Consider the following 272,677-nt stretch of genomic DNA (forward strand, 5'->3'; position numbering starts at 1 on the left):
GTTAGAAAAGTATAAATATTGCAGTGTTTTTATTCTGTTTTATACATAATTTATATATACAGTATATAGGCCTACATTTCCTGGGCCTAAAAGTGGCTCTACATCCTCTCTGATCCACATTATATCAAATATTCTGCACAGTCTGTTTCCCATTAATGTAAATGTACTGTTGACACATACAGTGGATAAGATAAGTATTTGATCGTCTGCTGATTTTATAAGTTTGCTCCTCCACAAAGAAACGGACAGACAGCCTGTAGTTTTTATGGTAAGTGTATTTTAACAGAGAGAAACAGAATATCAACAAAACATCCAGAAATAATATCATCATCATATTATATCATCAAGTGAAATAAGGGCAGAATTCAGCAGGGGATCAAATATTGATTTTTTCCTTTTAGCACTTATCTATCTTATCTTATTTTATTGCACTTCGTTTTTTTTTTTAACTTCACATCCTTCCTTTTTATTTCTGTCTCCTTTAATTGCATCATTACATCATCATCATCATCTCAGCTGATGTCACCAGGTCATGTTCGTGTTTCCTGTGTTTCTTCGGCCTCTCGTATGATTTATGTTGTTTTTTTATGTGTTTCTGCTTTTAGTGTGTCAAAGCACCTTGTAAACCCTGCTGCTACATAACCTAAGGAATTATTATTATTATTAGGCTATATATTATACTGTATATTATGTATTATATTTTCCTGGCTCCTCTGTGGTTCGTCCCATTATCCAGATCGGTCGTGTGCAGACGGAGGAAGCAGCAAATTGTGCAGAATCTAATTTTAACGTGTTCACAGGCTCTTTTTGCTCGGCGTCCTCCAGGCTACGTGTCATCGTCTTCCAGTCACTCTCTCTCTCTCTGTGTCTCTGTGCCGACCACATGGCTCAGTGGAGGACGCTGTTCGTGTTCGAGTCCCTGCTGTAATGTTGTTGTAATGTAGGACACGGTGGTGGTGGTGGTGAACGTTGCTCTGGGGGCTTTGGAGGAGAGAGAAATAAAACAGGGTGTGAACAGATTGTGCTGTAGCCTGGAGGAGTCATGGCACTGACAAGTCTCCTCTTCACCCTCTGTGTGATGATGATGATGATGATGATGATGATGATGATGATCTATTTTTAGAACGGCGGAGCAGAGCCGTGAGCTGCTCAGAGCTACGCTACGGAGGCTCATGGGATTTCTTGGTTTCCCTCATCAAACTCATCAAATACACAATCCAACAACTCCACAACGCTCTGGTGGACAAGTTGTGACCTGCACATTCACCACGCTATGAAATAATAACACAACGTTACCACACAGAGTTGTTTTAGAGGGAAATTCATGCAAAACCTCTGATGCACGTTGCCTTCAGGGACAGTTTTTCATCAAGCAGTCTCTGAATTTCCCTCTAAAACAACTCTGTGTGGTAACGTTGTGTTATTATCTCATAGCGTGGTGAATGTGCAGCTCACAACTTGTCCACCAGAGCATTGTGGAGTTGTTGGATTGTGTATTTGATGAGCTTGATGAGTTTGAACCAAAACGAAATCCCATTAGCCTCCGTAGCGTAGCTCTGAGCAGCTCACGGCTCTGCTCCGCCGTTCTAAAAAACGCTTGCACCGACAATTAAAGGTAACGAACCTACTGCTATGACTATAGGGATTATGGCAATGGACCAATTTGCCAAAATGTTGAACTATCCCTTTAACTCTGTAGTATTTCCACCTTAACCAGCTCCAGAGTCGTACGTAGTTCTGGTTAAATCAATGCCTTGTAACTAGTTCCAGGGAGAATGGAGGCTCTCTTGGCTGAAAACCAACCTTGTAAGGCTGTGGGTGATGATGATGATGATGAGGATGATGATGATGATGATGAAGGCTGTGGGTGATGAGCACCTGTTTGGGAAGCTGCATGTAGAGGTGAGATGTTCCTGGAGCTGCTGAGCTGAACTGAGCTGCAGCGTCGTTTATTCTCTGTTTTCCTCTTCAGATCTCTTCTGCTCAACGACACCGGCCACTTTAACGTCCAGCTTCGCCTGAATCTTCATCATCTTCATCATCGTCGTCGTCGTCATCATGGGGAACATTTTCGGGAACCTGCTGAAGAGCCTCATCGGGAAGAAGGAGATGAGGATCCTGATGGTCGGACTGGACGCTGCAGGAAAAACAACCATCCTCTACAAACTCAAACTGGGAGAAATCGTCACCACCATCCCGACCATCGGTAGGTCAACAACAACACACCTCATGCACATTATAGTAATAATAATTATAACTTTATTTATATAGCACCTTCAAAAACACAAGTCACAAACAAATGCCATAAAACCATAAGAGGTGGACGGCCCAAGCGATAGAGCAACAACAACACAGGTAGTATGAGAACACAACGAATTTCTAAATCTGTATGTTGTTTGTAGAGTTGTTTGTGCACTGCTCTCTTAGCCAGGTTGCTCTTATAAAAGAGGTTTTTAAATCTCAAGAAATAAAGGATAAATAAAAAATAAGATAAATAATCTCGGTAAAACACCTGAAGCAGTCCGACACAAGGATAAAAACTTATTGAAGATGCTTTTGGTGAGAATGCTATAACCTGATAATGGTTGATCCTCCGACATTGGAGCAGGATCGTGAAAGAAATGTATTGTACATTATGAAGAGACTTACTTTTGTTTTAAACAGATAGTTCAACATTTTGGCAAATTGGTCCATTGCCATAATCCCTATAATCTTAGCAGTAGGTTCGTTACCTTTAATTGTCGGTGCAAGCTACTTTTAGAACGGCGGAGCAGAGCCGTGAGCTGCTCAGAGCTACGCTGCGGAGGCTCATGGGATTTCTTGGTTTCCCCACATCAAACTCATCAAATACACAATCCAACAACTCCACAACGCTCTGGTGGACAAGTTGTGACCTGCACATTCACCACGCTGAGATAATAACACAACGTTACCAGACAGAGTTGTTTTAGAGGGAAATTCATGCAAAACCGGTGATGCACGTTGCCTTCAGGGACAGTTTTTCAGCAAGCAGACTCTGCATTTCGATATCAATATCAATATAAACTTTATTGTCACCGGAGGGAAATTTGCCTTGGACAATCAATGCCTCCAGCAGCTGCATATAAATACACAAGACAGACATAACAGTACATAACATCAAACATTTTTCATTCACTCCTGAGTGGGTACAGTTCGTACATAGACCAGATATTGTCTAATCTCGGCCCTTGTTGCCTTGATTGCAAACCAAATGTCTGTGTACACGTGCACGTCGTCTGACTTCGCTGCCGTCCTCAGGCTTCAACGTGGAGACGGTGGAGTACAAGAACATCAGCTTCACCGTGTGGGACGTGGGTGGGCAGGACAAGATCCGCCCCCTCTGGAGACACTACTTTCAAAACACACAGGGTGAGTACAGAGATGAACGGAGCTGATCCGAGGCCCTGAACGCACCGTCTCACTCCTCTACCTCTCTCTCTCTCTCTCTCTCTCTCTCTCTCTCTCTCTCTGTCTCTCTCTCTCCATCCAGGTCTGATCTTCGTGGTCGACAGTAACGACAGAGAGCGCGTGAACGAGGCGCGGGAGGAGCTGATGAGGATGCTGGCTGAGGACGAGCTGAGGGACGCCGTCCTCCTCGTGTTCGCTAACAAACAGGTGAGAAGTACATTCACATGAACACACACATGAACACATGAACAGTGAACAGACTTGTTGTTAAACTCACTTCCACTTCCGTCTTCAAGATAAAATGACTTCTGCTTCATGCTGATTAGTTGTTTCTGTTCTGTGACTGTTAATGATGGAAAACAACATTGAACAGTCACTGACATTATGAATTAAAATAATACATCAGATATTTACTGGATTAATTGGTTAATTGTTTGTTTTGTTGTTCAACAACTTCACATCGCTGAAGCTCAGAAAACGTTTGAACCAGAGAAATTTATCGATATTTCCTGGAAAATTATTAAAATACTTGTTTTAATTGCTGCAGAGGAAGTTCCTGTCAGTGGCAGAATCACACACTTGATGTTCATTAGTTTAGTTTATTTGCTTCGTTAATACAAAAAATAGTGCAACTCCTGAATGAAAAGATGCAGAAAGAAGTGAATTTATATAGTCCAACCTTTTTTTCAAAAAAATCCTTCTACAAATTAGGTAATGTATCAAAACAAAAGAAGAAGAAGAAAAAAGTACTCATCATCCTAATAAATTCACGTGAACTTATCTCTTATACATTTGCAGAAGCACATATAAATTATTATATATATATGCACACTCATATACGTATACACGTAAACACACATTATCTGCAACTTAAAGGGATAGTTCAACATTTAGTCAGATCCTCCTCTCACCATAACCCCTATAGTCACAGCAGTAGGTTCATCACCTTTAATTATCGGTTCATGTTGTTTTGAGATCAGCGGGGCAGAGACGTGAGCTGCTCAGTGAACACAATGGAGGTGAAATGATGAAATAATCATGTATATATGGAGCAAATACTCTGAACTACTTTCTCTTTTGAAATCCCTCCGCCCAACAGCCGTATATGGAATGTAGTTCCGGCTGCATTTGCCTCTAAAACAACTCTTTCTCTAATGTTACATGATGATTTCATAGCGTGGTGAATGTGCAGGTCACAACTTGTCCACCAGAGCGTTGTGGAGTTGTTGGATTGTGTATTTGATGAGTTTGATGAGTGAGGGATAGGGGACCTGTACCGTTCACCTCCACTGTGTTCACTGAGCAGCTCACGTCTCTGCTCCGCCGATCTCAAAACAACATGCACCGATAATTAAAGGTGATGAACCTACTGCTGTGACTATAGGGATTATGGTGAGAGGAGGATCTGTCTAAAATGTTGGACTAACCCTTTAACAATAAACCAAGGCACCAGTTGTCCTGTCTATAGCTTCACACACACACACACACACTCCTTCCTCCTCTTTGACCTCTGACCTCTGACCTCTGTGACAGGACTTACCAAACGCCATGAACGCCGCCGAGATCACAGACAAGTTGGGTTTACACTCGCTGCGTCACCGCAACTGGTACATCCAGGCCACCTGCGCCACCAGCGGCGACGGGCTGTACGAAGGCCTCGATTGGCTGGCCAATCAACTGAAGAACAAGAAATAAGGAGGAGAAGAGGAGGAGGAAGAGGAAGAGGAGGAGGAGGAGGAAGAACCGTCCACCTGTTTCTTTGTCCGGGGTTCAGGGTTGAACGGTGCAAAACAAGATTTAGGAGTAAGGGGGGAAAAGATTTTTCATTTTCAGTCTGTTGAGGTTTTAATAAATTTTCACACCTCCACGTTTCACACACACACACACACACACACACACACACACACACACACACACACACACACACACACACACACACACACACACACACACACACACACACACACACACACACACACAGACACACTCCTCCTCTCGTCCTGTCTGTCCGTCCGTCGGTGCCGTGCTGAGTCATGTGTGACTTCGCTGAGTCACTGAGTCTCTAAATACGACTTTTTATGTTGATATGTGTGTGTGTATGTGTGTGCGTAGGTGTGTGTGTGTGTGTGTGTGTGTGTGTCGTCCACGCAGTCAGTTGCACTTTGTGTATTAGTGTGTTGGAGGTAACGGAGCCACGTTGGAGAACAATCACTTCTGTTTTTCATGTAGTGAGCGACGCTGCAGCACTTTGATTCTCAGATCAGGTGTGTGTGTGTGTGTCCATGTGTCCCGTGTATATGTGTGTTTATGTGTGTGTGTGTGTGTGTGTGTGTGTGTGTGTGTGTGTGTGTGTCCACGTGTCCTGTGTGTGTTTGTGTGTGTGTGTGTGTCGGTGGCTCTGATCTTTACTCATTAGTGTTAAATCATGAGGATCAGCTCGTCCTCTTTCTGCCTCATCCTGGGAAACTCCACCGTCGTCTTCTTTTTAAAAATTGTTGTTTTAAAGGGACATTGTGTAACTTCTCTATCTAACGAAAATCGATTATTTGGTTCTTCAGTCTGTTTTTCATTAATCAGTAATCCCCCCCCCCCCCCCCCATCAACAAAGTGAAGTGTTCCTTTCAGCTCTGAATGAGGCAAGGCAAGGCAAGGCAAGGCAATTTTATTTGTATAGCCCGTTTTTACAAACAGTTTGTCTCAAAGGGCTTTACATGGCATCGTAGCAACATCCTCTGTCCTTAGACCCTCACATCCACTGAGGAAAAACTCCATGGAAACCCTTTTAACAGGGAAAAACAGGAGAAACCTCAGGGTGAGCAACAGAGGATGAGCCGTTCATATCATTCATATCTACATGGAGCGGGTAAGCTCGGTGCTGGCTGCCATGTGGTGTCGCCATGTTTTTACGTTCAGTGGCAGCGTGACGGTAGGAAACCACGGAAACTCAGCGGAGACACCGGAGCTGTCGGCTCAGGTCGAGGTGGCGTCTGTGAAAAGTCACCGCGGTAACGCAGCGAGGAGGAATGGAGCATTACACTGATGCTGCATTCACCTGCAGTCGGGCAGACGGCCGTCGCTAACAAACCAGATGTCATTTTAGGCACAGAAGTCCAGAGAAAGACGGTAAAAACGTGGGTCAGGTAAACAATACGCAAACTATTATGCCGTTAACGTCTGCCGTCTGCCCAATTTCACGTGAATGCAGCATGAAAAATACGATTGAGTTGCTAGTTGCGATATACAACCGCAACGCTATAGATGGGAGGAATTCCTACACAATGCACCTTTAAAGATTTCCAAAGGTCCATGATCCTCGACCTCCAGAACCGGAACCAACCGGTAGATTTATGAGTTCTGGTTCAGATACGACACAGAAACCAACTCATCCTGCTGGTTTTCTTTTCAAACAATAGTCAGTTTTAAGGGTCTTTTATTGTGAAAGAGTTCGGCCTACAGGTGAACCTGTGTTCCTGTCCATCGATCTGTGATGAGATTTATTATTTAAAGCAGAAGTAAGCGATATTTTTGTGTTAATATAAGTCTTAAATAGTTATATCTTCTGACTCACTTATATAGAGTGTTTGGACCGAAACACGGGTCTGTCAGTCACTCTGCTCTGCTCTGAGCCGAAGAGAAAACTTTCCTTGTATCCTACAACCTTTATCCAATGAGGAGAGAGAACGGCATGAAGGGCTGTGTGTGCAGGGACGAGGACCAATAGATCCATGACGAGGGCGGGGGCTGCTAACCCCATCGGCTGACAAGACGTTATGGTGCGTTCAAGGCAACTCGTAACTCTTGTTTTTCCGACCTGTGAAGTCGTACCAGTTCGATCTGGTACGAGTTCACGGGTCAGAAGTTACGAGTGGCCGTTGTAGTGACTTTCACAGGTAAAACAGGTCGGAAAAACACGAGTGGGTTGCCTGGAACGCTACAAAGTCGTAAGTTGTGACTTGAAGCTGTAATTTACGGTTTCAAAAGCCTGCCTGGAACGCAGCATTAGCCAAAACGACCGGATCGCTTACTTCTGGTTTAACTTTTATTTACCTTTTATGAGACAGGAAGCAGGCCGACCAGATCAGTGTGTGTGTGTGTGTGTGTGTGTGTGTGTGTGTGTGTGTGTGTGTGTGTGTGTGTGTGTGTGTGTGTGTGTGTGTGTGTGTGTGTGTGTGTGTTGTAGTTCCACATCGTCCACCATTCACCTGTTGAACAGCATCACCTCTGAAACCAGCAGAACCCACAGATCTCTGTCCTTTAAAAACTCTCTGTGCCAAAAACACGGTGTTTGTTAGTGACACAACGGCAAACTGTGTTTCCACTTCACCAACTCAACTCATCATCATCATCCTCGTCGTCGTCTTTGTCGGCTTCTTCTGTTGTGTGTCTGTCCAGTCATGAGTTCTTTAATCGTTTGGGTTTTGTGGCCTTATATATATTTAGTAAAGACTTCAAACTGATTTGTTTTGTTTTTGTGTCACATATATTATTAAATATATTAAAGAATTATGTCTCTATGCCCTCTAAAGGCAGGTTGCACCACAGTTTGAGATGGTTAGACAGCAAAGGTTTCATCCAATAGCATACATCCTTTTGTTTTTCCAGTAGAAAAAAGCAAAAAACGAACAAAACTTTCTGATTCATATTTGGTGGTAGATTTTTATTCTGTTGGTTTGTTTTTCGGGGTGTAAAGAAACTTTGATGTAGACTTCTTGTGTCTGTGAAACAATGATAACCAGTGCGAACAAAACAACATGATTCATTCTGTACCGTTCTAGTTACACAAGTAGATTTACAAAACGGTGACGACTCAGTGACTCGATGCTGAACACATGGAGACATGTGTATGTGATGTGACACAACAAACTGAATCCTGCTGTATTACAAATAAATAAACCCATTTTCTGTATCAGCTGTGAGTGAGTTTCTCCATGAAACACTGACACCAACAGAGAAGAACAAACTCCAACAGGTTTTTCCTCATTTACCTCAATTTTCAAATGAGAAAAACAGTTTTTTCATTAAGTTCAAATATCTGAACAATAAGTTTGATCTCATTCATTAAATTAAACTGCATTGTTTTGCTATGTATGTTTGTTTGTTTGTTTGTTTGTTTATTTATTTTCACATATCAAAGTTAAAAAAGATATAACATATAAAATCCAAAACAATGTGAAGGGGAATGCCAAAAAACGCTCCAGGGGCTTGTAGGGTGGCATTCTCCGACTACAGTTCTAAGCTAATGAGCATACATTTGTGAGGTACAAAAGTCGTTCATACATAATAAATACAAACATGGTTTAACATGATTTAACATTGTACAATGCAATACAAAAAGCTTAATAAACTTAATATGATAAGAAATATAAAATAATCCCAGTTTAGATAGGCAGACCATGTGGAAAGTATTGGCTGGTTAGCAGGAGAGACTTTAGTGCTCTCCTAAATGTGTGTGAAAGAGTTTTTAAAAACCCCCAAAACAATTCAGTATAAATCTGCACAAAAATCATTTGTTTATGCCTCATTGATCAAAGCTGAGCAAGTGAATGAAACAACAATGTTGATCTTTTACACCAAAATTAAGTGACAAGAAAAAGACAAAAAAAACTGACCCCTAACCCTAACCCCGACAACAATAAAAAGTCACAAAAACATGAAGAACAAATAAAAAACCTTCTGTCTGTGAGAATTATAGCACTCTATATAAATCATAGTGGAAAGTAACATGAACAATAATCACTAACAAACAAAATATACCATCATGCATTGTGTAAAAATAAGAGTAGAGTTCAAAAGTGTTTTCTAATTTTTCCTGATAAGCTAATTATTATAATATTATGTTTTTTATATTAAATTGTCGTCTTCTTCTATAATGAACTGAATGAGTGGTAGGACATGTTTTAGTTTTAATTTTATTTGTTTGCACCATAAAAGTCCAGGACAATTACAAAAACAGAAATGCAATAAGAAAAGTAAGTGCAGGAGAGGTTAAAAACCCTGAATGGGCTTTTACAAAACACCTCCCTGAAAAAAACGCAAAGATTCAGGACGATTCAATACTGTAACAACAATAACAACAAAAAGAAAGTGCATTATTGTAACAAGTAATAATACAATTATGAATATGTATAAGTGTAAAGTGATTGTAGATGAAACATTTTCTTCTAATATAACTTTATTTTGAAAATTCATCTGTTTCCTCTGATGGTGATGATGTTGTTGTGTAGAAACCTGATCTTATCTCACCTGTTTCAAAGAACCTTCAGCTTCAGACCTAATAATAAATAATTAACTTTTATTAATTATTAAAAGGCCTGGCTCTGTGGAAAAAACCTGTTCCTCATAGAAAGGTGTGGACGATCCAAAACTTTATTTTTTTTAATAGTTAATATTTAATAAAAAGTAAGTAATTCTGTTTGTGTGTGGTTTTAATTTTCCTGTGAACTGAAGATCTTTGACTTTCTGATTGATTGTGTTATTAAAGACTCTGTAGTTCTGTCCACAGGCCACAAGGGGGCGTCCTCCTGTCCTCATGTTCACCTGTGGATGTTTCATCAGGACAGTGGGAACTCCTCTGGTTCAAATACCTTCTTCATTTTAACTGTGTCTGTGTTTGATTATTGACTTTAGATTGAACAGCTGCAGCTGAAGAGCAAATAAAACACAATGAGAATGTAGAAACTGCTGCATCATACAAACATATGGGTCCTGCAGCTGTGATAATCACTGTCTTATGGTGGCCATGAGGGGTCAAATCACAGCTACAGATCAAATCACATGCTACAAATTCAAAAAAACAAAACAAAACAACTTCATTAGTTTGACAAAAAAAAAAAAAAAAAAACTCACAACATAACAGAAGTGTTTCTGGGGGACAGAATAAAGAGACGGACCAGGCTAAAGACTAATGAACACTTCTGCTGTGTTGTGAGTTTTTGTTGCACATTTTTTTTTGTCTTTGCATGTGTTTTGAATGTCAAAACAGGGTTCCAGGCCAATTTTGGGTGAAGCATCCCTTTAATAATGTGATGTGAATATTTGCTTTGCAAGTAAATTTACCGTGTGCGTGCGCCCCTTAAATGTTCTGTTTGTACTCCTAACATATTAAATGTGGGATCACTGTGCTCCTAGTCCTGCAAAATCTGACATGAGCACAGGAAGAGGAGATGGAGAGTTACAACATCTGTGAAAAACCCTTTCCATATCAACAGACACAAACTTTATTTAGCTTGAAATCGACTCTTAATTCACAGAGACGCTGCAGATGAAATGTGAAATGTTAGAAACTGTTGCAGCCTCTGTTTGAATTCCTCCTGTTACTCATCAGGTTGTGTTTTTCTCAGTGTGCATTGTAGCTATGTGTAACTCTACAAACGAAGAGAGAGATTTCTGGGAACGACTTCCTGGTGGAGGTGAAATATTAACCGTTTGTGTTTGTTTTTTTTCAACGCCTCTGACTCTGGTAGAGGAATTTCACTCACACACAGGAGGTTTCCTTGTGTGTGTGTGTGTGTGTGTGTGTGTGTGTGTGTGTGTGTGTGTGTGTGTGTGTGTGTGTGTGAGTTTGTGAGTTTGTGAGTTTGTGAGTGTTTATGTGTGCGACGCAGACTGGAGCTGCAGGACGAGCCGGTTCCTTCAGCTCGTCCTGCTCGTCCACTCCGATGGACAGACAGACGTGTTTACGACGTGAAGCCTGAATGACAGCGTGACAATGGGAGACACACACACGACACGAGTCTGTGCCAGATGTTGTTGTTGTTGGGTTGATCTGCTTTATTGTGTAACGCTGGAAGAAAAAATTCAACAACAACACACTGCAAAAACTCAACATCTTTCCAAGAATATTTGTCTTATTTCTTGTCAAAATGTCTCATTTCTAGTCAAAACTAATCTCTTTCCACTTAAAATAAGACTCATCACCTAAAAACCTACTTGTTTTTAGATCATTTTCACTTGTTTCAAACAAATTTTCACTTGAAATAAGTAGAAAAATCTGCCAGTGAAAGCAAGTTTTTTTGTGCTTGTAATAAGGAAGAAAAACTTGCTCCACTGTCAGATTTTTCTACTTGTTTCAAGTGAAAATATGCTTGAAAGAAGTAAAAAAAAAGTGTCTAAAAACAAGCTACTTTTTATGTGATGTGTCTAATTTTAGGTGTAAAGAGATTAGTTTTGACTAGAAATTACATTTTGACTAGAAATAAGACAAATATTCTTGGTAAGATTTTGAGTTTTTGCAGTGCAGACAAAAACAACAAACAAACAGTCAGAGATCCAGAGGTCGTGCAGCAGTAAAATCACGCAGCAATAAAATAAAGTCCCAGTCCCAGCAGCTGCAACGAAGGAGCGGAGGTCAAAGGTCGTTCACTTGCACAACAGCTGACGTTCCTGCAGATCCCGAGTGTGTCAGAGAAGCAGGAATGTTATCAAAACGTCGATAAAATGAGTTTATTAGTGGTGATTCAGGTGAAGAAAGGGACGGAGGAAGTGACTCACCTGCTCTGACTCCACTGTGAAACCACTGAAGCATCGTGAGACATCGTGAGGACGGAGAACAGAGGGTTAGTTCAGCAATGTGACCCAAAGGTACGGTGGCCCTGAGGGGTCAAAACACCTGCAGAGACACAAAAGGTGCAACAAACTCAGAAAACATCTTCAACAACAACACATGAGCTGCAAAAACACACAACAGGAAGTGTTGTTGGGGACACAATAAAGCGAGGGACCGGTCAGGGAACATAATAAAGCGAGGGACCAGTCAGGGAACACAATAAAGCGAGGGACCGGTCAGGGAACATAATAAAGCGAGGGACCAGTCAGGGAACACAATAAAGCGAGGGACCGGTCAAAGCGAGGGACCGGTCAGGGAACACAATAAAGCGAGGGACCAGTCAGGGAACACAATAAAGCGAGGGACCAGTCAGGGAACACAATAAAGCGAGGGACCAGTCAAAGCGAGGGACCAGTCTGGGGACACAATAAAGCGAGGGACCAGTCAGGGAACACAATAAAGCGAGGGACCAGTCAAAGCGAGGGACCAGTCTGGGGACACAATAAAGCGAGGGACCAGTGAAAGCGGCGGACCGCTCAGGGGACACAATAAAGCGAGGGACCAGTCAAAGCGAGGGACCGGTCTGGGGACACAATAAAGCGAGGGACCAGTCAAAGCGAGGGACCAGTCTGGGGACACAATAAAGCGAGGGACCAGTCAAAGCGAGGGACCAGTCTGGGGACACAACAAAGCGAGGGACCAGTCAAAGCGAGGGACCGGTCAGGGGACACAATAAAGCAAGGGACCAGTCAAAGCGAGGGACCAGTCAAAGCGAGGGACCAGTCAAAGCGAGGGACCAGTCTGGGGACACAATAAAGCGAGGGACCAGTGAAAGCGGCGGACCGCTCAGGGGACACAATAAAGCGAGGGACCAGTCAAAGCGAGGGACCGGTCAAAGCGAGGGACCACTCTGGGGACACAACAAAGCGAGGGACCGGTCAAAGCGAGGGACCGGTCAAATTGAGGGACCGATCAAAGCGAGGGACCGGTCAAAGCGAGGGACCGGTCAAAGAGATGGACCAGTCACAGTAAAGCGAGGGACCGGTCAAAGCGAAGGACCAGTCAAAGCGAGGGACCGGTCAAAGAGATGGACCAGTCACAGTAAAGCGAGGGACCGGTCAAAGCGAGGGACCGGTCAGGGGACACAATAAAGCGAGGGACCGGTCTGGGGACACAATAAAGCGAGGGACCAGTCAAAGCGAAGGACCAGTCAAAGTGAGGGACCGGTCTGGGGACACAATAAAGCGAGGGACCGGTCAAAGCGAAGGACCAGTCAAAGTGAGGGACCGGTCAGGGGACACAATGAAGCGAGGGACCGGTCAAAGCGAGGGACCGGTCAAAGCGAGGGACCAATCAAAGCGAGGGACCAGTCTGGGGACACAATAAAGCGAGGGACCGGTCAAAGCGAGGGACCGGTCAAACTGAGGGACCAGTACAGTGAGTTTTTACTGTAATGCAGCTCATGATTTGTCCAACTGATGAAGTAGTTTTTTCTTCAGCTGCTGCGGGGACTTGACCCCTCAGGGCCACCGTAGTTAGTGAGTAGTTTATGAAACATGACAGTTCTATTCACACAGTCATTAATGAAACACCTCCTCTGTTTATACTTGTACTTTGTAACTTTTCCCATCAAACATGATGTGACTAATTTAAAGTTAAACATGAATCACCTCAAAGCTGAGAACAAGCCTGAAAACATCCGTATATAGTAGTGTGTGTGTGTGTGTGTGTGTGTGTGTGTGTGTGTGTGTGTGTGTGTGTGTGTGTGTGTGTGTGTGTGTGTGTGTGTGTGTGTGTGTGTTGATGATGTGTCGACTGACTGAACTCTTGTTTCTCGTCGTCCTCTGTCGCTCCACATTCCTCTGTCACTAGTTCGTCCTGACAGATAAAGGCGGCGGCGTTGGCGACGTCAACGTTGTTGTTGTGAAACCTCAGTTGTGTAAAAAGGAGTCAGTGATTATTAGTGCGATTAGTGTGATTAGTGTTTGTGTTGTTAATCGCTGCCTTTTGAGGGCAAAACTACACACAGAGCAGCAGGTTTTCTTTCTTTCTTTCTTTCTGCTGCTGCAACTTTTTCATGTTCTTTTAAACGTTTGACTCGTGCACGAATCAAACTATGATTTATTTCTCTTTTGTGTTTTCTTGTCTTCACAGATTTTATAACAAACTATTGTTTTTATATAAATGTGACCTTTAGTCTCTCAGCTTTAAATCTCCAGTCTGCTTGTGTCTTTTTAATCTTCAATTTAGTCTCTTCTAAGTTATTAAGAAGACTTTCTTCACCTTAACCATGTTTAAAGGCTTTTATTGTGAAAAAAAAACTTGCAGGCTAACTTTTAGTTTGAAAAACCCTATAGTGATTAATCTTTAATCTATTAATTGATCCTCATTGCTCTGGCTTTCTGTTTAATAATAGAAATGTTGTGCTGTTTATTATACATTATCTGCTGTTTTTATCTTAGTTTTATTGTATTTTTCTAGTTTGAGTTCAGCAGTTGTGACACAAAAACAGCCTACAGACCTACAGAAAGGTACGGTGGCCTGAGGGGTCAATTCACTGGACATTAGGAAAATACCTGCAGAGACACAAAAGGTGCAACACACTCAGAAAACATCTTCAACAACACATGAGCTGCAAAAACACACAACACAACAGGAAGTGTTCCTGTGGACACATTAAAGCGAGGGACCGGTTCTTAGTTTTATTGTATTTTAATTCATTTTAATGGTAAAGCACTCCACTGTGAAAACTGCTCTATAAATAAACATATTTCCACACATTCAGATCCTTCAGACTCACACTCTCTGCATAAAGGTCAAGATCAGTCACAACTATCGATCAATAAAGAGAGAAAAATGTGTTTTTCGACCCTGAACCTGTAAATCCTGATGCGCCCTGAACGCACCATCCATATTAAAGGGATAGTTCACCCAAAATTCAAATTTCACTCATTATCTACTCACCCTCATGTCGACTAAGGGCTGGGAGAAGTTTCAGAGTCCTCCATTCCTTCTCTGAGTTACTGGGGGGCTCCGCGCAGCAGTATTTGTCCATATAATGGTTGTCAATGGATACCAACTTTCTTCGTCCAAAAAGACACACCAAAAAACATCCAAATACCTCCATAGTGCTCGTCTGTAATGTTCTTCTTGTATTGAAGCCCCGACATGAGAAATTGTTCCGAAAAAAATTAAATAAGTCTATATTTTAAGCTTGTTTGTAGCAGAAGCTCCCAGTGTCTCGGTTCACTGCTCTTCCTGTGTCTGTGCAAATCTCGCGTGATTTGCACTGACCGGCAGAACAATTTCTCATGTTTGGGCTTCAATACAAGAGGGACATTACAGACGAGCACTATGGAGGTATTTGGATGTTTTTTGGTGTGTCTTTTTGGACGAAGAAAGTTGGTATCCATTGACAACCATTATATGGACAAATACTGCTGCGCGGACCCCCCCCCCCCCCCCCCCCCCATGAGGGTGAGTAGATAATAAGTGAAATTTGAATTTTGGGTTAACTATCCCTTTAAACATAGTTACTGTAAAACACTTGTTTCAAACAGTTTTAAACTTCCCACTGCGTCCTCCTCCTCACACTTCATCTCTCCTCCTCCTCGTCACTCTGTGCTCCGTGGCCGTGGTGGGAGGAGCCTGCGGGTAAATCAGTGCCACCACAGGAGAAAAGAGTCGCTCCGGCCGCTGATTGGCTGCGCCGCTTCGCTCCAATCACGGAGCCGTAGTGATCCGTGTCAGTCAGTCAGAGCTCAGAGAAGTTTCAGCTCAGTCAGATGTGACAGAGAGAAAACACACACACACTCCAACAAGGTTTTTAACACAGGAGGAAGAATCCGGAGTTCACCTGAGGAAGAAGAGGAGGAAGAAGAGGAAGAGGAAGAGGAAGAGGAGGAAGAGGAAGAACCTGTTGGATTTAATGTTCCACTGCTGTCTGGTCTGGATGGACTCTCTGCTGTGGACGCTTCTGGACAAACGGACTAGTTTCCTCTGGTTAATATGACGCTGCTGCTGTTGTTGGTTGTGTGAGTCGACATCGACACTTGGATCATTTGAATGAGGATGACGGCGCTCACGAGGAAGGTGCGGCAGGTGCTGCTGCTGCTGCGCGTGCTGCTGCCGCTGCTGCTGCTGCCGCGCGCTCTGCAGGTGTGCAGCGCGCAGACACAAGGAGGTGGGCACACACACACACACACACACATACACACACACACTCTCTCTCTCACACACACGCACGCATGGAGTTTCTGATCATGAATACCGTATTAAACTCTGATAAATCCCCTCGTGAACACCTGGGCTCGTGCTCTGCTGAGTGGAGAACACCTGTAACTCCCCGTGAAGCAGCAGCAGCAGCAGCCAGAACCGGTTGCGTACACGTCGAACGGGTTTGCAGTGAGTCAGTCAGTCAGTCACTCTCCCACGATCCTCTGCGCTTCATCATGTTTTTTGTCTCGGTTGTTTCAGGGTTTAAGCTGGTCGGACCGCAGCCCAGAGAGCTGCATGCGCTTTGAAGTGGGAAACTTTTATCATCATGTCGAAACCTCTTTGAACAAGGTTTAGGTTAAGGTAGAAAAACACACAGAGATTGACTTTGAGGAAACATGCCATGGGTTTTAGTTAAGTTAAGTTGTCACTTAAGTAAATTAAAGGAAGGATAAGTAAAGTAAAGTAAAGTTTAAGTTAAGTGGCTCATTAAAAATGTAGGTCAGTTAGTTAAAGTTCAATTAAGTTACCTAAAAATAAGTCATTTATGAAAATAAATAAAGGTAAGATTAAGTTAAGTTAGGTTAAGTAGTCAGTTAAGTAAATTAAATGAAGGATAAGTAAAGTAAAGTGAGGTAGTGTTTAAGTTAGGTTAAGTAGCTTTTTAAAAAGATAGGTCAGATAATTAAAGTTTGAGTTACGTTATTAAGTCATTAGTTAAATAAATAATGGTAAGATTTGGTTAAGTAGCCTAGTTCATTAAGAAATAAGTAAGTTAATTAAAGTTCAATTAAGTTACATAAAGTTAAGTCATTAATTAAATGAATAAAGGTAAGATTAAGTTAAGTTAGGTTAAGTAGGTCATTAAGTCAATTAAAGTAAGGATCAGTAAAGTTAAGTTAAAAGTTGTCAATTAAGTGACTTAAATCAAATTAAAGTATGGTAAAGTTTAAGTTAGGTTAAGTAGTTTGTTAAAGTAAAGTTCAGTTAAGTTAAGTCATGTATTAAATAAATAAAGGTAAGATTAAGTTAGGTTAAGTAGCCTAGTCAAATAAGTAAATGAAGTGAAGTTAGGTTAAGCTAAGGTAGTAGTAGGTAAATTAAAGTAAGGTAAAGTTTAAGTTAGGGTAAGTAGATCGTTGGAGCAAAGCTCAGTTAAGTTGAGTTAAGTCATTAATTAATTAAGGGTTAGAGTTAGTTAGTTAGTTAAAGTAAAGTTAGTTCAGTTAGTAGGCTAAAGTTAAATTATTTTCTTTATTGATTTGTCAGTTGTTGAATGTTTCCTCAAATGTCAGACTAAAAACTTAAACGTCCTCACAAACAAGAGTTGATTTCCAATTGATTGATTGATTGATTGATTGATTGATTGATTGATTGATTGATTGATGACTGATCGGTGAACGACCATGTGTCTGTGTGTTTGTCTGGAGTCGAGTTGTAGATTCACTCGGTCGCTTCCTGTTGATGTTGTGGCAGAGTCAGAGAGTTGTTGTTGTGATTTGAATCTGAGTGACGTTTGACCTCTTGTTGTCGCTGCTGCTGTCACCTGGCAGCAGGCGAGTCGAGTCGAGTGTCGCACAAAACAACAATGTGAACATGAGCTCATCGCTGTTTAGGCAGCTGATGGCACACACAAAAGAACAAATACAAACACACTAATACAAAAACCTACAGTAGCTACAAACCGATGAGACTCTGATTCTCTTTTCTTTGTTATATTTTATTATCATGATATCTCATTTTCTTGTGAATTTAACCACATTTCAACCTTTAACAGACCAAATAACCTTTTAGTCGTCCGTCAATCCAGTTGTCAAACAGGATTTTTTGTTGAGCGGTTGTGAAAGACGCTGCTGTTGTTTTGCAGATGCATGAAGGTGAAGCTGCTCTGACATCAACACGTCAGTTTTAATGAGGCTTTATGCAAATCTTCAAAGGCTTTTTTTTTTTTCATTTACTAAATGAAACCCATCCTGCACATTTCACCTGTAAAACATGGAGAGACACAAATGATTTACAAACTCAAACACAGGAATTAATCATCCCCGTGAGAAAAAACATTGACTCTGTTCATTTAAAGTCAGGATCAGTGAAGTAATGCAACAGCGTTTGCCTCATACTGTATGATTCAACTTTGATTTATTATCTTTCTTTCTTTCTGGAGCTTCTGGGCTTTTTACAGGTGTGACTTCAGCAGAAATAACAGATGCGTCCAAAAGCAAATATGCTGCTGCGGCGAGTTGCCAAACCCTGACGTGAAGTAATGAAACACACATTTGTACACACAACCCTCCAACCAGTCAGTCAGTGAATGCACCATGAAACAAATCAGTTCATGTGCTCAGGTGTCTGTTCTGGCTTTGTCTGTGTTTGTGCATGCATGGGTGTGTGCATGTGTGTGTGTGTGTGTGTGTGAGTGTAAGCGCACGTTCACCTGTGAGGTATGCAGCGGTAATCTCTGTCCGTCCTGTGCCAAGTTTCTGTTTACTTCAGTCATCGTCTCAACCGCTTTTAATGGGCTTGTTTATCTCCTCCTCCCTCCATTGTTTTCTTTCTTTCTTTCTCTCGCTCACTTCTTTTCTCTCTCTCTCTTTCTCTCTTCGCCGTTGGTAACAGACGAATGGAAATAACAGCTGAACCTGATCCGTGTTATGTTTTCGTTATGTGATAGGTTACAGTCAGGCTGCTGCAGGACAATGACACCATTTACTGTACAGTGAGTTCATGAGTGGATGGTTATAGTGATGAAGTCGATGCACACACACACAGAGGCTCCGAGGCATCTTGATGCACTAGTAGCCTACCACATTCACACGTTTTTTTGTTAAAGGGATACGCCAACATTTTTTTTTTTACGTGTCTTGCCTCACTCCCGAGTCCATGACCAGCAGATAGACACCATCCTTTCGACTGTGCGTGCAGTAACAAGGGAGATAGAGCCGTATCACCCGTAATTAGCTTAGCTCAAACACTGGAAGTGTATGGGTAGTGTTAGCCTGCCTCCACCTAAAGGCATCAGAGAAACTCTTCAGCAACTCTAAACGGAAACCGGCGGGCCGATCTTCGTCTCAGAGCTGACAAAACTCTCCGGTAAGGCATCTTGAGCGGTCAAATGCCGCTAACGGGACGAGATCGGTCAAAACGGAGGGTTCAAGCAAAGACGGTTTATTTTGGTTCAAGCTAGCTACATCGAGGGTAGGTTAGCTTCCTATTTCAAAGTAAAAGCACAAATTCTATCGTCATGGTTTTCTGTACGTAAAGGGCAACGGGTGTTTTATTTTGTGAAAGTAACCGGAAGTGCGTTGGTCACAACGGCTAGCTTGAGTAGCGCCGAATTCGTCCGAACAAAATTGTAAACAGCTGGTATTTAGACAAATTAACGACACACTGCTGATCTAAACGGCTACTTTCTCACCTAAAATGTTTGAAATGTGGATAAAGTGATATATTTACAGAGTTTAGAGCTAAAATGAAATCAGCTTCTGACTGCTGATATCGGCTCGGGTAGGAGGCAGGCTAACACTACCTATACACTTCCAGCGTTTGAGCTAAGCTAATTAGCGGTGTGCCAGCTCTGCCCGTATCTCCCTTGTTACTGCACACACAGTCGAAAGGATGGTGTCTATCTGCTGGTCATGGACTCAGGAGTGAGGCAAGACACACAAAAAAAATGTTGGCGTATCCCTTTAAATAGGGTCATTGTGTGTGTGCATTGACTCTGAACCCTCCACCCCATTCTTTCTTCTCTCCATCATCCATCTGCCAACACTGAGTCCTGCTGTGACAGAGAAAACCCACTCGTCCTGTTCAGATTTTCTGCCTCCACAGCTGCAAATGTGTCAGACCACTTCACACACACACACACACACACACACACACACACACACACACACACACACACACACACACACACACACACACACTATAGTATACACACTGTACATACATGTGCACACACACACACCCCTCTACTGTGCATTGTACCCACCCTGCACTGTGTACACACACACACACACACACACACACACACACACACACACACACACACACACACACACACACACACACACACACACACACATGCTCTACATACATACATGCTTCTGTTCTGTGTGTGCAGGTGTTTCCTAACAGTCGTCCTCTGACTGAGGTGCAGCAGCAGATAAAGAGCTTCACCCTGCAGCAGCAGCAGCAGCTCGTTAACCGACATCGCACACTGACATTTTCAGGCTTAGTAATCACAGCAGCGGCTCGGTTTGGTTTGTAGAGTCGGATCATGCACGGAAAGAAACCAGCTTCTTTAACGGTTCTTATTTTATTACAGTTGAATTACGTAAAGTAGAAAAGTAGGAAAATCATCTTCATCATCTTGTGACTTCTGGTCCTGTTCAAGGAGGAACTCAGATACATACTGTAGGACAATTAACCGGCAATTATTTTACAAAAACACTTAATTGTTTCAGTCGTTTATTCAGAAGTTGATTTACTTCTTTTCCCTGTTCTTCGTGTCTGTGGGTTTTGTGTTGTTTGACATTTAAAAATGTCACACTGGGGTTGAGTTGAGTAAAGTAAAGTAAAGTGAGTGAAGCAGAGCAGAGTAGAGTTAAGTTGTTAATTAAGTAAATCAAAGTGAGGTTAAGTAAAGTGAAGTTTAGAGTTCAGTTATAGTTCAGTTCAGTTCAGTTCAGTTTAGTTAGTTGAGTAAATTAAAACAAGTTAAGTAAAGTTTAGAGTAGAGAAGAGAAAAGTAGTTTATTAAGTAAATTAAAGTAAGGTTAAGTAAAGTAAAGTTTAGAGTAGAGTTGTTAATTAAGTAAAGTAAAGTAAAATTTAAAGTTAAAGGGACAACGAGGAGTTTTGGAAAAGCGAAGTGTTTTCACACTACATTTATGAGCCTCCGCGCACCGTAAAATTCTTTGACCGGCGCAAGACAGACTCATGTTTTCATTCATCAAGAATTAAAGTCAGAGGTTCAAAGAGGTTCACATACCGTCATAGTTCCGACCATAAACGGCGATTCAGCTGCGTTATTCTCATGACTCGTTGCGAAACCGAAAGTAAAAAACGCTGGTCGGCTCGACCAGCATTTCCACCACCACTAATAATAACAAAATAACGATAGAGACAGAACGATATATTTATCAAAAATGGGCCCATTAACAAGTGTGGGTAGCGGAGATTCATCCACATTAACGTGAGACTTTTTTATAACCGAATAGAAACTCCTCGTTGTCCCTTTAAGTTGAGTTGAGTAAATTAAAATAAGTTAAGTAAAGTAAAGTTTGGAGTAGAGAAGAGTAGTTTATCAAGTAAATTAAAGTAAGGTTAAGTAAAGTAAAGTTTAGAGTAGAGTTGTTAATTAAGTAAAGTAAAGTTAGTTACTGTAAGTTGAGTAAATTAAAATAAGTTAAGTAAAGTAAAGTTTAAAGGTGTACAGAAATGGCCGTTTGTCCTGTTTGTTGCGCCGAGTTGTCACGAGCTGCAACACGAGTTTACCCGAGTAAGGAAAATGAATTTGATTGGTCATTATCGAGCGGGCGGGATATTCAAAGCTTGGGGCGAGACCGAGCTCCGTGTGTGTGTGCGTGTCTCAGACGTTTGAATGACGGATTACGGATCCAATATCAGCGGCTGGTGAATCGTGTACAGGCTGACGTATAATCCGTGCGCCTGCATTATCCAATGCGAAAAAAAAAATACACACTTTCATCCCGGATTTACTCAAAAATAGAATTTTGCACAAAGTTTGGCCTACAACGTCTGATAGATGAGTTATCACATTAATTTTATGACCCAGAGTGGGCTCAAATTCAATTTTCTTTTCTGTACACCTTTAAAGTAGAGTTGTTACAGTACTAAAGTTAAGTTAAGTTAAGTCAAGCCAAGTCAAGTCAAGTTAAGTTAAGTTAAGTTAAGCTCCACCTCCTCACATCCAAGCCACGCACCTCTAGTAACTAAATATGATGATGTGATGATTTTAACAACACACCCTTTGTGTCTGTTTCCATTTGATGAATAATCGTTTTCATTCACCTTGATGCGTTGGTGTCGTTGTGATGTAACATCATCGCTCATCATTATAGATTATAGATTATAGTTGATACCTACAGAGAGTTTCCCCTCAGGGCCACGGCAACCTGCTCGTACAGGCCGAGGCTGCGTTTTACATATATGATAATTACTCTTCTTTATGTGTGGAACCAGTTCAGTGTCACTTCACCTAAATCACAGACACAACACACACGTTACTCGTCATTTGGCCTTGAGCCTCCTGATGAAACACTTGTTAAACATCATTTTAAATGAATCAGTCGATGTTTTTTTTTCTTCTTCTTCCAAGAAACGACGTCCTGCTTCTTCTTGATCGTCCACAGACGCCTCAGTTCTGACGCCAGCGTTATTTCAGGAAATAAAAAATAAAAAAAACCTTGAGCAGCGTAAACAAAATTCCTTTCACCTCTGTCGTCGCAGCAGCAGCTCGACTTTCTAAAGACGGAGAGAAAAATAACAAAGAATCTAAAAATATCTTCAGAGTTATTTTCACTCCGAGTGTTTTTATTAAATGTGTTTCTGATTCGATTTGAGTGAAGTGACCCTTTACTGTAATAACGTCCTCTTCTTGTGAACTCGATGTTCTCAGAAACACAATAAAATGATTCTTATCTTAAGATTTATGGATGTAGGACACACACACACACACACACACACACATACACACACACACTTTGACCCACCTCATTCTGCGGTGAAGTTAATAATTATTGGTTTTCTTTATTTCCTTGTTGATCTTCTATTCTACTGGTCTCTGTTTGAACTCAGGTGTCAGTAGATGGATGTGTTTGTAAGTGTGTAAGTGTGTGTGTGTGGAGGTTTGTTTTGAGACTAAAACCACAGGCGAAGGGTTCAAATTCACCTGAGAACCAGAAACGAGACGTGTTGTTGAAGATTGTTTCTGCTGCTCTGAAAACAACAGGACGTTACTGTAAAAACAAACACCTGTACACTGCAAAAACTCAAAATCTTTCCAAGAATATTTGTCTTATTTCTTGTCAAAATGTCTCATTTCTAGTCAAAACTAATCTCTTTCCACTTTAGATAAGACTCATCACCTAAAAATGAACTTGTTTTTAGATCATTTTCACTTGTTTCAAACACATTTTCACTTGAAATAAGTAGAAAAATCCACCAGTGAAGTTTTTTGTGCTTGTAATAAGAAAGAAAATCTGTCCACAATCAGATTTTTCTAGTTATTTCAAATGAAAATAGGCTTGAAATAAGTAAAAAGTGTCTAAAAACAAGCTACTTTTTATGTATAACTATGTGTAAATAGGTATAATTAGATTTGTTTTGACTAGAAATGACATTTTGACTAGAAATAAGACAAATATTCTTGGTAAGATTTAGATTTAGTTTTTGCAGTGTAGTTTACTGTTGATTCTCTCTGCGCATGAACTCACTCACCGAGACACGATCAGATCCACAGCCTCTTTGTCTCGTCAATAAATCTGATAATAATAATAATAATAATCTGAGGACAAACGATAAGAAGCTTTTTCACGCGTCTGTTTAGTGACGCGGTGACGTTCGTCTGCAGAACCGACGATGATAACATCCAGATTCTTTCATAGACTGTCCAGACACTTTGAGGCCAAACCCCAAACACACATATTTATTTAATGTTTGACCAATGCTTTAATAATTCAGATTTTAATCAGTTGTGAGTTTGATCTGTGCTGCTGGTCGTCTGCATGTGTTGTGTTGTGTTATTCGTGTTTTATACTCTGTTGTATGTTGCAAAGCAGTTTCTAAAGTTTTATTATTTTGATTATCTTGCAAGCAAAGTCCAGAAGCTGTGATATTGAACAAACTCTCTGTCCCATTAACTTGAACTCTGCTGCTGTGGACTTTATCTTTTATCCACTTGTTTCTATTATACTCATTATGACACTACACTGCGACCTGAGTGACACATTGTGTTGTCTACATCAGTGGTTCTCAACTGGTGGGTCGGGACCCAAAAGTGGGTCGCGGACCCGTTCTGGATGGGTCGCGGACAGCTGGTCAAAAAAGTAAATAATATTTAATGCACATCTGATGTTGGACATGTCTTTTATTTTGAAAAATAATGTGAACACATGCAGTTGTAATGCTCCTCCTCAGTTTCTTATTATTTGCTCTGAATGCAAAGATCTCAGTTTCTTATTAATGTGGCCTGAATGCAGTGAATCTTGTTTTGTTTTGTGGGTCTTTATTTCGTGCAATTTGATATTTATTCACTTGTGTGAACATGCTCTGAATGCAGAGATGCATTAGAAGTCAAATATATCATTTTGTTGGTCTCCATTTTGTGCAGTTTGATATTTTTTTATTCACTTCCGTACAAGCAGTTGTCATGGTAACTCCTCAGTTTCATTCATGTGCTCTGAAATGCACTTTGCTCAGTAAAGAGCAAAATTAGTTTTTAAAGGCTTAAAAAAAAATTCTTGGTTTGAATTCTATAAAAGTGGGTCGCGACTTAATGACCACGGGAAAATGTGGAGCCCAGAGTGAAACTAGTTGAGAACCCCTGGTCTACAGTACATGTTGAAACAGGGTTAAAAAGACAAGAAATGAAGTTTAATGGTGCCAGTTTGTTCAAATGTGAAGAAGGTTCAATCAAGTTGTAGCTGAAAAACAAAGAACAACAGTTCAGATATTTCCATCTTTATTATTATTTTTTTTATCATGTTGCTGTGCATTCATCCACTATGGAAATATCCCACCTTTTGTTCTTTGTTTACTCTTTAAGGAACCTGCTCTTATTTACATCTTTGCAAACTGGAACCATTAAAAGTCCCAGTTTCACCATTGACCACACACTTTTATCCACATTGCATTGCGTTGTGTGTTGTTGTTGTTGTTTGAGTGTGTTGTGCTTGTTTGCATGCATGCGTGTGTGTGTGTGCGTGTGTGTGTGAGTCTCGGAGCAGCAGTCAGGTCCAGTTGAGCTCCGTCCTCTGACATTTGAATAGCAAAGCAGCTCAAAGTGAAGGTCTGAACGTCCCACAGACGGTAAACAAGGCCTCGTATGTTTGTGTCGGAGAAGACGAAGACAAACCTCGTCCTGTCTCTCGCTCCTACACAACATTCATTGACCCAGTCGCAGCTCAACACTGAGGTTTGTAGTAAGTGGCACAAAACAGCCCTTTGTCAAAAAACTCACACTGTTGCTTCATTATGGATTTATTATTTAAAAAATAAAATAAAGAAATCTTCAGTTGGATTAGCAGCTTCTCCCTCCACTTCTGTGAAATACAATGAAAGGTTGATTGATGTTAATTCACCGTTTTCTTCACGTTGTAGAGTTGTTTTATGTCTGGGACTATTTTCTGTAGTGGATTAATACACGTTTAGTTGTGTAAATGCGACAAACGACGAGAGAACAAAGTGCACAACTTCATCATAATTGACGTGAACTGAAAGTCCAGAGTCTCTCAGTCTAATCTGACTCCACTTGTTAAAGAGCTGCAAAACACTCATGCACAGTTATATGATTTTGTCATTAAGTTGTTTTGCAGAATCCAACGAACAACTGAACTGACGGCAGCACTGACAAGACTGCAGAACCTGTCGAACATGATATAAAGCCATTGGAGCCTATGGAGCCTATAGAGTCTGTTGTATAGAAAAGGTCATAAAATCAACAGACGGAGTCGCTGTCGTCTGCAAAACACAACAAACACTTAAAGGGATAGTAGCATTTTTTTAAAGTGGGGTTGTATGATCTACAAATAGCCCCTAAGTACTTTAATTGCAGTAGAAGACTCTCTGCACTCCTCCCGTTAGCAACGCCAGCCCATAGCCCTGCCCAGAGATTTACAACATACAGTGTTGTGAATGGACCCAAAGAAACGGCCTATTTCCACGGCCTAAAAGAGGTTTTACCTGAAAAAAAATACACAGTTCCATTGTTCGCTATAATATATTTTTTTCCAGCCCCTCAAAGTGCAGGAAAAACACTGTTTTTATTTGGAGCTAACCAACTGCTGATCGGCGGGCGCTAACCCTGGGCGGAGGGATACGTGAGTTGGTTAGGTCCAAATAAAAACTGTGTTTTTCCTGCACTTTGAAGGGCTGGAAAAAATTATATTATAGCGAACAATGGAACTGGGTTTTTTTTTTCAGGTAAAACCTCTTTTAGGCCGTGAAAATAGGCCGTTTCTTTGGGTCCATTCACAACAATGTATGTTGTAAATCTCTGGGCAGGGCTATTATGGGCTGGCGTTGCTAACGGGAGGAGTGCAGAGAGTCTTCTATACTGCAATTAAAGTACTTAGGGGCTATTTGTAGATCCACCCACTTTAAAAAAAATGCTACTATCCCTTTAAAACAGAAAGAATCTGTAAAAGTTCAACTCACAGTTTAAAAAAATGTAAAAGCTGCTTCAGATGAACTTATAGATGAAGTTTCTCTTTAGGTTTAGTGAAGAAAAAGTCACAAGTTTCTAAAAACAGTAGGATTCAAGTAAATCAACATCTACAGTGCAACAGTGCAGCAGCCACTTTAATATGCATAGTACTACAGTAGCTCCTTATTAGTAATTATTAAGCATGTATTAACACCTTATTCTACATAGCCTTATTCTACCTCTATTACACCATGAATTAAGATTTTTCCTGATATTAACTCCTAATTATGGCTTATTCAGTGTAAATTAATGCATTAATGCTATACCAATCTAGCCTAGAAATCTAGACGCACCCTAGCGGCAGCAAATATATTTGTCGTGATATATTGCTTAAATAACCCACTGGTTATTCACATCATTATTCAGAAACAAGAAAACAACAATGCATTCATTTACACTGAATAAGCGAGAGTTAATATCAGGAAAAATCTTAATTCATGGTGTAATAGAGGTAGAATAAGGTGTTAATACGTGCTTAATAATTACTAATAAGGAGCTAGTAAGCTACTTATATGCATATTACATAATTATAACTTTTGTATTTGCATGTTTTGACTCTTCTGCTTTGATTAATCAGAGTTTCCCTGCGTTGTGTTGTGTTTGTCTCTGCTGCAGTGGTGGTCTGCTACGGCACACAGAACATCCTGAGCATGACGGGGAACTCGGAGAACCAGTACAACCTGATGAAGGAGCGCTACAGCGGCTGTGAGATCGTGATGGGGAACCTGGAGATCACCATGATGGAGCACAGCAGAGACTTCTCCTTCCTGCAGGTGAATTATCAATCTACCCACAGTCAGCGAACGTGTCACAGAGAAACAGAGAAACTAAGTCCAGACAAACCAGAGATGCGTGTGGTGGTGGTGGTGGTGGATGATGATGATGATGAAGGAACAATGAGCTCATTCACGTCGCCTCCACCCACACTGAAATATAATATATCACACAAATGTCTCAATATCCAGAGTCGTGGGACTTTATGTGTCTCTCTATAAGGAGAAGAAGATATATCACTATCACATCTGTGCATGTGGAGATCAGTGTGTGGAGTGAATATGAAATTAAATATACAGTATATTAAATAGAATAGAATAGAATAAAATGACTTTATTGTCTTTGCATGTTCAACATAGAACTAAATTAGCTGTCTGTCATAAAAAAAACAACTGTGTCCGTTCACTCTCCTCAAACACACACATATACATTCATATTATACTACAATACTGTAAAAAAGGATTAAATATATACACACAAGTGCTGTAAAAGTGCATTGCACATATGCATAACAGCAATTATTGCACAGTCCACTGCTTTAAAGCAGAAGTAAGCAGAATGTTTGTGTTAATATAAGTCTTAAATAGTTATATCTTCCGACAGCAATCACTTCTATAGAGTGTTTGGTCTGAAACACGGGTCTGTCAGTCACTCTGCTCTGCTGTAAGCCGAGGAGAAAACTTTCCTTGTATCCTACAACCTTTATCCAATGAGGAGAGAGAACGGCATAAAGGGGCGGTCCTCTCTGTGTGTGCAGCCAAGGGATGCGCGTGAATGTGGTGACGTAGGGACGAGGGCGGGGACTGCTAACTTCATCGGCTGACAGGAAGTTAGACAAAACCACCGGATCGCTTACTTCTGCTTTAATTATATATATGATGAGTTTTTGCAAGTAGGTATACTGGTATGTCAACAGTATTTATGTATCTATTATGTAGATTTATTAAATCAACAGACATTTAACAGTTCTCTATATGTTTTTCTACTTTACTTCTCGTTCAGTTTAATCGTGACTGTTTATAATACCAGCTCATATTAACAGGGTTTGTGGGTTAGCGTCGTCTTTCTACAATAGTAAGACACATGAACATACAGATTAATAAGGGTCAGACAGGTCTGTTTATATATGACACTGTTTTTTTACAGCTGCGCAAAGAATTAAGAGACTGAGTTTCTCTGGTTTTGCTATTTCTAGGTGTGTGTTTGAGTAAAATGAACATTTTTGTTTTATTCTATTAACTACTGGCAACATTTCTCCCAAAAATAACTGGTAAAAATAACAAAAAGTATTTTCAGATCTTGAATAATGCGAACAAAACATGTTCATATTCATTCCTCAACAACACAACATGAATATTTTAGCTTAAAAAGAGTTTATAAATCAGTTTTGGTGATGATGATAATGTCAATGTTTAATCCCAACAGTGATTTTTTAAATAATCTTCCTATAAAACCAGATGTGGTTCAAATGATCACCTCATCATCAGTGTCTCAATAAATTAAGATGAGTTTAATACATGTAAAGATGCTTTTTAAGAAACATTTGTGAAAGTGGTCTCTTCATTTTACGTAATATGTCATATATGCAAATCCACTAACTTACATGTAGCCTACAGTACTCGTCAAATGTTTTAGACACTATAACTAAAGTGAAGATGCTTTAATGAATAGTTTTTATTTATGGATTCATGAACTTCATCCAAACTTCAGTCAACAAAAAAAACCTGAATCAGATCCTAATCTGGTTTGACTACGACTCTTTGTCTCTAAAACAGCTCCACTTCTCCACGCGCCTGCATGTATAGGCTACTTTTCTTTTTCTTGACTGGCAGGTTGTTGAAGCATCTTGGAGAACTTGCCATACAGTACTTCCCTTTCCATGGCGGGGGGAGAGGGGGAGAGGGGGCTACACCTGTTGCTGCAGGACTAGAGTTATTTCTGACACTAGCTGTTATTTTATGGGTCGTTTTTTTTTGTGTGTGAGAGATTGTAGCTTATGACATGACAAGAATAAATGGGATAGTGTTCCTTCTTCACTTCGACACTTACTGTAATACATTGGGATGACACATCTGGAAATATTTTATGCAAACTGGAGGAAGAATAGTGTAGGCTAGTCTATGTATTACCTTGAATTGTATCAAATTATGTCTTGCATTGATTGAGCTACCATGGATATTCATGGGTCGTTGTTATGCTGCACTGCAAAAACTCAAACTCTTACCAAGAACATTTGTCTTATTTCTTGTCAAAATAAATCTCATTATACTTAAAATAAAACTCATCACATTAAAAGTAGCTTATTTTTTAGACACTTTTTTACTTCTTTCAAGCATATTTTCACTTGGAATTAGTAGAAAAATCTGATAGTGGAGCAAGTTTTTCTTTCTTATTACAAGCAACAAAAAAAACCTGCTTTCACTGGCAGATTTTTCTACTTATTTTAAGTGAAAATTTGTTTGAAACAAGTGAAAATGATCCAAAAACAAGTACATTTTTTAGGCGATGAGTGTTATTTTAAGTGGAAAGAGGTTAGTATTGAGTAGAAATGAGACATTTTGACAAGAAATAAGACAAATATTCAAAAGATTTTGGGTTTTTGCGGTGTACAGAGTAAACGTGGGAGCGATCAGCGGCCGCGGGCCTCTGAAACTTTTGCTAACGATCTGTTTTCTGTCTGATTCCTCTGTCCCTCAGTCCATCAGAGAGGTGACCGGCTACATCCTGTTTGCCGTCAACGAGTTCAGCCGCCTGCCTCTGGACCAGCTGCGCGTCATCAGAGGAACCACGCTGTACGAGAACAAGTACGCGCTGGCCGTGATGGTCAACTACCAGAAGGAGGGGCAGTACGGGCTGCAGGAGCTCGGCCTCACACACCTCACAGGTATAGGACACAGCAGCCTGGCCGTTGGACATGCACTGCAAAAACTCAAAATCTTTCCAAGAATATTTGTCTTATTTCTTGTCAAAATGTCTCATTTCTAGTCAAAACTAATCTCTTTCCACTTAAAATAAGACTCATAACCTAAAAAATTTACTTGTTTTTAGATCATTTTCACTTGTTTCAAACTCATTTTCATTTGAAATAAGTAGAAAAATCTGCCAGTGGAAGCAAGTTTTTTGTGCTTGTAATAAGAAAGAAAAACTACTTATTTAAAGTGGAAATTTTGCTTGAAAAAATGAAAAAGTGTCTAAAAACAAGCTTTAAAATGTGATGAGTCTTATTTTATGTATAATTAGATTTATTTTGACTAGAAATGACATTTTGACTAGAAATAAGACAAATATTCTTGGTAAAATTTTGAATTTTTGCAGTGTGGAGGAGTCTGTCTGTGTGTGTGTGTGTGTGTGTGTGTGTGTGTGTGTGTGTGTGTGTGTGTGTGTGTGTGTGTGTGTGTGTGTGTGTGTGTGAGTGTTTGGAGAGTGGGCGCTGCAGATAAGCAGCTCAGATGTGACTGTAGTGGAGCTCCCACGCCCACGCCGCTCTGACACACCTCGGCTCAGGTGCAGCAGGTCGTGGAGATGTGAAGTCCCTGGAATGTCTCATGTTCAACCGCCACCGAAACACGAGCAGCTCGTTACACTGTGTGTGTGTGTGTGTGTGTGTGTGTGTGTGTGTGTGTGTGTGTGTGTGTGGTAAACAGAGTGTGATAGGATGATGATGAGTCATGGGCATGTCGGGGCTCGTGCTGTTAATTGTCCCTCACTGCAAAAACTCTTAACAAGAATATTTGTCTTATTTCTAGTCAAAATGTCATTTCTAGTCAAAACAAATCTAATTATACCTAAAATAAGTATATATAGACATATACTTACATAGTTATACATAAAAAGTAGCTTGTTTTTAGACACTTTTGACTTATTTCAAGTCTATTTTCACTTGAAAAATCTGATAGTGGAGCAAGTTTTTCTTCCTTATTTCAATCACAAAAAACTTCCTTTCACTGGCAGATTTTTCTACTTATTTCAAGTGTAAATTAGTTTGAAACAAGTGAAAATGATCTAAAAACAAGTTAATTTTTAGGTGATGAGTCTTATTTAAAGTGGAAAGAGATTAGTTTTGACTAGAATTGAGACATTTTGACAAGAAATAAGACAAATATTCTTTTGATTTTGAGTCTTTGCAGTGCTCTCTACATTTACATGAATGTGTGTGTGTCTGTGTGTGGTCCACAGAGATCCTGGAGGGAGCGGTCAAGATAATCCAGAACAAGTTCCTGAGCTTCGCTCCACAGGTGAACTGGCAGGACATCGTGAAGGACGGGACGACGGAGAACATGATCGAAGGCAACGGGCCCGAGAGTGAGTGTGGTTCCACAACAAAATGTTATTCTACTACAACTACACCATCCTGAAGCAAAACTACGGAGGCTCTGAGGGCTCAAAACTGACTTTATGTCTCTGCAGTTTCACCACAAACTCAGAAAATAAACTTCATCAGTTTGACAAAAAAACTCCCAAAACAACGTCAGTGTTTCTGGGGCCTTTAGTTCCTGTTGCGTTGTGTTGTTTTGGGAGTTTTTGTCAAACTGATGATGAAGTTGTTTTCTGAGCCTGTGTGTTTGCATGTTTTCTGAAGCTGCAGTGAGTTGAACCTTCAGGGCCACCGTAGATTTCAAATCTGGTCAAATACAAAGAGGGAATTTTCTACAAACCTGTGGTGTTGGTTTCAGTTCACACTCTAAATCTGGAACATGTGCGTCTTAAAACCATGAATCATCCTTTAATGTCAGACTTTTCTGTTTTGTTTTAAAATATAAAACTGCTCATCCTGATGATGAAGTTCATGTTGTCGTATTTGTCGTCTCAGAGCCGTGTCACCCGGCCTGTGGAGAGCTGCCATGTTGGGGCCCAGGGAGCAACAGCTGTCAGATCTGTGAGTCACATCAACATCTCATCTTCACTTTCACTTTCATCCAGTTATCATGAAACATAAACAGTTTTATTCTAAAGTTTTTACCCATATTAAAAACATACAGATGTTTGTTAATACATTTACATATTATTCAACATTTGCAAAAACAGAATTAATATCCTATTGAAACCACAGTACAGACATAACTATGGAGGCGTTACCATAGTAACATACTAACAACATAGGCCTACTAACCTGCTTTCTGGCAGTTGTTCACACACAGAGCCACGGAGCATTAAACCACAGATTACTGCTTTTCCTTATGACCCAGGAACAATTATACTTAGGCTATTATTTATCATTAGATGTAATAAATGTTACTTACTTAGTTATTGATGTCACACATTCTATATAAAATATAGAAATAACAGTTTGAACAGGTTGGATTATGGACAGTTGTTATCAGATTATTGTAATTGTATGTGATGAATAAAGGAATGATTTAAAAATGGGACAATACATTTTGATGAACATTTACATGTTATCATGTGAGATTATAGCCAGGTGGCTGATTTCCATCTCCAGTCCCGTTAGCAGGTTAATGTCAATCACATCAATAATACTAATAAAAAAATATATAGAAATTAAAGCCGCAAGCGGCGATGATCGGGCCCTCGCGACTCCGCGCCACCGCGGGGCCTGAGGCACGCGGGGGCTGTGGTGAGAAGGGAGAAAAACCCTGGTAGGAGCAAAAAAACGCAATATTTCGTTCATCCACCAGGGGGCGGTAAGCAGATGTAGGCAGATGAGCTCAGGGGCGGACTTTCATCACACACGTGAAGTTTCGAGCAAATCGGAAAAAGCATGAAGGAGTTATGATGAGTTGATGGTTCATCCACCAGGGGGCAGTAATGGAATGCGTGCAGGTGTGTTCAGGGTCAGTCCCTCATCACACATGTGAAGTTTGGAGTGAATCGGACAAAGCATGAGGGAGTTATGAGCTGTTAAAGGTTCGTCCACTAGGGGGCAGTAATGGTATGCATGCAGGTGTGTTCAGGGTCAGTCCCTCATCACACATGTGAAGTTTCGTGGAAATCGGACAAAGCATGAGGGAGTTATGAGCTGTTAAAGGTTCGTCCACTAGGGGGCAGTAATGGTATGCGTGCAGGTGTGTTCAGGGTCAGTCCCTCATCACACATGTGAAGTTTCTTGGAAATCGGACAAAGCATGAGGGAGTTATGAGCTGTTAAAGGTTTGTCCACTAGGGGGCAGTAATGGGATGCGTGCAGGTGTGTTCAGGGTCAGTTCCTCATTACACATGTGAAGTTTCGTGGAAATCGGACAATGTTGATGTAAAATATGCCACTTCCTGTTTCCACTAGGGGGCCACATGAGTGAGATCACATATGAGCATATGGAGACGTTGAGGTCGTGACCCTGGACCTGTGTACCAATTTTCATGTTGATACGAGTTCATTAAAGCCATCATAAAGCCAAACGTATTTTAATGGCGAGGAATGGTCGCCGCGTCGCCACACGGACGCCATTACTCGTAGCTTCACAGCGTTCATGATGTAGCTTCACCACCTTAGTTTGCATGTTTTAGAAGTGGAATGAAGTTGATGGGGTCAACTATGTGGCATCAGTACACGTTAAGGTAAAACCTGGCCACTTCCTGTTACCACCGGGGGGCGCTATGAGTGACGTAGGAAATTAATATATCGGGACGTTCAGGGCGGAGCCATCATTATGTCCAGCAAGTTTGAAGCTGATCGGATAAAGTATGTGGGCGTTAGAGCTGTTCGAAGGTGAAATGGCGAGCAAACGAAAAGTCGCCAAAATCCTCAAGGCCCCAGAAGCCACGCCCTTTGACCTAGAGACCTGCGGAGCACAACTTTTGATCAGAGTGGCATCTCGGTGGTCTCTAGCCAATTTGAAGTCAATCGGACAAAATCCCTAGGAGAAGATAGATCAAACAGGTCAAAATTTCAAATCAAAATGGCCGACTTCCTGTTGTGATTTCACCATGACATTAAGAGGCTTTTTTGTCCGTCTTGGCAACTTACACATGTGTACCGATTTTCATGTTCCAACTCCAAAAAAACCCCTATGGGGAGGGGTTTTTTAAAATTTCTAGGGGGCGCTATAGAGGCATTTGGCCACGCCCATTTTTAACGACTTCAAAATATCAAAATTTTCGCGAGGCCGGATGTGCATGCCAAAATTTACGCGTTTTGGGGCATGTTAAAGCCCCCAAAAAGGCGATTTTAGGGAGAATATAATAATAATAATAATTAAAGCCGCAAGCGGCGATGATCGGGCCCTCGCGACTCCACGCCACCGTGGGGCATGAGGCACGCGGGGGCTGTGGTGAGAAGGGCGAAAAACCCTGGCAGGAGCAAAAAAAACGCAATATTTCGTTCATCCACCAGGGGGCGGTAACCAGATGTAGGCAGATGAGCTCAGGGGCGGACCTTCATCACACACGTGAAGTTTCGAGCAAATCGGAAAAAGCATGAAGGAGTTATGATGAGTTGATGGTTCCTCCACCAGGGGGCAGTAATGGGATGCGTGCAGGTGTGTTCAGGGTCAGCCCCTCATCACACACGTGAAGTTTGGAGTGAATCGGACAAAGCATGAGGGAGTTATGAGCAGTTAATGGTTCATCCACTAGGGGGCAGTAATGGGATGCGTGCAGGTGTGTTCAGGGTCAGTCCCTCATCACACAAGTGAAGTTTGGAGTGAATCGGACAAAGCATGAGGGAGTTATGAGCAGTTAAAGGTTCGTCCACTAGGGGGCAGTAATGGGATGCGTGCAGGTGTGTTCAGGGTCAGCCCCTCATCACACATGTGAAGTTTCGTGGAAATCGGACAAAGCATGAGGGAGTTATGAGCAGTTAAAGGTTCGTCCACTAGGGGGCAGTAATGGGATGCGTGCAGGTGTGTTCAGGGTCAGCCCCTCATCACACATGTGAAGTTTCGTGGAAATCGGACAAAGCATGAGGGAGTTATGAGCAGTTAAAGGTTCGTCCACTAGGGGGCAGTAATGGGATGCGTGCAGGTGTGTTCAGGGTCAGTCCCTCATCACACATGTGAAGTTTCGTGGAAATCGGACAATGTTGATGTAAAATATGCCACTTCCTGTTTCCACTAGGGGGCAACATGAGTGAGATCACCTATGAGCATATGGAGACGTTGAGGTCATGACCCTGGACCTGTGTACCAATTTTCATGTTGATACGAGTTCATTAAAGCCATCATAAAGCCAAACGTATTTTCATGGCGAGGAATGGTCGCCGCGTCGCCACACGGACGCCATTACTCGTAGCTTCACAGCGTTCATGATGTAGCTTCACCACCTTAGTCTGCATGTTTTAGAAGTGGAATGAAGTTGATGGGGTCAACTATGTGGCATCAGTACACGTTAGTGTAAAACCTGGCCACTTCCTGTTACCACCGGGGGGCGCTATGAGTGACGTAGGAAATTAATATATCGGGACGTTCAGGGCGGAGCCAACATCATGTCCAGCAAGTTTGAAGTTGATCGGATGAAGTATGTGGGCGTTAGAGCTGTTCGAAGGTGAAATGGCGAGCAAACGAAAAGTCGCCAAAATCCTCAAGGCCCCAGAAGCCACGCCCTTTGACCTAGAGACCTGCGGAGCACAACTTTTGATCAGAGTGGCATTTCGATGGTCTCCAGCCAATTTGAAGTCAATCGGACAAAATCTGTAGGAGAAGTTAGATCAAACAGGTCAAAAGTTCAAATCAAAATGGCCGACTTCCTGTTGTGATTTCACCATGACATTATGAGGCTTTTTTGTGTGTCTTGCCATGTTCTATAAGCCCACCAAATTTCATGCATGTAAGTGAAACGCAAAGGAGGGGCTGATGTTTTGAAATTTTCTAGGGGGCGCTATAGAGGCATTTGGCCACGCCCATTTTTAACGACTTCAAAATATCAAAATTTTCGCGAGGCCGGATGTGCATGCCAAAATTTACGCGTTTTGGGGCATGTTAAAGCCCCCAAAAAGGCGATTTTAGGGAGAATATAATAATAATAATAATAATAATTAAAGCCGCAAGCGGCGATGGCGGGCCCTCGCTCGCCCATGCCACCGCGGGGCCTGAGGCACGCCGGGGCCGTGGCGCGGAGCAGAAATGGAGAAAAAACCCGGAAGGAGGCCAAAAATGCAATGTTTCGTTCATCCACCAGGGGGCAGTCACCGCATGTGGTGTGGTGCGTTCAGGGGCCGCCCCTCATCACTCGTGTGAAGTTTGGAGTGAATCGGACAAAGCATGAGGGAGTTATGAGCAGTTAAAGGTTCGTCCACCAGGGGCAGTAATGGGATGCGTGCAGGTGTGTTCAGGGTCAGTCCCTCATCACACATGTGAAGTTTCGTGGAAATCGGATAAAGCATGAGGGAGTTATGAGCTGTTGAAGGTTCGTCCACTAGGGGGCAGTAATGGGATGCGTGCAGGTGTGTTCAGGGTCAGTCCCTCATCACACATGTGAAGTTTCGTGGAAATCGGACAATGTTGATGCAAAAAATGGCACTTCCGGTTTCCACTAGGGGGCCACATGAGCGACACCCCTATCAGATGGAAGAGGTCTCCACCCTGGACCTGCCTATCAATTTTCATGATGATACGAGTTCATTAAAGCCATCAAAAAGCCAAACGTATTTTCATGGCGAGGAATTGATGGTAGCCACGCCCCCACAGGGACGCCATTACTCGTAGCTTCACAGTCTTCATAATGTAGCTTCACCAACTGGTTCTGCATGTTTTAGAAGTGGAATGAAGTTGATGGGGTCAACTATGTATTTTTAATGAATTTTAGTTCACTTCCTGTTACCACCGGGGGGCGCTATGAGTTACGTGGGAAGTTAATATATCGGGACGTTCAGGGCGAAGCCATCATCATGTCCAGCAAGTTTGAAGTTGATTGGATGAAGTATGTGGGCGTGAGAGCCAATCGTATTACATGGCGAGCACGCCAAAGTTAATTGAGCGCTGGCAGCCACGCCCTTTGACCTACGGACTCACGGAGCACAAGATAAGCTCAGCTAGGTCTGGAGATGTGGTGTACCTAATTTCAACTTGATCGGGCGAACGCTTTGGGAGGAGTTCGTTTTAGGCGGGAAAAATCAAAACCAAAATGGCCGACTTCCTGTTGGGTTGAGGTCAAGAGGTCAAGAGGCTTTTTTGCATATCTGGGTATAATACATATGTGTACCGAATTTTGTTGGTCTACGCCAAAATAAGCGAAATTGTCTATGGGACTTTTTAAAATTTGTAGGGGGCGCTATTTCGCCATTTCGCGTCGGACATGCGCGAGCAGCACAAAATATCGAATTTCGGAAGAAGCCGGACGTCCGGCAAAAAGTTCACGCATTTTCGAGTTGGGGAAAGGGGCGAAATTGGGGTTTGAAGGCGGAGAAGAATAATAATAATAAACAGCGCGATTTCAATAGGGCTTTCGCCTTGCGACTTGCAGTCGCTGGCTCGGGCCCTAATAAACATAGCAGAAACAATAGGGCTTTCGCTGGGCGACAGCAGTCGCCGCTCGGGCCCTAATTAAAGCCGCAAGCGGCGATGGCGGCCCTCGCTGCCCATGCCACCGCGGGGCCTGAGGCACGGTGTGGCGCGGAGCAGAAATGGAGAAAAAACCTGGAAGGAGGCCAAAAACGCAATGTTTCGTTCGTCCACCAGGGGGCAGTCACCGCACGTGGTCTGGTGCGTTCAGGGGCCGCCCCTCATCACTCGTGTGAAGTTTGGAGTGAATCGGACAAAGCATGAGGGAGTTATGAGCAGTTAAAGGTTCGTCCACTAGGGGGCAGTAATGGGATGCGTGCAGGTGCGTTCAGGGTCAGCCCCTCATCACACATGTGAAGTTTCTTGGAAATCGGACATAGCATGAGGGAGTTATGAGCAGTTAAAGGTTCGTCCACTAGGGGGCAGCAATGGGATGCGTGCAGGTGTGTTCAGGGTCAGCCCCTCATCACACATGTGAAGTTTCGTGGAAATCGGACATAGCATGAGGGAGTTATGATCAGTTAAAGGTTCGTCCACTAGGGGGCAGTAATGAGATGCGTGCAGGTGTGTTCAGGGTCAGCCCCTGATCACACATGTGAATTTTCGTGGAAATCGGACAAAGCATGAGGGAGTTATGAGCAGTTAAAGGTTCGTCCACTAGGGGCAGTAATGAGATGCGTGCAGGTGTGTTCAGGGTCAGCCCCTGATCACACATGTGAAGTTTGGTGGAAATCGGACAAAGCATGAGGGAGTTATGAGCAGTTAAAGGTTCGTCCACTAGGGGCAGTAATGAGATGCGTGCAGGTGTGTTCAGGGTCAGCCCCTCATCACACATGTGAAGTTTCGTGGAAATCGGACAATGTTGATGCAAAAAATGGCACTTCCTGCTACCACCGGGGGGCGCTATGAGTTACGTGGGAAGTTAATATATCGGGACGTTCAGGGCGGAGCCATCATCATGTCCAGCAAGTTTGAAGTTGATTGGATGAAGTATGTGGGCGTGAGAGCCACTCGTATGTACATGGCGAGCACGCCATAGTGTATTGAGCGCTGGCAGCCACGCCCTTTGACCTACGGACTCACGGAGCACAAGATAAGCTCAGCTAGGTCTGACGATGTTGTGTACCTAATTTCAACTTGATCGGGCGAACGCTGTGGGAGGGGTTAATTTTAGGCGGGAAAAATCAAAACCAAAATGGCCGACTTCCTGTTGGGTTGAGGTCATGAGGTCAAGAGGATTTTTTGTATATCTGGGTATAATACATATGTGTACCGAATTTTGTGTGTGTACGACAAAGTAAGACGAATGGCGATGCCATTGACACGGGTTTGTAGGGGGCGCTATTCTGTAATTTAGCGCCGCCCATGTGCGACCACCCAAAAATGTCGAATTTCGGATCAGGCCGGACGTCCGGGCAAAAGTTGGCGCATTTTCGAAGTCGGGAAAGGGGCCAAATTGGGGCATGAAGGCGACGGAATAATAATAATAAGAATAATTAAAGCCGCAAGCGGCGATGACGGGCCCTCGCTCACCCATGCGACCGCGGGGCCTGAGGCATGCCTGGGCTGCAATGTTTTGTTCATCCACCAGGTGGCGCTAAGCAGTTGTGGGCGGGTGCGTTCAGGGTCGGCCCCTCATCACTCATGTGAAGTTTGGAGTGAATCGGACAAAGCGTGAGGGAGTTATGAGCAGTTAATGGTTCGTCCACTAGGGGGCAGTAATGGGATGCGTGCAGGTGTGTTCAGGGTCAGTCCCTCATCACACATGTGAAGTTTCGTGGATATCGGACAATGTTGATGTAAAATATGCCACTTCCTGTTTCCACTAGGGGGCGAATGAGTGAGATCGCCCATGAGCATATGGAGACGTTGAGGTCGTGACCCTGGACCTGTGTACCAATTTTCATGTTTATACAAGTTCATTAAAGCCATCAAAAAGCCAAACGTATGTTCATGGCGAGGAATCGTAGCCACGCCCCCACACGGACGCCATTACTCGTAGCTTCACAGCGTTCATGATGTAGCTTCACCACCTTAGTCTGCATGTTTTAGAAGTGGAATGAAGTTGATGGGGTCAACTATGTGCCATCAGCACACGTTAAGGTAAAACCTGGCCACTTCCTGTTACCACCGGGGGGCGCTATGAGTGATGTAAGAAATTAATATATGGGGACGTTCAGGGCGGAGCCATCATCATGTCCAGCAAGTTTGAAGCTGATCGGATAAAGTATGTGGGCGTTAGAGCTGTTCGAAGGTGAAATGGCGAGCAAACGAAAAGTCGCCAAAATCCTCAAGGCCCCAGAAGCCACGCCCTTTGACCTAGAGACCTGCGGAGCACAACTTTTGATCAGAGTGGCATCTCGGTGGTCTCTAGCCAATTTGAAGTCAATCGGACAAAATCCCTAGGAGGAGTTAGATCAAACAGGTCAAAAATTCAAATCAAAATGGCCGACTTCCTGTTGTGATTTCACCATGACATTAAGAGGCTTTTTTGTGTGTCTTGCCATGTTCTATAAGCCCACCAAATTTCATGCGTCTAGGTGACACACAAAGGCGGGGCTGATGTTTTGAAATTTTCTAGGGGGCGCTATTTAGCCATTTGGCCACGCCCATTTCCAACAACTTTAAAATATCAAATTTTTCGCCAGTCCTGATGTGCATGCCAAAATTTACGCGTTTTGGGGCATGTTGAAGCCTCCAAAAATGCGATCCTTTTGAGAGAAAAAGAATGAAAGAATAATAATAAACAGAGCAATAACAATAGGGCTTTCGCTGGGCGACTTGCAGTCGCCGCTCGGGCCCTAATTAAAGCCGCAAGCGGCGATGGCCGGCCCTCGCTCGCCCATGACGCCGCGGGGCCTGAGGCACGCCGGGGTCGTGGCGTGGAGCAGAAATGGAGAAAAAACCTGGAAGGAGGCCAAAAATGCAATGTTTCGTTCATCCACCAGGGGGCATTCACCGCGTGTGGTCTGGTGCGTTCAGGGGCCGCCCCTCATCACTCGTGTGAAGTTTGGAGTGAATCGGACAAAGCATGAGGGAGTTATGAGCAGTTAAAGGTTCGTCCACTAGGGGGCAGTAATGGGATGCGTGCAGGTGTGTTCTGGGTCAGTCCCTCATCACACATGTAAAGTTTCTTGGAAATCGGACAAAGCATGAGGGAGTTATGAGCAGTTAAAGGTTCGTCCACTAGGGGGCAGTAATGGGATGCGTGCAGGTGTGTTCAGGGTCAGCCCCTCATCACACATGTGAAGTTTCGTGGAAATCGGACAAAGCATGAGGGAGTTATGAGCAGTTAAAGGTTCGTCCACTAGGGGGCAGTAATGAGATGCGTGCAGGTGTGTTCAGGGTCAGCCCCTCATCACACATGTGAAGTTTCGTGGAAATCGGACAAAGCATGAGGGAGTAATGAGCAGTTAAAGGTCCGTCCTCTAGGGGGCAGTAATGGGATGCGTGCAGGTGTGTTCAGGGTCAGCCCCTCATCACACATGTGAAGTTTCGTGGAAATCGGACAATGTTGATGTAAAAAATGGCACATCCGGTTTCCACTAGGGGGCCACATGAGCGACACCCCTATCAGATGGAAGAGGTCTCCACCCTGGACCTGTGTATCAAATTTCATGATGATACGAGTTCATTAAAGCCATCAAAAAGCCAAACGTATTTTCATGGCGAGGAATTGATGGTAGCCACGCCCCCACAGGGACGCCATTACTCGTAGCTTCACAGTCTTCATAATGTAGCTTCACCAACTGGTTCTGCATGTTTTAGAAGTGGAATGAAGTTGATGGGGTCAACTATGTATTTTTAATGAATTTTAGTTCACTTCCTGTTACCACCGGGGGGCGCTATGAGTTACGTGGGAAGTTAATATATCGGGACGTTCAGGGCGAAGCCATCATCATGTCCAGCAAGTTTGAAGTTGATTGAATGAAGTATGTGGGCGTGAGAGTCAATCGTATTACATGGCGAGCACGCCAAAGTTAATTGAGCGCTGGAAGCCACGCCCTTTGACCTACGGACCCACGGAGCACAAGATAAGCTCAGCTAGGTCTGGAGATGTGGTGTACCTAATTTCAACTTGATCGGGCGAACGCTTTGGGAGGAGTTAGTTTTAGGCGGGAAAAATCAAAACCAAAATGGCCGACTTCCTGTTGGGTTGAGGTCAAGAGGTCAAGAGGCTTTTTTGCATATCTGGGTATAATACATATGTGTACCAAATTTTGTATGCGTGGGACAAAGTTAGCGAAAGTCCCTATGGGCTTTTTTCAAATTTCTAGGGGGCGCTATTTCGCCATTTTGCGTCGGACATGTGCGACCACCACAAAATATCGAATTTCGGATGAGGCCGGACGTCCCCCCAAAAATTCACGCATTTTCGAGTTGGGGAAAGGGGCCAAATTGGGGTTTAAAGACCGCAAGAATAATAAATAAGAATAATAAACAGCGCGATTTCAATAGTCCCTCCGGCGAGTGCTACTCGCCGCTCGGGCCTAATAAACAGTACGATTTCAATAGTCCCTCCGGCGAGTGCTACTCGCCGCTCGGGCCTAATTAAAGCCGCAAGCGGCGATGGTCGGCCCTCGCTCGCCCATGCCACCGCGGGGCCTGAGGCATGCCGGGGCCGTGGCGCGGAGCAGAAATGGAGAAAAAACCCGGAAGGAGGCCAAAAATGCAATGTTTCGTTCATCCACCAGGGGGCAGTCACCGCATGTGGTCTGGTGCGTTCAGGGGCCGCCCCTCATCACTCGTGTGAAGTTTGGAGTGAATCGGACAAAGCATGAGGGAGTTATGAGCTGTTAAAGGTTCGTCCACTAGGGGGCAGTAATGGGATGCGTGCAGGTGTGTTCAGGGTCAGCCCCTCATCACACATGTGAAGTTTCGTGGAAATCGGACAAAGCATGAAGGAGTTATGAGCAGTTAAAGGTTCGTCCACTAGGGGGCAGTAATGAGATGCGTGCAGGTGTGTTCAGGGTCAGCCCCTCATCACACATGTGAAGTTTCGTGGAAATGGGACAAAGCATGAGGGAGTTATGAGCAGTTAAAGGTCCGTCCACTAGGGGGCAGTAATGGGATGCGTGCAGGTGTGTTCAGGGTCAGCCCCTCATCACACATGTGAAGTTTCGTGGAAATCGGACAATGTTGATGCAAAAAATGGCACTTCCGGTTTCCACTAGGGGGCCACATGAGCGACACCCCTATCAGATGGAAGAGGTCTCCACCCTGGACCTGTGTATCAAATTTCATGATGATACGAGTTCATTAAAGCCATCAAAAAGCCAAACGTATTTTCATGGCGAGGAATTGATGGTAGCCACGCCCCCACAGGGACGCCATTACTCGTAGCTTCACAGTCTTCATAATGTAGCTTCACCAACTGGTTCTGCATGTTTTAGAAGTGGAATGAAGTTGATGGGGTCAACTATGTATTTTTAATGAATTTTAGTTTACTTCCTGTTACCACCGGGGGGCGCTATGAGTTACGTGGGAAGTTAATATATCGGGACGTTCAGGGCGGAGCCATCATCATGTCCAGCAAGTTTGAAGTTGATTGGATGAAGTATGTGGGCGTGAGAGCCACTCGTATGTACATGGCGAGCACGCCATAGTGTATTGAGCGCTGGCAGCCACGCCCTTTGACCTACGGACTCACGGAGCACAAGATAAGCTCAGCTAGGTCTGACGATGTTGTGTACCTAATTTCAACTTGATCGGGCGAACGCTGTGGGAGGAGTTAATTTTAGGCGGGAAAAATCTACACCAAAATGGCCGACTTCCTGTTGGGTTGAGGTCATGAGGTCAAGAGGCTTTTTTGCATATCTGGGTATAATACATATGTGTACCAAATTTTGTGAGCGTAGGACAAAGTTAGCAAAATTCCCTATGGGCATTTTTGGAATTTGTAGGGGGCGCTATTCCGCCATTTTGCGTCGATCGTGTGCGACCACTCAAAAATATCGCTTTTCGGATCCGGCCGGACGCCCATGCAAAAGTAGACGCATTTTCGCCTTTGGGAAAGGGGCGAAATTGGGGCATGAAGAGTACGGGAATAATAATAATAATAAACAGCGCGATTTCAATAGGCCTTCGCCGGGCGAGTGCTACTCGCCGCTCGGGCCTAATAAACATAGCAGAAACAATAGGGCTTTCGCTGGGCGACAGCAGTCGCCGCTCGGGCCCTAATAAGAACAATGAAAACAAACAAATGCAAAAAAGACAAAACAGGCAAACAACAATACAGCAGATTGTAAAACACTTAATAGTGCAAGAGTTTGGAGGAGCATAATAGGAAGTTATTACTGCACAGGATAATAAAGTGTCAGATTGTTTTGCACGTCGCCCGCGCTGAATGAAGGATTATAAACGCGGCCTGTTGTCTCCTCAGTGACGAAGACGGTGTGCGCTCCTCAGTGCAACGGACGCTGCTTCGGTAAAAGCCCGTCAGAGTGCTGCCACATCGAGTGTGCAGGCGGCTGCACGGGGCCGCTCGACACCAACTGCTTCGTGAGTCTTTAATTACTCCTGTGACCGAACATCTGTAAAAAAAAAAACAACTCATCAGACATCTGAGACTCTGATCTATAATCTATAATCTATAATCTGTCTCCAGGCCTGCAGGAACTTCAACAACTCGGGTGCCTGCGTCCCTCTGTGTCCTCAGCCGCTCATCTACAACAAACACACCTTCAAGCTGGAGCCGAACCCCAACGCCAAGTATCAGTACGGCTCCATCTGCGTCGCCCAGTGTCCCAGTGAGTCCACATGTCTTCTCCTTCTTCTTGTTCTTCTTCCTAGGAAATCCTACTTCCCATATGTAAAAAAAATCACCAAACTTTGCACAAAGCTCCAGTCTCATACCAGATTTACTCAACTCCAAGCACATGTCGATAGTCCTCATCTAAATTTAAAAACTTTGAAACTTCCTAACAAGTCAACTATATCTACAGTTTTGCAGCTTTCACCAAACTGTAGCCCCAATATGAACACTGCAAAAACTCAAAATCTTTCCAAGAATATTTGTCTTATATCTTGTCAAAATGTCTCATTTCTAGTCAAAACTAATCTCTTTCCACTTTATATAAGACTCATCACCTTAAAATGAACTTGTTTTTAGATAATTTTCACTTGTTTCAAACAAATTTTCACTTGAAATAAGTAGAAAAATCTGCCAGTGAAAGCTAATTTTTTGTGCTTGTAATAAAGAAGAAAAACTTGCTCCACTATCAGATTTTTCTACTTATTTCAAGTGAAAATATCCTTGAAATAAGTAAAAAGTGTCTAAAAACAAGCTGCTTTTTATGTATAACTATGTATGTATATGTATAAATATACTTATTTTAGGTATAATGAGATTTGTTTTGACTAGAAATAAGACAAATATTCTTGGTAAGATTTAGAGTTTTTGCAGTGAATGAATGAATGATATTTTTATTTTCGTGTCGTGCCACCATTGTGGATCCATCCCATATGGGATTACTAGACACATTTACTGACAAATCAAAAACTAGACAGTCCTGCCTGTTGGTGTAACCGGCCACACAACTAGTGCAACACATAAATAAACAACTTCAGATTACTTTCAGTTCTCATCTGTATATCGCTCTTCGTCTCATTGCCCAGGCCTTTTCAAGAAATAAAGAAAATGCAGATATATTCAACTGAAAAAGATGTTTTAGCTTCGTCCAACCACAGAAATTCGTTATTTGGATCTACCTTACTAAACAGCTTTTGTCTTATAAAGTCATAGAAAGGACAGTAACAGTATAACACAAAATGCATTTCATTCTCCACCTCTTGGAATACTTTTAGAAACTTTTGAACTATTAAATCCAGTGCAAATTATGAAGTCGCGACTGCATCTTCAGACCGTCCTCCACAAAAATACCATCTGGCTTTTTGATATTTGAAAAATTGAGCCTACAGTGCATGAAAACGTTTGACTGTAAACATATACCAGCCAATTCTTGATAAATACATTTTCAATCTTCCTGAAAAAAAAAATTGACAATATTTTGGAGTGGTGCTTGATGAAGTTTTTAATGAAATTTAATGAAACTTAATGAAAATACATCTGATACAGGATATAGATCCTCTACATCAGACTCAAAATAATGACAACATAGAGAAAATAAACACAATATACCATTAAAGACTTCAATAACCCATACATAATATCATTTAAGTACAAATAACAGAATACTCCGAAAATAATCTCCCACATTACCTCAAAGAAACAATTTCATAACCTCGCTGAATTTTTGAAAACATTTTGAACAATGAATTTATTATTAATGTCATTATGTCATTATTTCATCATTTTCCAGCCAACTTCGTGGTGGACGGCAGCTCGTGTGTGAGCAACTGTCCGTCTGATAAGATGGAGGTGGAGAAGAAGGGAGTGAAGCGGTGTGAGCCGTGTGGCGGCCTCTGTCCCAAAGGTAACAGCTGCTTCAGCAAAAACTCAAATATCTTACCAAGAATATTTGTCTTATTTCTAGTCAAAATGTCATTTCTAGTCAAAACAAATCTAATTCTACTTAACATAAGACTCATCACATAAAAAGTAGCTTGTTTTTAGACACTTTTCCTTCTTTCAAGCCTATTTTCAATTGAAATAAGTAGAAAAATCTGATAGTGGAGCAAGTTTTTCTTTATTACAAGCACAAAAAACTTCCTTTCACTGGCAGATTTTTCTACTTATTTCAAGTGAAAATTAGTTTGAAACAAGTGAAAATTATCTAAAAAAAAGTTCATTTTTAGGTGATGAATCTTATTTTAAGTGGAAAGAGATCAGTTTTGACTAGAAATGAGACATTTTGACAAGAAATAAGACAAATATTCTTGGAAAGATTTTAAGTTTTTGCAGTGTGCTGCACGGCGCTCAGCATCTGTTGTTCTGCTTCATGGAAATGGAAATAAAGAAGTTACCTGAGAATCGTAGTGATGATGAGTCATCGGTCATTATTCTATCTGAGGAAGTGTCGTTCTACTTCCCAGCTTCTATAACTGACTCATCTTCTCTCTTCCTCCTCTTCCGTTTTCCTCGCAGCGTGCCACGGAACAGGTCCGACCAGTCCGACCAGACAAACTGTTGATGCGAGCAACATCGACAGCTTCATCAACTGCACTAAGATCCAGGGAAGTCTGCACTTCCTGGTCACAGGGATCGAAGGGTAAAAAAAACACTGTCCCATTAAAAAAACAAACAGATCTGAGTGAGAGTTTTTCTCCATTTCTTTAAAGGTCCAGTGTGTAATAATTGTCAAGGTTTATTGGCAAAAGTCTGAATATAGGCTACTACCAATGAATATATTTGTATAAGTGTATAATCGCTATAAAATAAAATCAGTTTGGTTTTCGAAGCCTTATAATTCTTCTTTTAGAGAGTGTCGCCATCTTGGGCCGCCATGTTTGTATGGAATGGAAAACCAGAGAGCACGTTTCAAGAGTTTGATTTGATTTGATTTGATTTGATTTGATTTGATTTGATTTGATTAAGATCCCTACTCTTCCTGGGGTCCATTAAAAGCCACATAAAATAATCAAACACACATGAAATGAAACTTAACTTCCAAATAATATGAAAAGCTGCATAGTACAACAACAATTATAACGTTCACTTTGATAAATAAACAATATAATTATTTAATAGATAAATAATAGAATCTGAATGCTAGATGTCACTGTTTTCCCCTCATTTTACACACCGGACCTTTAAAGTTGCCTCTTTTTTATTTTTTTTTTACAGTGATGCATATAACAAGATTCCTGCCCTCGACCCAGAGAAACTGAAAATCTTCAACACAGTGCGGGAGATCACAGGCGAGTGGTTGTTGAACTCTTGTAAATGGCACCACACAGTGTTGACAGGATAATTATTGGATTATTGGACAGGCTTTATTGGATTTGTTCATCTTTATCCCTCATTAATTGCTATTTATATTTTGATTTTAATGCAAATAATTTCTGTATAAGGGTCGATGACGTTGTTGTCAAGTGGTGTAACCAGTATTTTTTCATAAAAATGTGATGATATACAGGAAAATAAATCTGGACTCAAAGTGTAATTCACTTTTACAATGCAACACTATGTTTCTTAACAGATTTTACATCATTTGTCACATTATTTAGAATAAAAGTGGTGTTTTTTAGGATAAGTCCTGCTCAGTATTACCAAATTAATTCAAATTTGAATATAGAAATACAGCAAAAACAAAAAATCTATTTTAATTTAATGTTTTCAGAAAAAGTTTATAAGTACACTGTACATACACATACAAGTATACAAGTATACTTATATCCACTGTAGGTGGAGTCTGACTTTTGATAAAAAATTGTTCAAATTTCATTTCAAATGACATAAAACCAACATGAACAGAAAATGTACATTGTAACACATCTGATGCAAGTTTTTAAGACAATTTTTAAAGATATTTCTGAATTGTGCATCTTGCCAACCCTCACAGTATTTGTCACTGACACATAATCATTATTTTCTGACTCTAAGATGATCATTGTTGTTTTTACACAGGGGAGGTATTTTCTCCTGCACCATGTTTAACTTTTATTGTCTTCGTTGTTTTTATTTATATAATGTTCAACTAAACTAAAACTAAAGTGACCCTCCGCCTGCAGACATCCTCTGTATCCAGTCGTGGCCTGAGAGCCTGTCGGACCTGTCGGTGTTCTCCAACCTGCAGACCATCCAGGGCCGAAGTCTGTACAAGTGAGTCACATTGTTGTAGTTGTAGTTGTTGTTGTTGTTGTTGTTGTAGTTGTAGTTGTAGTTGTAGTTGTGATTGAACGCTGCATTGATCTGACTTTTGTCTTGTTGTACTTCACTTTTTTTAGAGGAGCGAGCTCACGAAGGTACAGTGAAAAACTCCGGCCTCTCTCCGACTAAACATATTTCCTCTTGGTTTCTGGTTTATTATGATCATTATTATCATGATTATGATTATGATTATGATTATGATTATTGCTCCTACAGGGTTTAGTTTCTGCTGGGACTGTGTGTGATGGGGTTGTGTGAATTGGTGATGGGATTTTCCTGCTTCCTCTTACTGGAAACTTTTGAATCTGAGAATCTGGATTTTGTATTTTCTGCATTTTATGGATTTAATCTCATCTCAAAATCTTATTAGGAAATGATGTGACAAAATCTTAACTGAAGCAGTGAAATATTTCACGCTGCAGCATTTTATATTTCTTGTTTGTTTTCTTCTTTGAAATTTCAGGTTTGTGCAGTTTTAAACACATGATATCAGAGGATCTGTGTTTTTTGTCGAGGTTCACAGAGGCAGAGAGGGAAAAACACGTGTCCATTAAACCCAGAAAGATTCAATTTGTGTAAATTCAGACACCGATATTCAAAGTTAAACACTGAACGACAGCAAGAAACAATTGAATGTGATAAATACACTGCAAAAACTCAAAATCTTACCAAGAATATTTGTCTTATTTCTAGTCAAAATGTCATTTCTAGTCAAAACAAATCTCATTCTACTTAAAATAAGACTCATAACATTTAAAAAGTAACTTGTTTTTAGACACTTTTTATGTCTTTCAAGCAGATTTTCACTTGAAATAAGTAGAAAAATCTGATAGTGGAGCAAGTTTTTCTTCCTTATTACAACAAGCACAAAAAACTTGCTTTCACTGGCAGATTTTTCTACTTATTTTAAGTGAAAATTTGTTTGAAACAAATGAAAATGATCTCAAAACCAGTTCATTTTTAGGTGATGAGTCTTATTTTAAGTGAAAAGAGATTTGTTTTCACTAGAAATTAGACATTTTGACAATAAATAAGACAAATATTCTTGGGTTTTTTGCAGTGTAGCTACCAGACATTTGGACCAGTCATTAAATTCTGAGTTCATTGCACAATAAAATCATGTTTTTGAAGCTGCAGAATCTGGACCTGCTTGAAATTTCAGTAAATATCTTGATGCTGTGAATTCACTTCTGATCACATTTCACGATGAGGATGAAGAGTCCTCGCTCTGTTTCCATGGTGACGTTAAAATGAGTCCACCGTGTCTCCGTCCTGCAGAGGCTACGCTCTGCTGGTGATGAGGATCCCCTCCATCACCTCGCTGGGTTTACGCTCGCTGCGGAAGATCAACGACGGCGGCGTCTACATCACGGGAAACAAGAAGCTCTGTTACCATGACACCGTCAACTTTACGCGCATCATCAGCAGCAGCAGCTCGCGGCCGCAGAAACGCCAGAAACACCTCGACATCAAGGAGAACAGACCCAAGGACCAGTGTGGTGAGTGATTTAAAGTTTTAGTTTCCTATGTGAGACGTTCGCTGTCCACTCGGTCCATACATTAGGACTTAAAACTAAATGTAATCAGGTTTCTTCAGTCCTTTAGTTGTTGCAAAAATGACCAAAAATATCTGTTTGTTTTAAAAAGTTGTTAAAAATCACCTGTTTCGCAAACATTTTAACTCGGTTCACCCAAATGCAACTGTAATATATGTTCATGTATTGGATTTTTTATAATCTATGACTTTATGAACATACAGTATAAAATAAAACATATAGGCCTATGTAAAAATTATATATGAACCCTGGAATTGGAATTGTTTTTATTTTTATTTTATCTTATTCGTTTATATTATTTTTTCATTAATACATTTTTTTATTATTAATTTAATTTTAGTTTTTTTTCCATTTCATTTTATTTTATTTTTTCATTAATTACATTTTATTTTTTATTTTTTTCCATTATATTTTATTTTATTTTATATTATTTTTGTATTCATTTATTTAAATTTTTTTTACATTTTTCATTAATTTAATTAAATTTGATTAATTATATTTTGTTTAATTTTATTTTATCTTATTTTATTCATTTATTTAAATTTTTGACTTTTGATTTTTTTTTTTTTTTTTTTTACATTTTTCATTAATTTAATGTTATTTTATTGTATTTTATGTTATTTAAATGGTGATAATAACACACTTATTGTCATCCCTGTAGCTGTGGACGGTCAGGTGTGTGACCCGCTGTGCTCTGACGGCTGCTGGGGCCCTGGACCCGACCAGTGTGTGTCCTGTCGGAGATACAGCCGCGGAGGAACGTGCGTGTCGACCTGCAAGTTCCTAACCGGGTCAGTCCGTTTCTCTGGAATCACTAATCAAATCACAGCATTAAACGACATCCACCCAGTTTGTGCCGTGTGAGTAATGTTTGCAGAGTTGCAGGTGATTCAATGTTATCTGCACGTTTCTTTTCTCACTGACCACAGGGAGCGGCGGGAGTTTGCCTCCTCGTCGGGGGAGTGTCGGCGCTGCCACGCGGAGTGTAAGGTCCAGGAGGGGAAGCAGACCTGCACAGGCCCCGTACGTAGGCCTACTCACTCCTCCACCTTATCTTTATTCTCTGACTTACTGACAATCAGATCAGCAGCAGCAGGGCTTCACCCACAGCAAACAAGTTCTGCAAGTTCAGGAGTTGATTTGTAGAATCAGTGTGTGTGTGTGTCCTCTGCTACCACCCAGTGTCACTGCAACACAACACATGTTAAATACTCTGAGTAGTACAGTCACACTTTAGTTTTATCAATCTTTCCGTTTTAATGTTAACCCTAATGAATCAATTCAATTCAAAGTTCAGGGTTATAGCACTTTACAACAGCTGGAAATGATGATCAAAGTGCTTTAAATGAATAAAAGATACAATATATAATAATTTCTATCCCCAGTCCCATTGGCAGGTTAGAAATAAGAACATTGAAAACAAGCAAACAACAATACAGCAGACAATAAAACACATAATAGACCAAGAGTTGGGGGACCATAGGAAATGATTGCACAGGATTGTAAAGTGTTAGATTGTGTTGCACGATGCTCACAGGTTGTAAAGTGTCACAGAAAACAACCTCTGCAAACTATTCATGTCAATCAATAAAGACTAGAGAGCAGAAGCAGTATAAAACTGTGGTTTATATCCCATAAATCCAAGAAAACATCCAAACTACAATTTCCCCCCCTTATGTTTTATAGATAAAAGCTATAAACCTTAAAGGGATAGTGCAACATTTTGGCAAATTGGCCCATTGCCATAATCCCTATAGTCAGAGCAGTAGGTTTGTTACCTTTAATTGTCGGTGCAAGTTGTTTGTTGAGTTGTTTTAGAGGTAAATGCAGAGACTGTTTGATGAAAAACTGTCCCTGAAGGCAACGCGCAACAGCGGTTTTGCATGAATTTCCCTCTAAAACAACTCTGTCTGGTAACGTTGTGTTATTATCTCATAGCGTGGTGAATGTGCAGGTCACAACTTGTCCACCAGAGCGTTGTGGAGTTGTTGGATTGTGTATTTGATGAGTTTGATGAGGGAAACCAATAAGAAATCCCATGAGCCTCCGTAGCGTAGCTCTGAGCAGCTCACGGCTCTGCTCCGCGGCTCTAAAAATAGTTTGCACCGACAATTAAAGGTAACGAACCTACTGCTATGACTATAGGGATTATGGCAATGGGCCAATTTGACAAAATGTTGAACTAATTGAACAAATTTATATTTCTGATTAAAACAACGTCAGTTTCAGTCTGTTCAGTATTAAATATCAATGCTGTTTTGGCCTGTGACATTTGTATTATAGATTTCAGCCCCTTGTTGTGATTGAGTCTGAACCTTCTGTGTGTGTGTGTGTGTGTGTGTGTGTGTGTGTGTGTGTGTGTGTTTAGGGGGCGGATCAGTGTGTGGCCTGTGCCAGTCTGCAGGACGGTCCTCACTGTGTGACCTCGTGTCCTGAGGGTGTGATGGGAGGAGAGGGAATCATCTTCAAATACTCCAACAAGCGCGGCCACTGTGAGCCGTGTCACCTCAACTGCACCCAGGGGTAAAAACAAAACACACTGAATGACGGATGACATCACAGATCTGTGTGTGTTTCTTCTCATGTTGTTGTCTGTGTTTCCTCTAACCTGAGTCTACTCTGCTCTGTGTTCAGGTGTTTTGGTCCAGGAGTCGGAGACTGTGTCGGCTCCAACCGCTACTTCTCTAGGTTCGTTTCTGACTCTCACTCAGTCTGAATAATTCATCGTTTCTACATTTGGACCCAGGATCAGGGGCCAGATTCACCAATATGTTCTTAAGAAAGATCTTAAAGGACAATTCCGGGCAAATTCAACCATTGGCTGTATTTTCCTAACATTTTAGGTCAGATTTTCAGTTTAATTGCTCCTGTTTTGCGGTAGTTGTGTCTGTCCCCGCATCACCACGGCAGCAATGAATGGGAGTGGATTGAAGTTCTGCTGCTTAGGTTGTTTCCATCCCTCAAAGCCACGGACAGCGTCAGATGGCGACTCAAACATGCAGCCAGAAGTTTATTTACTTCAAGCAAGACGACATGTTTGTAAAACTAGATCTAATTCAAAGTTTCGCGGAGTCGAGACCCAAGTTGACACTCGGTGTGTTCACGTGCAGTCGGAATATCAACTCTGGACTTGCTTGAAGTAAATAAACTTCTCGGTGCATGTTTGAGTCGCCATCTGACGCTGTCTGTGGAAAAAAATTGCGGCTTTGAGGGATGTAAACAGCCTAAGCAGCGGAACTTACATCCGCTCCCATTCATTGCTGCCGTGGCGATGCGGGGACAGACACAACTACCGCAAAACAGGAGCAATTAAACTGAAAATCTTCAGATTCCTTCTTTTAGACCTAAAATGTTAGGAAAATACAGCCCCGAGTTGAATTTGCCCGGAATTGTCCTTTTATTTAAGAAATGTCTTAAGATCTAAAATTAAGAAGTTCATAAGAAAGTTCTTAAGAACAGATTAAGAACAGTAATTTCTTACGAATTTCTTACTTTTCCTACTTAAGAACCTCTTAAAATACGTCACTGCATTGCATTGCACGTGCCATTTTAAGACAGGTCAAGGTTGTCTTAGGAAAAAAGTAGAGCACAAATTTGAGAACTTTGATTTCAAGAGTATAATTTATTCTTACGTTTTTTCTTAAGAAGAAACTTACGAAGAAAGTTGAGAAAATACTTAAGAACTTTTTTGGAGAATATGACTTCTTGACACTGATCTCTCTCTGTTAATCTCTGTCTCCAGTCAGAAGACGACGGCCATCGCTCTGGGAGTCATCGCTCTCATCTTCGCAGCGTTTTCCATCTTCATCCTCACCGTCCTGTACCGCCGAGGCATCGCCATCCGCCGCAAGAGAGCCATGAGGAGGTACATGGAGAGCGGAGAGGTCAGTCACTCACTCAGTCAGTCTATCTGTGGTTAAAGGGATAGTTCACCCAAAATTGAAATTTCACTCATTATCTCCTCCCCCTCATGTGGACTAAGGGCTGTGAGAAGTTTCAGAGTCCTCCGTGGCTTCTCTGAGTTACAGGGGGTCTCGGCGTAGCAGTGCATGTCCATATGACGGTTGCAAATGGATACCAACTGTCTTCGTAACAAAAAGACACACCAAAAAACATCCAAATACCTCCATAGTGCTTGTATGTAATGTCCGTCTTGTATTGAAGCCCCGAAATGCGAAATTGTCCCGAAAAAAATTAAATACCGTAAGTCTATTTTTCAAGCTTGTTTTGTAGCGGAAGCTCCTCGAAGCTCCTCTTCCCGGTTCGTCAAATTTGGACGAACCGGGAAGAGGAGCTTCTGCTACAAACAAGTTTGAAAAGTAGAGTTATTTAATTTTTTTCTGAACAATTTCGCATTTCGGGGCTTCAATACAAGACGAACATTACATACGAGCAGCATGGAGGTATTTGGATGTTTTTTGGTGTGTCTTTTTGTTACGAAGACAGTTGGTATCCATTTGCAACCGTCATATGGACATGCACTGCTACGCCGAGACCCCCTGTAACTCAGAGAAGCCACGGAGGACTCTGAAACTTCTTCTCCTTCACCTCCTGCCTCCTCTCTCTGGTTTATTAACCTGCTCTGTGTTTTTTTTTTCTCCTCCACAGAGTTTCGAGCCTCTGGAACCCGGAGAGAAAGGAGCTAAAGTCCACGTCCGGACGCTGAAGCCGTCGGAGCTGAGAAAGATCAAGCTGCTGGGAACCGGAGTGTTTGGCACCGTCCATAAGGTTTGTGTGTGAGCATCTCTGTTCACAACTCTTCTTCTCCTGCACGTTTTAATGTTTATTTAACTTTTGTAAGTGTGGCTCCGTCTCTTTTTACTTTTTTAAACACACACTAAAATTATTATGGAGCGAGCATGTAGTTGACACGCGTCTTAGGCCACAAAAACTCCATAGTTCTTCTTTCTCACGAGGATTTATTGAAACCTTTCTTCAAGTTACAACAAAAAATAAAAAACTGTGTAGCAATCCAAAATCAGGCAATAATCATTAGCACGATTAGCACGGTCAAAAACTAGTGTGCTCTCCTCGCCTCCATAATCATAACTGAACCTAAGTACGCATACATCACGTTACGCACGTCTCAGCCAATAAGAAGAGAGCAGTTGTTATTAACTAATAGGCACTCTTATACCTCAATGTACAAAATCAGAATAAATCCAACAAATCTAAATTATTTATCACCTTATGTGTAATGTACAAAATGGCTCTAACAACTTTTAATTTGTGTATTTGTTGTCTATGTTTCGCAGGGTATTTGGATTCCTGAGGGCGACACAGTGAAACTTCCTGTGGCCATAAAGACGATTCAGGATCGGAGCGGGCGGCAGACCTTCTACGAGCTGACAGACGTAAGAAAACCTCCGCATATCTGATATAGATCTGGTTTTAATCTCATATAGATCTCATATATAGCCTATGTTATGAGATGTTAGAATGGTTTCAAAACAAACATAGAAACGAATCCACTAATCTAATGCAAAATGAATATGAACATATATAAAATGTCTTTATATTGACAGAGTAACATAAATGGTAAAGCCTGTCAATATATGTTGATATTATAAACAGATCTAGATTAGATTAGATTTAGATTTATTTGTCATGAAAAAGAAAAGCAAAAATAATAGCTCACTAAATTTACAGAAATAATTTAAAGCGCTTAGACCACTATACATACAAGCATATACACATAATAGTAAAAGATAGAATAAAAATAAAGTGCAGATGGAGTCTCGGGTAGTGCAGACTATGTAACAGTGGGTTATAAAGTCTGACACCAGTTTCCCAGAATGTAAATATATATCAACATTAATGTGGATGCTAAAAAAGAAAAACATAGATACATTATCTATGTTTTATATGATGTTTTAATAAACTTGCATACCGTATATTATTATATATATATTTGACATGATGTCAACATAATCTGGTTGTAACATCTTATAACATGAAAAATCCTAATATAATTTTCAATATATGTACATACATGTGCACATTTTACTATTGGCTTTTTGTAAATGTTTTAAAAACATCGGTGACATTATGACTACATCACTCATATATTATATTTCTGTGTGGGCACTCCATATTTAACATATTTAATCTCATATAAACATAAACAACAGTAGTGAATCAGGCCATTGGTTTATTGTTTTGTTTTGTATTGCCTGACCCTGACTGTCTGTGACCGCAGCACATGATGGCGATGGGCAGCCTGGACCACATCAACGTGCTGCGGATCCAGGGGATCTGCACCGGCGCCAGTCTGCAGCTGGTGACGCAGCTCAGCGGTCAGGGCTCGCTGCTCGACCACGTCAGGAACCCCAAGAACAACCTGAGTCCACAGCGGCTGCTCAACTGGTGTGTTCAGATCGCAAAGGTAAAAGAAAGAACCGTCTCTCTCTTTTAATTCTAACTATTCTACTTTGTTTTCATCTGTTTTGTTGTTGTTCTTCTGTCTCTTTATAAATAATGTATGTGTAAAACAAGTAGAACATACCAAATTATTGGAGATAATTATTGATGATAAACTATTATGGGATAAACACATTAAAAATTTGATAATTAAAATGGGAAGCTGGCTGTCCATAATTAAGAGATGTACAAAATACAACAATACACCTACTGTAAGTACTTGACAAGACATACAGCTGGAGGTTGTTTTATTTTACCTTAGCATAAAACTACCACAGTTAAACACAGTGATATATATATATATATGTAGCAATGCAAAAATGGAATTTATTACTGAACTTTATCAAGCAACAAAATTTAGTTTAGTTCATTAGTTTAATATGGGACAGTGTGCAATTACATTAATCATTTGCAGGAAAAAATGAAAAGATGGTTGCACCAGATTTAGCTCACAGCTAATTTCCATCTGTAGTCCCTACACATAACATAAAAATGATAAAATACACAGAATTACACAGACCACAAGCTACTATACGAAGGTGAGGCATAAAAATCATATATATGCTTTTAAAAAAGCACTAAATCAATATTATTTAAAAAGGAACTTTATTAATAAATATTCCTTGAAACATGAGAGGTATGGATTATCTATGTATGTATATATGTATGATTATTTAAATTCATATAGGATTTACCATTACCATTATATACTCAGTCGGAGCTGTCTTGTCTTGTCAACTTCAATTGTTGTTCTGTCAGAGTCATCTTTACTTTAATACATGCATGTATTGTCACTGCCTGTGTTGTTTAGTTGTCTAGTGTGAATGTGTATTCTTTATGCAGAAGCCTTAATAAACAAACAAACAAATGTGGCTGCTCTTTGTCTCCAGGGGATGTACTACCTGGAGGAGAACCGGATGGTCCACAGGAACCTGGCAGCCAGAAACGTTCTCCTGAAGAGCAACTACACGGTCCAGATCTCAGACTACGGCATCGCAGACCTGGTTTACCCTGACGACAAGAAGTACTTCTACAACGAGGCCAAGGTCGGTAGTTAGTTACACAGACAGATGAACAAAATGATCAAAGTTCACATCTTTCACTGCAGTAACCAATAGAGACACGCTCTGTTTCCCCCTGCAGACCCCGGTCAAGTGGATGGCCCTGGAGAGCATCCTGTTCCGCAGATACACACATCAGAGTGACGTCTGGAGTTATGGTGAGTTTATATTATGAGGGATACGCCAACTTTTTTTTTTTTTTTTTTCGTGTCTTGCCTCACTCCCGAGTCCATGACCAGCAGATAGACACCATCCTTTCGACTGTGCGCGCAGTAACAAGAGAGATAGAGCTGTATCACCCGTAATTAGCTTAGCTCAAACGCTGGAAGTGTATAGGTAGTGTTAGCCTGCCTCCTCCCCGAGCTGAAATCAGCAGTCAAATGCCGGTAACGGGACGATATCGGTCAAAACGGAGGGTTCAAGCAAAGACGGTTTATTTTGGTTGAAGCTAGCTACATCGAGGGTAGGTTAGCTTCCTATTTCAAAGTAAAAGCACTTCTGTATGTAAAGGGCAACGGGTGTTTTATTTTGTGAAAGTAACGGCTAGCTTAAGTAGCGCCAAAGCCGATTTCATTTTAGCTCTAAACTCTGTAAATATACTTTATCGACATTTCAAACATGTTTAGGTGAGAAAGTAGCCGTTTAGATCAGAAGTGTGTCGTTAATTTGTCTAAATACCAGCTGTTTACAATTTTGTTCGGACTAATTTGGCGCTACTCAAGCTAGCTGTTGTGACCAACGCACTTCCGGTTACTTTCACAAAATAAAACACCCGTTGCCCTTTACATACAGAAAACCATGACGATAGAATTTGTGCTTTTACTTTGAAATAGGAAGCTAACCTACCCTCGATGTAGCTAGCTTGAACCAAAATAAACGGTCTTTGCTTGAACCCTCCGTTTTGACCGATCTCGTCCCGTTAGCGGCATTTGACCGCTCAAGATGCCTTACCGGAGAGTTTTGTCAGCTCTGAGACGAAGATCGGCCCACCGGTTTCCGTTTAGAGTTGCTGAAGAGTTTCTCTGATGACTTTAGGTGGAGGCAGGCTAACACTACCCATACACTTCCAGTGTTTGAGCTAAGCTAATTATGGGTGATACGGCTCTATCTCCATGGTTACTGCACGCACAGTTGAAAGGATGGTGTCTATCTGCTGGTCATGGACTCGGGAGTGAGGCAAGACAGGAAAAAAAAAATGTTGCCGTATCCCTTTAAACCATTCAGTCCCAGTTTGGTTCAGTTATATTTGTAAAAAAAACAACCAACAGCAGTGGAGGTGTGGTTAATAAACACTGTGGCGTCCTTCAGGTGTGACGGTGTGGGAGATGATGTCGTACGGAGCTGAGCCGTACACCAACATGCGTCCACATGAAGTTCCTGACCTTCTGGAGAAAGGCGAGCGTCTGTCCCAGCCGCACATCTGCACCATCGACGTCTACATGGTCATGGTCAAATGTGAGTGAACTCTCTTCTAACCAAAAGTAGTGTTTTATTTAGTTTTATTTGTTCGGATCCCCATTACAGTAGCTGCGCTCTAGAGCACCGCTAGTCTTCCTGGGGTCCACGTTTAAAACCATTTAAACATACATCTACAATCACAACACGAAAAAGTCAACAAAAACTTACATTAAATCTGCACAATCGGATTGTCATCTTCATCAAAGAACGTATGTAAGATACTCCAATTTACAGTGGTTATAAAATAAAATAACATCAAATGAAATAGAATAAAATAAAAGGGTAAAACAAATGAAAATGACAACAAGAAACCCTACTACCCTACATAGCATAGTGGTTCTGGAGACCGGTCTTGATCTCATGTCCACGGTCAATGTCTTGGTCTTGTCTCGGACTTGACTATTTTTCAGATGAACAAAAAAGCACAAGGCTTGCTTTGCTTCAGACACTCACTCACTAGAGAGAATAGTTACGTAAAAGCCTTTAATGAATCAGGGCATAATTATAAAACAATAGTCAAACGCTGACCGATTTCGACTAAATGAGGACATGGATTTTAGACCCTTTTTATAACTGATTGGGTATTGATATGTGATTATTTGATGTTGTTTTCAGATATATTCTCTTCTTGTATCTCTATTTATTAGGGATGTCCCGATCCGATCACGTGATCGGAAATCGGGGCCGATCACGTGGTTTCAGACTCGATCGGAATCGGACGTTACATCCCGATCAGGAATCGGATATATTACATATCTACATGTCAGTGTTTTCCTATCTGTCTAAAGTGAAGACGGGCCGCAAGGGGGGGCGTATTATTGTGAGATTGTGATATTGTTACATCCCTAGTAGAGCATAAAGAACAGAAAAATAGTGGGATGATACAGTTGATCTACATTAAAAACTTTACTGCATTGCAAAAGTATCGGATCGGGACTCGGTATCGGCAGATACTCAAAATCAAATGACTCGGACTCGGACTCGGACTCGGGGGCAAAAAAATGTGATCGGGACATCCCTACTATTTATGTTATACAAATGACCAAAGGTACATAGAATTTCACTGTAATTACTTGATATGTTCCTTTATTATGTTGTTTGACATGTTTTAAAATGAAATACTTGACTCTAATTGATAAACATTGTCTTTATATAGCAGCCTCTGTAGGCCAATGGTTGTCAAAGTGGGGTCTGGGGTCCTTGGGAGGGTTCAGGGGGTCCCCAACTTTTCTCTTGAAAAAAATGTGATATTTTTGGAAAAACGTGCACTTTTTTCCAGAAAGAATACATTTTTTCCTGAAATTTCTCAAAATTTTTCCAAAAGTTCAGGCCATTTGCTCTAATTTGAATGTACATTGACTAAAAAAGTAACATTATTCAATCTCAGAACACTTATGTGTATTTCTGGTGGTTTTTTTTCTTCCAAATTTTATCGAATGGGGGTCCGTGGTCTAATTTGTGTCAGTTTAGGGGTCCTTGATGTAGAAAGGTTTGAGAACCACTGCTCCAGGCCAACCACTGTGCCAAATAAAGGACTCTTACCTGGAGCTCTGGTTCTCTCCCACCACGCCCTAAAGAAGACCATGTTGGTTGAAACCGGTCGGCGTTTGAATATTGTTTTATTATTATGCCCTGATTCATTAGAGGCTTTTACGTAACCATCCTTGGCTCTAGTGCGTGAGTGCCTGAAGCAAGCCTAGTGCTTTTTTGTCCGTCTATCCAATTTTTGCAGCTTCAAGAGCACCTCGCATCACCTGGAGTTTACTTCTTTTTTCTACTTCGAGCACTCTTTGTCGACTACATTTTTAGTTGGTCTTGGTCTTGTCTCAGTCTCGACAAAACAAGACCAAGAGACTTGTCTTTGTCTTGACTTGGTCTTGAGTTAGGTGGTCTTGACTACAACACTAACCAAAAGCTTCACATTTACAAATATATGGTGTGTGGTTTTTACCAATGTTAGCAGCGTTGGTCTGGGGCAGGCTCAGAGTGAAGTGTGTCTTCATACCTATCAACCCAAAAAACCTGCTAAAACAGAGGACTTTTGAGTTTAGAGCTAATTAGCAGCATGCTAACTTGTGAGATGTGAGTGTCAAAGTCTCATATCTGGTTCTTCGTCTCCAGGTTGGATGATTGATGAAAACGTGCGTCCGACCTTCAAAGAACTGGCCAACGAGTTCACCAGGATGGCCAGAGACCCGCCTCGTTACCTGGTCATCAAGGTGAGGAGGACGACCATGGTTTGGAGCTTCAGTACAAGTTGGACATCTATCTATTGTCTCTGATCCGTGTCTCACCACCACTCTAACACTGTCCTGTCCCTCCAGGAGGACTGCAGCCACCAGGACTCGCCTCCGGACGAAGTCGCCCAGCGGAGCGCGGCGGACCTGGACGACCTGGAGGATATGGACGACCTCAACATCGAGCTGAAGAACGCGGAGGAGGACGCGGCGGTGGACGGCCTCGTTCCCGCGCCGCTCTACATGTCTCCGTCCAAGAGCCACAGTCGTCTCTCCAGGTTGGACACTCACAGGGTAAGAGACGCCGGCCACTTCCTGTCGGTTTCATGACCAGTTCTCTTCTGTCGTCTCGTCTCTGGGAACTAAATCTCACTGTCGCTGTCTTTTTCTTGTGAAGGTGGTTCTCACTTCAAACGCTGCAGGATACCTACCCATGACCCCCGGTGTCGACAACCCAGGACAGGTAGGTTAAAAAGGCTTTTGCCTATTTAAGATGGCTTCCTGTGTTGGCACAAACGTTTGCTTGAAAAAGGTCTAGTACCGAAACGTCGCAAGAAATTCTGCAAGTTAGCTATGTGTGCAGGAACTCTTCTTTGTTTAATTTGACGCACCTGCCAAGGAAATAGATGTGCAAAGATTTTTGCTTTTTACTAGAATAATCTTTAAAAGGATAGTTCAACATTTTGGCAAACTGGCCCATTGCCATAATCCCTATAGTCTTAGCAGTAGATTTGTTACCTTTAATTGTCGGTGCAAGCTGTTTTTAGAACGGCAGAGCAGAGCCGTGAGCTGCTCAGAGCTACACTATGGAGGCTCATGGGATTTCTTGGTTTCCCTCATCAAACTCATCAAATACACAATCCAACAACTCCACAACGCTCTGGTGGACAAGTTGTGACCTGCACATTCACCACGCTATGAGATAATAACACAACGTTACCAGACAGAGTTGTTTTAGAGGGAAATACATGCAAAACCGTTGATGCACGTTCCCGTCGGGGACAGTTTTTCATCAACAGTCTCTGTATTTGCCTCTAAAACAACTCTGTCTGGTAACGTTGTGTTATTATCTCATAGCGTGGTGAATGTGCAGGTCACAACTTGTCCACCAGAGCGTTGTGGAGTTGTTGGATTGTGTATTTGATGAGTTTGATGAGGGAAACCAAGAAATCCCATGAGCCTCCGTAGCGTAGCTCTGAGCAGCTCGCGGCTCTGCTCCGCCGCTCTAAAAATAGCTTGCACCGACGATTAAAGGTAACAAACCTACTGCTATGACTATAGGGATTATGGCAATGGGCTAATCTGCCAAAATGTTGAACTATCCCTTTAAGACATAACCAACATCACTTCACTAACACACGTTCCTGTCGTCGTGTTCAGGCTGTGTGGCCGACGCCGTCACGCTCTCGGCTGAACTCGGCCCGGACCGTGTCGGAGAGCTCGGAGGGCTGCGGCATGACGGTGGAGCTGGAGATGAGCGAGGACTTCTCTCTGACGGGAAGCCTGAGCAGAAGACGTCGTCACCGCGAGGACAGCGCCTACATGTCCCAGAGGGACAGCATGTCCGGTGGGCCGCCAGATACACCATCACCAGAGATGGAGGAGGAGGACCAGAACGGATATGTGCTTCCTGGAGACAGCCCAGAGAGAGGTGACATCCCCACTGCAGATTCATGTCACACAGCAGATTTAAAAAGTCTGGATTAGTTCCCAGTTGGTATTACATCTGCCACTGTTGCCACTTTCATGTTTTACCTATTATTACTTTATTTATTACTATCAATACTGTGAATAATCATGCTGCTATGAGCACTTTGCACTTTGTCCACTACACAGTTACTGTACTGATGTGTCCACCACACATACAGTATATGACAATCAACATCTTGCTGCTATAAGCACTTTGTACTTTGCCTACCTTTGCATACATGTTGTTGTCTAAATGTTGTCCATTGTCATTCTGTATCTGTTTATGCCTCATCTTTGTATAATAGCTTGTATTCTGTGTATTTTATTACTTTTATGTTATGTGTAGGGACTACAGATGGAAATTAGCTGGGAGCTAAATCTGGTGCAACCATCTTTTCATTTAAAAAAAAAAATTATTAATGTAATTGCACATTGTCCCGTATTAAACGAATAAACTAAACTAAACTAAACTAAACAGACAGCACTTTATAGAATGAATATTATTCTATAGAGTCGATACAGAGCTTCCATATTTTCTACATAACATATCGAACATGAGGTCAAGTGCTACCTTTACAGATGTACTGAGTTACTTTTGTTTGGCATCTTAAAGTAAACAGCACTTCGACATTTTGGAAAATACTTTAATTTTGATTCATTTTCTTTGATGAGAATCAGAGGAGTAGATGACATCACTGTCTTGACAGAAACTATTGCCTTGAAGCTAATCAATGTGTTATAGCCATATCTCATTTAGGGCTGGGACGATATGCTTTTCTCCCAATTCGATTCTTCTATGATTTTTTGGATGGCAATTCGATTTAAATTGCGATTCTACTATATTGGCGATTCTCTCGATTTTTAGTCTGCATTTTTAACATTTATCTGTACACAAATACTGTAGGAGCCTATAAATTAACATACTCCATTATAAAGTGAACTTAAACCCTTTTCAAAACCGGACTCTCTGTATGTAAAAAAGGCTAACAAATGCACATTGCACAATATTTAAAAACTAAAAAATATATATATATATATCGCAATATTTATGTGAATCGATTTTTTCTTCCACCCCTAATCTCATTCTTATTCTTCCATAAACCTCCATGTGTTGTTCTTGTACCTGTACAGTTAACTTACACTGACAGTATGAAGAGACGGGAGTGTTATCAACACTTTTATCAAACTCTAGACAAGTTGAAAAGAAAAAATGCAAAAATACAAGTTATAAAAACTGATCATCATGAAGGTATTTAAAGAAAAGATGACACGTGAGAACGAAGAGGCCGCAAAGTGTTTTTTGCACATCCAAATATTTCATGACGACCTATCTCAGGTGATACTAAAAGAAAACACTGACTTGTATCTCACTTGACTTCACATTGACTTTTCCTGTCCTTCTCCTCCTCAGACACCCTCCTCTCTTCGTCTCGAGCCGCCGGCCGGATCAGAAAGTCTCGTTCTTCGGGGCTGTTGGACGACCCGGACGACGAAGAGTACGAGTACATGAACAAGCAGCAGCAGACGCCCGCGTCGCTCCGACACAACAACCACAGCCACCGGCCGAAGTCCAACAAAAAGAAGCGAACGTCCTCGGTGTCGTCCCAGCTGACGGCGTGTTCTGGCGACACCGTGTCCTCGATGGAGGTCAGAGGTTTTCACCACAGCAGCAGGAGCAAAGACAACTCTGACTCAGAGCAGCTTGGACCCAACGACGTGGAATATGAATACATGGACGTCAGGGGCGGCGAGAAGGAGAAAGAGGACAGTCCTCCGCTTCACGATCCTCCACCTCCTCCTCCGACTCCAGCCAGGAACAGAGGGCAGGTGGAGAACGGAGTGGAGGAGGAGGAGGGGGAAGAAGAGGAGGAGGAAGAGGAGGAGTATGTGGACAGTGACTATCACTACACAAACAAACAGCCCAAGCTGAGACAAGCTCTCCACGACAGGAAGGAGGAGCCGAAGGTCCAGGGGTCGGGGGACGAGGCCGAGGCCGAGGCGTACGAGTACGAGGACATGGACTCGTTCGCCGCGCTGCAGCCCGGCGGAGACACGGTGGCGTACCAGAACATGAGGAGGAGGGACGAGGACGAGGACGAGGAGGGAGCGATGCTGGGCGGCGGCGGTGCAGCAGAGGTTCAGGTTCACCGATCGGCGTTTGAACCCTACGTAAGAGTGCGATCCGGAGTCGGGATCGGAGAACCGGCGGCTGCAGCTGGAGACAGATCCTTCGACAATCCAGACTACTGGCACAGCAGGATGTTCCTGAAGCCCAACGCGGTGCCCACGTGAAGAACATTTTACATCCCCCGAGATGGATGGATTCATGAAGGAGCTGAAATGGGGAAATGCAATCGTAGCTACCGCAGCCTGTAAAGAGACTGTAAAGAAACTGTAAAGACTTTTCTTGTGACAGGCTGACGACGTCATATCTGCATTTTTTTAAGCCTTTGATTTTGGGGCATTTCCAGAAGTAAAAAGCACTGACTGTTGAAAACACAACCAGAAAGGAACAGATTACAAGCTATATGTCTCTGTTTACACTTTGAAATGAACAAAGAATGTTTTTTAGAGAACAAATACATTTGTTTTAGGGATGGGCATTTCAAGCAAAAACACTATTCGATAATCACCAGCGGGAACTAATCGATTATTTTTTCGAATATTCGGTACCGGAGAATATTGTAACGGTAACTCTTCTCATCACAGTGGTACCGTGCAATAAGTCCTCGTCACATAATGAGAGCACATCTAAATGAGGACGAACTCACCTCTTTCGGTGTAAAACTACGTCAATATTCTCCGGTAGCTTCTCATCACAGTCTGCACCTTTGTTTGTGCTGCGCTTCAGTTTCACTTGTTTTTTGTTTGACAGAGTTTCAAACAGAACTTTCTGATGGCTGTTGGAGTCTTTCCATGGGTCTTTACACAATTTACATTTTTCGATTTTTTTTAATTGAATGACTATTCGAATATTCGAAAATAATTGCCCATCCCTAATTTGTTTGCAGTTTCCTTGTTGTTTTGAGACCTCTGTGTGTGATTATACTGTTATGTGAAATTACATTTTATACACAATAAAAACAATATTTTGAATATCTATTCTGAAGAATGTTTTATTATTACTTGTCGATAAAGCACTGAATCTGAAATGTAGAGGATGCTGGGCTCGACAACAGACGTTTCATGGACAAAAGTTGCTCGGTCAGGGTTAACTGTTGGTGGGGTTTGAACCAAGGGGGCAGTTGTCGGTCTGAGAAGTGAAGCTCACTTCCGCATTCAAAAAGCTGCAATCCCCTCGGCTGTCGCTGGGGGCTGGCTCCAGAAGGGAGCAACTCCAATTGAGCCCCATGTTAAAATAGCCGATTTTACAGCTTAAAAAAACATATTTACAGCCTGGTACATTTTATTTTTTTGGTCTCAACCGATAGTTTCTACCCTCGCACACACTCTGAGGGGGGTGAATTTTTTTAAAACTCTACCGTTTTACTATTATTAGGTTTAAAGTTCTGGCCAATTAGGGCGCAGAACCGTTGAGTGACAGGTCCGGCGACCGCTGCTACGAGGCCAGTGGGCGGGCCCTCGGCCGGCTAACCGGCGCACCTCTCCAAATATGGCAAGTAGAATCCAACATGGCGCGGTTCAAACCCCCGTAGTAGCGGCACAAAACAGACTCCCCCAAACCAATGGGTGACGTCACGGACGCTACGTCCATTCTTTTTACAGTCTATGGTTTGAACTTAAAGTGACTTTGTTTGTTTTATTTTAACATTCATATCACATGATTCACATATTGTTGCTAATATTGTTAGCTTAGCATTAGCCTTTAGCCAAATATGTCATGATTGTGTGGAACAGTCTATTTGAATAGGTAATTTTAAATGGTGGTGATGGTGGAAATGTCCAGGAAAATGTAGCTAGATGTTAAAACTATTTATAGTCCAGGCAAAATAGCGTTTTCCGACAGACTAATTGTAACAGAATGTTTTTCACCATACATCATTTCTTTGAGGTGTCCAGAACAACATACTAAAAGTCCTAAGAAATCCTAGTTGGGGAAATATGTTTAATTCTCATCAATCCAAGATTGATTTACTGTATATAAAGTCTATGGTGCCAATAAGGCCAGACAACAATACACCCCAATGGGGCTATTTTTTCCCTTACTCCTATCACAATGAAACTTTACGCAATGGAAGTATCTATGAAATGTAACATTTTTTGTATTACAAGTTTCTTTGAAAATGAAATTGAATATGCAAATGAGCCACACACTTATCAAATATGCCCAAAATACACCAGAACAGGCTCTTTTTTTTCTTTACTCCTACCACAATATAACTTTACACAATGAAAGTATACATGAAAAGTAAATATTTTTGTATTACAAGTTTCTTTGAAAATGGATATGAATATGTAAATGAGCAATACACTAATGGAATATGCCCCAAATACACCCGAATAGGCTTTTTTTTTCTCCTTTACTCCTACCACAATGAAACTTAACACAATTAAAGTATACATGAAAAGTAAATTTAAATTTTAAAATTAATTTTAAATATCACAATGAGCTCAACACTAATTGACTTATGGTCAAGAAGCCATAAAGCCACAAGCAGCAAAAACAGGGGCCAAATAACTAACACATTCATGTATGCATACACACAATCTGAAGTCACTTGCCACACTTGACCTATACATACACACAATTTGATGTCACTTGCCACACTTACCTGGGTCACATAGTTGCCACAAAAAGACTTAAGAATTGATTGCACAGTCTTGTCTCCAGTTGCTTTCTAAATCCATTTTTTTTTTATTAGCGAACAAGCCTTACCTAATGACTTTCCCCCCAATTTGCAGAGAACATCAGAAGAAAGTCAGAATACATTAAAGCAGATATCAGCTTCACGGCCGTTTCGGCTAATGCTGCGTTCAAGGCAGGCTTTTGAAACCGTAAGTTACAGCTTCAAGTCACAACTACGACTTGGTAGCGTTCCAGGTAACCCGTAGCTCGTGTTTTTACCATCCTGTTGTCTGTGAAAGTTCCCTATAACGGCCACTCGTAACTTCCGACCCGTGAACTCGTACCAGATCGAACTGGTATGACTTCACAGGAAGGAAAAACACAAAGTACGAGTTTCTTTGAACGCACCATGAGTTAGCAGCCCCCGCCCTTGTCAGGCATCAATTGGTCCTCGTGCTACGTCACCACATTCACGCGCATCCCTTGGCTGCACACACAGCCCTTCATGCCGTTCTCTCTCCTCATTGGATAACACTTGTATCCCACAAGGAAAATTTTCTCCTCGGGTTACAGCAGAGCAGAGTGACGGAGAGACTCGTGTTTAGGCTGAAATACTTCATGTAAGTGATTGCTGACGGAAAATAGGACTATTTAGGACTTATATTAACAAAAACATTCCACTGATATCTGCTTTAAAGTCGTTTCAACGACTGTGTGTGATTATGTTAATATGCTGTCATGTTCAACAACATATGAGCGGGACTAAGAACGTAGTTATTTTGGCCCCTGTTTTTGCTGCTTGCGGCTTTATGGCTTCTTGACCATAACTCAATTAGTGTTGAGCTCATTTGCATATTCAAATTCATTTTCCAAGGAACATGTATAGGTTTTCATTGTGTGAAGTTTCATTGTGGTAGGAGTAAAGGAAAGAAAAAACAAGTTTATTCGGGTGTATTTTGGGCATATTCCATATTACTCATTTGCATATTCAAATTCATTTTAAAAGAAACTTGTAATACAAAACATTTTACTTTTCATTATACTTTAATTGTGTAAAGTTTCATTGTGGTAGGAGTAAAGGGGAAAAAAATAGCCCCATTGGAGTGAATTTTGGGCATATTTCATTAGTGTATGGCTCATTTTACTTATCTGAACAGCTGTCAGAACGCCCCTGCTTTTTGGCGGGTCTGTGTCGTCATCACGTAGGGAGCGTCACTGTGGTGTGGGCGGGGCCTGTGAGGCGACCAGCAGCAGCAGCAGCAGCAGCAGCGACTACAGTCACATCCGAGCCCCGCCGAGCTGAGCCGAGCGTCGGGGAACCGACTGAACTGTCTCCGTCCAGAGCCGAGTAGAGGAGGAGGAGGAGGAGGAGAAGGAGGAGAAGGAGGAGGAGGGAGCGACTCGACTCGACCGAAACTTCACTCACTGCCAAGATGTCCGACGACGAGCAGGAGCAGACCATAGCGGAGGACCTGGTGGTCACCAAGTACAAGATGGGGGGAGACATCGCCAACCGTAAGTTAACGTTACAGCGACGTGCGCGAGCAGCAGCCGTTGGTGACAAACTGACTGACTAACTGACATGTTGTTGTGTTGTTGGGGCCGTTGGAGCAGCAGCTTCACGTCTCCTCCTCCGCCATGTGGTTTACATGCGAGGCACACACACACACACACACACACACACACACACACACACACACACACACACACACACACACACACACACACACACACACACACACACACACACACACACACACACACACACACACACACACACACACTCCGCTGTTCTGACAGGCTAACTAGCTAAGTAGCAGCTGCACCTGCTTCAGTCAGTGTTAGCTCCGCCGTTAGCCGCCGTTAGAAAGCTAACTTACCTGTCTGCTTGACTAACGTTACAGCGGTGGGGTGCTAGATGCTAACTGACAAGCTATCTCAGCCCTGTTAAAGGGACAGTTCAACATTTAGTCAGATCCTCCTCTCACCATAATCCTCATTCATTATAGTCATAGCAGTAGTAGGTTCAGCAGCACCTTTAATTATTAGGTGCATGTTGTTTTGAGATCGGCGGGGCAGAGACGTGAGCTGCTCAGTGAACACAATGGAGGTGAATGGTAAACTCATCAAATACACAATCCAACAACTTCAAAATGTTCATGGTGGACAAGTTGTGACCTGCACATTCACAACGCTATGAAATAATTAAGGTATCAGGAATTAATGGACGACGGGAGGCGTGAACCGTCCAAATTCCTGATAATCGGACACCTTGAAGGGCATTATTATTATAATATTTATATTCCCATTATATTATAGTACCATGATCACTTATGAAAGAAAGTCAAGGTGTGGAGGCTGATGCACACCTAAAAAATCTTGAAAAACAGGTGCGTTGGAGCATAGGTTAGGAGTGAACAGGACCTTTTTCAAGAGAGTTCTCTGCTTGAAAAAGGTCCTGTGGACCGAAACGTTGTTTGTTTTATTCAAGTCTTTTGCAAGTGACTTGACAGTGTGCGGGAGACCCTTTTTTCCTTTGTTCACTTAGGAAAGAAAGACATATTAGATCAATTATTAATACTTTAATGTTGTTTTACAGTTTAAATCATATGTTTTTCACATGAAGCGGCTGAGCGGACTATTTAATATCTCTCATTGGCGATAAAAAGGAGAAAACTGAAGAAAACTTGTTATGCTTCGAGTCTCCGTTTCCATGGCTACCAACAAGCGTTTGAGCCAGCGCAGTAATATTTTGAACTGTAACCAGGCAATTTGACCGGAAGTGAAGAACATTTTAAGAACTTCTTTATGGGGCTCCATTATCACTTTTTAACGGACACCCTGCAGCCAATCAGGATTGAGTATTCACCAAGACTATGGCATAATCATGTCCACCAGAGCGTTGTGGAGTTGTTGGATTGTGTATTTGATGAATTTGATGAGTGGGGGACAGGGGACCGGTACCGTTCACCTCCATTGTGTTCACTGAGCAGCTCACGTCTCTGCCCCGCCGATCTCAAAACAACATGCACCGATAATTAAAGGTGATGAACCTACTGCTATGACTATAGGGGTTATGGTGAGAGGAGTATCTGACTATTAAATGTTGAACTATCCCTTTAACCCTGTTTTATACTCCAAGCTGCAGTGCTAAACATGTACAGATAAGCAGACATGAAACCACCTATTTCTCATATCTCTGTCTTGCACCAGTGTTTTATTAGCTTCTCCTTCAATCTTTGACTGACAGATATAACTGACATGCTGCTGGTGTTTATGCTACTTGCATACGTACATGTCATGCCATGTGTGTGCAATTTATAGGCCATGTAGTTGGACATTTTATAGGTTATTTATCTTTAAAATACTTCATCGTTCACTGGTAGAACAGGATGATGACTTGGTTATTTGACATTAGGAGTTTTAGACTTAGACGTGGTTAAACCTCTGTGTAATTTTATGTCACTTTGTCAGTATGTATTGCAGTGTAGAGCAGTATCAGGAAAATACTACAACTTATCAAATAAACAGGATGCAACTACAGTAGTGTTATGGGCAAAATCCAGCACATTCAGAAAGGTAAATTTTTATAAGCATGTTAGTTGATACACTGCAAAAATCTCTCTACCTGCACACCATCAGTCGTCATTAATCATTTTTTTTAAACATGTGTGGGTGTTGAGCATTTATTTTAGTCCATCTTAACAGTCAGCAAACAGTAACACATCATGTTAAAAAGGAACTCTGCAGCAGCTCCAGAGTCCTAGTGCTGGTTAAAGCAGAAGTAAGCGGCATGTTTGTGTTAATATAAGTCTTAAATAGTTATATCTTCCGACAGCAATCACTTATATAGAGTGTTTGGTCTGAAACACGGGTCTGTCAGTCACTCTACTCTGCTGTAAGCCCGTAATCTCTTGTTGATGACAGATAAAACTACACAGATCAGATATACACATGGTAACATGGTAGATGATAAATAACCTTATCCACCGCTCCATGGATTGATTTCTCACTGGCTTCGTTGGAAACAAATGAATGCACATGGAGGAGAGGAGGGTTAGAGACACAGAGGAGGAGACACCAGACCTGGAGAGTTCAGCTTTAAGATAATATTTTAGATGATTATCTCTGGTCCTGTGTGTTAATCCACCTGTGTGTGTGTGTGTGTGTGTCTCTTAGAGGCCCTCCGTCTGGTGGTGGAAACAGCCCAGCCGGGGGTGAACGTCCTCAGCCTCTGTGAGAAGGGGGACGCCTACATCATGGCTGAGACTGGGAAAGTCTTCAAGAAGGAGAAGGAGATGAAGAAAGGTGAGACAGAGCTGACAGTAGCCGGGTTTCCATCACAGGTCTTCACTTAATAAAATATATATTGTCATATTTCTAAAATTTTGAAAAAGCACAATTGCTATCTACAGGTGTTTCCATTGAAAGGTGTTTTTTTGCGAATGAGCCGTAATTCTGGTAAAGCCTATATAGTCTCATGTCTGTAACAGAAGGAACTATTGTTTGGTTATTTATTCACACGGACATGTTACTGTGTGACACCGCCTGAGTTATTATCAGACTGAACCTTACACGTTTATTAAAATATTGGGTGGAAACTGCGCAAAGTGTGTACTCATCCCATAGTTCTCATCAAATCACGACCCCTCAGACCAACAGGATCAGATCTTATCAGAGCTGGAGCGACGTGTAAATGCGACAAAAGTGTTTCCATGACACTTTTGCGATACACTTTGGTATCGACAGAAAAAAAACCATCTCACGAGAGTGTAAAAATGTTTTGGCGACATTGGAGCGGTTTTTCGAAACGTAGTTGTTTCCATTACCTGTTTTTATTGTGATATTTGGGTTTTGCGCATTTCTAGGGGTTAATGGAAACACAACTACAGATTTGTCTGAGCTGAGGACTTCGTAGATGCATTAATGCAGATCGGTAGCGTATTGGAGAGTGACTTTGATAAAATAAAAACGGTAACCCTTTAATTTATTGTACAGGCTGCTAATTACGTGATAATGTCAAGAAATAGCCTAGAAATAACGGTCAGTATCATAGAAATGTCATGTTCTTCATAAAGCCAAAATATTACACATGCTTTACATGCTTTGATATTTCCTTTGCTATATTTCTCGACATTACTATGAAATTGACCGCTATTTCTTGGCTATTTCTACACATTATCATGCAATTAATTGTTATTTCTTTGCTATTTCTACACATAATGACGCAATTAATTGTTATTTTGTGGGCATTTCTACACATAATGAAGCAATTAATTGTTATTTCTGGCTATTTCTACACATTATGATGCAATTAATTGTTATTTCTTTGCTATTTCTAGATATTATGACACAGTTTATTGTTATTTCTTGGCTATTTCTTGAAATTATCACGTAATTAGTGGCCTGTAAATTAAAGGGTTACGAGTATTATAGTTACAGGGTTCGCAGAGTGCAACTGTACCAGGTGATCCAAGCGTCACCTCCTCCTCCTCCTTCCTTGTGTTTAGAGTTTTTCTTTGCTGAACGTGTGGATGATGATTTTCCAAATGAAGACTCGGTGGTTCTCTTCTCCCCCTCTTCCAGGCATTGCCTTTCCCACCAGCGTCTCAGTCAATAACTGTGTTTGCCACTTCTCTCCCCTGAAGAGTGACCCTGACTACACACTTAAAGATGGCGATCTGGTCAAAATGTAGGCAACAACAACCACAACAACGCTCTGAAACAATGTCTCTCCTCCTCTTCTTCCTCCTCTTCCTCCTCCCCCATGTGTGGTGCCCCCCCCCCCCTCTCTCTGTCCCTCTCTCTCTGTGATATCTGGGCTTGTACTGTATGTGAGGGTTTTCGCTCTGCTTCATCAGATCTTGTCTTCCTGTCTGTCCGTCCTTTGTGGCAAACGACAAGTAAGGTTGGACGTTTATCAGACGAGGGTTTTTCCGGTAGAAGTGGTCCGTCTGAATCTGTGTATCATTCGCTCTTTCCATTTTCAATTGGCATCAAAAATCAAAGAAATGAAAAGTGACCGATTATTTTGTTATTTGTTTAATCTAACACAAAAAGAGTAATATTTATTTTTCCTATTTTTCTGAGTAATTCTTTTTCTGACTTAATGAGATTTCAAAATCCCGTGAGAAGCTCCAATCTGCAAGTAACGTAAGGACTGATTTTCAAAATAAAGGTCCTACTGTACATAAGACTGTTTTGATATTTTCTGAGTGACTTTCTCTGAGGTGAAGTTCTATAACAACAGGTCGTCTCTGCTCAATATCAATCTGAATTTACAGGGAACACGGTGAGAATAAGAAGCATTAGCGGGCTTTTCCTTTTAAAAATCTACATCACCTTGCAAATTATGCAATTGAATACATTTTGGAAGGTGACCTTTACTGTACTTTGAAATCAGTCCTTACACGCTCTTACTGTAGTTTTATGTTATGTTTAATTTAGAGCAAAACAATACCGGCGTAGCTCGACTGTATTTTTTTAAGTATATATACGTATATCATGGATCTAATAGATCTAATAGATCCATGATGATGTGGAGGCTGAGTTGACCACAGCAGTTAAACGTAACTTGTGCAGGTGGGAGCTTCTCACAGGATTTTGAAATCTCGTTAAAGGGATAGTTCAACATTTTGGCAAATTGGCCCATTGCCATAATCGCTATAGTCATAGCAGTAGGTTCATTACCTTTAATTGTAGGTGTAAGCTATTTTCAGTATGGCGGAGCGCAGCAGCTGGCTGCTCAGAGCTACGCTATGGAGGCTAATGGAATTTCTTGGTTTCCCTCATTAAACTCATCAAATTCAACATCCCAAAACTCCACAGCGCTTTTGTAGACAAGTTGTGACCTGCACAACCACCACGCTATTAGATAATGACGGAACGATACGAAACGGAGCCGTTTTCGAGGTAAATACAGGGTAAATACGGAGACTGCTTGCTGAAAAACTGTCCCTGAACGCAACGCGCATCAGCGGTTTTGTATGAATTTACCTCGAAAACGGCTCCGTTTCGTATCGTTCCGTCATTATCTCATAGCGTGGTGGTTGTGCAGCTCACAACTTGTCTACAAAAGCGCTGTGGAGTTTTGGGATTTTGTATTTGATGAGTTTGATGAGGGAAACCAAGAAATTCCCTTAGCCTCCATAGCGTAGCTCTGAGCAGCCTGCTGCTGCGCTCCGCTGTACTAAAAATAGCTTACACCTACAATTAAAGGTAACGAACCTACTGCTATGACTATAGCAATTATGGCAATGGGCCAATTTGCCAAAATGTTGAACTATCCCTTTAAGTCGGAAAAAATATTACTCCGAAAAAACAGAGCTTTTTTTTTTTTTAAGTCAATGCAATAGCCCCTACCTACGCTTCCGTAGATCAAAGATATGAAATGTAAAAACGAGCCACAGAACGATCGATTACATATCATATTAATAAGTTTGTCCATTTCGTGTTTTTTGATCTGAGCCTAAAATTGAAACATATGAAAAACCAGACTTTTTTTTTTTTTTTGTGTTGGATTAAAAAACAAATAACAAAAGAACCTGTCACTTTTTCTTTTCTTTTTTTAAATTGAATTGCCAGTTGAAAATAGAAAGAACGAGTGACTCACAGATCCGTTTGCTAAATCCCATTTATCACATGTTTTTTTTTTCTTCTTGTGCTTTGAGAAAGGAAGTCAGCTCATCTTAATTTTTGTGTTGCCACTGATGTCTTCGTCCTCTGTGCTACATGTGGGTGTTTGTTTGTTTGTTTGGTTGTTGTCACTCATGTTGATGTGGTCACGCACACACACACACACACTCTGTAGGTTTTGTATGTTTCTGTGTTTGTATCGATCACTCTCATCGTGTTGTCCCTCTGGCTGGTCGGCATGTCTGTTCAGTTGATCACCGTCTGTGTGCTAAGTCCGCTGCTCCCTTGAATTCACAAAACGTCCTTCACTGTGTTTTCCAGCTGATGTGCAGCCAAAAAAAAAAAAAAAGAAATTCACCTTGGAATAAATCTGCTGTTTAACGGCCATAACAGATTAAGTAGATTTATTTTTGTCCGACCTCCTCTTGTTATTTAGTCTTTTACGAGTCTCATTCTCCAAAGTGAGACATAGTTGACATTTTGTCCTTCCTCCCAAGTTCATTTGATTGATTGGCGGCTGCGTTCACATCAGTAATCTTGACAGTTAAACTTGAGGCAGTGAATTGACGCGTGGACGAGTTCCCTCTGGATTTATCGTTGTATCATCCTCTCTCCTCTCTTCTCTCCGTCTCGTGTTGCTCTGCAGAGATCTCGGGGTTCATGTCGACGGATTCATCGCCAACGTTGCTCACAGCTTTGTTGTTGGAGCCACAAAGGTAAAAACAACAACAACCTAAACGTGTTAAAGGAATAGTTCACCAAAAAATGAAATTCAGTCATTATTGACTCACCCTCATGCTGATGAATACTCCGGAGTAGTTTTTTATTCCTCAAAGTGCATCTGGAGACCCGGGAGGCCGGTTCCTATAGTCCAATGAAAACTTTATATGAGAGTAATAGGGCCCGACACAAAAAGGTCCATAAAACTACACAAAAACCATTTAATATTCCTCCACACTGCTCGTCCACTGCAATCCAAGTGTCCTGAAGGGAGATAGTCCAGAGTTTACTGGAAACTACGTCATTTAGGACATTTTACAGCCTAAACAGTCCTGTATTGAATTTGAAAGGTGACTGGACTTGCCTCAATGACGTCGTTTCGGGTAAACTCTGGACTATCTCCCTTCAGGACACTTGGATTGCAGTGGATGAGCAGTGTGGAGGAATATTAAATGTTTTTTGTGTAGTTTTATAGACGTTTTTGTGTCGGGCCCTATTGACTCTCATATAAAGTTTTGGTTGGACTATGAACCGGCCTCCCGAGTCTCCAGATGCACTTTGAGGAATAAAAAACTACTCCAGAGTATTCATCAGCATGAGGGGGAGTCAATAATGACTGGATTTCATTTTTTTGGTGAACTATTCCTTTAAAGCAGCGGCTTCACCTTCTCCCGTCGCTTTGTCTCGTTTCTGCAGGAAAACCCCGTCACAGGCCGCAAAGCCGACGTGATCAAAGCTGCTCATCTGTGTGCAGAAGCCGCCCTTCGTCTCGTTAAACCTGGCAACCAGGTACGTTCACCTTCCTCCTCCTCACACTCCTCACACTGTCACAATAACGACAAATAATAATAATGACATGTTTTAGATGGGACATAAGGTTTTTAAAAACTTTATTTAGTTGCTCTCTTCCAGTAGTCTTTCTCTTCTCCATATTTACCATATTTTAAAAAACTAAACAAAAAAAAAACTGACTCCATTATTGACTATGATGTGAATATAACCACAAGTTAATACAATTTTCATTTATTCATTTATTTGTAATGGGACAAAAATAATTTGTTGTAAACTCTAAAAAATAAAAAATTACAGTAAGACAAGAACAAAACAAATGATAAACATAGTACAATTACAATACATCAAGTTCAAGTTTACTTTATTTGTCACATATAATTACAGTGAAATTCTCACGTACCTTTTGGTCATTGCATTGTATAAAAAATAAAAGTACTAAAAGTAATAAAAGAATGAAATCATTTAAAAACAATAGAAGAAGAGGTAATAGTAGTGTTGTGGCTGTCTTTCAATAAACTTCAGCCGCTGAGGAACTTAAAGCTCTTTTGTGACGCGTCCAAAAACTCCATGGGTCCACGATCAGTTTAAAGTGTTTATTGTGACAAAAATCAAAAAGAGCCAACAAGCAGTTATATCAAAAGGGAAATTAATACGTGCCCTTTCAATAAATAATAATAATGATACTGGTGAGATGATAAGGTGAAAATGATGGTAAATTGACGGTCAACAAAAAATATATGAGCTTAGTTCTCTCTCTCTTTGTGTTCAAAACTCCCGCCACCACACACACACACTCACTAAGTAAAGAAAATAACCACACCCCCTCAATGTGTGAATGCAAATGACATCATCAACGCAATGACGTCAAGCCTACAGCAAATGGCAGGGAAAATATATTTTAGCTTCTACAATACCGGCCCCTAATTATTATAACTCAAACAATAATAATTACCCAATAAATGATAATCACACACACAAGTACATTTCAATAGAGAGCCCATTATGAAGATCTTCTTTCTTCATGAGAATGCTATAAGTGCATACAGTCTTGGAAAGAGTGATCTACTGTCACTCTGGATCAGTCCATAGTCCATAGTGTATGTACTGTAATGTGTAAGGGGCAAAGGTCAAAGTCCAAAAACAAAAAATAAAGTCAGTCTGGGCTTTCACAGTTCTTCTGACTCCAATAGAAGGCAGATTTTGTTGATTGGTCTGTTCAGAAATCCAGTCTTGGTCTTGATCCGGACATGACGAACGAGTCCTCTCTTATCCAGAATAGTCTCGGCGATTTTTCCAGTCAGCCAGGTGTTTCGAGGTGCTGAATCGTCCATGATGATCACGACGTCTCCTGGTGTGAAGTTGCGTCTGATTTTAGACCATTTCTGTCTCTCCTGAAGTTGTGGAAGATATTCTTTAACCCACCTTTTCCAGAACAGATCTGACATATACTGGATTTGTCTCCACCTGCGTCGAGCATATATGTCGTCCTGTGTAAACTGTCCTGGTGGCAATAAAGGCATGGTTTTAAGGAGAAGAAGGTGGTTTGGGGTGAGTGCTTCAAGGTCATTTGGGTCTGTAGAAGCCTTGGTGATTGGGCGGCTGTTGAGGATCGCCTCAGCCTCACATAAAACTGTGTGAAGACCCTCTTCATCCAGATTTTGTACATTTAAGGTTGAGTTCAGAATCTTCCGCACTGATTTAATCAATCTTTCCCATACACCGCCATGGTGTGAGCCAGCAGGGGGATTGAAGATCCAGTTGATTCCCTTGTTAAGCAGAGTGTTGTGAATCTGATTTTGATTCCAGCTTTCAATTGCTTCTTTCAACTCCCGCTGAGCTCCAACAAAATTGGTGCCATTATCAGATCGAAGTTCTTTTATCTGACCACGTCTGGCTACAAAGCGCCGGAGGGCATTGATGAAAGAGTCTGTGTCAAGTGACGATGCCACTTCAATGTGAACTGCTCTTACAGCCAAACATGTGAAAATAACACCATAGCGCTTCACAACTTTCCTTCCATGCTTCACTCCAAAGGGTCCAAAATAGTCCACTCCAACATATGTGAATGGAGGTTCACCTGGAGTGACTCTGTCCAATGGCAAGTCTGCCATCTGCTGTTGACCTGGGGTAGCGTTTACACGCCGACAAATAACACATCTTGACAGTATCTTTCTGATCAACACAGTGGCGCCAGGAATCCAGTATTTTTGACGTAGGACAGATAACATATGGTTGCGACCACCATGACCCACCTTTGCATGAATATGTCGCAGAACCAGATCAGAAATGTGGAAATCTTTAGCCAATATTACTGGATGTTTCACCTCTTCTGGCATCGCTGCTCTGCTTAATCGACCTCCAACCCGCAACACATCTTTGTCCAAAATGGGATTGAGTTTATGAATGTGGCTGGTTCGCTTGACATCCATTCCTTTCCTTAGACTTGCAATTTCATCTGCAAACCTCCTCTTCTGACAAAAGCAGATTATCTCCATTTCAGCAGCAGCCAGTTCCTCCACGGTGAGATGAGGGTTTTCCAGAGTCTGACGATTTCTTGTATCGTTTTGTGGTAAGTTCTTGTGAACATCGACATGAGTTGCTTGTTTTCCTTTTCTGCTAAGACACAAAAGCAGTTTTTTAAATCTGAGTATCCATGCTACAGCTCTTTTCAGATGAGTCCAGGTAGAGAAATGATGGATGAAGTGTGTTACTGGATCCATGGTTTCAGTCGTTACCTGAGTAGCATTTACAGTGATGCTCTTGACTTCAGAGTCTTTTGGTGAGATTTTTTCCAAACCATCCGGATTTCGAGGCCACTCTTCCTGAGACTGAAGAAGAAATTCAGGCCCAGACAGCCATATTTCTTTCCGAAGAAAAGTTTCAACTCTCAAACCCCGTGAAGCCAGGTCTGCTGGGTTGTTAGTTGTGTTGACATATCTCCACTGTTGTGCATGTGAGACCTTGTGAATTTCAGTTACTCTGTTGGCCACAAAAGTGCGGAATCTGGTGGTCTTGTTGTTGATGTATTTGAGCACAGAGGTGCTGTCAGTCCAGAATATGGAATCTGCTAAATCCATCTGCAGCTCTTTTCTCCATACAGTGTCCATCCTGCTTGCCATTGTAGCTGCAGTTAACTCCATTCGAGGGATAGTGGCTGGCTTTAATGGAGCCACTCTTGCTTTTCCCATCACAAATCCACAGTGTGCTCGGCCATGAGTGTTATGCAGTAGCAGATAGCTGACAGTTCCATAACCATCTTCACATGCATCTGAAAAGTGATGTAGCTGAGCAGATGCAACGGTTCCAAAGTCTGTGGGTTTGAAGCATCTATCAACCTTGAAGTCTTCTAACTCATGAAGCTCTTGAATCCAACGCATCCATTCCTGCACAGTGGAATCAGTTAAAGCATCATCCCAACCAACCTTTTTTCTGCACAAATCTTGCAGGATTTTCTTGGCAGTCAAGACGACAGGCGACAATATTCCAAGGGGATCATATATTGAGCTCACTGTGGAAAGAATTCCCCTTCTGGTGAGTGGTCTGTCTTTGAGGGTGATTTTAAACTTGAAGACGTCAGACTGTACACACCATTGTACACCAAGTACTCTCTCCACAGGTAGGTTGTCACAATCCATGTCCAAATTCTTCATCTCTTTTGCTTTCTCTGTTTCAGGTATGGATACCAACACACAACGGCTGTTACTTATCCACTTGTTAAGCACAAAACCTCCTTTGAAACAAATAGCTCGCAGCTCATGATAGAGAGCTATTGCATCCTCTTCTGAAGCTACTGACGCAAGGCAATCGTCCACATAAAAATTGTTCATGACAGTGTTTACAGCTTGAGGGCTGAACTCTTTCACATTGTCCTCAGCACATCTCCTAAGTGCAAAGTTTGCACAACTGGGGGACGAAGTCGCTCCAAAAAGATGCACCGTCATTCTGTATTCCTCCATGTTCTGACTGTAGTCTCCATCAGGCCACCAGAGGAATCGCAACAAGTCCCGGTCTTCACTTGGCACCTTGACTTGATGAAACATTGCTTCAACATCTGCAGCGATGACAACAGGTTCTTTGCGGAATCTAGTCAAGACTCCTATTAGTGTACTGGTCAGGTCTGGCCCCTGTAAGAGCTGAGAATTCAGTGACACTCCCTGAAACGTTGCTCCACAGTCAAACACCACTCTTAGTTTCTTCTTTTGTGGATGTAAGACTCCATGATGTGGCAGATACCATTTTCTACCATCGCTGCGTTCCAAGACACAATCCGGTACCTGTTCAGCATAACCTTTGGTTAACATGTCAGACACAAAGCTGGTGTACTCAGAGTGAAAAGATGGATCTCTTTTAAATCTTTTCTTTAAGTTTAGTGTGCGTTGTTCAGCAACACTTCTGTTGTCAGGCAAACATATTTCCTTTTCTTTTAAAGGTAAATTAATGCAATAATGGCCATCAACTAGTCTGGTAGATTGTGAGACCAAATCCAAAAACATCTTGTCTTCCTTTGATGGTTCTTTATCTTCTCTAACACACTCAGGGAAGTCATTTCTGAACTGTTGCTCCCACAGCACGTCAAGTTTCACAACTGAGATCCTGTTGGCATTGACTGTTGACTGTTCCTGAGTATCATCATCCTTTTTCCCAAGTGGTCCATTAACTGTCCAGCCAAGCATGGTTTTTACAGCATAAGGTCCATCTCCCACACTCCGTATAACATCAAGTGGCTCCAGAGCCCTTGGCACGTCCAAGCCAATGAGCAGTTCAATCTCAGATTCAATTTCAGGCAAATGGACATTATTCAAATGAGACCACTGTTCAATATCTTTCTGATGTGGGATGTTTCCTTGATGCACAGGCATAGTCTTCTGGGTGTATATACCTGGAAGATCACAAAAATGGCTGCTATCCAGACCAGCAACTTCAAGACCTGAAACAATGTTGGTTCCAACGACCTTTCTTTGACCCATGGTTCTCAAAAGAATACTTGACCTTCTTCCTTGGAGCTTAAGCTTGGTCATCAGGCCCACTGTACAAAACGATGCAGTGCTACCTGGGTCGAGAAATGCATATGTCTGTACTATTGCACTTCCCTTCTTGGCTTTCACTTGTACAGGCACAATTGAGAGTTTGCAGTTATCCTCACCGGCCCCAGTAAGTCCACTGGTTTGGACTGAGGCTACAGCACTCCTTTTAGCTGTGTCCTTTGTCTCTGTTTGCTGTGTGTCCATCTCCTTTTTTCTTTGGTGAATATGCAACATCCTGGGATGCTTTAAACCACATATGTCACAGGTGAGTCGTTTTCTGCAGTCTCTGCTGAGGTGCCCTTTACCCAAACAGCCAAAACATATTCCATTTTCTCTCATGAAAGCGATTTTCTCATCCTGTGTCTTTTTTTCCAATTTTGAACACATATCCAAACCATGTCCACCTTCACAAAACAAACAGCTTTTCAGACCACACAAACCTTCTCTTTCCTTCGTGCCTTTTCCATTATTTTCTTTAAGTGTCACAGTGGTAGCAAAGATACTTCCTTTTATCCTAGGTTGAGGTTGTGACTTGAACCTTCTTACCTCTTTGCTCACTGCTGGAGTGTCTTTTATATCTCCGAACACTGGGTCTGTCAAAATCCTCACATGTCTTTCCAGGAAATCCACCACATCCTTGAAGGTAGCTCTTTGATTGTATTTTACCTGGAAATCACAAGCCACAGTTCTCCATTTATCCCTCAGCCGATAGGGCAATTTCTTTATGATGATGAGCATGTTTGAAGGCATGTCCAGCTCCTTCATATAGTTGACATCTTCCATGGCGTTGCAACATCCTTGAAGAAAAAGGGTGTATGCTTGAAGGGATTTTGTGTCATCAGGTTTTATTGATGGCCATGCAAGAGCTTTATCCATGTAAGCTCTAGCAATTTTGTGCTCGTTGCCAAAATGCTCCTGAAGTAAAGATTTAGCCTTCCTGTATCCTCTGTCTGAATCCATGTGTAGGCAGCTCCTTACTATTTCCCTCGGCTGTCCTCTTGTGTATTGCTCCAAGTAATATAAACAGTCTCTGTAGTTTTCATTTTTGCTTTCAATACTGTGTTCAAAGGATTTAATGAATGTTTGGTACTGAAGGGGATCACCATCAAAAACTTGAATTTCCCTCTTTGGCATAGAAGAAAGGCATTGCTGATGAATTAACAGAGCAGTGATTTCATTTTGTTTGTCCATGACTGAGTATATGTTGTTCTGTTCACCACTGTTGGAGGTAGGTAAGACGGCTGGTGTTGTCACATGTGCATGATCACCTGCATTCATGATGGTTGAGTTGAGTGCTCTGGGATCTGTATTGGAAGGTTGGGTGTGAGTTGCAGCTGTGTGCGCAGTCGCAGCTCCTATAATGGGTTGTAGATTAGTGATGTTTTGATCTGGGAGACTTTGTTCATGTAGTTGTATGTTTTGTGTATTTGGTACAAAAGCTTTTGCTTCAACATCAAGTGCTCTCTTTCCTTGATACCTTTCAAAATATGACATCATACCATCAGACATTTTAGTTGGATGACTTTGTACACTGGATCCTCTTGATGCTCCAAGTACATGCACCTTGGCCATAGTAGCAGCAATGTCGGCCTCCAGCTCCAGCTGCTCCTTTTTCTTCCTTATCAACTCCTCCTGTTCCTCCAGAGCATGTTTATCTTTCAGCATTTTCTGTCGTACAACAAGAGCAGCTACATCAGCCTCGGCTTTAATGCGTGCAGATGAAGTACTTGATGCTTTAGAGCTTGCCTTGGAAGCACTGTGTTTGCTTTTCCTGCTGCTTGCAACATTAGACACACTGTCACTCGGTTGAATTAGTTCCTGCACATCAGATGTTGCTTTTGAGGTTAGGTCAGGGGGAGGATTGTCCTGTGGAGGAATTTCCTCCTTTGATTCAACAGGTGCTTTCTCAGGTAAGATGGAAGAACTGTCTGAATCTGCAGCAGGTAAATTCACAGTCACATGACCTGTTTGCATAGAGTGTCTTTCATTGTCAAAAAGCCATTGTTTCACATCCTCCACAAAGCCTGTGTGGTATTTGTTTATGCGTGCAAACCAGTCATTCTGAGTTTCTCGATCCTCCTCAGGAAGCAATACAATCACTGATTCATGCGCAGCTTTTGCACTTTCAAACAGTTGAATCAGTCTCTCCAAATTCCATTGCACATCCTTTGCATTTGCATCCCTTTTCATGAGCTCCTTAATTTCACGTGTGAGCCCTTTAAGTTTCTTCACCGCCGTATGACGCTCATGCTGAAGCGTATTAATTTTATAAGCCAGCGCTTTGGTTGTAAGCTTCACCGTCCTCTTCTCCATTTCATCACTCGCATCCTTTGTTTCACTCATTTTGACATTTCCAGCATGCACAGCTCATCAATATACACAGCAAAGCATAAACACCACGCAACAGATGAATCATGAATCCATTCACAATCCTTCCACAGCGCAACTTTGAGTCCGTGCGCTCTTTTGATCCAACAAGCAGCCACGGTGCCACAAACAATCCACACGGCTTCCAAACTCCGCCGAACCGGCGCGTGCATCCAGCGCACAAACACACAAGCCAAAAACAACAGTCCCAGTCCTCACTGGACAAGCAGCATCCAATTCAAGTCCACACTGTGTTCCAAATTCATCCAATACACAGAAGGAATCTCAACATACCGCTTCTGATGGCTGTGATGCGCCGCCGCTGTGATTGCTTTTCACTCCTTTGTTGTTTTACGCAGTGCTCCGCTGTGATTTCTTTTTCCCATGTCGGTGAGCTGAATCCAATCCCATGAGAATCCAATCCAACTCCGCGATCCAAAGTCTTTTATTTCAACGTTAATATTTTTTGTTGACTAATGTTGTGGCTGTCTTTCAATAAACTTCAGCCGCTGAGGAACTTAAAGCTCTTTTGTGACGCGTCCAAAAACTCCATGGGTCCACGATCAGTTTAAAGTGTTTATTGTGACAAAAATCAAAAAGAGCCAACAAGCAGTTATATCAAAAGGGAAATTAATACGTGCCCTTTCAATAAATAATAATAATGATACTGGTGAGATGATAAGGTGAAAATGATGGTAAATTGACGGTCAACAAAAAATATATGAGCTTAGTTCTCTCTCTCTTTGTGTTCAAAACTCCCGCCACCACACACACACACTCACTAAGTAAAGAAAATAACCACACCCCCTCAATGTGTGAATGCAAATGACATCATCAACGCAATGACGTCAAGCCTACAGCAAATGGCAGGGAAAATATATTTTAGCTTCTACAAGTAGATTTAAAATATAATACAAAAAAAACTAAGTGCAGATTACTAGGAGAAAATCAGAGGCAGTCAGTGTAATAAATGAATTATTAGCGTTGATTGTCAAATGGCAGCCATCATCACACAGGATGTCAGCTCTGAGCTTTTTGCATAGATTAAATCGGTTGGTTAAAACTGTATTTTCTTTATGTTTTTTCTTCTCTGTCTCCAGAACACTCAGGTGACAGAAGCCTGGAACAAGATCGCTCAGTCGTTCAAATGCTCGGCGATCGAGGGTGAGTCTGTGTTTATGTTTATAAACAGTCTGAGTCCTTCAATGTGCTGAGACATGGATGTGATAAAGGTGAATGGGGAAACTACATGTGTTCATGTTGACCTGACGGATTCAAAATGCAAACTTTTCATGGAGTTTGTTCACTGTTCCTCTTTTAACGTCAGTTTTTCCGTCTTTGAAGGGATGTTGTCTCATCAGCTGAAGCAGCACGTCATAGATGGAGAGAAGACCATCATCCAGAACCCCTCGGACCAGCAGAGGTACACACTGAACACACTCTGAATCTGTTCAGAGTGATATTTTTTATTCAACAAACACTGAAACTGAATTATAAAATTTGGTTCCGTCACACCAATTAATATTTTTTCAAAAACATTGACGACTTTACTTTTGTCCTCGTAATTTTCAGTCAGTTTGTCCACAAACTTAATACCGTACTGTTCGGACTATAAGCCGCTACTTTTTCCCCGGCAACACAGACGCGCTCCGTAACCCGTAATCTTTTGTTTATGACGGTTAAAACTACACAAACGCACACGCCGTAACATCGTATATGTTATGTAACGTTTTCCACTTCTCCATTTATTGATTTTTCGCCGGCTTTGTTGTCAACAAATGCACATGGGCGAGAGGAGCGTAACCAAAACAGCGGAAAAGCGAGCAGACTTGCATAGTTCCCTACTGTCTAAATATCTGTGTAAATATCTCATGTTACAATATGAAAACCTGAGGTTTACTGTATATTCAAGTGCGGCCTATACATGTATTTTCTTTTACAATTTAGCTGGTGCGGCTTATACTCAGGTGCGCTCTATAGTCCGGAAAGTACGGTAGTTTTCTTGGTATTTGAATAATTTGCCCAGGAACGTTTGAGGTTGGAATAAGATGAATAATAAAAATTCTTAGTTACTGTTTAACTTTCAGCTCTCTCATTTACGTTGAGCTGCTGTTTAATGGAAGTTTCCCCACTGAGGGATGAATAAAGTTTTATCTTGCATCCATTCAAAGTCACCTTTAGTCATTCACAGCTGTTATTACCATTATATATGATATATATGGAAGTGAATGCAGTGTTAATGAACCAACACCTGGATAAACAGACCTACGTCAGTGCAGTTTTCAAAGCGAGGCTGTGTTTAACCTGATCTCTCTCTCTCTGTTTGCTGTCGACATGTCTTGTTTTCAGGAAGGACCATGAGAAAGCAGAGTTCGAGGTGCATGAAGTTTACGCCGTCGACGTGTTGATCAGCAGCGGAGAAGGGAAGGTCGGTGTCCTCTCGTCTCTCTACGGCTGCTGAAGCTCCACATTTCCTCTGCAGTCACTTCAGTGTAAAAGAGGGACGTTTATTATTTCTACCCTCACACCTCCTCCCCCCTTGTTTTTTATTTTTATGTCCAACCAGGCCAAAGACGGAGGACTGAGAACCACCATCTATAAGAGAGACCCCAGCAAGCAGTACGGCCTCAAGATGAAAACCTCCCGTACGTTCTTCAGTGAAGTGGAGCGACGCTTCGACGCCATGCCTTTCACTCTCAGGTAGCACACTGTGTATGAAGTCACTTAAAGGACAATTCCAGGTAAATTCAACCTGGGGCTCTAGTTTCCTAATATTTCAGCTCTAACAGAATAAATCATCAGATTTTCTTTTTACTGTCTCCTGTTCTGCAGTAGTTCTGTCCGTCCCTGCATCGCCACAGCAGCGTAGAATGGGAACAGATGGATTTTAGGCTGTTTACATCCCATAAAACCGCTTTTTTTTTTCATGGACAACATCAGATTCAAACATACACCGAGGGGTTTGTCCACTTCAAGGAAGACGACATGTTGGTAAACGGAGCTACTGCAGAACAGGAGACATTGAAAAGAAACGTATAATTTAAATTTATAAATTAATATCTATATATTATAAATTTATTATTAGATTTATTATGTTAGAGCTAAAATATTATTAAACTGGAGCCCCAGGTTGAATTTACCTGGAATTGTCCTTTAAGAGCCCTGCCACACGGATACGGGTTTAATTGAATCTGCATACGTTTTTTTTATCGTTTTGCCGTTTGGTCCAAACGGAAACTGCATTTTCGGGGCTGAAAACTTTTTTAGAAACGAATCCCAGAGTGGGAGAATCTGAAAACGCCGCATCAGCGTTTACATGTAGACGGCCAAAACAGATATTTTGTTAAACGATGATGTCAAACTCCCACCGCTCTGACCTGTAACCTGAGCCACAGCGCTAGACGCTACAGTCAATAAGTCAACAGTGGACTACTGTCGGTCTGAATCTCTCCCGTTAAATCATCATGACACGACTCCCAGTCAACATTTAAAGCAGAAGTAAGCGATCCGGTCGTTTTGGCTAATGCTGCGTGCCAGGCAGGCTTTTGAAACCGTAAGTTACGGCTTCAAAGACTTATGACTTTGTAGCGTTCCAGGCAACCCGTAACTCGTGTTTTTCCGACCTGTTTTACCTGTGAAAGTCACTATAACGGCCACTCGTAACTTCTGACCCGTGAACTCGTACCAGATCGAACTGGTACGACTTCACAGGTCGGAAAAACACGAGTTACGGGTTGCCCTGAACGCACCATAACGTCTTGTCAGCCGATGGAGTTAGCAGCCCCCGCCCTCGTCATGGATCTATTGGTCCTCGTCCCTACGTCACCACATTCACGCGCATCCCTTGGCTGCACACACAGAGAGGACTGCCCCTTTATGCCGTTCTCTCTCCTCATTGGATAAAGGTTGTAGGATACAAGGAAAGTTTTCTCCTGGGCTCAGAGCAGAGCAGAGTGACTGACAGACCCGTATTTCAGACCAAACACTCTATAGAAGTGATTGCTGTCGGAAGATAGAACTATTTAAGACTTATATTAACACAAACATTCCGCTTACTTCTGCTTTAATCCACTTCTAATGTTTGGAGTTTGAATCCAGCGGGGAAGCTTTCTGTCTTCTTCTCCGTTTCTGGTGGTTTCTGTTTCTTGATGTGTGGCAGTGTGAGTTACAGCGCCACACACGTGGACGTACTGCAGCGTTTTCAGAGAGGACGCAGATATTTCCGGGAAACGATGACGTGTTTACAGAGATTTTTTTTTTTTCAAAACAAACAAGAAGAAGATGGTTTTGGGTGAAGCTTAGTTTCCGTGTGGACGAGGCCTGAATCCCTCTAACACCTTCTCTCCTCCTTCTCCACCAGGGCCTTCGAGGACGAGGCCAAAGCTCGTCTGGGGGTGGTGGAGTGCGCCAAACACGAGCTGCTGCAGCCGTTCAGCGTTCTCCACGAGAAAGAAGGTGACGAGCCATTAAACGTCTCTTCTTCTTTAACACAGTAGATCACCCTGCTGCTGCTGCTGCTGCTGCTGCTGCTGCTGCTGCTGCTGCTGCTGCTGCTGCTGCTGCTGCTGTTAAATCTCCCGCCTCAACCCCTCTCTCAATCTCTCCGTGTTCTTGTTTGTTCTCAGGAGAGTTTGTGGCTCAGTTTAAGTTCACAGTGCTGCTGATGGCCAACGGGCCGCACAGAATCACCAACGGACCTCTGGACCCCGACCTCTACAAGTCAGAGCACGACGTTCAAGACCCAGAGCTCAGGGTGAGGCTGTGACATCACACCACACACAGGAAATGGTGTTGGTTATTGATCTACATCGATTCAATAACCAAAGAGCCAAATTAGCCAATAGAAATTGATTGAAAATGAAAACATCCACCAGAAATGAATAGATATGATCATTTAATGGGTGTGTCTTTAAAGGGATAGTTCACCCAAAATTCAAATTTCACTCATTATCTACTCACCCTCATGTCAACTAAGAGCTGTGAGAATTTTCAGAGTCCTCCGTTCCTTCTCTGAGTTACGGGGGGGTCTGCGCAGCAGTATTTGTCCATATAATGGTTGTGAATGGACACCACGTTTCTTCGTCCAAAAAGACACACCAAAAAACATCCAAATACCTCCATACTGCTCGTCTGTAATGTCCCTCTTGTATTGAAGCCCCGACATGAGAAATTGTTCCGAAAAAAATTAAATAAGTCTATATTTTAAGCTTGTTTGTAGCGGAAGCTCCCAGTGTCTCAGTTCACTGCTCTGCCTGTGTAAGTGCAAATCTCACGTGATTTGCACTGACCGGCGGAACAATTTCTCTTGTCGGGGCTTCAATACAAGAGGGACATTACAGACGAGCAGTATGGAGGTATTTGGATGTTTTTTGGTGTGTCTTTTTGGACAAAGAAACGTGGTGTCCATTCACAACCATTATATGGACAAATACTGCTGCGCGGACCCCCCCGTAACTCAGAGAAGGAACGGAAGACTCTGAAAATTCTCACAGCTCTTAGTTGACATGAGGGTGAGTAGATAATGAGTGAAATTTGAATTTTGGGTGAACTATCCCTTTAATACAGCTGTATAAAGATGTGTAAAAATATTTAGTCTGAGATCCTGAATAGGAGAAAGATTCACACTAAAATTCTGCTTTAACGTGAACAAACAGGAACTTCATGTCTCTGTTTTCTTTATTTAATTATAGAATAGAAAATTGCAAAGCTCAATATATCAGAATGTAGAACTTTATAGTGAACAAATGTTAATTAAATTAACGTCAGATGAAGTCGAGTTGTTTTTTGTAGTTTGATCTGATTGAGTGATCGTGTTAAATCAGCAGTTCATCGTTTCATATTGATCACTGGTCCATGAATCGAATGGAAATCGTATCCTGACCAATATCAAACCGTTGCCTGTTGAATCGATATAATATCAAACCGTGATGAAACTTTCATGTTTTACACCCTTATTAAACAATCATATTCACTTTATCCTGACGTGTCCTCACTCCTCCTCCTCAGACTTTACTACAGAGCTCTGCAAGCCGCAAAACACAGAAGAAAAAGAAAAAGAAGGTAAATAATAACAGGGTTCAACTTCCTACGCAAGTATGGAAAGAATGGAAAAGTATGGAATTAGATTTTATACATTTCCAAGTCTGAAGATGTATGAAAAATGGAAACTATTGTATGGAAATATATGTATTTATCTTAACACTTATCAGGGTTTGGTCTTATCTGAAATTATTTGGGTTAATTATTTTGTATGCGCTATTGTACCTAGCTACAATCTCCTGGAAATGATTTGGTTACATAATGGCATACACATTCAGAATAATGAAAACAAATGATTAATTGCATGCTTTTTTTTAATATTATGCACATCTATTTACTCAAATAACACAAATTATTTGAATTTTTTTTTACCGAGAAGTCTGGAAAAAGTATGGAATTTGGAAATGTCAAATGTGTAGGAAGTGAACCCTGAAATAATTATCTGACACAGTGTCACAGCTCTCATTTATTCCCTTCGCCGTCTTCCTACAGTATCTTACCTAATGGTTTAATGTCCTGTTCTCGTCCTCCAGGCCTCTAAGACGGCGGAGAACGCGACCGGACAGCCGACCGAGGACACGGAAGCAGCAGGATAAACGAGTCGACTCCTTCTGCCTTTCCTCAGCTGCAAAGAGTCACGACCCCGGAGAGAAGCAGGAGACGAATAAAGAAAACGCCTCACACACTCTTTCTCTCTCTCTGCCAGTCATAGTCATAGAGTCGATTTCATAAATTAAAAACTTTGGAATCAAGCTGGATATTTGAAGGATCCTCACATGGATGTTTAACCCTTTACTGCATTGAAGAAGAACAGAACCATGGGAGCTGTGTTCCTCTGTGTTTCTCTTGCCTAATAATAATAATAATAATGATAATAATAAAAAACAATACACTTGCAAATACTTTCACAACAACTTGTTGCCAAATGGTGAACGTGCAACTTGTGCTTTTTTTTTTTTTCATCAGGCTTGTATTATTTGCAGCAGTCGGTGTTAATGGGAGAGAAAGAGTCTGATTTGTTTTGTGGGGGTCGGTCAATAAATATTTCATATCGTTTTGACTGAACGGTCACTTTGGCAACAACTTATCTGAACTAGTTTATATCCAAACTTAACATTAGTCAAAATGAAGATCCAGATTTTTTTTGGGGGGGGGAGATTAAAGTAAAAACTGAATCACATTACACAAAAAAACATCTCATTATAAAACTATTTATCTTGACTTACACCATGCAGTAAAGGGTTAACTTTTTTAATTGGCTTCATTCATGAAATTATATCTCAGCAATGTCAAAAATGTAATTTTATATATATTAAAAAAAAGTACAGTAATTTGATCAAATGAAATGTAGTGAAGGATTATGGGTACTCCTGGATCATCTCGACCCGACCACATGTTTTGGCTGAAGCTATAATGTTTTAACCACGCTAGATTTTTTTTTTTTTACAGCAATAACAAGAGCAGGAGAGCAGAGTATTTTTTAAGAGCACAAGAAATAAAACACAAACACACAAAACACATAATTGTAATGAGCTTTGACTTAAGGGAACAAACCGCTACGTTTACTGCCATTTCCCCCCGGGACTTTATGAAAAGGTACAAGACTTTATGTTCCAGTTTTGAAAGACTTTTCTATTTGTGACACCTGTTACTTGCTTTACTACATCATTAGTGTTGTGAACCGTGGAAGCTGAAACGGATCAGGTTTTAAGGAGGAAGACCAAGGTTTGGTTTTGTTTTGTTTTGTTTTGTGGGCGTCTTCAGGTGGTTTTCAGCTCCTCGGTTTCATTTCAAAGGTCTGAGGCGGCGACGATGGGTCAGATTTGTCAACAAGTGAATATCGTTGAGTTCAGTAAAAATCCTGCTTTGTAGCTCAGTCAGTGGCTGATGGATCTTTACATCTAATTAAATAAAAACATTTTCATACACTTGGTTGCTTTTTTTTGTTATGTCCTGTATTTGAAATTGACCATGGTTTACTATGTCTATAAAAACCTGTAACTGTGAACACCTGTTGAATTTCAGATCAAACATCATGTTGAAAGAACCAGATAATCTACTCAAATCCACTGTCTTGTCAACTGCTGATTCAAAGGACAAGATTTTGATATTTTTATCTGTCTGCAGCTGTTTTTGATTAATTAATTAACCAATTAATTAACTCAAATGATGTGGAATTAATCATCAATTTTTTTTATAATTGATGACATAAGGTACTGATCTGTTCTTCTATATGGAGATGACGGTGCAGCGATTTGTGATGAGACTTCACTGTACAAAAATGAAGCTAAGCAAAGAGCTGATTTGAGTTTGGTAGTTTATCAGTTAACAAAATGTGAAGTGTCAAAGGAAATTACAGTGGCCCCTGAGGACCAAACTAACTACAACTATTTTTTCCCCCCTAGCAAATGCAGTTATTAATACACACAAACAATTAAACAGGAACCAGGGGGAGTTTTCAAATAAAGACATAAAAAAAATGAGCACAAATGAAAAGTTTTAGCAGCTTTCTTGTTTTTGAAGTCAAATATACTTTGGGTGTAGCCCACTGTTCACTTTCCTCTCCAACTGCTCTAAATGAAGGTGTTGAGGGACAAAACTTGGTTTTATGAATACGGTATTTCCCTAAAATGATCAGCAAATTTATTACATACCGTATGACTCTTTTCTGTTTTGGAGAAACAAAACCTACATCTTTTCAACACAAAGAAAAATCTGATATTTCTGTCCAGATGTGACAGTAAAGGGACATTGCTGCCAGAACAGGATTCAGAAACAAACATGATGCTACAACAGATAACTTCATCATCAATGTGACAACATGAGCTGCAAAAACTATGGAACTATGCTAACAGTACATATTATTAATATTGACAACAAACTCATCTTATTTTCCAAACCCCACTAACTAACTAAAGCGCCTCAGCCTGGTCCGTCACTTTATTAATTGTTTTCTGAACATGTAGCACGTGTGTGTTTGAATGTTGGTTTTGCCCTCAAAAATGAATAAACTGTTGAAAACATTAAACATATATCCTACACTTACACTACACATATGTTTTAAGGTGAATATTGTTATTAAGGTGGCTAAATTCAGTTGTATATAATGTATAACTAAACATTGAAGTAAAAAAACACCTGCGTTCTTCCATCACTGTCTTTATCCATTCGGACTACATTTCCCATGATTCAATCCGGCAACCGATGACGTCGAAGCGCCTATAAATACCGCCATTTTTCATCGTCACATCCTCTTTCCATTGCTCTTCTCGCTTGGAGGTATGAGACCGTTGATTCACCGCCAACACAATCCGATCTAATCAATAGGTTTTACCAATCATCCGCATTTACTGATCACCTATTTGCTTCTTTTCCACAGAATCCTCTCCCCACGATGAGAGCCAAGGTAAGATGACCGTTTCTATATCGAGATTTAACGGTTTTTTTTATTTTGTCCGTTGTCTTGTTCTTCTTCCCGCTTCAGCTAGCTTTAGCTTTAGCACCGTAATGGCCGCTCATGTGCTTCTTCTGCTTCTTCTCCTCGTGTTTTGTCTTTAAATGTGTCTCTAACTCTGTGTCACATCTACACTTTTAGTAACACACTGAGTATAACAGTAAATTAAGCTTTTAATAGTTAAATTAAAACGTCGAGTTGCGGTAAAACTAACGATAACGTTAACGCTGGGGCTCGGCCCTGTGTGTGGATGCACGCTGCTGCTGCAGGTGTTGTTGGCATCGGAAAACCTCTGAACCCATGCTGCTGCTGTGTGTTTATGGTTAATTGATCATCACTTATATCGATATTTAGCACTAATGTATTGATATTGTGGTGTTTATTTGCATTGCATCAACATTACCTGCTGTAGTCAGTGGCAGGACAGGCGTGTCGCAGTCTCAGTTAATCAATAGGTTTTCCCTGATAGTGCTCATCTTGCTGGATTAAAAGTCTTTTTAATTCCTTATCTACACCAGTTTAACCTCCTAAATTATGCTTAATCTTTTAAGATGCAATAAAAGTACCACACTTTTTTTTTAAGTTTGTGGTTGAGAACCAGTGCTTTCACTAAAGTCTTAATTTCTGCAGGATGTCTGTAATTGGTAGGCTGACTGTAATAAACAAACAAATCATTAATGCTGGTTCTGCAGATCATGTTTGATATACTATGCTACTGCACTATTTAGCCACAGTTAAAGTAATACAATCAGTGCTTTTCAATCATTTTATAAGCCTAAAACAAGAGTCAAACTACTCCCATGTGGGATGTTATGCTGGAGCCATTGAAAGATGATACTCAGCACGAGTCCATGTTGGTGCATGACAGTCTAATTTATCATTACAGTAAGGATACATGGTCAGCTAATTTGCTATTGATTAATTATAACCACAACACTAAGGTTGTGTTCAGAGTTGTATTGCAATTTCTGGTCATCCAACTTCAGCCAAACTCGTCATAGTGAATATTATCAGGTCTATGACACAAACTGTCATCTGTCTTGTCTCTCTGCTCTGACTCCATGTTAACACTTGATGCTGAGTTTTAGGGCTTTAAATGTTGTCGCTTTTCTAACATTACCTGGTATTTTATTCCAACCTAATGGGAAGATTCGACTAATAATGACTTCTGCCACTATGGCGCAAGCACACTTTTGAACTCTCCCTGGAATAAAATCAGAGGATCCTTTGCTCAATAATACATAACTTGAACTACCTTTTACTAGCTCCAGTTGAACACTCACTGCTTTTGTTCAGTTTCTTTCGTCTTATCTAATTGTGTTTTTCTCTCATGGACTTTGTAATGTTAAAGTGCTGTAAATGAAGCTGAATTTACATGAATTTCTTTTTCTCTTTCAGTGGAGGAAGAAGCGTATGCGCAGGTAAGAAACAGTTCACTTAATACTAAAAAATGTAATGCACAAAGCTGGACAGGATTCAGATATGAATGATTTTATCAAAGCTGATGGTTAAGATATTTTTAATGTCACTTGAATTCACTTCAAGTTGACACATTGCAGCATCACTCTTTATATAGAAATATATTATCAGTAGTGGCTGTTAAATTCCCACTCATGGTTTTCCAACATGGGAGCGGTTGCTGTGTCAGGAAATCTGTGCACATGCTGACGGCTGCTGTTTTCCTCTGCAGGCTGAAGCGTAAAAGGAGAAAGATGAGGCAGAGGTCTAAGTAAGCCCTCATCCCCCCCTCCCCCTCCCCTGCTGCCAGCTGTGGTCCCGTCTGAGCCTCTTCACCCGACTGACGGACGTGTGGCGTTGCCATCGGTGACAGCTCGTCTCTGGGTCGACTGCGACACCCGAGTGAAGACGGCGACGAAGACGCTGGACTGATCGTTCATCATCAGAACAGCTGCTGTGTTCATGGACCACAACATGTGTTAAACCAACTGTCCTTTGGTGTTTTCAACAATAAATGAACACTGTTAACGTTTACCCAAAGGTTTCAGCCTCTTGATTTCTCAGGATTTAGTGTCATGTCAATTATGATTTTAGTTTAATTGAAATGTACAAATGGACCAATAAGGCAGCAACACTAGAAATAGCAGAGTGATCGCTCTAATAGAAATGTGAGAATCCTAGAAAGCTCTGAGATGAAATGCTGAGTTTGCAGCAAATAAAATATCTGCTCCTTGTACTCAAAGTTTGCCAAAAACCCCAAAATCCAACCTTACTTCAAATGTAGATTTACTTATTTTGCTGCAATTTTGGTCTGTTGTATAGAAGGACTTTGATAAGATGAGCTGCTAAAACAGCAGTAGTGTTTTTGGGGATACAAGAATAACAGACCAACATTTTTCTCCATCAGCAAAACTTCTTGGAATCTGAGGATTGTGAAAACAAAAAAGAAAATTAAAAAATTGCATGTTTTTTTGCAGCAGTTCAAGAGATTAAAAGCTGCAGGACTGAACTGTATCACATGTACAGTGAATGCTGTGGCTCCAACAGTCTGAGCATCCTGGGTGAGAAGATGGAGAAGTATTTTGTACTGCTGATCTCACATTTAAAAACAACCTGTCTTACACCTGATAACATTTATCATACACCACTACAGGTGCATCGTGGAAAGGTTTATCAGTAATTCAGTTCAAAAAAGAGAAACTAATATCTCTTCATTTAATTTATTTTAATCATGATTCATATATAATATATTACAAACCAATTAAAAAAACATTTTTAATAAGGAAATGTCTTTATGAAAAGTCTGTCCATCTATATGCTCTTAATACTTGGTTGGACTATCGGACTTGAACTGGAAATTGACTTTTCCATGATATTCTAATTTATTGAGAGTGCACCTGTATATTAAAGTTTAGGGATACTTGACCAGAATCTCCCTTTAAAAAGTTCCTGCTACAGTGATATTCTATCATGAGGCCTTTTAAGTAGAAGGATGCAATGGTCATTTCTTTATCTCAAACAAAAGCTAACAACAGTGGTGGCTACAGCACAACAAACATCTCAATGTCTCAATAACTTGATCAGTTTGATCAAAGTGTTGTCTTGGTGTCATGATGTCACCATGGTAACATGGTGGAGAGGAGAGGGAGAGAGAAGAGGACTGAATACAAACTGTCACTGAACCAGAACATTTAGTGGTTCGTGACCACTAAATCACCTTGTTAGAGAACAGCATGTTATTCAATAAGGACTGAAACATTGAACAACTGGACATGTGCATTCAAAAGTTTAGAGAGGTTTAATTAAGTTCACCTGTAAAGGTTATAGAGCATTTTAGCTGCATTCTGTCTTGTGTATGTGGCAATAAATGAGAAAAAAAATATCCATTTCATTTTTTTCTTTGAGAATCATCTCTCTCTCCAATATCCAACACCTGCAGGGTTTTATTTTACCTTTTATTTATCTATCACCTTGTCTGATTGTGTCTTTGTCAGACTGAGGTATAAAACCATGTAACAACATAGAAGTTCCTTCCACTGGTTCATCACACTGATGGGAAAAAAAACATGAAGAGTTCATTTGCAAAAGCAGATAACTCAGTTTAAAAAAAAAATCTAGAATCTTCATTTTTTATTTACATAAGGTGATATCAGTCAAACCAAAGTTGAGTGACTTTGAGATGTAACAAAACAGACATATCTCAAAAAAATAAAGTTTTATTGAAAACAACACTATGCAAAGAATAATTACAAAGCCTCAGCACATTTTTTTCAAAATGGCACTTATCTGCTTTTGCAAATGAACTCTTCGTGTGTTTTCTGTGTAATTTTTATCACTTAAAAAAAAAATATTTGAAGTAAATCCGTAGATTTCTACGTTTCTTGAGGAAACAGCTGGAAGATGTTGATCTCTCCTCCCGTCGCCGCTGCTCCTCCTGCTTCCGGCCTGCAGGCGGCGCTGCGGAGCTGCGTCATGTGTTGACACCGAGCAGGAGGAGGAGGAGGAGGAGAAGAAGAAGGAGAAGGAGTGAGTGTTGTAAACAGAGGGCTATGGCTGACGACAGGGCTGGAGGCGAAGGAGACAACGGCAACGACAACATGGGAAACCAGCTGCAGCTCGTACCAGGTAACTATGGTTACTGACCTGACGGAGGAGCAGGAGGAAAACACCGACTGCTGCCGGTCCGCTGAGGCCGACAGGAGGCTCCTCTGTCCGGCTAACGGCCGAGCTAACCAGCCCCTGGGTCCGGAGCTATGGTCCGGAGAGGAGGAGGAAGGAAAGAGAGGAAGGAGAGAGGAGAGGAGGAAGGAAGGAAAGAGAGGAAGGAGAGAGGAGAGGAGGAAGGAGAGAGGGAAAAGGAAGAGAGGAGGAGGAGGAGGAGGAGGAGGAGGAAGAGAGATGGAGAGGAGGTGGAAGAGAGACAGAGAGGGAGAGGAGGAAGGAGGAGGTGAAGGAAGGAGAGGAGAGGAGGAGGTGAAGGAAGGAGAGGAGAGGAGGGGGAGGAAGAGAGACAGAGGGAGAGGAGGAAGGAGGAGGAAGGGAGAGAAGGAGAGAGAGAGGAGGAGGTGAAGGAAGGAGAGGGAGAGGAGGTGAAGGAGGAGGAAGGAGGAGGAGGAGAAAGAGAGAGGGAGAGGAGGGAGAGAGAAGGAGAGGAGGAAGGAGGTGGAGGAGGAAGAGAGAGGGCGAGGAGGAGGAAGGAAGAGGAAAGAGCAGGAGAGAGGGAGAGGAAGGAGGAGGGGGAGAGAAGGAAGGAGAGAGGAGGTGGAGGAGGAAGAGAGAGGGACAGGAGGAGAAAGGAAGAGAAAAGAGGGGGAGAGGAAAGAGGAGGAAGAAGAGGAAAGAGCAGGAGAGAGGGAGAGGAAGGAGGAGGGGGAGAGAAGGAAGGAGAGAGGAGGTGGAGGAGGAAGAGAGAGGGACAGGAGGAGAAAGGAAGAGAAAAGAGGGGGAGAGGAAAGAGGAGGAAGAAGAGGAGAAGAGGAGGAAGGAAGTGGAGGAGGATAGGGGGAGAGGAAGAAGAGGAGGAAGGAGAGGATGAAGGAGAAGAGAAGGAGGCCCCATTCCTCCTCATGGTTTCACTTTCTGTTTGCGTTTCCTCTGGTTCTATTCTGGTTCACCAACACACAACAACTCACTGAGCTGATTCACTGAGTCACTACAGAGACAAACAGATAGATAGATAGATAGATAGATAGATAGATAGATAGATAGATAGATAGATAGATAGATAGACAGATAGACAGATAGATAGACAGATAGATAGATAGATAGATAGATAGATAGATAGATAGATAGATAGACAGATAGACAGATAGATAGATAGATAGATAGACAGATAGATAGATAGACAGATAGATAGATAGATAGATAGATAGATAGATAGATAGACAGACAACCAACCAGCCTCTCTCCTGTCTCTCTGTGTCAGACAACGAGGAGGAGGAGGAGGAGGAAGACGACATGGAGACCGAGGACAGAGACAGTGAGGATGGAGAGAAGCCGAGCGTCATCACCTTTGACCCCAGTCTGCCCACGTCACACGCTGTGAGTCACGTTCACACACACACACGACTCTTCACCTCCACTTCACTCACCGATGATGATACAAGTTAAGTTAAAGCAGAAGTAAGCGATCCGGTCGTTTTGGCTAATGCTGCGTTCCAGGCAGGCTTTTGAAACCGTAAATTACAGCTTCAAGTCACAACTTACGACTTTGTAGTGTTCCAGGCAACCCACTCGTGTTTTTCCGACCTGTTTTACCTGTGAAAGTCACTATAACGGCCACTCGTAACTTCCGACCCGTGAACTCGTACCAGATCGAACTGGTATGACTTCACAGGTCGGAAAAACACGAGTTACGAGTTTCCTTGAACGCACCATAACAGTCCTCGTCCCTACGTCACCACATTCACGGCGTTCCTTGGCTGCACACACAGCCCTGCATGCCGTTCTCTCTCCTCATTGGATAAAAACTGTAGGATACGATAAATGTTTTCTCCTCGGCTCAGAGCAGAGCAGAGTGACTGACAGACCCGTGTTTCGGTCCAAACACTCTATGTAAGTGATTGCTGTCGGAAGATATAACTATTTAAGACTTATATTAACACAAATATATCACTTACTTCTGCTTTAAGTTTTTATCACTCGTTTCGTTTTACAATACAAGAACAGAGAATAGATGAAGAGGAAGTGGACACACTGTCCTGACAGAAACACAACAAATACAACATAACATTATATAACATAATACAACATAACATAACATAACATACAGTAACATAACATAACATAATACAACATAACATTATATAACATAACATAATGCAACATAACATAACATAATACAACATGACATAATATAATAACATAATACAACATGACATAATATAATAACATAATACAACATGACATAATATAATATAACATAATATAACATAATACAACATAACATAACACTTGGGACAATAATACAGGACTACTAGTACTACTACTATAACATAACAAGGGGACCTATGGCAGTGTTGGTGTGACGTAGGAACTAGGAAGGTTTGTCCAATGTCCACTGAACTACTGTCACATGAGGAATATTGGTCCTTAAACATTAAAATAGTGTCCATATGTTATAATGTCTGTGTGATCATCATCACCCAAACCTTCAAAGAGAAATAAAAAATGTTGCAAGTTAAAAAAAAAAAAAAAAAAAAACAGAAGTTGACTCCGATGGATAGAATACAAATTAACAATGGACAAGTAGGAATGTAATAATAAGAAAAACAAACAAAAGGAAACAGGAAACGAGTCCATCCAATCCAGACGATGTGTAATGAGTGAAACTGCAGAAATGTATCATTGAACTTCTACTTCTCTACTTGCTCCATCCATCACCTATTTCTATGTTTTAGCTTTTTTTATTGTCTGTGTTGCGTTGTCTGTTGTTGTGTTGTATTATGTCTTGTGTTGTGTTTTTGTTTTTTGCTATGGACCCAGAGTCCGAAATAAAGAAATATATATATTAGCTTACCCACATCTTTCCACTGTCTCAAGATTATCTGCTTGTTTGTAGTTTATCCCCCGATGTCGACTGGAATTATGGAAATTAGGAATAAAGTAAATTAAATATCACACGAGAACCTAAAGCAATCACGTCTTAAAGCATTTTTGCATTAAACTGAAAGTCTAATATTTACTGTGCAATTTTTGAATCTTTTGAAATAAACTCAACTAAAACACATTTATTAGTGTTTTGCACAGTCTGTCCCCCGATGTGGTCTGTGAGGAGGCGGGAATCGAACCGGCGATCTCTCGTTTCCTGCTCCGCCTCATGTAGCTGTGGTTGTGCTCCTCAGTACCTGGGCTCAGACATGGAGGAGTTCCACGGCCGCACGGTCCACGACGACGACAGCTGCCAGACGATCCCGGTGCTGCCGCACACGTCCATGATGCTGGTCCCGGGTCAGACGCTGCCGCTGCAGCTGTTCAGGCCGCAGGAGGTCAGCATGATGAGGAGCGTCATCCAGAGAGACCGCACCTTCGCCGTGCTCGCACACAGGTACCAGGCCGACGAGCCGCCGCATCGCATCACATCACATCACATCACACACCGCATCAATCTGTTGAAGGGATAGTTCACCCAAAATTGAAATTGCACTCATTATCTCCTCCCCCTCATGTGGACTAAGGGCTGGGAGAAGTTTCAGAGTCCTCCGTGGCTTCTCTGAGTTACAGGGGGTCTCGGCGTAGCAGTGCATGTCCATATAACGGTTGCAAATGGATACCAACTGTCTTCGTAACAAAAAGACACACCAAAAAACATCCAAATACCTCCATGCTGCTCGTATGTAATGTCCGTCTTGTATTGAAGCCCCGAAATGTGAAATTGTCCCGAAAAAAATTAAATAAGTCTATATTTCAAGCTTGTTTGTAGCGGAAGTTCCTCTTTCCAGTTTGTCCAAATTTGGACGAACCAGGAAGAGGAGCTTCGAGAAGCTTCCGCTACAAAACAAGCTTGCAACCGTTATATGGACATGCACTGCTACGCCGAGACCCCCTGTAACTCAGAGAAGCCACGGAGGACTCTGAAACTTCTCCCAGCCCTTAGTCCACATGAGGGGGAGTAGATAATGAGTGAAATTTCAATTTTGGGTGAACTATCCCTTTAATACTTCTGTGTTTTTCATATCAGTTTGAGGGCAGATCAGTGATTTAAGTGGTGCAGCTCTACCGTCTGTTGCACCGCATTAAACAAGATGAAACATCACAGTAACACATTTTATGGAGCTGCTGCCCAAGGTTAAATATTAAATGAGAACTATGCAGTGAATCCTGGGACAGAAGATCAATCAATCAATCAATCAATATAAACTTTATTGTCCCCGCAGGGAAATTTGCCTTGGACAGTCAATGCCTCCAGCAGCTGCATATCATAAAAAACACAAGACAGACATAACAGTACATTTAAATAACATCAAAACATTTTCCATTCACTCCTGAGTGGGTACAGTTCAGATGTTGCACAGCCCTTGTTGCCTTGATTGCAACCAAATCTACAATAAATATGAAAATAAATAAGTACTGATAAGAGTCTATAAAGTGCAGAGTGTCTTGGGGACTTCTAAAAAATCCTAAAAACCAGTGGATAAATGATCTCCGAAAGAATAAAATCTATTTAAGATTTAGCAGGTGGTTTGATGTTGGGAGGAAAGAGAGCTTGTAGCTTGCTTTTACATCTGCTTGCTCTGTATCGTCTCCCCGAGGCGATACAGAGCAGAGAAGATTCACGACCCTTTACCAGAAGGGAAACGACAGGAAATGACAGAAACCCTCTGAAAATATTGATCGCGGCAGCAGAAATAAACAGTCAAGAATCAGAATCATAAATGTTTTTATTGCTAAGAGCAGTAAAGTTCAGTTTACAGACGTAAAAGGTACAAAAAATAGTAAAAGATGGCGATAAAATACAAATTTATTTAGATAAAATAAAATGAAATAGAATGAATATGAATATTGTTAATTTGCACAATATTATAATCAAGCAAGCAAAATAATTAAAATACAGTAAGCAGCATGTGCAGGTTTATAAAGGAAATCTCACCTCAGTAACATGAAAACTAACAATAAAGGATCAAAACAAGCAAACAGAGAAATAGACATACAAGACACATACAATTTAGGATTTATATTCAATATATAGAATAAAAATGAAGATAGATACTGTATATACAGTAAACAAAAAAGCTATTGTGCAAATGGTTATAGACTGACCCACCTTAAATCACTCACTTCTATTTGAAAGGGTCTAAAAATGTCATTTGTTTTCCATATAGCTCATGCTGTATAAACTAAGGTGCTGTGGAGAAACCCTTTGTATTGTATCGTATTAATAATAGTGTGTGAAGTTCCTGGCTGTGATGTTTCATTTATATATTGTGCTGTTATTTTTGTCATAAAAACGACAGAAACACAAAGAATGGACACAAAGTTTTGACGGTTGTTTCACAAAAAACATCCTAAAAACATTTATTATGTAACTACACAGTGAGATCAAGAGGAGTAAAAATAAAGATGTTAAAGATAAAGACATAGTTGTGTAAAGTCTGAGAGCTGTCATCAGGGTAAAATAATATTTAAAGGGATAGTTCAACATTTTGGCAAATTGGCCCATTGCCATAACCCCTATAGTCATAGCAGTAGGTTAGTTACCTTTAATTGTCAGTGTAAGCTATTTTTAGAACGGCGGAGCGGAGCGGCAGGCTGCTCAGAGCTTCTCAGTTTCCCTCATCAAACTCATCAAATACAAAATCCCCAAACTCAAAAACGCTTTTGTGGACAAGTTGTGACCTGCACATTCACCACGCTATGAGATAATAACAGAACGATACCAGACAGAGTTGTTTTAGAGGGAAATGCAGGGTAAATACAGAGTCTGCTTGCTGAAAAACTGTCCCTGAACGCAACGCGCATCAGCGGTTTTGCATGAATTTCCCTCTAAAACAACTCTGTCTGGTAACGTTGTGTTATTATCTCATAGCGTGGTGAATGTGCAGCTCACAACTTGTCCACCAGAGCGTTGTGGAGTTGTTGGATTGTGTATTTGATGAGTTTGATGAGGGAAACCAAGAAATCCCATGAGCCTCCGTAGCGTAGCTCTGAGCAGCTCACGGCTCTGCTCCGCCGTTCTAAAAACAGCTTGCGCCGACAAGCCAAAATGTTGAATGTACTTCTAAAAAAATATACTTTCTTCTGAAAACATTAAATTGAAATTGGCAGCGAAGGAGCAGAATCAGAATTAAAGGTAACGAACCTACTGCTATGACTATAGGGATTATGGCAATGGGAACAATTTGCCAAAATGTTGAACTATCCCTTTAAAACAGAAAACAGTTGCTGTAAATCTGACTGTGAAAGACGAGGATGTTTACTGTATGGAAAGATTAAACCAAGTTGCATTATGGGAAATGTAGGACACAGCTCTTTTTGGTTCATAGACAGACAGGAGATATTTTAAGAATCACTGCAGCTCTGAAGTCTCTGAACCATCTCCGCTGGTCTCATTTTTTTTTAAAAGCATCTGTCCTGTCATGTGACCCGTGTCCCCGTGTCTCCATAGCGACGGGCAGCCGGAGGCGGAGTTTGGGACGACGGCGGAGATCTACGCGTACCGGGAGGAGCAGGAGTACGGCATCGAGACGGTCAAAGTGAAAGCTGTGGGGAGGCAGCGGTTCAAGGTCCACGAGATCAGAACTCAGGCTGACGGGTGAGTCGAAGCCATCCCATAATCATACACTATAAAACTATAAAACTGTAAAACCATAAAAACATCAAACCAAAGGTCAGAACTGAAGGTTGTAATCTGATTACAGTTTTACTCTTTATACACATAAAGACAGAAACTCTCTGACTCTGACTGTGTGTGTGTGTGTGTGTGTGTGTGTGTGTGTGTGTGTGTGTGTGTGTGTCTACCTGTAATTAAATGCCAGATAAGACAGAAACCCAGCAGCACTCTGGACTCGGACTGCAAATAAACTCAGAAAAAAACATCTTGTCATTTGGACACAACCAGTGAACTAATGATAGTAATAATATTAAAAAAACGTATTTATAGCACACTTCTCATGACTTAAACTGCAGCTCTAAGAAAATGTAAACACGTTTGTGATAGTTAGACATATTAATTAGACACAGAAGCAAATATGAATCAATAAAAGCAATAATAGAAGTAATACAAATCATGAGATCATGGGTAAGGAGATTAAAAGAAAAACAGGAATATTGGATAGGGGGGGTGGGTCTCAGCTGGGGTCAGTAAAATGTTTTTCTAACAGGCTGACAGTGACAATCACGTGAAACTGAGGCGAACTCATTCATGGTTGTCTCTGGTTATACTGATAACTGCCGACCTCCAATGTTGACGCGCGACGTATCCGCGTGGTATCCGCGTGCATTTGGTGCGACGGCGCCGCCGTTTTTCCCCCGTGCATGTCCGTTGCTGTGTCAGGCAGGTGTTTCCCACGGAGCTCTGCCCCGTTTCAGAGGTGAAGGAGAGACGTCGCCTCCGCGATGTAGAATGTGTTCAATTAAAGTGAAACTAACACATTATATAGGCCTATATGTCCATTACACACTGAATGGGATGTTAAATCCCATGTCTTTATTTCTTCAGTTTATTTTTATAGTAATAATTATGACTAACATTCAGTGAAGACCTAAAAATCAGTATCTCCAAAATTGAAATATTGCAATGGTTTTTATTTTTTTAAAGCATTTTTAATATAGAAATGTTGACCTTCTGAAAACTGTCCATCTATATGCACTCAATACTTGGTTGGGGTTGAACTACTGGAAATAGACTTTTCTGTGATATTGTTAATGGTTGCATCCCTGACATTAAACAGCTGCTACAGACCAGCTGAGCTCGGACTGAAATAATCAATCAAAACCAACTACGACTACTCATCCACTGAAGAGGGAGCATAGTTCGTGTGTGTGTGTGTGTGTGTGTGTGTGTGTGTGTGTGTGTGTGTGTGTGTGTGTGTGTGTGTGTGTGTGTGTGTGTGTGTGTGTGTGTGTGTGTGTGTGTGTGTGTGTGTGTGTGTGTGTGTGTGTGTGTGTGTGTGTGTGAACCCAATAGTATAAGACTGCGTATTCACAGTCTCAGTCTTCAGCCATTTTCAGAGCTCAGTGTAAAAACTCTGGACCTGGTTCAAAATGACTCAAACTGTGTTTCCATGGTTCCCAGGTAGAGGGCGCTCTGACTCTGTATATATATACACACACACACACACCTTCAGCCAGTTTCTATCAGCTGAAACAACCCCTCCTGGAGGATTTTCATTTAGTTGTTTAATTTTGTAGAAAAAGGGGCAAATCACAGACACGGCACAAAATAACTTTGATTCAGAACAACAACCTTCTGGCTTTAAGAAACACTGAAAAAAAGCAAGAATTTGTTGAAATTGTTGTAGTCAGTCACAAGTTTTTTCTAGATCAAGTAGAGGAAAATATTATGGAATCACACTTGTAGCGTCAAGATAGAAAACTTAAAGCAGTATGTCTTGAAAACAGAAACTTCACAAGAAAACAAATGAGGAACAAATGGAAACTGTAAGAAACGGCCTGAAGGAAATGGATTTACATTAAAGGGATGGTTCAACATTTTTGGCAAATTGGCCCATTGCCATAATCCCTATAGTCATAGCAGTAGGTTCGTTACCTTTAATTGTCGGTGCAAGGTGTTTTTAGAACGGCGGAGCAGAGCCGTGAGCTGCTCAGAGCTACGCTACGGAGGCTCATTATGGGATTTCTTGGTTTCCCTCATCAAACTCATCAAATACACAATCCAACAACTCCACAACGCTCTGGTGGACAAGTTGTGACCTGCACATTCACCACGCTATGAGATAATAACACAACGTTACCACACAGAGTTGTTTTAGAGGGAAATTCATGCAAAACCGCGTCGCCATGTTTTTACGTTCAGTGGCAGCGTGACGGTAGGAAACCACGGAAACTCAGCGGAGACACCGGAGCTGTCGGCTCAGGTCGAGGTGCCGTCTGTGAAAAGTCACCGCGGTAACGCAGTGAGGAGGAATGGAGCGTTACACTGATGCTGCATTCACCTGCAGTCGGGCAGACGGCCGTCGTCGCTAACAAACCAGATGTCATTTTAGTCACAGAAGTCCAGAGAAAGAGAAAGTAAAACGTGGGTCAGGTAAACAATACGACATCGCCATGACAACATATTGTCACGTGTATTGTTTTGCCTCGTGCCGACGGACCTCTTGTTTACATAGAGGCTTGTTTATGCCGTTACGTGCAGCGGCTGTCGTCCGTCTGCCGTCTGCCCAATTTCACGTGAATGCAGCATGAAAAATACGATTGAGTTGCTTGCGATCTACAACCGCAACGCTAGATGGGAGGAATTCCTACACAATGCACCTTTAACTTTTCTATCTTGACGCTACCAGTGTGATTCCATTTTTTTTCTCTACTTGATCTAAAAAAAACATTTGTGACCGACTACAACAATTTTCTTTCTTTCTTTTTTTAGTGTTTCTTAAATCCAGAAGGTTGGTGTTTTGAATAAAAATATTTTTTTCTACAAAATTAACCAACTAAATGAACATCGTCCGCACACACACACCTTCAGTCAGTTTCTATCAGCTGATATTAAACACACACACACACACACACACACACACACACACACACACACACACACACACACACACACACACACACACACACACACACACACACACCCCTCCAGACTCGTCCTGTCTGTAGTTTGTAGTCCTGCTGCTGTTACGCAGGTTCTTGACAGTGAACGATCGTCACTGTTGCATCATGGGAGAGTTAATGGAGATGATTGATCCAGTTGAACTGTTCACATCCTCCACTGCTCAGGAAATCTCTATAAGTTTTATTGATACGTCCTGAACTGACCTCATTAACACACAACTCTGTCTCTATCTCTGTTGTTCTTATGTAACGTTCACAAACAGCTGCTGTGACTCTTCATGTGTTCACACTGTTTAAGATGAAACTCAGTCAGAGGAACCTGCTGCTCTGAAGTTTCCTCTACCTGCTGCATGTGTTTTCTCTCATTCTGTCCATCTCAGTAGATGAAGGTTAAACTCTGCAGGATTAAACTATATGATCGAGCTCTGGAAAAATAATTAAGAGACCACTTCAAATTTTTCTTAATAAATCAGCTTCTCTACATGTTTGGCAGCCGTTTGACTCATGTCTGTTGAATTTTAACACAAGCACAACTCATTCTTCTTAATGAGACAATGATGAGATGATCACCTGAACCACCGTCATATTTAATGAATATTATTAAAAAAAACATTGCTGAGAATAAAAATTGGGGTTATTGCACCAATATTGATTTTTTTTTAACTCTCCCTAAGTTAAAAAAAAAAAAAAAAATAGAGTTGTGTTGTTTTGAAATGAATATGAACATGCTTTCTTTGCATTATTATTATTCAAGGTCTGAAAAAACACTGGAACTTTTTGTGGTTTTGATCTGTTTTTGCATTTTCTGCCAATAAAAGCTCTAAATGACAATATTTTTATTTAAAATTTAGGAGAAATGTTGTCAGGAGTTATTTGGATTAAAACAAAAATGGTCTCTTCATTTTTTCCAGAGCTATATTAATGGTGAATGTTGTTTATTTGTTTATTTTATTTGATACGAACATCACAAGCACATTGAGACTGTCCCAGTGGACAGACCAGATGCTTTGCCTGGGTAGCACACACGCTAATTTTCAACACCAGTCCATAGGCGTCTTTTCTTTTTTGAAACTTTCTTTTTATTAAGTTTTCAGTTCTTTTTTTCAACAATAAAGGACAAACAAGGAAACATAAAACAGAGAAAAAACAAAATCATATATATGGAGGAGTTTTCAGCTCAGCAGCTGTCGTCCAGGCAGCATCTTTTTATAATCATCTCCTCACACACTTCACTTCCAAACATCCTCCTCCTCCTCCTCCTCCTCCTCCTCCTCCTCCTGCTCCTCCTCATGTGTCCGTGTGCGTTTCTCCTCCAGGATCAGACAAGCCAAAGTCCAGATTCTCCCAGAGCGGATCCTCCCTGACCCGCTGTCGGCCGTGCAGCTGACGCCTCTGTCCCGGCTGCACATGCAGCCGCAGTCCAAACCGCCGAGTCTGAGCTGCAAACAGAACCAGTGCTGGTGGAGCAACTACCAGCAGGTCAGACACACACACACACACACACACACACACAGCGTTGTTTCCAGCATTAATTAATCTTGGTCGTCGTAGATGTTTTGGGCCCAGTTCCAATCCGACCCCTCACGGACTCACTGACTTAGAGGCGCGTTCACGGGAAGTCCGTGAGTGTGTGAGGGCTGTTCCATTGTCAGATCATCAAGTCAGTGAGTCAGTGAATGAGCCCTTTCTGCCCCCTTACCGTAAGTCAGCACCGATGCGGACTTTGGGTAGGAGAATTACCCACAGTTCATAGCGTTTGTGAAGTCAAACACATGAGATGCCGTAAATTAACACACGTAGACAGAGAGAGCTCCGCCGGTCTCTTTATTGTTAATGGACAGGAGCAACAACAAAAAAAGAAAGAAAGAAAGAAGAAGTTTACTGTCAGTATTAACGTGTGCAGTTTGTGATGTGCATTTGTTCGCCTTTTTTACATACAGAGAGTACAGGTTTTGAAAAGGGTTTAAGTTCACTTTATAATGGAGTATGTTAATTTATAGGCTCCTACAGTATTTGTGTGCAGATAAATGTTAAAAATGCTAAAGACTAAAAATCGAGAGAATCAGCAATATCGTAGAATCGCAATTTAAATCGAATCGCCATCCAAAAAATCGTAGAAGAATCGAATCGGGAGAAAAGCACATCGTCCCAGCCCTAGGGGTTGGTCTCATCTGATGACGCACATCCCCGTCACGTTATAATGGAGACAAACTTGAACATATCAAACACACATTTGGAGTTGCACCTGCTCAAATACACAATGTTGAATAACTCTCGAGGGTACGTGATTCTGCGTCAGCATTCATACGTCACTCCCTCCACCGTGAGAAGTGGGAGGAGGGGCGAGGCTTTTTTTGCTGGTTGCCATGGTGAATCATGTTATCTTTGTTCCATTGATGAGGGCTTTTCATCTCCCCGTAACTCAGGGTCAAGTTACTCAGAGTTGATTAAACTAACTGTTATCACCTGTTCTGAAACCCCAAACTCTGAGTTTCCTATCTCAGAGTAGATCAACTCAGAGTTTGTTGAACCTGCTTTGTGAAACGGACCCCTGGTGTCACCATGTTGTGTTGTGTTGAGTAGTGTAAAGTGTGTGTCTCTAACCGCTGACTATCTATCTATCTATCTATCTATCTATCTATCTATCTATCTATCTATCTATCTATCTATCTATCTATCTATCTATCTATCTATCTATCTATCTATCTATCTATCTATCTATCTATCTATCTATCTATCTATCTATCTATCTATCTATCTATCTATCAGAGGAAGTTCCACTGTGCCAGTCTGACCCCGTGGCCGCCGTGGGTTTACGCTCTCTACGACTCAGTGAGTTCTGCTGCAGCGCTGGAAGTTACTACGTTTATACACGACATTAAACACCTCGCGGATGTGAATGTAAACATCTGTCATCTCCTCTTCCTCTCTGCTTCCTCCTGCTTTTCTTCCTCCTTCTATTCTTCCTCCTCCTCCTCCTCTCCCTCCTCCTCCTGTTTCTCCTCCTTCTCTTCCTCTTCTTCCTCCTCTCTCTTCTTCCCCCTTCTCCCCCTCCTTCCTCCTCCTCCTCTTCCTCCTCCTCCTCTCTTTTCCTCCTCCTTCTCCTCCTCTTTCTTCCTCCTCCTCTTTCTCCCTGCTCCTCTCCCCCTCCTCTTCCTCTCTCCTCCTTTTTCTTCTTCTTCCTCCTCTTCCTCCTCCTCCTTCTCTTCCCTTTCTTCTTCATCTTCTTCCTCCTCCTCCTCTCTCTTGTTCCCCCTTCTCCCCCTCCTTCCTCCTCCTCCTCTTCCTCCTCTCTTTTCCTCCTCCTTCTCCTTCTCCTCCTCTTCCTCATCCTCCTCTCTCTTCCTCCTCCTCTTTCTCCCTGCTCCTCTTCCTCTCTCCTCCTTTTTCTTCTTCATCTTGTTCTTCCTCTCTCCTCCTCCTTTTCTTCTTCCTCTTCTTCCTCCTCCTCCTCTCTCTTCTTCCCCCATCTCCCCCTCCTCTTCCTCTCTCCTCCTTTTTCTTCTTCTTCATCCTCTTCTTCTTCCTCCTCTCTCCTCCTCCTCCTCCTCCTCCTGTAGGAGTCCCTCATGAACAGAGTGAAGAAGCAGCTCCATGAGTGGGACGAGAACCTGAAGGACGATTCTCTGCCGACGAACGCCGTGGGTCAGCGCCACACACACACACACACACACACACACACACACACACACACACACACACACACACACACACACACACACACACACACACACACACACACACTCGTCTCTTTGTTTGTCTTACTTACTTTCTTTCCATCCCTCCTCTTCCTCTCTCTCCTTCCTTCCTCCCTCCTCCTCCTCCTCCTCCTCCTCCTCTTCCTCCTCTTTTCTTCCTCCTCCTCCTCTTCCTCTCTCTCCTTCCTTCTTCCTCCTCCTTCCTCCTCTTCCTCCTCCTCCTCTCTCCTTCCTCCTTCCTCCTCCTCTCTCTCCTTCCTCCTTCCTCCTCCTCCTCCTTCTCCTCTCTCCTCCTCCTCCTTCTCTCTCTCCTCCTTTTCCTCCTCCTCCTCTTCCTCTCTCTCTTTCCTCCTCCTCCTCCTCCTCTTCCTCCTCTCTCTCCTTCCTCCTCTCTCTCCTTCCTCTCTCTCCCTCCTCCTCTCCCTCCTCCTCCTCCTCCTCCTCCTCCTCTTCCTCTTCCTCCTCCTCCTCCTCCTCCCCCTCCTCCCCCCCCCCCCCCCCTCCTCCTCCTCCTCCTCCTCCCATCAGATTTCTCCTACAGAGTGGCCGCCTGCCTTCCCATCGACGACGCTCTGCGGCTCCAGCTGCTGAAGATCGGCAGTGCCATCCAGAGACTCCGCTGTGAACTGGACATCATGGACAAGGTGAGGACACACACACACACACACACACACACACACACACACACACACACACGAGATGCAAAAGAAAACCAGAAGAGTCATCAGTAAAGTTACGATACAAACCATGTACAAAGCTGTAAACAGACTTCCTCCTCCACATGTTCAACACCTGTTTAAAATGAGGGGAGGGACACCAGATATAATTTAACCTGAGAGGAACATTATTATTATTATTTGACAAACCAAAGACTTTAACCAATGTCTCTGTTAAAGGAGTGAACATCTGGAACAACTGTCCTGAAAATATTAAATAATGCAGCAGCACACTAGCCAGCTGTAAAAGACTTTATAAAAATGATGTAATTCCTCGTTACAATAAAATGCTGAGAAACGCAAGTTTTATTTCCAATTATTCTGCTTTGTTCTTTTTGTATTTTGTTTTGTGATGAGCATCATTTTGTAAAGTAAAAGCTGTAGGTGTACATGAGCTCAACTTCTACCTGCAGCCTATAGCCGGACTGAGAAATCAGTCTTGATATCCGAAATAAAACTCATTCATTCATTCAAAAAAATCTACTCGACTTCTCTGAGAATCAGTTGTCTGACAATCTGCACCCGTGCAGACGGTAAAACATAGATTAAAATGCCAAAATACATTAAAACCATATGAAATATACAATATTTACTTACAGTTACAGATTAACCTACTGATTCATGCTGTTATTTCTCTTCAATTTTAAATGATCTGTTTCATCTGTTTCTTCTTTTTTTTTTATTGAGTGTAATTGTATCCTTTGTAACGTTTAATGCCTTAGTTATATGAAGCACTTTGAATGCAACATTCGTCCCGGTCCGTCATGTTTTTGGTTTTTCCGGTCACGAACGTTTTGAAGACTGAAATCTTGAGTCTCCCACTGGGAGGTTCAGAGTTCCCAGTTGTCCTGAACGCAGCACGAGTCCGTCTGTGTTTGGCCCTGATGCTCCTCGTCGCCGTCGGTGTGTTTAACCTCGCCTGACAGGAGCTGACAGATGTGTTGTTGCCGGGACGACGGGGCAGCCTGGCCTCCGTCGTCCTGGTTCAGCTCAGCGTGTCAGGACTCGGACAGGAGCTGGTTTCAGTCACGACAGCATCATAAAGAGAAAAGACGCCGTCGCTCCGTCAGACGTTACTGTCGGCTCCATCATGAACCGGCACAAAGCAAAACCCTCAGCAGGAGCTCAGAGTTACAGACGTCCTCATGTTGGTTCAGACACTGACCGAGTGTTTAACTTTGTGTTAAACTTGTGTCAGTGTGTGTGTCTCTGTGTATACACTGTGTGTTGTGTTAACAGGTTGTTTGTTGTGTCTCCTCCTCCTCCTCCTCCTCAGTGCACCTCCCTCTGCTGTAAACAGTGTCGCGACACAGAGATCACCACCAAGAACGAGATCTTCAGGTGAGGATGAGTCGTCTCCAGCTATCCCCAATTTTCTGTGCAAGTCAAGCATGCATACAAATACAAATATTACAAATAACTAAGTGTGATACGTAGGTAGACTGAAATTGAAATTTCAAAAAATCGAGCAATTGTAGCAATAAATACAAACGCTCTGGTGGACAAGTGCGGTTTTTGCATGAATTTACCTATAAAACAACTCTGTCTGGTAACGTTCTGTTATTATCTCATAGTGTGGTGAATGTGCAGGTCACAACTTGTCCACCAGAGCGTTGTGGAGTTGTTGGATTGTGTATTTGATGAGTTTGATGAGGGAAACCAAGAAATCCCATGAGCCTCCGTAGCGTAGCTCTGAGCAGCTCACGGCTCTGCTCCGCCGTTCTAAAAACAGCTTGCACCGACAATTAAAGGTAACGAACCTACTGCTGCCTGTGACTATAGGGATTATGGCAATGGGCCAATTTGCTAAAATGTTGAACTATCCCTTTAAATAAGATCAAGATGAACTGGGAGTCAGAGCTCCAGGGAGTGTTCATCTAAGTTTGTAAGATGTAAAAAAATAAATTAAAAAAAAGAAAGAAGGAAATAAATTGTATTTCTGTATACACTAGATGTCTGTGACTTGAGATCTTTAAATAAAAGTTATAAAGAAAAAATAAATATTCGCTGAGACGAGGACGTGGTTCTGTCCAAACTGTCGTACAGTAATTCAGCTTTTCTCAAATTAAATTCAAATTGGTCCTAATGTCACTGTTAGAAATAGAAACAGAAATATTAAAGTTCAGGCTGCGTTTAAGAATCAAAATGTTCAGAGCCGATTCTGAGTCGTCTTCATTACTCTCTTTATTATTAACACGTCAAAGTCGACGCAGGTTTTGTCTGAAAGTGTAACATCTCTGGTTACATCATGAAGATAAGTGGCCTCACACACACACACTGTTATGTAATGTTGTGCAGTTATTTTTGACTATGACAGAGTGACACACACATCCTCACACACACACTGTGTTTAATATCTTCAGTGAAAAGTGTAATAACTGTGATAAGGTGTTTTCATCTGAAGCTTTTAAAGCACAAAATGAAAACTACACATGAAGCGAATGTGTATTGTGTTTGAGACAGAAACAGCAGCTGGAACAAAGTGAATTATTATTATTATGACTTTAGTTAAAAACAGGATTTATACACCAGTTCATCTGGTTTTTCATCAATCCACGCCAAATAATGACCAAAAAAGCTAAATGGAAAAACATCACATTAACATGATTTTTCCAACCTGTTGCTGTTAATGCAGTTTCTGCTCATCTCTTTTCTTTGAGATCTTGTAAAGTCAAAACTGTTTAATTTTAAGGTCTTTTTGTGTTCAAGGACCCGTGGGACTGAAATATTAGAAGTATTTGCAAATGAAATAGGAATAAAGTATTGTACCAGGCAGAGTCAGTCTGTGACAGTGACAGATCTTAATCAGTACAGGTGATTAGTGTCGTGTTACAACATGTTTCTGAGTTTTTTATTTGTTATATAACCGTTTAACAGTTGAAGTCAGAGGATGGAGTTTTATCTGAGGTCGTTTAAGATTTAGATGTACAGTAGATCGACTTTATTGATCCCAGGTTGGGAAATGATTGTGTCACAGCAGCAACATTAACAAATACAAAAACTAGAAAATTTCCTCTGGGAAATTTTGATAGGTCCACGGGAGCTACGGCCAGGGTTACCATCTCTGTCAACATGGGAATCAAACCCACGACCTTATGGTCAAGACAGAGCTGATCAAATAGACACATGATCATGATCTTTCTATAAGCACTGAGACCTGTGTGCTGGTGTTTGTGTGTGTATGTGTGTTTATAAACATAACGAGCTCCAGGTGGATAGTTTATAAAGTTAACGAGCTCTGGCCTGAGGTTCAGAGGTTACTACGGCAACTTTAGGTGGTTGCCAATGACGATAGGGCCCCCCCAGGCTGAGGCAAACAGAAACGTGGAGAAAAAGAGTGATTTTCTTCCTCTGCACTGGTCTCACATTTGGGCTTGTTCTGACAAAACAGTAGCTACTATCAGAAAAAAACACAGACCATCATCACTGTAAGGACTTCCTGAATACTTTGGTGTGCTTTTGGTGTTTCTACAGTAAATATTTTTGAGACACTTGCGAGTTTAAAACATCGGTCCGTTCTGCTTCTCTCAGAAAATCTTTGTATTGGAGTCAATGAGGAGCAGAGACAGACATGGCCGCACTTAGAGGCTGCCAATTCAAATTATGTAAGTCTCTCTGATATTTTGAGCACATGGTGAGAGACATAACAAGTTTGTCTACAAATTTGGAAAAAAAATCATGTATGTAGAGTGTAAATTGTGGCCGGGAGGAGTGTGGAAAGAGAAAAGTTTCAGAAGATTTCAGACAACTTCTCCCACTCTAAGCGATGATGTCACACACTCTGACACGAACATTCCGTGCAATACACACCCATTATAATCTCAACACTTCTCCAAATATGGTCATGGTCATTGAACAGGGATTGATCAAAAACTATATGACCTATCAAAACGTGGATAGGATAAGACTTGTGTCTACTGTTTAAAGTTCAAATGGAGTATAGATGAAAGAGACTGAGGATGGCAAACAGGTCATTTTTACAAAATGTTATTTACACAACAGAGTTTATAAAACCGTCTCTGTGACTTTAACCCTTTAAATTCAATTTAATGATGTTGATTATGTCTCCTCTCTCTCCCCTCCCCCCCCAGTCTGTCTCTCTACGGACCGATGGCCGCCTACGTCAACCCTCACGGTTACGTCCACGAGACTCTGACCGTCTACAAAGCCAGTAACCTCAACCTGATCGGTCGGCCGTCCACGCTGCACAGCTGGTTTCCAGGGTAACCATGACAACAATGACGATGACGATGTATATGATGCTGTGTATACATTCAGCTCCTCACACCAGGAGACTTCACGCACACACACACACACACACACAAACACACCCCTCTCTGAGCTTTTCATTCATCTTTTTAAACGTGACTCACACCTGTGTAAAGGTCGGAAAGCTGCTTTAATCTGATTTTATTCACTTTGGTTTTAATCCACTGAGACATGGAAAGACACGTCACTGAGTTTCTTCATCATTGTCTTTTTTAATGAGTGGGTGACGTGTCCGTGGACGTGTCCGACCTCCCGTGGTCGTTGGGTCAGTGTCCAGAGCAGCAGGAGACGAACGGAGACTCTGTTTCACCTGTGAACGTGGCACCTGCTCAGTTTCCTGTCTCAGTAAAGATCAATATTCCCTCAGTGTAAAGAGACTGAAGAGGATTCAGATTCATATTTGATTTATAATCAGAGAATTAACCTGGATTAAATCGACCTGTGTGGATAAACGAGCTCCAGATTATTAAACCTTCATCAGGTAGAGAAGTTGTTTTTAATTAATTATATTAGAGCTGCAACAATTAATCGATTAATCAAACAATTATCGATTATTAAATTAATCGTCAACTATTTTGATAATCTAATAATCGGCTTGAGTAGTTTTTTCTTCTTAAATGTGAATATTTCTAGTTTCACACAAAAAAGCAAACAATAAACAGCTCAAACTCCTGGGGAGAAAATCATCTACATCAATTTAACTTATTTAAATTATATGGATATATATAACTTATTTATGACTTTTCTTGATTTATACTTAAACATATTTTTCAGTTTTTCTCAAAACAGTCCTCCTTCATTTTAATATTAATTATTACCATTGATGATGATCAATCAGTTCTTAGTTTCAGCTCTTTTTTTTTTTTGCAGCTGATTTGAGAATCAGAACCAAGTATTGATCCTTTATTTGCGCATTTCCTTTTAAATGTGAAGAATTAAAATAACAAAATAGTGATGGAGAAAAAGTTATCAGAATGTATCAGATTTTAGTTTCACATGAGTTAAACTGGTCTTCTTCTTCTCTTTTCTCTCAGCTACGCGTGGACCATCGCTCAGTGCCGAACCTGTGGGTCTCACGTGGGCTGGAAGTTCACCACCACCAAGAAGGACTTGACTCCTCCTCGGTTCTGGGGTCTGACCCGATCGGCCATGTTGCCCCGAATCCCCCGGGAGGAGGGGGACGAGAGGGGGGATGGCCCCTTCCTCGGCTGGATATGATCCTCAGTCTCTGGATCTTCAGCCTGGATCTTCAGCCTCGAGGTCTTCAGGATGGATCTTCAGCCTCTAGTTCTTCAACCTGAATCTTCAGTCTCTGGATCTTCAGTCTCTTGATCTTCAGCCTCTAGATCTTCAGGATGGATCTTCAGCCTCTAGATCTTCAGTCTGGATCCGATCTTCAGTTTCTGGATCTTTAGCCTCTATATCTTCAGGATGGATCTTCAGCCTCGAGATCTTCAGGATGGATCTTCAGTCTCTGGATCTTCAGTTTCTGGATCTTCAGTTTCTGGATCTTCAGCCTCGAGTTCTTCAGCCTCGAGATCTTCAGTCTCTGGATCTTCAGCCTCGAGGTCTTCAGTCTCTGGATCTTCAGCCTCGAGGTCTTCAGGATGGATCTTCAGTCTCTAGATCTTCAGCCTCGAGATCTTCAGCCTCTAGTTCTTCAGCCTCGAGATCTTCAGTCTCTGGATCTTCAGCCTCGAGATCTTCAGGATGGATCTTCAGTTTCTAGATTTTCAGTCGCTAGATCTTCAGCCTCTGGATCTTCAGTCTCTAGATCTTCAGTCGCTAGATCTTCAGTCTCTGGATCTTCAACCTGAATGTTCAGCCTCTAGATCTTCAGGATGGATCTTCAGCCTCTAGATCTTCAGGATGGATCTTCAGCCTCTAGATCTTCAGGATGGATCTTCAGTCTCTAGATCTTCAGCCTCTAGATCAGGGGTGTCAAACATGTGGCCCGTGGGCCAAAACCGGCCCGCCAGAGGGTCCAATCCGGCCCGCAGGATGAATTTACCAGATTTAAAATTACATAGAAGACAGAAGAGGCATTATGTTGTTGAAATTGCATGTATTTTTCTCAAGAAATTTCAGGTTCATAATATGTTTTGTAATAGGATAGTTCTTTAATGTAAACATCTTAATAATGCGCTTCTTTGCACTAAAACAAAGAGAAAAGTTAGAGTTCTTATTATTTATAGGATATTATGCTATTATTTTACCAGTCCGGCCCACTTGAGATCACATTGCACTTAATTTGGCCCCTGAACTAAAATTAGTTTGACACCTATGCTCTAGATCTTCAGCCTCTGGATCTTCAACCTGAATGTTCAGCCTCTGGATCTCCGGTCTCTAGATCTTCAGCCTCTGGATCTTCAACCTGAATGTTCAGCCTCTGGATCTCCGGTCTCTAGATCTTCAGCCTCTGGATCTGATCTTCAGTCTCTGGGTCTTCAACCTGAATCTTCAGTCTGAATCTTCAGTTTCTGGATCTTCAGTCTGAATCTTCATTTTCTGGATCTTCAGTCTGAATCTTCAGTCTCTGGATCTTCAGTTTGTAGCTCTTCAGTCTGCGCTCACTGGTCGATTGCTCTAGTAAACAGTGCCCCCCTCCCCCTCCCGTCTCGCTGGCAGAGCAGCATCATGTACGAGTGAATCAGAGCAGGATGATGAAGGATGATGGAGATCTTCCTCCAGGTCTTCAGACGGAGGATTTCTGCAGTGAGACGTTGTGATGATGAAGTCAATGAAAGACGAAGGAACCAACCAGATGTTGACGTCTCCTCCCAGCATGCAGCTCTTCTTCTGTCCAGCTGTTTCTGTCTCGGTGGCTGAAAAACACACGGAAACACCGACGCTGCGCTTCACGTCTGCTTTCACGCTCATCTTTCAGACCCGGTGTTGGTTCTTCAAGACTTTTCTGCTGTTTGGACGTTGAACGACGTGCACTCGCGTGTGTGTGTGTGTGTGTGGGTGCACGTCTGTCACGATGGGAGATATTTTGAATATTGGAATTTAATTGGATGTATTTTTGTATGCGAGAAGGTTGGAGATAAAGTTCAACTCACTCATGCATGGAGAAAATTGTGTTTTTTTATTCTCACGTCAGTTTTTCTTTAATAAATTAATAATAATAAAAAAAACTGATGTGAGAATAACGAGCGTGTGTTCGATTCTCGATATTATCGCGTCTGTTTTGTATTAAACTGCAGCTCGTCGTTGAGCTGCAGGAAGCAGGTTTTGTCTCTGGTTGCACAGGTGACGTCTCGGTGCCTCGTGGTGACGACTTTAGTTTTTAAAAGGTCGAAGCTGATTAAACAGAGAGAGAAAAGTGTCTGACTCTGATTGTGAAAACGATGGTGATGATGAGGCTTTGAATTCATTTTTTTAGGATTTAGTATTATTATTATTATTTTTTAAGAATCTCTTTGGCTCGTAGTCGCAGAGTTTTCAGGATTCTACTTCTTGCGATTTTGTTGCAAGGTGCTGGTTCACGTTAGTTGTAAATGTGACTGTAAATAAGAATCAGAGGCGATTTGCATTGAACCAGATGTTTCACTGTTGGTGGAGGCTCATTCTCCTTCTTAGTTCTTTTATTTCATCACAGCAACGAGAAGTAATGGACAAAAAATCAACGAACAAATGAACACAATGAGATAAAATGAAAAAAAAAAACTGAATCTGAAAGTGTTGTTTCTGTCTAATGGAAAATACGGTGGCTCTGAAGGGTCAAACCACTGCTGCTTCAGAAAAAACTCACAGAGACAAACGAGTTCAGAAAGAAAAACTCCCAACGCAACAACAGGCTAATGCTAAGCTAACTTTAATGTGTCCCCCAGACTGGTCCCTCACCTTAATGTGTCCCCCAGACTGGTCCGTCACATTAATGTGTCCCCCAGACTGGTCCCTCGCTTAAATATGTCCCCAGACTGCAAGGGACACTTTATCCTGGTCCGTCGCTTTAATGTGTCCCCAGTCTGGTCCCTCACCTTATTGTGTCCCCAGACTGGTCCCTCACCTTAATGTGTCCCCAGACTGGTCCCTCACTTTATCCTGGTCCCTCGCTTTAATGTGTCCCCCAGACTGGTCCCTCGCTTAAATGTGTCCCCAGACTGCGAGGGACACTTTATCCTGGTCCCTCACCTTAATGTGTCCCCAGACTGGTCCCTCGCTTAACTGTGTCCCCAGAAACACTGCAACAATGTCATCTCACATGTGTTTTTCTCTAGTTTAGCAGTGAGTTGAACCCTCTGGGCCACCGTAGAAATGTATCTGGATATTTTCTTAATGAAATATTTTGGCATTTTGTGAATTTAAACGCTCATATCATATCATTATTTATTAAGAGGTAAATATTAAATGAACTCTCTGTGTTTAAGTAGCCTACAGTACGTAAAAAAAAAAAAAAGAAAAAAGTCAGATAGGAACCACTATTGTTTCTCATGTGTTAATATTATTATTATCACGGCTGAGGTGTGATGTCATATACAGTAGGTTTTTATAGTCTTCTGAGTTGCACTGACACTTAATAAGAAACTAAATTCACTGTTTCATCTCCAGCTGTTTGTTTTTGAATCAGTTTCACTTCTCTCTTCATCATATCATCATCACCACCACATGGCTCTGCTGCTCAGTCTATCTCTGCTGTTCGGCCTCTGTCCACTTCGCTCTCTGTCGTTTCTCTGACTCGGTGTCGTTCAGGCTCTCAGACTCACCCCCCCTCACCCTTTCACCCCCCCCTCTCACCCCCCCGACAATAAAATAGATGCTTCACTGAGGAAACGAACGGCCTGGTACCAGAAAAAGGCCTCTGCTTGTTTTTCCATGACACTCGTTGTTACCACAGAGTAAAATAAACAGAGTTTATCCTGTGACCTCGTCTGACCTGTGTGTTTGTCCCCAGACAACCTCCATCACATCGTGTGTGTGTGTGTGTGCGTGTGTGCTTGTTTTAGTTTAGTTTAGTTTATTTATTTAGCACACATTTAAATTCAGTGGTGCACGGAGGGAACGGAGCTGGTTGGCTTGTACATAAGTTCCACCGCTGTTACAAATTACAACAAGACAAATTTCTATGGCTAACAAATAAACATGGAGAAAAAAGGGAGATAAAGTGCATACATAATCAACGTTATATGAGCAAAATGAACAAAAATGAGAAAAAAATGGAGAGATAAAGAGCAAAGTGATCAGTAACAAATAGAGACAATAGAAATAAGGTACAAAAAATTCATTAATTGAAATCATAAAAAGACAGAGTATAAGGATGTGGGATATGGAGAGAGCGGGAAATTCAAGAGAAGTTGAGATGTATTTTTAGCTGCTTTTTAAAAAGTGAATAAGAAGAAATGGATCTTAGTGAATTCCAAAACATAGGACCTCTTATCTATAAGTCATATTAAACTGTGTGCATGTGCGTGTCCAGGTGATGAACTGAGCTTTAATGAGGAGGTAAATAATGATTCTAATGTGTCTTTGCAGAATTTCTACACACAAATTATCATGTGCCTCGTGTGCGTTGATTCCTCGTGCAGCTCCACACATTGGTGCAGGATGATTTGCATGCTGCACAGTGAGAGTCTAATGAGTCTGTGTGTCTGTGTGTGTGTGTGTCCAGGTGATGAACTGGACTTTAACGTGCAGGTAAATAATGATTCTAATGATTCACAGAATTTGTGAATCATCATGTGCCTTCACTCGTGTGTGTGTGTGTCCATGTGTCCGTGTGTGTGTGTGTGTGTGTCGGTTCCTCGTGCAGCTCCACGTTGCTGCTGCAGCATCATTTACATGCTGCACAGTGAGAGACAGATGAGTGTGAGTGTGAACGTGAGGCTTCGTCCAACAGGAGGATTTACAGTAAAGACTCGGATCAGCTCTGACTCACGCAGCAGCAGCAGCAGCAGCAGGTTGGTTCAGTAAGAAACTACATCTGGATTTATATCTGCTTCTTTATCTTTCTGTCTCTTTATCTTTCTGTCTCTCCATCTCTTTCCAGTAAACTCCTCTCTCCCTCTTCATTAAACTGTTTGGGATGTTTTTGCTGTGATTTTTCTTTCCATGAACTCGTCGTGTTTCCTCTTTTCTACAATTTCCTGTTTGAAATATTTCTCCATAACTCTGAGAAGATGCATCATGGACTCTCTGAACAGTCGGTGTCTCTTCCTCCTCCTCCTACGGGTTCAGTTACACACTCATTCACAGTCTGGTGTTTAATTAGACAATAATTAGCTCAGATCTGATTGATTAATTAAAACAGAGCGACCTCGTCAGACAAACAACAGCACGTGGACTTCTTTAACAGTTAACAATCTCTTTTCCAGGGAGCACAGTGTACACAAATACGAACAATTAAAACATTAAACAGATGTATTAACAACAAAATATCAATTAATTGCAAAAAAATAAATAAACATTATTGCACAGAACAAACTCAGTCACTGCTAAATAATGGTTAAAACAGACCATGCGTGATGGTTTGGAAAGAAACCATGAAAGAGGTCGATGAGGGAACGTTAGAGAATAACTTTGATGAATTTGTGAAGATGTTTTGATCATATTTAATAAAATGAAATAACTTCTGCTTTTATATGAATGTTCAGGACATGGAGGCTCTGTGTTCAACCAACTAAACAGACGTTACACTAACCTAACTCACTAATTTAACTCCAACTTATTGACTTGACTAAGCAGAACTTAAATAGTTTTCATTGTTATAAAGCTAATGATTTATGTTAAACCTATGTCAACAATTTCCACACAATGCAGCAAAGTGAATTCAAAACATATTGTACCTTGGTTCTGTGAAAAATAACATTTATTGCTAATGAAAAAAATCACCATCACAAATATTAAATGAATATTTCCCAATTTCTAAATATTTCCCTTAATAGGCTACTATAAAATTCTCAACTTTAATTACAATTCTTTTTTTGATAAAATGCCCAAAGATGGTACTAAGTTCCTGGAGAAACAGGCACTTTGGAGGAGTCATCTTCTCCAACGATGATGCCGATGTACTGTAGCCATATTGCTCTGCAGGTTATTCAGAAAGAAAGAAAAAGCTGAAAAAATTATTAAACTTTGTGTAACAGAAAGTCAACTAAGCAGACAGCATCAGCATGACAATCACAGGGATTAGGCTACAAGCATATTGGATGGATGCGCCTTTCCGTCAAAATAAAAGCACCAAGTTAATAAAAATGCGGTGAAATGTTTCAATTTAAAGAATAGAATTTACAAGAAAATCCCCAAGCCAAGTTAACCTTTTTCTTTTAATGTATTCCATTGAATTACAAGTTATTGTCTATTTCAGTTGTATGTTTTATTTAATAGGCACTGTGCATTACACCTGTAGTTTGTTAATGTATCTTTTTGATAAAGTTTGGGGCGGAAGAGAGATAAATCGCCCTGATGCTCGCCATGTAGCAACATAAACAGACTTTTGTACGCCCATGTTTGAATGAATAAAATGTTTCAAAACCGGACACGGAAATCGATGGTGCGCCAGAATTTATAGTTTTATTTTGGTGAAATCTGTATGAAGAACTGAGCCAAACACAGAAGTGTTCATTAAACTGAATGTACAGTAGGTGCATTTATTTGATTGAACAACCCACAGTTTACTTCTTTGCATGTCAAGGTCAAGGTCAAGGTCAAGGTCAGGTTTATTTATATAGCACCCTGAACCAAAGTGCTTTACAATTAAAACAATTTCAATTACAGTTTAAACATCAGATAAAAGCACAATAATAAAAGCACAATAAAAATAACCACTGGATAAAACATTGGATAAAAGCACAACATACAATAAAACTGTAATGATAAAACAATCGGTCAAGGGTTAAAAGCCAGGGAGAAGAGGTGGGTTTTCAGTAGAGATTTAAAATGTTCTACATTTGGAGCTGTTCTGATGGAGAATGGTAAAGGCTATTCCAAAGTTTAGGAGTGGCGACCGCGAAAGCTTGATGGCCTCTTGTTTTTAGTCTTGACTTCGGTATGCTGAGGAGTGTGGGGAACAAGCAGGTCACTTAAATAAAGGGGAGCCAAGCCATTCATGGCTTTGAAGGTCAATAATACAATTTTAAAACGTATCCTCTGGCAAACAGGAAGCCAGTGGAGACACCTCAACACTGGGGTTATGTGCTCGGTTTTCCTGGTACCTGTTAAAAGGCGAGCGGCCGCATTTTGGACTAGCTGGAGCTGTGGATAGAGGACTGGTCTAGGCCCACATAGAAGGCGTTGCAGTAGTCCAGCTGGTTTGTAATAAAGGCATGCACCACTTTCTCACCTGGGGGAATGTAGGCTTTTATTTTGCTTATTAATCTCAATTGGAAGAAGCTTGAGCTGACCACAGATGAAATTTGTTTTCTAAATTTAAAAGAGTTATCGAGGTGCACAGGATGGATTCATCCCCCAATGACAGCGGGGAGCCAAATAAATTCTGTCTTGCTCTCATTTAATTTTAAAAAGTTTGATGACAGCCACAACTTAACTTCATAATTTCAGACAATCAAGCAGAGGTTGGCATGTGGAGGAAGAGCTGAGTGAAAACTGACCAAACTCCTGAGTCTGCAGCAGCAGCAGCAGCTGAGGCCGAGGTCATAATCAGCTCATTTCTGTTTGGTGTGATGTTAAGATGATGTAAGATGTTTGTCACTATGTGTCCTGGTCCATGTGAACATGCGCCTTGTGTTTAACTGATGCAAACACATATTAGGAATCATTATTCTCAATTACAGCCAGTGGGCATGTTGTAAAAAATGTCTGAAGCCCGGATGATGCAATTATTTGAGCTTATGTAACGTTCAAGTCAATTTAATCACAACTGAAGACGTCGAATACGAAGAAACAACAAGAGAACGATCAGATCCATAACCGAGGGAAGAAAAAAAGCCGTAAAATGGTTAGAAACAAGACGCTGGACATTATTAGGACATGAGGCTGAATGGTTTTTCTTCATCAGACAAACTGAACCTCGCTACTCAAAGATCAGACGCAGTAAAACCGTCGTCTGTGGGGAAATCAGAGAGAAAAGGTCGATGAACTCCACAGCTGAAGACACCGATGAAACACTGATACAGAGCCTGTATATTTCTATTTCCTGCTTGTTTAAGAATAAGAATGACTTTATTAATCCCCAGAGGTGTGGATGATTTTAATGATCAGGGGACTTCAGTCATGTTTCTTGATGGATTCACTGTTGGATGTGGTGGAGAGATGAACACTGGCGACGGTGGCAGTCGTTCTGATCAACTCAGATAATCCACTTTATAACAACACCTTGATGGACGGAGAGATGTAGAAGATCCTTTGTACCTACAGACATCAGGCTTTTAATTCTTCTGCAGATGGTAGATGAGCTGACAGATAAATGAATTTCCCTTTGGGGATTTTATTAATAAATTAATAAAATAATAAATAAAGTCTGTCTTATTTTATCGTCTCATCTCGTCTCGTCTCGTCTCTTATCTTATCTTATCTTATTTTATCGTATCTAATGTAATGTAATCTATGGTATCGTATATTGTATTTTGTCTTATCGTATCGTCTTGTCTCTAATCTAATCTAATCTAATCTAATCTATGGTATCGTATTTTATGTGAATGTAATGTAATGTAATCTAATCAATGGTATCGTATTTTATCGTATCGTCTCGTATCATATAATCTCTTATCTTATTTTATCCAATGTAATCTAATCTAATCTAGTCTAATCTAATCTATGGTATCATATGGTATTGTATCTTATTTTATCGTATCGTATTGTATCATATTGTTCCGTATCGTCCTGTATCGTCTCTTATCTTATTTTATCCAATCTAATCTAATCTAATCTATGGTATGGTATGGTATGGTATGGTATGGTATGGTATGGTATGGTATGGTATCGTCTCTTATCGTCTCGTATCTTATTTTATCCAAGGTAATCTAATCTAATCTAATCTATGGTATTGTATCGTATCCTATCGTCTCATATCGTCTCTTATTTTATGTTATCCAATGTAACGCAATCTAATCTAATCTAATCTAATCTAATCTAATCTAATCTAATCTAATCTATGGTATCGTACCTTATTTTATCTTATCCAGTGTAATGTAATGTAATGTAATCTATGGTATTGTATCGTATCATATCGTATCGTATCGTCTCTTATTTTATGTTATCCAATGTAACGTAATCTAATCTAATCTAATCTAATCTAATCTATGGTATCATATTTTATGTTATGTTATCCAATGTACCGGTAATCGAATAGAATCAAATCGAATCTATCATATTTTATTTTATTTTATTTTATTTTATCCAATCTAATCTAGTCTAATCTATGGTATGGTATTTTATCTTCTGTCCCTGTGCTGCTGCAGAGTGATTGTGAGTCAGGTGCTTCAGATCCTGAACCCGTCTGACCTGCAGCTTCACCTCCGTCCACAGAGACGAAGCTCCACTCACCTTGACTCACCTCACTGCAGCTTCAGACTCTCCTCAGGTCTCAGATCAGATCAGAGTCTCATCCTGTCGCCATCTTTATCACCACAGCGTTTGGAGATTGATGTGTCTGTCTCCAGTCGGTTTCCATCGTTGTTACCACAGGATTTCTGCCTCTGAAGACCTCGAACTGCACATCTGGAAACACCTGCTGCAGGATTTGACCATGTTGACTTGATGTATTTTCTTCAGGGTCCAATAAAGTAGAAGAAAACAGCAGTGGATATGACATGTATGTGTGTGTTTATGTGTGTGTGTGTTTCCTTCAGGCCTGTTGGGAGGCAGGAAAAGACTCAATCTGTTTATCTGACTTTCTTCTCTCCTGCGTCTGGTGAACTGGACTTTGATTTCCCGGCCGACAGCAGCAGCAGCAGCAGCAGCAGCAGCAGATCTTCTCCTGCTCAGCGTCAGCTCAGAAAACAAACAGACGTGAGCTGCTCCTGCTGCTGCTTTTCTTTTCTGTTCTCCAGCCTGGCAACACAACTCTGCTTTAAGCATTTATCATCTGCACTGTTTGACAGTACAGTCTTTGTCTCCAAGACACCGGAGAGAGAGAGAGAAAAACGTTGTTGAAATGAGCTGCAGATTATTTTGACGTTTGGTTTGTAAGAATACTAATAATAAAGACGGTGGAAAAAGACGTTGAAATAAACCTTCACGGTCCAGAACAACAGCAGCAGCGACAGGGACACTGAGGTTTATGTAACGTCGGCCACCGAGGTCAAAGTGATGAGTCACTGAAACTTTCTGCTGGGACACTGACACACACACACACACTAACGACCTGGTAATGACACAGCATCAATTTCCTAATGGCACAAAATCACAGCTGGAAGAAGAAAATGACGCCCATCATCGACTCATTTTCAGGTTTTTAACCCAAAGTTGTGTCTCTCAGAATCATTTTTAGCTCCATGAAACTATTTTTAGGAGCCGACGATACACAGACCCCCTTCCCTCTCTCTCTCTCCCTATGCGTGTGTGAGGTGAGAGGTTGTGTAACATATTTCAGGCCGTGTGTGTGTGTGTCTGTGGTATGCTGCTGTCGCTCTGTACACACACACACACACACCATCATGTGAGACACAGCAGCTCCGACTCTGGACAGGATCATGGAAGCAGACCGAGACGCAGCGTGTTCCTGTGCTTAAGTGACGATAAATCAAATGTGAAAATCAGGCGGCTCGTTGCATTTGAATATTATCATAACTATTAGGACTGGGACGATATGCTTTTCTCCTGATTCGATTCTTCTACTATTTTTTAAATTGCGATTCTACGATATTGCCGATTCTCTCGATTTTTAGTCTTTAGCATTTTTAACATTTATCTGCACACAAATACTGTAGGAGCCTATAAATTAACATACTCCATTATAAAGTGAACTTAAACCCTTTTAAAAACTTGTACTCTCTGTATGTAAAAAAGGCAAACAAATGCACATAGCACAATATTAATTCAATTTTTTTTTTACATCGATTTTTGAAAAATTGTCAAAAAAAGATATTGCGATATTTATGTGAATCGATTTTTTCTCCCACCCCTAATAACTATCATCCTCATTTTCATTTATAATAATATTTATCTGAACATAGATAAGATAAGATAAAACAGTTGTGAGAATAACTTTATTCCACATCTGCAGCAGAAACAACATGATACAAACACTGTCACTCTGTGATTCTTTGATTTCAAGAGAGAGCAGCTTTTAAATAAAAGTATTTTACAGTGTGTTGTTGAACAGGTGCATGTCATGGTTTAACAAACAGTGTGTGTGTTCATAAAAAAAAACACACTTGTGCTTGTAGATTCAGACTCAAGTGTTTTCAGTCAACTGTCTTTTTACTTTAAACTTCACCGTTTTGACCCAAAGCACAGAAACACAACACAACAGTTAAATGTTAATGTTCATCTGAAGTTCAGTCACTGGGAGGAAGTCGCTCCTCTCTCGGCTCCTGTTGTTTCTGTCTCAGTCTTAAAGCAGAAGTAAGCGATCCGGTGGTTTTGTCTAACTTCCTGTCAGCCGATGGAGTTAGCAGTCTCCGCCCTCGTCCCTACGTCACCACATTCACGCGCATCCCTTGGCTGCACACACAGAGAGGACCGCCCCTTTAATGCCGTTCTCTCTCCTCATTGGATAAAGGTTGTAGGATACAAGGAAAGTTTTCTCCTCGGCTCAGAGCAGAGCAGAGTGACTGACAGACCCGTGTTTCAGTCCAAACACTCTATGTAAGTGATTGCTGTCGGAAGATAGAACTATTTAAGACTTATATTAACACAAATATTCCGCTTACTTCTGCTTTAACAACATGAACCAAACCAAAAGTCACTCTTTTCCTTCCCATAATGGTCCAACTTGACAACACAGTCTGTTTTAGTCACCATAGTCAACATCCAGCAACATCTGGAGCTCTGTCTGTCTCTGCTCCTGTGTGTGTCCTCTGTCCCGGACGCGGCGCCTCAGGACGCAGCGACTGTCTGACTCTGACGCGTTTCCATGTTCAGGTTTTTATTATTTCTCTGCTCCTCCTGGTTCTGGTTCCTTCATTTGGCCTCGGAGACGTTCTTGAAGCTCAGGTACAAGGTGCTGACCAGCGTGGCGTCCTCGCGCAGCGACTCCTTCCCACCGGAGTGACGCGGCCGCAGCAGCGCCAGCAGCCGCTTGGGCACCTGACCGCTGAACAGCAGGTAGATGCAGGGGTTGGCGCAGCTGTTGAGGCTGGCCAGCAGCATCAGGATGGTGAAGGTCGCCGCTGGAGGAAGAGCAGAGGAACAGAGTCTAATGAGACTTTAAAACATAACCTGACCTTTCATTGTCGCTGCATCAGCTGCTTTTAAACTTATTCTGCTGTCATGAAATCTATGACCTGGACAAATGAGAATATGCACAGGCTTAACTTGAAACGCTTTCTTCTTCATTCTTAAAGTTATTGTTAACTATTAACTATTGTTTCTGCATTTTAAATATTTATTGTCATTTTTTTCTTTTCTTTATTGTAAATGTCTGCACTTTTCAGTCGGTGGTACCACTCCAGCAAGAATCAAATAAATAAAGTCAAAGACGTTCAAATAAAGCGACATTACATGTGGGTAACATGTCATGGGGTTGTGCGTAATTAATTAAATACAATTAAATAAATGCTCAAACATTTTATTAACTGGAAGGTAAGAAGGTTGACCTTTATTTTAAAACATATCTGGGGAGCATTCACTGGTGCAAACATGTTTTCCTCTTTCGCTTTCTGTTCTGCACCTGGACTCACACACTGGATTCGTGCGTAATTACGCACGGCTCGCTTGTCCATGTGGAGGCCATATGTTGTATTCACAGCCTAATTAGTGAATATAGTTAAAGAGAAAAGCAGATTAAACACCCGGTAAATGATCCAAGTCAGAACTCACTTTCTTTAGGCGCGTGCGTGTCCCACGCGGACCAGAGCTGCACGGTGAAGAACGGCGCCCAGCACACGATGTAGGCCAGGACGATCACCACCGTCATCTTCAGCGTCTTGACCCGGGCCTTGGACATGCCGGCCCCCCCGCTGGCCCTGGAGGGCAGCGGCCCCCCGCCCCCCCGCAGGCTGCGCTGCTGCAGGTTGGTCTGGATCGCGCGGCAGATGCGCACCTGGCACACGACCACGGTGGTGACGGGCAGCACGAAGATGACCAGCGTGGTCCACGACACGTAGGTCTGCAGCCCCCACGGCTGCACGAAGCTCGCCCAGCAGTCGTGCACGCCGGGCGCCACCTCCACCTGAGTTGAGATGACTTTATTTATCCCACAGGGCAATTCTGTTTATACAGCTGACCACCACACCACAATCACATACACAAGCATACATACAATTGACCTATGGCTAAGCCACGCCCCCAAACGCGATGAGCCAATCACAGTGCGCATAGCCAGCCCATACACTCGGACATTCTCTGCTTCCACGTCCATTGAAATGCATTGCAGTTAGTCAGTTTTCATTCGTTTTTATATGTTTTTTCTTAACATGTTAAGTTTAAAATGGTCAAACGGTGTGCATGGGGTACATGCAACTCCGACACTAGGTATCCCGAGAGGCTGGGCCACGGGGAGATTTTTTTTTAACCTTTTGCCAAGCCACCACATCTCAACTGAGAGTGTCTGCTCTGGATAAAGTTATGCAGTATAGACCACAACACATATGGCTAAGCCAAGCCAGAGGTCAGTTGAGGAGTTAAAGTGCAAGGACAGTGCAAAATTGTGATCAGGTATAAGATAAAAGTACAAAAATATAACAAATACCTGCGAGAAGATGAAGATCTGCGGTAGGCTGCCCAGCAGGCTCGCGCCCCACGCCGCGCACACCGGCACGTTCAGCCTGGAGCGCGCGCGCTGGAACTTGACCATGGGGTTGCACACGGCCTGGTGCCGGTCCAGCGTCATCACCACCACCATGTAGGTGGAGGAGAACATGCCCAGCACCTGAAATAATATGGCAAGCGGATTTAACATTTAAAAGCTAAGTTTGACTATACATTGTAGATATCAACAACGTCTTTCTGACTTGTCGTAACTACATTTTGAATAGTTGGATTTTTTATTCAAGATATCTGTAATTCAGTTTTGCCTCTAGTCAAAAAGAACATTTCAGATATCTGCAACTACATTCTTCCTAGGACAAATTACGTCACTTTTGCCATTCATGTGTATGGGGTTCGTCATTAGGCTACAGATATCTACAATTCAGTTGCAGATATCCACTATGTGAATTACGGATATCTGTAACTGAATTACGACTAGTACGAATTCCAGTTTGAGATATCTACAACGTCATTTTGACTAGTCATAATTCCATTCACAGATATCTACAACTTCATTTTGACTAGTCAAAACTTAATTTAAGATATCCGAAAAGGGACATGTAGCCTAGATATCTTTAACTGAGGTGAATTAAAGATGTCTTGAACTGGAATTATGACTAGTCAGAATCAAATTGTAGATATCTCAAACTGGAATTAGTACTAATCCAGAACTGTAACTGAATTGTTACAGATATCTGTAATTCACATTGCGGATATCTGCAACTGAATTGTAGATATCTGTAATGACAAACCCCATAGCCTACACATGAATGGCAAAGTGACGTAATTTGTCCTAGGAAGAATGTAGTTGTGGATATCTGAAATGACAATTGTGGATAGGAAGAATGTAGTTGCATATCTGAAATGTTCTTTTTGACTAGAGGCAAAACTGAATTACAGATATCTACAACACATATCCAGTCTGGCTTTTAAATGTTACTGTAAAATGACTTGCCATACCTGCAGGTACTTCACCAGGCGGCACACCACGTCCGGCCCCGCGAACCGGTCCGTGACCTCCCACACCAGCTGCGGACACACCTGGAAGAAGGCCACCACCAGGTCCGCGAGGCACAGGTGGAACACGAACACGCGCATCCTGGACATCTGCTTGCGCTGCCGCCACAGCACGAGCAGCACCGCGGTGTTGAGGATGGAGGCGCAGACGAAGACGACGCTGAGCAGCGCGATCTCCGCCCGGGCCAAACCCTCATCCCGGTCCTCCGCGTCCAAGGGGCCGCTGGCGTCCAGAGGAGGAGCAGGAGGAGGAGGAGGAGGAGGAGGAGGAAGAGGAGGAGGAGGCATGGAGCCTGAGGGACACAGAAAATATTATATTTAGATAGATAGATAGATAGATAGATAGATAGATAGATAGATAGATAGATAGATAGATAGATAGATAGATAGATAGATAGATAGATAGATAGATAGATAGATAGATAGATAGAAAGAAGGAAATAAATTGGGGGTGGATACATGGAAAGAGAGATATATACAGAGAGCGGTAGAAAGAAAGAAAGAAAGAAAGAAAGAAAGAAAGAAAGAAAGAAAGAAAGAAAGAAAGAAGAGACAGAGGGTTTGAAAAAAAGAAAGAAATAGAGAGGGGTATAGATAGATAGATAGATAGATAGATAGATAGATAGATAGATAGATAGATAGATAGATAGATAGATAGATAGATAGATAGATAGATAGATAGATATCAGAGCACTCCACAGCATAAAAGACATATACAAACTGACTGAAATGTTGTGCAAAACAGGCATAGACAACAACAGCAGCAGATAACAGCCCTCTAATGGGTTGCCACTGTATAGGTATTGTTAAATCATATAGTTGTTTGTAGTAATTTATAATATTTCCAAGGGTTTTATAGCTTTTCTGTCTTTAATATTTTGTAGTAGCTGCATATAATATCTGATTTCTATTTTAAACTCATAAAAATTTGTTTTTTTGGATGACCGTCATTTGCATTTATGGATGTAGCCTAATATTTTCCTTGTAAAAATAAAAAGATTCAACAAAAACAGTTCCTTTCCCCTAAGTTTCTTTTCATCATAAATTAGAATTATATCTTTCTTTCTTTTTTTCAAGTTTAATCTTGATGCCTGTCAAAAATGTAAACATGTCTTCTAGTTCTATCCAAAACAACCATTCAAAGAACAGATGACAAATCGACGTTTTGCCTCTTATCCAAGGGGCTTCATCATCAGTTCGCACGCAACAAGTCTCAGTCCGCACTAGTTGGACAACTGGTTCCACCTGACTGGCACACGACTGGCATGAGACCCCAACAATGGTCAAGTGAAATCAGTACCTTTGTGAACACTCCCACAGAGGCTAAATACCTGGGTCTTACTCCTCTGTCTTTGTCCAAGTGAGACTTGTTGCGTACTACGAACTGATGAAGCCCCTTGGATAAGAGGCGAAACGTCTTCCCAGATAAATACAAGTCCAGTTGCCCACGATTCAATTTGCCCAGAAAAGAAAGAAACGACGTCCTGGATGAATGAGAATATCCATAGACAACTGTATCTATATATTATAACTGAGGAAAAGTTTCTGTTTTTATTCCTTTACCCACCTTTATCAGTAGTCGCGTCACTGAGGCTGAAGTGGAGCTGCTGAGGAGCTGATCATCTCTGGAGAGGAGGAGGAGAGAGGAGGACGGCGGGGTTTTATAAGAGGATGGATGGAGCTGGGTGGAGCCTCCATTCATTCACTTCTGTGTGGAGACGGTGGCAGCTTCATTCTTCACAGGCAAAAGGAAACAAAGACTGGAGATTGTGATCAATAGGTTTTTTCCCCCCTTTTCTTTTCTGGAGCAGATCGATTTTCAGAATAAAAAATGTTCAGTAGCTTATTAATGAGATACAGTGACAGTACAGTTTGTCGACCTCTTTATTGATGGTGTTTTAATATTTAAAGAGTTTTTGCTGATGGCTAATCCTGTTTTAAAATTGAGAGACACGTCACGGTTTATTAATGGACTAATTAATGACGAAGTGATTAATGACTTATTCAAAAAAAAAAAAAAAAGAAGTGAAAAACTGTGTTAAAGACCTTAATGAGATTGAAAAGTGCAGACATGATGGTTTTGGAGGACATTCATAAAAAGAAATTTGAAGTTTCATGATGCCGGAGGAGGATTCTCACCAACCTGGCAACACAAAGTTGGGAATTTTTTCTTAGATAGATAGATAGATAGATAGATAGATAGATAGATAGATAGATAGATAGATAGATAGATAGATAGATAGATAGATAGATAGATAGATAGATAGATAGATAGACAGACAGATATGGATAGATCACTAATTAGATCTAAACCTACTTTCTGTAACTCAGACATTGAAACCTTAGAACATTATGTTAAAATATGATAGGTATAAAAGTATTCAAATGGAGGACAAAAGGACAGAGTTTGGGAACAATAATTTAATTATTTTGGCAAAATGCTTCATAGATAAATGTCGTTTAAAAAAACGTTAAAAAAAACACTGCAATATTTGCTTTATACCTAAATGAAATGATGTTATAGCCTATAGATTTAAAAAAAAATCCTGATTGACCACTTATTGTGTCTGTATTCTGTTATTTTTACTTTTTTATTTTCGTATTTTGTTGTTATTGAGCTCAGTCTGTTCTTTGCAAACTGTTTTCTCAGAAAGTTATGACATGTGCCTTTTTGATTGTAAAACAGCCTAAAGAAGAAGAAGAGAGAGAAAAAATTCCAACAGTCACGTAACTTCAACGTAACTTCAGTGAGGCCATGACGTGGTCGTGCCTCGCTGCCTCGCTCGGCCAATCACAGAACAGAAGAGTGTCACGTGTCACTGTTTTACCCGGAAGAGAAAATGTAAACAGAGGAGTTCGTTGGGAAGAAGCTGGAAGAGGAGAACCAGTTCCTCGCTGCGGATTCACTCAAGAACTTTAAAGTCTTTGGTTTTATTATTTTTTTAAAGATATAATTAAATACTAAGTGGAGCGACTCTGTGACACTTCACCAACCCGACAACCCCCCCTCCTCCTCCCCCCAAGGGGCTTCTCGTATGGAGCTCTCCGTGTTAGCTCGCTGCTAACTAACGGTAAGTTAAGTTAGCTTCTCTCGGTTCGCAGCTCGGAGCTCAACCCGGGTCTCGATGCCTCAGGAGGGGGTTCCGTCTCTGCCTCTGGTCCGCTCCCTGAACGACCAGGTCCAGGTCCATGCGGTGTTCTGTAACCGGACCCCCCGGGTGGTGCGGCCGCTGTGGATCAACTACCGGGGGGAACCGACGTCGTACGCGGAGCTGCAGCCGGGGGCTGGCCGCAGGATGAACACGTTCGTCGGTAAAGAAGAAGCTTTTTTTTAATCTCTTCTACACTGCTCAAAAAAATAAAGGGGACACTTAAACAACACATATTAGATCTCAATTAATGAAATATTGCAGTTTAAAATCGTTATTCAATATATAGTAGAGTGTGTTGAGAACAAAATAACATAATCAAAGTTATCATCCCAGGTTGATTTCACACGGGTGTGAAATACTTGGAGTTACAATGTGTTGTTTAAGTGTTCCCTTTTTTTTTTGAGCAGTGTATAATAACTAATGTGGAAGATCTGACATATATGTTGCTGTTTATGTCGCTTTTATTACAGTATCACCAGTGATGGGAATAACGGCGTTATCTTTTTCAGTAACGAGTAATCTAACTAATTACTATTTCCACCGTTACAACGCCGTTACCGTTACCGACAATTAAATGAGGCGCGTTACAAACTACTCAGTGAAGCCGTTGTCCTCCGACTTGGCTCATCTCAGTCACAGAAGCTGCTAAACTGTTGTTTTTTTTTCCTCTTCTCCTTTGGTGAGGGGAGGGGGGAGGAGGGAGGGACGAGACAACCGCATAAGTGATGATGATTGGTTGAGGCAGAGTAAGGTTTCATGCTAAGCCAATCAGAGGCAGTGTTCAGTTTGTACACAAACCACACACGCACGCAGTTTAGCCTCACACACACAGACTAGCAGAGGGAAGCTGCCGAGATCGGAGGGAAAGTGGAAACAGACACTACTTTAATCTCCCTGAGGTAAAAGACAAGAACATGTGAGGTGTAGCTACATTATGTCCCGGAGCGAAGTGTTTGTCCTGAGCTTCTGCTCACCTGACTCTGTGCAGCTTCTTCATTAAATCCAAACAGTCCGACACAGCGACGCACTGCTCCTCTTGACTCTAAAGTCTCTGTAGCTCATCAGCTGGAACTCTTCCAGAGCAGCTACAGCAGCGTTGTGACCTCAACCATGGTTGGTGAGAGCAGAAATGTTGTTGTTGTAGTGAAAATGGGCGGGCTCGTGAAGACGCGAATTTACACAAAGTCAAAACGAGCGATAAATCGCATTTCTCGCGTATCTCGCGTTTGGTCGCGCGTATAAACTCGAGCGAAAAAAAAGCGTTCCTCGTGTTTGGCGGGAAGCCCCTTGCGGGTCTTCCCGCCAAACACGATGAAAAGGACGAAGACGCGAAGGTCCCGTCGCCATAAAAGAATCGGGTGTAGCGTCGCAAAAAAAAAAAAGTCGCGTCTACCGCGTCTCGCGCCTAATCGCGTCTCGCGCCTAATCGCGTCTTTGCGTCACGGCCTTTTACACCGCGGACGTAACGAATAAACGGTGACGGTGTGAACGAACAACATAGAACAGGACCAGACGTGGCGTTGTTTCCTCTTTTCACCTACAGCTCCACTCTCCCTTACTTACACTAACTACTGTTATTGTTGAGGCCAGATAATTGTGGGATTTGTAGTTTTTGACCAATCGTGTGCTCTTTCTTTTTGTGATTTTTCCGGTTCACACATGTTTGTTTTTTTTAGGGGCAAATGCGAGTGAAATGCTCGCCCATGGTGGGCATAAGAAAATGTAAGACCTGTCTAAAATTATTTAAGACTTGAACACAATAATTCAACAAATTTAAGACATTTTAAGACCTAAAATTTAGATTTTCACATTTTAGACTTTTTAAGACCCCGCGCGCATACCCTGTTATTTCATATAAAAGTTTAAGTGCATACATATTTTATGATGCTGTGTATTATATATTTAAGACCATCTTAGAATTTTCTAATACATTTAATACTTTTTAAGGCCTTAATTTTAGATACATGAATTTAAGACTTTTTAAGGATCCGCAGATACCCTGTTGTGCGCTCGCAGCAGGACAGATAATCAGATGGATAATCGGTAAAGTTTATAATTTCACTTAATGTTTGTTTTTGTTTGTTTGTTTTTCTTTTTCTCACACTTTTTAATCTATATAAATTGAAAAAATGTATTGGTAAATTATGATTAATTTGATTGTGATTCATTATTTTTGACTTCCTGGTTGCCAATAAAAAAATTTAAAGCAAAAAAAAAAAATTTTTCACTTAATGTGGCCATGAATAAATTAATTTCGATGTTTCGCCTGTTATTAAACGCAAATCTTGAATAGGTCTCCGCTGTTTTCACATTTAAAAAAGTCTTTGTTGTCTTTGTACAGAGACAATATGAGATTTGCTTGTAGCCACAGCACTTAAAAAACCCACTGTAACCTATTTTCATAGGCAGCCTCGCTTTCAATGAAACACACACTCGCATTCCATAATTGCGATCAGTGAAATATATGAAAACAATAAAATACAATTTAAAAATGAGAGAAAAAAAATCCAAATTCTTCAACATATTTAAACTTAAAAAAAAGAAAGAAAAAGTAACGCAATAGTTACTTTCCCTGGTAACTAGTTACTATTATAGTGAAGTAGTGGAGTTACTAACTCAGTTACTTTTTGGGAGAAGTAATTAGTAACTATAACTAATTACTTTTTAAAAGTCTAACGCCTAATCGCGTCTAAGTAACGTTCCCAACACTGAGTATCACACATAAATATGAAGATATAAGTTAACAAACTAATGGTAAAAACGTGTATATTGAAATGTTGAAAATATGATTCTTCATAGTGGTGGAACATGTTACAGCCATATATTATATTACAATGGTTCCCAAAGTGGGGTCCGGGGACCCCCAAGGGTCCTTGAGAGGGTTCAAGGGGGTCCCCAACTTTTTTTCAAAATTTTACCAATTTTTTTCCCCAGACATTTCTTTACATTTTTTCCTAAAATGCATGCCATTGGCAGTAATTTGAACGTATATGGATTTAAAAAAAGTAATGTTATTCAGTCTCGTAACAAATATTTGTGTATTTCTGGTGTTTGCTTCAAAATTTTGTCCAATGGGGGTCTGTGGTCTAATTTGTGGCAATTTAGGGTTTGAGAAACCACAGTTATATTACATAGTACATATTTAATTTATGCATTCAACTTTATAAAACTAGCATTCATATAAAAAAAATCTCTATATATGTTTATATAGGCTACTGTATGTTTTTCTCTTACATTTTCATTTTACCATGATGTTCCAATTTATTGAGATCCATCTATATTAGATTTGCGTATGGGAAGTGTTAGAATAAGCGTTGGTTGCGTTTCTCTAAATAAAATACAATCACTCTAGATTTCATCAGAACCAGTGTTCTTCTGTGTGTGAGGTTTTCCAGATATTTTTGGCCGACCCATATGAACGTGACAGGCAGCAGAACACGTGACCTGATGTACATCATGTAGTCTAGGTCTTGATTGGTTGTGGATTTCTATTTAAAAAGTGTTGGTTGTGTAGTGAAGCTGTTGTTTAAACGTCTCGTCTCCCTCGGTTCCTCTCAGGTCACCCCTGGATGTTCAGGGATGCAGAGACCGATGACGCACTGAAGGTGAACAGCAAAGAGCTGTTTCTCCCTCAACCAGCAGAGGGAGGAAATGCAACGTTTGTTAACATCACTTTACCAGGTAAGATTAGCCAAATAACTTTAAATATTACCAATAAAGTGGATGTAGAATTAGTTTTATCTAGTCATGCTGTCAGATTATGATCTATCTTTTTAAAACACACTGCGTTAAAGCAGATAAAAAGGTTTTGTGCTCTTCTTTTTCCAAACCCAAATAAAAGAAAGTCACAGTCGCTGATCTGTGACTGGTTGATGACGTGTGCGTGCCTGGGTCCAAACAAAGTTTCAATGATAACCAACATTTATTGTGAACCAAATCCAAGTCCTTTATAAACAAAAGTTCAAATATGAATCAAAAATACTTTAAACACGGTGGCACCAAACGCCACACGACACGTCACGGTCAAAAACTGTTCGCTTTCAGACCAGCAAGATACAAACAGCCCAAACAGCCGCCCCTTAGAATATCAGAGCTGCAACTAACGATTATTTTCATTATCGATTAATCTGTTGATTAATTAAACGATTAATCAATTAGTTGTTTGGTCAAGAAAATGTTAAAAAATGTTGAAAAACATCAATCAATCAGTGTTCCTCATGTCTTGTTTTGTCCACAAACCAAAGATAGACTGAGTTTATCATAAAGGAACAAAGAAACCAGAAATATTCACATTTAAGAAGCTGAAATCAGAGAATCTGGACTTTTTTTGTCTTAAAAAACAACTCAAACTGATTATTAGATTATCAAAATAGTTGACGATTAATTTTTGTTTGATTAATCGATTAATTGTTGCAGCTCTATAAAATATCATAAAATGTGGATTATCGGGCATTATAATTATAATTCAGGGACGGAGATCACACATCAATAATTATACGTGTGTGTGTGTGTGTGTGTGTGTGTGTGTGTGTGTGTGTGTGTGTGTGTGTGTGTGTGTGTGTGTGTGTGTGTGTGTGTGTGTGTGTGTGTGTGTGTGTGTGTGTGTGTGTGTGTGTGTGTGTGTGTGTGTGTGTGTGTGTGTGTGTGGCTGAAATAATGAGGTGCACTTGTGTGCAGCATAACAGCTACAACTCGGAGGTCAGAAATCCCAACTCGAACATTTCCGACTTCCGACATCATTGCGTTCACGCTGCAGGAACTCGAGAGAAAAAAAAACATGGATACCTGAAGGAAGTTTGGCATATTGTGGCTCATAGCTGAATACGCAAAAATAAATGCAGCAGTAAATGATGTTTATTTAGGAGGAGAGGAGATGCCGCAGACGAGTGCACATATAATGTTACAGCCTTGATAACAGTTAAACGTTATTTCCGTCACATACGGGGAGGAACACAATTTCACACCATACAACAATCACAGCTTAATATAAACGTATTTCATATAGGCTACTGCAATAATACACAAAAATATGCATTAAAACCTCAACAAAATGTCTAAATTCTAACTGTTTAAGACAAGGGCATGACGCCATGTTTTGATGTTGTCGTGACGTCAAGTCGGAAAGTCGGAGCTCTGATATGATACCCGAGTTTCCGACCTGTAATTTCCGAGTTCGACGCCGTTCAATTAATTTTTTTACAACTCGGAGCTCGTTTTTTTCCGACTTCCGAGTTGTCTTGAACGCAGCATAATACTCTACTAACATGTCATTCATGTATTCTGAAAGAAACTGTTCTTGAATCTGTTTGTTTTTGATTTGATGCACCCGTAAGGCCTTCCTGAGGGCAGCAGCAGGTCAAACAGAGTGGAGCCAGGGAGGGAACTGTCCTTGAGGTGATGAGGTCTGTCTGTGTTCACCAAGTTGTGAACATGTGTTTCTGTTTCTGTTTCTCCAGTTTTCAGCCTGAAGGACCGGGCCCTGCAGGTGATCCGGCGTCTGGTGCGAGCGGAGGACTACAGGAGGCTGGAGATCGCCCGCTGTCTCCACGAGGAGCTGGAGGACGAGCCCAGCGTGCTGAAGGACCTGCAGCGCATCAACCAGAGGGTGGAGCAGCACCTGCTGGAGAGGATCCAGGGCCAGGAGGAGTGACAGGACAGGAAGCAGAGACCCATCACCATCACACCCACCGTGCTGCACAACCTCACACAGACGACTCGCAAGAACGAACCATACAGGAGGTGAAATGCAGCGAGTCGACAGCTGCTGCAAAGACGTCACACACCAGAGTTTGTACATTTGCTGCATGTTAAAGGGATAGTAGCATTTTTTAAAAGTGGGGTTGTATGATCTCCAAATAGCCCCTAAGTGCTTTAATTGCAGTAGAAGACTCTCTGCACTCCTCCCGTTAGCAACGCCAGCCCATAATAGCCCTGCCCAGAGATTTACAACATACATTGTTGTGAACAGACCCAAAGAAACGGCCTATTTTCACGGCCTAAAAGAGGTTTTACCTGAAAAAAAATTGTTCCATTGTTCACAGTTCCATTGTTCGCTATAATATAATTTTTTCCAGCCCTTCAAAGTGCAGAAAAAATACAGTTTTTATTTGGACCTAACCAACTGCTGATCGGCGGACGCTAACCCTGGGCGGAGGGATACATGAGTTGATTAGGTCCAAATAAAAACTGTGTTTTTCCTGCACTTTGAGGGGCTGGAAAAAATTATATTATAGCGAACAATGGAACTGTGTATTTTTTTCAGGTAAAACCTCTTTTAGGCCGTGAAAATAGGCCTAAATATATAATTTTAATACTTAGGGGTTATTTGTAGATCATACAACCCCACTTTTAAAAAAAATGCTACTATCCCTTTAATTAGACTCTGACAGTTTATCAGTCTCACTCTCTGGCTGCAGCATAAAACTGTTTGCAGCGTTTTCCTTCTAATACGTGGAGCTTCAGTATCTTCTATGGAAAAGTATTGTTCGTATACTAAAGTCTTATCTAAGGATTTTGATATTTATTCCTCGATGCCACTTGAGAAATGTATACATTTTAACATACAGTATAATGCCTATCTGATATGTTTTATTCTGCCAAATAACCACATCGTTACACCTTGACTTCCTATAAAATATCTCTTTTACCATGGGACCAGTGTTAAAGGTGAATTTCTGTCCCATATATATAACAATCTATAGAGGAAAGTATATTTATACATCTGCCAGGAGTTTTTAGGGAAATATACATGTATATTGTTGATAATCTTATGGGAGATGAGTGAAGGTGAAAGTTTATTTATCTTTGCTGTAAAGTCCGGCTGAAACTAAACTGTTGAACATTGATCTTTATCTTAAGCACTTTAGTGACTTTAGGTGCATTTTCTAAATTAACCTGTTTAGGTGAAAACACTTTTTTCCCAGAATGAACCAACAAACCGGCCGAGTCTCCTCTGAAGCCGAGTCTTCCCGCTGATTTCCCCCGAGGAAAAACAAAGTGATTAAATTGTCTTTTACGGTTTTGAAGATAATTCTGTGAAACACTGTGACTGAGGAGCTTAAGCTTTTTGTTTTGTCTTTACTTTGTTCTTCCTGTTTTTTTTCCATCTCTGACCTTGTTTTAGTTTTATACTTTCTTTCGTTCACACCTTAAAACATCAAAGACTTTCATAGTTTATTTGTGTACAAAATAAATCAAAGATATATTTCATACTGGTTGAAACGTGGTGTGAGGAGTATTTATTCAAGTTATATGTCATTTACTTATTGAAACCATAAAACTGGATGTGACATTAGTTCCACTTTCTTTATGAGAATCTCAGTCTGGATACTGAATATAAAGAAGAACACAGTTTAAATCACACAAGATACGACTGAATAAAAGACACGGCACACATGAAGCTGCATTTCATATATATAGTCCTATGAGTCACCGTTTATTTCTAAAGCACATTGAAAAACAACCTCAGTTGAGCTAGTTATAAAAAGTTACAAAAAATATAAAAAATACAATATAGTTAATCATGGACAATATAATAATAAATAAAAACAATACATGGAATAATAAGAACCCAATAAAACAAATTTAGAATAATAATAATCTTTATTATGGACTCAAAAAAGTGGTCCACTCTCATACACATACACACTTAACATACAAGACAAAACAAAGCAGACAAACAACCAAACAGATAATATAAAATACAGTAATTTGTCACTGTTAGTTTAAAAGAAACAGTGCAAACTATTGTGCCAGTGCTTACGAAGCCTGGATGTGAACCGATATCCCATCATGGGGCAGGTTAAGGCCTTGATAATACAGTTAACAGATAGGTCCAAACGACACATGGAATTGAACAACAGCTTACGCAACAATGCCGGACATGTTGGTACATTAGAAAATACAAATAACTGGCTGGCACTGTGCCACCTAGGAACACGTAACAACAACCTCATGGCGTCATTATAAGCCACTTTTAGCCTCTGCATACTTTTCACTCTGTAGGAAGACCAGAGATGAGCTGTATATAGGGGGGTGACATAGGCCCTGAACAGTGCACATTTGACATCAACAAAACACACAGAAAATTTTCTGAACAGCATATTGGCCTGTGCATATATTTTACAGCAATGATGATGGATATCACTGTCATCCATAAGATCATCAGAGAAGACATGGCCAAGATATTTTAGTTCCTTCGTCATTTCTAAGGATCCATCAGAGGGATAAAAAGTAGGAAAGCACGATTTCCTGTCCTCCCTAGATCTCACTACCATGGCCTTTCCCACAATACAACCTGTTTTACATTCATTCAACTGTTTTGACAAATCATCAATATAAACATTAAAAAGGAAAGGAGATAAAATGACCCCATTACTCACATGAAAAGGAGCAGAGACGACATCATCCCACTTGACCTGAAATGTTTGCTGAGCATACCAGTATATGAGAACTCTAACAATATATTTAGGAACATCTCTCTCAAGCAGTTTAACAAATAATTTGGCATGATTGATCCTATCAAATGCCTTTAGAGGCGTCAATAAAACAGAGAAACACAGAGGAGTTTAGGCTTTGGTACTTAGCAACTATCTCCTTTAATGCAAAGATGCATAGGTCAGTACTATGTATGCACCAGGAGGCCAGTGAAGCACAGGGCTAACAATGGGGAGAGCCTATAACTGGCATGCTTGAGATGTTCTGCAGCAATACCATCTGTACTTTGTTGTTGTCAAGCATCTCAATAGCATCTGACACCTCACCACCAGGTGTTACTGTGACATGAGAGTCCAAATCAACAATATTAACAGCAGCAACATTACTCTTAACACAGTTAAAGAGCTTGGAATAATGCTTTCGCCATAACTTTGCAATGTTATCTGAGCCACAGACACCTTCAATGTCATGTGGTAAAGAAGTTTTATGATTATTCATCACTTTAATTGCAATTCCAAAAAGTCTACATGGTTATTATTTTGTAGCTTCATGGCAATGAAGTCAGCTCTGATAGTGTTCTCATTGGTCTTAATATGACGGGGAGCATATTTATATCTAGCATTAGTTTGTTTCTTATACTCAAACACATGAATATAAGATAATGTAAAAAAGAGATATACAGTATAATACACTTTTCAGTTGTTATATGCAACTTTTATTATAGGCAATTTTATTATATATCCCACTTTTACAAAAGTAACCTGTAATACATTAATCTGTGTGAAGGCTGAATAATTTAACATGATTAACACCTGAACACAAACACACACATAGACACATATGAGTGTGTCTTCCAGGTGACGTGTCAGAATCAGGAGTTATCACCAGCTGCAGGTTTTCGCAGCAGGTGGGGGGGGCGGGGGGGGGGGGGGTCCTGTTGCTAAACACGTTGCTAGGCGACAAAGCAACACAACCCAGTGTTTGTGAACGTGAGCCGGATGCAGAAACATGAAACATATCACTGAACATGGAGCTGAGAGAGAGGAGGAGGACGAGGACGAGCTGGGAGCCGAGTCGCTTCAGGAGAGAGCAGTAAGTCTCACACACACACACACACACACACACACACACACACACACACACACACACACACACACACACACACACACACACACACACACACACACACACACACACACACACACACACACTAATACTCATGATCCTTCCACTTTCTTCACCAGCATGACATCTTGGCCGAGGAACCACCCGGTGATGTTTCCCCATGTCCAGACGGATCACTGGAGCAAAATGAAAACAATGGTGAGATCAGATTTAAAGGGATAGTAGCATTTTTTTTAAAGTGGGGTTGTATGATCTACAAATAGCCCCTAAATACTTTAATTGCAGTAGAAGACTCTCTGCACTCCTCCCGTTAGCAACGCCAGCCCATAATAGCCCTGCCCAGAGATTTACAACATACAGTGTTGTGAACAGACCCAAAGAAACGGCCTATTTTCGTGGCCTAAAAGAGGTTTTACCTGAAAGAAAATACACAGTTCCATTGTTCGCTATAATATAATTTTTTCCAGCCCCTCAAAGTGCAGGAAAAACACAGTTTTTATTTGGACCTAACCAACTGCTGATCGGCGGGCGCTAACCCTGGGCGGAGGGATACGTGAGTTGGTTAGGCCCAAATAAAAACTGTGTTTTTCCTGCACTTTGAAGGGCTGGAAAAAATTATATTATAGCGAACAATGGAACTGTGTATTTTTTTCCAGGTAAAACCTCTTTTAGGCCGTGAAAATAGGCCGTTTCTTTGGGTCTGTTCACAACACTGTATGTTGTAAATCTCTGGGCAGGGCTATTATGGGCTGGCGTTGCTAACGGGAGGAGTGCAGAGAGTCTTCTACTGCAATTAAAGTACTTAGGGGCTATTTGTAGATCATACAACCCCACTTTTGTCTTCAATTTTGTATTTTATGTGATACTATGCACAGTTATTGTTATACATACTCCAGGTACCGGGGTTTCTTGCATCTCTTCCAGCTGCTCTGTTGAAGGATGGAGGTTTGTAAGAAGCATCCAAACAGATGAGGAGAAGGAGAGGGTACAAACATTTATTTATCATTCTTCTTTATTATGTTTATGTTCCATCACATGAAGGTGTTCAAAACCAAACCAGCAGCAGCCAGTTTCCTCCTCTGACTGTGCAACAACACAGTGAGTCCCACACACGTTGGTTAGTAAGAGCTCAACGGTCTTTATTTATCAGCCGTCTCACTGCACATGTTCCTCTACAGACAGCAACACACCAAAGACCTGCTCCCCCCAGAACATGGTCCAGTACAGGAACATGTTCAATGACCGGGCCAGGAGAGGCTTCTGCTACTGGGTCATGGAGAGGGAGAAGAAGAAGAAGAGCAGCTCAACATGTGAGTGGCCGACCGATCCAAACTGTGACCACAGCAACAACAACATGTTGTCGCTTATACAGTGTAAAGTTTCAGCTCTGTGAGACATTCACATGCTCATGGAGGTGAGAAGAATGAGATGGGATCCATTATAACACGTATAGCTACACCTCCGTCATCACAGCTGATTCTGATTCTGCTGCTTCCCCGGTTTCTATTTAATGTTTTCAGAAGAAAGTATATTTTTTTAGAAGCACTCAACATTTTGGCTTGTCGGTGCAAGCTGTTTTAGAACGGCGGAGCAGAGCCGCGAGCTGCTCAGAGCTACGCTTACGGTCGGAGGCTCATGGGATTTCTTGGTTTCCCTCATCAAACTCATCAAATACACAATCCAACAACTCCACAACGCTCTGGTGGACAAGTTGTGACCTGCACATTCACCACGCTATGAGATAATAACACAACGTTACCAGACAGAGTTGTTTTAGAGGGAAATGCAGAGACTGCTCGATGAAAAACTGTCCCTGAAGGCAACGCGCATCAGCGGTTTGCATGAATTTCCCTGTCTGGTAACGTTGTGTTATTATCTCATAGCGTGGTGAATGTGCAGGTCACAACTTGTCCACCAGAGCGTTTTGGAGTTGTTGGATTGTGTATTTGATGAGGGAAACCAAGAAATCCCACGAGCCTCTGTAGCGTAGCTCTGAGCAGCTCACGGCTCTGCTCCACCGTTCTAAAAATAGCTTGCACCGACAATTAAAGGTAACGAACCTACTGCTATGACTATAGGGATTATGGCAATGGACAAGTTTGCCAAAATGTTGAACTATCCCTTTAAAAAAATGGTTCAAATGACATTAAACCAACATGAATACAAATACAAAACGTATACACTTCTCAGATCGGATGCTTGTAAAACATTTGACTGCTGCTGTGGCATGTTAACTAAACACAGTTTGGTTTCAAAATACAAGTCCTGTGAGTATATATAATATGAGTTTACAGTTTGATTTTGAAAACTCCTGCATAATGCATTTATTCTTTTATTTCTTCTTCACAGCTATAGGATACAGCTTTGGTGCCTACAAGACCTCTCTGGGATTACCTAAAGTCTGATGGAAAAAGATCAGATTGTTCCTGTATTGCCGAGCTGTTCACCCCTTATTTTAAAATTTTAATTAGGCTATTGAAAAAGGTTTATTTTTACTCTTTTTTTGTGGTGAATCTGTAGTTTGAGTTTCCAAATACTTATTGGAAGCTCCACATTGTTGTTTCTCCTCTGCTCAGTGACATGTAAGTCTCCTACCTCATTGTGTTCTCAAGTCAAAATAAAGCTGGAATGAACAGATAAATGTTAATAACGTTGCTGAACTTACAAACTAAAGTATTTCACAATAATGTGTAGCTACAGTTGACCACCATCCATGTGTAACTTCTGTTTGCTGAAATAAAATAAAGCTATAAACTTCTTGAACATAAAACTGTCCCATTTTTAGCTTTTGTCATAGCAGGATGACTTACCTGATGTTGATTTATATCTTCCTACAGTTATGGAAATATGGAGGCATATACACACATGTATTGTAGCTATGACAGTAGCAGCCGGAAGGCCTAGGCTACTTTTGTCCCATCTCTGACCATCATTAAATATGATATGATATAATATAATATTATGGCTTTTTTAATCTCCACAGGGAATATAATTTGTCTGGCAGCTCATCTACCATTTGCATAAGAATTAAAAAGCCTGATGTCTGTAGGTAGGCTACAATCTTCTATGTCTCTCCGTCCATCAAGGTGGTATTATGAAGTGGATGACTGAAGTTATGACTGATATTAGTGTCAAAAGTGCCTCAGGATGTTTAGTCTGTATCCTAGCAACGGCTTCATTGTTAACTTATGGAATGGGCAGTTGGGCAGTTGCCATGGATGGGATGTAGCTACTCAAGTATTGTTATGATTTGAAAAAATGTCCCTACTTCACTAGTCTCGCTAGCCTACGCTCGCCAGACCCTCCTCCAGAAAAGAGAAAGGAACTACTTCACCAATGATGCTCCAATGACTGACAGACTAAAAAAAAACTAAAACTAAACTAAACTCACGTCTCCACTAACTGACCACAGTAAAATACACACTTTATATCCTGTGATATAAAAACAATGTCATGTAACCATCATGAGTATCTAATCAAAAAAGTTAGGCTACTGTTTTAAAAAAAGAAAAAGAAAAGAAAAGTAACGCAATAGTTACTTTTTCTGGTAATTCATTACTTTTATAATGTAGTAAGTTACTTTTTAAAAGTAACGTGCCCAACACTGCATGTGACATGAACATGGCGGATTTGCAATACCACGAGTGGCCACTGCGGCGGAGGAGCGGCGCTGTGTCCAGAACAGGTGACTAAATCCTCGTTGGGTTGAACGGTCTTTTGCCGCCATCTAACGGTGAACTTTAAAACTCTACACTCAAAGTTTTAACAACATGATAAAGAAACTTTTTCATGTCCTTGTTCTTGATCAGAAACTCCACCAACAACTTTTATCGTTGAGTTTCCCGGGCAACCGCCGGTCTACCATCCCATAAAGTGACACCTTCTCCTCCATTGTTCTCCGTCTTCTACGGCGCCGCTGAACCGGAAACGGTAACATCACAACACAACGCACCACATCTAAACATTTAGCTCGTTAAACTGATTCAAAGATGCACTCGGCGGACAGTTTGTGTGTTTAAATGTGTGTAAAGTCGTAATAAAAGTTGTCGCTGAGAGTCTTGTCGAAGCTGGCTGGAATATTTACTTCATAAGAGCGATTTGAAACGATGCTAATGGTTAATGCTAACGGTTAGCGGCTAATTAATTGGTCAAGTGCAGGTGCTAAAGCTAAAGGCTGCAAAACCTCACGTGCGTGTGCGTGCGTGCATAAATATATATATAAAAATAAATAAATCACAAGACAAACTCATTACATAAAGCTATCGTCTTTAAAGCTTTGGAATTTGTGCAATAGTGAAGTTTAGTTTAGTTTGACTGAAGGGACAATCCCAAAAAGCATGACGTAATGATTCATTTACTTGAGTTATCAGTGCAATCTGTGCAATATTTTCAGAGACACCTCACACACCTTATTTGAAACAAAGAATTGATTGATTATTAGGTCAATGATGTGATGCAAAGCGGCATCAAGTGGTGTAATCGGTATTTCTTCCATAAAAATCTGACTATGTACTGCAAAATAAATCTAGACTTAAATGTGGAATAGATGTAATTCACTTTTTTCGCAATGCAACATTTATGTTTCTTGACAGATTTCACATAATTTGTCACATTATTTAGAAAATAGGCAGTGTTTTTAGTATACCGTTAAGTCCTGCTCAGTATTGCCAAATTTACAAATTTAAATATAGAAAAATCTATTTCAATTCAAGAAGAAAGTGTTTTTTTTTTGTTTTTTTTCATAAATACACGTATGTATATTCATATTTTTCATTATTTTGACATTTTCAGGGGCATTCAGTCTGACTTTTGTTAAAAATTGGTTCAAATGTCATTAAACCAACAAATCTGATGCCTGTAAAACTTTTTTTTAAAAATAATTCTGAGTTATTTATCTGACATATCAACTAAACACAGTTTGGTTTCAAAATAAAAGTCCTGTAAGCAAAATATGAGTTTATATAGTTGAAAACTGGAACCTACCCAAACTAAATCAGTTGACTAAATTACAGCAAAGCCGATGGTCAAATGGTGAACAAGGACCACACACATAAGATGATTAAGATAAAATTGATTTGATTTCCTGAAGCAGCATTTGTAACTTTATTGTCTCTGACCAGGGTCTGAATCATGGACGGCAGCAGGAAGAGGTTGTCCTTCAAGTGGCTCCAGACGGTCACCTCGCCCATACATCGTCGGAGGAGGAGTGACACGGACTCAAACACCCGATCACCGTGGAACAACATGTCCCTGAACGAGTCCCCGGACACTCGGCCCCCCGGCGACTCCCCGGGACCCGAAGGCCTGGGAGCTCTGAGTCTGGACACTCCCAAGAGAAAAGCAGAGGTGCTCGGTGAAAGAACGTCGTCCGCAGGAAAAGTCAAGCTGAGGAAACTCTCCAAGAAAAGATTTGAGACGCTCGTAACTTCAGAGGTAAATCTCTACTGTTGATCTGACCGACTGATGCTGCGTTCACATATTGTTAATTACAACAAATTACAGGTGCATCTCAATGAATTAGAATAACATGGAAAAGTTTATGTCAGTAATTCAATTCAAAAAATGAAACTAATACATCATATAGATCCATTACACACAGAATTCATTTCTTTTAATTGTTATGATTACTCCGTTCATTCCACTATGAAACAAACGCGCTGAGACCGATGCAGAGTGAAGCCTCTTGCCATCCAATCTGGTTGGAGGCGAGAGAGGAGGAAAACAAACACATGGCAATATATCGAGGCCGGAAACATTATCAAGTTCATTTTCATTTATCGTGCATTTAATTGATTTATTGATTATCACCCCAGGCCTAAAATGACATCCAATGTGCCGTCTGTCGGACTCCCATGTGAACGCAGCGTCGTGCATTATACTCAGATGTGTTGATGAAATTACTAGGGGTGGGAATCTTTTACTATCTCACGATTCGATTCTGATTTTTGGGGCTACGATTCGATTCAGAATCGATTTTCGATTCAAAACGATTTGATTCCTAATGATTTCTGCTTCAGTCTGTCGGTGTGCAAAGGATCCTCATGATCTACTCCAGTCTGCTTTGCAAGACAAAATGACTAATGTGTCTTTTTTTTCACATTTATTGAGTTTTAAACATTTACCCATGCTTAGATGGAATTGTTGAAACTGTTGCATAAAAGCAATATCACATATTGCTTAAGTAACAAAATTAAAAGTGCCTCTTTATTAAAAATATGTAAGTAGTGCAGTTAAACATGCTGCCTTTTAAATTCTAAGGAAATGGAGGCCGACAGCCAGCAGATTTGTTTCATTATTTTATTTTTTAAAATCGATTTTGGCACATTTTGTATCGATTCTGAATCGTATTAAATGAGGATTGCGATTCTCATGTGAATCGATTTTTTTGGCACACCCCTAGAAATTACTAATTGATCCGTTTCGTTGCACCAGAGATTTCAGGATGAAACTTTGGACGACTCATTCACGCAGCAGCAGCAGCAGCAGCAGCAGCAGCAGGAGGAGGAGGAGGAACTTCCGTCTCACTCCTTCATCATGAAGAAGACAGAGAGGACACCTGAGGAGGGATCCAAGGCGATCTACCGGAGAGCGGTGATGGCGGCTTTGGGCGGCTCCAGCGAGAAGAAGAAGAAGAAGAGCAGCAGCAGCAGCAGCAGCTCCTCTAAACCCCCCCGGACCGACACCACCACCAGCCCCACTTCCCCTCTCACACCGTCGCCTGTGATGACTGAGCAACACAGGAAAATATTCTTAGAAACACCTGACGTGGAAACCAACCACCACTCCTCCTCCTCCTCCTCCTTTATCGAACCTGAGAGTAACCACGGCGACGACTGGGCGGTCCCGGAGGATCAGTGGTCGCCGCCCCCCCCCCGGGTGTTGGAGGACACACAGGCTCAGAGTTACAGCAGGGTGAGTCCTCTTCTTGTTTATAAAACCTTTGAATGGTTTTAATGTCTTAAAGGAAGTGACCAAATATGAACTAAAACCAGGAAATTAAAGGGATACTTCACCCAAAATCGATAATTCACCAATTTTCTACTTCACCGTCATGCCAAGGAAGGGTTTGGAGAACTTTCAGAGTCATCAAAACTCTTTAGGAGTTCCAGGGGGGGTCCGGCTGGTGACGGGTTTTCATATAATGGCGGCGGATAGAGTTCACTTTTGAATCGTCCAAAACACACACTATGAAACATCCAGATACCTCCATACTGCTCGTCTGTACTGACCCAAGTGTCCTGAAGCCGCCACATGGAAAAGTTGTTTGGAAAGAATTAATGCGATCTCTGTTTTTATCCTTGTTGTAGCAGTAGCTCCCATATTCGAATATATCCGAACGAATTACGGGTCATTCAATATTTGTTCGAACCTCATTTTTCTAAAAACTGACAGCCCTACATCAAACATCCAATGGTTTACAACGATGAACGAACATCTCACAGCAAATCTTGCGAATGTGCACAAACATCAACAGGGCCACTGGGAGCTACTACTACAACAGAGTCTGTCATGTCATTTCATTTTCATTTATTAGTTTATTTCATAGGGACAGTGCACCACTAATCAACAGAGTTAAAAGAAAAACTGTAAGTGGGCCAGAGTTAGCCAACAAGGCTAGTTTTCTTCCGTTGTCCCTGGCCAGATGTTAAAGGCAACCTAAAAGCCAAAAAAGGGGCAACAATTAAGTCATGTTTTATGTTTTTGTAACTGTTCCACTCTCTGTTTTTCAGTGTGTTGTGCTGAAAGGAGAGGATTCCCCTCAGGGTTTTGTTGCTGAGGAAACTCTGGACACAACTTGTCAGGACGACGAGTTGTTTGACTCGGAGAAAGAGCCTGAAGCGTCGGACTGTCCTCTCCCCTCCTCTCCTCCGCCTCTGGAGTTCATCCCACAGTCTTGGTCTTGCTTCAGGACTCAAAGGAGAGACTCCTCCGACTCCTCTGACGGCCGGCAGCTCCAGAGTCCTCCTCCAGATGTTCCACCACCAGCTGCTGCTGCAGAGAACCTGGATTTTACCTTCTCCCCTCCTCAGAGGACGGTTTACGTCTCCAAACGCCTTCGAGGGGCGTCGTCCAGAGGGAAGACCGAGAGTTTCCGCTCCTCCTCCTCCTCCTCCCCCCACAACACGTCGATGAGATACCCGTCCGATCCTTTTGCTCTTCCGCTGTGCTCGAGCAGAAGATCGGACTCGTACATGAACTCGGCGGCCATCGCACGCAGATGGTCGGACTCTAGCGCCAACATCCTGTATCCTCCGTACCCGTACCCTCGCAGCATCGCTCCCGCCGCCGCCGCCGCTCCGAGGAGAAGACTGTCTCTAGGAGCGAGGCCCGTGTGGAGCATCAGCAGCAGCAGCAGTTTCGCTCCCAGCAGCAGCAGCAGCAGCAGCTTCACTCCCAACCTTCCCAGCGGTCCGGTGGGCTTCATCGACACTCACTGTCACATCGACATGCTCTACGGGAAGCTCGGGTACCGCGGCACGTTCAGCAGCTTCCGGAGTCGCTACCGAAGCAGTTTCCCCGCCGAGTTCCACGGCTGCATCACGGACTTCTGCAACCCGGGCATCACGCAGAAGGAGGCGCTGTGGGAGGGGCTGCTCGCCGAGGACATGGTGTGGGGCGCGTTCGGCTGCCACCCGCACTTCGCCAAGGAGTACTCGAGCGTCCACGAGGGCAACATCCTGATGGCCATGAGGCATCCCAAGGCCGTGGCGTTCGGCGAGATGGGGCTGGACTACTCGCACAAAAACTCCACCAACACGCCCAGGCAGAAAGAGGTGAGGGAACATTCAGGGTAAAGGTTCAAAATGTCCTTTATTGTTACTCTGTAGTGCTTCTCGTGTAAGGTGCTTAGAAAAGAACAACTTATAAATACAACATTCAAAAACTGCAGCAGCCGTTCACACACACACACGACATTCGACATTCATTTATCAATTTGAAATTAGTGATGTGATGATTATAGATTTTCTTGGTACGATTATTGTCAGAAATAATCACGGTGTTGCGATTATCACGATTATTATGCACTGATTGATTTTTAGTTTAGTTTATTTCGGTCTTGACATGATGTCACCTCATTGTACAATAGAAATTACATCACACATAAACACAGCAGCTAGACAAGGTCTTTAAAAACAAAACAAAAAAAGTAACAAAACAGAAAGTAGAGAAATCAAAGTAAACAATAAGTGAATAAAGAAAGTGTACAATAGACATTTAGACCAAAAAGGTGAAGGCTGAAGCTTAGCTTATTTTGCCTACCCTATTATAAATCAAGCTATATTAACTCTATCGCGACCATCGACGAGTTAACTCGTCAAAACCGTTTTTTTTTTTTTTTTTTTTTTACAGATTATGATAATAGACACTCTGAGGTACCCTGTGTGTGAATATGGTAGTCCTCTGATATGTAAAACTGATTTAAACTACAATCAAAACATAATGGTTTATATAAACTGTGTGATCTTGGTTTTGTTTGAGTAATCGCGGTCTCCTTGAATGCTGCTCTGGGGACAGCGTGTAGCGTGCTGTACGGCTACACAGCGACTTTCTCGCTAAATCTTGCGACTTTCCAACCCTCTTGGCTACTTTTTTTTGACAAAAGCAACTGGCGACAAATCTAGCGACTTTTTTCGGTGCTGTTACAAACGTTTCTGGTTTGGAGATTCGGACCTGAAAGCCCGTTATCACTGCTGTTTTCACCATGCAGCGGAACGGGCGCCGTGAGCCGGCCGCCCCCGTCCCAAAGCACTCACCGCCGGTCAGTCACACAGTATTGAAGTGCTGGGTTGAAAAGATCGATCTGCCGATTTTAAATCGATTCCCACAGATCGATTTGCACGTCCAAAGATCGATTTTTATATATATATTATGTGTGTGTTTGTTTATTTTTTTAAACAACCACTAGTCGCGTCATTCGCGTGACTTCGTGCAGGCGTGGTGTGAAGATACTTCCGTGTGCGAGATCAAAACATAACAACATGGCGTCAGGCGGTAGCGGTGACGATAGCCAGCGTCGTTCAAAGCGGATATCTGGAACTATTTTGGGTACCAAAATGACACGGCTAAGGAGCTCGACAAAAGCAAAGCAATTTGCAAGATACGCCAGATGGAGGTGAAGTATTGTGGAAATACGACTAACCTCAGGAACCACGTGCAGCGACACCACGGAGATATCGTGTCCAAGCCCACCGGTCCACAACAGAAGAAACTCAAGGAAGCTCTACAACTACCAGCCGACTCTGCACGTGCGAACAAAATAACCGAGGCGATCGCGGGCTACATTTGCAGTGCTATGGTCCCGTATTCCGTCGTTGAAAACCCGGGCTTCAGGCGGCTCATCAAGGTGTGTGAACCGCACTACGATATGGTGGCGCGCAAACGTATGACTGAACAAGTTATTCCAAACATGTAGGTGTAGTCAAAGAAACCGTGAAGAGCAAGCTGCAGTCAGCTGAGAGATTGGGCATTACGAGTGACACCTGGACATCCGTGGCTACGCAGTCTTACCTGAGTGTGACAGCACACTACATCGACGAGGAATGGAACCTCATCACAAACGTGTTACAGACCACAGAACCATCGCTCTGTCAGTCTCGCTGAAATGATTCAGAGATGGACAGAGTACTCGACCCCAGTACTTGAGTAAGAGTACAAATACTACTGGTCAAAATTTACTCCATTACAAGTAAAAGTAGCTCAGTCGACATATTACTCGAGTAAAGTACTTGCTTTTAAAGGTACTTAAGTATCCAAAAGTACATGCTTTTAAGTTTACTTTAAGTAAAAGTAAGAGTAAAGAGTAAATTTCTTATTTTTCACATCAATGAATACTATATTTTTTTCTAAATGAATTTAAGGACCTTTTAACTCTTGTTTGTGAGAATGAACTCTTTGAAAGCAGCTGCACTGATGTGCTGCTTTTAGGGGTTAGGGTTTCCTTCTCTGACAAACACAGCTTGTGTTCAATAGGATTTTAGAAAGAAAAAAAAAAGAAAAAAAGAGCAGACCTGAAAGTAACGAGTACTTTTCAGCCTTCCTAGAAATTAACTAGAGTAAAAGTAAAAAATATTTGTCTTGGAAATGTATTCAGGTAAGAGTAATAAGTACCAAAGAAATGCCTTTGCTCAGAGCATGTGAATGAGCTGCTGTCATTCCCAAATAGACAAGCAGTTATGACATGATGAGGACAGTGAGTCTGTCCAGTTTGAGTTTATTTGTGTTTGCACTTAGACAGTTTACAGTTCAATTAAATTGTCAGTTTTTTACATGTTTGCACTTTAAGCAATTGAATGTTTTATACTTAAGATTTACTGTGAGATATAGGCTACTCAAAAGAAAAACATAGACTGTGAGACACTTATGTTTTCTCAGGTACTGTAACTCTCTGATGTTTATTATTTTACATTTGATAGTTTGGTTACTTAGCCACTCAGTCACTTTATGGCTGAATATTTTTGTTATTGTTCATATTGATAAAAAATAACTACATTACATTGAAAGCACTGGTTATAATGTTTTGTCAGTGATGCTGCTTTCAACACTGAAAAAAATAAAAGTACATTTGTATTTAACAGCAACAGCTTTTGGGTGAATTCTTAATGCCATATCTTAATGACACTAACCCTGGATCGGATCGATTCTGAATCTTAAGAATTGGAATCGAATCGATTCTTGAAATTTGACTCGATACCCAGCCCTACAGTAGTTTCATGACCCGCACTGCTGCACTCCACGCCGCCGCACCCCCCAGATTTGCCTACAAAAATACTTATTTAGCCGTAGAAATTATTTGGGAGACGCCACACTGCAGAGTACCGGTAAAATGAGCGGATTGCCACTTGACACAAAAGTGCATTTTTTCTCTGAAACTAGAGCGGGAGCTCCGTTTTTGGAGAAACCGAGCTCACGTCTTCTCCTTCGTACTAACGAACGAAACGGCTCTCTTCAACTCTTCAACCACGTGAAAACCGTTTGTTTCTAGGTGATGTACAGAGTTTGCTTCGACGTGAGATAAAAAGTAACCAAATAGCCAAAAACATGCGGTCCGGAGCGGATGTGCTGAGCAATTAGTGCGGTCGCGAAAGAGTTAAAAAATATATAATCTGCTTTTTTCTTAATCAGCAAATACAGAAAGAAAGAAAAAATATTTGAGGAAAAAACAAAACAAAAACAGCTCTACATAGCAGGCATCACAGATCATTACTCTAATTAACATTACTATTTTTTTTAAATGAGATTATGGTCTTGCATGTTTTTAAATCATTCTCCAGATTATTAGCGGCTGTTACCGTTGTTCATCTTAGTTTAGTGTTGGTTCTAACTTTTGACTTTCTGAATATACGATAATTTCCTCTGAGGTTGTACTGGCTTTGTCTTTTATTGAACATTTTCTGAGTACAGTCAGGCAGCACGTTGTTGTTCATTTTGAACACAAGTTGTGCAGTTCTGAAATCCACCAGTTCTTTGAAATTGAGTTCATATGTATTTATAAATAACTGGTTGGTTGCTTGGTAATTGGTTTAGTGATTGTTTTAAATGTGTGTCCCCACACTTCTATACAATAAGTTATATATATGGTTTTATTAGAGATTGGTATGTTTATTGTGAAAATATTTTTACATTTATATAGAATTGCCATAGTTTTTGATATCAGAGGAACTTATTTTCAAAAACTATGAAGATAGATGATAGATAGATAGATAGAACGATAGATAGAAAGAACGATAGAACGATAGATAGATAGATAGATAGATAGATAGATAGATAGAAACAACGATCGATAGATAGATAGAATGAACGATAGATAGATAGATAGATAGATAGATAGATAGATAGATAGATAGATAGATAGATAGATAGATAGATAGATAGATAGATAGAATGAACGATAGAATGAACGATAGATAGATAGATAGATAGATAGATAGATAGATAGATAGATAGATAGATAGATAGATAGCACACAACACACAATAAAAATACAAACTGTATAAAGGTATAGGGGAAGTGCATAAATTAAAAATTCCAGTATTCAATGCAACTCACACAGAACGAAAACAAAGTTACACACAAGGTTGTTGTGTAATCTTTTTATTGGAAAACTGAGATGACGATACTGTAAAATAACAATAATAAATGTAGTGACTGTAACTGTTGTTGTTGTTGTTGTTCAGGTGTTTGAGCGCCAGCTGCGTTTGGCCGTGGCCATGAGGAAACCTCTGGTGATCCACTGTAGAGACGCAGACGACGATCTACTCATAATCATGAAGAAGTGTGTCCCCAGGGATTACAAGATCCACAGGTGTGTGTGTGTGTGTGTGTGTGTGTGTGTGTGTGTGTGTGTGTGTGTGTGTGTGTGTGTGTGTGTGTGTGTGTGTGTGTGTGTGTGTGTGTGTGTGTGTGTGTGTGTGTGTGTGTGTGTGTGTGTGTGTGTGTGTGTGTGTCATAATCATTCATCACACTTTGTAATCCATAAATATCTGGATTTTGACACCATTGTATTTATCTCTCTGTACGATCATTGTCATTGTTTGAGTCCGTCACAGATTTAAAGGGATAGTAGCATTTTTTAAAAGCGGGGTTGTATGATCTACAAATAGCCCCTAAGTACTTTAATTGCAGTAGAAGACTCTCTGCACTCCTCCCGTTAGCAACGCCAGCCCATAATAGCCCTGCCCAGAGATTTACAACATACATTGTTATGAACAGACCCAAAGAAACGGCCTATTTTCGCAGCCTAAAAGAGGTTTTACGTGAAAAAAAATACACAGTTCCATTGTTCGCTATAATATAATTTTTTCCAGCCCTTCAAAGTGCAGGAAAAACACAGTTTTTATTTGGACCGAACCAACTCACGTATCCCTCCGCCCAGGGTTAGCGCCCGCCGATCAGCAGTTGGTTAGGTCCAAATAAAAACTGTGTTTTTCCTGCACTTTGAGGGGCTGGAAAAAATTATATTATAGTGAACAATGGAACTGTGTATTTTTTTTTTTCGGGTAAAACCTCTTTTAGGGCGTGAAAATAGGCCGTTTCTTTGGGTCTGTTCACAACACTGTATGTTGTAAATCTCTGGGCAGGGCTATTATGGGCTGGCGTTGCTAACGGGAGGAGTGCAGAGTGTCTTCTACTGCAATTAAAGTACTTAGGGGCTATTTGTAGATCATACAACCCCACTTTAAAAAAATGCTACTATCCCTTTAATTTCTACATTATTTATCAGATTTTCCTGATTGTTTCACATTAAAAAACAAACTCTATTGGTAAAGCACAATATTCAGCAATTTGATCGCTGCAAAATGATCCTTTTCTCAGGTTTTACTATTTATAGGTGTGTGATTGAGTAAAATGACACTTTTGTTTTATTCTATTTACTCCTGACAACATTTCTCCTAAATTTGAGATAAAGATATCGTCATTTAGAGCATTTATTTATTTGCATAAAATGACAGCTGGTTAAAATAATAATAAAAAGTTCCAGTGTTTTCAGACCTTGAATAATAATGTAAAAGAAAACAAGTTCATATTCATTTTTAAGCAACACAACTCTATTTATTATTATTATTTTTTAACTTAGGACGAGTTCAGAAATCAACATTGGTGGAATAACTCCAATTTTTTTATCTCAGCAGTGGTTTTTATGACCTTCATTAAATATGATTAGTGTCTCATTAAGTAGAATGAGTTGTGTTTGTGTTGCAGTTCAATAGACACTGGGATGGTCTCTTAGCTTTTTATATATATATATGATATGATGATGATGATGTATTGATCCTTTTCTGCACTTTTTCTTTTTGCATTTTCCCTCCAAATCAACTCAAACTCAGATCTTGAGGATTTGAAACGGTTTCACATCTGATCTGTGACTTTTATTTTTCCAGACACTGTTTCACCAACGGTTACCCCGTGATCGAGCCTTTCCTGGCGGAGTTCCCCAACCTGTACGTGGGCTTCACGGCGCTCATCACCTACCAGCACGCCGCCGAGGCCCGAGACGCCGTCCGTCGCATCCCTCTGGACCGCATCGTGTTGGAGACCGACGCTCCTTACTTCCTGCCAACACAGGTACGATTCAAAAGGAATAACTACAGCGTTTGTTAATGTGAACAGTTCCTCAAGTGGAAAATGAATGAAATGATCTCCAAAAGACATAAAGTTACAGATGACACATTCACTTTACATTTTAAACTTTATATATATTAGTTTTTTGTTGTTTTTTGAGTTTGAGTTTGAGCTGCTCCTCAGTTTCACTTGTTTTTTATCCACAAGTTTCCGAACGTTGTCTATGGTCAAAACCGGCTTCCAGTTTTGCCGGTTTGGTGGAATTGTACGTTTACGTTTCCATGGTTTTCAGTCGTTGTCATAGTTGCGGTAAACACATGGATCTATTAACGCTGGCTTTTAACACGGATGTCAATTTGTGTGATATCCACTGTTAAAAGCTGGTGTGATGATCCATGCGTTTTACAGATTTTCATTGAAAAAAAAAGAAAATAAATCCATGCATTTACCGCGACTACCGAAACCATGGAAACGTAAACATAAAATTCCACCGGAAGAGCAAAACCGGCAAAACAGGCTACGTTTTTGACGTTCGGAAAAAGGTGGATAGACAGAGTTTCACACAGAACTTTCTGGTGGAGTCTCTCCATGTTTCTCCTTCTGCACCAGTGAAAAGGGAACATTTACATTTACATTTTTCAGACAAGACGATTGTCTCAAACTATTAGATTTTTTATTAATTGAACGACAATTCGAATATTTGAAAATCATTGCCCATCCCTATTTAATACGATTATGAAATTAAATATGAAACTGTAGTGAGGAGTTGCACTGTTAAACTTTTGGAGTGGTTCATGGATATGCGTGATGTAACTGCTTAACCTTTTTTAATGTAGCCTAAACATTAATATTTTCAATAATGCACCAGGTAAGAGAGTTCCATCTTTGTGCAACTTGCAGCTTTAGTTCTGTGAAAATCTCTTTAAAGGGATAGTTCACGCAAAATTGAAATTTCACTCATTATCTCCTCCCCCTCATGTGGACTAAGGGCTGGGAGAAGTTTCAGAGTCCTCCGTGGCTTCTCTGAGTTACAGGGGGTCTCGGCGTAGCAGTGCATGTCCATATAACGGTTGCAAATGGATACCAACTGTCTTCGTAACAAAAAGACACACCAAAAAACATCCAAATACCTCCATGCTGCTCGTATGTAATGTCCGTCTTGTATTGAAGCCCCGAAATGCGAAATTGTGCCGAAAAAAATTAAATAAGTCTATATTTCAAGCTTGTTTGTAGTGGAAGCTTCTCGAAGCTCCTCTTCCTGGTTCGTCAAATTTGGACGAACTGAGAAGAGGAGCTTCGAGAAGCTACTCTAAATGAATCGATATCGAAATGAATCGAAAATTGAATCGAATCGGGACCTTGTGAATCGGAATCGAATAGATTGAGTAAATCAGTAGCGACACCGAGCCCTAGTTAGTAGCTAGTAGAGGGTTAAGGGTCAAGTCTCCTGGGTTTCTCATTCTTTTGCAGGCTGCTGCTTTGTTTCCCTTTTTCACTCTGAAACTGTAGAAAACTAAAATAATACACTGATATTGATTCAAATATTGAAAAAAAAGAGTGTTTCATGTTTAACTTTATGTCTTTTGGAGATCATTTCATCTTCCACTTGATGAACTGTTTTAACATTAACACACATTTAGGACCAGTCGTTCTGATGTCTGAAGTTTCCTGCTGCGTTGACGTCGGTTCGTTATCAGAACGTTTGATCACACAGCTGTTGTATCTCCTGCACTGAGAAGTGATGAACATCTGTTTTTTACATTAAAAATAAACGTAACTGCATCTCTGTCTTTTTTAATGAGCAGGTGAGGAAAGGAGTGTGTCGGTTCTCTCACCCGGGGATGGGCATCCACACGCTGCAGGAGCTCAGCCTGCTGAAGGAGGAGGACATGTCCACGGTCCTCAGCACCATCAGGAACAACACCACGCTGCTCTACGGCATATGATCCTCCCTCAACACACAAACACAACGACTCCGGCCTGATTAGTATTAGTATTATGGGATTATTGTTTCTCCTCCGTTCCTATTTTATGTTTGTGTGTTTTTCATCATAGAGATAATTAATTCTGCAGAAGTTCTTGTTTTAAGTTGTTGTTGTTCTTCTTCTCTGTGCTGCTCTATTCTACCTTGTTCTCATTTTGTCTGGATGTTTGGTTGAGGCGTCGTGATTAAAAGCCTTTAACCCTTCCACTGCTGCTGCTGCTGCTGCTGCTGCTGCTGCTGCTGCTGCGTCTTCTTCCATTCACTCCCTTTAATCAGATGATTCTTCAATCTGTACCACTTCCATGACCCCTGGACAACATTTAGATATCAGTTACTCCCAAAATATTTGTGATACATGTAGGGCTGGGTCTTGACTAAACATGAAAATCACTTTTGACATGGGTTTCAATGTGTTTAACCCCTTCCTGACCAGTTGTTTTTGCTGCAAAAACACAAAATTTCTATGGGGCTCTATGGGGTTTCTGGCTGGTGACAGTATTTTAGTGATAAAAAAAAAGAGATATCCAAAATCCCCTCGGTGAAAACTTCTGACTATAATATGTCAACAAAATGAAAAAAAAAAAAGAATTTGGGATTTTGCTTTGTCCATTGTACAGATTTCAGTTCTGGAAATTAGTGCATATTTCATTAGATTATTGCCTCATTTACATCAAATTTGACAAAACTTGTAATACAAAAAATATTTGTCTTAATGTGAGTAATAAACTTGGGAAGTTTCATGGTGATATCTGTTAGTTAAAATATTTTTTACTTTATTTTTACATTTAAAAAAAAAACCCATTGGACATTTTTGTCAGCTTGAAGGGTCATGGGTGTTGTAAAAATTCATTCCGGGTCCAAAAATTTGACTTTCATTCTGAAATTCAGGACATCCAGAGTTTACCCAAAAACACACCTCCTTGCCAAAAATCAGGCCCTAGTGACCTTCAGGGTTAATAATATGGAATTTGATTTTATACATTTCCAGGTCTTGAAAAGTATGGAAAATGGAAACTCTTGTATGGAAATATATTTATCTTACAGTTTTTCTCTATTGGTTTGGCTCAATTCTTGAAACAGAAATTACATTCTCAAAATAACATGGACAAATCTCCAAACCACCTTGCAAATGTTCACAACAGAATGGCATTTCTCATTGATTTCATCAAATTGCAAATGTCTTAGTACATGTCTCAAGTGTCTTAGTGCATCTTTGCAAATGGTTATGTACAAGTACCCTAGAGTTAGCACAATGAGCATACATTTTGCACATTTTCCAAATGTGCAAAATCAATCAGCTGTTTAGCTACCTGACTGGTGCTGTCTATGATTGTGAATGCTGCCAAACGCGTATATATAGAGCTTGGCTAGGGCCTGTACCTTTTGGGCTCTAGGGTGATGTTGATGAAAATATGTGGCCAATCAGAGCGCAGCGTATGGATGGTCAGGAGGATGAAGATGGTGGCCAGGAGACAGAGGGTGATGACAGTGATGACCAGTGAAAATGTCTCTACTCGTGAAACTTTGTTTACTGCACTATAGGCTTGGTATATTTTTAGTTTTTTTGTGTGTTCATATTTCATACATGTACAGAGAACTGTAGGCCTGTAGGCCTCTGCCATAGTGACACAACATCTAAGCATTTTGACTTGCAGTGCTCACAGAATGCCACAGGGATGATGCATTTTGGGGGCACTGACTACTTACATGAGAAAGAAGTTTGGTTTGGACACATAAGTAAACTGTTTTGGGAGAGATATGAGGTTCTGCAGCTCATCCATGGTGTTATGCTGAACCATCCAGTTTATTTTTGGTAAAAGCACTAAGTGAATGCAAATGAGCCAAAAGCAATTGAGAAAGATCTTTGCCATTTTGATGGTACTGACACTTTACATGGTAAAGGAATCTAGTTTTGAAGCATGTGTGAACAGTTTTGGGAGAGATATGCGCTTTTGCTAGTGAGCTGTAATGTTGTGCAGAACTGTAAGACTGTTTGGCCAAATGGTCTTATAGTTTTAAGAATGTAATTTCTGTTTCAAGAAATGAGCCAAACCAACAGAGAAAAACTGTAATACTTATCTGGGTTCGGTCTTATTCACAGTATTATTTTTGTATGCGCTATTGTACCTAGCTACAATCTCCTGGAAATGATTTGGTTACATAATGGCATACGAATTCAGAATAATGAAAACAAATGATTAATTGCATGATTTATTAACATGATACACATCTACTTACTCAAATGTCACAAATTATTTAATTTTGCTTTTTACTGAGACACTGCAAAAACTCAAAATCTTTCCAAGAATATTTGTCTTATTTCTTGTCGAAATGTCTCATTTCTAGTTGAAATTAATCTCTTTCCACTTAACATAAGACTCATCACCTAAAAATAAACTTGTTTTTAGACCATTTGCACTTGTTTCAAACAAATTTTCACTTGAAATAAGTAGAAAAATCTGCCAGTGAAAGCAAGTTTTTTGTGCTTCTAATAAAGAAAGAAAAAACTTGCTCCACTATCAAGATTTTTCTACTTATTTCAAGCGAAAAAAATCTGCTTGAAAGAAGTAAAAAGTGTCTAAAAACAAGCTACTTTTTGATGTGATGAGTCTTATTTTAAGTATAATGAGATTTGATTTGACTAGAAATTACATTTTGACTAGAAATAAGACAAATATTCTTGGTAAGATATTGAGTTTTTTGCAGTGGAAGTCCGGAAATTAGGGTCTGGAAAAAGTATGGAATTTGGAAATGTAAAATGTGTAGGAACCCTGGACCTTTAATTTGACTGTGGGGAGTTGGGAAAGTGTGAGAGGTGGACAAAAATCCAGTCCAGGGTAAAAGGAGGGTTAATGCACACACACGGGTGGAAACGTAAATGTAAAAAGGAAGAGAGTAAAACATTGAGTCTGTTTATTGGAGGAAGGCTGAAGCTGCGAGACAGAGGCTCCATTAACTTCACCTCCATCCCACTCTGCTCATCTCACACATTTGGCTTGAGTGCTTTTCTATTCTGCCGGTGGTTTTCCCTCCGTCCCTGTGACTCATTCAGCTGCTTAGTATAGAGAGAATCTGTAGATTAGATGAATGGAGAGATGGGATGGACCGGACGTGTTGGAAATACACACATCTCTCCTCCTCACTGTGAAGATGAAGAAGATGGTGAAAGGAAGTAGGTCAGGACTCATAATGTCTGTGGTTGTGTGTCTGTGCTCATTGGAAGCAGAGAGCTGTGTGTGTGTGTGTTTGACCTAGTTTCTCAGATTTGAACAGGAAGTTCTTACTGCTTTTTTTTTGTTCTTACAAAAACATTTGCAATCAGAAAGACACTTTAAAATGTCACAGGAAAACACGACAACACTGATTATTTATTTTTTTGTAAAACACTCACTCATGAATCAAAGACAATCGATTAATTAATCAATTAATGCTTTATTCTAACAAGCAGTGAAGACAAATCAGATCTAATTGTAGGGATATGTTTTCTAATTCATAAATCAGCCATGTTTTAAAACTCCATAATTAGGTCACATGATGAAGCATCTCCTTCCCTGATGAAGACAAATATTTCTGAGATTAGTTTTTCATGTTTTTTTTTGTACATTGTTAGATTTGATGGTTCAGACTGAAGCGTTATTTATCAACAGAGCGAGTCAGTAATGATTTTTAGTAATGAGTTTTACAGATATAGATAAATACAGTGAGTTATGAGAGAAATGAGACGGACATGTCTCTACAGGCTGACACTTTTATATTCTAATGATTATTATTATTTAATCTAAGTGAAATTATGAGGCAGCAGATTAGAATATATCCATGATCCATGATCCTCCAGGTCAGTTACGGTTTCTCTGAAACAAATAAGAGACACTGACGTTAAAGACACATCAACATCTGGTTTTATATATACAGTATATGTACAGCTTACCTGTGCCTGATGTGTTGCTATTGTGTTATTATTGTGTTAAACTTTATACTCTTTGTACGTTTGGACTTACCATAGGTGGTTAGATTCTAGGTAGTTTTCATAATATATTGTATTGCTGTTTTTGATGTTCTGGGCCCCCGTTTATAAGCTATAGATTGATTATGAATTGAAATTGGATTTTGGATTTTAAAATGATTTGTAAATAAAAACTAAATGAAACAGCTGTGGAAAAGATTAAGAGACCACCTCAAAATGACCAGTTTCTTTGGTTTTACTATTTATAGGTGCGTGTTTGAGTAAAATTAACATTTTTGTTTTATTCTATCAACTACTGACAACATTTCTCCCAAAATTGAAATAAAAATATTGTAATTTAGAGCTTTTATAGACAACTGGTCAAAATAACAAAACATTTTAAAGTCTTTTCAGACCTCGAATAATAAATAATGCAAAGAAAACATGTTCATATTCATTCTTAAACAAGACAACATGGATATTTTAACTTAAGAAGAGTTTATAAATCAGTTTTGGTGATGATAATGTCAATGTTTAATCCCAGCAGTGGTTTTTATAATCTTCTTATAAAACCAGATTTTGTGTTTAAAAAAAAAACAACTGGTGCCATGCAGAGATGCTTTTTAAGAACCATTTGTGAAAGTGGACTCTTCATTCTTTCCACAGCTGTGTATATAAATATATAAATATATATATAGGCTAATAAAGGCTATGATATATTGGATATAAGAGGAACACGTCTTCTCTTAACGTATATGAGAGGAGTGGGTGGAAGAAGCACCTGGTGTCTCTGCGTCTCCCAGCAGACGATGGACCAACTCCTGCAGCATCACGCCGTACTCCTCCAAGTCCTCTGTTGTCATGGTGATGCCAATTTCAAAGGGGGCTCTCACCTGCTCGGAGGAGAGGAAGAGCAGAAGGTCACGGGCTTTTTCTTTTAATTTACAGATGATCGGTGGCGACGGCGTGCTGAGCTGAGCTGAGCTGAGCGGTTTCTGTTGTGTCGTGGTCGACTCACTGTGATGTGGGGCTCGTCCTCCTCCTCCTCCTCTCTGGGCCGACCGGGCTCCTCCAGGACCTGACGCCCCGCTCTGGGGGATTTGCCCCTGTTCTGTTAAAGGAATAGTTCACCAGAAAATGAAATTCAGTCATTAGTGACTCACTCTTATGCTGATGAATACTAGTCCAGCGAAAACTGTGCATGAGAGTCAATAGGGCCAAACACAAAAACGTCCATAAAACTACACAAAAACCATTTAATATTCCTCCACACTGCTCGTCCACTGCAATCCAAGTGTCCTGAAGGGATATAGTCCAGAGTTTATTTATTTTATTTTATTTATTCAAAGGTTTAAGGATCAGGGACATTGTACATTAATAAAAACATTTAAACAAATGTAAACGTGCCAGAATTAGCCGAAAGGCTATTTTACATCTGTTGTCCCTGGACTGATGTTAAAAGTCACCCTAAAAGAAATTTAAAAAAAATTTTGATTATCAATTTTTTATTATTAAAAATCTGAATAGTGGACAAAAGACAGAGAGCTCAGCGAAGGTCCATGCACACACAAACTAACATAAACCTCAACTCAAACAGCAGTCGCTACAGACAAAACAGAAGCAACATTAAGCAGCAACACCAACATCAACAGAAAAAAAAAGACACAATAACATTAAACACATTAGAAGCCATGCACAAAAAGCAACAATACTAGACAATTAATACACTGACAGACAACATGACAGGAAATTTAATGTTCACAGCCTTGACCACTAATTAGCCACTTTTTTAAAAAGTGTTTAAAGGAGGCATAATTTTAAATATTTCTAATGTGAGTTGGAATAGAATTCCATTCACGAGCAGCCCTAATAGAAAATGCAACACAGTCCCCAACACAGTTTACTGGAAACAATGTTATTTAGGACATTTTTACAGCCTAAACCAGTGGTTCCCAACCTTTTTTGACTCGTGACCCCATTTTGACATCACAAATATCAATCAAGATGTTTTTATGTGCTACATTTTATTTAAACTTGATTAAGTGAATGTATAGAATACAGTAATACTGATCATTGCATGTATCTGATTGTATGCATTAGGTTTTTCAGGGGGAAAAAAATCACAGTGAGGATGTAGAGGTCTCAAAAACTCATGTATTGTATTTTCATGTATCACATTTGATACAAATGGCGAGTTTATTTGCAAAAGCATCAGACAAGAAGATTCACACAAATATCCACCACAAAACAAAACACACAGCACTGCAGCCACATGTCGAGTTAAACTGCTGCTATAGTGACTGAGTTCAGGTGAGGATGAACTGTCCTCTGGTTTACAGCCTTAGTTATATTGAGCTGAATGAGAGCGGCTCACCTGAGGTTTCTGTGCCGGGCTGAGGAAACTGGACCCGGCGCTGGTCGACTTGCACCACAGACTCAGACAACACAACAGACCGACCAGCAGGAAGGTGTTTCTCTTTAGAAACATGGTGCAGCCAGAGTCTCCACGGTGTCGGAGCAGCAAAACCACAGGGTTAAAAAGATTTAAAAATTCAAATCTGATGCTGTTTGGGAGCAGCTGCTGCTTCACACCTTTATAAACCTTTTATACGGTTAAAAAAATGCATGAAATACAATAGTAACAGGTTTTTGTGGCGTCATATCTTGGCAGCGTTGGACTGTTCAAATGTTGAAGTTGATAACACAGTGGACACATTTCTCTGTAGTGACTTTGTCCATCAGCTTATCTCCTCCTGTGATCACTGAGATACTGATGAATGAGGCTGATTCACTCTGTGTCGTGTGTGTAATCGACACATTAACTCACCGGACCATTAGTTCATGGATGTGGAGCAGATTGTTAATGGTGTTGACTTTACAGAGAATCAACAGTTATATCACTGAGTGAGTTCATATGGAACAGTCAGTGGTTTTTCTGAGAACAGTTCAACAGTTATATTACTATTGACAACGGCACATATCAACTTCTATCTATCTATCTATCATCTAGAGTCATCTAAATATACATTTTAACAATAAACTCTCTAAAAATTGTGACCAATCTCTAATACAACCATATATTACTTATTGTATAGAAGTGTGAGGAAACACATGTAAAACAATACATTTTTGACAATTTGTTGATAAAAGGAACCAGCAGATTGCATATTTTTTAATATAACTTGATTTATGATAGGGTAGGCAAAATAAACTTTCACCTTTTCATTCTAAACGTCTGTTGTACACTTTCTTTATTTACTTATTGTTTACTTTGATTTGTGAACTTTCTGTTTTGTTACTTCTTTTTTTGTTTCTGGTTTGGAGCCATAGGTTCTGTTGATGTATAAATACTGATGTTTTTTTTTTCTTCTTTCAGCTTTGACTTGTATTGGAGTCATTTTTGAATGAATGAATGAATTGAATTTTATTATTGTGTCATGCATACCCCATATGCCCAGCCCACACATGGGCTTATAAGAAACCAAGAAAACAAACCAAAGACCAGAGCACGTTCTCAACATATCAAAGAAGTATGAAAACAAACAGGGGTTCAACACCATTCTTAAAAAAAGAAAAAAAGAAAAAAGAAGGAAAGAAAAGAAAAGGAAAACTCTACCAAGCTTCAAAGTAATTCATCAGAGATTAATTCAACAAATTTCCCTGTCTTCTTTTCCAGGCTTTAGAGGAACACTTAACACTTTGAAACACTTAACTTAACTGCCCTTAATATTATATAATATAAAATTATATATATATTACAGTTTTTCTCAATCGCTTTGGTGCTTTTCTCACATCACTCTTAACATTTGCACAACAGTTAGTGCATTTCTCAGACCAATTATTACAAACTGCAAAACCTAGTGGATAACCTGCAAAAGCGCGTCACTTGCTCAAAATGGATTGTCCATCCCTCAAAAGCAAGTACTCATGTCAATGAAACTGTCAGTGTCGTCAAAATGAGAAGTCCTGACACCATCGTTTATGAACAAGATAGTCAAATGGCTTTGTCATGTTTTCATTATGACACTTTATTCTCTAAGTGTTTTCCAATGCAAAAAAGTGATGATACTACCTGAAATTGCTCAAGACAGCACTATACACTACTTGTACTGCCATGTGAAAACTACAGTAAAGTTACACATTACTGTATTTAGTGGAGTAACTGATAGTGAATATGTATGTTTCACATTTCTACTGCATATGCTCTTTGCAATTCTGATTTGTTCACAGCATTGTGCAAAAGAAAAATACACTACAGTCATCTACAACAAACATAAGAAACACTCTTTGGGTACAACTTTACGTAAATCTGTTCTCTAGTGAAGCCGAAAGTCTAAATGTACAGTAAATGTAAAAAGTTCTTGTCCCACTGTATCTTACAGTAATGCCTGACACAATGACAGCAGTGCAGATTGTTTAGTGCTGAATTACTGTCCAATACCATACAAACCTGTCGTTCCTTACTGTAAATGTTTGAATCATTGAATTCACAGTGCTTCTCCCAACATTTAAAATTAGTTTGACAGATTTTGAAAACTAGTTCAACAATTTTGTATGTAATGACTCAAGCAATGAAATGAGGACTATTAGTTTTATAGGGAAAGACTATTCAGCGTTCAAAAGTATAGTTCATTTTGACTGACATGACATAAACAAATGATAATGTTGTAAAACAGCAGAGAATTGTATGAGAGCAACTGATACATGTCCAAAAGCATTTGCAATTTGTTCAGAGGAAGGAGAAACTGCTACTATGATGTGGACAAATGACTACATGTTGTGGAGGTTGAACTAATAGTTATGAGAACTTTCATTCTGATCTGAGAATAGCACCAAAGCGACTGAGAAAAACTGTAATATAACTTGATTTATAAAAGGGTAGGCAAAATAAACTTCCACCTTTTCATTCTAAACATCTGTTGTACACTTTATTTATTTACTTATTGTTTACTTTGATTTGTGTAGTCTACTTTCTGTTTTGTTACTTTTTCTGTTTGGAGCCATTAGGTTCTGTTGATGTATAAATACTGATGTTTTTCTTCTTCTTCCTTCAGCTTTGACTTGTATTGGAGTCATATTTGAATGAATGAATGAATTAACTGAATTGTATTATTGTGTCATGCTTACCCCGTATGCCCAGCCCACATGGGCTTATAAGACACCAAGAAAACAAACTAAGACCAGAGCGCATCATCAACACATCAAAGAAATAAGAAAACAAACGGGGCTCAAAACCATTATACAAAAAAAAGAAAGAAAAAAGAAAAGAAAAGGAAAACTCTACCAAGCTTCAAAGTAATTCATCAGAGATTAATTCAAACAAATTTCCCTGTCTTAGGAACACTTAACACTTTGAAACTGCCCTTAATATTATATAATATAAAATTATATACAGTATATCCTTTCTCGTTCTCCTCTAGATGCAGTTCCCGCAGCGCCGCCACTAGATGGCGCCGTGACGTCATCACGCACCGACAGAATTTAACCAGAAGAAGAATGTGACGTCAGCAGCAGCAGCATTAGCATTAGCCTGCGTCGTTAGCAGCGAGTTTTAAAACATCTAGAGACTAAAACATGGAGAAAAAGAAGAGACCGATTGATGTGACGGCTTCATCCGTGAGTTTCTGACTTTTTACACACACTTTGTTCAACCTGTGAGTCGCTGTGTGGAGTTAAAACACAGAGACATAAACAAAAACACACACAGAGCTGAGCTACAGTGTGTTAGCTTCTGGTTAAACTGTTTATTCTCATCATGTTTTGTTTATGTTTGTGTGTTTCCAGTTAGTGGACCTTAAGGCTGAACTGTTCAGGAAACAGGAACAGTTCAAGAAGGAGAAACTCGAGCAGGATTCAGGAGCTGGATTCAAGTCCAAACCCAGAGTCAAGGTACAGCTTTTAATATTTGTTTTGGTTCATAATATCAACATTACTTATTCTAGCCATAGATATAGAAACGTTTCTATATCTATGATTCTAGCTATGTTTTAATTCTCCTTTACAGTCTCTTTGATAGAAGAATAGAATAGAAAGAAACTTTATTCATCCAACTGGAGGGAAATTCAAGTCGTCCAATCAGTTTACAAGTGAACGTGACATATTCGATTATAATAGATAAAATACAATAGATTAGAATAACCTGGGTATTTTCTGTTGTCATTATGATTTAAGACGAGTAAACACAGTTGTTTGATAATAAATGGCTTCACCCGACCACTAACCATGAGTGGAAGAAAAGTTTTTGTGTTATCATTCATATTCTCTGAAAAATGGCTAAGAAATCAAAAACGTTTTACAAAAATGTAAAACCTTATGAGCACAACTGTAAATATCATGGAAGTAAAAGTGCATGACCTAACAAATGGTGAATATTTATCTTGACAGTTGTTGCACCATCTGGTTTGGTATTTTAAATGTGACAATGACAATAAAAGATGAATCTATTATTCTCTTCTGTTGTGTAGAAGCCGAGTGTCTGGAACAAACAAAACGCTGGAGTTTCAGCGCGAGCAGAGAAAGATGCAGAACAACTGACCGAGGAGAGGAAGAGTCTGGACTCATCCAGGTGAGTACACACACACACACACACACACACACACACACACACACACACACACACACACACACACACACACACACACACACACACACACACACACAGGAACAGCCGAGGTCAGAAGGTTTGAGAACGACACACACTTTAGTTTTCACAAAGTCTGCCGCCTCGGTTTTTATGACGACATCTTGCACGTACTCCAGGATGTTATGAAGAGTGTTGAGATGAAAATGAACTGAAGGGAGAGATTAAGACAAGATGAACTTTATTTGTCTTGGGCACCGCTGCTGCATACACAACCACACACACACACACACAACCACACACACACACATGGTGTTACATTACATGACAGATGACAGAGACACGTGACAAAACATCATATGTGCCTCATATTGCACATTTCCAACAGAAGTGAAGAACAATAATGGATTTAATAATTTAAAGGAAATTGATTGTGACTGCAGAGTGACACATCTCAAAATCAAACAAAATAAGTAACACCTAGTTTAAAAGAAGTTGACAGGATTCCCACGCATCCTGGAAAACGGTTGACCAATATTCCAGTCATGGAAAATGAGAAAAAAAAGTCAAATGTCCTGGAAAATGATTTTGTGCTACCAGAGCTCTATGAAAGAAAACTAGAGACTTTGAGATGATGAGTGTTTCCGGTGTTGGAGCTGTCGTCTAGTGTTTTAGTTGTAGTCTAAAAACAAAAACTACATATTTTTACGTTGTTCTATGATAAATTTGTCATAATTTTATAATCATGTCAGAGATTATTTCATAGATGAGTCAGAGCGACAGACTGCACATCTTTAAATCAGACTTCTGGGGCTGAGAGAGGAAGAAACAGTGAAACGATCATGTACAAAATAAGGTTCAACTGTAGAAAACAACACTTCTCCACAGGATGAACGTGAGGGGGGATGTGTTAGTGTTTGGTGTGATGACATGTTCGTCAGACTGTAGCAGCTGGAAAAGATTTCAAGAAAAGAGTGGGAACTGTGCAAATAAGAGGCCGAATGTTTATTTAACAAACTTTTATTACCAGCATCGGTGCAAACTAAACTACATTGCATTCCCTGCAACACAGCCAATAAACATTGCTGAATAAATCAGGATATAAAATAAAGTGCATTCAGTGGCGCATATTCTTCACACAAGTCATGTCGGAGCAGCATTTAGTCAGTCCCTCCAGGAATTCGTGATCGCAACAATTAACACAAATTCAACCAATCTGTGTGAATTATTATGTGCGATCTTGCAATTTTGTCCATTCACCGCACCTTTTCTCTGTAATCTTTGTCCTTTGCCTTTTTTAACATGTGGAAAATTGCTGGTATAACAGGACCTCATGTTATTTTGTGACATTTCAAAATTTTCAATTTTCCTTTGATTTTTAATTAATTATTTGGAACAACTGCATTTTTGCAAATTTTGGCAATTTTCACTGCCTTCCACAATTTAATCGCAACAAAAGCACTTAAAACATTGCAACATGCACCACCAGTTTTTTTAAAAATGCGGCCACGAAATCGGGCATTTTAGGCTGCAACAATCACAAAAAAGCCTCTGAAATCCTGGAGGGACTGTTTAGTCTGTAACAGCTGTTTGCAACCAAAAAAACAAAGGCATAAAACCTTAAAGAGAAGGTAACATAAGTATGTTAAAATCTCCAACTCAACAACAGTTCTTGTTAAGAAAAATCAGCATATCGGCCTTTTCTGCCTGTATGCGTGATCTTTCTGCGCAGATGTTGTCTCCAGCTGTGGAGAAAACCCTCTCGCTGGGGGTGGACGAGGCCTGGACACACAGGTAGGAAGAGGCCAGCTGAGACAGCGACGGGAACGTGGTTCTGTTGTTCCACCACCAGGCGGCCGGGTCGACGGACGGCGCCGGTGTCGGTGGCGTCTCTCTGTACGCCGTCAGCTCCATCTCCATCTGCAGCTGGACCACCGTGGCTCTGCTGGACACGTCGTCTTCGTACGGAAACAGCTCCTCCTCTTCCTCAGCCCGCTCTCCTTCTTCTAGGGGTGGGGGAAAAATCAATTCATGTAAGAATCGAGAATCTTATTCTATATGATTCTGAATCGATTCATAATCTTCAAAAAACGATTTTTTATTCAGTTTCCTCCGTCTCAATACGCGCCCTCACAGCGCTGCAGCACGCCATGGCGCTAAAAGACGCTCGTTAACCGCCTTCAAACGTTAACTGATCTGATTTAAATGCTCTATTGAATGTCTGTGACTAGGCTTGTGCCCATCAGCAACCAAGCCTCTATTGAGGAGAGAGGACGATCGCTGTTTTTTTTTTTGTTTTTTTTTAGCAGCGCCCTTGTTACAGGTGATACATGTCCATGTGCATGAGAACTGATTTTGAATCGGAACAGACACCCAAATATTCACATCCCTTCAGTCCAGGCTTTTGAAAAGAGAGTAGCCTATAAAATCAGCTTCATGTAGCAGTTTACTTTAAAATGGTTCAAATATATTGCTGCTGAATAAATCTGAAACATGTGACGTGCATTTTTTTGGGGGGGGAAATATGGCTTCTGATATAATAGTCTGTAGACATCATCATTCAACTTTTTCACATGGTCTGGTGTTAATAAAGCAAACTAAAAATCGCAAAAAGAAAATCAAGAATCGGTTGAATCGAAAATCGATTTTTGAATTGAATCGTGACCCTAAAAATCGAAATCGAATCGAATCGTGAGCCACCCAAAGATTCACATCTAGGGTTGCAAAGGGGCGGAAATATTCCAAATTGGAAACTTTCCATTGGAATTATGGGAATTTATAGGAATTATTGGGAATTTATGGGAATTAACTGGAAATTGGGGGTAATTTAAACAAGCTGTATCATATCCAAACATAAATGTAATTTGTTTTTGTCATAAACAGACATCCATGCAAAATAATACAATTAAAAAACATGACATTTCAACAAATTTATTTGTGAGTAGAACTTTATCAAGTTTTAATTCTTGTATGAACAATCAATTCTTTTACTGAACAACAAAAACATGAATGTTGACTAAAATATTACTATAGTGCGCGCCGCGGAGGCTCATGGGAAATGTGGTGAAAACACTTCGCTTTCCATAGATATTCAAGTGTACTTGCATTACATCTGGTTGTTTTAGTATGCTACAATATATTTTTCACAACTACATTTAAGTTCCCTGTTAAAGGCCAACCTTCAATTTGGTAAATTTCTGATTTATTCCCATTTATTCCCATATATTCCCGTTAATTCCCATGGAAAGTTTCCAACTTTGAAAATTCCCGGAATTTTACAACTCTATTCACCTCCCTGCCTTCTTCCATCCTACCGTTTTCTCTCGGCTGCTCGCACTCGGTCGCTCCTCCTCCTCCTCCTCCTCCTCCTCCCACCACCGCCATCTTGTCCCTGAGCCGCTCCCAGACGGCGCCGTCCTCCTCCACGCTGTCTTTGAAGCGCGGGTCCAGCGCGGCGGCCTCTTCCAGAAACGCTCTGACGTCGTCGCTCCGGTACGGCTGCCACACGGCTCCCCAGACGGCCTGCTTCAGCACCGACGCGAACGCCGAGTCGTCGTCCTTCGCGGCGAAATGCGCCCGGAGCTTCCGGAGCGTCGGCAGGATGTGAGCGCACGTCGTCGTCGGGCTCTGTTCGGACGAAACGCAGAGCGTGGACGTGTACAAGACTCTCATCACGTGCACGAACTCCTCCGCCTTTCTGAAGTCGTCCTCGGTGAGTCGGGGAAGCCGGTCTCGCTCCGTCGACTTCTTCAGGCGCTGGTCGTGGAACGCCGCCTGGATCGCAGGATACTGCTCCAGGAAGCGCTCCATCATCTTGTACGGGGAATCCCAGCGGGTCCTCACGTCCAGGATCAGGGCGCGCTGAGGCAGATCTACAGAAACCACAGGAAAATAGATTATTTATTTATTTATTTATTTATTTATTTATTAACTAGGGATGCACATTTTGAATTTTTTTTCTGACCGATAACCGACGCTCGTTAACCGATTATTAACCGTTAACCGATAAGATTAAGAAGCTTGCGGCGCACGGCAAAATAAAAAAATTGATCGCTCCATTTTTTTTTTTGCCGTTAAATACACACGTGCGCCGCGACAGCTGATCAGCTCTGTCTCAGCCGATCGCGCTCTGGAGGTTAGATCGTCCAATGTAGAACTGTTTTTATACAAAGTGCAGCCAAACACCAGGCTGAAGGATGACTAGGCTTCTTGATGGAGGTTGGCTCTTGGCTCCATAGACAGCAGTGTTTTTCTATCTGGCTGTTTGTGGCTGAAGTCAACACAACTGGAGAAGTTTGTGGACGGTGACTTGGATCTCTGGAGGTGCGACACACCAGGGGTTAAACAAACTTACAGAGGAATATCCCTCATTAAAGGGATAGTTCACCCAAATTTGAAATTGCACTCATTATCTCCTCCCCCTCATGTGGACTAAGGGCTGGGAGAAGTTTCAGAGTCCTCCGTGGCTTCTCTGAGTTACAGGGGGTCTCGGCGTAGCAGTGCATGTCCATATAACGGTTGCAAATGGATACCAACTGTCTTCATAACAAAAAGACACACCAAAAAACATCCAGATACCTCCATGCTGCTCGTATGTAATGTCCGTCTTGTATTGAAGCCCCGAAATGCGAAATTGTCCCGAAAAAAATTAAATAAGTCTATATTTCAAGCTTGTTTTGTAGCGGAAGCTCCTCTTCCGGTTCGTCATATTTGGACAAACCAGGGTCTGTCCTCTTCCCAGTTCGTCCAGATATGACGAACCGGGAAGAGGAGCTTCCGCTACAAAACAAGCTTGAAATATAGACTTATTAAATTTTTTGGGGGACAATTTTGCATTTCGGGGCTTCAATACAAGACGGACATTACATACGAGCAGCATGGAGGTATTTGGATGTTTTTTGGTGTGTCTTTTTGTTACGAAGACAGTTGGTATCCATTTGCAACCGTTATATGGACATGCACTGCTACGCCGAGACCCCCTGTAACTCAGAGAAGCCACGGAGGACTCTGAAACTTCTCCCAGCCCTTAGTCGACATGAGGGGGAGTAGATAATGAGTGAAATTTCAATCAATCTTGGGTGAACTATCGCTTTAACTGTTCTGTAAAACAAACGGAGGGAAACTCACTGAGGTTTTGCTGCTTCTCTTTGAGCAGGATCTTTGCCAGCGACGACCTCTTCATCCAGACCACGACGTCCCTGATCTTGGCCGTCCACTTGGCCACCGCTGCGACCGAGTGGCCGCTTTGTGCTCCGAGGTTCAGCGTGTGCGCTAGACAGGGCAGCTTTATGAATCTCAGCCTTTTCTTTATCGCCACATTCACGTTTGTCGCATTGTCGACGGTGACGGCCACGATTTTATCCATGATGCCGAATTCTTGTAAGATGTCGCTGATGTCTTCGGACACGGCCGGTCCCGTCTGTGATTTATACACCGGTTTAGTTTTGAGCACCTTCTGCCTCGTCTTCCCCTCGATGACGTAATGCGCCGTCACGGTGAGGTAGTGGTCCTGGGTCATGCTCGTCCAGCCGTCGCTGGTTATGGCCACTTTGCCGACGTCGCCGAGCTCGGATACGACGTTTGACTTCTCCACCTTGTACCAGGCAGGAATCAAATGATGGCTGAGGATATCTCTGGAGGGAGGCGTGTAGTTTGGATTCAGGGTCCTGGTCAGCTCCCTGCAAACACAGATTCAACATGACAACACGACAGGAACTGTTACTGTTACAGGCTTTCAAGCATCAAAATGTTATTTTACAACTTAGAACTTCATCTACTTTCCAACCTGAATCCCATTGTTTTGATGTAAGGAGATCAGTAATACAGTGTGGTGGCAAAAATACTATAATAATAATTTTCAGATGTCTTACATGTTTTTGAAGCCAAAATTAAAACGGATAAATCACTGTTTTTCTTGAGAGACTCTCTTTCACAAAAATGCATTTTTCTCAGCTTTCTAGAAAAAAAGTGGTCTTTTTGGTGCAACCAGGCTCTATTCAACTTAAGATATATCAAGAATGGAACAAGGTACAAACAAATGGTTTTCCCCTAGTTAAATAGAGAGTCTCCTCTTTCCTTTGAGCTGTTTGGTGTTTTCAGAGTCATAGTACAAAATATTCTCTGGGTCTTGAAATATTACTCAAAATGCCCCAAAATGCTGGCACCTGGCACTGACCATTTTATAAAAGGGCTGGCACTCAATGAGTTAATAGAGAATGTCTATTTTGTGTTTATTCTATTTAACAGATTTGTTTTTTATTTAATGCTGAACATGGTAATTCATTTTCAGTGATGGGAATGACGGCGTTTTCTATAAATGGCGTTAGGCCTACTAATGACAGACACTACTTTTTTCAGTAACGAGTAATCCAAAAAGGTTAGAAGTCCCGTAACAAAATAATACACCAGTTTAAGTGCAGTACGTTATAAACACATTGTTTTTAGTTCATCAACTGATCAGAAAAAGCCGTTTATCTGGAACTAACCAACTCATTCAGTATTCCTCTGCAACATGTTGTGTTGTATCACTCCGCCTCTTCCACACACCGCTGATCTAAACAGATAGGCTGAGTGATATAGCGGCGCTACTTTTTTCAGTAACTAGTAACCAATGAAATGTTTCCTGTTATAGCGCTGTTACCGTATTATTGTCAGTTACGACAATAAAATGCGGCGTTACACGCTGTTTATTGACCAAGAAGTCCCTTCACAAAATTATACCCTACCCTCATGCATTATATATATTTTTTCAGTCCATCAACTAGTCAGAAAAAAAGTGGTTTATCTGGAACTTACCAACTCACTCAGTATTCCTCCGCACGGTCAGGCCATGTTGATGGACTGAAAACAAAAACGTACTTAAACGGGTGTATTATGATTTTGTGACGGGACTTCTTGACTCAAGTAACGGAGGATTTTAGCGTCAGTATCGGAAATGGCGTTATAGCGGGATATAAAGAGTAACTTTTTGATTACTCGTTACTGAAAAAGTAGCACCGTTAGTAACGCCGTTATTCCCATTTCTAAAAAGCCTAAATTATTTCTTTATACAGTGTTCTAGGACAAATTGGCCTCAGTAGGTTCTAATATTTAGACATAAAACACTTGAGTATTGTTACATCTGCAAGTATCTTAAAAAGATACATTTAAGAAAATATGTAAAAGTCGATAAAATGGCCTCAAACCTCAGAGGGCATAAACACGTCTGTGTTCAGTTTTAACCAGTGATTTGGTGTTTGCGCTTAGAGTGCAGGGCCACAAACAAAAATCTTGTTTAGGGGCCATCAAAATCCTAGGGCCGGCCCTGTGAATAGACTGTATATATGTCTATGGGCGACACTACCCACCTGAATGCCGTAGACTCGACCACAGAGAAAGGATGTAGTCCCTTGACAACAAACTTGGTGACAGCTCGGTGACACTCCTCATTCTTCTCTTTGCTCAGCCTCTTCCTCTCCGCCGGCTCTTCCTCATGTTTTTCTTTATTCACCCTCTTTCTCTTGGTCGGTCCTGGTTCTTCTGCCGTGGTGGTGGTGGAGCTGCTGCTGCTGCTGCTCGGTGCCTGTGACCGCAGCACATCGAACACGGTCCCCTCTGCTCCTCCGCGGACGCCGTGCTGCTTCAGGTGTCTGGTGAGGTTGGAGGTGCATCCCGCCGGTCTGCAGCTGATCAGCCGCTCGCACGTGTTGCACTTCGCCCTGTCGCCGCTCTCTCTGGTGAAGTGAAGCCAAACTTTGGACCGTTTGGTGCCACCACCGCCGCGGTCCATGTTTTAGCTTTAGCTCCGCTGTGTCTCTGCGCCGCTGTGTTGACGACGTGCAGCAGCAGCGCAGCGTGGGGGTGTGACGCAATCACGCAACAGAGAGGGTTTTTTCTATAGCTTTATTGACAACAACAACACAGGAGTATTCTTTACTTGAAAGATACTCGAGTAAAAGTAAAAGTCAGCCCAAAGAAAATTAGTTAAGTAAAAGTATTAAAGTATATCACATTAAATCTACTTCAGTATCAAAATGTAAGTTAAAGCAGAAGTAAGTGATATATTTGTGTTAATATAAGTCTTAAATAGTTATATCTTCCGACAGCAATCACTTACATAGAGTGTTTGGTCTGAAACACGGGACTCTCAGTCCCTCTGCTCTGCTCTGAGCCGAGGAGAAAACATTTATCGTATCCTACAGTTTTTATCCAATGAGGAGAGAGAACGGCATGCAGGGCTGTGTGTGCAGCCAAGGAACGCCGTGAATGTGGCGACGTAGGGACGAGGACTGTTATGGTGCGTTCAAAGAAACTCGTAACTCCGACCTGTGAAGTTGTATCAGTTTGATCTGGTACGAGTTCACGGGTCGGAAGTTACGAGTGGCCGTTATAGTGACTTTCACAGGTAAAACAGGTCGGAAAAACACGAGTGGGTTACCTGGAACGCTACAAAGTCGTAAGTTGTGACTTGAAGCTGTAATTTACGATTTCAAAAGCCTGCCTGGAACGCAGCATTAGCGAAAATGACCGGGTCGCTTACTTCTGCTTTAAGCTTCATGCTTGAAAATACTTGAATGAATGAATGAATGAATGAAAATGTGTTTATTTTGGTCAGGTCATTCAAAATTAAAAGTCCAACAGAGAACATTAGTTCAACTAGAAAAGAGCCAAACCGAAAAGGAATAGGCTGAAGCGATCGCTTATTTTCGCCTACCCTTCTTACATGATCAACTTCATCAGATCACATCATTCAAAACATCAAACAGAAATCATATCGTTTTGCACAAAATCCCAAAACATAATTCCATAATAGTGTCAGCTACATCAACCACATCTCTCATATTTATCAAATACCTTATTCTTAAACAAACGTTTGAATTCATACATTGACTGGCACCTCTTCAAATCGTCATCAAGTGCATTCCATATATTTACACCCCTTACAGAAATACATTGATCTTTTATTTTAGTCCTGGACTTTGTTTTTTCAATCATACGTTTCCCTCGGAGCTCATATCTACATTCTCTCTTTTAAAACTTCTACTTCATCCAACCAGTGGAGTAAAAGTAAAAGTCCTCATCATGAATATAAAAACTCAAGTTAAGTATAAATCCTCCAAAATACTACTTAAGTACAATAACTAAGTAGCCTACTTTACACCACTGAACATAAATAGGTGACGGTGAAGGGTGACGACAAGACAAAGAAATACTTATTTAATGGATATTTTTGTAATGCTTAAAGGGATCATATGTTTTCAACACCTTTTTTATGTTCACAATCAGATATTTTAGAGATGAATGGTTAAACATACACAAAAGTTTCCAGAAGATTTGGCTTCTTGCTTGAAAATTTAGATTTGCGTATGTGAAATTTGGATAGAACAATTAACAAATGAATCAAATAAAACGTATAAAAATAAAACTTTCTTATTCAAATTCAGTGTCTCTGTAACCAAACCAAACATTTTTCCAGTGTAAATTAACCAGGGGGTAAATATGATCACTGATACACGTAACAGACCGGTCCTGGTGGATATGTTTCTGAAGATTCGTAATAAACACATAATAAACTTGATGTGATTGTGGATAAAAGCCACTTCTGAAATTATAGTAACTATACTTAAGTTACCATGATCTAAAAACACTGAAGCAGCGACAGACTTTGTGAAAACCAACACTTTTTCTGAGTCATTCTCCAAACTTTGAGCCACAGCTGTACAGAGAGTTTACAGCCATAACAAACAGCTGATCTAAACATCTGTCCTGGTTTCATAACAGACGTAAGCTGGAGGAAAAGGCCAAACTCTACGAGCAGATGACGAAGGGAGACTTTCCAGGTTGGTGTAAACTAGCATAAACCACACTCTGATATTCTGTTGCACAACATTGTGTATTAACTTTGTGTGTTTTTTGTTTTTCTACCTGTGTCTTGTGTCAGATGAAGAGACGGAGAGTTTGTTCCTGGTCGATTTCACACAGAAGATTATCGACAAAAAGAGAGAAACACACGCACAGAGGGACAGAGAGAGAGACGAGGAAGAGGAGATGGAAGGAGAGAGTTCGATCCCGATTCCCGCTCCTGAGAACCCAGATGAAGAATGGTAAAGTCTGATCGGATCATTATCATGGGTTTGGCTTCACTTAAAGGAGCCAAATTTAAGAAATGTATGTTAGTTTATCATAAAATCACACAATATGTCACTAGAGACAAAGGTATTGTGTTGACAAAATAGCACACAAATCATCATTATGGTTTGATTTTGTGTTTGGTTTTTGTTTTTTTGCCCGTTGCCCACTATTTCCCAATCTTCTCAACACAAAAGACCTCACTATGACTCCTAAGAAACGTCCTGACAAAAGCAGAAAAAAACCATAATCTGCACAGGAGGAGATGATTTTGAAAGATGGAGAAGTAGTTGAGGACAGATGAGGACGAGCTGTGGTATTTTGAATTTGACTCTAGCAGGCAGCAGCAACAGTTTTGGCCACAGTCTTACTTACATACACCTGCTTTTTAAATGTGTTACCATGACCTCTTCTGACCTAAACAGATGCTCCTTATTGTATCATGTACCCTTAAAGGACAATTCCTGGCAAATTCAACCTGGGCTCTAGTTTCGTATTAAGTTAGGTCTAAAAGAATGAATGTTTTAGATTTTCTTTTTATTGTCTCCTGTTCTGCAGTAACTTGTGTCTGTCCCTGCATCGCCACAGCAGCGATGATTGGGAGTGGATTGGCATCTGGATCTCCACTGTTTAGGCTGTTTACATCCCACAAAACCTCATTTTTTAATAAACAACATCCAGACTTAGACTCTCACCGCTACAAGGACGTTGTGGCTCTGAGTGATGCAGCGACAGACACAACTACTGCAAAACAGGAGCAATTAAAAAGAAAATCTTCAGATTCCATAATTTAGACCTAAAATATTAGGAAACTAGAGCCCCAGGTTGAATTTGCCCAGAATTGTCCTTTAATGCAAGTAAAAGTCTGTACGAAGCTGTGAATGATTAAAACCCTGTGTGTGTAAATTGTTTCTCTGCAGGGTCGACTACGTGGACGCTCTGGGTCGATCTCGAAGGTGCATGAAGAAAGATCTGCCAGACGTCAAAAAACTGGACCAAGACCTCAAAGGAAAAGGGTAAAAACTGTCGTCCATGGATAAAAAAACTCCTTCAAGATGTCATTATGATGTATGAATGAATGAATTAATGACTGTGACCCATCCCATATGAGATTACAAGACACAATAACAAATACAAAAACAAAGACTAGACAGTCCTTCCTGTTGGTGTTACCTGCCACACAGGTGTGACATAAATAAACAATTGAAGATAACTTTCAGTTCTCAACTATATATCGCTCTTCATCTCATTGCCCAGGCCTTTTCAAGAAATAAAGAAAATGCAAAAATATTCAAATGAAAAAGAAGTTTTAGCTTCTCAGCATCATCTAACCACACAAATTTGTTATTTGGATCTACTTTACAAAACAATTTTTGTCTTATAGAATCATAAAAAGGACAATAGAACACAAAATGCATTTCATTCTCCACCTCTTGGATGTCACATAAATTACAAATTCTATCGTCTTCTGCTGTGCCAACATATCTGCCTGTCTCGATATGAAGACCAAGAATACCAGCTCTCATAGAGCACACAGGGATCTTTTCTTTTTAGACAAATTATACCAAACATCATTTTCTGGGCCAAATACCTGTTTTATTTCACAGTAAGTACGCAGTTTTGGTTTACCCCAAGTATCTAATGCCCATCTATCTTTACTTTGTTTAAAAAATAATTTCTTTTAATACATTAATCTCAACTTTCTCTTTGGTATAATAATGGTCTTCATATCCAGCTCTCAGCAAGATGTCATATATGTCCCTATCCCAGGCCCATGTAATTATTATGTGATATGTCATTATTCTGTGTAGAAACATCTCGCCTGATCTACTGTCGGAGGACATGAGGCGAGAGCTGCAGAGGCAGCAGTGGGAGAGGGAGGAGGAGGAGGCCATGAAAAGACCTGTGGGACCGGTCCACTATGAAGACATCAGAGGACAAGGTTGTTATCATCAAAGCTTTTCATAAACATCTCTCAGGGTTCCTACACATTTGAAATGTCCAAATTCCATACTTTCCCAGACTTCTTGGTAAAAAAATTCAAATAATTTGTGATATTTAAGTAAATAGATGTGCATAATATTAAAAAAAAAGCATTCAATTTATAATTTGTTTTGATTATTCTGAATGGGTATGCCATTATGTAACCAAATAATTTCCAGGAGATTGTAGCTAGGTACAATAGCGCATACAAAATAATTAACCCAAATAACTTCAGATAAAACCAAACCCAGATAAGTATTAAGGTAAATATATTTCCATACAATAGTTTCCATTTTCCATACTTTTCCAGACCTGGAAGTGTATAAAATCAAATTCCATACGTTTCCATACGTTTCCATACTTGCGTAGGAACACTGATCTCTGCACACATCATCATCATGAGTCTTGTGCTGTAAAACAACGAACATCTAAACATCTTGTCTTGTCTTGTCTGTCGGTCTCAGAGGCTCGAGAGCTTGGCGTCGGATACTTTGCGTTTTCCCAGGACGGAGACCGGCGACAGAAACAGAGAGACACTCTGGACATGCTCCGAGACCAGGTGAGTTAGATAAAGATATAAGATAAACTGTGTCTGACATAAGCTGGAGACACGATTTTCACAGTCGCCGACGATTTAGAAAAGACTTGAGAGTAACTTCACACTAACCGACTGGATCATTCAGCTGCTCAAAAAGTCACAGCCATGAATAAAGAGCGGTACCAAAACATCCTCCGAGAAAAACTTATCCCAACCGTCCAAGAAGACACTTAATAAACTTGATGTGATTGTGGATAAAAGCCACTTCTGAAATTATATACTTAAAGGGACAACAAGGAGTTTCTATTTGGTTATAAAAAAGTCTCATATTAATGTGGATGAATCTACGTTACCACTTGTTAATGGGCCCATTTTCGATATATATATTGTTTTGTCTCTATGGTTATTTTGTTATTATTAGTGGTGGTGGAAATGCTGGGCGAGCCGACCAGCGTTTCTTTACTTTCGGTTTCGCGGCGAGTCATGAGAATAACGCAGCTGAATCGCCATTTATGGTGGGAACTACGACGGTATGTGATCGTCTTTGAACCTCTGACTTTAATTCTTGATGAATGAAAACATGAGTCTGTCTTGCGCCGGTCAAAGAATTTCACGGTGCGGAGGCTCATAAATGTAGTGTGAAAACACTTCGCTTTTTCAAAACTCCTCGTTGTCCCTTTAAAGTACTATGATATAAAAACACTGAAGCAGCGACAGACTGAAATTTAGATTTGCGTATGTGAAATTTGGATAGAACAATTCAGTGTCTCTGTAACCAAACCAAACATTTTTCCAGTGTAAATTCCACCACCACTTCTGAAATTATAGTAATTATACTTCAGGTACCAAGGTGGATCTAAAAACACTGAAGCAGCAACAGACTTTGTGAAAACCAACACTTTTTCCAAACTTTCAGCCACAACTGTACAGAGAGTTTACAGCCATAACAAACAGCTGATCTAAACATCTGTCCTGGTTTCACAACAGACGTAAGCTGGAGGAAAAGGCCACGGTCTGACATGAGCTGTATAGGGGACACGATTTTCACAGTCGCTGATGATTTAGAAAAGACTGAGTAACTTCACACACTAACCGACTGGATTCAGCTGATTGTTGTTATGACGACTGGGGATCACACACGTAACGACGGCACCAGGTGAAGGATCACAGACCACGATGTGTCAAACCAACTGAAGGAACCTGAACGCACCAGCAGACTCTGGTGGAGTTTCAGTTTCAGGAGTGTTAACACTTTACAACAAGGTTCACAACATTAGAGTAGTTACTCATTTTGATGTCTCAGGGAGAGGAAGAAGAAGAGGAGGAGGAAGAAGAAGAGGAGGAAGAGTGGGAGAGAGGAGGAAGAAGAGGAGGAAGAGGAGGAGGAAGAAAAAGAGGAGGAAGAGGAGGAAGAAGAAGAGGAGGAGTGGGAGAGAGGAGGAGGAAGAAAGAGGAGAGGGGGAGAGGAGAAGAGGAGGAGGAGGAAGAAAAAGAGGGGAGGAGGAAGAGTGGGAGAGAGGAGGAGGAGGAGAGAGGAAGTGGAGGAGGAAGTGGAGGAGAGGGGGAGAAGAGGAGGAGGAGGAGACGGGGAGAAGAAGAAGAGGGGGAGGAAGAAGAAGAGGAGGAGGAGTGGGAGAGAGGAGGAAGAAGAGGAGAGGGAGAGAGGAGAGGAGGAGGAGGAGGAAGAAAAAGAGGGGAGGAGGAGGAGTGGGAGAGAGGAGGAGGAGGAGGAAGAGGAGGAGAGGGGGAGAAGAGGAGGAGGAGGAGGAGACGGGGAGAAGAAGAAGAGGGGGAGAAGAGGAGGAGGAAGAAGAAGAGGAGGAGGAGGAAGAAGAGAAGGAGGAGAAGGAGGAAGAAGAGGAGGAGGAGGAGAAGGAGGAAGAAGAGGAGGGGGAGGAGGAGGAGGAGGAGGAGTTTCCCTGCTGCGTTTCTGGGCCGCACCAGAGTGTGACTCCTGTTGCCTAGCAACCTCACCAGCAGCTCATTGGGCTCATTACTCTATTTCTGGGCTGTTTCTAGTTATTATGATGCAATTAATCGTTATTTCTTGGCTGTATGTTTGGACATTACTATGAAACTGACCGTTATCCACTGGCTAATTCTTGACATTATCACATAATTAATAACGGCCTGTAAATTAAAGGGTTACCCTATTTTCACTTTTCTCACAACCAGTTCCACATAGAAAACCACACACTCCTGTTTTATCTGCAGCTGTTTCCAGTCTGAAGAGTTGGTTCCTGCTAGGGGTGTGCATCTCTCCAATACAAGACGATTCGATACGTATCTCGATACATACATATATGATTCAGGAACGATCCATTTTAAAATGGAACGATTCGATTCGGTTCGATGCGGTAGGATTTCGATACGATTCAAATTCTTCAATATGACAGTTCAATTCAAGGGGTTATGATGCAATGATAGTTCCTTGTTGAAAGTAGGCAATCATTTTATTTTATAATATTAGAAGCTGCATCAGCAACATTAAACCGATTTATAACTTTGTAATCGGTCCATCGGCCGGGTCAAGCTACTTTAAAACCGATTCATTAGTCCGTCTACCGATGCACTCGCATCGTTTAAATCAATATCGATTTTCCGATTCAAATCAGTTTTCGTTACACCCCTAGTTCCTGCCTTTGAGTTGTTTTACTCAGTCTTTGTTTCTCTCGTGTGTCTGTGTCTGTCGTTGTTGTCGTGGTTGTTCAGACGACGGAGCAGCGCGGCAAACGAGAGCGACTGAAGGAGAAGCGTCAGACCATGCTGCAGGCGCGGCTGGCCAAGGTGAGGCAGAGGAAGATGAAGAACAAGCCGGACGACGGCGAAGGAGCGAAGAGCGACGAGGAGAAAGAAGGTCAGGGTTTACTCTGTGTACTTACTTTACTTTATTTGTTTATTTGGGTGGGACAGTGCACATCAATGTACATATAAAAACATGTAAATGTGCCGGATTACAGCAGCAATGCTAATTTCCATCCGTCCCAAAACATAAAAACAGTACAGTGACAGAAAAACATAGTATTATAAACGACATAACAATGCAGACAACAAGGACATAACAGAACAACTATAACACAGGGTTCTTATGGATCCTTAAAAAGTCTTAAAAGGCATTGAATTCATTAATCTAAAAACAAGGCCTTAATTGGCATTAAAATGTCTTAAATCAATTTTTCAAAAGTCTTAAAAATGTTAACACATGGTGAGTGGGATTTTATGGTTGTAATTAGTCTCAAATCTCAAAATAATTGGTAACAATCCGACATAGAGAAGTTAGTGGCGGCCGTCAACGCTAAATTTCTCACCGCCACCAGTTTTTTTCAGACTTTTTATGCATTTATTTTGAAAGGACAGCTGGAAAGAGACACAATCCAATGTTCATGTAGCAGTCACTTTACCTTGGATCACATAGGAAAGTGGGTAAAATTTAGGGATGTCCCGATCCGATCACGTGATCGGAAATCGGGGTCGATCACGTGGTTTCAGACTCGATCGGAATCGGACGTTACATCCCGATCAGGAATCGGATATATTACATATCTACATGTCAGGGTTTTCCTATCTGTCTAAAGCGAAGACGGGCCGCAAGGGGGGGGCGTATTATTGTGAGATTGTGATATTGTTACATCCCTAGTAGAGCACAAAGAACAGAAAAATAGTGGGATGATACAGTTGATCTACATTAAAAACTTTACTGCATTGCCAAAGTATCGGATCGGGACTCGGTATCGGCAGATACTCAAAATCAAATGACTCGGACTCGGACTCGGGGGCAAAAAAATGTGATCGGGACATCCCTAGTAAAATTGTCCCTAACCCTATGTAATTGATGTGGTGCTTTTTTTCTTCTTTTTTCTGCATTTGTGTTTATTATGAAGTCGGTCTTAAATTTCATTTCAAGTGGCTTTAAAAAAGTCTTAAAAAGTCTTAAATTTAACTTGGCTTAAGCTGTAGGAACCCTGTAACAAGATAAAACATTGACCTTTTTACAACACTTCCGTGGGTAGTGGGACCTAAAGAGTTTCTGAGAGATAAAGTGCAAGGTGCAAAAGTGCCGGGCCAAAGTGACAAGTGCTAGAGTGCAGGAGTGCATGGGTACCAAGTTGTATTGCACGGTGCCCTAAAGTGCACATCAGTTTAAAGTGCCAGGTGTATTGCATCAGATAAGAAGTAGAAGTCGGTTTGTAAAGTGTGTAAAGTGTGTTGTAATAATGAGTTGATGATGATGAGTGAATGATGATGGATGTAACTTGTTTCTCTCCCCCAGGAGAGGAAGAGGACGGTGACGTCATCGGACCGCCGCCTCCTCCCAACGACCCCCCGGAGGTCAGCACGGTGAAGAAGGTGGAGGTGGAGATCCAGGAGAGGAGAGACACCAGACCGGGAGTTCCTCACGTCAGAGAGTGGGACAGAGGCAAAGGTACAACTCTTAAAGTAATAGATTACATCCTGAGTACAAATAGGGTAACTAGGGTAACCGCTGCTCCCATGTCTCCGTGTTTGCAGCTGTTTTTAGATATTTACATGAAAGTGAACACGAGATTGTGTTTGTTTATAACTGCAGGAGTCTTAAAGGGATAGTTCAACATTTTGACAAATTGGCCCATTGCCATACGTAATCACAACATCCTAACTGTGTGTTCACACTTAACGTGTCCAAAGCTTCAAAAACAGCAGAAGTAATTTATTTTCAATGAGAGTCCAGCGACCTGAGCAACCAAAGCGTCACCAGACGAGAAGTTGAGTCTCAGTTAACTTTATGGTAATTAGCTATGACGCTGTTCAGCAGCAACCTGTCAGAATAGAAGTGTCCTTTAAATGATGATCGTGCAGAGTGACCAAAGCAGCTAAAAATATTTTGCCTCTTTGGAAGCTTTTGGTGTTAACGTACAGTTAGGGGTAGGTTCATTACCTTTAATTGTCAGTGCAAGCTGTTTTTAGAACGGCGGAGCAGAGCCGTGAGCTGCTCAGAGCTACGCTACGGAGGCTCATGGGATTTCTTGGTTTCCCTCATCAAACTCATCAAATACACAATCCAACAACTCCACAACGCTCTGGTGGACAAGTTGTGACCTGCACATTCACCACGCTATGAGATAATAACACAACGTTACCAGACAGAGTTGTTTTAGAGGGAAATTCATGCAAAACCGCTGATGCACGTTGCCTTCAGGGACAGTTTTTCATCAAGCAGTCTCTGAATTTCCCTCTAAAACAACTCTGTCTGGTAACGTTGTGTTATTATCTCATAGCGTGGTGAATGTGCAGGTCACAACTTGTCCACCAGAGCGTTGTGGAGTTGTTGGATTGTGTGTTTGATGAGTTTGATGAGGGAAACCAAGAAATCCCATAATGAGCCTCCGTAGCGTAGCTCTGAGCAGCTCACGGCTCTGCTCCGCCGTTCTAAAAATAGCTTGCACTGACAATTAAAGGTAACGAACCTACTGCTATGACTATAGGGATTATGGCAATGGGCCAATTTGGCAAAATGTTGAAACTATCCCTATAATACTGCGGTTAATTATGAAAACAGGTGATCGTGACATGACACCAGATGTTTTTCCTTCCTCTTAACGTCACTTTGTTTGTTTCTGTTCTTCAGAGTCCATGTTCAGCGAGTGGAAGAGTCGGCGTCGTGACGAGCGGGAGACTGAGTTCGCTCCTCCCTCGGCGTATTTCAGCGCCGAGCGACGACAGAGACCGGCGGCGAAGGAGAACAAACCCAAGATGTCCTTCAGCTGGACGACGACAAAGTCCTCCTCCTCCTCCTCCTCCTCTGCCGGCCCGCAGCCTGAGGACAGAGAGGAGGCGACGCTTCAGCCTCCTCCTCACACTGCTCCTCCTCCTCCTCCTCCTCCTGCAGCTGCTGCTCCTCCTCAGGTGGAGGTTCAGTCATCAGAGCCTCCTCCTTCTGTTTCAGCTCCTCCTTTTAATCCTCCTCCTCCTCCTCCTTCGTTTTATCCTCCTTATCCTCCTCCTCCTCAGTTTGCAGCTCCTCCTCACTTCCCCCCTCAGTATTTCCCCCAGTATCCGCCTCAGTATCCGCCCCACTACCCGCCCCAGCTGCAGAGACAGAACCAGTCTGAGCCGCTTCCCCCCGGCACCGCGGACCAGAACCAGCAGAGTCTGGACGACATGTTGTCCTTCTACAGGAACTCCTCCTGTTGAATGACGCCGCTGCTGCACTGCAAAAACTCAACATTTTTCCAAGAATATTTGTCCCTTTTTCTTGTCAAAATGTCTAATTTCTAGTCAAAACTAATCACTTTCCACTTAAAATAAGACTCAACACCTAAAAATTAACATGTTTTTTATTTTGCGAGAGCATTCTAATACAGTAGTTATTTTCAGGGAACATACAATGTTACTTCTGCCACTCACAATTAATTTTTTTTATGTGTGTACAAAACAATAAACAAAATACACAAAGGTAAATGAATTACATCTAAAAACTTTTAACAAACTGGGAAAGATAGACCTACATAAAAGAGCAAATAAAGAAATGTCTACTAGGCAGCTTTGAAGTAAAGTATGAGTGATACAGATTGTTTCTTAGATCCAACAAAACATTCCAAAAAAATAAAGAAAAATAAAATAAAATAATTAACAGCATTGCAAGGTCACCCACTCCGTACTTCTGTCTGTTCAAGACCGGCATATTTAACCCACTTAGCCCACCTTTTAGTAAATATGATTTTTTGAAGGCGGAGGGAGAAGGTAATCCTTTCCATAAGGTAAATGTCATTTACGATACTTATACACTCCTGTATTGTGGGTAAATTAACATGTTTTTACATAATTTTCACTTGTTTCAAACAAATTTTCCCTTGAAATAAGTAGAAAAATCTGCCAGTGAAAGCAGGTTTTTTGTTCTTGTAATAAGGAAGAAAAACTTGCTCCACTATCAGATTTTTCTACTTATTTCAAGTGAAAATCTGCTTGAAAGAAGTAAAAAGTGTCTATAAACAAGCTACTTTTTATGTGATGTTTCTTATTTTAAGTATAATGAGATTTGTTTTGACTAGAAATGACATTTTGACTAGAAAAAAGACAAATATTCTTTGTAAGATATTTGAGTTTTTGCAGTGTGAGAGGAACTCGTAGAAACAACACAACGTTGGTTGAGCCTCATGCAGGAAAACTGTTCAACAGATCGTTTACCTGAGCAACACGTGATGTAAATCTATAGAGAGGCCGAAGCGGAAGCAGGAAGTAGTAACGTCGCCGTGGGTCCTCAACTCGGAGAAAGTCTCCATGTAAGTGAACGGGAGTCAAAGTTTTATTTCGTGATCCGATTGAATTGTGCCATGATAAAAAAAATATGACCTCTTCCTGTTTAAAACATCACGTTTTATGAAGAGAAATCAGCAGTTTGTTGTAAAACGGCAACGGAAAAATGTATTTTGTGTGAAGAAATGCCGCCCTTTCCTGTGTCAGTTGGTGACGTATTTTTTGTGGGACACCAGATCTGTAGTCCGTAGAGCGTCTTCACATAAAATACATTCTTCTGTTGCCGTTTTACGATAAACTGCTGATTTCTCAGCATGAAACGCGATAAAGGGAAAGGGATAGTTCAACATTTTGGCAAATTGGCCCATTGCCATAATCCCTATAGTCATAGCAGTAGGTTCGTTACCTTTAATTGTCGGTGCAAGCTATTTTGAGAACGGCGGAGCAGAGCCGTGAGCTGCTCAGAGCTACGCTACGGAGGCTAAAGGAATTTCTTGGTTTCCCTCATCAAATACAAAATCCCAAAACTCCAAAACGCTCTGGTGGACAAGTTGTGACCTGCACATTCACCACGCTATGAGATAATAACACAACGTTACCAGACAGAGTTGTTTTAGAGGGAAATACAGAGTCTGCTTGCTGAAAAACTGTCCCTGAACGCAACGCACATCAGCGGTTTTGCATGAATTTCCCTCTAAAACAACTCTGTGTGGTAACGTTGTGTTATTATCTCATAGCGTGGTGAATGCGCAGGTCACAACTTGTCCACCAGAGCGTTTGATGAGGGAAACCAAGAAATCCCATGAGCCTTGCACCGACAATTAAAGGTAACGAACCTACTGCTATGACTATAGGGATTATGGCAATGGGCCAATTTGCCAAAATGTTGAACTATCCCTTTAAACAGGTAGAGGTCATATTTTTTTCTCATGGCACAATTCAGTCGGATCACGAAATAAAACTCTGACTCCCGTTCACTCACATGGAGACTTTTTCTGAGTTGAGGACCCATGGCGACCGTTCTCCCGCTCTATAGATTCCACCTGTTGCACATCTGTCAGACTGGATCATCAGCATCAGCTACACAATTAAAAACGGCCATATAAGGGCGTCACATCTGCTTCTGTGTGTGTGGGATAAAGGTTCAGTCACAGAAATGATTGAAAAGGAGTTAAATAATCACATTAGAGGAGAAAGAAACATTAGAAACCGTGAAGAGTGCATCTGTCTGTCGGTAACGGCTCGTTAGTTTTGTCTGTTCCTGCTTCTTCTTCTTCTTCCTGCCTGAGGCTCAGCGTCGCAGCTCTGTGTTTAATAAATATTAAAATAAGAATTTAACCAGACTTTGTCCTCAGTTTTATTTTTTTTTTGCTGTTTGATTTTTCATCTTTGTGAATTTCAGTTGTTCCATTTCACATTCATCTCGTCCACGTCATGAAGCATCTGTGAGATGTTGGGTTAAATTATCCACCAGGTGGCGCTGTTCACCTGCATGTTGACCAAACCTCTGCTTGTGAGCTGCAGTGGTTTATCTTTAACTGTTGGAGGGAATTACTGATTCATATTCATTATCTATTAACCTGCTGATTATTTCCTACGTTAAATAGTTTAGTTTTTATTTCTGACAGTTAAACCGGTGTCGTCCTGATGTTTCCCTGCAGCCGCCTTTTAGTTTATTGTGACTTTACAGAGAAAAACAGCTTCAGTGCAAATGAGAAACTGGAACAAGAAGAAGTCTGCGGTTTTTAATTATTAAACGATAAAATGATTAAAGTAGCTACAGATTATTAAGTTATCGATTTGTCAGATTTGTCACCAGTTCTATAAATAATGGTTTGGATTGATGTTGCAGATACTTTAAAGGTTTTGTTTCTTCCTGTTTCTCAAACTTCATGAGCTGATGCCAGAGAAATGTGTGAGTGCATTTAGTTTCAGAAACGTTGTCACTGTTGGTGTCTGTGTGGACACTTCACTTCCTCTTCCTCCTCCTCCTCTTCCTCCTCTGACCCAGATCGGCCTCAGGATGAAAACGTCATCGTCCGGTCTGATCTGAGCTTCTCCTCGTTTGATCCTCGTCAGTGGGTGAGTCTCAAACTCCACAGAGGAACGTCAGATAAAGTCAGATTTCCCTTTAATTGTTCCACACCGTGTGAACATTTTAAAGTATTGCAGCAGCAAATGTCAATGATACATTGGAAAACAGTAGAGAAGCAATAAGAAACAATATTTGTGTGTGTGTGAGCTGAGCACATCCATCACTTTAATAATCGTCTGATTACAGTTTTTCTCGATTGCTAAGACACATTTCTCGAAAGCTGCTCTCCTTTTCTCTAAACTGTGAACACAAACCCCGATTTTCAAGCTACATTCACAAAACCTCAGACTCTTCTTGCAAAACCAAACTTTCACCTCAAAACAGTTTAATCTGTGCTCAAAACTGAGTCAATCAAAATTACAGTAAAAAACACTACTGGGCAGTCACTAAACACTACATAGACAAATAGAAAACACAATGCTTATGACATGAATCTGTAGAAATAAATGTTTATTGTTCACTATAATAGGCTAAATGCATGTTGCAAAACAAAAAACCTGTGCATTTAGCAGTTGTACATAGTAAAAAAAAAAAACAACAAAAAACAGAAATCCTGTGCATTTACATGTAGCACTTGTACAGTACAAAAACAAACAGAAATCTTGTGCATTTAGCACTTGTATGCAGTAAGCCTACATAAAAATAAAGTACAAAAATATAGAAATGAGAAGTGCACAACTCAGCCACAGCATCATTTCTCCGTACTGTAATGTGTTTAGTGTTTTAGCAATTGAGAAAAACTGTAATCCAAACTAAATCACAGATCAGAGAGCTGTTTGGCTCCTCCATGTGCTGTGTGCATCTCTGGAGGAGCAGGAGGAGGAGGTGCTGCTCCTCCTCCTGGTCCGGTGGGTTGTTGACCCCTCTGTGACCTCAAACTCTGTTGTTTCCCCTCTTTGTTCCTGCGGCCTCCAGGAGGCTCAGAGGGAAACACTGTTACTGTACACACACCGAACACACACTCTGAACACATGAACACACACACTGACTGAACACACACACTGTTAAAAGTGGCTCAGCGAGATGCGCGAGATTTGCTACGAGATGTTCTTCCGTATTTACATCACACATCCAATGGTTTACAACAACGACGAACAAACATCTCACAGCAGGCAAAAGATTACACAAGTAGTACAAAACATTTTTGGTGATTTGATGAAATTAACAGCTCCTTTTCTACAATCTACCTGGGTAATATTTGTACCCCATATGTTGGGGCGAGACAAATATCTTTTAAAAATATTATTAGCAGCTAGTAAGAAAACCGTAACTCGAAGCTGGTTACAGACCACACCTCCAGCAGAGTCAGACAGCTGGATCGATATTGTGACCAATATCCAAAATATGGAAAGAATGACCTTTAGGTTAAAATCTACAGACTGATAAATATTTGCACTATTGGGAAAAATGGATTGTGTAGGCCTACATGTCTAAAAGAGATGCTCATTGAGCCATCAGTAACTCCATCAGTGTAACATCTGAATGAATGTTTAGGTGACCAGCTGTTTGTTCTATGTCTCTCTGTATGTTGTCTATGTTCCTTATATAAAAATAAAGTACAAAAAAAAACATTTCACAGTAAATCTCACGCATCTCGCGTAGCCACTGATAGATACTGCTGCTACAACAAGGATAAAAACAGAGATCACATTCATTTATTCCAAACAACTTTTCCGTTGCCAGCCGGACCCCCCCTGAAACTCTAAAGAGTTTTGATGACTCATAAAGTTCTCCAGACCCTTCCTTGGCATGACGGTGAGTAGATGTCATGATTGGTGAATTATCAGATGTTGATGTTGAAACATGATGAACTGTTGAAGATTAAGGTCAAGCTCAAGGTCACTTAATTTGTCTCCATAAGGAGAAAATTGGATTGGTTAAAAAAAAAAAAAAAAAAAAAGGGTTACAGCTGCACCAACATGACATTTAAAGTGAACAATAAAAACACAAGCAATAAAAAACACATACATAAAAAGTGAGGAGTGCTCAGATGTGCAGTACAGTTCAGCTTCACCTCTGTTCATTTAAATGATGGTGAACGTTTCAGCTGCTGCAGCTTCAGTTGCTTCACTCTCTCTGTGCAGTAGGTTATTGAACGAGCAGCTTCTTTTTATTTTGTGTAGATTTGTCTCCAATAACACAACACAACACAACACAAGCTGCAGAAAAATGCTCATGTGCTCATTTCAATCCAAGCTGCTGAGTCGCCACATTAAAGTCTTTAATCAGTGATGAGGTGCAGGAGGAGGGTGTGTCCCATCGACAGGTCCCCTCCTCCTCATCCGTGATGGACTCACGGAGCTGAGCTGCTGCTTCCAGAGCAGAAGATAAACGACCGTCTGAACCTGTTGTTAGTTTAGTTTATATTTATATTTATATTTATATAAAGTGTTGAACCTCTAATGACACATTTCTACAGTTACAGTTGATGGAGACTTCAGATTGCGACTTTAACATCTTGTTTTATGTCGTCTAAATCTGGTAAAAACAGGTAATTAACGTTGTCTTTATGATTTGGTCTTTTATGGCAGGTCCAGGATCAGTTTGACCTCCTGTTAACTCAGTCACACTGAAACAGAAGGAGAAACCAGAGAATCAAAGAGCTGCAGCCTGCAGATACTCTACAGTCACTGTGAGTAAAGTTCATGTGTTGTTAATGAGGAGCTGCTTCATCCAACATAAGAAAACACCTTAAAAAAAAACATAAAACTACCTGCAACTCCAGTATATCCAAAGAAAAAAGTCTTCATATTTATACATTGTAGAAAATATTGAATATGGATCATCTGATCTGATGAGACTGTGAGACCTGAGGTCACATGAAGATAAATTTGAATTGAATATATTTGAACACGTCGGCAAAATAACACAAAAGAAGGCTCATGGGATTTCTTGGTTTCCCTCATCAAACTCATCAAATACACAATCCAACAACTCCACAACGCTCTGGTGGACAAGTTGTGACCTGCACATTCACCACGCTATGAGATAATAACAGAACGTTACCAGACAGAGTTGTTTTAGAGGGAAATACAGAGACTGTTTGATGAAAAACTGCCCCCTGAAGACAACGTGCATCAGCGGTTTTGCATGAATTTCCCTCTAAAACAACTCTGTCTGGTAACGTTGTGTTATTATCTCATAGCGTGGTGAATGTGCAGGTCACAACTTGTCCACCAGAGCGTTTTGGAGTTGTTGGATTGTGTATTTGATGAGTTTGATGAGGGAAACCAAGAAATCCCATGAGCCTCCGTAGCGTAGCTCTGAGCAGCTCACGGCTCTGCTCCGCCGTTCTAAAAACATCTTGCACCGACAATTAAAGGTAACGAACCTACTGCTAAGACTATAGGGATTATGGCAATGGGCCAATTTGCCAAAATGTTGAACTATCCCTTTAATAAAGCTACATAACTTTTTGGACGATGCAGAATCTTTTAAGATTGTTGATTAGACTTGGAGAGATGGTTTGATATTTTGTTGATGAGCAGTTTGATAAACTCTGGTTTCTGTCAGTACCTCAGTGTTTATATCTTAATAGATAGATAGATAGATAGATAGATAGATAGATAGATAGAGAGATAGAGAGATATATAGCTGATAGATAGATAGATATATAGATATAGAGATAGATAGATAGATAGATAGATAGATAGATAGATAGATAGATAGATAGAGAGATAGAGAGATATATAGCTGATAGATAGATAGATATATAGATATAGAGATAGATAGATAGATAGATAGATAGATAGATAGATAGATAGATAGATAGATAGATGGTGGTGCTGACTGGTCACACAGGTCCTAGATCAGTTTATTGCCGCTCTCTCTCACACTCAGGGCTCAGATGTTCCTCAGCTCATCTGTTAGAGGTTTTCTTTTCTTTTTTTTACTCCTGCTGTAGTTTATGATGCAGAGTTTCAACGAGCCGACCGGGACCGGGACCTGGACTCACAAACTAGGCGAACTAGGAGCTGCTGGAATCAAACTCATAAATAAAAAGAGATCAGGGGGTTCAGAGCGACTTCGACCGGAAATAACCAGAGAGACGGAGGATTTTAAGTTTCAGATTCTTCTTTTAAATGACAGACATTAACATAAAAACAAGTGGAGGGGAGAAAAGATAAAAGCCCATTAAAGACAATAGCTCGTCGTTAAGAGTGGATCTGTAAATTCAAGCACAGAGTCAACAAACAGATTTAGAAAACTAGAAGATAATGAAGTTTATAAAAGAATGAACTCTAGTACAGTCGCATTGAGACGATGCAGGTTTCAAGTCAAAGTTTTCTTTCTTACTGATGTATTTAAGATTAATTCAACAGCTCTAACGTGAACATGCACATAGGAAATTACCAGGATACCTATATATATATAGTATATGTACGTATAATAACCTTATAATAATCCAGTGACGAGTGTGCACAAGTTATTTTATGAGAATTTGTTCTGGGGGGAATTCATAATTTTTGCACAAACTTAAAAAATAATGTTCCCCAAATAAAAGCTTAATGTCATTAATCCTCATTTATTAAAATCATAACTCCTGTTTTCCTTGTTGGATCCAGATAAGATCAGTGAATAATATGAATAATTTGTCCAGCTCGTGTGTTAACAGAACAAACGTCCCTCAGGTTTGGACCGTGGGACATTTTAAAACCATGAGATTTAGATTTTTAATGTCATGAATATTTGCTGAACTCCTCCTGGTGTAAAAACAAACAGAGCAGGAGAAAAGTGCAGCGTCGGTGATAAAGTGAGTTTGAGACGACGAGTTCCTCCATCAGCTCATAAAACAGTAGGAGGCTCCGAGTGAAGAAGAAAATCCAACATTCATTAGAGTTTATTACGTTTCAGTTCTGACACGTAAGCAGCAGCAGCTTCACACACGTCTAAATTAATTTCACCTTCTGTCCTGAAGCACCTCCGAGAGCTGAGTGGTCCGAGGCAAACACATCACACATGACACAAACTAATTAATAAAGTAATAAACGTAGTAATATAATAAGTGCAGAAGTAACATACAAAGGGACAAGGAGGAGGAGAGAAGCCACGAAGCTTCCTCTTCTTGTTTTACTCTTTACTTTGGTTTCTGCTCTTACTTCTAGGCCTATTACAATTATTACATCATATTATCATATTACATCAGTCATTTATCATAACGGTCCAAACGGTTTCCACTCATCTGTGTATAAACGTCTGGATGAAACTGAAACAGAAATGTCATATTTCATCACCGTTTGAGGTTTGACTGGTCCTCTTTCAATGACATCATCACATTGCGCCCCCTTCTTCCTCTTCTATGATTCAATAACACATGAGTGGAGCCACAAACTGCTTATTTCTAATATTCGATGAGCGTCTATTGACATTAGCATCATGGATTTAGTTTCAATTCCAATAAATGTCTCTTCTTCTTTAGGTCTATGTGTATTACTAAACTATGTTCACGCTTATACTATAATAGCAGCATAATATGATCAGAAAAAGACAATTAAATCAATAATTGCAATTTGTAAGACAATTAATCATCAACTAAAATTTCATGATTGTGACAGGCCTAGTTGATACAAATCAAAAATCAAATCAAATCAAAATCATTTTATTTTCCAGTCATATTGCAGCTGGACTTCAGAGCTTCGGTGCAGGTGTGGACATACAACACAGTAACATCAATTTCAACAACAACATTTCAAGGGGGTCCCCAACCTTTTCTCAAAAAATTGTTTCTATAATTTTTCTTTTTACTTTTTTGGAGAAATTTTACCACTTTTTTTCTAGAATGTTAATTTTTTTTACTTCTTTTTTTCTTTTTAAAAATTTTACGACTTTTTTTCCTAGAATTAAAAAAAAAAACTTTTTCTTTAATAATAATAAATCTTTGGGAAATTTAACACTTTTTTTCTAGATTCTTTTTTGAGAAATTTTACCACTTTTTTTTCTAGAATCTTTTTTTTTTTGAGAAATTTTTATTACTTTTTTTCCTAGAATTTTCAAAGATAGTTTTCATTGAGAAATTTGACAATTTTTTTTCTAGAATTTTTAAAACCTTTTTTGAGAAATTTTAGCTGCTGTTTTTTTTTTTTGTTTTTAATTAAAAAAACATTGTTGAGAAATCTCACCAGTTTTTTCTAGAAATTTTAGTAACTTTTTTTTGAGAAATGTTACCACTTTTTCCCACAAAATTTGCTAAAACTTTCCCAGAAATTCACTCTAATGGTCCTAATTTGAACTACATTGACTAAGAAAGTAATGTTATTCAGTCTCAGAACAAATATTTGTGTACTTCTGGTATTTGTTTCAAAATTTTGTCCAATGTGGGTCCATGGTCTAATTTGTGTCAATTTAGGTTTCCTTGATGTAAAAAACGTTTCAGAACCACTGTGTTAAAGGACACAGAAATTACAAATTAGAAATGCATAAGTCTGTAATAAAAAGTAATGATAAACATTTTAATTTATTAGTACTAACACTGCACAAGTGTGAAAAGTTGTGAACAAGCATAAACATAATTGTCACTAGGAAAAGATATGGGGGGTTATTACAGCCTGTCAGAGAGCATAACAACATTCTCATCATGGAACGTGAAAAATATGGTGAGGGAGTGAAGGTTTACTGCCCATGTTGTCGCCATCGGTCTCTCTGTGGCAGGAAAAAGCTGTTAAAAAGATGTTTTGTCTGTGATGATACTGTGTCTGAGGTCGTATGTGCAGCGTTTGGGTCTGAGCAGCGGAGTGAGTCTCTGATGATCCTCTCTGCTCTTTTTTATTCAGCGCTGCTGCAAGTACATCGTGTCCATGGGAGGAAGTTTAGTCCCAATGTGAAGTTTGTGTAGTTTATGGAGGAAACAGAGAAAAGGTTTTCACTGTTGAGTTGAAATGTGAGTTTACTGCTTCAGTCCTGAGAGTGAATCTCACGCTGCTGCTGTTTACTGTTTTTTTTTTTGTTTTTTTTATTTAGCACAAACAATATCGTATAAAAAACAACATGAACAATCAACATGACTGGGATGTGCAAAGGGGAGGTATGAAACCCAAAAGGGCTTAAATATGAAAACCTCACCCACATATTCAAAGATCAAATTTGTTACAGTTTAAAAACAAAAACATAGGAAAATAAATAAACAATAATGAAAAATAAGTAGAAAAGTAAGTGATTATACAGTAAATATAAGGAAGTAAGGAAAAAAAATACATACATAAATGAATAATAGAAAACAAAAATAATGAATGAGATGATAAGGAAAGAATAAGAAGTGATTTTTATATTAATTGCAATTTTTTTCTGGCAATTTTTAAAAATCGATTCTCATATGAGAATCGATTGTTTTTCGATTTAAAAAAAATAAAATAATAATAATAATTTTTTTGGGATGACCAATCTTTATTGTACAATCATGTATTCTGTGCCATTACACTCGACAAAGTCAAACCGGCCTGTTGTGTTCGTTTGTTCACAGATATCTATGTGAACAAATGAACACAACAGACAAACTGATGTGATGTGTGTGTATAGTTTTTTATGACTTATGATGTATTGTCAAGTGTTTGGTTCAACCTGCTCTTGTTTAAGGAAAGAAAATCACAACAATTGAAATATAAAATCGCAATACTTGGTAAAATCGAATCGCAAAACTTGTTTAATCAGAATCGCAATTTAAATCGAATCGGGACCCAAAAATCGTTAGAGAATCGAATCGGCACAAAAGCATATCGGCCCAGTCCTACTGTTAACAGTAAAGACATAACAGAAAAAAAATGCTCATTTTAAAAAACATTTTTCATCATTTTGAGGCCAAAACAGGACAAAAAAACCAAACAAACAGATGAAAGCCGAGGCTGAGTGAGGAGTCAGAGACAGTTAAAACACATTATTACTCTGCTGTGTTAACGGTCCATCAGTGAGCAGCATCGAAGAGCACGGCCACATCCACACGGAGAGGTCCCTCCGTCAGCATCGCCCCATTGTGAGCTGTAATGACTTAATGTGTGTGTGTGTGTGTGTGTGTGTGTGTAATGAGAGTCAGCGCTGCCACCGGGTCGTAACGCTGCTCCTGCTGCGTGGTGTCAAACAGCAACAACAGCACGTAGAGCAGAGCAGCAGCAGATGGATCAGAGGGCCGGGGGCCGAGCCCCGCCGAGCCGCTAACGACGCCGTTTGTGCGGCTGCTGTTCGGTTCCACAGCAGGAGGCGTCTGGATTTATGTGGTAAATATTAAATAATTACCTTTGCTCTCTGTCGAGCACCTTTGGTTGTTAATTGGAGCGGTGCATCACCTCTACAGTCAGATGTGGAGGATGATTCAAGTAGGAGAGTTCTTCTGTCACCAAAAAACTATTTTTGTTTTTGTTGAGGTTAAGTTGTAAAATCTCTGAAAAAAGGGAATAGTGGGCGAGACACTACAGGCAAAAAGTTTTTTCATGCACCGATCAATTTTGAGATTTTTGGCTATTTTTCTTCCTTAACATGTATTCTTTCAGAAAAGTCAAACGAAATGGTAGAAGATCCACATTAAGGTGGTTATTTTACTTCATTTTGTTTCTTTTGTTGGTAGATTTCTCCTAAATGTACCAAAAGTTAACAGCTACTGTGACATATTGTGCTGTGCTTGTTGTCTGACCCATGTCATGTCAGGTATCATTGTAAAGCTCTCTCTCCTGAACGATGTAGGCTCCAAAAATCGTAATCTCCCCCGTATCCGCAACCAATCGTAAAAGTATGATTTACATCAACAATCTATGGAATTTCACAGTACAAATCTTTAAAGGCCGTTTTCTCAAAATGAGTTTTTTCTCAGACTCTGAACCTAAAATCTCCACTTCAGCAGCACTTACAGACACCAAACCTTCCAGTTTCATTCCTGTCTATATTCTGAAGGTTTTTACAGAGGGGTTTGTTGATATATACAACGTTTTATTACTAAAAACATGGCAAAATTTGATTTTTTAGGTCTGGTGACTGGTATTTTCTCATTTACAGAGTGATAAAAAGAGATATCCAAAATCCCCTCTGTAAAAACTTCTGACTCTAATATGTCAACAAAATAAAACAAGAATTTTGAAAGGGGCTCTGGAAATGTATGCAAATTAGTGCATATTTCATCAGATATTGCCTCATTTACATATTTAAACAAAAATATTTGTCTTGATGTAAGTGATAAACTTGGGAAGTTTCATGGTGGTATCTGTTATTTAAAATGTTTACCCTATTCACCTGTAGTGTCTCCCCTTAAAGCAGAAGTAAGTGATATATTTGTGTTAATATAAGTCTTAAATAGTTATATCTTCCGACAGCAATCACTTACATAGAGTGTTTGGACCGAAACACGGGTCTGTCAGTCCCTCTGCTCTGCTCTGAGCCGAGGAGAAAACATTTATCGTATCCTACAGTTTTTATCCAATGAGGAGAGAGAACGGCATGCAGGGCTGTGTGTGCAGCCAAGGGACGCCGTGAATGTGGTGACGTAGGGACGAGGACTGTTATGGTGCGTTCAAGGAAACTCGTATTTTTCCGACCGTGAAGTGGTACCAGTTCGATCTGGTACGAGTTCACCGGTCAGAAGTTACGAGTGGCCGTTATAGTGACTTTCACCGGTAAAACAGGTCGGAAAAACACGAGTGGGTTGCCTGAAACGCTACAAAGTCGTAAGTTGTGACTTGAAGCTGTAATTTACGATTTCAAAAGCCTGCCTGGAACGCAGCATTAGCCAAAACGACCGGACCACTCACTTCTGCTTTAATTATGAATCCTGGTATGGTTCGTTCTGTCAGAAAAACAAACAAAGAGGTCTGTCTTTTTCAGTTTTGAAACAAAAATAAAAAGTCTGGAGAAATGTTGAATATTTATACAGCTGACCTGACACTGAGCTGTAACTGATGTTTGTTGACAGTGAGAAATGATCCAGATTCACACCAGAACTTAAACATCCTGATCGACATGACAGAGAGTTCAGATGAGTTGTTGCTGATGTTAGAAACATTATGGAGGTTGGAGTGTTTTGGTTTCTCACCTGGTTTCAGTTTTCTCTCGTCAGATCAAAGTTTGTGATTCAGTATCAAGTAATATGCTAAATACTTTAAAGGTGTTAGGTGTGTGTGTGTGTGTGTGTGTGTGTGTGTGTGTGTGTGTTGAGTTGTGTGTGTGACTGAGTCGTCTGGTGTTGGACACAGACGTCAGCTGGGCTCGGTCGACGCTGCTCGCTGCTAATGGCCTCATAAATCCTGCCTCTGAACCTGCAGCTACAGCTCTGACTTCATGTCTCAGACTGAAGCTTCACCTCAGTGAATTAAACCTCCTGTACAGTTTTAATCTAATAGTAATAAAATATACATGTAGAATATACATGCATATACGTATATATATAATGTATAATAGGCTACTTGTTTATATAATGTCCTACAGGATGTTGGTGTAGTTTAATGGAGTCGTCCTCAGTGATTGAATCATGAATCATGTGTCAGAGGATCCTTCGTTATCTGACAACAAGAGACTTATTACATTATAATAAAATATAATATAATATAATATAGTATAATGTAATGTAATATAATATAATATAGTATAATATAATGTAATATAATATAATATAATATAATATAATGTAATGTAATGTAATGTAATGTAGCCTATAAATGTAAAGTATAGTCGTCCACGGTGCTGATGTTGGTGCCACATGTTTGATTCAGCTTCATCTAGTTTTACCATCCAACCTACTCTTCCTCTTCCTCCTCCTCACTGACCTTTCTGCTCCTCCTCCTCCTTCTTCTTCCTCCTCCTCCCCTTCCTCCTTTTCTTCTTCCTCCAGCTCCTCCTCTTCCTCCTCCTCACTGACCTTTCTGCTCCTCCTCCTCCCCTTCATCCTTTTCTTCTGCTCCTCCTCCTTCTTCCTTCTCCTCCTCTTCTTCCTCCTCCTTCTTCTTCCTCCTCCTCCTCCTCCTCCTTTCTGCTCCTCCTCCTCCTCCTCCTCCTCCTCCTCCTCCTCCTCCTCCTCCTCCTCCTCCTCCTCCTCCTCCTCCTCCTCCTCCCCTTCCTCCTTTTCTTCTTCCTCCAGCTGCTCCTCCTCCTTCTTCCTTCTCCTCCTCTTCTTCCTCCTTCTTCTTCTTCCCCCTCCTCCTCCTCCTCCTTCTCCTCCACCTCCTCTTCCTCCTCATTGACCTTTCTGCTCCTCCTCCTCCCCTTCCTCCTTTTCTTCTTCCTCCAGCTCCTCCTCCTCTTCCTCCTCACTGACTTTTCTGCTCCTCCTCCTTCCCCCTCCTCCTCTTCTTCCTCCTCCTCCTCCTTTTCTTCCTCCTCCTCTCTCCTCCTCCTCCTCCTCACTGACCTTTCTGCTCCTCTTCTTCCTCCTTCTCCTTCTTCCTCCTCCACCTCCTCTTCCTCCTCACTGACCTTTCTGCTCCTCTTCCTCCTCCTCCTCCTCCTCCTCCTCCTCCCCTTCCTCCTTTTCTTCTTCCTCCAGCTCCTCCTCACTGACTTTTCTGCTCCTCCTCCTTCTTCTTCCCCATCCTCCTCTCCTTCCTCCTTCTCCTTCTTCCTCCTCCTCCTCCTCCTCCTCCTCCTCCCTGACCTTTCTCATCCTGACCCGGCCTGGTTCTCCTCTCTCTCTCCTCCTCCTCCTCCTCCTCCTCCTCCTCCTTCTTCCTCCTCCTCCTCCTTCTTCCTCCTCCTCCTCCTCTTCCTCCTCTTCCTCTTCTTCTTATCTGCTTCATAAATGTCACCTGCTCCTGTTTCACCTCCTCTCTCTCTCTGGTTCTTCTCCGTCCGAGCAGGTGAATGATGAGAGTTTCTGTCAGTGAGGAGGAGTAGATGTTAGTAAAAGGAGGCGTCCATGTTTGTTTGTGTGTTGCAGCAGCAGCGCCACGCGGCCTCTGGACCACGGTCGGTCGGTCGTATTTATCGATCGTTGAGCGGCTTCTTGCATCTCAATGCGTCGTCGTCCAGCAGAAGATTAATGAGCCTCTAACAGAACAGACTCTGTCCCAGCTGCTCTCTTCATTATTAATGAAACAGTCGCCAAAGCAAAACATGTTTCAGCAAATTAAAGGTTTAATCACAGATTTATTTATCCCACTATATTATTATATATACTATATTATTTTCATCTTTTTAAATGATCAAATATAAAATAATCAAAATATATAAGAATATTTCTTCTTATTGATATAATGAGGTTGTAAAATGTGGCCGTGTTGAGTTCAAAGTCTGTGACAGGATTTCCTTTTCTATTGTCACTGACTTTTCTGCTCCTCCTCCTCCTTCTTCCCTCTCCTCCTCCTCTTCCTCTTCCTCCTCCTCCTCCTCCTCCTCCTCCTCCTCCTCCTCCTCCTCCTCCTCCTCCTCCTCCTCTTCATCCTTTTTCCCTCCTCCTCTTCCTTTTTTCCCTCCTCCTCCTTCCACTTGTTCTCCTCCTTCTTTTCCTCCTCCTCCTCCTCCTCTTCATCCTTTTTCCCTCCTCCTCCTCCTTCCACGTGTTCTCCTTCTTTTCCTCCTCTTCACCCTTTTTCCCTCTTCCCTCTTCCCTTTTTCCCTCTTCCTCCTCCTTCCACTTGTTCTGCTCCATCTCCTTTGTTTCCTCCTCTTCCTCCTTTTCCCCTCCCTCTCCACCTCCCCCTTCTGTGGCTTTTTCCCTTCCTCCTCTTCCTCCTCCTCTTCATCCTTTTCCCTCCTCCTCTTCCTCTTCCTCTTTTCCATCCTCCTCCTTCTTCCACTTGTTCTCCTCCATCTCCTTCGTTTCCTCCTCTTCCTCCCTTTCCCCTCCTTCTCCTCTTCCTCCTACTTTTTTCCATCCTCCTTCTCCTCCTTCCACCTGTTCTCCTCCTTCTTTTCCTCCTCTTCCTCCTCTTCCTTTTTTCCCTCCTCCTCCTCCTTCCACTTGTTCTCCTCCTTCTTTTCCTCCTCTTCCTCTTCTTTTGTTCCCTCTTCCTCCTCCTTCCACATGTTCTCCACTTGTTCTCCTCCATCTCCTTTGTTTCCTCTTCCTCCTCCTCCTCCTCCTCCTCCTCCTACTTGTTCTCCACCTCTTCCTCCTTCTACTTGTTCTCCTCCTCTTCCTCCTTCTCCTCCTCCTCCTTCTACTTGTTCTCCTCCTCTTCCTCCTCCTCCTTCCACTTGTTCTCCTCCTTCTTTTCCTCCTCCTCCCAGTGTTGTTTTTGGCAGGCATTTTAGATTTAGTCTTAGTCTTAGTCTTTTTGACGAAAATACTTATTAGTTTTAGTCAATTTTAGTCATTCCTATATGTGATAGTTTTAGTCTAGTTTTAGTCGACGAAAACTCAACAAGGTTTTCGTCTAGTTTTAGTCAGTTTCAGTAAAAAAAAACAAAGTCTTTCAACAAATTAATTCAATAAAGGAATGGTTTTACACATAATGTTTCCACCCAATGCCAAATACTTTATGGTCTAAGGATTATGCATTAGCCTACACACAGATAAAGTGGTAACAGTAGTGCATTCAGTTTTTTTTCTGATGGAGTGACGGCAGGTGTGTTGAGCAGAATGTGCGCTGCATGCCAGGTGGTGGACGTGACCACACAAGGATGCAGCAGTGTTGCAGACACTTGTTGATTTTAATGGACAGATTACACGCACAATAAGCAGAAATGTCATGCATTTGAACGTCTGACCACCCGTCAGCGCCGCGGAGCAGCTGCACCGCACTGACCGAGGTCACCAGAGCAGCGGATCACTGCCTGCTGCTCTCTGCCGCTCTGATCACGAGCACCGGGCGGCGGCGCACCGCGGCTCGTCTCAGCAGCGTTGTTCTGTTGTTGACGGAGCCGTTGCTAAATCGTGTGCAGCTAGTAATGGCAATCCATAATATGGAATTTAGAGGCGATCACAGCCCGACCACTAACATTTACGTCCGTTCTCGTCTCGTCAACGAAAACTCACACACGTCTCGTCATGTTTTCGTCATCAGAGAGCCATGTTCGTCTCGTCACCGTCTCGTTATCGTCATGAAAAAAAGGGGCGTCAACGAAAATATTTCGTCATCGTCATCGTTAACGAAAACAACACTGCCTCCTCCTCTTCCTCCTTTTTCCCTCCTCCTCCTTCTCCTCCTTCCACTTGTTCTCCTTCATCTCCTCCGTTTCCTCCTCTTCCTCCTTTTTCCCTCCTCCTCCTCTTCCTCCTACTTTTTTCCATCCTCCTCCTTCTACTTGTTCTCCTCCTCCTTCTCCTCCTTCCACTTGTTCTCCTTCATCTCCTCCGTTTCCTCCTCTTCCTCCTTTTTCCCTCCTCCTCCTCTTCCTCCTACTTTTTTCCATCCTCCTCCTTCTACTTGTTCTCCTCCTCCTCCTCCACCTCCTTCTCCTCCTCCTCTGCTGTACAGGTCTGATCAGAAACTGCAGTTAAATCGGAATTAAATACACAAACACATTCATGATCCTCTCTCACACACACACACACACACACACACACACACACACACACACACACACACACACACACACACACACACACACACACACACACACACACACACAGTGAGGGTTAGTTCAGGTTAATCCGTTGTGGTAACACGGTCATTAGACTTATTGCCTCAGTGACAAGGAGCTGATGGAGGCGTCACTTCAACCAACAGAGAGAAATAAATCAAAGTCAATGAATAAAGAAATAAATAAATCTATCTAAACCTTTAATGTGAATCACATAAATAACACAGAGTGTGTGTGAGTCAATAAGAGAATATAAAGTGTTACACTGAACACACACACCTGGTTTTATTGAGCCAACGTTTGTTCCTGTGAACAAACTATAATAAAATGTACATTAGATTATAATGTAACAGTTAAACTAAGTCAGATTTATTGATACGGAACATTTAACAACAACCAGCTGATCAGTTATCAATCAGGTCTGATCAGACTTCAAACAGTTCAGACATCAAACACATTCATGATCCTCACACACAATAGAAATGCTCAGATTCCTCTTCCTCCTCCTCCTCTTCATCTTCTTCTTTCTCCTCCTCCACCTTCTCCTCATCCTACTCCATTTTCCCCCCTCCTCCTCCTCTTTCTCCTCCTTCCACTTGTTCACCTCCTTCTTTTCCTCCTCTTCCTCCTCCTCCTCCTCCTCTCCATCCTACTTTTTTCCATCCCCTTCCCTCTCCTCCTTCTACTTGTTCTTCTCCTCTTCCTCCTCCATTTTTCCCTCCTCCTCCTCCTCCTCCTTCCACTTGTTCTCCTCCTTCTTTTCCTCCTCCTCTTCATCCTTTTTCCCTCCTCCTTTTTTCCCTCCTCCTCCTCCTTCCACTCCTCCATCTCCTCCGTTTCCTCATCTTCCTCCTTTTTCCCTCCTCCTCCTCTTCCTCCTACTTTTTTCCATCCTCCTCCTCCTTCTACTTGTTATCCTCCTCTTCCTCCTCCTTCTCCTCCTTCCACTTGTTCTCCTCCTTCTTTTCCTCCTCTTCCTCCTCCTCTTCATCCTTTTTCCCTCCCCCTCTTCCTCTTCATTTTTTCCCTCTTCCTCCTCCTTCTACTTGTTCTCCTCCTCTTCCTCTTCCTCCTGTTCTCCTCCTCCTCCTCCTCCTCCTCCTCTGCTGTACAGGTCTGATCAGAAACTGCAGTTAAATCGGAATTAAATACACAAACACACATTCATGATCCTCTCCCTCTCTCTCTCTCTCACACACACACACACACACTGTAAATGCTCAGAGCTGCGTCTTTAACAAAAAATGTAAATTGTCGGACGTTTTCAGTTTTTACAAACGAAGGAAGAAACTGGTTTTCTGCCCTTGTGACTTGAAAGGTTAAAAGGTCACATAAACATGACGCCGTTCGTCCATTTAAAATCTGTAAAGTCAATCCTAACGTGGACAGGACGCCGGCGGAGACCAAACAATAACATCTTCATCATCATGTGTAAGAATGAAACAGGATTAAGACACATATCTGACTAACAGGGTGTTTTATTATTTTATTTTATCTTATTTTATTGTATTTTATTCTTCACAGAAACTCTCTCTGCGTCACTGCAGCTCCTCCGAGCGATTCCCATTGTGAAGCCGTCGTCACAAAGTTCTCACAGAAGAACAAAAACAAGCGTCCAGCTGTGTTTTCCTCCTCGTCACCACGTGACGCGAAGGGAGAAACTAAAATTAGACCGAGCTTCGTCGCCGTGAGTGACACCACAGTTTGTTCCTATTTGGTTCAGAAACTTTAGACAGTTTACACAGGAAGAGAAACAACAGGTGAACAACACACACACGCTCTCCAGGGAAACACTGACTTTGTGTAAATGTGAGTGGAAAGAGAAGCAGAGAAATAATGTGTTAAATGAAAATTTTGCTTTTTAAGAAATATAATTGAATATTTTACATCGATAAAAGGTTAAAAACACAAATTAGACTAGTTATACAAATATAAAAGCTTGACAGGAGCTTTTTCTTGTCATTAAATTAAACTTAATGTGAGTTGTTGTGTTCCACTGTGTTGGAAAAATAAAAAAAAGTGGGATTCTCCTTTAAGTTTCGGGGGCCGACGCCCTTCGTGCTCCAGTTTTTTTACTGAAAGACTTGAAAACAGTGACAGGAAGGAGTAGATCAAGATGGAGTTCCTTTTTTAAGCCCCAGTCTTATTGTTTCACCTCAGAGCAGGAGAGAGGAGGAGACGCACTCTTTCCTCACACACACTGACACACACTGACACACACACACACACACACACACACACACACACACACACACACACACACACACACACACACACACACACACACACACACACACACACACACACACACACACACACACACACACACACACACACACACTCAACATTTGTTTTTACAATCTGTGACCAAAAACACTGTGACCGTTCACAGCCGTTTCGTCGAGCTTCCTAGATGTAAAAGGACGGGTCGCCAATAATAAAAATATCTGATAATGTTAATGTAACATCCATATTTTTTACTTTAGTATAAATCTACGGTGGCCCTGAAGGGTCGAATCACTGCAACGACATAAACCTGTAACAAACTCAGAACACATGAGCTGCAAAAAAGGAAATTACAGAGACAAAAAAAAACTGTAGTCGAGTGAAAACAAAAACTCAACTAGAGATAAAATCAGTGTAGTGAACAAAATAATTACTTACTTAAATGAGCTGTTGTAGAGAAGTTGTAGAGCTCTTGTTTTTATCCCCTAAGGCAGGGATTCCCATTCCCACTGCATGTGGTGCGTTGCATGAAAAGGGTAAAGACGGTATTTATTTTTATAATTACAGGGTTTTCTTTTCTTTTTTTTAAATTGACTTTTAAACATATTAAACACATACAAACACACAATAACGATAACATTGACAAAGACAGTGAAATAGTCATGGTTACTAGGCTACATTTTTCATATAAAAAGACATCACATTTCACATATTAAACAAAACTAAAATAACAATAAAATAAATAATGAAGTAAATAATAGTATAACAACGACATCACAAAGCTCCTCACAACAATGTCAAAGTTGTGCACACTGACGTCCAAGAAACTCCAATAATGTCTCAAATTCTTCTGCCTTTCCTCTAGTTATAAAAGTCGACCTCTCCAGTAAAATGATAGGGTTAAAACACAATTTTGTTAAAGGGATAGTTCAACATTTTGGGAAATTGGCCCATTGCCATAATCCCAGTAGGTTTGTTACCTTTAATTGTCGGTGCAAGCTATTTTTAGAACGGTGGAGCAGAGCCGTGAGCTGCTCAGAGCTACGCTACGGAGGCTCATGGGATTTCTTGGTTTCCCTCATCAATTACACAACCCAACAACTCCACAACGCTCTGGTGGACAAGTTGTCCTGTCATCCCCACCACCAACAGGCTTTTGCCCTTATTGGGGGTGTGTCAGCTCAGTCAGGAATTTGAAGGGAGTGTGCGGCCAAAAAAGTTTGGGAACCGCTGCCCTAAGGTGTTTGTGTTAAGTGAAAACGTTGCCGCATTAAGAAAAACCTAAACACACACAAATAAAACAACTTATAATGTTTATATCCACCTGTTCTTTTCAAAATAAAAGCATATTCAAAACCATCGTCAAAGGTAGCTACAACATTGTAACCCCTGGTAACCAAAGCCCGGACATTAAATAAGGAAATAACAGAGTTGATTAGTGCAAAGTGAATTACATGATTTAAATGATACATAAATATATTTAGTTTTAAACTGTATTAATATGAAAACGGTCACCCAGAAGCTGCAGACACATCATGTTAACAACAACTCTGTGTCTCCAGAAGAAAGTGAGTGTTTCTGTACGTTCTCTCTGTTTTTTAAGTGCCATCCAGGTTTTGTTGAACCTTTTATTATTAATGTGTCTCAGTCAGAGCCAACGAGACATGTGAAATCAAATACCACATGGATTTTGGGCTGTAGTCGTGTAGCCGTGGATTGATTTTTGACCTTCAAGTGTGAAGCAGCAGAATATAAAGACCCTCGTCAGTCAGTCAGTCAGTCAGTCTGCTGCTGTTTGACCTGGATTAACTTCTAACAACAGGATTTTTTTTGTCCCATCACATGTTTTATGGTCTGAACATGGACATTTTTTAGGTGTGAGGTCAGAGCGACACAAATAGAGATGGAACGGCAAATAGAAAATAGACTTGGTGTGTTGCTATGTGTTGGGTGTGGTGGTGTCAAAACAGCCTGGACCGGATCGGACTGGATCGGACTGGACCGGACTGGACTGGACTCTCTGTCTGTTCTCTGCCGCCGTGACATACAGATTATTAGTTCAGAGTAATAAATCCTCGATCAGGAGCCTCGCTTCGCTCCACAGTGGATTCAGCGACGGGGGTTAAATGTCCATAAAGCTGCTGAGGATGTGAAGTTTGGGCCGAGCAGGAAACAGGGAGAGCAGCTTCCTGTTATGTAGAAAAGAGCTTGTTGTTCACCAATCACACAGAGAGAGACGGAGAGAGACATGGAGGCAAACATACAAGGCTGGTTTATCAATACACAGAGAGTCGATGTCAGATACAGTTTTAAATATGAGAACTTATAGTTTTTAATTCCATCTGATGTGATCACAGACTCTGACTCGGTAGTTACGGAGAGAAGCGACTGTGAACAGGTTTAATGAGGTCAAACAACATTTATTATTAACAACGTTTCACTTTTTATTGTATATCATGACTTAAAGGGATAGTTCACCCAAAATTCAAATTTAATTATCTCATTATCTACTCACCCTCATGTCGACTAAGGGCTGGGAGAAGTTTCAGAGTCCTCCGTGGCTTCTCTGAGTTACGGGGGGGTCCGCGCAGCAGTATTTGTCCATATAATGGTTGTGAATGGTGCTCACTTTTCTTCCTCCAAAAAGACACACCAAGAAACATCCAAATACCTCCATACTGCTCGTCTGTAATGTCCCTCTTGTATTGAAGCCCCGACATGAGAAATTGTTCCGAAAAAAAATTAAATAAGTCTATATTTTAAGCTTGTTTGTAGCAGAAGCTCCCAGTTTCTCAGTTCACTGCTCTTCCTGTGTCAGTGCAAATCCGGCGGAACAATTTATCATGTTGGGGCTTCAATACAAGAGGGACATTACAGACGAGCAGTATGGAGGTATTTGGATGTTTTTTGGTATGTCATTTTGGACGAAGAAAAGTGAGCACCATTCACAACCATTATATGGACAAATATTGCTGCGCGGACCCCCCCGTAACTCAGAGAAGGCAGGGAGGACTCTGAAACTTCTCCCAGCCCTTAGTCGACATAAGGGTTAGTAGATAATGAGTGAAATTTGAATTTTGGGTGAACTATCCCTTTAAAGGGGAATTGCAGTTGGTTTTTTTTACAATCTCGACCTTATTTCTAGCATAAAATACGATCATTTCCCAGATAACTTTGGTGTCATTACAAGTTGTACCGGTGAAATTAGCTCCAGCGAGAGCCGCGTATATCCGTATAATGGAGTCCACAGGGCAGCAGAATGCAGCCTCTAAATAACACATTATCTGCAGAGAAACTCGTTCATTTCACCAATATTTAGTTCTGATAGGCTAGTGCTATTCCCCTCTGAGTCCGGGGTTAGCTGTTATCAACATCCGGGGTCTGTAGGTTGACCTACTGACCTCTGACTTGGATGATGTCATCTCTGAAATCATATTGAGAGTGAGGAGTCACGTGCCGATGGTCGGCCATGATGGAAGGAGACGCTATCGGTTGCCAGGGGCAACGTCATCAGAACAGCACAGAGACGCGACTAAATTCTAGCTCTTTTTTGCGCCAACAGATCAACAAATTACTAGAAAGAATAAGGAGAAAGTAAATCACTGAAGCAGTTTTTAACACAGCAGTGATTTCCGGTATTGTAAAACAGTAAATTACGGAGTAGACGATTTTGTTTTGCCCATAGACTAGTATGGCTTTTGCCACCGGAATCCTTCCATCATGGCGGAGAAGGGGGGCGGGGCTCTGACATGGATGTATTAGGGCTCTGAGCTGTGACGACAACTCCTCACTCTCAATATTATGTCCTATAGAACGAATCTCCTTGTTGTTTACAACTACTTCGGGTCGAAAACCAGCATGAGAACAATAGTGATGGACGAGAGTTTTGCTATATCTCATTTTTCATGTCACTATCACTGTTTAGACTAATCTGATGTTTGTAAAGTTTATAAAACCAATGATTGGACAAACATTACTATTTCTGTGTGCACGTTTCTGTAATTAGTCATGGTTATCATAGATTAGTCCTGTTTAACTTTAATAACTCAGGGACTCAATAAACCGTATATGAAAAAATATTTTCTCCAGCGGATATCTGAGTTACAACATGACTGAGCTAACTGGAGTAGTTTCATGTCGTGTCCGACAACGGGAGGGTTTTAACAGCTGACGTCCTGATGTTAGCCGTTAGCTTAGCTACTGGTTTTCTACCCGGAAGTAGTTGTAAACAACAAGGCGATTCGGTCTATTTGCACATCGAATAACCTAAACCAAACTAAAAACAAACAAACAAATAATAAATAAAGTAATGAATAAATAAAATAATAATTAATCTGGTCTCGGCATAGCATTGCATGTCCATATCATGGTTGCAAATGGATACCACTTTTCTTCATAACAAAAAGACACACCAAAAAACATCCAAATACCTCCATGCTGCTCGTAGCCTATGTAATGTCCGTCTTGTATTGAAGCCCCGAAATGCGAAATTGTTCCGAAAAAAATTAAATAAGTCTATAGGCTATGTTAAGCTTGTTTGTAGCGGAAGCTCCTCTTCCTGGTTCGTCCAATTTGGACGGACGATCGCCAAGAGGGACATTACATACGAGCAGCATGGAGGTATTTGGATGTTTTTTGGTGTGTCTTTAGATAGATGTCTGTAGATAATGAGTGCAATTTGAATTTTGGGTGAACTATCCCTTTAATAAATAAATATGAAGCATTATACCTTTAAAGTGTTTTTTATTTGCATTATTTTACATTTTCAAAAGTTATAAGTGTAACATGCAGGAGACACCGTGAGACACCTCTGCAGCTTTAACTGTTCACAACACTGGAGTCACTGCAGCTGCTGCTACATGTTCACATGCAGCCTGTGGTGTGTGCGTGTGTGTGTGTATGTGTGTGTGTGTGTGTGTGTGTGTGTAATGTGTGTGTGTTGTAGTGTGTGTGTGTGACCGGGAGCGGCTCGAGCTTCTTCTTCTTCTCCATTTGGTTTCCAGTCGCGTCCTGCGCGCGGTCGGACGCACAGACGATCAGCTGAGCAGCGGCTCGCGCTCAGAGGAGGAGAGAGAGACAGATAGAGAGACATACAGATCATCTGTGTGTCCACTCTCTCTCCCTCTCTCTCTCTCTCCGTGTGTGTGTGTGTGTGTTTGGACACTTGAACGGAGTTTGTTGCCGCGCTCCGTTTGTGTTGGAGCAGAAAACAGCAGCAGCGGCTTCAGAGGGAGATGGTGACGGCGCCACGATGAACATAGGTGAGAGGATTAATGTTGTTATTATTATATAAGAGGATTAATATAATCATAGTGCGAATTACAGGTGGGTTTGGGGGGGTTTGACCCCCCTAATTACGACTGCGACCCCCCTAAAAGAGGTACAAATAACATATAGGGGGGGTTGAAACATTTATCTTTCTTATTAGTAATCATAAATACTACAATATACAGTATTTCCATAGTCATGCCAAGATGCTTGTATAATTATCATTAGAGGGTTAATAGTGTCGATCAAAGGATTATTGATTAGATTTGAAGGCTGTGCTCTATTCTAATAGATAATTTGGACAAAATGAATCATGGTGGAATCAGAGAGTTTTAGATTTCAGATGATTTCTTTCTTTTTTTTTAATGTTGTGAAAGCATCAGAGAGAACAGGAGTTGGATTAAAGCTCAGTCCTTTACCACAGAGTTCAGAGATGAGAGGAAGCAGAACATCAGGCTTCCAGGTGATTTAACATCAACTGAAGTGTTTTAAGTTTTAAAACTTCGACTTCCTCAGTTTCTGTATCATCTTTAATGTCTTTATTAGTTTGGGTGAATCAGAGTTTATTGTGCTGTTTTCAGCCCATGTAGAATCAGAGCTCGGCCCTGACAGGGGTTTCTCTCTCTCTCTCTCTCTCTCTCTCTCTTGAATCGCAGGAAGTGAGTCAGGGAAATCCCTTAGATTTTTTTTTTTGTATTCTTTCTCAAAGGGTGTAAAAGCTTTCATGATTTATTTTAAGGACATTATTCTGTCCTTAAAGGTCCACGTTTGACAATTTTGAGCAGGTTTTACATTTAAGAGTTTAGGGTGCCTTTAACATCTGGCCAGGGACAACGGACGAAAACTAGCCTTGTTGGCTAACTCTGGCCCATTTACAGTTTTTCTTTTAACTCTGTTGATTAGTGGTGCACTGTCCCTATGAAATAAACTAATAAATGAAAAAAAATGAAAAGAGAAAAGCTCCCAGCGGATTTACATGTTGATATTTGTAATAATATTAGTTAGTCGATCGTTGTAAATATGTAAATGTGACAATAAGAAGCAGAATCACATTTTTAATTTTGTCCCGTGTGCGGCGGCCTGAAGCGGTGAGCGGTTGTAGGTCACAGGGACACAATACAAATGACCTGAAAGCTATTTTAAAGCTCATAATCTTACAGTTTCCTCTTCCTGTTGTTCTTTCAGACTGCACCAAGCCTCCGTCTGTTGCTCCCAAGCCAAGGTTTGTTTGTCACGCCAGCCTGAAGAAGCCGCTTCCCCCCCACTCCTCCTCCTCCTCCTCCTCCTCCTCCCCTCTCATGTCTGCAGCCGCCCGGGGGCCCAAACCCTCCATCGCCCCCAAACCCAGAGTCGTCGTCGTCACAACGTCGGAGCTCAATGGAAACCAGGGAGGAAGTAGCAGCAGCAACGGCAGCTCACCGGTCTCGGACGACGAGGACGATGAGGTCGTCCACGAGGCCGCAGAGGAACGATTCGACGTCCGAGAGGTGAGCGGAGAGGAGGAGGAAGAAGAAGAGGAGATGATTCAGAAGATGGACGAGGACTGGAGGAGGTTGAGCGACTCTCTAGAGGCGGTGGAGATGATCGACACGGACGTCGTGACTGAGGACATGGACGCCGACGGAGGAGAGGCGCTGGCCGACGCCGACGGCCTCTCGATGGGAAACATCTCCTTCAACAGCATCGATGAGGAAGGAGCTAAGAAGAAGCAGGAGGAGGAGGAGGAGGAGGAGGAGCAGGAAGAGGAGGAGGAGAAGCTCGACTGTACAGCTGATGATCTGACTGAAGAACCGGGTTTCCACATGAAGACGCAACAGGTTCTTCTGTCGTCGAACAACGAGGAGAAGGAAGAGGAAGAGGAAGAGGCGGTTTCCGACTGCGGCGTCACCTGTAACATCCTGAAGCTGAGCTGCGGCCACAGAACAACGATGACGAAGGAGGAGGAGGAGAAGGAGAAGGGAGGAGGAGGAGGAAACATCCAGAACATCAGCGGGTTGGAGGACGAGCCGCCGATCCACCACAGCGAGCCGTACTACGTCTCCTCGGAGGACGTCGTCGTCACTGTCATCGACCGAGAGACGATGCCGAGGCCGAGGAGCAGCAGCAGCAGCAGCAGAGCTCAGGAACATCCGACGACACCCGAGGAACTGGGAGAACGGAGTCATCTGTCCGATGTCTCAGAGGATTATGTGAAGATCGGAAACAGAAGCGGCGGCGACGTCGAGAAGGACAAAGTGAGAGCGACGTGTGAGAAGAAGTCGTCCTTCCGAGCGCGGACGACGGCCGAGGCCTTGATGCTGAACCACCTGGACGACTTCCCTCCGAGGTTCCGGCTGGTTTCCATCTCGGTGCCGACGACGGACACGACGGACACGGACACGTCGCTGACATCCTCGCTGTCCGAGACGCAGCTGCTGTCGCCCTCGAACGACGACTCGGACGTGTTCGGCGGCGACTCGGACGACCTCGACTTTGACTTGGACCTGGACGGACACATCGTTCCCTTCCTGGAGGAATCCACCACCGCCGACGACATCAGCGACGACCACGTGTACGAGGAGCCGGGACGTCGCAGCAGCAGCTCGGAGGCAAGCAGCGAACACGTTTTCCCATTCGACAGCAGGAAGTTGTGTCACCGTGGCAACAACAACAACGGCGTCCACCACTTCGTCCAGAGACCGTCGTACCTGAGCGGCTTCAGTCCGCCCACGCTGAGCAGCAGCCCCGTGCTGAACTCGCCGCGGCACAAGAGCCTCTCCAAACCGCCGCACTACCTGTCGCTGTACCCGCGCTCGCTGTCCATGGAGGGACACGACCACCACATCTCGTCGTCCCAGAGACACCGAGACGCCTCCGGAAGCTTCTCCAGGTAGGGATGTTACTCACGATTACTCACGATTACTTGTTTTCACAATTAATCGCGGTATTAAACGCCACAATTAATTAATCGTAAAGATTCCTAAATACCGTTACTTTCCCAAAAAGATTATGTTGGAACCTTATCAGCAAAAATAGTAAAGGTAAATGCACAGATACTGGTCCATTAAAGCAGAAGTAAGCGATCCGGTCGTTTGGGCTAATGCTGCGTTCCAGGCAGGCTTTTGAAACCGTAAGTTACAGCTTCAAGTCACGACTTACGACTTTGTAGCGTTCCAGGCAACCCGCAACTCGTGTTTTTCCGACCTGTTTTACCGGTGAAAGTCACTATAACGGCCACTCGTAACTTCCGACCGGTGAACTCGTACCAGATCGAACTGGTACGACTTCACAGGACGGAAAAACACGAGTTACGAGTTGCCTTGAACGCACCATAACGTCTTGTCAGCCGATGGAGTTAGCAGCCCCCGCCCTCGTCATGGATCTATTGGTCCTCGTCCTTGCACACACAGCCCTTCATGCCGTTCTCTCTCCTCATTGGATAAAAACTGTAGGATACGAGGAAAGTTTTCTCCTCGGCTCAGAGCAGAGCAGAGGGACTGACAGACCCGTCCGTATTTCGGTCCAAACACTCTATGTAAGTGATTGCTGTCAGAAGATATAACTATTTAAGACTTATATTAACACAAAAATATCGCTTACTTCTGCTTTAATAGATACTTGAAATATTTTGTGTAAACAACGAGTAATGTAGTTATATTTTGACTATATTTGATTTTACACATTCATGGTGTTGTGAAATTGATTAATGCATAATAATCGTGATAGTCGTAGTACCGTGATTATTACTCTGACAATAATCGTACCAGGAAAATGTATACAGGGTTCTTACGGATCCTTAAAAAGTCTTAAAAGGCATTGAATTCATTAATCTAAAAACAAGGCCTTAATTGGCATTAAAATGTCTTAAATCAATTTTTCAAAGTCTTAAAAATGTTAACACATGGTGAGTGGTATTTTATGGTTGTAATTAGTCTCAAATCTCAAAATAATTGGTAACATTTCGACATAGAGAAGTTAGTGGCGGCCGTCAACGCTAAATCTCTCACCGCCTCCAGCTCCCGAGTCAGTGTTTTTTTTTTTTCCTGACTTTTTATGCATTTATTTTGAAAGGAGCTGGAAAGAGACACAATCCAATGTTCATGTAGCAGTCACTTTACCTTGGATCACATAGGAAAGTGGGTAGAATTGTCCCTAACCCTATGTAATTGATGTGGTGGTTTTTATCTTCTTTTTTCTGCATTTGTGTTTATTATGAAGTCGGTCTTAAATTTCATTTCAAGTGGCTTTAAAAAAGTCTTAAAAAGTCTTAAAAAATTTAACTTGGCTTAAGCTGTAGGAACCCTGGTATAATCGTGACGTCCCTATCTATCTCCAGGGCGTCTCCGCTGCTGCTGCCGTCCACGCCGACGTCCGTGTCGGACATCCCGCCGCCCTTCGAGCTGGCCTACATCACCAAGAGGCCGATCACCAAGAGCTCGCCGTCGCTGCTGCTCATCGACGGCGGCGGAGGAGGAGGAGGAGACTCGTCGGACAAAAACAGGAAGAAGAAATCGTCCATCAAACGGTTCCTGATGCTCAAGTTCAGAAGGAAATCAGCAGAGAGCAGCAAGTCCGCAGACACCAACAACTCGTCCCCCATGAAGTCGTCCCCGGAGTGCAACCATCATCGGCTGCTGGACTTGGACACTCACAGTCTGAACAACTCTCCTCGCCTCGGGTCTCGGTCCTGCGATCCGGCCTCCTCCTCCGCCGGCTTCCTGTTCTACAAGGAGAGCAAGAGAAAAGGGAACGCCGTGGCCTTCCTCAACCGCAGCGTGGTCCGGGTGGAGTCGTTCGAGGACCGGTCCCGCGTGCCTTTCGTCCCGCTGCCGCTCACCAAGCCTCGCTCCATCTCCTTCCCCAACACGGACAGTAGCACCTCCGACTACGAGAACGTTCCTCCCGTCGTCGTCATCAGCTCCGACTACGAGAACCTGCAGGTGCCGCAGCGCCGGCCCGTTCGCCAGGGACCCTTCACGGACTTCTTCTTCGACCGCGGCCCCGGCGCCGTGCGGGCGCTGTCGTCGTCGGCCAACGACACGGACGGATACGTGGACATGAGCAGCCTGCCGGGGTTCAGGAGTAAAGCTCAGTCGCCGGAGGAGGAAACAGAAAGGTGAGTGAACTCAGGGACAGATGCTGTATCTCAATTCGGATACTTCCATACTTAGGGATAGTTCAACATTTTGGGAAATTGGCCCATTGCCATAATCCCTATAGTCATAGCAGCAGTAGGTTCGTTACCTTTAATTGTCGGTGCAAGCTATTTTTAGAACGGTGGAGCAGAGCCGCGAGCTGCTCAGAGCTACGCTATGGAGGCTCATGGGATTTCTTGGTTTCCCTCATCAAACTCATCAAATACACAATCCTACAACTCCACAACGCTCTGGTGGACAAGTTGTGACCTGCAGAATCACGCTGAGCATGAGTTCGATTGGATCTTGGATTTTGCCTTTGATTCGGAAAAGGTTCAGATTGCATTCACATGGCAAATAAACAAATCGTACCAGGCTTCGTTTGGACTCTGGACCAAACCAGTGAACCGAGTCCCAGCTGAAGAAGTGGTCTCTGCTCACTGGTTTGGTCCAAACCAGAGTCTGGTAATTTGTGTTTCGGCACCGCCACCAAGGGAAGTCTGTTTCAAGTGAACTAAACAAGCCGGGTGTGAATACGCCCGAAGGCTGCAGGCAACTTTGGTTCTCCAGTGGCCATTGTTTGAAGTTATGAGAGAAATTTAAAAGGTTTGTTCTTCTGTGTTGAAGCTGCTGGACTCGACGTCAGTGACTCTGAGCTCTGAGGGGTTTTTATCACTGTATGGGTTTAAAGGGATAGTTCACCCAAAATTGAAATTTCACTCATTATCTACTCACCCTCATGTGGACTAAGGGCTGGGAGAAGTTTCAGAGTCCTCCGTGGCTTCTCTGAGTTACAGGGGGTCTCGGTGTAGCAGTGCATGTCCATTTAACGGTTGCAAATAGATACCAACTGTCTTCGTAACAAAAAGACACACCAAAAAACATCCAAATACCTCCATGCTGCTCGTATGTAATGTCCGTCTTGTATTGAAGCCCCGAAATGCAAAATTGTCCGGAAAAAAATTAAATAAGTCTATATTTCAAGCTTGTTTGTAGCGAGATTTGCGCCGGCGTCAGTAATCGCACAGACACCGGTGCAAATCGCGTGAGATTTGGATGAACCAGGAAGAGGAGCTTCCGCTACAAAACAAGCTTGAAATATAGACTTTTTTTTTTTTTTCGGAACAATTTCGCATTTCGGGGCTTCAATACAAGACGGACATTACATACGAGCAGCATGGAGGTATTTGGATGTTTTTTGGTGTGTCTTTTTGTTACGAAGACAGTTGGTATCTATTTGCAACCGTTAAATGGACATGCACTGCTACGCCGAGACCCCCTGTAACTCAGAGAAGCCACGGAGGACTCTGAAACTTCTCCCAGCCCTTAGTCCACATGAGGGAGAGTAGATAATGAGTGCAATTTCAATTTTGGGTGAACTATCCTTTTAACAGTGCAGCAGTGCAGGGAGATTTATAACTGTTTAACATACTGAGGCTGTGATCACAGTCAGTGTGGATGTGTAGATCAGTAGAGAGTATAATACAGTAGAGTACAGTATGCTGTGTTTGTCATTGCCTCCAGCTGTGGTGTGTGTGTGTGTGTGTGTGTGTGTGTGTGTGTGTGTGTGTGTGTGTGTGTGTGTGTGTGTGTGTGTGTGTGTGTGTGTGTGTGTGTGTGTGTGGTTCAGGAGGAAACACTGTGCTGCTCTCTGCAGATCTACATTAACACAGGTTTGGTTTCATTCATAAATCACCTGAGTCGGTGCAGCAGCAGCTTCCTGTGTGGTGCTGGAGGAGGTTGTAGCTGCTGTGTGGTGGTATGATCGGCCACGCTGTGCTGACATTAACCCACCCACCCCTCAACACCCCCAACACCCCCCACCACCCTCCTCCTCCTCCTCTACATTCCTGTTGGTGCTGCCCAGATCATACCGGAGCTCAGGATGATTAATAGTCAGAGCATTTTGGAGTCATTGCTCTTCTCCAGCCGCTCAGGCACAACAGGCTGAGATACAATCTCACTGCTCTGTAGTCAGCACTTGTTCACGGTGGTGGTGCCACCCCCCAAACCCCCCAACCCCCCCACCCCCCGACTCATCCAGCTCCACATCTCAGTGTTTGTGCAAAACTGTACAATAATAAAGGATTTAAAAAGACAATCCACACACCATGAGGGTTTATGATAATGTGAGATAAATAAAACCAAAACATTTAATTTTAAACTTTTTCCACCTTTAATGTGAAATATAACCAGTGAAAAACAACCATAATAAAACTTAGATGAATAGATGTGTTCACTAAATAGCTGTTTATACACAACTACTATGGCAAGCGGATTTAACATTTAAAAGGTAAGTTTGACTATCCGGAATTAACATTGTAGATATCAACAACGTCTTTCTGACTAGTCGTAACTACATTTTGAATAGTTGGATTTTTTATTCAAGATATCTGTAATTCAGTTTTGCCTCTAGTCAAAAAGAACATTTCAGATATCTGCAACTACATTCTTCCTGATTTCAGATATCCACAACTACGTTCTTCCTAGGACAAATGACGTCACTTTTGCACTTCATGTGTATGGGGTTTGTCATTACAGATATCTACAATTCAGTTGCAGATATCCGCTATGTGAATTACGGATATCTGTAACTGAATTACGACTAGTACGAATTCCAGTTTGAGATATCTACAACGTCATTTCGCCTAGTCAAAACTTAATTACAGATATCCGAAAAGGGACATGTAGCCTAGATATCTTTAACTTAGGTGAATTAAAGATATCTTGAACTGGAATTATGACTAGTCAGAATCAAATTGTAGATATCTCAAACTGGAATTAGTACTAGTCGTAATTCAGTTACAGATATCTGTAATTCACATTGCGGATATCTGCAACTGAATTGTAGATATCTGTAATGACAAACCCCATACACATGAATGGCAAAAGTGACGTCATTTGTCCTAGGAAGAATGTAGTTGTGGATATCTGAAATAACAATTGTGGATAGGAAGAACGTAGTTGCAGATATCTGAAATGTTCTTTTTGACTAAAGGCAAAACTGAATTACAGATATCTACAACACACATCCAGTCTGGCTTTTAAATGTTAAAATGGCTTGCCATACAACTACACACCTTCATCAATTAAAGTGACTGATTGTTCATAAATAAAATGTCCCTGACTTCCTCCTCCTGCTGCTTAAAGAGCATGAACACTTCTCTCTGTTCAACACAACTCCATTAATAAAGAGGAACAAAGGAATTTCTCTGGCGTTAGAAATATCACGGAGACAGTCGTCAACAAGTGGAACAAAAAAAGAAAAGAAAAAAAAAACTATGGCAGCACAGCACAGTGACATTATACCAAGAAACAGGGCGTCGCTCCAAAACTGATCAAAAGACGAAGACGAGGTTTCGGGCCGAGCGCCAAGAGGCCGACGGCGACCTTTAAAAGGAGCCGCGCGAGTTTCTGGCGAATTCTGTTTTCTCCCTGCACACGACAACAATCTGCTCTGTTCTTCATCTGTGTGGGACAGAGAGGTCTGTTGTCAGGAGAGAGACGAGCTGCTTTCACTGGTTTCAATGGTTTATTTTGCACAAGAAGAATGAAATAAGGTATAAGGAACAAATCACAGAGATAGATAACGTTACTGTGCAGAAAAGAGGCAAAAAACTCAGCCTCAACCCATAGCAAACTTTAGAACATCACAAAATGTAAAGAAAATGCTCAAGAGCAGCTCAATATGAACATAATGATGATAATAATAAGACATCATCATGGTCCAGAACTGCTTTAGTCAAAGAGGAGGGAGTTATGATCAGATTACTTTTGATGAGCTCCAAACCTTTAGGTAGAAAGATGACGAAGACAAAGAGGAATTTGACCTTTGAGTCTTTTTTATTTGTATCTTTCTAAAGTCAGTCTTCCAGTTTTAACATGCACCATACAAGAAGACAAAACACAAGAAAAATGTGGGCAAATATGACCAAGCTGAGATAAAATATCGTTGGATCACATCACATTCTGCAGCTTCGGTTTGTGTTTTGTAGTTTTTAAAGGGATAGTTCACCCAAAATTCACATTGCACTCATTATCTACTCACCCTCATGTCAACTAAGGGCTGGGAGAAGTTTCAGAGTCCTCCGTGTCATCTCGGAGTTACGGGGGGGTCCGCGCAGCAGTATTTGTCCATATAATGGTTGTGAATGGATACCACTTTTCTTCGTCCAAAAAGACACACCAAAAAACATCCAAATACCTCGTAATGTCCCTCTTGTATTGAAGCCCCGACGTGAGAAATTGTTCCAAAAAAAATTAAATAAGTATATGTTTTAAGCTTGTTTTGTAGCAGAAGCTCCCAGTGTCTCAGTTCACTGCTCTTCCTGTGTCAGTGCAAATCCCGCGTGATTTACACTGACCGGCGGAACAATATCTCATGTCGGAGCTTCAATACAAGAGGGACATTACAGACGAGCAGCATGGAGGTATTTGGATGTTTTTTGGTGTGTCTTTTTGAACGAAGAAAAGTGAGCCCCGTTCACAACCATCATATGGACAAATACTGCTGCGCGGACCCCCCCGTAACTCAGAGAAGGCACGGAGGACTCTGAAACTTCTCCCAGCCCTTAGTCCACATGAGGGTGAGTAGATAATGAGTGAAAATTTTGAATTTTGGGTGAACTATCCCTTTAAATCGCATTAAGGTGGAAAAACGTCATCATTGAACAGGCAGGTTTTCATATATATCCACTTACAGATCCTGGTGTTGTTGAGATGGATGATAAAATTGAAAAACATAGTGTTTGTGTTTCCACGCCCTGTGAACACGCGCACATCGATGTAGAGATGTAAAGCTCATGTACAGACGCTGGTTCATCTACAATCTTCACTTTATCTGCTGCAGCCTGAGCCTCCGTCCTGCAGGTTCAGTCATAACAGCTCAGTGACTAAGTTGCTTTGATCTTTGGTCTGTTGTTATCACAGAGTCACTGAGTTTCAACATCGTCGTCCACTTTTGGCCCAGAAACATCAGTTCAACTCTCAGGCTGCTGAACTGTGCAGGTTTATTCAGATTTTCAGTTTTGACATTTATAGTTTGTAGAAGGTTTATTTTATTGTGGCTTCATCTTAAAGGGATAGTGGCATTTTTTTAAAAAGTGGGGTTGTATGATCTACAAATAGCCCCTAAGTACTTAAATTGCAGTAGAAGACTCTCTGCACTCCTCCCGTTAGCAACGCCAGCCCATAATAGCCCTGCCCAGAGATTTACAACATACAGTGTTCAGGTCCAAATAAAAACTGTGTTTTTCCTGCACTTTGAAGGGCTGGAAAAATTATATTATAGCGAACAATGGAACTGTGTATTTTTTTTTCAGGTAAAACCTCTTTTAGGCCGCAAAAATAGACTGTTTCTTTGGGTCTGTTCACAACACTGTATGTTGTAAATCTCTGGGCAGGGCTATGGGCTGGCGTTGCTAACGGGAGGAGTGCAGAGAGTCTTCTACTGCAATTAAAGTACTTAGGGGCTATTTGTAGATCATACAACCCCACTTTAAAAAAAAATGCTACTATACCTTTAAGTTTATTGTGTGTATGGATGGTGAGTTCACTGCTTCTCTGTTGAATTATTATTTCCTCCTGCTAAACAATAATTTCAGTGCCACTGGATGAGCTAATCAGTTGCTTTCTTCCAATTAGACGCCATTATTTAATCATTATGGTGTTTTGTGTTTCACAGTGTGTGGTTTTAAATGAGTAAAAATCTGATTGTGAGTGTGTAACAGAGAGCAGCCTGTATTCTCCTCGGTTAATACAGTTTAATTTGATTAGATCTGAAGGTTTTCATCATTTTTATGTCACTAAAATACACATTTTCAGACATTAAATATCTGTGTGTGACCAAACCAGTGAACATAGTGAGTAGTAATCAACATCCTCATCATGGACCGTGGTGTCGGTGTCTGAGGGTTTTTATTCTCCGCAGCCTGGAGGTGTAATATTAGCAGCTATAGTTTGGAGATCGTTGGCATCTTGGCCTCGTCACTGTCGACACACTGGAACAAATAGTTTCACCGAGGAACCTGAGGCAGAAGAGAGAAAATGAATTTTTCTTTATTTCCTTCTGTAATTTATCTGGACAGATTTCAGCCCCGAGCGCCGGAGCAACACGGCAGGACTGAGAGAGGTGACAGGGACGGTTTCTGTGGGAGTGATATAAAAACCTAATATAGAAAGTGTGCATGTAGTTTGTGGCTGAAAGAGCCTCAAAAAAGTTTGACCATTGTCTACTTAAAAAAATTAAGGCAACAAAGTGACAATTAATATAATTGAATAGAATTTAATTACTTCAACTTTGATTAAAAACTATTGATTTAATTAAGTAAATTTAAACAAAACTATTGAATAAATATTTACTAGGTATCTGAAGAAAATTAAGTTAGATTTACCAAGTATCTGTGATAAAGTGATTTAGATTTACTAATTAATTAGGTGGAATTGATTTAGATTTACTAAATATGTGGATGATAATGCTTTATATTCACTAATTTTATGTGTGAAATTGAGGCTATCTTTCTAAATATTTGGTTAAGAATGATTTGGATTAAATAAATGAAATAAGTTATATCAACTTATAATTGGTACCACATGACTTAAAATCTATTTAATGTTATTAATTGTCACTTTGTTGCCATAATTTATTTATGTTGAATCTACTCAATACCATGTCTTCTTGTTGCAAGAATTTACTGAAAGTCAGTTAACAAATTACCATGTAGGAAAACAGCAGGTAAACATTTATTTATGCAGCTTTGTTTACATACACATTTTAACATCTTTCAAAAAGATTTCTTTTTGGTAAAATGCAAAAATACAAAGACATAGAGAGGAAGGCAGTATAGAAAAACAGACATAATGTATACAATAAGGATATGTATTTTGATCAAAGCTAATTCTCAAGTGGTCTCATGTTCACAAGGAAAGATCAGAGAGATCTATAAATGTAAATATGAAGTGCAGAATGACCTTTGACCTCTGCCCATAACTTGTTGCTGTTGCATGCACAGAAGGACTTTTGGGTGTGATTCATGGTCAGTTTTTTTAAACTGCAAAAGCCTTTAAAATGTTTGCTGAAATTATAAAAAAAGGCAAATATGTTTTTTAACAATTAAAATAAATCAAAACATCCCTGTGCTGACTGGCTCAAGTCTGGGATAAAGGTCAGGTACTTTTGCTTGGTTCTTCATTAACTAAAGTGGCACCCAAATCATTATGTCCAAACCAAATTCCTCCATTAAAACATGCAACATCCCATGCAACACAGCAGCAAGTTATGCCAATATTGAGTCCTTAAAAGTATAACCCTCCCCTCAAATGACTATGACAAACTAGAACTGCAGCACTGAAACTCAGGCAAAGCATTGAAGTAAACCATTTGACAGTGACTTAACAATTACATACAGACCATCCGCAATCTTTGAAACATCAACAACTACATCAGATAAAACAGACGTATATGTATATTTCCAAATTTTCTGGAGCTATGAGGCCTGCAAGCAGAGTGATAAAATATTTCTGGAGAACAACAACCACTTGTGTGTCTGCCTATGTGAAAGTGGACTGTGTTTCTGAAAGGCTTCAGAAGTGTACCTGAGCTCCTTGGGATAGGCAAGATTCACTATGCGTCAAGCCAATGAGCATGGCACAAGCCTTTGGAAAGTTACCCAGAGCTGTTAGGACCTTTGTTCCGATGTCCTCAGGTCTTCTGACAGATTAGTTTGGATGCTGTTGATTTTCATCGCTTGCCACACTGTCTTCATCCTACGTATAATAACAAGAACATTTTGTATTTTAGACTGTACAGCAGAGAGACAGAGACAGACTTCTTTGTATTTTCAACTTACATCATACTCTTTAAGGAGCTGAATCCCCAGGGTACAACATCGGACAATAACAATGTCTCTGGTTATGTTGATGGTAGGAGCCTGAAATAACATACAAATGTCTGAAAATTAAAAAGTTATGCATACAGTCACAGGCTAACATGTCCTCCTGTAGATTTAATATAAATATAAATTAAAAAAACATATGGTCAAAGTTACAATACCTTCAGTAGGATAGTCTGCCACCTCAGTCCCATGGTCCCGCCCTTTGAATGGTGGAGGTTCAGAAGAGAGTATTCATCCAGCTTGGACATGTGATTCTGTGAAACTCATCCTGAATATGAACGACAAATGATGTAGCCTGTAAACCATATTTGATCTTGAAAATACCCAAAAACATTATATATGAGATAACTTATTTTATATCAAATAGTTGACAAATCACAATTGCAATACATAGCCTACAGTGGTCTTGAATTGCTGATTATGCGTGCCGTGCATCTAAGAAATGCATAGCTTTAAGTCATTTGGATAAATTGATATTTTAAGCACAAACTCAGAGGGGGTGATACATGAAAATAAACTAAACGAGTAATAAAAGTTTAGACTTACTTTTCTATGTACAGTAAGGTCCATAATTATTTGGATGGCAATCATAACATATGTTTTCTGTTCCTCAGGCCCTGGAGGGGGATAAAAAACAACAACATGTTTGTTTGTATGTCTGCTTGTGATAGACTGCCACACGGTCATCACCTATTCACATGATAACAGGATAATAATATAATTTTGTGACCAGAATTTTTCGTGCCAATAAAATTTTTTATAAAATACATTTAAAAGGCGAGTCTTGGCGTGGCCATAGTAGGAAAAAACATTTTGCGACCAGGTAACACACAAGCCTCTATCAAAAAATACCAGAGCATGACGCCCTGTAAACATAATGCCAGACAAAGTGATTAAATAGAAAGAAAGACTGAAAAAATGCTGCAGTGTTTACATGTGTCGCAGCTACCGATACCCCCCACCCCAGTACAGTACAATACAACCGACACAGGGTGCAATAAATAAACTCTTATTTACTCACTCCTCAAAAAAACGTGTGCCTTCTCGCTCGACCGTTAGCATCTTTAGAGGGTAAAAGCGGGGGAGGGGTGAAGCTCCGATTTTGAATCGCGATATTAAACTTAATACAATGCTGTTAAACTTGTTAGATAACTTGCGGTAATGCAAAACAGTGTTCAACTGCTGGAGCAACGTAGTAATAAAGTGTCTTTATTGAAGCTTCTTACCTTGAGCAGATGACAGACAAGACGGTGTTGGCTGTGGCAGACATGTTGGTGTGGTGCCTCAGGCAGAAGTGTAGCTACGGCGATTAACACCAAAAAGTTCCCATTGAGTAGAATTTATTAATTTTTCGACTTTGTTGACTTTACTGATAAAATATAATTAAATCTTACTCAGTGATTTTGAGCTGATATTATTCAAACAAAAATGAGTAAAATGCAATTGATAAATAGTTCAAATTTGATTAAATCAACATAATAATATACCAAACTGCACAAAGTCATTTTTTTCATGTATAGGTTACTAGTTTTTATTTTGTAAATATTAATTTAGCCCAGTCACACTTTTTAGAGTGTACTGTAACTCCTCCAGAGTTTGATCCTGTGAGCTGTAATGGGCCGTGCAGCTTTAATGTGATCTGAGCCGCTCACATATGTCGTTCATATGCAGCTAATTTCCATCTCAGTGGGGTTAAAGCCAAGGCACCGGCGCTGTAGAGAGAGAAAGAGAGTGAGCGAGGCGGGAACATTGGTCACAGAGCCGACGACTGAAACCTCCACCGTAACTTATAGATGTGTTTTTATTTGCATGTTTCACGCTCCCGCCGAGCTGCAGACATTAACATATTCAGCTGCTGCAGAACAGACTCGCAGCATAAAATACAAGACATGCGTCCCTGGTCGGGGACGGGGCTCTGCAGGACCCGTTTATTGGTTTTCTGCAAAAAAAACCCCACAATGTTTCATCTGTTCTCTACTCTGAATACAGGAAGGGTGTTTATTATGGAGATATCTCAGTGTAGAGGACAATAAAGAGGCCGGACGGTCTGTTGGAGTGTTAAAAATGAATCTCATCTGATTTATTATTTACAGGAATGAAGCCAGTTCATATCATAGAATCAGGGAATCAAACCTGTGGCACAAACTGAAACTTTACGTGGAGGTCAAGACCCCTGAAGTGGCCCCGAGATAAATCTGAATGAGACAGAGGAACAGACAAAAAACATACGACTCTTTATGTGGTTGATTTTTTATTTACAAAGTTACAACCAACCATGTGTGTGTTGCATAGACAGATTACCGCATGGGCAAAGTGGCCTTCAGAGTTGTTGTTTTTTTTTGGTACAATTTAAAAAATATATTGGAATGAATGTGGTTTTGAAAATGTAGTATGCTAATAAAATAATTTGAATGTTTTAGAAATTATAAGATTAAATCCAGTAATGTGTGATGACACAATGACATAGTCTACGTACGTACGCTTGGGGTCATACGTACAAACAAAGGAAAGAAAAAGGAAGTGGCTTTGTTGCAGCAAATTCCAACCATCTCAACATTTTTTACCAGAAAGAGGCAAGATGATGGTACTCGTAACAGATCTTTCATCAGATCAGACGGACAGCATGTGCCTCCATCGAAATGTCTTAAAGCAATACTTGATTGTGGATTACAGTCAACATTTCCTAATGTGTACATTGCCGTAAGACTGTATCCGATCCTTGTCACAAACTGCGAGCAAGAACGGTCATTTTCTCAAATGGCCAAGAGGCCGAACTTGTCCCAGAGTTGGACTTTGATGACCTTATCAAGGACTTTTCCCTCGAAAAAGCCGATGGTTTAGATGAGTAGTTTCACTGTGGTTTTGTGTGGTCGTAGCTGTGGCTCTTTACTGATGTTCATTCATGTTGCCTTTATTAGCCTACTGTCACGATTCGTTTTAGGTGGTTAAGGTGTGTTTTACATTTGAGCTTGCTGTCTCTTCCATAGTATGAATATTGTCCTGTACATGGCAGGTGCCAAACAAAACAGACCTAAAATGACAGTAATTTGTGTGGTTGTGTGTGTGTGGTTGTGTTTGACAGAGATGTCAGTAGATTAACTGTATCTCGTGGTTGCCACGACGATGGTGCCCTCCAGGCTGAGACAGACAGAAAAAGAGCGATTTTCTGCCTCTGCGCTCGTCTCACATTTGGGCTTGTTCTGACTAAACGGTAACTCCTATCAGAACAAGAAGAAGACCGTGGTCATCGTAGGGACTTCCTAAACAATTTGGTACAATTTTGGTGTTTCTACAGTAAATATTTTGGAAATCCTTGCGAGTTATAAACAGGGGTCCCTTCTGCTTGTCTCAGAAAATCTTTGTATTAGAGTCAATGAGGAGCAGGGAGGGGTCTGGCCTCACTCAGAGGCTCACAGTTTAAATTCTGTAAGTCTCTCTGCTTTGTTGAGCACATTGTTAAAGACAGAACAAGTTTGTCTACAACTGTGGAAAAAAATAATGTGTGTAGAGTGTAAATTGTGGCTGAGAGCAGCGTGGAAAGAGAAGGTTTCAGACAATTTCAGACAACTTATCCCACTCTAGCTGATGATGTCACCCACTGAACATTCCGTACAATACACACCCATTATAATCTCAACACTTCTCCAAATATGGTCATGATCATTGAACAGTGATTGATCAAAAACTATCAAACGTATCAAAACATGGATTAACACACCAACAGATGAGACTTTTGTCTACATTTTAAAGTTTAAATGGTGTCTCTAGGTGAAAGTATGCCAGAGCAGTAGACGTTTGAAATTCATAGCTGTTTCCTGCCTCGGTGCATTAGCATTGTCTTGTGCCAAACAAACAAACAAAGTCCCTTTACATCTTGAGAATATGATTTGTTCAGGTATGAACACAGGTGTCCAGGATGTCTCCATAGCAACACAACACTTTTGATGTTGACTCTGTTGTATTGACCCCCCCAGTGCCTACACTGAAGCCTACAACGTGTGCTCTGTGGCCGTCGCTCCACCATCTGCAGCCGCTGTGGGACAAACAGCAGCAGAGGACGACCAGGGACGGACGTCTGAGGAGGAGGACGGAGCTGCAGACAACAACTACGACAGACAGGTCAGTGATTCAGTCAGTCAGAGTTTTTAACTGGGAGATTCGAAGCTCAGAGTTGTCTCGAAAGCAGCATTGGAATAAATTTGTTTATGGGTGTTTTCATGTATTGATAAATGTTCCTTTAACTTTATTTGTGTGATTTTTAAATAGGCTACACCTTTTGGAAAATTGTTAGACAACCATACATGATACTTCAATGACCTTGGGTTACAGTGAAAAAAAAAAAACTCTTCTAATATTCGACAATAATGATCCACAGTTGAAATTTTGAGTTTCCAAATATTTAAACATGTGCCCTATAAAAGGTTAAGTCTGTTTTCTGTTAAAAGTATTTAGTTTAGTTTAAAGTAGTTTTGGACCTTTATTTTGAAAGGATTCACCTTTTCTAAATGATACAAATGAAAAAAAAAAAAAAACAGGGATCGTATTTTTCACTTTCCCTCACAAGCTGAGATCTTAATGTGGGTTAATGGAGGTTAATGGAGGTTAATGGGCGACAACGTTGTCGTCTTCATTACTGTCTGATCGCTGCTCAGAGACGACGATGTGCAGAGGATAGGCGGCCATATTTGTTGAACCAGTGCCAACATGCTTGAACGTTTCCAACTCTGATCTTTTTACTAATCTTTTTACTGATTATTGATCTGATGCCTGTTGGCAGCCTGACGGTCGGTCCAGAGCCTTTTACATCGCCAAGGAGCTGGTGGATTCAGAGAGACTGTAAGTGACATGTTAACTCATTTATCCTCCTCTCTCTCAGCTCTTTATTACATTTCATCTTTTATTTCTCTGTCTCTTCCTCCACAGACACGTGAAAGCGCTGAAGCTTCTTCAGGAAGTGAGTGTGTGTTTTATTACATTTACCTATGCTGTGTAGGTGTCCAGTTATTCTCTTTGGAGAGAAATCAGACTCCACATGAAGCTGCAGAGTCACTGAGGAGGAAAGGGCAGCTCATGTTTCTTTAGGTTTTATATTTCGATCTTCCTACCTTATAATATTATATTAACTTTAAATCCAGTCCGAGGTTTGGAACAGAATAAAACTGTTCCGAACTTCGGAAAGGGAGACAAAAGTCGTCGAACTAAAAAGAGAAAAAGAAAATGTTGTGTTCATCCAATCCTGAGAGGATGTCAGGAGCAAAGAGAGCTGCTTGTTAATGAGCTGCAGAGTTATCATGATCACTTCAACTGTTTATCTGTTTCTCAGGATGTCAGTGGTTCAGTTTAATAGATTATTAGCTCTACTGGAGCCACACATTGAAAAGAAGCCGACCAATTTGATCAACATGATCAACACAACATGAGGTTGAATTTATTTTTTAATGTGCTGCAATCTCTGACGAAAAAAACAGACTCAGTGTGCGAAGGCCTTAAGACTGATGCCAGAACTGTTGATGCAGTCAAATTCAATATACTGCAGCAGGTTCTCCCCCGAGAACTGAGGTTGCCAGATATTAAACACACGCTAACCTCTGCCCTGCTCCAGCTTTGTGGCTCTGGTACCCTGAGACTTCACTCACACAGTCTCTACGCCACCGGAGCTGTGACGATGTAGTGACAGAAGGAAAAGAAGCAGATAAAGCGGTGAACATGGACTGGGAAAACAGATTGTTGTTGCTAAAACCTGAGAAGATGAAAAGGAGAAAATTAGCTTATCCGCTTTCAGCCGTCTCTCCATCTTTCCAACTCGTCTCCTCCTGATCAGATCCTGGTTTTGTTTCGGCTTCAGTCAGGACGTTTCTGAGAGTCACAGCGAGGTGTTTTAATGTTTAGTAACGTCAGACATGATCCACAATGACTGTTGCAGCTGCAGCTCAGTGGGAACTGGAAACCTGGATGATGCTGAAATGATTCTGACTTGGTGATTGGGAGATTGAGCGGTGGGCGGAGCAACAGGCCACGACACAAAATCTAAACATAAACAAGTTTTAAATGTGAATATTTTGGCTGTTTGTGATCTGATCAGTGTTTCAAATGAACATGATGTCTTAGTCTCTGGTGACATATTGGGTGATTTTATGATTAATTATTACACATTTCTTCCATAAAGTTCCTTTAAAGGTATATAGTATGTAGGAATTCCCCCCATCTAGCGGTGCGGTTGCATATCAGAACGTATTCTTGATGTTGCATTCACGTGAAATCGGGCAGACGTCAGAAAGACAACAGACGCTGCATGTAACAGGATAAACAAGCGTCTATGTAAACAAGTGGTCCGCCAGCACGAGGTAAAACAATACAGGCCTGACAATATGTTGTCATGGTGATGTGGTATTGTTTTACCGTCTTTCTCTGGTGGAGTAAAATGACATCCGGTTGGTTTGCCGACGGCCGTCTGCCTGACTGCACCTGAATGCAACATCAGTGCCTCCATCCTTCCTCACACTACACAGTGGTGACAGTTTTAACAGGCCGAGCCCACAGCTCCGCTCAGTTTCCGTGGTTACCTACGGTCACGCTGCCACTCGACGTAAAAAATGGCGATGCAACATGGCCGCCTCGGTTCGGTGCGTCGCCCACTTATGTAAATGGTAAATGGTAAATGGTCTGTATTTATATAGCGCTTTACTATACCTGAACGATACCCAAAGCGCTTTACAGTACATCACATTCACCCATTCACACACACATTCACACACTATTACAGTATTTGTAACGACTTGTAACAACTCATTCTAAGGTACCAGAAAGCTTTCATTTGTATGTGGCTGTGATTCCACTTCAGTGAAATACGTATTTATGAAAGACAGATTTGATTTTTTATAATAAAAAGCCAAATAAGTTACACACTGGGGGTTTAAATTTGAGTCAGATTTTGATGGTCTTTCTTGTCCTCAGGACTTCCGTGAGGCCGTGGGTTCGGCGGTCGGGGACGAGGGGGAGCCGGTGCTGGAGGACGAGAGGCTGAGAGAGATTCTCAACGAGCTGCCGGACGTTTACAGTCTGCACCGCAGAGTCTGCACCGAGCTGGAGAACCGAATCCGAAACTGGTGAGACACACACACACACACACACACACACACACACACACACACACCTGGATGCACACCTGCATCTCCTCCCCTCACACTGAGATTTAATTACACCCCTGCGTGGCCCCCAGGGAGGAGAGTCAGAGGATCGCTGACGTCTTCCTGTCCAGGAGAGCGGAGTTCTTGGTTTTCACCACCTACATCGGCCACTACGACAGAAGCATGAGTCTCCTTGACGACAGCGTCAGGGCGTCGCCCGCCTTCGCCGCCATCGTTCACCAGTTTGAGGTCAGACACACTGAGCTGCTTTAAAAACACTGAACACCTTCATCAGGGCGAACTGTCCTCTGTCCTCCTCCTTTTCCTCTGCACTGTTGTAGATTATCTTTTGTAGTTTATAAGGAAATACAATTTGGAATCAAAGATTTAAAAAAAAACAGACTTTATTGCACTACATTTATTTGGGTTTTTATCACCAAATATTAATAAACAAAAGAAAAAGAAAAACATAACATTTCTTTCAATTTAAAAAAAAGAAATTAATAGAAAATCTGTCAACAAAATGAGAAACTGTTGTTTTTTTGATTAAAAAGAAATGACAGCGAAACTTGAACCAACTCTTTTTATATTTGATCTTTATCAGGAGTCGTGTTATCGCTGCACATTATTGTTATCTACAGGGTGGAGAGTGACAGAGATGAAGTGCAGTGTGTGTGTGTGTGTGTGTGTGTGTGTGTGTGTGTGTGTGTGTGTGTGTGTGTGTGTGTGTGTGTGTGTGTGTGTGTGTGTGTGTGTGTGTGTGTGTGTGTGTGTGCGTGTGTGTGTGTGCGTGTGTGTGTGTGTGTGATGTAATCTTCATGTGTTACAGATCAAAAAGCTTCCACAGCTTCTTTAGTGGAGTTTGTATCAGTTAAATGAACAGAACAATCAGACTCAGGATATGAAGTCGACCGATTTTGCCGTAAAATGTTTTATTTTCATTTAACAAATGAGGAATTTTATTTCAGGGGAGACAATATCACTAGAATAGATTCTCACAGCAAATATAGCAACAGTGGCCTAAGACATAAGAACGTGTCATGGGATTGAACCATAGAAACACAGTGACAAAAGGAGGACAGTTACAGTAAGAACGTAGATGATCTGAATAAAAATGAATAAATAAAATAAAAATAATAATAAAGTTGAATAACAAAAATGAAGTGCATACATAACCTACAAACACAAACATATATAGACAAGACAGAGGTGACTTGACATCTAGGTGAGAGCAGTGGCGTCAATTCAGCCAAAGCTAAGGTATGGCAAGGTTACTAGTCACATGACTTAACTACAGTATCAATCAATATGCCCAGCAAATAATCATCACAAAAGTCGGCTATGTAGCTATCTGTGTGGTTAGGAAAATTTTGAACTTTTTCAAATGCAGCCTCACTCACATCCCGTTAACGTAATATGGACACAAACACATAAGTACTGTTGATCAATTCAGTCAAAAGCGCCTTCAGCGGTATCATGTCAATAGAAACGAGGGGGCACGTGCACCCACAGACTTGAGGGATAATTTATTTTTTCTTACATTACATTACTTATTATTTTACCATCTAGCTATGATCAGTGGTCATATTGAGTGAAATCTATTACAAATAATGGCAAGTCGCTTTTCCGCTGGTTTGCTAGCAGTCCCTGGCCATGTGCATTTGTTTTCACAATGAAGCCGCAAAAAATCAATACATGAAAAATCAATATATGGCCATGTGCATTTGTTTACAACGAAGCTGCCGAAAAATCAATATATGGAGCAGTGAAATAAGTTTTCACGGTCCCCAGCACTGGCCTTAGTGCCCAAAATAAGTGATTTGAGGGCATCCCCCAAAAGATTTTGCGCGCAACCTTCACTGTGCCCCCTCCAATTTTTGGGTTGCATGGCGCCCCTGTGTGCCTTTACGCATCCGTTTTCAGCACCATGGATAACAAGCGGCAGGGTTAGAGAGCAGTAATAGCCTTTCTGACAAACGCAATTTCACTCATTCTGTTCACTTCATTCACTATGTAATTGCAACAATATCACGTGAACATACCAGGTAAACTTAAAACTGTTAAAGTCCTAATACAAAGAGGAGAGGGAGGGAGAAGAAGAGAGTAAGAGAGAGATAAATCATATTTCCCTTAAACAGATTTATAAGAGGTACATTGGACCCATCACCTGCCTTTTTTTTTTGATGAAAAATGATTCAAAAGTTCACTGCTTCCTTTTCATTTTACATCAATTAGCTCAGCAAAACAAATCGCGCTAATAACAATAATGAAACCAGCTCTGACCTGCGTCGTCTCGTCAGGGGGGGGGGGCTGGAAGATACCACATTTCAAGATATGGAGGGGGGATACAAGTGTTGGGAAAGATAATACCTAGAGAAATCGATTGTGTTGTTTTTCATTTGTAGTTAACTTATATGTATTAAATAATAGAATAATAAATACAAATTGACACAGAGTAATTCCATAAATCTATTAAAAAAAAAAACGAACATTTACATTTCCCCCTGGAGCCAAGGTGTGGCAGCTGCCATACCTTGCCATACCCAATTGACGCCCCTGGGTGAGAGAGCTGGTGGCAAAATGTTGATCTTAGAGCAAATTGACAGATTTTAATTGTAAAACATTTATAAAAACAGTATGATGTCATGATGATGTCATGACGATGTGATGCTTCATGGACAGAGATGGGAATAATGGCGTTACTAACAGCGTTACTTCAGTAACAGTAATCAAAACAGTTACTGTTTCCCTCATTATAACGCTGTTACTCTTACTGAAAATAAAATGTGCCGTTACTTGACTCAAGAGGTCCCGTCACAAAATAATACTACACCTGTTTAAGTGTAGTTATACGTTACATACACTTTATATTTCAGTCCATCCACTAGTCGAAAAAAAAAAAAAAAACGTTTATCTGGAACTCAGTATTCCTCCACGGGGGAATACGTGTGTTTTCTGCTCAGTGTTGTTAACGGTCAGTATCTCATCCAGCTCAGATCAGTGTTTTCTCTGTGATAAAGCAGCTGATTGTAGGAGCAGATCAGTGGAGCTGTGAACTGTACCAGGCTCTCGTTTCCAGTGTTTTCCCTCAGTTTTATAGACGACAAGGGGGAAGAGGAGGAGGAGGAGGAGTTGGCAGGTTCCTCTGTCTGATTTAACATCTTTGGCTCCTCCTGAGCTCTGACTGTGTTAACGTGGCTGCAGCTGCATCGTGACGATCCTCCTGAGGTCGGAGGCAGTCGGTCGGTCCAAACCGAAGTTTATGGGCTGTGATGAGACTCCAGTGTCTCCAGAGGAAGAACCACTGTGACTCTGATGAGTTCTGGGTGGATGATTAGATCCAAAGACGGTTTAGAAACCAAGACGCTCCGCTACGAGTCAGTTTCCTGTCTCTGTGTCCTGTGGGTTTCTCCATGACTCCGCCCCCTTTAGGAGACCGGCAGACCGTGACTCCGCCCCCTTTAGGAGACCAGCAGAACATGACTCCGCCCCCTTTAGGAGACCAACAGACTATGACTCCGCCCCCTTTAGGAGACCAGCAGACCGTGACTCCGCCCTCTTTAGGAGAGCAGCAGACCATGACTCCGCCCCCTTTAGGAGACCTTGACTCCACCCCCTTTAGGAGAGCAGCAGACCGTGGCTCCGCCCCCTTTAGGAGACCAGCAGCAGCAGCAGCAGGTCTTGAGTCTAGAGAAGTGAACGTGAACAATAAGGCTGGGTTTCAAAAATCAATTTTCCAACTCATATCAGTCTTCATTTGAAAGATGCGATATTGATTCATAAAATCCTTAAATTGATCTTTTAAAGTACGCCATTTCCTGTTTCCTATCATGCGAGATCTGTGCAACTGCTTGAGACTAACAAAGCGAGATCTCTCTCATATCTCTTTTATAACCAAGAACCAAAATTGGTATTAAAACTGATGTATCTCTGAATGAATCAACGATTATTTTCAGTATAGATTAATCTGTCGATTAGTTATTTGGTCAATAAAATGTTAAAAAATGTCAATCAGTGTTTCCCAAACCACAAGATGACGTCCTCAAATGTCTTGTTTTGTCCACAAACCAGAGAGACTCAGTTTATTGTCATAAAGGAACAAAGAAACCAGAAATATTCACATTTAAGAAGCTGAAATCAGAGAATTTTGACTTTTTTCTTCTTAAAAAACTACTCAAACTGATTATTTGATTATCAAAATAGTTGAGGATTAATTTAAAGGGACAACGAGGAGTTTTGGAAAAGCGAAGCGTTTTCACACTACATTTATGAGCCTCCGTGCGCACCGTAGAATTCTTCGACCGGCGCAAGACAGACTCATGTTTTCATTCATCAAGAATTAAAGTCAGAGGTTCAAAGAGGTTCAGTTACCGTCGTAGTTCCGACCATAAACGGCGATTCGTTATTCTCATGAGCGTCCGCAAAACCGAAAGTAAGGAAACGCTGGTCGGCTCGCCCAGCATTTCCACCATTAATTAAAATAACAAAATAACGATAGAGACAAAACGATATATTTATCGAAAATGGGCCCATAAACAAGTGTGGGTAGCGTAGATTCATCCACATTAACGTGGGACTTTTTTATAACCAAGAAGAAACTCCTCGTTGTTTTTCCTCAGTCGATGTGAGGGTCTAAGGACAGAGGATGTTGCTACGATGCCATGTAAAGCCCTTTGAGACAAACTGTTTGTAAAAACGGGCTATACAAATAAAATTGCCTTGCCTTGCCTTGCCTTGCCTTGTCCCTTTAATAATCAATTAATTGTTGCAGCTCTAACATCAACTAACACATTTTCGTAATGTTAAATAGGACTGTTAGCTGTGTACATATTTAATGTTATAAGAAGATATAAACATCTCACTTTCCTCCTCTACCGACAACCTTTATAAATCCACACAACAGTAGGTGGGGGGACGGGTGACCACGCCCACTTTAGGAGACAGGAAGTGTAGCTGAACCATTTCATATCATTGGAGCAGCTTGTAGTGAGACATCTTTTCATAGTAGAGGATCTTTGTTGGAGACGATCGCCTTCCTCTGAGGATGAAGTGTAAACGCTCTAATTCTGATCTAACGCCACCAGCAGCTGGAAATGTGACGGTGTCAACACTTTCATATTCCCACAACGAGAGCAATTCAAACACACACAGACACACACACACACACAGACACACACACTCTGAGCAGCTCTGTGTGTTATTGGTCCTTGGTCACAGCTACAATATTAATACGTCCTCTGTTTGTGCCCAGAGGTCCAGTGTGGCTGTTTTTAATCTGCTTCTCATCACAACTTCCATTTTATTTGCACAAGTTTCTTCACACTCAGTGAAAATGTTGCATGACGACTTGTTTCAGACCCAGGGATTCACTAGGATGATGAGTAGAAGGCTGGTCTGCAGCCATTACTTGAAGGGATAGTTCAACATTTTGGCAAATTGGTCCATTGCCATAAAATCCCTATAGTCATAGCAGTAAGTTCATTACCTTTAATTGTCGGTGCAAGCTATTTTTAGATCGATAGATAGATAGAGATAGATAAAACTTATTTCATGACAAATGTTTTTGTTGTTCTTCTTCTTATTATCATTTTTCCTCTTTGCTTATATTATCTCATTTGTGAAAGGATTTCTTTAAAAATAAGTGGTAGACAACATAGGTTAGCTTCTTTCAGGAGTTGCATTATTGTTAATTTTTTCGTTGTTTTATTTTATTTTTTTAATGAATGAAACAAATAAATAAACTAAACTAACTAAGTGTGTATGTGTGTGAACTTGTCTCAGCAACAGAATCCGGCCGGAGAGAAGGTTTCTCTCAAACACCAGCTGCTGCAGGTCATCGTGCGTGTCGCTCAGTACCGCATGCTCCTCACCGGTGAGTCCAAGAGGGGTTGAGATTATTATGGTCTGTCTGTTCTTCTCACTATAAACATCCTTCACCCAACACTTGGAGGAGGAGGAGGAGGAGGAGGAAGAGGAGGAGGAGTTAATGTGTGTCTCTGCTCCTGTAGATTACCTGAACAACCTCTCGCCTGATTCCAAGGAGTACGAGGAAACCCAAGGTACCGTTGTGTGTGTGTCGTTGTGAGTGTGTGTGTCGTTGTGTGTGTGTGTGTGTGTTCACGGGGAATTTATTTGTGCTCGTTTGGGCCACAGGAGAGCTCATTTAGTTTGTGTGTGTGTGTGTGTGTGTGTGTGTGTGTGTGTGTGTGGTGGCAGCAGTTTGAGCAGCTTCATGTGTAATTCATGAGGAGGCGAGCTGCAGCAGCTTCATCTCCCTGAGGGTCAGAGGAGCTGCTCAGGCCAGACACCATGTCACGGCCAGACCACTGACTCACTTTTATTACACACACACACACACACACACACACACACACACACACACACACACACACACACACACACACACACACACACACAGCAGGAATTAAAACACATTTAATCAAACAGGAACATTCAGTCAGTGTGTGTTTAATGGCTTCTGTGTGTGTGTTTTCTTCAGCTGCCGTGGTGATCGTGTCCGACATCGCAGATCAAGTCAATGACAGTTTAAAACACGGGGTGAGTTTCATCTGCAACAACCACAACTATATATATATATATATACTGTATATATGCATGTATAAATTAAGGGTGGAGTGGTTCATCAGATATATGTTGAAGTTTTCCTTAAGGGTGTCGAAGCCACATGAGAGGAAGGAAAGGTAGTTGTTCTTACAGGAATGAAAAAAAGAGATGCATCCGTTTCAAACATAAAAGTTTACTAAAAGAAAATTCAACTACATCACACCATTCTGTAGAAAAATGCAAATTAAAGGAACAAACAACATTTAAACATATAATGCATTGACTGAAAATACAAACTATGAAATTCAAAAACGTATGAAACTGTTTAACTTAAGCAATATTACCCTCGAGGGTGTGCTTAAACGTAATTTGAGCATGACAGTGATGCGGTCAAAACGCTCTGGTGGACAAGTTGTGACCTGCACATTCACCACGCTATGAGATAATAACAGAACGTTACCAGACAGAGTTGTTTTAGAGGGAAATTCATGCAAAACCGCTGATGTACGTTGCCTTCAGGGACAGTTTTTCATCATCAGTCTCTGTATTTACCTCTAAAACAACTCTGTCTGGTAACGTTGTGTTATTATCTCATAGCGTGGTGAATGTGCAGGTCACAACTTGTCCACCAGAGCGTTGTGGAGTTGTTGGATTGTGTATTTGATGAGTTTGATGAGGGAAACCAAAGAAATCCCATAAAGAGCCTCCGTAGCGTAGCTCTGACCAGCTCGCGGTTCTGCTCCGCCGTTCTAAAAATAGCTTGCACCGACAATTAAAGGTAACAAACCTACTGCTATGACTATAGGGATTATGGCAATGGGCCAGTTTGCCAAAATGTTGAACTATCCCTTTAAAAACTACATGTAGATTAAACTCAAGATTACAATGTCATCTTAAAACTCATATTTTCATTTACATAATTGAATTTCCTAGCCATATTATAGAATAAAGACATATTTTTTCTTCTATATATTCTATGCATTAATGTATTTTTATCTTCATACGCTCTATTCTTAGTGGATCTGTAATGTGATGTAATTTCCCTCTGGGGAACCATAACTTATCGTGATCCTCTGAGGATGAATCCTAACAATGTGGCTGTTTTCAGTTTTTCTTGTCATAGTTTGTAGAGTTATTTTCTCAGAATGATGTCGTTTGTGAATCATCCACAGAGAAACAATAGTTGACGTGTTGATCCAGGTGATAAGAGTCAGAACAGACGAGACAAAGGGAGTGAGATCAGAACAGGAGGAAGTTTGGGTTTTCAGGACAATCACTGCAAATTACTCTTTTATCATTTCTCTGATTTTGGCCGCTCTTCCCTTCTCTTCTTCTCTTCTCTTCTCTTCTCTTCTCTTCTCTTCTCTTCTCTTCTCTTCTCTTCTCTTCTCTTCTCTTCCCCTCTCTCCTCTCCTCTGCTCTTGTCTTCTTTTCTCTTCTTTCTTCTCTTCTCGTCTCGTCTCTTCTCTTCTCTTCTTTCTCTCTCCTCTTCCCTTCTCTTCTCGTCTCTTCTCCTCTCTTCTTTCCTCTGCTCTTCTCTTCTTTTCTCTTCTTTCTTTCTCTCTTCTCTTCTCTTCTTTTCTCTTCTCTTCTCTTCTCTCTTCTCTTCTTTTCTCTTCTCTTCTCCCTCTTCTTATCTTCTCCTCTCCTCTCCTCTCCTCTCCTCTCCTCTCCTCTCCTCTCCTCTCCTCTCCTCTCCTCTCCTCTCCTCTCCTCCTCTCCTCTTCTCCTCTCTCTGTTTCAGGAGAACTTGTTGCGTCTGGTCAACATCGAGTACAGTGTTCACGGTCAGCGGGAGCTGCTGCAGCCTGGCAGGGTACGGCTCTGATAACACCATTGTTTCTTGTTGCCCACCACACACCCTCCTGCCCCCCCTACCCCCCCTCAACTACCCCTCCACCCTGTCTGCCCTGCACCACCCCTGTTGCCCTTTAACACACATCTGGGAACCCCCCCGGCTACTGAAACAACATTAATTAGCGCAGGCGACGTCCTGATGCATGTGTCATTAAACCAGAGAGACGATGAAGAGTTGATTCTGTTGTAACTCTGTGTTTTCTCTCTCTCATGTAATCAGGTGTTTGTTAAAGAGGGCACTCTGATGAAGGTCAGCAGGAAGAGTCGACAGCCCCGGCATCTGTTTTTGGTAAAACGCCGTTTCCTGCATGTCGTATTATATGAGTTAATAGACACTTGTAGGTTTTTTTTGTGTGTGTAAAGCTCCAGAGTCCAGACTCAGACTGAGCTGCTAAGAGCAGAGCTTCCTGACAGGATGTTTCTGAATACCGACTTCCTGAGCCAGTTCTTTACTGACAGCACGAGGAAGGTCAACGCAGCTCCACGTACACCTGCACCACTCTGCAACTGTACTGTAACTCACATCACATCAGATCAGATCAGATCAGACCAGGATCACGTGTCCTCAGCATGTTTGATAAACTCTGTGTTTTCAGTTCTGATCTCACAAACTATTTATAGAATTCAAAAAAGGGCAATAGAGATAATGATTTCTGCATAAATGAATTATTTTTTCAAACTAAGAGCACTAAAATACACGGTAACACATTATAAGTGCACACTATTAAGCATTAATTAAGCATTAAATCCGTATTTTTCAACCTTGGGGTCGGGACCCCACGTGGGGTCACCTGGAATTGAAATGCGGTCGCCAGAAATGTCTAGTAATTGATACAAAAAATTACTGATAAAAATCTTTTTAACTAATAATTACTCTTTTTAAAATTATGATTAAAACCGCCAAACACAATCTTAAACAACTGTATTCTATACTTTCACTTTCTTTAATATAAATCAAGTTCAAATAAAATGCAGCATATACAAATATCTGAGCTGGCGCATCTTGATTGACGGGGTCGCAAGAAATTTGGGATGTCAAAATTGGGGTCATGAGCCAAAAAAGGTTGGGAACCACCACTGCATTAAATACTGAATTCATCATGTATAACACATGAATATTCATTAGTATGTAGTTTATAAACACAGTTAAAAATGTTTTACTCATAGTGGTAAGCACTAACTGTGTTTATAAACTACATACTAATGAGTATTCATGCGTTATAAATGATGAATTCAGTATTTATTAATGCTTAACTAATGCTTAATAGTGTGTATTTATTATAAAGTGTTACCAAATTCACCGACCTAATAGAAATAAATCAAAACTGCACAGATAATCTACAGTACAAAGCAAAAAATAACTTCCTCCCAAGCAGTAAACAAAAACTGTTTAAGGAAAGAGATGGGAGATATGAACAAAGTAGGCTACGTGTATTTCTGTTGCTGGGAAGAAGTTGTGGAACAGCTTCCTGGAAGATATCAAACAAAGCAAAAAAAGAGAAAAAAGGTAACACTGTATAATAAGCTCACACTATTAAGCATTAGTTAAGCATTAAATACTGAATTCATCATTTATAACACATGAATACTTATTAGTATGTAGTTTATAAACACAATTCAGTATTTATTAATGCTTAACTAATGCTTAATAGTGTGTACGTATTATAAAGTATTACCAAAAAACATTATACAATTTAAAAGTAATTTAAAACAGTAACTTTTACTTGAAAGGTACAAACAAGGTTCAATTACATATTTTGCTGTTTACAACTTAATCTGCATCTGTTGAGTTTATCATTTGTTTATTTCTATTCCTTTAGTTTATTCCTGGACAGTGATGTTGTGAATATGTCATTAATATCTCAAAAATAGGTTGATGGATTATGATTTTATCATTATATCTATGTTTTGACCTATATAATTCGTTTGGCACCTTTCCTGTTTTTTTTGACGCCATTTAAATATAAATCGTTAAAGCTTAATACATGAGTAGGATTAATAGGCAGGTTCAACAGCCTGCTTCTTTTCAGCATAATGCCATAATTATGGACTGAAGTTTGATTGAATATAGTCTGGAAGGACGATTAATGATGATTGTTGATTTTTACTATATGTGCATATGACCGTAATAAACTACTACTATTACACTAATGTGAACGTAAATGAACTTAAACAGGAGGTAGATGACAACAAAATATTCTTCTCACCAGGAGAGATTAGAAAATTAAATTACCTGTGGAGCTTCTCCCTCCTGATCTGAGCTCGACACTTAAAAAAAAAAAAAAAAAAAAACGCTTGTAAACGTGGTCATCATCATCATCATCATCATCATCATCATCATCATCATCATCATCATCATCATGGTTGTGTAACTTCCCGTTTATCCACACGGACACGAACGCAACGGGACCGAGAGGGAAATGATCCAGTGTAAAAAATAATTCAGGAGTTAATGATGCAGTTTGTTGTCTGTTTACTGAAGAGTCTGTTTTATCTGTGCTCACATAAAAACTACAGGTGGTAACCAGTAATAATAATATAATATAATATATTATCAGTAATAATAATATAAAAAGTTTAACCACTGAAAACAAAGTGAAGCGGCTTTAAATGATCATGAATTATTATTAATTTATGGCAAAGAACACAGTGTGTGAATCTGAATGTGTAGTGTTATTGCACCCTCATGTTTGAACTGATGGCGCCACCTGCTGGACGACTGCTGCACACACATGAATAAACTCCCCTTGTTTTTAAAACCTTCAACTGTTTCCAAACACATCTGCATTCACAAGAAAATAATAAAACATAAAATATGAATCTGTGTTTCCAGATGAACGACGTGCTGCTGTACACCTACCCGCAGCAGGACGGCAAATACAGGCTGAAGAACACGCTGCCGCTCACGGGCCTAAAGGTCAGACTGTGGATTTAAAGTTTTTTATCGTAACACTTCCACACACAGTGATATATGCAAGAATGAAATGTAATACCAAAACTTATTAAACAACAAAATTATATATATGTTTTTTTAAAAAGCACTAAATGAACATTATTTAAAAAGGAACTTCATTCATTAATATGTAGGCTATTCCTTGATATACATAAGAGGTACAGTATATGGGTTACACTCTATATTATATATTTATTTATTATTATATTTATCCATAAATCTGTCTTGTCTTGTCAATTTTAATATTTGTTATAGTCAGATTTATCATGTCAGTTATTTTACATTTAAAACATGCACATATCGTTTCATGTTAGTGTCTGTGTTGTCTACAGTAGTTTCCTGGTTGGATCTTAATAAACAAACAAATAAAAAACAGTATTGGTTGCAATTTACACCATAGTCTGTATTTTAGATTTTTTTTTTTTCAATGTGGGATCTACAGTAACGTTCGTAATGTTTGCAATAAGATAAGATGAGATAAAAGGGGTTTACTTTATACTTTTCTCAGACTGGGAAATGATATATAACACAACACCAGTGTAAAAATAAGAGTAAAGTATAAAAATATCAACAATTTTGGAAAAGAAATATGTACAAAACATAAAAAATAGTAGGTTAGGAATAGATAATAGTGAAGTTAAAGAGTAAACACTAGATATTACAGTCAATGGACCCTAATCTTACTGTGTAATTACAACATTCAACGTAATAATTGTTCTATTATCCATCCCTGATGCACCTATATGTCTATTTTAATGTTATATCATCACTTTATTGCTATATATTATACAACAGTAACGTTTATAAAACCTTAAACAGCTTCCTCTCTGTTTAATGTCTGACCCGTCTCATTAACCTGACGGCTCCTCAGGTCAGTAAACCGGTGGTGGAGAACGTGCAGAACGCCCTGAGGATCGAGGGAACTGACATCTCCATCACTCTGTCGGCCAGGTGGGTCACACTCTGTGTTAATGATCGATCACGATCGTTTATTATGGAACGAGATGAAACATGTTCACGTCACCACAGCAGGTTTTTAACCCTCAAACATCAACAGAGTCGTTCTCTGATGTTTTACACGTTTGGTGTCGTTGTGTTGGCTTCAAACATAATTCTTCAGTCATGGTTATATATTATATATGTTGACTTCTTGGAAATGTATCTTTTGAGCAAGTAATAGTAAAAGCTGCAATTTATAATTTATTATCACGTGATTTCAAGGTTGGTCGTCAGTCTGAACAATGTCGGACATGTGGAGGTTTTTGACCGTCACTATTGTTTAAGAGCTTTAAGTTACTCATTTCATTAATTTAATGGTATTTTCATTATTTTTTTGGAATATATTATTAGCAATCATTCATTCCAACTGCAATCACAGCCCTCGGTCAACAGTAGAGGAATTTCAGTTTTTTTTTTCATTTGGTGTACTTTTTTTTTCTTGTGTATTTTTGTTTAGATCTTATTTAATGTCTTTCTTTCTTTCTTTCTTTCTTTCTTTCTTTCTTTCTTTCTTTCTTTCTTTCTTTCTTTCTTTCTTTCATCACACCATTTTCTTATTCATTGGTTGGAAGGGAGCAGAGAGAAGTTACATCTTATATCGCCTGCCCCTCACTCAATATCTAATTATCTAGGGGCAGGCGTCCCCGGTTCGAATCCCGAGTCGGGCGGACCTTTCCTGCATGTCATTCCCCCTCTCTCTGCCTCCCCCTTTCCTGTCTATCTCACTATGTGCTATCAAATAAAGGCAAAAACGCCCAAAAATATATACTAAAAAAAAAAAAAAAAACTAATTATCTAGTAATCTGTCACTGAGCAACAGTCTTACCATAAAACAAAACATAACAAAAAAAAAACAACAACAACAACAGAACAAACAAAAACAAAGTTTCGAGTTGACTTATCTGTCTGTCACTGAGCGATACTGTAGTCTTACCATAAAGTAAACAAAACAAGCATAATGAAAGATAAAACACAGCATTTCAAGCTGACATTTCTACAAGAATCACTGACTACTTTTGTCATAATTTCTGATTTCCATTATTTCCTTGAGCATTTTCTTGGCTTGGAAAATATTTGTACAGGTTTTCAATTCATTACTTTGAGAATTCCATAGTTTGACTCCAACTACAGAGAAGGGGGTGATTTTGGACACAGTCATGGTGTCAGACAAATAAAGTTTCTATTCCATTCTTTTCTATTCTAACATTTAACTAAGTTTTGTCATCGTTTTTCGACTTTGCTTTTGGAAAGTACAAAGTTGCCGCCTTTTTGTTTTGGTGGTGCATTCACGCCACAAGCTGCTCATCGTCCACGACGGCACAGTCAGGCGTGTTGTTATAACGACCGCACAAATCAGTTGTTCACAGTTTATCTGTGTGTTTTCAGCTCGTTCCTGGAGAGAGAGGACTGGTTCTACACACTGAGCCGCACAGTCACCGAACACACACGAGGATCTGCAGCGTTCAGCAGCTGCTCAGGCGACGTGAGTCCCGTCATCATCACATCGATAACATAACTTGTTGCACTGCATTTTGAAATAAAATTCTTGAACAATATGTAATAATTTTGTAATGAGTTGTTACATAATTCAACTTTCAACTTCAACTTTATTTTATTTGTATAGCATAGGGATGCACATGATTAACCGTTTAACCGTTAACCGATAACAAGAACTTTGACCGATTAATACTATCGGTTATTTATTTATTTTATTAGCTCCTTATGTCGTCAACTCATGGGGGCGTGTCGACACGTGCAGAGTCCACTGCCTTCAGTCATATTTCGTAGCAAAAAGTTACACAGGAGGACTGACAGTATGTGTAGCAGCCCCACTGAAGGAAGGTCAGACAATAAATGTAGCTACACGGACATAGATGTGCATCACCTGTAACTACGGCGCTGAAAAAAAAACAAAAAAAACGAGGACGTCGCTGCTCTCCAGCCTGTTCACCTGCAGCTCTCCTGCAGCTCCACAGAGGAGCTGTCAGAGGAGCTCTGCTGCTCCTTCAGCCTGATGTCTGGCTGCACTTTATAAAAACAGTTCTATTGGACGATCTAACCTCCATATGAGCTATCAGCTGAGACGGAGCTGATCAGCTGTTGCGGCGCACAAAAAAAAAAATATATATATATTTTTTTTTTGCCGTGTGCCTCAAGCTTCTTAATCTTATCGGTTAACGGTTAATAATCGGTTAACGAGCGTCGGTTATCGGTCAGAAAAAAAAATTAAAATGTGCATCCCTAGTATAGCACCTTTCATGCTTGGAGCAACACAAAGTGCTTCACAGGGTTAAAAACATTGCAAGAAAAGAACAAAAAAAAGAAAGAAAATGCACCAAATTATTCCGTTTTCTTTTTTTTTGTGCTGCACAGCTTCTACCATATAACCAGTGTGTGTGTGTGTGTGTGTGTGTGTTGCAGGTGAGAGATCGTCTTCATCTGTCCCTGGGAGAAAAAGCTCCGACTCTGGTCCCGGTGTCTCAGGTGATGATGTGTATGAACTGCACCTCAGACTTCAGCCTCACGCTGCGGCGACACCACTGTCACGGCTGCGGGAGAGTGAGTCACAGAAAACAACACAGAGTGGAGAACCAGATGTTTCCAGATGAGACCGGAGAGTCTGACTGAACTAACTGGTTCCACTTTGTCTGTGTGTGTGTGTGTGTGTGTGTGTCTGTGTCTGTGTGTGTCTGTGTGTGTGTCTGTGTTGTTGAATACAGATTGTGTGTCGGAGCTGCTCCAGGAACAGATATCCTCTGAAATACATGAAGGACCGAATGGCCAAAGTGTGCGATCACTGTTACAACGAGCTGAAGAAGAGAGGTGAAGGAAATAAAACACTCATCAGTTTGACAGAAACTCCCAAGACAACAGGAAGTGTTTCTGGAGGACGCAATAAAGTGAGGGACCAGGCTAAAGGCTAAAGCTAAGCTAACATGATCAATATGATCAATACCACGTGAATCATGTGATATTGATGTTCTAATAAACCAAACAAACTCAGCTCATTGTCAAACCCACTAACAAGAAGCTGTCTGCACAACTTCTAAAGGCCCCAGATCGGTCCCTCGCTTTATCGTGACTGGTCCCTCGCTTTATTGTGACTGGTCCCTCGTTTTATTGTGACTGGTCCTTGGCTTTATTGTGACTGGTCCCTCGCTTTATTGTGACTGGTCCCTCGTTTTATTGTGACCGGTCCCTCGCTTTATTGTGACCGGTCCCTCGCTTTATTGTGACTGGTCCCTTGTTTTATTGTGACTGGTCCTTGGCTTTATTGTGACTGGTCCCTGGCTTTATTTTATTGTGACTGGTCCCTCGCTTTATTGTGACTGGTCCCTTGCTTTATTGTGACAGGTCCCTGCTTTATTGTGACTGATCACTCGCTTTATTTTATTGTGTCTGGTCCCTCGCTTTATTGTGTCTGGTCCCTCGCTTTATTGTGTCTGGTCCCTCGTTTTATTGTGACTCGCTTTATTGTGACTGGTCCCTCGCTTTATTGTGACCGGTCCCCAGCTTTATTTTATTGTGACTGGTCCCTAGCTTTATTGTGACTGGTCCCTCGCTTTATTGGCACTGGTCCCTCGCTTTATTGTGACCGGTCCCTCGCTTTATTGTGACCGGTGCCTCGCTTTATTGTGTCTGGTCCCTCGCTTTATTGGCACTGGTCCCTCGCTTTATTGTGACTGGTCCTTGGCTTTATTGTGACTCGTTTTATTGTGACCGGTCCCTCGCTTTATTTTATTGTGACCGGTCCCTTGCTTTATTGTGACTGGTCCGTCGCTTTATTGTGACCGGTCCCTCGCTTTATTTTATTGTGACTGGTCCCTCGGTTTATTGTGACTGGTCCCTCGCTTTATTGTGATCGGTCCCTTGCTTTATTGTGACCGGTCCCTTGCTTTATTGTGACCGGTCCCTTGCTTTATTGTGACTGGTCCACTGCTTTATTGTGACTGGTCCCTCGTTTTATTGTGACTGGTCCCTCGCTTTATTGTGACTGGTCCCTCGTTTTATTGTGACTGGTCCCTCGTTTTATTGTGACTGGTCCCTCGCTTTATTGTGACTGGTCCCTCGTTTTATTGTGACTGGTCCCTCGTTTTATTGTGATCGGTCCCTTGCTTTATTGTGACCGGTCCCTTGCTTTATTGTGACTGGTCCCTCGTTTTATTGTGACTGGTCCCTCGCTTTATTGTGACCGGTCCCTTGCTTTATTGTGACCGGTCCCTTGCTTTATTGTGACCGGTCCCTTGCTTTATTGTGACTGGTCCACTGCTTTATTGTGACTGGTCCCTCGTTTTATTGTGGCTGGTCCCTCGCTTTATTGTGACTGGTCCCTCGTTTTATTGTGACTGGTCCCTCGTTTTATTGTGACTGGTCCTTGGCTTTATTGTGACTCGTTTTATTATGACCGGTCCCTCGCTTTATTTTATTGTGACCGGTCCCTTGCTTTATTGTGACCGGTCCCTTGCTTTATTGTGACTGGTCCCTCGTTTTATTTTATTGTGACCGGTCCCTCGCTTTATTGTGACCGGTCCCTTGCTTTATTGTGACTGGTCCCTCGTTTTATTTTATTGTGACTGGTCCCTCGCTTTATTGTGACTGGTCCCTCGTTTTATTGTGACTGGTCCTTGGCTTTATTGTGACTCGTTTTATTGTTACCGGTCCCTCGCTTTATTTTATTGTGACCGGTCCCTCGCTTTATTTTATTGTGACCGGTCCCTTGCTTTATTGTGACTGGTCCCTCGTTTTATTGTGACTGGTCCCTCGTTTTATTGTGACTGGTCCCTCGCTTTATTGTGACTGGTCCCTCGTTTTATTGTGACTGGTCCCTCGTTTTATTGTGACCGGTCCCTCTCTTTATCGTGTCCCCAGAAACACTTCCTGTTGTGTTGATGTGTTTTGCAGCTCATGTGTTACAGCTGATGAAGTTGTTTCCCGAGTTTGTAGCACGTTTGTGTCTTTGTGTTTTGTTTCCCTGGAAGACCCCAGGGAGAGTCTTTAATAAACATAAACATAAACATCACCGCATCTTATCTCTGTGAACTAATATGGTTTTGTTCTTCAACCAAGGCAACGTTACGACTCTTCACTCATTATCTATGTCATTAACTAAAAATAATGTTTAGACATAAATATACATAACCTGATTCCATAGAGTTACATCGGAGGTCATGCGGTCAGAGGGAGAAGATTATCTCTTTATAAACCAGTTTGTTTTCACCACAGTGAGGGTGTGATGCTCCAGTTTGTCTAAAATTAAACATGTGGTTTAGAAAAATATCAAAGTCATAACCGATGATGATTCTGTCCATGTTTGTCCACATGGTTGTGTATTAATGTGTAGTTTCCACCCTGTTGTGTGTCTGTGTAGGCGGAGATGTGTCTCCTCTGACGGGGAAGAACAGTCCTCGTCCACATCGCTCCAGTCGTCCTCTGTCCGCCGTGTTTCAGAACATCCACCCGCCCAACATCTGGAGACACCGTAAAGGCACCATGTCCTTCAACCAGGTACAGCCCCTCCAGTGTGTAGCCTCTGTCTATACTGTGTGTGTGAGATAATAGCGTGCCGAAGCGGAAGCAGGAAGTAACGTCGCCTTGGGACCTCAACTCAGTTTCAGTTAAATTTATTTGACAAGGGACAATGTACATTAATAAAACATTGTAAAAAAAACAAATGTAAATGCACCCGAGTTAGCTAAAAAGCTAGTTTTCATCGCCAGTCCCTCTGCCTGATGATAAAGGGCAACCTTAAAAGAGAGCAACAATGAGGTAAAATACCACATTAATAAATATACATTAATAAATATACATTTGTAAGGCCATAACACACGTTTGCGATGGCACAAGGTAGTTAGTGCTCATAATATAATTAGTTCTTAGTGCTGCCATCATAAGGCATCAGCAATACATAGTATTAAGGAACAGGATTCATTAAATGAATCACTATAACTATTACTATGTAATAACTATCTGGTTACTACATATAGGAAGATACATGACAGAATACTCAATGCCTATACCACATATGCAATAACTATCTGGTCACTACACATAGGTAAATACATGACAGGAAAAAGTCTCCATGTAAATGAACGGGAGTCAAAGTTTTATTTTGTGATCCGATTGAATTGTGCCATGAGAAAAAAATATGACCTCTACCTGTGAAGAGAAATCAGCAGTTTATCATAAAACGACAACAGAAGAATGTATTTTGTGTGACGACGCTCTACGGACTACAGATCTGGTGTCCCACAAAAAATAAGTCACCAACTGACACGGGAAAGGGCGCCATGTGGTGTATGACGTCACCTACGCGACTTGTAGTCTTTCTGGTTAAGCTGCGTTCACACCGGAACTTTTGTTTTTCGAACAAGCGACGAGTTTACATGTTAAGTCAATGCAAACGAGCGATTGAGCGTTTAATCGCCCAGGTGAAAAAACGCTGGGGCTCGGAGCAACAGCGAAGGAGTGATTGAGCGTTTTCTGTCGCTCGAGATGAGAAATCCCAACTCTCCGGCCGTCAGTCGCTCGTCGCTCGTCGCTGATTGGCTGCCGTAATGCTGGTGGTGCCGGTGTAAACAGAGGCACATGGCAGTGGGCATGACGTCATCAGAGCGAAAATGCAAGTCTGTGGTTCTGAGCCAAATTGACGAGCAAATGCAGCTGAGCGACGGAGCGTTTTTTTCGGAGCGATACGAGCGACGGCGACAAAAATAAAAGGTCCGGTGTGAACGCACCTTTACGGATTCTTCTGAATTTTATTCTACAATATTTTTACAACAAACTGCTGATTTCTCGGCATGAAACGTGATGTTTTAAAGGGACAACGAGGAGTTTCTATTTGGTTATAAAAAAGTCTCATATTAATGTGGATGAATCTACGCTACCCACACTTGTTAATGGGCCCATTTTCGATAAATATATCGTTTTGTCTCTATCGTTATTTTGTTGTTTTAATTAATGGTGGAAATGCTGGGCCGACCAGCATTTCTTCACTTTCGGTTTTGCGGCGAGTCATGAGAATAACGCCGCCGAATCGCTGTTTATGGTCGGAACTACGACGGTATGTGATCGTCTTTGAACCTCTGACTTTATTTCTTGATGAATGAAAACATGAGTCTGTCTTGCGCCGGTCAAAGAATTTCACGGTGCGCGGAGGCTCATAAATGTGAAAACGCTTCGCTTTTCTAAAACTCCTGGTTGTCCCTTTAAACAGGTAGAGGTCATATTTTTTTCTCATGACACAATTCAATCGGATCACGAAATAAAACTTTGACTCCCGTTCACTTACATGGAGACTTTTTCCGAATTGAGGTCCCATGGCGACGTTACTACCTGCTTCTGCTTAGGGCTCTCTATAACGACAGCTGTGTGTCCTGATCTCGGTGCAGGTGATGGAGTCGGACGAAGGCTCCCTCAGCGGCGCTTTACAGAGAACCAAGAAGAGCAAGAGGAACTGGAAGAGACTGTGGTTCCTGCTCAAAGACAAGGTGCTTTACACCTACCGAGCTCAAGAGGTGAGGGGACACACGCACTCCCCTTCAACCTGAACCACACACACACGCACTCAGCTGGAGGTTCAGTCCATTAAACCCAGTCCAGGGGGTTCTCCCGTTTACATTACACTTATAATATAGAAACGATTGGTTTACCGTTACGTTTTTAATTCAATTAATACGTTCTTTGTTCCAACTCACCATAATATGATAATAGGCAAGGCAAGGCATCTTTATTTATATAGCACATTTCATACCATGGCAATTCAATGTGCTTTACTTAAAGACAAAACATAAAAAAAGCATAAAACAGAAGTTAAAACCAAGAGCAAATAAAAGTAAAATAAAAGAAAATAGATAAAGTTTTAAGTTCTCAGCTATAAGCACGTGAAAAGAGAAATGTTTTTAACCTGGATTTAAAAGTGCTTACAGTTGGGGCTGATTTAATAATAATATTATTTAACCAGTCATGTGGAGGTGATGGTTCAGTCCACTCTGTCGTCTGGTTTTGCTGCCGTCGCTGCAGGAAACTGCAAGGTTTCTGTGAAGGGAAGTGGTTTAGAGCCGCTCGCCACATTTATAACACACAGTGGAGCTTGGAACATGTGAATCACCTGTTGCAGTGAACCTGTAATTTAAATAGCTAGGACTCTTGGTTTTTCTTTTAAATGCAGCTTTCTTCTTGTTGGCAGTCGTCAGGTCGTCTGTCGTCTCATTGCTGAGTCTTTCCCGGCGACGCTTGTTTTTTTACTCTTACTCTTTTTTACGCTTGTGGACCTGCCTGTTAACTGAGAGATGGAAGTGGAAACATGTCCAAAATCAAACGACCGGAAGTGTACATGAGATAAAAACAAACGATTTTATAGTTTTTCATTCTCTCTCTGAGGCAGGGCCGTTGCAAGGAATTCTGGGCCCCCTTAAAGAATACTAAAGTGGGCCCCTGACTTTTCCACTTTTTTTTGTTAGACTACATATGTACATATTATCATTTTCTATTTAGTCTGCTTTGTTTTGATGCTAATGCAGCATTATTAGTATTAGTCAGGGTCTAAGCAGAATAATTCAGTCATACAAAGATTAGACTACTGGGGTTTTTATGGGCCCCCTTTGTGGGCACTGGGCCGCTAGAATTATCATCACCTTTCTCCCCTATACAACGGCCCTGCTCTGAGGCCTGGTACCAAATAATCCAGAGCCCAGTGGTTGGGAACCCCTGCATTAAAGGACAATTCCAGTCAAATTCAACCTGGGGCTCTAGTTTCCTAATATTTCAGGTTTAACAAATCGCAACAAATCTGCAGATTTTCCTTTTTAATGTCTCCTCCTCTGCAGTAGTTCTGTCTGTCCCTGTATCGCAAAGTCTCGCATGGCATGAGTATGTTGACAGGTCTGAAGCTCCTGTTTGTTTTATCCATAAAGGAATATAGAATAGAACAGAATAGCATATGCTTTATTGTCATTGTAAACAGTGTAACAACGAAATTGGTTTAGGATACCCTAACCATAGTGCAATAGTAAGACAATAAATATAAGTATAAAAGCAATAGTATATAAAAAATAATAAAATACAGCATACTAAAACTATAAACTATTCCACCCATGCATCATTCATTCATGGCATCTTGTTGTTCAAAAGCCTGATGGCCCAAGGGTAAAAAATGTTCCTGAGCCTGTTTGTGCGTTGCCTCAAGACCCTGAACCTCGTACCTGTAACTCGGAGGCTCGATGTTTTCCTAGCGGTCACAGTAAATCTGGATATTATTTATTCAGATGAAAACAAACAGAGCTTCAGACCTGTAAACGTACTGAGCGACTCAACTTGACTCTCGCGCGACAAACATGTCGTCTTTCTTGAAGTGAACAAACCCCTCGGTGTCTGTTTGAAGACAAACTGTGGTTTTGTGGGATGTAAACAGCCTATAAGATCTGTCCACTCCCATTATACGAGAACAATAACGATAATGATTTCAGGTGTTACAACAGAAGGCAGCAAAAGTAGATCATAAAAGCGAGAAAAGCATATAATTAAATTGTAGAATAAATAGTTAGATACAAATATTAAAAACACCACGGTGTTGATACGGTGCTGTGGCGATGCAGCGACAGACAGAACTACTGCAGAACAGGAGACATTTTACTTTTAGACCAAAAATATTAGAAACTAGAGCCCCAAGTTAAATTTGCCTGGAATTGTCCTCAGAGATGTACAAATACTACTGATCAAAATTTACTCCGTTACAAGTAAAAGTAGCTCAGTCAACATGTTACTCGAGTAAGAGTAAAAAAGTACTTAAAGCAGAAGTAAGCAATATTTTTGATATTAATATATATAATAAATATATAATTAATATATATTAATGTAAGTCTTAAATAGTTATATCTTCCGACAGCAATCACTTACATAGAGTGTTTGGTCTGAAACACGGGTCTGTCAGTCCCTCTGCTCTGCTCTGAGCCGAGGAGAAAACATTTATCGTATCCTACAGTTTTTATCCAATGAGGAGAGAGAACGGCATAAAGGGGCGGTCCTCTCTGTGTGTGCAGCCAAGGGATGCGCGTGAATGTGGCGACGTAGGGACGAGGACCAATAGATCCATGACGAGGGCGGGGGCTGCTAACTCCATCGGCTGACAAGAAGTTATGGTGCGTTCAAGGCAACTCGTAACTCGTGTTTTTCCGACCTGTGAAGTCGTACCAGTTCGATCTGGTACGAGTTCACGGGTCAGAAGTTACGAGTGGCCGTTATAGTGACTTTCACCGGTAAAACAGGCCGGAGAAACACGAGTTACAGGTTGCCTGAAACGCTACAAAGTCGTAAGTCGTGACTTGAAGCTGTAATTTACGGTTTCAAAAGCCTGCCTGGAACGCAGCATTAGCCAAAACGACCGGATCGCTTACTTCTGCTTTAAGTACTTAAAAAACTTAAATTTACTTAAAGTAAGAGTAAGAGTAAATTTCTTATTTTTCACATGAATGAATTACTATAATTTTTTCTAAATGAATTTAAGGACCTTTTAACTCTTGTTGTTTCTGAGAATGAACTCTTTGAAACCACCTGCACTACTGATGTGCTGCTTTTAGGGGTTAGGGTTTCCTTCTTTAACAAACACAGCTTGTGTCCAATAGTATTTTGGGAAAAAGAAAAAGAAAAAAAAAGAGCAGACCTGAAAGTAACGAGTACTTTTCAGCCTTCCTAGAAATTAACTCGAGTAAAAGTAAAAATATTTGTCTTGGAAATTTATTAAAGTAAGAGTAACCCGTCTCTCTGCAGGAGAAGGTGGCGTCGGAGACTTTGCCGCTGCTGGGCTTCACCGTGAAGCTGCCGGAGACGCCGGAGGAAGAGGACGAGGCCAACGTCTTCCAGCTTTACCACAAAAACACTCTGTTCTACAGCTTCAAGGCCGAGGACAACTACACCGCCCAGAGGTGAGAGACGGGTTCGATCCCTCGAACACTGAGCCACTGTGACGTCCCGACTGGAAACGCCTCTATAAACCTTTAGCTGCTGTGACTCACTCAGACTCAGTAGAGAGTTCCTATTCAGCTGCTGTCGTGTGAAGTAAAGAAAAACCAGAGGAGAGTATAAAAGTTTGACATGAGTCACTGAGAGAGAGAGCCAAGTTCAGACTGAAGGGAAAAAACATCTGCATCAACACCAGAGTCAGTTTCTGCTTCAGAGACGAAGACGCTGGAGAAACTTTCTACTCGTTAATTTTAATAATGAGGAGTGATGAGTTTTAAAATGAGCTCATGTTGTAACGAGGCTTTGTCTTCACAAACTCGTCTACAATTTATATTTACATATAGAAATATTCCTGCAAACAGTATTTTTGGTGCCTTTTTTATATGTAAATAACATTTCTGTGTCTCCTCTGCCTTTGTTTTTATGCTAAATGTTGCACCTTGATACCAAAGCTGATTCTTTCTGTGTGTAAACTCACTCAGTGATAAACATGTTTCTGATTTCAGTATTTCATGCTCATAGGAGCAGAATTAGATTAGATTAGATTTAACTTTCTTATTGTCAATACACGTCACAAGTACAAGACAACAAAGTGCAGATTGCATCTAACCACCCTTAGAGAAACACCATACCAACCATATGAACTTCACATGTGATTCACATGTGAAAAATTTTGCACATGGGAATCATCTTATTTGCACATGGAAAAATTTGGTTTTGGCCCAATTTTATGTGAATCACATGTGAATAACCGCGTGGACCAATTTTCCACATGTGGTAACGTGATCACATTTTTGAAGTTCATGTGGTTTTTCTGAAAGGGCAGAAGTGCAGAATCAGAATGACACAACTATATTTATTCTTAAAAAGGCAGTTGACATGTCAGCATGTGGACAGGACGTGCATGCAATACAAGTGCAAATTGTCAAGAATAATAAATAAGGAGATAAGATAACATGATATAAATATGCAGAAGTGCAGGGTAAGGACTGATATATAAATATATACAGTGTCATCATGCAACAGTTTGGTCCAAAATGTCTGTTAATGTGAACAGTTCATCAAGTGGAAGATTAAATGATTTCCAAAAGACATAAAGAATAAAGAATTCATCTTTTCCATGTTCAAACTGCCAGAAAAGGAAAAGGTTTGCCCCCCCTGCATAGTTAGTAGCTAGTAGCCCCCCGCCTTTGTAAACTATCCCAGTGTGTAAATAGTAAATATCTTGTCTGATACCTTGGTCAAAGTTCTCTGAGAGCTCAAGTCTCCTGGGTTTCCCATTCTTTTGCAGGCTGCTGCTTTGTTTCCCTTTTTCACTCTGAAACTGTAGAAAACTAAAATAATACACTGATATTGATGAAAATATTGATAAAAAAGAGTGTTTCATGTTTAACTTTATGTCTTTTGGAGATCATTTCATCTTCCACTTGATGAACTGTTGTTCACAGTAACAGCCATAATGATGACCTTGTGTATATATATATTTACAACATAAATAACTGACCTCGGCTGCTGTTCCTCCTCATGCAGGTGGGCCAACGCCATGGAGGAGGCCACCGTGCTATAGGACCTCACACAAAAAACTGACTAACTGTGAAACCAAACAGCGAAGACTTAAAGGGAGTAAAAAAGAAAAAGAAAAGAAAACTGCTGGTGTGATGGGAGCAGTGGAGAAGTGGCTGTGACTGAGGAGGAGGAGGAGAAGACGTCTTGTTCTTGGAGAGGGAACACGATCACCTAGTTTGTGGCGCCGCCCGCTGCTGCAGCAGGTGTGACGGCCGTGGCCCAGATACCGGCCGCCGCCACCGCCGTGGAACATCACATTGATGTGACCTGTATTCCTCCTGAGCTGCAGCACCAGTCCTGCAAACCAACGGGAAGAAAAAGAGAGACTTATATATTCTATGATTTCAGGATAATATAAAACAAATCTTTCTTTTACGGTTGTTTTCAGGGAGGCAGAAATAAAACAAACACATTCGACCTCACTGAGACGTTTCTGACCTCTGTTCAGGTGCTTTTTTTTTTAAAGTCACTTCCTTCATTTGGACATTTGTTCTTCTTCCACTGGATTAGATGCATCTCTTCAGCACAGAGTCAAAGGATGAGTGGGTTTATATGTAAAGAAGACGTGTCCTGTACTGTAACGACAGTGAATTAAAGGGACAACGAGGAGTTTTGGAAAAGCGAAGCGTTTTCACACTACATTTATAGTTTTGCAAGACAGACTCATGTTTTCATTCATCAAGATTTAAAGTCAGAGGTTCGAAGACGATCACATACCGTCGTAGTTCCGACCATAATCGGCGATTCAGCTGCGTTATTCTCATGACTCGCCGGCCGCGAAACCTAAAGTAAGGAAACGCTGGTCGGCTCGACCAGCATTTCCACCACCACTAATAATAACAAAATAACGATAGAGACAAAACAATATATTTATCGAGTGACAAGTGTGGGTAGCGGAGATTCATCCACATTAATATGAGACTTTTTTATTGTCGCGGAATTTTTCGTTCTGCCGATGGAGAAACTCCTCGTTGTCCCTTTAACAGTTTAATGCTTTTTTTTGCACTGATAAAAAGAGATAACGAGTGTATCTTCATCATAGAGGACTTATTATTATATTATATTATATTATATTATATTATATTACACTCTTCTGTTGGGAAAACGTGCACATGAATGTTTTTGCTGTTTTAAATATCTATAACAAGTATAATGTAAATTCATATTTGTATAAAAAAGGGACTGAACCATGAATCTGCACTGATCTGTAACCAGTGTCCTGGACTCTGTACTGTACTTGATGATAATGATTATGTTTTTTTTTGTTTTTTTTAAAGTTTATTTCTAACATTATGATTTGGAGACTCAGTAAACGAGGCAGTAACGATGCAGCAGCCTGTTTGTGTGTGTGTGTGTGTTTCGTCTTCTTTATCCTCCTCGTGTCCTCTAGATGGCAGGTGGACTGAACTCTGCAGCGGAGCTGAAGGTCGTGATGACTTCCTGTCACCGTGCCCTTGGTGACGGAGCTCAGTGCATGTACAGTAAAAAAAAAAAAAAAATAGAAACACATCCCACTCACACACACAGCGTCTGTGCTGGCATGTGGTCGCATCACACCGGGGACCAGAGTGTCGAGGCCGGAGCTGCTCTGCTTCCCGTCCTCTCGTCCCCCCCCGAGGCAGCGTGACCCAGAATCAGATCAGGCAGAAAAAGTTTGCGTAGTTTTTTTTCTGGGGCTCCTGAAAAGTTGTTTTTGGAGACACCTCGTCCTACATAGAGGACGGTCGTTCATCATCACCAGGCTGCAGCCCCAGTTCTGTTCCTCCCTCCTCGGCTGCTGCTTCATCAAACATCTGAGTCGGGGGTTTTTCTTTCGCCTTTTGCTGCTGCTGCTGCTGGTTAAAGAGGAACTCAACTCTGCTCCATGTGTCCCTTAACTCCCAGCTCCAGAGTCCTAGTGCTGGTTAAATCAATGACTAGTAACTAGTTCCAGGGCTGTTGCTAGGAATTCTGGGCCCCCTTAAATAATACTAAAGTGGGCCGCTGACCCCTGACTTTTCCACTTTTTTTCTTAGACTACTTTTTGTATTATAATTTTTTATGTCGCCTACTTTGTTTTGATGCTAATGCAGCATTACTATGAGTATTAGTCAGTGTCTTTTGCAGAATAATTCAGTCATACAAAGATTACTGGGTTTTGTGGGCCCTACTGGGCGCTGGGCCCCTATAATTATCATCACCTTTCTCCCCTATACAACGGCCCTGACCGCCACACAAATATTGAGACTGAAGAACATTACTTTTTTCAAATTAGGGCCAATGGCATGAATTTGTGGAAATATTGTTGAGAAAAGAACGTGATCGAAAAGTGATCAAAAGTTTCAGAAAGAAAAATCCAGAAATAGTAGTTACATTTCTAAAAAAAAAAACAAAAAAAAACAAACTAATAACATAAATAAAAGTGGTCAAATTTCAAGTAAAAGTTGGGGACCCCCTTTGAACCCTCTCAAGGACCCCTAGGGGTCCCCGACCGCACTTTGAGAACCATTAAAATCAATGACTTGTAACTAGTTCCAGGGAGAATGGAGGCTCTCTACCTTCCACCTAGCGTCTCTTGGCTGAAAACCAAAAAAACCCCAACTTTTCAAAAAAAAATTACCACTTTTTTCTAGAAATTTTTAAACTTTTTTTTTTTTTTTTTTTTACAAATCTTACCACTTTTTTCTAGATTTATTTTTTTTACTTTTTTTTTTTTTGAGAATTTTTACCACTTTTTTCTAGAAATGTTTTAACTTTTTTTTTTGAGAGAGAAATCTTACCTACGACTGAGTATTAGGGCCACATTTACAAATAAAAAAATCACAAACTTAAATTTACGACTTTATTTTCTATGTTATAACTTTTTTCTCGTAAGAAATTTACGACTTTATTCTCGTAAATTTACGACTTTAGCTCTGAACAGCTCGCGGCTCTGCTCCGCCGTTCTAAAAAATAGCTTGCACCGACAAAGGTAACAAACCTACTGCTTTGACTATAGGGATTATGGCAATGGGCCAATTTGCCAAAATGTTCCCTTTAAATGTGGTTGTTTTAGCTTTTATGCTACAAAATATTTCCCCCAACTACTATATTTAAGTTCCCTGTTAAAGGCCAAACTTCAATTTTGTAAAAATGTCCAGTCTATTCTGGTCGCTGCCTTTATTCCCATATATTCCTGGTAATTCCAATGGAAAGTTTCCAATTTTGGAAATTCCCGGAATTTTTACAACCCTAGTTAAGAAGACACAATGTCACAATGTGCACACACATAGAGCAGCGTATGATTGACAGGATTTATCACCTCTCTCACTTCCTGGACCTGCTGTTGCTTCACTTTGTCTCTGTGTAAAAAAACAAAACAAAACAAAACGTTAAGTACCTGATTCACAATAAGAACAGGTGCAGTCAGTTACAACTGAATGATTGAAGACAGAGCTTTGTGATTTTTTTTCTAGTTTCTAGTTTCGCCGAATCAGCAGAAATCGATCCACCTGTTGACTTTGTGCTGGTTGAAGAGTAAACGGGGCGATAACAGAGAAGACTGAGCTGATTAAAGGGATAGTATCATTTTTATTAAAGTGGGTTGTATGATCTACAAATAGCCCTTAAGTACTTTAATTGCAGTAGAAGACTCTCTGCACTCCTCCCGTTAGCAACGCCAGCCCATAATAGCCCTGCCCAGAGATTTACAACATACATTGTTGTGAATGGACCCAAAGAAACGGCCTATTTTCGCGGCCTAAAAGAGGTTTTACCTGAAAAAAAATACACAGTTCCATTGTTCACTATAATATAATTTTTTCCAGCCCCTCAAAGTGCAGGAAAAACACAGTTTTTATTTGGACCTAACCAACTCACGTATCCCTCCGCCCAGGGTTAGCGCCCGCCGATCAGCAGTTGGTTGGCTATAAATAAAAACTGTGTTTTTCCTGCACTTTGAGGGGCTGGAAAAAATTATATTATAGTGAACAATGGAACTGTGTATTTTTTTTCAGGTAAAACTTCTTTTAGGCCGTGAATTCGTGAAAATAGGCCGTTTCTTTGGGTCCATTCACAACACTGTATGTTGTAAATCTCTGGGCAGGGCTATGGGCTGGCGTTGCTAACATGAGGAGTGTAGAGAGTCTGCTATTGCAATTAAAGTACTTAGGGGCTATTTGTAGATCATACAACCCCACTTTAAAAAAAAATGCTACTATCCCTTTAATGAGAGAGACGAGCTTCTGTCTGTGAGACTGGTGCTGCTTTTATTCTGACAGCAGCGGTGGTTTTAGCAGCACCAGTGTCATAATCTAAACTCAGGTCCGTGTTGTTGCCGTAGGCAGCAGAGAGAAGCAAATAATCAATGAGCGCACGCAGCCTACTCAATAAGGTCAGATACAATAACATCCAGCTCTGCCTCACAATCATTAAAGGGATAGTTCAACATTTAGGCAAATTGGACCATTGCCATAATCCCTATAGTCATAGCAGTAGGTTCGCTACCTTTAATTGTCGGTGCAAGCTGTTTTTAGAACGGCGGAGCAGAGCCGCTACAGAGGCTCATGGGATTTCTTGGTGTCCCTCATCAAACTCATCAAATACACAATCCAACAACTCCAAAACGCTCTGGTGGACAAGTTGTGACCTGCACATTCACCACACTATGAGATAATAACACAACGTTACCAGACAGAGTTGTTTCGAGGTGAATGCAGAGACTGCTTGATGAAAAACTGTCCCTGAAGGCAACGCGCATCAGTGGTTTTGCATGAATTTCCCTCTAAAACAACTCCATCTCGTAACGTTCCGCCGTTCTAAAAACATCTTGCACCGACAATTAAAGGTAACGAACCTACTGCTATGACTGTAGGGATTATGGCAATGGGCCAATTTGACAAAATGTTGAACTATCCCTTTAACAAGTGAAACCAGGGGAAAAAAAAGTTCCTGAGCTCAGTTTTTCACATCTTTTTTTTTTTTTTTTTTTTTACCCATGATGCTCTGTGGTTTTTAATGACAAACTCACGCTGACACTTCTCAGTTTCAGCAGCAGAAGCCACCAGTCAGTGTAATGTTTGTGTTGACGCTGTGAGGCTCGTGTGTGGGCAGACGATCCTCGGAGGGAAAGGGACAGATTTTATTACATAACAGCTCGAGATTTAAATTAAAAAGACTGAGAAGTGGGAAAAAAAAGAAAATAAAGAAAGAGAAAGAGAGACAGGGAGGGAGGGAAGGGAAGGGGGAGTGAGTAAATGTGTGTCCACCACCTGACATTGGCTCCTCGACAGTTCTGGGTTTGCACCTCCTCAGAGAGGGAGAGAAAAATGATGTGGAGAGGCTGCAAGGAAGGAAAGAAAGAAAGAAAAAGAGGAAGAGATGCACTCTTCTGTCCCACTTTGCAAACTCTTTGCAGCCCACACTGCAAAGAAAGAAGTCAATGTTACACCTTTTCCACCTCCCCTGAAGCTTTAAATAGCCCAAACTCTCCCTCATCATCAGGACAAACAGAGAGAAACACACACACACACAACAGACGCTCTAGCTGCACCTCGACTCTGTTGCCCAAACACGGAGCTTCGTCACGTTCTCCTCTCCGTCCAGCGAGGTCTGACCTGCTGTCGGCAGCTGGACTCGGTCTCTGGTCTCACTGACACTGACACCGGCCTCATTTAGTCTAGTTTTCTTTCTTTTTTTTTAGGAATATGCACATTTGCAGTCCGGTCAAACAGAGGAAGATGAGATTTATGTGACTGAAGCTGCAGCGGCTCAGTAACTCAGACTCTGTTAAAGTGATAGTTCATCCAAAATTCAAATTTCACTCATTATCTACTCACCCTCATGTCGACTAAGAGCTGTGAGAATTTTCAGAGTCCTCCGTGGTTTCTCTGAGTTACAGGGGGGTCCGTGCAGCAGTATTTGTCCATATAATGGTTGTCAATGGATACCAACTTTCTTCGTCCAAAAAAGACACACCAAAAAACATCCAAATACCTCCATACTGCTCGTCTGTAATGTCCCTCTTGTATTGAAGCCCCGACATGAGAAATTGTTCCGAAAAAAATTAAATAAGTCTATATTATAAGCTTGTTTGTAGCGGAAGCTCCCAGTGTCTCAGTTCACTGCTCTTCCTGACCGGCGGAACAATTTCTCATGTCGGGGCTTCACTACAAGAGGGACATTACAGACGAGCAGCATGGAGGTATTTGGATGTTTTTTGGTGTGTCTTTTTGTTACGAAGACAGTTGGTATCCATTGACAACCATTATATGGACAAATACTGCTACGCCGAGACCCCCCTGTAACTCCGAGAAGGAACGGAGGACTCTGAAACTTCTCACAGCTCTTAGTTGACATGAGGGTGAGTAGATAATGAGTGAAATTTGAATTTTGGGTGAACTATCCCTTTACGTAAAACAAACCAACTGGCTCTGACATCACTCATCATCAGTGGCATCCAAACAAGAGATAAAAGATAAATAAACCAACATCCCCACACACACACACACAGTCTCATGCTCATTATCAAAGCGCTGGTTACTGAGTAAGCTTACTCTAACTGTAGCACTATACCTGTACTTGTACCTGTAACCTGTACCTGTACTTGTACCTGTACTTGTACCTGTAACCTCTACCTGTACTTGTACCTGTAACCTGTAGTACTTGTACCTGCAGAGCTGCATTGCTGGAGAGCGTGGCCTAGATCACTGAAGCACAGATACGATGTAGATTTCTCTTTTTCTGTTTTTTTTTTTTTTTTTTTCCTCCACTGTGTGTCGCAGAGTGGGGGGAGTCGGGGGGAGTTGGGGTGGGGGGGTGATGTGGGGGAGTGGGGGGTCACGTGGCTGGTACTGTAGGCTGCGGGGGCAGTTTAGAGGTTTGAGGCTCTGCTGCTGCTGCTGCTGGTGAGGGGGAGGCAGATTTTGGCTCCTGCAGCCCTAAAGGATCTTTTCTTGTTCGTATAACTACTCCAAATTATCCACAGCATTTATTTATCTCATGCCTGCATTCACCCACACAAACACACACACACACACACACACACACACACACACACACACACACACACACACACACACACACACACACACATACAGAAATATAAATGCACAAATGAGCAAGTGTAGAAGCAGCAGCAGCAGCAGAGCTTCTATTCTCATCCCCATGATGATGATGACACCGATGAAACGTTGGCAGAAATAATGAACTTACGTCTGAACAGTGTAGGAAAACTTCTGCAGAAAATAAATGACTGCAAACTCTTGAGTTAATATTAAATAAATAAATTAAAAGCGCAGTTTAGTTTACACCGTTTTTTTAAACCTTTTTATATGAAGTGAAACCTGCAGGACTCAGGTGTGCCAGTTGTTCACACCTTCTCTGCTCACAGGACGTGTTACATAAGAGACAGATTGCAGACACAGGAAGTCTATAGTGGAGTGTGTGTAAGTGTGTGTGTTAGTGTGTTGCACTAAAGACATCATTGCTCACACACCGATTCTGACAGATGCACATTTTCAAAGCTGAAGGAAACCTCTCCTTCTGTTCCTCACACACACACACACACACACACACTCTGTCATGATCCACCTGTGGGATGTCGACACACAGGCTGGATGTTAAATTTAGCAGCGTAGCTTTAAAGATGAAGATCCATATAGAGTCTATATATCTACAGAGCAGCTGACACATATGGCTCCGCTCTGAGACATGTGGGACAGAGTTGCATCATTCACAGCTGAGTTAGTGACATATATGATAAATATGTGAATAAATGTGATTTTTATAAGGTTTCAGAAGCACAGCAAGATGGTTAAAGGGATAGTTCAACATTTTGGCAACTTGTTGGAGCTGTTGTTGGAGCAGAGCCGCGAGCTGCTCAGAGCTACGCTACGGAGGCTCATGGGATTTCTTGGTTTCCCTCATCAAACTCATCAAATACACAATCCAACAACTCCACAACGCTCTGGTGGACAAGTTGTGACCTGCACATTCACCACGCTATGAGATAATAACACAACGTTACCAGACAGAGTTGTTTTAGAGGGAAATTCATGCAAAACCGTGATGATGTGCGTTGCCTTCAGGGACAGTTTTTCACCAAGCAGTCTCTGTATTTCCCTCTAAAACAACTCTGTCTGGTAACGTTGTGTTATTATCTCATAGCGTGGTGAATGTGCAGGTCACAACTTGTCCACCAGAGCGTTTGGAGTTGTTGGATTGTGTATTTGATGAGTTTGATGAGGGAAACCAAGAAATCCCATTAGCCTCCGTAGCGTAGCTCTGAGCAGCTCGCGGCTCTGCTCCGCCGTTCTAAAAATAGCTTGCACCGACAAATAAAGGTAACGAACCTACTGCTATGACTATAGGGATTATGGCAATGCCAATTTGCCAAAATGTTGAACTATCCCTTTAAATGTGCAAGAAAAAAATCATTTAAATCAGGAGGATGTTTTTTGTTCCCTCTTCTATAAATATAAATAACCTAACATTAAATAAACTCTTATCTTCTTGCACCTGATGTAAATGAAACAATCTGAAAAAGGAAAGCTGCAAACGAGATGGGAACCAGTTTAGTTTCAGTATAAGTTTGTTTTAGTCAATCGGAGTTAAACACATTGAGAATTTGCTGAATGGTGTGATAAAGAGAAGTGAGATCACAAACCAATAATAAGGAAAACTGCACAGTTTGAGACTCTGTTGTGTCAGTTGTGATGCTGCTGCTGCTGCAGGAAACATGTCGTCACGCTCCGAGGAAAATGACCACTCTCAGGAATCTATAACATAAACATCAAACATCAAATACACTCAGTCATTTTCCTGCAGAAAGCTACAGGTTAGCATAGTTTAGCTTAGCTTAGAATAAAAACCTGGACGCACTGGGCCGACACCTAGACTCGGCTCTACTCGACTCAACAGAACTCCAACAGCACATTTAACACGACGGCCGATGTTAAATGATCCAATTAAACCTCCACACACACAAAACCACACAGTTGGTTTTATGGTTTTTTTCTGAGCCTATAACTGTTTCCTGAACCACAGTCTCCACTAGTTGCCTGGCAACAGAAACACATGGTTCAGCAAATACACCCCTGTAAAAAAACAAAAAAACAAAAACCAAATGTTTTTACCTTTTAGGATAGGAATTTATTTATTTAAAACAGGGACGATGCACAAAAACATTACACTTGTGAGACAAGAGAAGCTTCAGCCAAGTTTTAGCAACATTTGCTCATTTCCACCTGTCGTCCCTAGTGGGCAGGTAAGAAGAGATAAGGAGATAATAATATTAAAATTGTTGAAATATGACAGATAAAAGTGATATGATGACCATAATATTTTAAAAATAGACAAAATACTGTAAACCAGCAAAAACAGGGAACAAGAGCAACAAATCATGAAGTGCATTTGATGTTTGATGCATGGTTAAAAGCAAAACAACAATGCTCACATGTATAAATACAGACTTTTTCCATTGTTACTAATATTACTGTTGCGATCATGATTTCTGTTTGCTTCATCTCCTCTCGCTGATCTTGTGCTCTGTGTTTTTAGATTAGCAAATTACTGTTGTGATCATGCACTTTGTTTTATCTCATACTGTTGATAATATGCAGGGCCGGCCCTAGGATTTTGGTGGCCCCTAAACAAGATTTTTGTTTGTGGCCCTGCACTCTAAGCGCAAACACCAAATCACTGGTTAAAACTGAATGCAGACGTGTTTATGCCCTCTGAGGTTTGAGGCCATTTTCTTGACTTTTACATATTTTCTTAAGATACTTGCAGATGTTATAATACTTAAGTGTTTTATGTCTAAATATTAGAACCTCCGCTGTAAGCACATTGAGGTCAATTTGCCCTAGAACACTGTATAAATAAATAATTTAGGCAAAATGCTGGAAATTTGAGGTGAAATGGTGAAGGTGAGAAAAATGTCAAATCCCTTGTGAAAACACACCTTCAGTCATGAGAATGAACTGTTTTGGTGCTTGAAATAGGATATGAATACAGTAATAGATAAGTGTAGAAAACAAGTCTAAAATGAAATTTTGTAAGATTGCTTTTTGAGCACAAATGTGGTCATTCTGCCGTTCTATTTTCACCAAATGTCTCAAATGTGAGATAAAAGAAGCTGAATATTGACTTCAAATGACATATAAAGCTCATAGTGTGCACGTGCAGACCTCAGGATGTTTAAATGACTTGAATGAACCCCGGTACCTTTCTGATCATGTGGCCCCCCACCTAACGGCTGTGGCCCTAAACAACCGCATAGAGGGTTTATGCCAGCGGCCGGCCCTGATAATATGCTCTGAGGCGTGTCTCACTTTGCACAGGTAGTGACACACATAATAATCCTGTACATATTGTACAACCCTTTATCTGTTTTTTTTTTTTTACATTTTAAGTTTATTCTTCTCTTCATATTTAGTTACTATTGCACTATTTTGTACTTTTACTTATTTAAGCCTAACCCTACCTGTTTATGTTTACACCGTGTTACAAAAAACTACTTGAGCTCTGATTCTGACATTAATGATAATAATATAATAATAATAAAACTTAATTTATACAGCAACTCACAACAACATCATAGGCAAAATAAAACATTAAAAACACAAACACACATACACATGCAAACAACCTGCAGCTGAGAGACACACCCACATCAGCCAGTAAGCTACACAACACGTTCATGTATTGGATGACATACATGTACATTTCCTAAATAAAACATATATGTAAAGATTATATATTATATATTATATATATATTCAGATACAGCAGAGTAGACATATGTCCAGTCCATACAAATTGACATGTTTATTATCCATGATTATATAATAGACATGTACAGTATGTTACATAATATAGGCTACTCTATATCCATCCTAAAGCCTGACGGGGCATACAGTGGCCCACTGTATATAATATACATACATGTATATATACATTCATATACATGTCTGGACCACTTTACTGGAATGTGAATTTTAACATAAACATACATAAGGATATAAAAATGTTATATATATTCCAATAAACTTACATACTGTTTATATAAACAGTAGCCTCCAGACCTGTGCATTCTAGTATAAAAGTATTTATCTGTCTAATTTTATATACAGTATATTGTATATTATATAATTTGCCTTTTATTGTTGTGTGGTGCTGGGACAAACAAATTTCCCTCCTTGGGGGATCAATAAAGTTAATTCAATTCAGTAAATATCATAATACGGTATAAAAAACCATCATATAGACACATTTCTGGTATACAAATTAGTTATAAACATAAATCCTCATATATCCATAATGTAATATAGGTGACACATATAACTGATCCAGTTTCTAACAGGTATATATATATATATGTGTGTGTGTGTATGTGTGTGTGTGTGTGTGTGTGAATGTGAATTTAGGGATGAATAAAGTAGGCTATTACATTATCTATCTATCTATCTATCTATCTATCTATCTATCTATCTATCTATCTATCTATCTATCTATCTATCTATCTATCTATCTATCTATCTACTGTATCTATCTACTGT

At 41.0% G+C, this 272,677-nt stretch overlaps 11 protein-coding genes and 2 long non-coding RNA genes across 15 annotated transcripts; 9 read left to right on the forward strand and 4 right to left on the reverse strand.

Annotated features, from left to right (window-relative positions):
• Positions 1–2,058: 2,058 nt before the first annotated feature.
• On the forward strand, positions 2,059–5,124 carry LOC310985538 (ADP-ribosylation factor 3; the record flags this gene model as incomplete). Of its 2 annotated transcripts, XM_083971152.1 has the most annotated exons (4): positions 2,059–2,206; positions 3,280–3,390; positions 3,512–3,636; positions 4,963–5,124. In XM_083971152.1, the coding sequence occupies 4 exons, from the start codon at positions 2,059–2,061 to the stop codon at positions 5,122–5,124; spliced, it is 546 nt and encodes a 181-aa protein (XP_083827278.1). The 2 variants fall into 2 exon arrangements, with proteins under 2 accessions (XP_083827278.1, XP_083827279.1); XM_083971153.1 differs by lacking the exon at positions 3,280–3,390.
• Positions 5,125–16,045: 10,921 nt separating this feature from the next.
• erbb3a (erb-b2 receptor tyrosine kinase 3a) lies at positions 16,046–65,795 on the forward strand (the record flags this gene model as incomplete). Its single annotated transcript, XM_083971165.1, has 28 exons — positions 16,046–16,157; positions 27,252–27,409; positions 30,108–30,294; positions 31,587–31,712; positions 32,221–32,286; positions 44,183–44,301; positions 44,408–44,549; positions 46,122–46,235; positions 46,847–46,970; positions 47,546–47,619; positions 48,433–48,523; positions 49,850–50,070; positions 50,789–50,918; positions 51,057–51,150; positions 52,496–52,650; positions 52,762–52,815; positions 53,870–54,011; positions 54,736–54,855; positions 55,383–55,481; positions 56,327–56,512; positions 57,438–57,593; positions 57,691–57,766; positions 58,917–59,063; positions 61,188–61,285; positions 61,391–61,597; positions 61,701–61,766; positions 62,684–62,954; positions 64,404–65,795. The coding sequence occupies 28 exons, from the start codon at positions 16,046–16,048 to the stop codon at positions 65,282–65,284; spliced, it is 4,416 nt and encodes a 1,471-aa protein (XP_083827291.1). The 3' UTR covers positions 65,285–65,795.
• LOC310986099 (proliferation-associated protein 2G4-like) lies at positions 21,480–92,221 on the forward strand. Of its 2 annotated transcripts, XM_083971862.1 has the most exons (14): positions 21,480–21,486; positions 69,133–69,254; positions 71,919–72,047; positions 73,326–73,431; positions 76,021–76,090; positions 76,791–76,883; positions 85,378–85,441; positions 85,622–85,700; positions 86,627–86,705; positions 86,844–86,977; positions 88,638–88,732; positions 88,903–89,030; positions 90,284–90,337; positions 90,850–92,221. In XM_083971862.1, exons 2-14 carry the CDS (start codon positions 69,173–69,175, stop codon positions 90,910–90,912), a joined length of 1,176 nt encoding a protein of 391 aa, XP_083827988.1. In that variant the 5' UTR covers positions 21,480–21,486; positions 69,133–69,172; the 3' UTR covers positions 90,913–92,221. The 2 variants fall into 2 exon arrangements, with proteins under 2 accessions (XP_083827988.1, XP_083827987.1); XM_083971861.1 differs by lacking the exon at positions 21,480–21,486 and having other exon boundaries at positions 68,994–69,254.
• A 1,331-nt stretch (positions 92,222–93,552) lies between these two features.
• LOC310985866 lies at positions 93,553–95,762 on the forward strand. The gene is made up of 4 exons (XR_014595382.1): positions 93,553–93,595; positions 93,696–93,722; positions 95,169–95,191; positions 95,461–95,762. It is a non-coding gene; the product is annotated as an uncharacterized lncRNA (long non-coding RNA).
• A 2,012-nt stretch (positions 95,763–97,774) lies between these two features.
• crbn (cereblon) lies at positions 97,775–119,998 on the forward strand. The gene is made up of 13 exons (XM_083971853.1): positions 97,775–97,853; positions 99,154–99,269; positions 101,072–101,274; positions 104,332–104,478; positions 108,779–108,941; positions 110,232–110,294; positions 111,023–111,107; positions 111,689–111,804; positions 113,153–113,217; positions 115,968–116,099; positions 117,180–117,405; positions 117,772–117,964; positions 118,701–119,998. The coding sequence occupies exons 1-11, from the start codon at positions 97,778–97,780 to the stop codon at positions 117,361–117,363; spliced, it is 1,350 nt and encodes a 449-aa protein (XP_083827979.1). The 5' UTR covers positions 97,775–97,777; the 3' UTR covers positions 117,364–117,405; positions 117,772–117,964; positions 118,701–119,998.
• A 9,170-nt stretch (positions 119,999–129,168) lies between these two features.
• LOC310985551 (vasopressin V2 receptor-like) lies at positions 129,169–132,261 on the reverse strand (the record flags this gene model as incomplete). The annotated part of the gene is made up of 4 exons (XM_083971166.1): positions 129,169–129,377; positions 130,027–130,378; positions 130,898–131,077; positions 131,917–132,261. The coding sequence occupies 4 exons, from the start codon at positions 132,259–132,261 to the stop codon at positions 129,169–129,171; spliced, it is 1,086 nt and encodes a 361-aa protein (XP_083827292.1).
• A 2,590-nt stretch (positions 132,262–134,851) lies between these two features.
• Positions 134,852–140,804, forward strand: vhl (von Hippel-Lindau tumor suppressor). Its single transcript, XM_083971882.1, has 3 exons — positions 134,852–135,285; positions 138,684–138,806; positions 140,582–140,804. Exons 1-3 carry the CDS (start codon positions 135,099–135,101, stop codon positions 140,773–140,775), a joined length of 504 nt encoding a protein of 167 aa, XP_083828008.1. The 5' UTR covers positions 134,852–135,098; the 3' UTR covers positions 140,776–140,804.
• A 9,012-nt stretch (positions 140,805–149,816) lies between these two features.
• tatdn2 (TatD DNase domain containing 2) lies at positions 149,817–161,692 on the forward strand (the record flags this gene model as incomplete). Its single annotated transcript, XM_083971222.1, has 8 exons — positions 149,817–150,119; positions 151,179–151,326; positions 151,441–151,598; positions 152,417–153,012; positions 153,094–153,460; positions 157,862–157,989; positions 159,566–159,749; positions 161,552–161,692. 8 exons carry the CDS (start codon positions 149,817–149,819, stop codon positions 161,690–161,692), a joined length of 2,025 nt encoding a protein of 674 aa, XP_083827348.1.
• A 4,727-nt stretch (positions 161,693–166,419) lies between these two features.
• On the reverse strand, positions 166,420–168,161 carry ghrl (ghrelin/obestatin prepropeptide; the record flags this gene model as incomplete). The annotated part of the gene is made up of 3 exons (XM_083971223.1): positions 166,420–166,566; positions 166,692–166,784; positions 168,048–168,161. The coding sequence occupies 3 exons, from the start codon at positions 168,159–168,161 to the stop codon at positions 166,420–166,422; spliced, it is 354 nt and encodes a 117-aa protein (XP_083827349.1).
• Positions 168,162–171,176: 3,015 nt separating this feature from the next.
• ccdc174 (coiled-coil domain containing 174) lies at positions 171,177–191,059 on the forward strand. The gene is made up of 11 exons (XM_083971839.1): positions 171,177–171,289; positions 171,458–171,562; positions 172,138–172,238; positions 182,013–182,071; positions 182,173–182,335; positions 183,281–183,376; positions 184,172–184,302; positions 184,808–184,902; positions 187,594–187,738; positions 189,152–189,304; positions 190,487–191,059. The coding sequence occupies exons 1-11, from the start codon at positions 171,248–171,250 to the stop codon at positions 191,050–191,052; spliced, it is 1,656 nt and encodes a 551-aa protein (XP_083827965.1). The 5' UTR covers positions 171,177–171,247; the 3' UTR covers positions 191,053–191,059.
• Positions 173,801–180,021, reverse strand: LOC310985552 (E3 SUMO-protein ligase ZBED1-like; the record flags this gene model as incomplete). The annotated part of the gene is made up of 4 exons (XM_083971167.1): positions 173,801–174,259; positions 175,568–176,125; positions 177,381–177,931; positions 179,600–180,021. The coding sequence occupies 4 exons, from the start codon at positions 180,019–180,021 to the stop codon at positions 173,913–173,915; spliced, it is 1,878 nt and encodes a 625-aa protein (XP_083827293.1). The 3' UTR covers positions 173,801–173,912.
• Positions 191,060–217,653: 26,594 nt separating the features above from the next.
• fgd5b (FYVE, RhoGEF and PH domain containing 5b) lies at positions 217,654–261,698 on the forward strand (the record flags this gene model as incomplete). The annotated part of the gene is made up of 22 exons (XM_083971224.1): positions 217,654–218,036; positions 218,157–219,002; positions 220,449–221,228; positions 233,114–233,258; positions 233,917–233,975; positions 234,063–234,093; positions 236,094–236,245; positions 236,359–236,515; positions 242,048–242,138; positions 242,275–242,325; positions 242,766–242,824; positions 244,575–244,646; positions 244,908–244,976; positions 247,521–247,604; positions 248,512–248,591; positions 250,026–250,122; positions 251,061–251,198; positions 251,360–251,462; positions 254,008–254,144; positions 256,028–256,153; positions 259,404–259,558; positions 261,126–261,698. 22 exons carry the CDS (start codon positions 217,654–217,656, stop codon positions 261,160–261,162), a joined length of 3,852 nt encoding a protein of 1,283 aa, XP_083827350.1. The 3' UTR covers positions 261,163–261,698.
• On the reverse strand, positions 228,555–229,874 carry LOC310986119. Its single transcript, XR_014595390.1, has 4 exons — positions 229,686–229,874; positions 229,298–229,407; positions 229,095–229,175; positions 228,555–229,011 (listed from the first exon to the last, which is right to left on the reverse strand). It is a non-coding gene; the product is annotated as an uncharacterized lncRNA (long non-coding RNA).
• Positions 261,699–272,677: the final 10,979 nt, after the last annotated feature.

Source organism: Trachurus trachurus (genome assembly GCF_905171665.1).
Source record: "Trachurus trachurus genome assembly, chromosome: 5".
Lineage (NCBI taxonomy): Eukaryota > Metazoa > Chordata > Actinopteri > Carangiformes > Carangidae > Trachurus > Trachurus trachurus.

Excerpts from the sequence above, each read along its gene's own strand:
- LOC310986099 (XM_083971862.1), top strand. The coding sequence starts at position 69,173 with ATGTCCGACGACGAGCAGGAGCAGACCATAGCGGAGGACCTGGTGGTC. Across the intron at positions 72,048-73,325 it reads GGAGAAGGAGATGAAGAAAG|GCATTGCCTTTCCCACCAGC; the intron begins GTGAGACAGAGC and ends CCCCTCTTCCAG. Across the intron at positions 88,733-88,902 it reads CGTTCTCCACGAGAAAGAAG|GAGAGTTTGTGGCTCAGTTT; the intron begins GTGACGAGCCAT and ends GTTTGTTCTCAG.
- crbn (XM_083971853.1), top strand. The coding sequence starts at position 97,778 with ATGGCTGACGACAGGGCTGGAGGCGAAGGAGACAACGGCAACGACAAC. Across the intron at positions 108,942-110,231 it reads GGTGGAGCAACTACCAGCAG|AGGAAGTTCCACTGTGCCAG; the intron begins GTCAGACACACA and ends TCTATCTATCAG. Across the intron at positions 116,100-117,179 it reads CTGCACAGCTGGTTTCCAGG|CTACGCGTGGACCATCGCTC; the intron begins GTAACCATGACA and ends CTTTTCTCTCAG.
- vhl (XM_083971882.1), top strand. The coding sequence starts at position 135,099 with ATGCCTCAGGAGGGGGTTCCGTCTCTGCCTCTGGTCCGCTCCCTGAAC. Across the intron at positions 135,286-138,683 it reads CAGGATGAACACGTTCGTCG|GTCACCCCTGGATGTTCAGG; the intron begins GTAAAGAAGAAG and ends GGTTCCTCTCAG. Across the intron at positions 138,807-140,581 it reads TGTTAACATCACTTTACCAG|TTTTCAGCCTGAAGGACCGG; the intron begins GTAAGATTAGCC and ends CTGTTTCTCCAG.
- ccdc174 (XM_083971839.1), top strand. The coding sequence starts at position 171,248 with ATGGAGAAAAAGAAGAGACCGATTGATGTGACGGCTTCATCC. Across the intron at positions 172,239-182,012 it reads AAGAGTCTGGACTCATCCAG|ACGTAAGCTGGAGGAAAAGG; the intron begins GTGAGTACACAC and ends GTTTCATAACAG. Across the intron at positions 184,903-187,593 it reads TGGACATGCTCCGAGACCAG|ACGACGGAGCAGCGCGGCAA; the intron begins GTGAGTTAGATA and ends GTGGTTGTTCAG.